Consider the following 288,358-nt stretch of genomic DNA (forward strand, 5'->3'; position numbering starts at 1 on the left):
GGAGCTTATCCGTGTGTTTACTATCTTCCCGTGGGCTCTGAGTATTTTCGGGCGGGGGGGTGGGAGCTGAAGGGGTTTTGATTCTGTGGCTCCTCTCCCGCTGTTTTTCCCTGTTTTCCCTTCCCCCCCTTTTTATCTAAGTGATTCTTTCTTTCCATATTTCTTCTATATTTCGGGTTCTAATTAGGGCGACAGGCACGCTGCTGGGGGGTAGGCCATAGCCTTCTGCAGGGGTGCAGGGTGGGCTGTGCGGGGTGGTGGGGGGGTCTGTTTTATTGTATCTTCCCTTGTTCCTTTTTTGGTTCTATGGCTCTTATGTATCCCCTTATTTCGTGGCGCGGTGTCGGCACGTCGCCCCCCGGGGTGTTTGTGCTGGCATGGCCCTTTTGGTATGTCTGCTGTCACGGTTTACTACGCATTCATTTCGCCTGTTGCCACTAGTTCCTTGTGCCGAATTAGTATTGGGTGCTTTGTTAGCCGTGGGGGGCGTGCACTGACGCTGCGCCCTCACTTTCTCCCTCCTTTTTTCCGATGTCCTTTTCCTCCCTTATTTTCCCTTTCCCCCCCCCCATTTTTCTTTTCCTCTCCTGGGTTGTTGTAACGGAGGGCTTTTAGTTTTGTAAGCGTACTTTTCGCTGTTTTACTATTATGTGCCATGGTAGTGGTGGGAGGGCGTTGAGCAGCGATTGTGATTGTTATTGATGTAGGACTCACGTTCTGCCTTTGCCAAAATGTGACTGTTCTTTTGGTCTTTTCCTGTATTCGAAACTTCAGCTTGCTCACGGCCCACCGCGGCCCTCTGGACTTTACAGATTGTCATTATCCTGCGAAACCCTTTTTTCTATTATAAAATTAACCTACTTTTATCCTGTTCGTGATGGCGGCTCGAAGACTTGTTGCCTTTGCCTTCATATGAGCTATTTAGAAATCCTGTTGTCACTCCTGTATTGCCTCGTATGTCTCTTTATTGTGGTGGCCGGCCCGGTGGGTTGTAGGCCCGTATCTGTGAGCGCCTTCTGTACAATAAAGGTTTCAAAAAACCAAAAAAACAAAAAAAAAAAAACAATGTCATGTGTGTCCCTGAAAGTCCAAGCTCAGGCGGCAGCACGCTGCTGGCTCAATCAGTTCGATAATTAAGATGACCACAGCTGTGTGGACGGGAGCACTCTTTTTTGTGGAAGCACACAACTTGTGCTGAAAACATGTATCCCATATTACCAACATGTGGGCGCAGGTAAATCCCCTCTACTCTTGAAAGCTCTTTTTTTGTTTAGTCACATTACGTCCCTTTTCAGTGTGTTGTCCAGCAGGACCTAAAAAGAACAGCACAGACTTTCTGCCAGCAATGCTGGCTGTAGACAGCGTGGTCTCCTGCCACTGTAAATATATTTAACCGTGGTACATTAGCACCCCCTGGTGGAACTTTGCGAACACAGCTATGTAACAAAAGAATAACGCTAGCTAGCTCAGGGCTAAGGATGTCAACACGAATGACTTACTGACTTTTGTGACACTTGAGAGCACGGTGGCATTTAGGATCCGCATACTTAGAGCTCAATAGGCAATAGCCCACAGTATAGCGTTCTTAGGCGACCCGCCGAGAGTCGGTCAAGCCAAAATGGCTGCAGCTTGGTCACTATTGTAAGATATGCACCCTCGCCTCTGTGGCTCGTTAGGCAGAGCTTTGATGAGCAACTTGATTGCGGTTATGGGTTGGCCCACTCGGAGGGATGTTTTTTATGAACATTTGTTCATGGTTTGCAAAAACACAATATATAGACTAGTACAATACGCATAACGGTAAAAATATGAGAAATAAACAACAAAATAAGGAATAGAAACTACCACAGGTTGTGGACAGTCGCAGAATAGACCAGGCGAACGGTACTCATGGCTGTGTGGTAAGGATCAGACCAGAGGTAGGTGCAGGGCAGACCACGCCTACGACAATCAAGGTAGCTGCAGCCGCCAACTGGGCCCAAGCTGATGACCGCAGCTGCAGCCCCCATGCGGGTCTGCAATGATCATGGTAGTTGCAGCTCCGTCCAGGCCTACGATCAACACACAGGTCGATCCCGGCTCACCCTCAGGCAATCAGGTCTCGCTGGATGTCCCGCAGACATCAGGGAAATGTTGGGCCTCTCCCCTCCTGGACAGTCTCTTCTGCATAGCCAGGTGCTCTCCTTCCCTCTCCCCGCAGGCAGGCTTCTAGGTGCTGAGGTTATCAGATGCAAAAAAATGCAAAAAAATGGACACTTGTAACAGATCTAAACCATTGGATAGATTGGTTATGGTATTCTCAAAAAACACAATGTTATTGTTGGTATTGCGGTATATATCTTTCATCCGCCCCTACATCGTCCAGGGGCAGAGTCAGCACAAGTGGTGGAAGTCTCCTCCCACGCGGCTCTGTGGCTATTAAATAGCTGGTATCCCCTGACGGAGCCTCTTGATACTTAACATTAGATTGAAAGAGCATGATTGGCCACTGACTAGTTAACCAGTAAGCCATCGTAGTAACTGCACTAATGGTGTAAGTAACTATTCAATGTTTGTATGTTTGTTTAGTCCTGACGAAAGCCCTGCAGACTCCGTTGAGCCATAGGGGGCTGAAACATGTCGACACCATTTTTTAACGCTATACTTCTAGATCCAGTTACTTGATCTAGTATAAGTACCAACTATTTTATCTCTTAGATCCTCACCATTAATAAAAGTTTTGGGTGCTGATCTAATTTTAATTTTTTGTGGTTACTTCTCCTTTGTTTTTTACCTCACCTTTTGATCTCTGGACACTGCGAATCTAGACCAGAGGAGCCTCTGGATGAGGCTGGCACCAAGCACGTCTTATGGTATTCAATGATAACTGCCATAACAACAATGTAGGGGCGGATGAAAGATATATACCGCAATACCAACAATAACATTGTGTTTTTTGAGAATACCATAACCAATCTATCCAATGGTTTAGATCTGTTACAAGTGTCCATTTTTTTGCATCTGATAACCTCAATACTTACCCAGGGGAAGCAAATGGACACCCATTCCTCCTCCCTATCCCATTGATTACTTAGGCTTCTAGGTGCTTCAGGCTCCTCCAGCAGTAAGTGCAGACTTCCAGTGATGTCCCATCGCCTATGGGAGGCTGGCTACCAGGCAGACCCTAGCTCTGGTTGCACAGCAGTTGGTCGAGTACTCGGCCGAGCACTCCCTTGACTTGGTCATAAAAGGACTCAGAACGGGAACTAAGTGATGTATATTACGATTCAAGTTTAAACACAATTTTGAAACGGGGGATGTGTATCAACTTTCTCAAATTGCAGAACCAGTTTGGGGCTCAGCTGTCTTCAGGGTGCTCTCCAGACACAGCCTTTGTATAGTTAGGGCTCGAGTCGGGGTACCACGCGGGTGGACGGTGTCCCCCCACTTATTTTACTGGGTGAGTGCCGCCCCCCCTGCCAAACAGCTGGACTTTACTCTTTGGCCTTTTTGGGACGTGATCGGAGCTCACAGGACGCTGCTCATACGCTGGCTTCGCATATGCAATCGCGTCTAAGGGATGAGCGAGGGGAGGCAATGAGCTCGATGGTGCAAGCCACCTTTCGTGATGTCACTTTCTGTTGTGACGCCACTTCCGGTGACAGCGTCCCCCCACTTCTTTTTTAAGGACTTGTGCCCTGTGTATAGTGTTATCTTGTCAGAGTAGGTCGGACTGGGGCTATCTCCAATTTGGTGCACCCAAAAAAGAGGCACAATGAGGTGTGATGTTTATGAAGCTGGCTGTCATCAGCCAAACTGAAGGAGTAATCAGGGACAGACGATAGGGCAGGTCTCACTTAGAAACTTTCTCACCTCTCAGAAGAGAAAATGTAGTCCCACCCCTTGCCCCTAGCATCCACCACATGGCAGTGCTCAAGAAAACCATTCCACCGTTCCTTGCTAACACACTGGGTCATAACATTTCCAAGGGTGTCACCATCTCTATCCTTTTCACCTCAGTGTCTGGTCCTCCTACCTCCAGTAACATGCATGCAGGATGTACTCTTCCACTATCGGGGGAAAATCTTACTCTGTGCCAGGCCGAGGGCATCCAAAATGGATACCACTGGCCTCCATTATTCAGCCTCACTCACACACAGTTTACAACACACGTGCTACATGTAATACAGGTAACACCAGGCATGCAACGCCCATAAGACTAAAAGGGCTTCAGCCCCCTGTCGTGTGTCTCAGCTGAAGCTGCTGTGGGCTCGGCTGGGCAGTGTCTGGAGCCTTACCTCCAGCAAGTCTGTGTTTTTCACAGGTCTTTAAAGACCATTTACATACCTTTGTAAACCGGTTACGGAGGCCTAGTTATTTTTTCAGGTTCCAATACCTTCTGGGCCCCCACTCTGCCTATTCCTTACATCTGTATTTTACATTTACTTCTGTAGTGTGAAAATGCATTTCATGAAAAGGAATATAAAGTAGGGTTGCCAAAAGAAAAATTCCAGCCATGTGTTGTTTAAAGAGCCTGCAAAGACCTTGTCTTCACCCTAAATAGCGTTATATACAAAAAAGTATGTATTCATTTGTAATGTGACTTTTCTCTCTTTGTTCCCTTTAATTATCACCCACTGATCATTCAGGCAGCCCCAGAACACACTTACAAGTGCTTTCTATTTATATTTGCTGTTCGAAGTATACGCAGATAAGGGCTGAAAATATGGCTTTAGGTGACTGCTTAATTATGTACCGTCTGGGACAACAAAATAATGAGCTGGCAACCCTAATAATAAGACTAGAAGTTTGTTGCAGGATCAGCACATTATTTATTTCCTCCATCCTCGATCGCTGATTGATGCCAATAGCAGGGTTTTAAGTCGGCCGGGTCCTGCCGGTGCTCAGCATCGGCAGTTCTTAAAAGCAGGAGCCGAGACGGGTCCCTATCGGGCTCTCCATGTTCACCCTCAGACTCAGAATGAAGAAAAAAAATCTTAACTCTGCAGCAGTTCACTGTTTTGATGTAACTTTTATTTTTTGCAGTTCTGTATTGCTAAACTCAAAGTTCTTTACCTGAGCACCAACAAGGACATCTTCATTTAAATTTCTGGTAGGCACGGACGATTACATTGATTTGCCCAGAAACACAGGATGCTGAGCTGACGCCGAGACTCAAACCTGCTTCCTCAGCTCCAAAATTGACAGCTCTAGCCATTACGCCACAACAACTCACGGAAGAACGAAAGCATTTTCAATATTATATACAACGAATCCATAGTTGTACGTATGCATGTAGTATATTTATCTTATGCAACTAACAACTGCATCTTCATCCTTCCACTATAACCCCAAGAACAGTCCACTTCCGCAGGAGAAAGGTACTTCTGGTTGATCTGTTCATGACTAGGGGTGATGAAAAGCAAGGGGGAAAGTTGGCAAACAAGTGGGAGATACATCTAGATACAGAGGTAATATAAAACAAAACACTATATCTAAGCCTGCACAATTTTGGAGCAAACCACAAAGGCTTTCTATTGAGAACCAGACAAACAGGCCTGATGGAACAATTTCATCACTAAGACGTACATAAAGCAGTGCATCCTTTGAATTGCCAAAAAATAAAAATGGTTCTCGGCCCGAAACTTCAGGGCAAAGGAACAGCAATGCCCAGCTTCTTACGGTGCCTCTCCCTCTTGGAAACAGACAAACTGGATGTTCCTGATATGAGGGAAAACAATTTACCGGTAAACAGTATTACCCATCTTCCTGGACATGGGCTCAGAATTAAGGACTAAGATGAGGATTAGGGACAAGGCAATAATGCTGGTGTTTCACAAGATCAAGTTCTGAGTCTCTAGTGCTTGTACATCTGACATACGCCCAAGAACCCATTATGCCTTCCATGACCCCTACTCCCTTCCAAACATGTTATATGGGGGAAATATGTAGTCATCAATATTATATGTCTTGTACCATCAGTGGTTTGTCCGATTCCTTACTAATACTCACTAAAACCTTTCTCTGTTTCCATTTTGCTGTCAAGGCCTCCTGTGCTGCAGCTCACCTGCAGAATGTATGTTCAAAATACCTTGCTCCAAAGAAATATGTGATAAAGTGATTGATGATTAAGTAGGAAGAAGACTCTTTGAGGTTCCTGGTGACATGACAATGTTAGACAAACAAATTACTGACCTTCGGTAATGCTCTTTCTGGTGGCTACTCTATCTATATAGCATCCTAGGTGGACGTAAGGTTAGTGTGTAGTGGTTAACACACTCTGAGCAGGAGGGGATTACCTCCTTTTGGAAAGAACCAGCGAGACTAGCGGAGCTGGGGTAGGTCTGCCGACGCTTAGCACGGATGTCCAACACACTGTACTACACAGTGTTTGAGCTCGCCGGCCACTGATGCCGTAACCCTCTGACCCAGACTGGGTTGACGTCATAGATCTGCAGGTACCACTTTTAGGGTGCTGTATGGGTGGTCACTTTATTAATTAATAGTGTACCACCACCAAAAAGTGTGGATAGATCTTGATTTGGTCCTGAGGAATTGCCTTCTAATTTAAATTTTGGCAAGAAACATGTTGACCCCAAATGCGCACAACCCTGTGACCTTATAATAGGGGTGCGCGACTTTCACGTCTTTTAACCAGGAGAGTGGCCACAATCATTAAAGTTATTGTTGAGTGGATCATTTCCTTCTGTTTTTATCTCACTTCTACACCCACCACATCTACACTCACTAGCGCCCTCACACGCACCGCACCTTACGTCAAAGGAAATAAAGATCTCTGCCAAAAGGCCCCACTAAGGGCGCCGATCTGGTATTGCAGCGTCGACTCTATTAGGAGCAGACCCGATGATGAAGCAAGACATCCCACTGTTGGGGGGTGTGTGAGGGTCTTCTTTCCAAAAGGAGGTAATCCCCTCCTGCTCCGAGTGCGTTACCCACTACACACTAACCTTACGTCCACCTAGGGTGTTAATTAGGAACTGCGTACCATTCTGCTATATATCTATCCTTGGCATGTATGCTGGATCTGTTTAAATATAGCCCATAGCCCTCCATTTTGTTAATAAGGCTACTCTATCTAACCAGATTCCTCACCTTGAGAATTCCCCGATGTGCCAGAGTGGATGGGAGATTTTTTCTCAGCAATTCCTTCCTGCGCTGGATGGCGGCATCATGTAGCTGCGCGTTGGGTCTGTCCCACCTCATAAGTGATATTGGTGCCATAATAACTGCCTCCTCTGGCATCGACTCTAATTGGAATATTTTTAGTATGAATCAAAGGTGTCTATTCCCCACATCGGGAGGAGGGTGAATCTGTGAGGAATTTAGAAAGGTAAGTAACTTGTTCTTCTGAAGGATACTTCTAACCGTAGATGTTTCCCCTTCTAAAAAGATACCAAAGAAGTACCCCCCTAAGTGGTGGATCTGTAGAACAACTCAGACCAGGAAATCCTATGGGATTGAATGCTCTTCCCGCCAGACCTCACTATCCAGGCAGTAGTGGTTCATGAACATGTGAACTGACATCCACGTTGTGGTCTGGTAGATATCCAAAACGAGCACTCAGTCCTCCATCACGGCGGTATCAGATTTGGCTCTGGTGGAATGAACCTGCAGGCCTTCCGGAGGCTGTTTTTTGGTCAAGCCATAGGAGATCTTTATACAAACAACAATCCATTTGGAGACGCTCTGTTCTTCCCTGCTCTACCCCAGAAAACCCCAAAAGAGCGGATCCTTGTTAAAATCTATGTAGCTCAGAGCTCTCATCAGATCTAGGCGATGGAACCTCTCTTCCTTCTTGAGTGGATGAGGAAGAATGAAGAATGTCAGCAGGGTGGTGGACTGCCCGCTGGGAAAAGCTGTTACAACGTTTGGGGTGGAACGCTGCCTTGGTGCTTAGCATTAACTTGACTGGGGAAAAAGGAGATGTACGGTTGCTAGACAGAAAGTGCTTGCAGCTCACTGACGTGACAAGCACACGCGATCGCAATGAGGAACACTGTTTTAACATAAGCAACCTTAGAGGACAACTGAGCACGGGCTCAAATGAGCTGCACATCAAGAATGTGAGAACCGGATTGAGGTCTCTGTGCAGCATCACAAAGGGTTTTTGCAGCAGCCTATGAGTCAGCCCTTTCAAAAAAGCATCACAACAGAAAATTTAAACAGGGATGGCTGATCAGGCAATCATAGAATTACTGATTAACAACCTTTAACTGTTGCCACAGCAAGGCCTTGCTTGGCTAGAGGCAGGGATAAAAGGAGAACATCTGACAATTGGGAATATAATGGCTGAATTTGACGGGAACAAGCAACAAACTTTTCCCAGCATCCCACATAGATGGCCTTAATGGGAGGACGCCAGGTGTAACCGGCAAGTTGATGGTAAATCCCAGGGATGTGAAGAGGTCGGCCGTTGTCTGAAGGTTTTTCGCTACTGTTTGAGACAGGCATTGTACTTGAATTTACAGACCTGAGGGCAAGGCAAGCAGACAAGAACATGCGTTTCAACTCTCCATCTGATGGGGAGGCCTGAACTAACAAGCTCTCAGACACGGGATGCTGCAGGAGCAAAGATGGGTCTCCGAAGGCAGTCTATGTCCCTGCAATTTACCGTTCACAGTAGGACAAGATCCTGGCTTAGCCCAGCAGGCCCGGACAGGCGTTATTTTTCCCACCGGGCATTTACTTTGATTGGCTGGAGCTGTTGACGGCCAGTTCTGAAAGCCCAAGGCTGCTCCTCTTGCCTCTGTCACTTTTCTCAGGTTAATTACTGTAAACATGAGGGGGGCGTAAAGAGAGAGACAAAGAGAAGGAATCTAGAAAGAAAGTATCAGATATGGAGAAGGCAGAGAGGAGAGAAGAATAAAGAAAGAAAATGGATGGATGGATGCAAAGAGGCCACACAGGGAGACAAAGAGAGTGGGGCTGGTTTGACCTTTTTGCAAGGGCTTGTTTTGGTTCCCCAGTACGGCTGTCGCTCAAATGCTGAAAAGCGTGTCTGTCAGTGCCTCACTGAACATCAGAAAAAGTTCTAGAGAGGTCTGCCCTGGATGCAGTACCTCTGTGAGCAGATTTGTGTTTATTTCCACTGAGGGAAGTTGGAGGTCAAGTACTTTAGTTGCTCACCTGATAACCACTGCAAATGAGGCGAACTCTTAAGGGCAGGGGCGATGTCAAGATTTCAGGGCAGTGTCTGACGATGTATCATGGCCACAGGCCTCTTGCTGGTCAAGGAATAGGTTTCTGTAGTCGTACAACTAGGAGGTGTCATCACCATCAACATCTTGTGACTAGAGATCATAGAATTTATAATTCAGGGAAGCGTGTCTGAATTAGATTGAGTTTGTGGGGAGATCAAGATCATATCATATTTGCTTCCAAGTCTGAAAGAACTATGGGCTTCTTCTCCAGCATCACTCCTGGTGCAGGTCTCAGAACCGTAGTGGAAGTCGGAGCAGGTGTCCGGCCTGGAGTCAGGGCCCTGGATCATGGCTGATAAGTACAGTTCGCATCAGAGATACATTCGCCAGTGGTAACCGACTGGAGGCCTCCTCAGATCTCTGGTGCCCCAAGGCACTCCAGATGGATCCGTTGGGGTACCAAAGATTTGCAGCATGGCCTCCTTGAAAGCCTGGATCTGCTGAGGTATCACCAATGGACCTGGGAATAGGGACTTGATCGGGACTAGGGCTGAAATTAGTTCTGAAGTAGGAGACCGAGACCGCAAGTACCCGTACGCCTACGTGACTTCTCCTAGTCTGGTGAGAGTGGCGTCAAGAAGGGGAGACACGTTTGGACTTCTTGTACTCATTTTTGTTCAACTTACCAGAGGACTTGAAGTGTGATGACAACCTCTCTTGGGACCAGCCTCGAGAACGAGAAAGCACCTGCGTTCTTGACTTCAACTGGAACTGGGCCTTCCAAACCTTCCTACAGGGCTCGGCGACATGGAGCTTGGCCTTGCAGTCTCGAAGGGCTTTGAGATTCATCTGAGTGGAGTCGCCACATCACCTAAAGTCATGTAAGGAGTGCAGACATCAGAGACAGATCTCATAAGTATCCATCACTGACATCCGTTTGTGGCAATCCCTGCAGGATTAAAAACCTTCAGTTTTAGATTGATATAGGTTTCTCGCTCACCGGAAAATATTTGAAAATTGAATAGAAATGATACCTATCAGGTGACAGAGATCTACGTCAGAAGGTGAGAAAACAAAGGAACTGACATCACCACATGGAGGTGGTGGTTATATTGTGGTCCCAACGCAAGTCACAGGACAGGACAAATTTGACGCAAAGCCACACGATGCAACCTGCAGCGCACGAGTGGTTGGTATGCATATTCAAGATGCCCATAGTTAAACTGTGTCAACCAAGTTCCTTCTCCAATTAAAATCTGTAGAAGGCTTGAATATCTGCCTATGTTGTTTCACCTTGACTTGCATCTAAGTTGGCCACTCTCCAGAGAATCTATTCTGCTACCTTTTTCTCTGGCATCACACAGTCCTGCCCTCTTTTGCCTCCTTTACGCTTTTGACCTCTTAGCTTCTCGAGTCCTGATGATGTTCCCACATTGCAACAGGATTTAAATATCATCATCCTTTCTCTTTATTGTATAGGGCCGTACTCCTAGCAATTCCGTGTGTCACACTTATAGGTGATATATTAAAATGAATTTCACTTTTTTAAGCAGCAAACCCGTTTTTCTCACTGCCACTTTCTAAAAAAAGGTCCAATTTTCAATTTATGTATGTGTTCCATTTATTATGTTATTACAATTTTAATATACTAACATTTTCTATGATTTCGAATTAGGGGCTCTTGTTCCTTGGATTATATCACCGTTTATGGCAGTGACAGAACATAGGCTGTGCAATAATTTTGTGACAGGTATATTTTCTGCAACAACACTGCAAATGTTGAGGTTTAGGGCTGCAAAATGTTCTTTTTTTATTGCAAAATTCAGTTAAAATCTGGTTGTCCGATTTATTAGCTCAGTTCTCTCTTGGTCTCTGAAGGTAAATAGCAGTGCAGTGTGACACAGGTTTGCAGTAACTGAGCACACCCCATTATTTATATCACATCCCAAGTAGAAAATATTCATATGTTTGAAGAAAAGAACAGCAATGGGTGTTCAATGCCCACCAATAGCATTATATCTTCTATAATCGAATCTTAAGGAGAAGCAAATATAGTTCTACCTATGCACATTCCTTGTCATGGACTGGGACTGGACTGCCTGGAAAAGAGATTTGAGTGCTGGGAAATGAGACACGGAAGGAGGTGAGATAAATAATGTACAGTTACTTGAAATAGAAAAATGAATGTAAAAGGTTTAAATAATGTAGTTAAGTGCAAGAAAGATGGGCAGAATAACTGACAAAAGGAAGGGACAAGGGAAGAAATAAAATAAAAGCACATATCTTTACAAGAACTAGAAAAACACTAGGCCCGCCATGATTTAGTACAAGCAAAAAAGATCTAACACTGATAACCACTGATTTCCACAGTTTGTGAAAAGATTGTAAAGCACTCCGCTGGAATAGAAACTGAAAATAGGAAATCCCAATTATGTTCCAGACTTTCCCCTTGTAGATGAGCAGCAGGGCCAATGGGAGGAGGAGGGGGGGGGGTTGGGGGTTAGATGCTCCGGCCTCAATGGTAACCAAAAGAACATGCATACCTAGTTGGAAGTACAAAAATCCTTGAGTTTCAATAAACTGAATATCGTGAATGGAATAGTTTTATAAAGGTGTAGTACCAGAAAATAGTTTCTAGAAAATAAAAAAAATTACACAAAATGTTTAAATGAAATTTGATTCGATTCTCTGGGAACAATCTTAAAAACAAAATCTCAATTTGTAGCTGATAGAAGCGTGGGACTATAATTCATTATTGGCAAATTCCCATGCTATTTTTAATTTGCTCAAATGTTTTTTCTCCCATTTTGATTACTTGCCAGCATCCTCTTGTAGCCTCCTCAGGGAAAGTCTAATTATGGCTTAAAGCGGTCTCAGTCACTGCTTGCACTATGTCTTCTGTCTTCACATCTGAGTCTTGGGGTCCGTCCCAGACTGAAAATCTAATAAATTATCCATTTTTAGAGAGATATGTCCCTGAAATGATAAACACTTGCACAAGGGGCAGGCCTTGGCTGAGAGGAAATTGATCTTGCTGATCTGGATGTAGACAGAAAGGATAATACAGGAACTTAGCAGGCTGCTCTCCATTGAAAGAATGATGCAACATAAAATGTTTACACAGTAGATATTAACATATATAGAGCACTGGAAAAACATAGGATTAAAAAATATGTAAGGGTGTAAACTAAAAATGCTAAAAGACAGCTTCTTTTACTGCCATTCGTCTACCATAGCATGCTCCTTGTCTTTTATATTCTGTTTTCGGTAGTATCTGATAAGTGTCCGTTGGAAAAGGTAGAGTTAATACATAGCAGCTGGAGGACATTTTACTTACTAGAGTTCTCAATTGATGGGCACTGAAAGGTAGTTAAGAGCCTCTTGTTTGTATTGCAGAACGACTAGGCGCCTCCACTTTGTATTGTTGTATAACTGTGTCCCACTCATCTTCTACTGTGGGGAAAGCAGCGTACATATGTACTATGTAACTAATCCCTCCCTTTCTTGATGCAATATTTTGTCATCACGAGCCGCAGAATCAGGCTCAACTTACCCCTTCATGCATCCCACACTATGCATGAAATGTCCTTTCACTGCTGCTTCTGGCAGTCTCCTTTATGACCGAGATAAAGGGGGGTACTTCCACCAAGGAGAAAGGAGGGAAGGTGTACATTTCCCATTTGTAATTAGTCTAACTGTGCTCCTTTCTTAGGTCTCACCTAAGACAGTGCTCATGCACTGGTGCTTGTGAGAGATATTGGTTAGGGCAAGGGCCTTAGAGCCCACCCATTGCTTACCATTCATTGGCTTCATTGTCATTCTTATTTGCTGCCTGCTAATAGGCCAGTGCGTCAGTTCACTACCTCCTCTTTCGTGTGGCGCATGGACCAAGCACGGATTGATTCATTGTGATTAGTGGCCTTCGATTGCGAGCAGCCCGGTGGCAGTGGGCTTGCTGGCAGGAGCTGGATGGTAGCGTTCCTATATTTTTAAATTTGCGCGCTTGTCACGCTGATTGCGAGCGGTGACACGCTTTTACTTTTGCTGGTATTGGTACTGTTTTAAATTGTGCACTAACCTGTACTGAACATTAACAGGTTACTAATTCTTTCTTCGCTTCCTAGGGGCTGTGCGTGGCTGTCTGTCAGCTGTTTACACCGCGGGCTTTCAGCGGCCACGGTCGCCATCTTGCCTTGGGCTGGATCGCCCAACCCCTCCCACGCCACTCCCCCCGCGCCACTCCTCCATTTAGGAGTGTCTGTGACGCCTCCCCAGCGATTGCGAGCAGCCCGGTGGCAGTGGGCTTGCTGGCAGGAGCTGGATGGTAGCGTTCCTATATTTTTAAATTTGCGCGCTTGTCACGCTGATTGCGAGCGGTGACACGCTTTTACTTTTGCTGGTATTGGTACCGTTTTAAATTGTGCACTAACCTGTACTGAACATTAACAGGTTACTAATTCTTTCTTCGCTTCCTAGGGGCTGTGCGTGGCTGTCTGTCAGCTGTTTACACCGCGGGCTTTCAGCGGCCGCGGTCGCCATCTTGCCTTGGGCTGGATCGCCCAACCCCTCCCACGCCACTCCCCCGCGCCACTCCTCCATTTAAACGGCCCTCATGTGTCAGCGCAGCGGACGAGCGCAGCGGGCGCGACGTAGGCGCGCCGGAGTCACGCCAGAGTCCAGCCCGTCTGCGCCCGTCCGCGGCAGGCCGGGGCCAGGGGCGTTTCCTCATGACCCGCCGCTGTCATACTCATCCCTTGCCCTTATATCCCACTGGATCCCAGGTACCATCAGTTTGCATGTGCGCAATCGGTTGCAAAACCTAAGTCTCCTTTCGAGCCCCCCGGCCACCCCACCTGCTGCCACATCTGCCTTTTCCCTCCTCCCCCGCGCTACTGCCCCCACTCTCTCCCCCCCTTTTGTCCCCCACACGCCGATCTTTAACACTACTGCTGCGCTTCTTAACACCAGATCAGCAGTCAGTCATCAGTATGAGCTATTTGACTACCTTGACTCTCATAACCCGGGTCTCTTGTTTTTAACAGAGACCTGGTTTAAGGCCGACTCCACAGCTAACGTCTTAGCCGCACTCCCTCCCTCATATTCCATCATTCGAGCGGACCGACCGGAGGGCCGAAGAGGCGATGGAGTGGCCTTGATAGCTCATACCGACTTCCACCTTCAGATCCTTCCTTTTCCCTCCATCTCTGAAGTGGACTGCTTGATAATTCGCTCCAGCTCTTACTCGGCCCCCTTCACTGCTGTCCTTATCTATCGCCCCCCTCAACCCACTCCCACTTTTGTTTCCAGCCTCCAGGATATTCTTGCAACACTGGTCATCAACAACTCATCAGTTCTGGTGTTGGGCGACCTTAATTTCTGGCCCAACGATCCGGCCGAAAGCCCTTTATCCAAAGAATTTACTGATCTTATGACCAGCCTTAATTTCATTCCCCATGTTCACAGCCCTACCCACGTGCATGGCCATCTACTCGACCAGATTTGGACCTTGAACATCCCCACTACCCCCCCCACCATTTCCCCCTGTTCCTGGTCGGACCATTTTTTAATTTCCTTCTCCCTTGCTCTAGCTCCAGCGACCAAATCCCCCCTTCCCAAGAACACCTGGGTTAGGAAATGGGGCAAGGCAGATATGCCATCTTTCTGCTCATCCCTACTTAACTCTTGCCCCGACCTTTCTGGCCTCGCCGCCCCGGTCCAAATGGCCACTATTGATAGCTGGCTGACCCAGGCAGGCGATGACTACGCCCCTCTGAGGCGGATTACGGTCAAGCGGGCCCATGCTGCTAACCGTTGGTTCACCTCTGAGCTTAAGGAGAAGAAACTTGCCGCACGCAGAGCAGAGCGTGCATGGAGAAGAGATTACTGTCCCGGCAAAAAAATCACCTATCTCTCCGTGCTCAAGGCATACAAGCAAGGCATCCTCGACGCCAAGACCCTGTTTTATTCTAACCGGATACTGGCAGCAGAATCCCAAACCAAAGAGATCTTTGCTACGGTATACGAGCTTGCCTCATCCAATAGAGTTACGGCCTCGATTCCCCCTTCCCAATCGCTTTGCGACTCACTCAACAACTTTTTCGCCGACAAGGTCGCAAAGATTAAGGCCAACATCCCCCCCCCCTTCCCCTACCTTCACCAACCCTTCCCCACCTGCTGCCACTTCCAAACTCACTTCCATTCCCCCCCTCACTGAGGTCACGCTTCTTCCCTTACTCCACAAGATAAAGTCCGGCTCCCCCCTAGACTTTGCCCCAGCTCATATCTTGAGAGAAATCTTCCTAAACTGTCCTACCCCCCCCCTCACTCTCCTGAATGATTCACTCAGCAATGGAGTGGTCCCCACTGCTCACAAATTTGCGGCTGTTATCCCCATCCTTAAAAAGCCCGGTGCTGACCCGTCATCCCCCTCTAATTACCGTCCTATCTCCCTTCTGCCCTACTTGCGCAAGGTTCTAGAAACCCATGTCACCAGCACCCTGAGCACCTACGTGGAAGCCAACCACTACCTCTCCACCCGGCAGGCGGGTTTTCGCCCCCTCCACTCTACGGAGAAGGTGGTGACCTCAGTGATGGACTGCCTACGCGAGGGCATTGATACCAACCGTCCACAGGCCCTCATCCTTTTAGATCTGTCCGCCGCTTTTGACACGGTGGACCATTCCATCCTCCTCACCCGTGTCGGGGCGGCGGGCATTGAGGGCCTGGCCCTCGCCTGGCTTGAGTCCTTCCTGAGTGACAGGGCTCAGGCGGTTCACCTAGCTGGTTTCACTGCTGCCCCTCGTAGGGTCGTATGTGGAGTCCCCCAAGGTTCCTCACTTTCTCCCCTCCTGTTTAATTTATACATCTACCCCCTTATTTTTCTGTTACAGCAGCTTGAGGTCACGGTGTTTAATTACGCCGATGACCTCCAGCTAATTTTTAACCTCTCCCATTCTTCCTCCTCATCTCTGAACGTCCAATCCGTCATGCTGGTCATCCAAGATTGGATGAACTGCAACCACCTCAAACTCAATCCGGACAAGACGGAACTAGTCCTGACCGGAGGTGGTTGCAGTCCCTGGTCCCCCTCCCACTGGCCTCCCTCACTTGGTGTTCCCCCCATGCCCGTCCCTAAGGTCAAAACCCTTGGTATTTTTTTTAATTCCTCACTTTCCGTCCATTCACAGGTTAATTCCGTTGTTTCCTCCAGTTTTTTCTCCCTCAGAACCATTAGGAAGATCTCCCGCTTCTTCTCCCTACCCGCTCTCAAAATCATAGTGATGGCTATGGTGCTCTCGCGCCTTGATTACGGCAACATCATCTATAATGGCGCCCCAGCCTATGCCATTCGCCGCCTGCAGCTAGTGCAGAACCAGGCCGCCCGCCTGATTCATGGCCTGCCTAAATTCCACCGCGCTACTCCTTTGCTGCAGGCCCTGCACTGGCTGCCGGTGAAAGAACGAGCCTTGTTCAAGCTTGGCTGCACCACCTTTCAGGCCAAAATGGGCACCGCTCCGGAGTTCATCTGCTCCGCCATCAAGCCCTACATGCCGGGCAGAGAGCTCCGTTCCTCTCATCAGGCCTTGTTAGCTACCCCCCGTTTCAGAAAGAAAAAGGCAGGCGGAACAAAATTCGCAGTTCTCGCTCCTGCGTTCTGGAACTCTCTCCCGACGGAACTCCGTGGGACACCCTCCTACACTGAGTTCCGGAAAGGTCTAAAAACTCTGCTATTCTTCCGAGCTTACAATGCCTAGACCCCTTCTGCCCCTGTTGGCCTCTCTGCAATCCAAAAGCGCCAAGAAACCGCGTGGTAAAAGCGCGCTATAGAAATGTTTTTAAATTCAAATTCAAATTCTGTTGATCATGCTGTGATTCAGGTGCTATTTTTCTTTCTTCTTCCTTGTTGTCCGTGTTGCCTCTTCCCTGCTGCTTTTTCCCTCCCACCCCCGTTGTCCGTGTTGCCCAGCACGGGCCACGTCATAGACAACAGGAGGGATGGTGGTAGGTAACAGACAATGGAAGAGTAAAAAAGCGCTATGTTGCCCACCTACAATAAGAAGGAAAAAACCATTGACGTTATAGTGCTTTTTTCCCTAACATTTAGCGATGCTGCACAACAACCACGCTGCTCTGCAACATGGCTAAACGACATTGGCTCTTTCATTGACGAGACCTATTGACTTTGCTAATGCTCGTTTAACTAATTGCTTCGAATTTATAGTACATAGGATTTTTGACAGAACTGTTTAACTGATTACGCTGTTAATATTGTAGTGCGAAAAATGACCAGTACAGCAAGTCAGTTCTTATATGAGATAATGGCATAGGCATACGTAGACTTGCCCAAATAAATGTCTTTATTATGTACCTGTATGTGCTTGGTTTGAAAATTCTCGATTTTCTACCCCAAAATAGAAAAACTTGGACCATAAAAATGGTTAACCAGGTTTTTAAAGACATATTTGTTTCATAATGACAATATATACTAGAATACCAAAAACATGTCACTTTACATAATTTCTGTGTTAATAGAAAAATTCAGAAAAACACATAGATACATTTATGATCAATAAATCTTTATATATCGTTCAGTTGGTATTATACGCTTTTTGTTAACAGTTCAAAAAAATATAAAATGTACTGGACTATAAATTTCAAAGGAAAGACTCGTCAGCTAAAATAGCGAGGTTTCAGCTCTAAATCAGGCACAAGTTCTTAAAAGCTTTGCACTGACCAACTTTTACGTACATGGCGCAGAACCGGCAGCGATTGTCAAAAATAATTAAACATGCTATGATCCATATTAGAGGATAAGCTTTTTAAAATCAATAAAAACAGATAGTATGTGTCCCTTAAAAAAACAATAAGGTTATGAGAGTGCACAAAACAGAATACACCAGACCATGGGAGTGGTGAATTGAATTTGCAGAATTTCAAAGTCGACTATGGCCTGCAAGTCTGACCAGGAGCATTTGAAAACCTACACATCACATTCAAGTGACTAAATGTGCTGGCATGATTTTTAGGCATATGTAGATGCCTTTTGGATTGTATTTGGACAGCGCTTCCAGAATGCTTATCACTATAGTTTTTAAGACGCTCTCGTAGTTGTCATTTCTCAGCTGCTTTGTTCAAAACAGACCCAGCTGGATGATGAGCAGAGAGAGAAAATAGCGTTCCAATAATTAGTCTTTTGTTAAGCTCAGGTGCGGCTCCTCCGCTAAGGTTCAAAAGCGTCGCCCCACTGAAAAAAAGGAAAAATAAAATAATAACTATTGTTATTATCATTTTATTTTTGCTAGATACGTCGGTGGCTCTTGGGCGGAGTTGACGGAGTAGGGAGAGGAGTGGTTTTCACTCCTGAAGTGCTTAGGACTGCTTGGCCCTCTTGGGTCGCCATAAGCAGTCCTGCGACCTTTGCATGTACCCCACTAGGCTGCATTACACACCCTGGTGAAGAACATGCAAACCCTCCCAGTTCCCGTCTAAGCGCGATCCACGGCGCTCAGGCCAATCCCAACGCTACATTACAGCGTTGTGATTGGCTATGGGGAGGCTGGGAAGGCGGGGGCTTCCTGCTGCTGACTGGGAATGTAGGAAGATGTCGGAGGGACGGAGGACGATGGAGATGCAGTGGCCGTTCAAAAGGTAAGTGTTTTTTTGTTTGTTTAGTTTCCCTTTTTTTGGCCCCTCAGTCTCCTGCCTCCTTCCCACCCTGCCTCACTACCCAGGTCTGGTTGCGGCAGCTACTGGGTAAGCTTCTCCTGACCACATTTATGTTTCTAAAGTATGATTCTGTGTCAACTGAGTCAGGGAAGTTTTTTTTTTTATTTCCAGCATCTTTTTCTTTCTTGAAATTCAGTCAAATATATTGCACTTCCCTTCTAATCTGCAGTACTTTTTAATGATTATTCAGTCAGTGTTAAATCAACCAAGACTCAAAGGGATATGATAACAAACCCAGTGGGCCTCATTTCATCAACTAGACAAATGAGAGGCTGGGTCGGCATCACTGAGATTTGAAATGACCCTTTTTAGGGAACACACTCATCTCGTACACAGGCGCCTAAACTCACCTAGATACATTAACCCCTTCCATGCTCATGACGAGCTGAGCTCGTCATGAGTTGCGCCACTCGCATGCTCATGACGAGCTCAGCTCGTCATGTAACGCGGTATTTCGAAAAAAGCCGCACAGCGCAAAAATTACCGCCGCACGCATGTGGCCTCTTTCATGGTTTCGTGGTCAGAGCCCTCATCCTGTAACATCACGTGGGGTGAGGTAATTTAGTGATCTCGATCAAAGAGAGAGAATAGAATGCAATGAAATGCTTAACAAGGAAACCTTGTGTTTTTTCTTTTAAATGCCAACACTATAAGAAAGTACAACATGCTAGAAATGACACCTAACAAGTCTGTCTACTTACAACAGGCAAAAAGCTAAAATATACAGTACATATGCTGATAGAGGCATAGCTAGAAAGTACAACAAGGAATGCACCCTGCAGCCCTTTGAACAAGATTTCTGCATACTTGCAGGCCGACAGGATCCTGTTTGGGGCACAGGCATTACTCTTGAAGGGAAATGGGTTCCCAGATCCTGCCTGGGGCTGCACTGTGGTGGCTAGTACAACTAATCCAAACAGCGCCAACTGTTGCCCCTCATATGCTCTCCACCAAGAGACACAGGTGCCATCTCCGGACAGCAGGAGGTCACTCATTCACTCGGAGGCCTTGAGAACAAATATGAAAGTAGAGGAAACCCATCTACTATAGACTATGTGGCCTCGGCCCACCTACTGCCGGAAGCCTGTACTCAGGCTTCTGGCATGAGAGAGAGAGAAGATGGGTGAAAAAGTGCTGATTTATCATTTGTTTTAAGAATCAAGAGAAAACAATGCATTTTAAAACGTTATAGGGCAGCACAATCAACAAACATCTATTCATGGCATCAAGACAGATAACACAGAGGCGGTCAGAGCTCCTAAGCAGGAATTCACTTGTGTGGGGCTCTCTTCATGTAAAGTGGGGAAGGTGAACCCCATGATGCTGGATAACCACAAAAGGCAGGAACATAGCAAAAAGAATGATTCAGACCAAATTATTGACTAGTGTTGCTACTTATAGCACTTATCAATGAGGTTGAGATGACTAATGTATATTCACAAATTTTCTCCAGCCTTTAGGCAATTGTTTCAAGCATGTACAAACTCTAATAAAAAACAAGGAATAGACATACCCGTAATTTGTAATGCACAGAAACATTCCTAAAGGTTTATGTACTAGGGGTGTGTGGAAATGGTGTAATTTGCTTTTACGTAATTATGTGAAATTACATGAAATTATGCAAAATGCAAATTCCTCTTTTTGCACTGTAGTTTAGCATGAACTGTGTCCTCTTTGCATTCTGCAGTAAAGAAAAAGAGTCTGAAAACAACAAGAGGCACAAGACACAGTTGCTTACACTATGGCTGTTCGATCTATTTCTGAGCGCCTGCCCTAGACTTTTACCACAAATGGCATCTAACTATACAACATCGTGTGTGTGTCTAATTTCAGGAATTTTGTATAACAAGCATTACATGAATTTCCAAAAATTACGCAAATTAAACTAAAAGTTATTATCTATTGGACAAAAGTGCCACATCCACCAAAGATCCTGTGCAATATCCCATGACAAGAAAAAAAAACATTGGGAAGTCCAGAAGGACCAATGTGGTCTTACTCTAATACCACTGTAATTCAAATCTCTTGAGCCTGATAGAATATTGGGATCGCCGTCTGACTCTGAAAAGAGTCTGCTGTCTTGCCTACCCTAGGTGCAGGCATACTGCACACAAAGGAAACACTTGCAGCAAAAGGCAGCTTCACTTCTCAATCAGAAAAGAGTTCATCAGGCGGTTGACAACTTCAGGCTGGTCCTGCTGCACCCAGTGTCCGGCTTCTGGAATCATCTCCACCCTGAAGCGTTGTTGCACGTACTGCCTCATGCATTGGATCATGCCTGCCTCCAGGAACTGGTCTCGTTCACCCCAAATCACCATTGTGGGCACCAGCACATCCTGGATCTTCACAGGGAAGGAACTGCAAAGTAAATACCATCAGTGATCAGATTACAGTAAACCAGAAGTCAAGTATAGTCATTCCCCATGGGATGTGGATGCAACATTCTCACGCTATTTTACTCTGCGCCCACAAAGCATCAGACACTATGCATGGGATATGGAATAAGGGAGGAACAACACCTGAACAAAATCTAGTGTCCAAGCTTCTCAGTCTGAAAAAGTTAATGCGTCCGAACATGTCAACCTTAGACAGGTTCAGGTATCCTGCATGTCAAATCTGGACAATTACTGTATACTAGAACCTGAAGTCAGGAAAAGCCCCTATGTACTATTATCTCAGGTCTAAATGTATTTGCTCACTTTGTCCTAGGCTTGGACAGGTTTCAGTGTTACAGGTTCTAAAGCTTGAACTGGTTTCTGCATCCTAGTTTGTAAAGGCTGCGCAGGTTTCTGTGCCTAGTTTCTCCAACTTGACCGCGTTCCTTTATCCTAGCACATAAAGTCTGGACAGCTTTTTGCATCATATCATCTTCAATCTGGTAAACTGTTTTTAGCTTCTCAAATTCGGACATTTGTTCAGATCCCTGGTTAGCATGGGTTAACCTTGATAGAACCAGACAAATACTATCTTGAGAGGACCAGTCCAGGTAGAGTATTTAGGTACTTTCGAGTGAGTGTATCAAAAAGTAAAATTGCAGTTAGACTTGCTTTGGAGCGCTTTATAACCTACCCAACTATCAAACCGCGTATTCAGTTGAAATAATAATTACACCCGTCAGTAAGGTCAATGACCAGTACTCATAAGTATCGGTGGGGTGGGGTGTGTGCATATTTGTATACAAAGATCTTACACGCTTGAACATGCATCAAACCTGGACAGATTTTTATGTGTCTCAGCCCCTCAGAAATCTGCACACTAATGCTTTATTTTCAGTTCAATGACTACATGAACTCTTACAGGGGGTCATTAAATAAACAGACCAGTAAAATCATGTATTTGGTTTGTTAAGTATTCTTCTTAACTGTAGATCTCTGAAGAGGTCTAAATCAATAAAATTTAAATTGAACAGATCTGAGGCAGGAGCAACATCGCCCAATGTCTGCAGCACAGGGTGAGAAAGCAAGAAATGTGCTTTGGTTGGCTTTTCCTTGCTGCATCTCTGAGACATGGCGACTCGCCCAGCACCAGTCTCTGGCGCCATCTCCACCGCTGTCAGTATTCCAGCTGCCGGCACCCCCTTGCTGCCCACCACTGTCGCAATTGCTGGGTCCCTGGATAGTGCTGTGAAGCACGTGCAGATCGACGGGCTGGTTTTTCTGAAAATTATTAAACATTACCAAGAAGAAGGGCAAGGCAGTGAGGTGAACCAGGGTGTGCTGCTGGGGCTTGTGGTAGAAGACCGACTTGAAATCACGAATTGTTTTCCGTTCCCTCAACACACCGAAGATGATGCAGACTTTGATGAAGTTCAGTACCAGATGGAAATGATGCGGAGTCTGCGCCACGTGAACATAGACCATCTTCACGTCGGCTGGTACCAGTCCACGTACTACGGCTTCTTCGTCAGCCGCGCGCTCCTGGACTCCCAGTTCAGCTACCAGCATGCAATAGAGGAGTCTGTCGTCCTTATTTATGATCCCATCAAGACTTCACAAGGATCTCTTTCTCTGAAAGCTTTTCGATTGGCTCCTAAACTGATGGAAATTTGCAAAGAGCAGGACTTTTCTGCTGAAAGTTTGAAAAAGGCAAATATTGCATTTGAGCACATGTTTGAAGAAGTTCCAATTATAATTAAGAATTCACATCTGAATAATGTGCTACTGTGGGATCTGGAGCAGAAATCACCTGTATCTGACAAACATGAGCTATTGAATCTGGCCAGCAGTAATCACCTGGAGAAAAGCCTGCAACTGCTGATGGATAGAGTGGATGAAATGAGCCAGGACATAGTCAAGTCTAACACCTATTTGAGGAACTCCAGCAAACAGCAGCAGCAGAAGCATCAGTATCAGCAAAGACGTCAGCAAGAAAACATCCAGCGTGTGACTCGGGGAGAGCCACTCTTGCCAGAGGAAGACATGACTAAACTGTTCAAGCCTCCGCTGCCCCCTCCTCGGATGGACTCGCTGCTCATTGCCGGACAAATTAACACCTACTGCCGCAATGTCAAGGAGTTTACTGCGCAGAGCCTTGGTAAACTTTTCATGGCTGAAGCTCTTCAAAGTCAAAACAACTAGAGAAAATGGGTGTCCTTTGTAAATAATTCTACCTGATATAACAAAAATACCATTTGAATTTTGTATGTCTACTTTGAAATTATTTTAACGTGTCTAAAAATAACACAAACACAATGAAAATAAACTGTTACGACATGGTTAACCTTCACTACAAAACATTGGACTGTTTTTTTTGGTGCTGGACATGTGCTCACGTGTTTCCGATCGCTCAGCTGGCTGTTTTTAGGCAAAGGCAAATAAAGAACACTGATCGGCGTTATTGTTTCTTACGTCTCACTGCCCGTGAGGCAAAGGTGATTAAGTGGACCCTCTGAAGAGTTGAACATGCGACTACAAGGTCAAACACAGATTCCAGGGAAGGATACATTAGTTCATTGACAATGGTAGTGAAACATTTTCTTGGAACTCATTATTGGGTGCTTGAGCAAATGTGGCCCTTGCTAAATTATCAATGAATTGATGCTAAAACACACAACACGCTATTCCCTTCCTGTGTTATCCATTTGTGAGGGTATAGGGGACTCATACATGACATGATCAGGTTTCCCTGTATGTGGAGATCTAAGCTTCTGGTACCTCATCACGTTTCGATAGTAGTTCAGGGGTCCAGTGAGCCCCCCTGGCTGGGACATACTGTACAGAAAGGCCTCCACCTCTTCTTCAGTCAGACGTCGCTGGGGGTTCTGGATTCCACTCTTCGCATTCGTCATGGCCCTCTTCAACATCTACTGGACAAAATACAGGATATTAGGGAGGGGTTGGCACCAGAAGAGGAGGAGGGGTGTATCAGAGAAGGGATACGTGGGGTACCAAAACTGGAGGGTAGATGGTAGAGGATCAGCAGCAAAGGACTGAAATACATATCTGTAAGGGAAAGCAAGGAGGTAGGGGGAAGACCAGGGTGGCTGTAGATATTCAAAAGCGAAAGAGATAGGAGTGTCAGAAGAGATGAGTGGAAGAGTACATCAGACGGGGAGGGCGGAGCGGTTGTTAGCCGGGGAGGGTAAAGGGGTATATGAAACATGGGAGAGAGTATCAGCCACATATCAGTAGAGACTGGTAAATAAAACACAACCCACCAATAAACAGAACATTTACATTATTAACTTCTTGGCTGGAATTTTGGGCTGGCTTGGGTGGTCTATAGGAGGGTCAAAGAAAATGTTTTTTACAGAGAGGGACTTTCGGGTGGCCAATCCTGCAGAGGGCATGCACATAGACATAAAGGACGATGCCAACAAATGCAAAGTGGGATACTGGCAGGTGCAAAAAGCAGACCAATAGAATCTGTTGTTCCAACAATGTTATAGAACTTAAGAACAAAAAACGGATCGCAATGGTTTTGGATTGCTGATTTTAGCTGGATCTATCTACAGCTTTCCCTAGCGTTGCATTTCTCCCGTAAAGGTTCCACGATCTGGGGTTCTAGGGCACTGCCTTGCCCTGAATAGTATTTTCTGTGTGACTGCGCACAAATATAAATTGTACCTTTTTTGGACTTGTGGTTCTACGGGGTTCTGCCTTGTCGCACGCATCTGTCTTCAGTATGGAGTTCCTTCCACTCGTCAAACTGATTCGCTTGCTTGCCATTCAATTTCATAATTATATGGATGATCTTAAACTCACGATGGAGCTTTAGACCTTATCCATGTCACAGATTAACAAACTTGCTGTAAGTCTTTTGGCTACTGACAAATGTTTGAGTAGCACGTACTTTAGGATGAAAGCTACTAAGATCGTCATTATAGTGGATGAAGTGCTGCTCTACATTATGGCCCTTGGTGATTTAGGCATTTGCAAAAGTGAAAAATAACTTAGAATTCCTCACACACAGAGTATAGCGCCCAGGCAATGACAGCAGTTGCATTGTGGACTATGCAAATAGTTTAGATTTCAGTGTACGTTCACCTCTGCTACATAGTCTCCAGTGTTCATAAACTTGCAGGATGTACTTTGACCATTGGTTGCCTAGGTATCATGCCCCCTAGTGAATCATTCGCTGCACAGGGTGGTTGAGGAGAAGAGAGATTCACTTAAAGTGCTCTGCTGTTTGCATAATAAACTAATTGATCTTTTCCCTTTTCTCAATAGAGAATTTGAGCCTTACAGACCAAGAGGACGACTTGCTTTAACTATGTTATGTTATGCCTTTGTCCTGAAATTCAGAGAGGCCTACTGCAGAGCACTAGTCTTCTCTGTGCAGGCCATGCTACTATGGAACTTTCCTCCCCTTTAGATACAAATTTTTGTTGACTATTGCATCTTCTGACATGCCTTAAATCGTTGTATTTTCCATATTGGAAGAGTCAAATGTACTGAAGGTTATTGGATTATGCTATTTCTGTAGCGTAAAGAGGGCACTATATTGGCAATAATTCGAGTTTTCGAAATATTTCATAACGTAACAACGCTGCCCACTAAAACGAGCGATCCCAGTCATGGAAATGAGCCATGCAGGACAATGAACTAGGCAGTGCCAACCAACACAATAAGCAATGCTGGCCGACGTAACGGGTAATGCTGACGAACACAAAAAGTAATGCATGCTAGCATTAAAACGTGATGCCCGTCAACTCAACAAGCAATGCTGGCCAACCCAAAAACTGTTGCTGGCTGATGCAAAAAAAGGTCCTGGGTTACACAAAAAGTTATGGTGGTTGAGACATGAAACATAGCTGAAACAGTCAAAGAATTTTGCTGGCACGCACACACGGAGCAACGTTAGGACGTAAACAGAGGATGCCAGCAGACATATACAATGATGCCAGTAAATGCACAGAGTGATGCCAGGAGACACAAAAAGAGTTGCCTGAAGACATTGACCTTTACCAGTAGATGCAAAAAACTGCTGGCAGGATCAATAAGCGATGCTAGCACATCAGAAAAGCGATGCCAGCACAGGCAAAGAGCAACGCAGGCACACCCAAAAAGTGATGCTGGCAGACACATACAGCAAAGCAGTAGACACAAAAAGCAATGGCAGTAAAAATCCAAGACCAATGCCAGCCGACACAAAACAAAATGCTAGCAGATGCTGAAAGTCGATGGCTGCATTTAGAAAGTAATGTCAACAGACAGAAGCAATGCGTGGAGCCGACTGACAATGAGAGTGATGTCAGCAGACACAAAGAGCAGTGTCCACTGAAGCAAAACACAAGAACGGAAGACATTAAACGCAATGTCCGCTGACATAATGAGCATGTTGATGGCGCAAAGAGTGATGTCAGTAGAATCCTTGTACAGAAGGACGAGAACACATTATGATCCACAGCACTGATGGCCATCCTATCGTTTTAGATGTTAGAAGAGAAGGGAGTGGTGCTTTTCTGTCTGAAGGCAGCAGACAAATCCAGGAGGACTGGAAAGCAGTATCATAATTCATCTAGGATGTAGGGCATGTCACTGATTATGTTCACAGGGGGTGTTTTTGTTCTGCATCTACGTATGAACATCGACTGAAGCTTGCCAAGGAGTTCAATGAGTTTAAGAACTGCTGAATTGTGATTCCACACATGATTCTAGAACTTTCAGTTAAAGGATGGAAGTTAAGTCCTTAAGGTCAGCTCATTGCCTTTTTGAAAACAGAGAAAAGTACCCAACTTTGAGAGGTTCCATGACGATCTATTGGTTTATGAAGGGGTTCATGATCTTCCGATTGGCTTCATCAAACACTTTATACCTTTCAGGACAGAAGAGGGAATAGGTTACCATGGTTCAGAAGTCGGTTTAGTTTTGCAGCTGCTTGTCAGATCTCAGATGTCAATTCCTTGGAAGGCGGACCACTCCTTTTCAGAATTTTTGTTTGGGCAGAGTTGGATTGGGTATTATGCGATTTGACCAGGGAGAGTTCTATCTTTTTAATTTTGTCTTGGGAGAGTGCTGAGATATGATCAAACTTTGGAGGCATCAGTAATTGTCTGATTAGGAGGGATCGTGGCGTTCCTTACTATTCCAAAGAACTTTCTATGGCAGTTCCCTCTACAGTCAGGCTCTCTTTTGATGAACTTGGATTTAGCTTTGAAGATGTGGAGTTTGTAAATTCTTCTTTCTAATCTCAGATTAGCCAGGGAAAAAATGATGCATTTTGTCGCGGTCTTCTTTCTGTGAGAGAGAGTTATAATATTTATTTATTTAGTTCTTTAGAGAACCATGATATTGATGCTTTGTTTTTTTGTCTTCTCATAATTTCTGGAGCTAGCAAACCTATGATGTCTGTCATAGACTCCTTTTATCGATTGAGGAGGTCGATTGTGTCAGTAAGGCAAGAGACCTGTTGGAATTCCTGTCCGACCACTGAGGCTAGTAGATCCTCGTGTAAGTTCCTAAGATCTCTCACACACATGTTAGGTCCCTTTGGTTGGTTTCTGGAAAAGTAGAAAGCCTGGGTTGATTGAGAAAAAATGAGAGAGTGATCACACTAGTCAAAAGGTAAGGAGTAGTTTCTGTCCTGTAACTCCAGTTTTGTAGTAGGGGTATCTCTGTTATAGTCATAATCTAGTGAATAGTCCCGCCCATGTGCGTGGACCCCGGAGCAATCAAAAATAATCTCTTAAATTGTCAAAAAATGCAAACCTGCACATACACTTAAGAGAGAATTTAAAGACAGATAATGTAGCCTATATCCACAGGCTACACTGTCCAGTACTTCAACTAGAAATTCCACCAAAAAATCCACAAACAGCACAGCCTGTCCAGCTTTCTCCACAGAGAAAGCTTTCCTTTACCAGCAAAAGCCTCTGGAATGATGGAGAGGAAGGAGTGGACAGACAAGCCCCATAGGCTGCCATTATGTGGCTCAGAACAGGATACTGTGCCTTTAAGAGAACCTTCCAGAACGTTCTCAGTATCCCAGAATGCACAGCAGGTCCCTTTTACTTTCAGTTCATTTTGAAGGCGTAACACGCCAGACCTGTAGCATTCCTTACATGAATATCTTTCTCCACCGGGGAGGAGGGCGGGCGCTTATGACTATAACAGAGATACCCCTACTACAGATCTGGAGTTACAGGACAGAAACTACTCCTTCTGTAGTAGGGGATCTCTGTGTAAAGTCATAATCTAGTGAATAGAATGGCAAGCCCATCCCCACACCAAAGCGGCGGTGGAGAGAAGAGAAATAACACCACTACTGTGCAAACAGATTTCGCAGCGAAGCCTGCCCAACCTGAGCGTCTGTCCTGGCATCAGTGTCCAGACAGTAATGCTTAGCAAACGTATGGACCGACTTCCAAGTGGCAGCCTTGCAGATTGCCGCAATTGGAACAATACGAAGCAAAGCAGTCGTGGCAGCTTTGCCCCTGGTGGAATGAGCCTTAGGTTTACCCCCTAAGGTCTTATTAGCCTTCTGGTAACACAACTGTATACAGGACACAATCCACCTCGAGATGGACTGTTTCCAGGTAGCAAGACCGGTCCTGACTGATCCATAATTGATAAACAATTGGTCCGACCTACGAATATCTTTGGTTTTATTTAGATAAAATTTCAACACCCTCCTAACATCCAGGGAATGCAGAGACCTTTCCGCTGGAGACGACGGATTCTGAAAAAACGTAGGTAACGTTATTGTCTGGTTAACATGGAAATCCGAGATAACCTTTGGAAGAAATTTAGGGTGAGTACGCTTAACAACCTTAGCAGCATGAAATACAGTATAAGGTTCTTGGCAACACAACGCCTGAATTTCACTCACCCTGCGGGACGATGTAATGGCCACGAGGAACGCCGCCTTCCAGGACAGGTGCTGCAATGAAGCCTTATGAATAGGTTCAAAAGGCTCCTTCCTCAATCTGGACAGCACCACATTCAATTCCCATGAAGGCGAGGGAATCTGGACAGGAGGGAACACTTTCTTCAAGCCTTCCAAAAAATCCTTGATCACAGGGACCTGGAAAAAGAAAGTCTGTGAAGGGAATTTCCAGTATGCAGTCAGCGCAGCGAGATGAACCTTAATGGAATGGACATTAAGGCCAGACTGTGCCAATTGTAGAAGATACGGAAGGATGACATCTTCCTTACACGTCGTTGGATCATATTTCTTGGACTTGCACCAGATGCAGAATCTTTTCCACTTGTAAGCATAGGAAGTCCTAGTGGAATGTCGCTTAGCCTCCTTCAGGATGTCCATACAATCTTCTGGTATATTCAAATGGCCATACTGCACTATCTCAGGAGCCATGCCGCCAAACTCAAAGACGAGAGGTTGGGGTGCACCATCTGCCCCCCGAACTTCGTGAGAAGGTCCGGCCGGCACGGCAGCCGTATGTGAGGAAGGAGAGACCGGTGAAGCAGGTCTGTGAACCACCACTGCCTGTGCCATTCCGGGGCAATCAGGATCATCCGCGCCCTGGACTGGGACAGCTTGATGAGCACCGCCGGAATCAGGGGAATGGGTGGGAAAGCGTACAGAAATCTGTTTGACCAGTTGATCCATAGCGCATTCCCCAACGTCCCCTGCTGGTAGTACCTGGAGGCGAAGTCTCGGCATTTGCTGTTTTTGGCGGTGGCGAACAGATCTACGTCTGGAGTCCCCCACCTTGCGAAGACTTCTCCTAGTACTTTGTCATTTATGACCCATTCGTGGTTTTCCTGAATCAGTCTGCTCAGTGCGTCCGCCTGAACATTCTGCACACCTGGCAGATGGGTAGCCGTTATCGTCAGTCCTCTGGCTAGATCGCCTACGCCTCCTGTGACAGAGTGCGTGATCTCGAGCCCCCCTGCTTGTTGAGGTAATACATCGTGGTCGTATTGTCCGTCTGAACAAGCAGAGAGTTGTCGGGAAGGAAGGATGGAAGGCCTTCAGTGCCAAATGAACAGCTCTGAGTTCCAGGAAATTGTTATGATACGTGGACTCCGTCGGGGACCACGTTCCTTGTATCCGTAAGTCTCCGGAGTGCGCCCCCCAGACGTGGAGAGACGCATCCATCAGGATAGTCTGTGTGGGAATGTCCTTGTGGAAGGGAATCCCTCTGAGGAGATTCTCCGCTGAACACCACCACTTCAGAGACTGAAGAGCATGCAGAGACAGTCGTATCTTGTCGTCCCAAGACCCCTTCCTCTGATCCCACTGATCCTCCAAGCACTCCTGCAATGGTCTCATGTGCAGCCATGCGTGTGGCGTGAGGAAGATACAAGAGGCCATCGACCCCATTAGAGAAGACACCGTCCTCACAGTTGTAGATGGAGCGGTCATAAGAGCTTGAGCCTTCTGAAGGAGTGATAATCGTCTCTCCTCCGAAGGAGACACGCTTGCTGACAGCGTATTGATGGAGGCTCCCAAGTACTGAATGCACTGGACCGGAGTCGGGACAGACTTGGACATGTTGATGTGCAAGCCCAGCCTGTTCAAGAGAACGCACGCCTTCTGGAAGTGCGCTTGAGCTTCCGAGAAGGATGAGGCCTTGATCAACCAATCGTCCAGGTACGGGTAGACAAACACCTTGTTCTTCCTCAGGTGTTTGTCTCTCAGCTACCACTGCCATGTACTTTGAGAATGTCCTGGGCACAGACTTCAGCCCGAATGGCAGTAATGTGTACTGATAATGATTGGCGCCAACTTGGAATCGCAGGAACTTCCTGTGTTTGTGTGCAATGGGCACATGGAAGTACGCATCCTGTAGGTCTATAGCACATAGCCAGTCTCCCTGTTGCAGCTGAGGATAAATCTGATGCAACGACAGCATGCAAAATTTCTCTCTGCGAATCCACTTGTTTGCTTGTCGCAAATCCAGAATGGGCCTGAACTCGTTCTTGTCCTTCTTGCGAACCAGAAAGAACCATGAGTACAGACCTCTTCCCCTTTGAGACAGAGGTACGTCTTCTATCGCCCTTTTCCTTAACAGGGTATCGGCCTCCGCCTGGAGTTTGCGCACCTGAAACTGCGAGCTGACCGGTGGAATTGCTGGAGGCAGGCTGGTGAACCGAAGACTGTATCCATTGCAAACAATATTCAGCACCCACTTGTCCTGAGTAATTTTTCTCCACTCTGCCAGAAAAAATTTAACGCTTCCCCCCACCGGAGTGGGTAACGGATGCAGGGGAAGTAACCGCTCAGGGCCTAGACCCAGCTGGGCCTTTGTTCGCCGTTGAGGACTGTTGGCCGCCTCTGACCATCTGACGCTTCTGTAAGGGCCTCCGGAACTGCTGCTGCTGTTGTTGCTGCTGTCCCGAAGCCTGCCCTCACCCTCTGCCTTGTGCCCTGAACCGTCTCTGGAACGGGCGGTAGGTCTTCTTTTCCTTGGGCTTCTCCAACCCGACAGCCGTCAGGGTCTCGGCTTCCGCTTTCATGCGGGCCATCTCATCATCCGCATGCTTGCCAAACAGGGTCTCCCCTGAGAAAGGAAGGTTGGCCACTTGCTGTTGAGCCTCTGGCTTGAGAGATGTCAGGCAAAGCCAGGCGTGGCGCCGTTGGTTGACACCATGGCAGTACCCATGCGCCAGCAGAAGAGATACATCAGCAGCCACGCTGATGAGTTGATTTGACACCAACATCCCCTCATTCAGTGAATATGCGATGATGACCAGGCATTGGTAGGCGCACAACAAGATTATGGCTATTTGTACAACTTTCACGTATTACAGTGTGCTTCAAGCAAGGAATGGAAGGTCACCTTTCTTCCATACACACTCAGAATAGATTCCAAGAAAACAGTTCACAATTGTTCCTCGCTGAGCACCACAAAAAAGTAAATATTTTTTTAAATACAACACATGTTTTTCAATCCTAGTTCCCAGGTACAGAAATGTAATCAATTATACCAAGGAGAGTCTCTATATTCCATATGCGCAAAGTCTCTTCAATTATCACACCACCGTCAGGTTGTAATATTGTTGTGTTGATCCAATTTTATTCATACAGCCATGAACGTCCTTCCATCAAAAATGTATACAGCCACAGCCAACACGTGTTTCGTCAGTAGAACATCTTGAAATGAGACGATGTCGTCCACCGGCGACACCCTCGTCCCTGGGAATTCCGACAAAGTCGGCGAGTATTCCCTGGTCCTAGAAGAGTCCGTATGAGATCTGGACCTGCGCCTCCTGTGGCGTCGTCTGGATCTCGTCGACGACCTATGCCGACTCCGCGATCTCTCCCTCCGGCCGGAGCGAGAGCACGATCTCCTCGGCTTCGGACGCTCCACAGGTTTCACAGGAGCAGGAGACTGCGGCCTGACCTGGCGCCTCGGCTGAGGAGTCCCCTTAGGCGGCGTTGGGTACCGTGGTAGTGAAGCTGTCCTCGGCGGAACCACAGGCGGTTTAGAAGGAGGGTGCAGAGGCTGGGAATGAGGAGGAGGCAGTGGTGGAAGCAGAGGTGGAGTGGGAGTCCGCGGCGGAGGATCCTTGGGCAAGGGCGGAGGAGGGGTAGTCGACCTCGGCTTAGGAGGAGTATATACCTCAGAGTACACAGATCCCTGTGACTCCCTCTTCTTCTTAGGTGGAGGCGACGGAGAGGGCGTGTCTCCTATCGGCGAAAGTCGCCGGCGCGCCCCAGCAGACCCAGAGGAATCCCTGGCGCATGAACTCCTTCTGCGCTTCCTTGGCGTCGAAGAACGCCGTCTCGACGTCAAGGAGTCGAAGTCGACCGGCGGCGTCGTCTCGACGTCGAACGTCTCCTCCGCGACGGCGACCGTCGTCCTCTTGACGTCGAACGTCTCCTCTTGACGTCGACTGTCTCCTCCTCGAACGCCTGCGAGTCTTCGACGTCTTCCTCGACGTCGAGGATTCCCTCGACGCCGACCTCATCCTCTTCGCCGACGGCGACCGGCGGTGTCGCCTCGACGGCGAGCGCCGACGCCGGACCGAACTCTCTCCACGTCAATGACTCGACGACGCCGATGACGTCGAGGACTCTGTCGACGGCGATCTCGACGGCGGCCTGGTCAGTCCCCTCGAAGTCGAACGTCGACGTTGCTTCGACCCAGAGCCCTGAGGAGACGGGGAACAGACTGCTGTCATCCCTCTCGACGCCGTCGTCGACGCTATCGACGCAGGCGGAGGATGGGAATGCTTGCTGGTCTTCCTGCCCCTGGGGAGCCCCCCAGAGGCCTCAGCATGGGCAGATAAAGCCTGCCCAGACCCACCTTGTGCCTTCAGTCTTCTATCTTCCAGGCCTTGGAGCCTGATCTTCAACCTCTCTCTCAGGGTCCTGGAAGAGAAGCCCTGGCAAAAGTCACACTCCTCTGGGACATGAGATGGGGGAAGGCAGATGATGCACACCTCATGTGGGTCAGACTTGGCCTTCTTCCTAGAACACTCTGGGCATTTGTCAAACAAAGCAGGCATTTTGACAAATAAAAGAGTGCTCAGAAACACACACCAGGAAGAAAGCACCAAAGTACTTCAAATGAAAGCACTCAAACACTTGAAAAAGTGAAAAATCACTTAATAAACCCTTAAAAAGGGAGAGCTCAATGCTCAAGGGTCCTGCTAGTAGGAGCCGGAAAAAGAACTGAAGGTAAAAGGGACCTGCTGTGCATTCTGGGATACTGAGAACGTTCTAGAAGGTTCTCTTAAAGGCACAGTATCCTGTTCTGAGCCATATAATGGCAGCCTATGGGGCCTGTCTGTCCACTCCTTCCTCTCTATCATTCCAGAGGCTTTTGCTGGTAAAGGAAAGCTTTCTCTGTGGAGAAAGCTGGACAGGCTGTGCTGTTTGTGGTTTTTTTGGTGGAATTTCTAGTTGAAGTACTGGACAGTGTAGCCTGTGGATATAGGCTGCATTATCTGTCTTTAAATTATCTCTTAAGTGTCTGTGCAGGTTTGCATTTTTTGACAACATAAGAGATTATATTGGATTGCTCCGCGGTCCACGCACATGGGCGGGACTATTCACTAGATTATGGCTATAACAGAGATCCCCTACTACAGAAGGTGGAGTTTAATTTTACTTGGTCTTTATCTGTTGTAATCAGGATATCTCCCTTATTACAGGGTGGGGATGTGCAGATTTCACAGTGATTGTTCTGTACAATGAAGCTTGAGATAATCCAGTCGGCAGATTCAGGATGGTCATTCAAGTGAGAGTTGAAGTCTCTTGAAAAAGAGGTTGTTTGAGTGCATTTCTCTAATGGTGATGAATTCTATAACCTATTCTGCGAAGAGCGAGTTGTATCCCAGGGAGAGGCAGATCAGAAACACGCTGGTTGGGAATTGCTCTGTTGAAATTAACTCTATTGACGTGATCAAAATATGGTATTTGTTTCTTCATGATATTTATGCTTCCATCTGTTCTACTGCATCTGTCAATGTGAATGACTGAATATCCCTTAGGGACCATTAGCTTTATGGCTTGTCGTTTGCAGTATGTGTATTAAGATTAGATCAACAATAGCAGTATTGTGTTTTACTTCTAATATACAATTGTGGAGGGGAAATTTTAGAGATGGATCCAATGAGGAGGTTTAAGAGTGTTAGATGTTTTTATTTTGCACAGGGTGTTATGCTTTACCCTTTAGCCTGGGATGGATGATATGTAATTCTACTGCTAAAGAGGGACAGTATGTGGGCATTTGCAGATTGTTCAAGAGAGGACATTAAGTCTATATTTGTGGTATTGAGGGAATTTTTCATTGCTTTATTTTTGTTAATTTTGTTTTTTGTTAACTGAGTCATAGTCAATTAGGAGTTCATCAATATCTATACTGCAGAGGGAGGGAAGTGATTCGCCTGGTCTGTGGTTCACGTCTAGTGCAGTCTGATTCTCATACCAAGTTTAGAGAGGGCTGTGGATGTTATTGGACAGTGATTCAGCAGGTATAGTGAGGTTAGCCAAATACAATTTAACAGCATAAAGGATGTGGGAGAATAAAGTTGGGTCTACAGTAGGTAGGGCTGAATAAGAGGAGAAAGAGGGTACAAGCGGGGGTGATATTGTGAGGAGGGTAGAAGGACTTGGTGACTGGAGAAGAAATTAGAGCAGTCTTCTCCAACAGGTAACTCGTGAGCTACTGGTAGCTCCCCAGCTACCAATGAATACGTCTCCTCTGTGCACCCCAGCCTACTAAATTACAAGCTTTTGCTTGGTTGAATTAATGTATGTATACCAACATTGAAAAGCATGTATTCAAGACAAAAATGTGTGTATTTTGGGACCTCATAACCTAATGGTTGAAAAACAATTATAAATTGTTAAAATATATAGAACGATGATATTTGAGTGATAAGTTGTGCAGCATTGGGGAAACTTATTAATCACATTATTACCTTGGTGCCAGGGGCATTGCAGCTATATCTGTTATTTGTTACCCATGTAGAGGCATTCCAAATTGACCAAGACTTTTTTAACGTTACTGTTGGCAAAACTGTCTGATGCACGGAGGTGATCACTGCTGTCAAATCTTGCATGTGGTGGCTACTAATGGAATTTTGTCTGATCTGGTCATTAGTACAACACTAATAATATTAGTAGCTCGAGAAGATTTTCATTGAAGATAAGTAGCTCTGATTAGAGAAAAGGACGGGGACCCCAGTGTAGAAAATGCTAGCATCTTGTGAGTGAGAGCAGATTAAAAGATGGGCACGTAGTGATGTTCGGCATTGCTGACATATGGAGGGGTTATTTACATAGAAAGTGGGTGGACTGTATTTTAGAGGGAATTTGATGTGAGGATGCGAGTGCGGATTATTGTGGGAGAGAGGGGAAGATGGTGAGGGAGTGACAGTAGGGGTGTGTCCGGGAGAGGGTTTTTTTTATGTACTGTTCTGGTCTTAGGGAATGAGTGACTGTGGGGTGGTGACTAATACGTGATTTATTTTTGTTAACACGATGGGATGTAGTCATCACACTTCCTAGTGCAATAAAGTCCACAACACTGACATCAAGTTTCACCCTGTTATATTTTCATTTTAAAGACCAATGATAAGAACATTATCTAATTATACAGACCACATTAGCTCTATTCAGCTTTAGTATAACCAAAATGGGAAAAGAACACTTATGTAGCATCTAATTTTAATAACGATCACCACAACACATCACACCTATGACTTTGAGAGAGTTGGGTAAACCAATTCTAGACAGTAAATGTATGTTGTGCATATTGCTCACTTCACTTCAATTAATATTTATTGTTTATGATTCTTATTCCAAACAAGGCTAAACACATCATATGCTTATTCTTTCACTGAGAGCTGGTCTTGATTATTTCAGAAGTGTCAATTTACCAATAGGGCAAACTGAAAATTAGCACCATTTTCCTATCAATATCCATAAGTCCAGATGAAGGGTGCTCACCTTGAAATCGGCCAGAGAGATGAGGATCTCTGGCAGCTTCGGGAGCTGAAACATAAAGATGTAGCTGGACCGCATGAGCTGTGAAAAGTGTCGCAAGGCATAGTCTGAGGAAAAAGGATAAAGCAAATACCATGAGGAAAGAGAAGAGCAAGGAGGGACAAGAAGAAAGATATTATGGGTGCAGAGAAAAAGAAATCTGGGAGGTGAGAGAGAAAAGAAGAGGTCAAAAGCAGTGGCAGTGAAAAGGAAAGGAACAAGAGATTTTCAAAGGAGACAGCGACAAACCTGTTATAGGAGAAGAATAAAATCACTAGAAAGAGAGGGAACAATAACAGGATGGATGAAAAGAGATACATTTGAGGTGAAAGCAGAGAAGATAGAGATTCAGAGTGGCAAGAAGAACAAGGTATATACAGAAGAATTTGAACCACAGAGATGCTTGTCAAGAAGAATGTGGATAAAGGGTCGAATGAAGGATACAGAGTGGCATCTCAAGAGGAATAATGACAAGAGGAGTGATTGCTACAGAGAGGCATGCCAAAAGGTGGGAGTAATACAAAGGCACAGCAAGAGGAATGATTATACAAAGAGACATGTTAGGAATGTTGGATACACAGATGCACAGCATCAGGAATAGAAGTTACAAGGAGGCAGGACAAGATCAGCAAAAATTAAAAAGAGGCTGAAAAAAATAAACTGGGGATATAGAAGAGCTTGTCAAATGAAGTCAGGGATACAGAGAGACTCAACAGGATGAATGAGGGATGCAAAGAGGCACAGCAAGAGCAACGAGGAACACAGTGAGGCACCGCAAGGCATGAGGCATACAGAGAGGTACATCAAGAGGAATGAGCTATACAGAGAGGTGTGACAAGAGTGATGAGGAACCGGAGTGAGAAGAGAATGAGCACATAAACAATGAGAAAAAACTTAAGGGACCATAAAGAAGGGTTCGAATGAATGAATGGGAGAGAGCAACAAGGTGAACTTCTGGAAAGTGAATAAGGAAGGACAGTAGAAAGTGAAAGATATGCGAGAGGAAACAGATGCTAGAGATACATAAGCTGAATGGGAGGGTGAAAGACAAATGTAAAGGAGCAAGGGAATGAGGAAAGAACAAGAGGAATCAAGGGCCAAAAGGAATAAGGGAAGATAATAGAATAAGGAATGGGAATTATAAAGGGAATGGGGAGAGAGACAGAGATGAAAAGCAGAATTAGCAGCGGACAGAGAAGGAACATATGTGGGATTAAAAAAAAGAATGATCAGAGTAAAGTAGGAATGAAGAAATGTGAAAAGAGGAAAGGCAAATTTAGCTACTACATTATTAAAATAAACGAAATAAGCCATGACCCTGATACCAATAACTCAGCAATATCATGAAGAATCCCCCCTTATTGAGCGATTCTCAATTTATAATCCAGTGAAAAGCGTATGGTCCAATTTTAAATGCTCACGAATAGCTGGTTGAGCATTACACCTACTCAAACCTCAATTCTAAAAGTATTCAACTTCATCTCAAGAACATTCATTCTTATTTAGTCTTTAGAAAGGCCATAAAAACACACCTGTTCTGTTAACTTTAATAATCCTGTCGTTTCTATCAGCCATTAAAATTTTGATCCATTGTTGTATTTAGTGCCGACATTCCTATGTTGGTGAACGAGAACTAAATACATTCCAATTAATCAATGATGAGAGTGGCATTCTGACAAAGCCTGCTTGACTGGCAGAAATGTGAGTTTCTTGTTGTAGATTTCACATCCTCTAGTGATGGAAAGTATACAAATCAATGTAGCCATATGTTGTCTAGAACTGTCCCAGTTACATGTTTCCTCACCGCCCGTCGCTTCCATTACATTAGGTTTCTATAATGGTTGTATGTCAGAATATCATAGTAAAAAATATTGTCTAACCTACATATTGTGCCCCAAATATAATTTGCAACACTACTCACCCTCCGGTATGGCCCACCATGCTGGGTCCCTTCCTTATTTGGCACCTAAACGTGTGGCACTTCGCAGGCCCTCATGGTACAGACTTCCTGCCACAGAGATTACCACCTACTTCAATATTAACCAGGGCTCTGTGGAATCTACTGCTACACTTTGGGAAGCAGGTAAGGCCACCATACAAGAACTGGCAAAATCCTTTGTTAGACGACGTGAAAATGCCAAACGACAGGCAGTGACAGGGGTAGAAGACAAAATACCCTGTATGGAAAGACAGCCCTCGACTGGGGACTCAGGTGACTTTCGTCATAAGCTACCTCGGGACAGGGCCTCTCTGCGTCAACTGACCCCATAGGAGGCCCCCCCAGTGCTGGAGGGCATCAAATTAAAGGGTCTATGAATGTGGCTACAAGAATGGGAAATTACTTTACTGGTTGGCCACGAGAGACTTGGCATCCCGGGTGGTCCCAACATTTCAACACCCACAGGACAGGACAGTCCACACATCGATGGAGATAGAGCAGATATTAGCGACTGACGCCCCTTCCGAGATACACACCCCGCTGGCAATGGGAGATCCAACTCCCCTCACTATCTGTTACATCGAGACCAACCCTGGAGGCCGCCCTTACTATTGAAGTAGTGGAGAAAACTATCCTGGCATTGAATACTGGAAAAACACCGGGCCAGACAGGTTTTCCTCTGAATACTATTGAAAGTATCAGGACAAGCTGGCCCCACACCTTCTGGCTTTATACCAGGAGACATGGTGCTGGGGTCTTCCCTGCAGGAAGGGACTCAACGACAATTGTGGTTATTCCAAAATCCACTAACCACAATCTGTGATGTGAGCCCTTCTGCCCCTCCTCTTCCCGATAAATATGGAATTCAAGCATACGGCACTGTCTGCACAGGTCTGAGTCAACGGGATTCTCTCCCCACCGTTCTTTATTTCACAGGGGCATGCGCCAGGGCTGCCCCCCGTCAGCGCTGCTGTTTGCTTTTGCCATAGAGCAGTTAGCCGGTCTAATATGATGTGGCGCGCAGGTTCCGGGATGGCATTGGGGGGGGGGGGGCTGTAAAAGACTGCATTGCCCTATATGCAGATGATGTTCTGCTATTCCTTAGTGATCCTCAGATGACGGGCCCCAATGCCTTGACATTCTTTGGCTATACGCCGAGGCATCAGGCCTCCGGGTGAACACTTGCAAATCGGTCCTGGCTTCGGTGGTTGGCGATGCCCTGGGACGCATTTGGTGCCCCAACATTTTTACTGAACTATATTCTTTTCAGTATCTTGGGGTCCATATCTCTTGCCTACCGGACTGGGCCTGGTCTCTCAATTTTAATTAGACCTTCAATATGGTACCCTGTTGCCCCTGCTGATCCATTCTTGCAAGAGGCCTTGCGCCACACCTGTTGGCTGTGCCACCTCACATAAGTGACACCCCTATGGTGGGCGACCTGATTAAGCCAGGTGGCTGGCCTTGAGGGGTTCTTACATTGGGACCGCATTACCAACTTGGGTGACATTCGTAGGCAAGGGCTTCTGATGTCTTTTAAGGTGCTACAGGAACAATAAAGCCTATCACGTACACAGTTTTTACGCTACCTTCTACTGCGTCGAGCCCTTTTAACTCATATCCCAGCAGACACAGAGATACTCAAATACAGCCATCTTGAAGCAAAATTATCAACGGGTCATCTGGGCAGGAGAGCGAGCTCGGCAATATATCAGTCTCTGATAATGAACGCCACAGATAACTTCCCACATTTACGTTGGAGGTGGGAGGGCTGGGTGGGAGAAAAAGATGATGAAGCTTGGAGGGATGCCTATCCCACCCCGCTGGAATTGGCTATTTCCTCTATGTTACGGATGGTACAAGTCAACTATCTGCATGCTACCTACTTGAAACTGCGCTGCTTGCAGAAGATGGGTGTGGGGAAGCAAACTCAGTGGGCATGCTGCCAGGCCCGGAATGCAGATTTTCTTCACATCACATGGTCCTGTGCGCGCCTGGTGCCCTTCTGGAAGGGAGTGATAGGGAGATCTCTGCAGTCCTGCAACACACTATAAGTTGGGCCCTCGTGCGGCATTACTGGGATTATTGGAGGGCACTGGGGTGGCCAAACGGGACATTGCCTGCTGCTGGAGGCCCACGGAGAAACCCTTCCCTGAAAAAGTGTCAAAGGGGTGTTGAGTGGTTTGTCAGTCGACCCATCTACGAGGCTTGTGGTTGCCTTCAAAAGCATGCTAAGATATGGGGAAAGTGGTGTGCTTATTATAGACTGCCTTTGTAAATGTATGTTGGGGTTGGGCGACTGCGGGTGCCCAGCGACCAGATCTGGTGGGATGTTACTTCAAGCTTGTACTTCTATGTGGATGCAGCTGTGTATTATAATCAAAATCAATAAAATGTGGTTATTAATAAAACAAATATGGAACTCAAAATCTTTGCTAAACTCCTAGCTCTCAGACTGGCCCAGTTCGTGGACACACTGGTGACTAATGGAGAGCGCTGCGTCAAGGGAATCGCTGTCTATGTAAACTGACTAGAGATCCTTTAATTAGTTGGAAACTTTAAACATTGACTTTAAAACCTTCTTAGTATTGTTCTAAGAGTCTTACTGCACGGTTGTTGTTGGGGGGAGGACACACATCATAATGGCAATATTGCAACCGTACAGTGGCAGAGAGGTAGTGTTATTCCACTCTACTATAGTGACTGGCCAGAGTAGTTGTAGGTTGGCGCGTTAGTTGTCAGCCGCCCACTTCCTCAAATGACAGCTGGCTTGCGGGGGCGCAGTGGGGCATGCCAAAGACAAGCCCATCTGCGCCAGTATGGGTAAAGGGGCCAGGAACCCTGCACAAACTTGCCCCAAACAGATAAATTAGACATCAGAACAGTTGCTGCTGATAAGATCACGTCATGACTCACGATGCGACCGCTCATGGAGAGTGGACAATCTGGATGAGGTAATTAAGGTATGTGCACAGTGTATGAGTTAAAAGCGCATAACAAGCGGACTACACTGATTCAATCCTTACAACCAGAAGCTAAACCTCGGACATTAGGCTTAATTAATAGTCACTCCCTCCCAAAACATAAAATAGAGACACAGCTTCTGTTAAAAGAGGAAGACTTAGATGTTCTGTTTATTATGGAAAGCTGGCTCAACAATAGTTCTATTCCAGTCATTTTAACAGCCTTTGCCCATGGGTTCCAAATATACAAACATGATCGTATAGGAAAGGTAGGGTGTGGCATAGCTATCTGACTAAAGATTGAATATAAATGCATCACTACCTCACTTCCAACATTAGATTGTGAAAGCTATCACATTTTCCCCTACATACACATTTTTAGGGAGTCTTAATCTATAGATGCCCAGGGCCCAGTGCAAATTTGATTGAAAACTTGATAGACACCCTAGCCAGTCTACTAATGAGGAAAATGCAAATCACTGTCCAAGGTCATCTAAACATTCATCTGGATGAACATAACCTTCCGTACATCAAAAGACTGTTGCAGGAATTAGAGACGATGCAATCAAATCTACATGTAACCACCTCAACCCATGTTAAAGGACATATACTTGATCCTTTAATCTCCAATGATCCAAAGATTCAAGCATTCACACTAGTACCTGTGCCCTGGTCTGATCACCATTTTATCCCTTTCACACTGACTAATATAGTAGCCCAAAAAATAAATCAAAATATTACTTCCAATCAGGTGAAGAATTGGGCAAAACTCAACCTGGAAGTATGGTTGAAAACTTTGGAAACCTCTACCCCAAATCTAAAAGGAAATCTGAATGAGGCTTATACTCTCTGGGAAAACTGGATTACTCAAGACAGAAGAGAAGGGTATCCCTAAAACTGCATCTAAGCCAAACACCAAAAAGGCACCCTGGTTTAATGCTCACTTAGTCTACCTCAGAAAGGATTGTAAGAAGTTGAAGAGAAAATGGAGGAAGGACTACAATCCACTTCTAAAAGCTAGTTATAAGTCAACCATTAGGCTTTACCATATGATATTAAAAAGGCCCAGGCAAAATTCTATGAGGAAAAGATAAACCAGGAACTAAATTCTCCTAAGGAACTTTTTAGTTGGATCCTCAGAGGATCCGCGCTCTAGATTCAAATTAGTTTTTTGTTTTTTTAAATTTCTCCAAAACTATTGAAAGGATTTACACCAAATAACAACAAGCATTTACAATGCAACGGTCTCGCCTTAGCAAAAGTTGGAGCTATTGGCATTGTAAATGACAATTATTTTATTTATGTGTTGGTTTTGAAAACCGATAAATAAATGGCATTATTATTATTAAATGGCAAGTCTTATAGCACTTTCATAGAGCTCTTGGTACATGACAAATGGTCATATACATCGTCTACAACCTACGTGCCTCATGTTACAAGGTAATTTGCATATCAGTCGCTGACTTCTGCGTGGTGAAAATGATTTGGGCCTGTTAGTCAATTTAAACTATTCCGTTGGTAAATCTATGCCGCAGCCTCGGCTCAAAGTCATGTGCAAGAGTGTTGTGGAAGACTCCTGGCATGAGCGCGATCAAGAATTGCCTAGCATCACAAGCTGTGATTTACCCAACACAGCACTGTCATGCAAGCAGTAAGTACCACGGAGGGAGGCGGAAGAATACCCCACAGAGCCAACAGCATGAGGTGAAAGACTGGTACGCCTCCTTTAAGTTGATTTTGAAAGAATTTTTAAAGATACGTCCAGCAGAGAGCTGCGCTGTGGAGCCAGGCCTCAGGATGTTATTAACGTCGAACCGTGTCACGCTTGCTAAGTTAGTTAACAAAGAGAGCAAAAACTTCCCGTGAAAGCTCTTCCGCGCATGAGCACATCTGGATGCATGCGCAAACAGCAACAGAAGCAGTGCACAAGCTTAAGTGTGCGAATTGCATAGGATTGTTGGCTAACCGTTCAGCCCGTGGGCGCATATATTTAAAGACGTTACTGGCGGCGTGAGTCAGGCAGCGCTATCACTGACCTTCAAACCTTTCTACTTCTGCGCTTATTTTAATACGCTGCAAGACCCAACACTGATAGGTCGGCCCGATTAAGCATCATAAACACGTAATACGAAAAGGCTGCTCCCGCAGGGGGACACAGTATGTACTTTATTTACTACAAGACACTGGGATTATCCATGTCCAAAGAGACACGAGGTGGGAGGGCAAATGCATTTATAAAGCCAACTTAACTTACCAGTGCCCCCCAACCACACGCGCCTCTTGCCTCTCGGATTCCACACACGCCTCTTGCCTGTTTATCAGCGCCGCGCGCCTCTCTGCAGACTCCCCCTGCATTCCAGAGAGGCGCGCGACGCGATCCGGTCTGCATTCGCATGCCGTGGAGACAAGACCTGGCCGCGCGCACAACGTTATCCTATATAGAAACGCTGCACGCGGCCAGGTCTTGTCTCACTTCGTCGGTCTCAAACTGCTGAGACGACGACTATAGTTATCACTTGCGAGAACGCGCTTTCAGCGCGTTCGTCATAGGCGAGACCTAAAAAGCACTCTTTCTGGACCAGGAGCTAGCTTTCTGTCCTCTTTTTCTCAAACCCCGCTTGGCGGATCACCCCAAAACTTTCAATGCAAAACAAGACGTACTATTACCCCTTTTTAAAGAAAATTTTGTGAAGAATCATCAAGTGGCGCCAAAAATATAGCCAAGTCAAAAAACGCTTTTCCTATGGAAATAAACTACCTACTGGCGACCTCCAATAGGTAATATGTGTGTAAGTGTATGTGTATATATATATATATATATATATATATATATATATATATATATATATATATATATATTAAAAAGCACTTCATACTTACCTGCAAAGACTTACATTTACTTGTAGATGCATATGCCGTTACCATTCATTCAGTCCAGCCCACACCGGATGGAATAACGCGCCGCATCTCGACCCTCCACAAGGGCTTGGCCAAGTTTAGCCCGGACCTCCACCGGGCATTCTGGCAGCACGTCCGCGACCGTATCCCACAGAGAGTGGGTGTAGCGGCCCAAGAGGCATGCAGTATTGACTGACCGCAATCCTAAACTCAGGGAGGAGAATACTTTCTTTCCGTATTGCTCGTACCTCTTGGATTCCCGGTCGGGGGGAGCCGACGGGAATGCGGCCTGGGAATTAGAGGCCTGGATGACCAGGCTCTCGGGAGTGGGGTGGGTAGACAGAAAGCAAGGGTCGCCCGGAGCCGGGCGGTGGCGCCTGGCCACGTTCCTATCCACAGGCTGACCTGTGGCGGGCTTGGACCAAGTGCCCAGAAGTACGTCTGATAGGGCCTCATTAAACGGCAGCAGAGGCTCGGCCGAGCTTGCCTGCGGTTTAAGGACCTCAGTGAGGAGGTTAGTCCTCACGGCCGCGACGGGGAGCTCAAGGCCCAAGGCCTTGGCCGCCCTCATCAGCACCACGCTATAGGCAGCCCCCTCCTCCGTAGCCACGCTAGGAGGGGAGACAAAACCAGTGTTGGGCGAAGTGTCCAGACCACTGGCATCCCCAAGCTCTCCTGTCCAGTCCGCAGAATACTGACACTCACGGGCCAGAGGGCCCTCAGACCCCTCCCACTCCCCCTCGTCACCCATCGCCTGGTATTCAGGCTCAAAGGATGGGGCCGGGTCATAGAAATAGAAATCTCCCATCGGCGTCGAGAGCGGCGCCGCTCCGACGCCGGTCCCGAACCAAGGGCAGGACCAGGGACGGTGTCGTCCTGGGACGGCGCCGGGGGCGACACCCTTGAGGCCTGCGAAGTCGTGAGGTCGACCGGCGGCGACCCGGATCCAGTGGGGCCCACCCGGGTAGCACCCGGCCCACGTGGGGACCAAGTCGGGACTGCTTGGGCCCGAAGGCGCCGCGGAACCCGACGGAGGAGCGAGCGACCTCATGGCATTGAGGAAGTCATGAATCTCCCCCGGCGCTGCGTTCTGCCCAGGGACCGTCGGGTATGGAGCAGGCCGCAAAACCTGGGGCTCCGGCGGAGCCGCGTGGGCGGTGTCGCCCGAACCCCCGGCCGCATTGCGCGAGCGTAGGGGGGAGTCAGAAGAGCGATGACGTCTCTTCGACTTCTTGTGCTTACCTGAGGAGCCCGAAGACGACTCCCGGAGCCATGGTGGCTCCGACCCCGCGACCGGTCCCTTGACCTCCTCGCGGACCGGGACCTCGAGCGGCGCGGGGCCGACTGCCGGAGCTCGAGTCGCTTGCGGGACTGCTCCCGCCTAACCTTAGACGCCAGGGCTCGACAGTCAGAGCAGGCCTTGTCGTCGTGGTCGAGGCCTAGGCAATGAAGACACCAGCGATGGGGATCGGTAACGGACAACAGTCAGTCGCAGTCGGCGCTGGGGTTGAACCCGGGCATCCCTACCGGCACCGTCGGAGTCGTACAGACTTCGAAGTAGATAAAAAATGATCGAAAAAGTTTAGTGAAAAATAGACTAAAGGTACCACTTTTTCCGGATCGGCGCTTGCTGGCGCGGAAAAAAAGAAGAACTGACGTCAGCACACGGAGGCGGCGTCTAAGTACTCCGACGACTTCATCCGGGCGCCCACGACGCTGACGACGGACGCGGAGCCGCGGACGACGCCTACCGACGCGCATGGGTATTGCTACGCAAAAAATGTCCGGATCCAGTTTGACGCCTGGGAATATTCTAAGGTAAGGAATCTATCACTAACGTGTCTCTTTCAGATATTCTTTCTTTTGTGTTTGATATATATATATTACCTACTGGCGGCAGCCAGTAGGTAGTTATAGTTAGGACCTATTCTCTATAGGAAATCCTCAACATTCTATTTGGAATAACTTTGGCGCCAGTTGATGAATCTTCGCGATTTTTCCAAACTACTTATCAGCTATGGTCCGAACCTATCGTGTAAGTTTTGGGATGATTCGTGTAGCGGTGGCCGAGAAAAAAGGGGGTCCCAAAACGTGTTTTCCCCGTGCAATTTTCCATAGGACATTTTGACGTAGCTACAGCCCGAACGGCTGAACGGAATTACACCAAATTTGGCAAAGAGGTAGTCGTCAGTTCAGACCCGTGCCTTTTGCTTAAATGGTGTCAATCTGTTCAGTAGTTCCTGAGAAAATGACAGTTAAAATAATTCATATATCTATAGCCGCGGTGGATCCGCGCACCCTGAGCGCACCATGAGCGCACTAAGAGCGCACTATAAGCGCACCCTTCCGATCACGCGCTGAATGCTAATTGGCTGTCAAGTGGTTGTAAACATTCGAAACCAGGAACTGTTGGCAGCCATTTTGTGCCTCAGTAGAAGCGAGGCTGAAGAAGTCAGTGGAACAAGTGTGCAAAACGTATAAGGGGGCAGGTCCTGTTTAGGGGACCCCCAGGGCTCAAAATTTGAATAAAAAAAATAAATGGCCGGTGCACGCAGGGTGCGCAGATCCTGCCGTAAAATATATATATATATATATATATATATATATATATATATATATATATATATATTACCTTTTCACAAGTGTCCAACGACGAGACTCACTCGCACCAGAAATAATAACTTGCAGTGCACCGAAAAACAGCGTGACAAATCCTTTTTAATAACAGTGCCCAACGCGTTTCAAATCTTACATCCTTGTTCACGGGCCAGCAGCATATGATTGCAAGTTCATATATCAAGGGACTCACCATAAATAGCCACACTTAAAAGTTAATTCTCCTCAGGTGAGTAAAATTAGATGCCCTTTGAACACGGAGCCCGGCAGAGCACCAGATTGCGATATTTAGTGCATCTTGAACATCGTGCCTTTCCAAACTTATCATGGTCATTAATATTGCTTTTGGAAAATCAGCAACATTTGAGAAATATTGCAAAGTGACTACCAATCCCACAATGCATGGCATCTAATTTTACTCACCTGAGGAGAATGAACTTTTACGTGTGGCTATTTATGGTGAGTCCCTTGATATGAACTTGCAATCATATGCTGCTGGCCCGTGAACAAGGATGTAAGATTTGAAATGCGTTAGGCACTGTTATTAAAAAGGATTTGTCACGCTGTTTTTCGGTGCACTGCAAGTTATTATTTCTGGTGCGAGTGAGTCTCGTCGTTGGACACTTGTGAAAAGGCAATATATATATATATATATATATATATATATATCGTTTACAAGCATCCGAGAAGTGGAGCCCCCGACCCTTCAGGGCGGCCTCTCAACAACAGGCACGGAGAAGCCTGTCAATTCACTACAGCTGAGCACAGAAAACAGAGGCCCATTTCCAGAGTTGGTTCCTTTATTCAAAGTAGAATGCACTGACAGCTTCTCTTTCCCTACATGTTTCTGCGCTCTGCCTTGATCACGGGAAGAAGCCACAGCCAAATGCTTACGTGCATCCATTTTTATAAAAAGTCTTGGGTCACATGACTGGTAAAAAATACATCTCCCACAGTGCATCGGGAACTTCAGTTACATGGTGGTATTTTACTGAAAGTTCTTATTTAAAAAGGCACAGTTCCCAATTGGTTCTTTTCATCCTCCGATGCATTTTAATGAAATTAATATCCTAATGGAACTCAGTCACGGCAGTTTATAATTACCAGCAAGATGCTCGAGTGTTTGGACATCTCTGAAAAAAGGTTCTTTCTCTGGAACGATCAGTGTAGGAAGTACTCCTCACTGAATCCCATATATATATATATATATATATATATATATATATATATATATATATATATATATATATATATATATATATATATATATATATATATATATATATATATATATATATATATATATATATATATATATATATATTGCATACTCGTTACCCTCAAGACGACGCGCCCATAGTCCAGAGCCATCACTTCAAAGGAAAAACGGAAGACCCAGATGCAGTGAGTTACTTTATTACTCAGCACGCCACGGCAGTATAACGTTTCAGCCTACACAGAGGCCTTGGTCACATGGCGCACAGACAGAGTTACGTGAAATTTAAAGTGCAAGTGCATTCAAAAAACAACAATTTGATTGGTTAACCAATTTCAAATCAAGGGAGTGTCCTTAAAGCCATACACAGCGTAATGCATTTCCTGCTGGACTACACATTTTATCTTTTTTCATCAGCCATTGCTTTGCTAAATGTCTTAAATATATATATAAATATCCGACACACTAAACAATCATTTACATATAAAAATATACTATCATAATAGAAAAATATAACTATATGTATTATCCACAATATTTCATATATTTACAACTATTTACATAATGTGCAAGTAATGATTACTGTTTTTAAAAAGATATAAGTTAATGTATACAATTCATTATCTCAATTGCTCGGATATATGTGCAAAAATACGCTGTTTGATGTTTTAGCAATTTGTGCTAAGCCTGACACATTTAAAACCCATTGGTAAAAAATTGCCATTACAACTTCGAAAGTTATTGCAAAGCAGAACCCCTAATATGTTGTAGATTTAGAATGCATTATTAAACAAGTGATTAAAAACAAATGTTTTAGCTCAGTTAGTTGTTTTGCTTTTATATTCTTAACCAGCTATACCTCCAAGTATGGAACACAGTTTCTTAACGGATATGGATCAAACAACCAAGTTCTTTCTTTCATATGTGTTTGTCCTGGCCAACTACAAATAAACTTATAAGGGACATAATTGTTGGAGCCTATGTGCAACTGGGAGAGAAGGAAGGAGATAGTCAGAGAACTAGAGGCAAGTGTAAATATCCTCAGTGGAATTGAGACCATTAGGAGCCTTACTATCCATTTCAAGGATATATCTAGTCTCAAGTGCTCTTAAAATACCCTCTCTGTTACCGCCTCTCCTAAGAGGACCAACACAGTCTATGGCAAAGTATCTGAGGAGTCCACTTTTATTGTTGTGGAATTCCTTAAAATGCCGGGCCACTGGATATGCGGTATCATTTGTGTTAATGGCCCTTATGTGCTGGAGTACCCGCTTGTGAACCTGCAATTTGGTACTACCAATATATTGCAGACCACATGGGCACTCCAGCACATAAACCACATATTCTGTCTTACATGTCAACTGTTTGTTGATTTTCCTTGGCACTGAGGAGAATGCTGTTAGGTACTCTGTTTTATTCAGCCCCTGCGAGCATGCCTTACAGCTGGAGCATTTTTTGAAGCCTCGACTTGCTGCTAGCCAGTTTTTGGGTGGGATTACCTCCGGACTCGATTTAACTAATGCATCATTTAATGAATATGCTTTGCGGTAGGTAATGATTGGCTTGTTAGGCATGCGTTCTCCTATCACCGGATCTAGTTTAACCAGATCCCAGTGATGGTTGATTATTTTACGTAGTGCCATGTGTTGACTATTGTAAGTCCAGATAAGTCTGACTGGTTGGTTGGCCCCATCTTTGCCAGCCCTGTCTTTTTTCTTTTTGTGGATCAGTGCATCACTGCGGGACAGGCCATTTGCTTTCCTTATGGCTGTATCAATAAGGTTTTCTGCATAGCCCCTCGCCAGAAACCTTTGTTTGCTGGCTGCCTGTGCTGTTATACAGTGCATATCCGTACTGCAGACCCGCCGAATTCTGAGCATCTCCCCATAGGGGATGCTCCGAATTAGATGAGGCGGATGATGACTTCCTGCATGCAGGATAGTATTTCCTGCAGTTGGCTTTCTAAAGAGCTTTGTTTCAAGCCTGTCCTGACTGACCTCCAAGGTTATATCCAAAAAGTGGGCTTCCTTTTGACTGATATGTGATGTGAAAGACAAATTGAAATCATTACTGTTCAAGGCAACAATAAAATCTTCAGCTTCTTCCTGTGTTCCCCGCCAGATCATCAAAATATCATCGATGTATCTATACCATCGTATGATATTGCGAGAACACTGTTCATGGTGAATACCATTGAGGACCTGTCTCTCCCAGTATCCCATGTGAAGACAGGCATAACTGGGAGAGAAGCAGGCCCCCATGGCAACGCCCCTGACCTGCTGATAATATTGGTTCAGAAACATGAAATAATTGTTGTGCAAGCAAAAGCTAATCATGGTGAGCAGCATTTTGTTATGCTCGGCCAATTCAATTGGCCGCTTCCCCAAAAAGAACTCAATAGCCCTTAATCCATCTGCATGCACAATACTGGTGTACAGTGATGACACATCTAAAGTGATCAAACAATAGTCACTACGCCATTGCAATTCTTCCAGCTTCCTTAGCAGGTCACTGGAGTCTTGAACATAAGAACATAAGAAGGAAGTGCCAACACATGTTCTTGAAGAAACAAATCAATGTACGCAGTGGCTTTTTCCAACAACCCCCCACACGCCGAAATAATTGGTCTTCCCGGCGGCTTAGCTGTATCCTTATGCACCTTAGGAATTAGGTACAACACGGGGGTGATAGGGTGATCATTCTTTAGACATTTGAGTTCATCCATACTTATGAGTCCACCAGATCGCCATCCCATCAATAGCGAATGGAAGTCCATTTGTGCTTTTTTAAGTGAACCCACATCACAGTGTCGGTAGCAGTTTGGATCATTTAATTGGAGATAGGCCTCTTCCAGATATAATTTCCTTGGCCAGAGCACAATGTTGCCTCCCTTGTCGGCTATGTATGTATATATATATATATATATATATATGTATGTATGTATGTATGTATATATATATATATATATATATATATATATATATATATATGTATAACAGGCTTCTTTTATAATTAGCCCCCGGGGGGCAAATCCCGGGGGCAAATTAACAGAATGTGTGTGGGGCCCAGAGGGGCCCCTAGCCCCGGGGACTGCCACCCTCCGGGGCTATAAAATAAATGGTTGGGGGGGGCTCCAAGCCCCCCCCTGCAAAATTAGTGGTGGGGGGGCCTCAACGACCCCCCCCAACCCCTGCGCTTTCTGTATTGTGAGAGGGGGGCTGCGTGGTCCCCCTTCTGGAGCCCTCGAGGGCCCTGGGGACCACCACCGCCCAGGGCCAGCTCCTGCAGTGTCCTGGGTGCCTACCCCCGGGACACTGCTGTTTGCTATAAGAGGTCGGGTGTCTCACGGCTCCCGCCCTCCCATAGCAAACTTGGTTTGGATTTTGAAAGAGAGAGCAGGGAAACCTGCTCTCTCTTTCAAAATCCAAACCATATTGCTTTTCCACATGGGGAGCTGCATGTTAGCAGCTACCATGTGGAAAAGCAATGCCGGCTCCCGAAGGACGCAGGGAGCAGGCGGGACCATGGGGGCATTGAGGCTCCCCCCACGGTCCCCAACATTTTTTATAAGCCCCAGGGGATGGGGTCCTCGAGGATATTAGAAATTAGTGTTAGGGGCTATATTTTTTTACGGTAAAATTAAGAGTCGCACACCCAGCGTGGCGCTTAGTGCGGCCCCCTGGTGTGCACGCGTTGGATGCATGACCCACAATCTGTAGGGTGCGTGACTCCAATGCGTTTGGTGCACGACTTCCAAGCATTTGGTGTTACACTCCAAGCAAAAAATCACAACATTTTCTTTAGATATACATCAAGCTTTTGTGTTTAGTTCTTAGGTGGCTCTAAAACGAGCCCTTGTGTTTATTGAGAGATTTTGGTAGCTACAAGTAAGTACCTATGCAGAGTCTAAAGGTCAAGAGGAAGACTCTGTTAACCCCATCTGTAAAATGTACACCATCTCTCCTATAGATGCCATGCATATTGAAACGTAGATGTTGTGGTAAATAATAAGTATAACAAGCATTTGCAATGCAATAGGTCTCGCATTTACGCGAGTTTGAGCTATTGACATTGCAAATAACAAAGCCTTTTATTTCTGTTTTCGGTTACTAAAACATAAATAAAAGGCACTGTCATTTACAATGCCAATAGCTTAAACTCGTGTAAATGCGAGACCTATTGTATTGCAAATGCTTGTTTTTGTATCTTGGTGGGAAAACAATGCAATTTGTTTTGATAACGAAGTGCAAATGAAAACGGATTTACTAAGAAGTTTCCTCACTTGGTAAAATGTAATGTTCCATATTTATATCATGGATTATATTTGATGGAGAAAGTGTTTTATTTTAGGGGAACGGTGGTGTTGCTGTCCATGAGGGCAGGATGCCTCTCTCCTTTCTTCCTGTAAGACCTTACAGCTCTGTGCATCTCTCCTCACAGTATGAGCTCCCAGTGACACATCGAACTAGAGGGTGGGACACTGATGTATACTCACTTTACACCTCGCTTGTGTCTCCACACTCTGTAGGCTGCATGCGGTGCACGAGCCAGGGGGGAACGAGCAGTGCCACAGTGAAGGGGGGTCCCCAGCAGGGGTGTGACTGACCTCGCCCCGGCCCTCTAAGACTCATAGTTCTGTTTGTCCCTCTTCAGAGCACGAGCTCCCAGTAACACGTTCGGAGCTCACCTTTCGGTAGAGAGAGGAGAGTAAAAAGCTGACAAAAATCTTCATTTCTAATATAGTTAATAGCAGATAAAAGTTGAATAAGATGCTATGCGCCCGAACAGGGAATTGAACCCTGGACCCCTAGCTTAAAAGTCTGATGCTCTACCGACGGAGCTATCAGGGCTTCAAGTTAATTTTGTCACGGTCCTATTTAGGCATTTTTCACGTGTCAGGACCATTTAATCTGCATGTTATAGAAGAAAGGGTGATGCATTATATCTGGGTGAACAAACATATTCAAAAGCTTTAATGGTCTCGGAATGTACTGATGTAACTGCTGCCACATGCCTCGTTATATTGATAGTAAATAGAAGTTTTTAAAAAGTGACTCCTCTCAGATTGACATGGCTGTTTCCTGGAAGAGCGATAGAATGCGGACAGTGGTATGCAGTGCGGGCTGTGGTATGCAGTGCGGGCGGTGGTATGTTATGTTATATATGGATTTGTATCGCGCACTGCTACTCAAGAGTGTCCTGGCGCGTTGGGGAAAACAGTGACAAAGCAGACTGGGGCGGTTACACCACTTGTTTAAACAGATATGTTTTCAGAAGTTTTTTTAAAGGTGGTTAGTTCTTTTGTTTGTCTTAGTGCATCGGGCAGGGCATTCCACATGGTGGATGCTCTCACCGCCAGGGACTGACCTCCCAGGCGGGCTCTTCTAAACCTAGGGATTACCAGCCGCCTTTGCGCAGCAGAGCGCAGATGACGGGTCGGGAGGTAAAATGGTAGGAGGGGCAGGGGCCATGTAGAGCTTTTATGTGCCAGGACCAGGGCTTTAAAGCGTACTCGCTGAACAACCGGGAGCCAGTGCGCAGTCCGGACAGTGGTATGCAGTGCGGGCAGTGGTGTGCAGTGCCGGCAGTGGTGTGCAGTGCGGGCAGTGGTGTGCAGTGCGGGCAGTGGTATGCAGCAGCCCCTCGTCTGTGCAGGAGGCGGAAGTAACTCCAGTTGCAGACGTGCTGTCTTCCAGACCCTGCCCTACCAAGCAGGTTCTGCCAGTGCTTCGGACTCAACCGACTCTCAGGACCTTTGCCTCCGCTCCTTATTTGATTCAAATCTCTCTGTTGCCCTTTCAAATACAGGCTACAACCATTCCACGGCGCAACTCCCAGGCTGTCACTGGTAAAGATCAAACTCTGCTGCCTTGCTGTATTTCCACAAAAGCTGTTCTTCGTTCTGAGGCCACCGATTACACCAGAGAGGAAGCAGCAACTCTTGTTGTAGTCCCGGCTCCTCCACTTGACTAAGCTGTGTGCTCCTGGGTAGATCACTTTACCCTTCTCTGGCTCCATTTCCTTATGTGTAAAATTGGTAGGACCAACAGTAGGCTTACGTCATTGTTAAACAATGTGTACAAAGGCTAAAGATACAATGCATTCACCATGGACAGGTCTAGAGGTACCCCCACTCTCTTCACAGGCAGGCAGTATGAGCACATACGAAGAAGGTGTGGCGCAGCGACCAGAGCTGCCGTCATTGGAGCTGGAGGGACCCAGGGTCCAGTATCGGCGTTGGCTCAACATCCTGTGATTCTGGGCAGATCACTTGATCTATGGACAGTGCCTGGATACCCTCATGGGTGATACGCTGCGCTATATAAATCTATGAATTAAAATACATCTCCACAGAATCAGTCCTTTGGGGAGGCCTGCTTGGGTGTAGCAGAGAATCAACCTCGCCATATGATGCTGCCGAAGCTTAGTCCCAGCGCACCAGGCATAGGGTAGCTCAGATCACTTCTTGGGCTCTAGACCCCACAGCACATACGTGTCCTCCTAGCCAGGGGTTGTCTTTAGAGGGCGAGCACCAGTGTTTGTAAACTCCACCTGCCTTTTCCCAGCTGGTAGTGTCTGGTCTTAAGATCTGCGCGATGGGCCACGAGACAAATATTTTGGGGGAAACGCTAAATAAATGTAATAGATAGATAAAACCATTTCACTCTTTTTCATTCCATTTATTTGAGCTCTATGTCCGTGCCTGATGTGGACACCCCACCCCATAGGGATTCCCATCCACCATCAATGGAAGCTGTGCAGCTTTTCTTAAGAGTCGCAGACTTCTCGACCAGGCTCTCCCTCCCTCTCTCGGACACCGGGGGCTTAAGGCCCCTTCCTTCGAGATGCTTTTTTGGCCTCCTTCCATGGGACAGGACTGTACACTACAAATACTAAAATAAACAATAAACTCTCTTCTGATGGGTTTATGTGGCTAACTTGGATCAGCTCATCTGTCTTATTTTTGGCAGGATGGCTCAGCGAGTTTAACACTCGCAGCAGGCGCCTGTTGTGTTTACACGGTCATGATTTTGAATGAGAGTAGGGCCATCTCTGCCATCCATCCGTCTAAGGTTGATCAAGTGAATACTATGGACTGGGTAATAGTAAGACGCTACTAGTCGGTGCCTACCTTGCACATAGTTTTATATCAACGCTGTTAATAGAGAATCATCGCGACAGCAGATCTAACACCAAATACAAAAAGAAAAGACGTTTTTGAGTTTACTAAACTTTTCTTAGATGTGTATTTCACCAAATAGAAGTCTATTCCAGCGAAAAAAGACAGAATTGTTATGTTAATCAGCAACAGCTATAGCTTTTCGCGTGTTTGTGTTCATGAACTATTTCCCTTCCAGAATTGCAAATTATAAACAAAGGGCTGGCTTTTACTCTGGAAAAAGCCAAACTTAACATAAATTCACCGGAAACAGAAGGCATATTTTGCATTCAGCTGGACGAGCTGCTGGCGCATGCTGACTTGGTTGAGCGCCTGCTGCAGAGATGTGTGTGCACTGCTCGTGTTGCACTGCCAGGCCTGACCCTCTTCCCCGACACCGCCTCCACCTCTTCTGTGTTTGTGTCCAAGGCTCGGCCCCTGCGTGTGGTAACGATTACAAAAATCTCCGCCTCAAGGAATAAACAGCGATAAAATGGTTGTAAATTGGAAGCGCGTTTACTCCAAGGCTGCTCGGCCAGTAAACGTGAATGTTTAGTCCGTGAGGAAACAACAACTGTTTCTGATTTGGGTGCCCTCGGGTTGGGCTTGTGCCTTCCGTGAACCCTGCGCAGCTTTCACCCCCGAGGATGTCCTCCTCCCTTCACACTACAGGCCGCAAGACCTTTCTTGAGACCACCCAGGGAGCCGAGGCAGGGCACACATGTGTCCTTGGGAGGCGGCCCGGGCATTCACTCCGAGGCAGCGGTGCCGGTTTCATCCATTGCACCTGCCGCCATTTTTTCGGGAGCCAGAGGAGATGCAACTACCTCCAAACGGCCTGAGAAGGAGGGATCAGGAGCAGAGAGCTCAGGACTGCTGCCGATCTGACCTGAGATAAAGATATATAAAAAACGAGACAGAGGAAGCCAGGCGGGACTGCCTGCTTGAGGGCGGGACCACCAGCACAGACAGGAAGCGGACGGGAGCCTACCCCGCGCTCCTGTGAAGGGAAGGGAGCAAGCCGCCTACGAATCCCGTGCAGCCGCCACTACTGCGGGACGAGAGGAGTCCGACAGACCCGGTGAGGGGGTCGTCGGGGCACATTGCCGGTGCCCGCCCCCCCCAGTGAGGGAAGCCCCGCGTGTGCCCGGTGAGTGGGGTGGGGTGTGCGTGTGCCTGCGCGTGTGTGTGCGCGCGTGTGTGTGTGCCTGCGTGTGTGTGCATGCGTGTGTGTGTGTGTGTGTGCGCATGCGTGTGTGTGTGAGCATGTGTGTGTGTGTGTCTGTGTGTGTGCATGCGTGAGTGTGGCTGTGTGTGTGTGTGCGCGCGCACGATTGCGAGAGGCTGACTTGCTGAGAACGTGACAAGAGATGTGCACGGCGCAGGGCTGTATGTGCACGTCCACGAGGTGAAATCGCCGAGGGAAAGCGCGTACCCTTCCCCTGTCCAACATTCCCGGCAAGTGAACAACATAAGGTCTTTTCGCTGGAGCAATACCTAATAATAAAAAATAAGTTGTGGTAAGCAGAAACAGATTTATTGACATGTTTCCTAGCTTTCTCAATATGTGGACAAAATTGATTGGACCAGTTCCATTTCTGCCTTTGGCATATGTTAGAATAGACAAAGGCAGTTTGGGGGAAAAGTGACATCAATTCTGTAAAGGTGTCCTTTATAAGCATTTCCAGACCTACCCCAGTGAAAGTGCCTAGGTCATTGCCACCACAGTGCACAATTATGAGGTCAGGGTGTTGGAGATGCAAAAAGGATTTAACCAATGGCATCAATTGGAGCCACTTTAACCCTCTCTGTCCAATCCATTTAATGTCTACATTTGGTAAACCTAGGTCTTTGTCCATGTTTCTGCTTTCTGCATACCTTTGGCTCCAGAAAATATAGCAGTGTCCCACAATCCACACTCTAAGCATCTTGAAGGGAGGTCTGGATGCACTCAGATGGTCTCTGTAAATGAAATGGCAGTTTGAAAAGTAATATTTTTCTAAAATGGTGGATAAGATGCAGTTTTGAAAAAAGAAAAGAAATGATTGGTTGTTTGACAACATTCTACACTGAAAACTATGGTGCATGTTTCTGTTTTTTAAAAGCATGAAACTGATTAAAAGGAACATTACATATGATACGCTGATATGTTGAAAAGTCAAGCACACTTGTTGTTTTGATTAGCAACATTGTGTGGTGAACTTGTGACCTGTGTGCTCAGTAAAGTGTTCCATGAACTGTTTCTATGGTAACAGGCAGAAGGCAGATTGGGGGTAGGGTTCAAATTTATGTCACTTGGAAAGGTCTGAAATGTGTAACCAATAGAAATGTGTGTATGCTTTTGAATTAATGGGGGAAGTAATGTGATTTGATGTTTACATGTATATGTGTTGAAAATAGGAGGGAAACTTTACCATTCTTTGGTTTTGCGGACAGCTGCACCGTTTTTTTTTACCCTTTTTTATTTGATTTTACCTCCTTTTTTTTGAGAGGTAAGGATAGACACAAACTTGATAAACCAAGGTTACAATCTAGAGAAAACTGTGCATTTACAGTAGACATAAATAAAGCATATTATACAAATTTAAAGCATATATCATATAGATCAATTAACAAACAAAAATAAAGAGAGCACATACATTGGCCATTTACTTATTCATGACTTGGCCAAGCACTTTACAGTCATACCCGATTACACCTAAATCCATTCAGTTATGGGTGACCAGATCTTAGCTCCCATTATTCTCTTCCTTATACCTTTGGTTTTATATATTGAAAATTCCAGATTATTCATGGCTAATAACCTTGAGCGCCAACACCCAAAGGTCGGGGGGTCAGGGCTAATCCAATCCTTGGTTATACAGGCCCTTAGCACTGCCATACAAATAAACAAAAAAGATGTGCTGGCTCATGATCTTGTATGTGCCACAATGTCGGACCCTACACCGATCAACACCAGTTCTCCCGTTATGCATACAGAGGTTCCAATTATTATACCAAGAAACTGCTCAATTTCCCTAATACAGTCCCCAAGCTTAGGACACAAAAAAAACATATGGACTGAGTCAGCTGCGCAAAGGCCACCTCTATTGCAGTTGACACATCCGGACGTCCCCCATTTAGAGATCTTGCTTGGGGTATAATACAATTCAAAAAGGGCCATATAATGTTGGGAGCGCATCCTCCCCTTCATCAAGACTTGGTTAGCAAGCCCTAAAGAATCACTGATGTTAACCTCCTCAACCCCTAATTTTCGACCCCACTTCCCTTGACATAGATCTAAATCATCAGGGAATGTCTCTAGCATATGAGTATAATATTGGCCTATAGATGTTTTTTTCTTCATTTTTTCAATAAACACAATCTTGGGAAACTGATGTTCCAATCCAAACCCTTGCTTAGTTAAGAAGCTTCTGATTTGAAGGAATTTGAAAAAATCCTGTTTAACTAAACTATATTTCAATTGCAGGTCTGCAAATGACATAAGTTGGCCATGTGTACATAAGTCACCTAACAGATATATTCCCTGTAATCCCCATCTTTGCACCACTTGGTCACGAAAATTTTTTGGGAGGAGCACAGGAGCAGAAAATGGAGTATAAGCATTAAGCTTAGTAATACCTAATTTACGTTTAACTTTTCTCCCAACAGAATAGGCTGCACTAAGAACTTTGACTTTAGTTTTCTTAAAATAGCTTGGTTCTAAAATCTTAACTAGACATTCGTTAGTCTCATCACCCAACCCAAATTCATATATTGATGGACTATGACAAGGCAGAATTTCTGCCCGATCTCCAACTACCAAAGGACTTATATACTGCATCATTGCAGCCCAATAATATAACAAAGTGTGGGATGCCCCAACCACTAGGATCTTTAGGCAGTACCATTTTCTTATAAGCCCTTCTCTGTCCGCTGTACCCCCATAAGAATCTAGAACAGATCCTTTCTAACTGCTTAAAACACGACACAGGGAATTCTATCGGTATTGTTCTAAACATATATAAAAACTTTGGCAAACACCAACATTTTTAATAAATTTGATCTCTCATAAAGAGATAAGTGTAGGTGATCCACCCGCTCCAATGTAGAGTTTACTTTAGCCAGCACTGGATTCATGTTTAATTCTGGAATATTCCCCACTGGCATTGAGATTTTGATTCCCAAATATGTAACGTCTGGCACAATGGCCACTTCAGCCGGGGGATCAGCACCTACATAAAGAGCTTGAGTTTTGGAGATATTTAATTTATAGCCAGAGAAGCTCCCAAACTGACTTGCCAATGAATTAATCGTGGGTAATGCCGAAACAATGTCTCTTGTGACAACAACAATATCATCGGCTTATGCCAATGCTCTATAATTCATGAGACACAATTGAACTGGCTTTATACCTGTATGCTGATTTAGTTTATTCAGAAAGAAATCAATATATAAGGCAAATAAAAGAGGAGAGCAGGGGCAACCTTGCCGTGTGCCTCTACCTATCTTAAATGAACCAGACTCTTGACCGGAGATTCGGATATTTGCTTTCGGACAGATGTATAATGTCCGAATTGCTTACCGAAACTTAGGACCAAACCCCTTCAAACTTAAAACCTCCCACATATAGGGCCAGGAAACCCTGTTGAATGCCTTCTCGGCATCCAACAGGATTACCCCTAATGCAGTCTCGGTTGCTTGTGCCCAAACCAAAAAAGAAATCACACGTCTCACATGATCCGCCGTATCCCTGCCAGGGATAAACCCATGTTGGAAATTAGAGACCAACCCTGAAATAACACCAGCTAACTGTACAGCTATAATCTTAGAATAGACTTTGCTATCGGAGTTGATTAATGAAATGGGTCTGTACGAAGTAGGCAGAAGTTCAGGTTTATCCTTTTTCAAAAAAACAATAATAGTAGTTTTGCACCAGGACGCCGGCGCAATTCCTCTTTGCGCTGCCGAAAATAGAGTCAAAAATTCTATTTTTAAAACTTGGCGAAAGGTCCGGTAAACTTCAAGTGGGATACCATCAGGACCCACGGCCTTACCGGCTGCCAGCGATGTTATTGCCGCCTCCACTTCTTCCCAAGTAATATTGTCATCTAATACTTCCTTCTGATCATGTGTCAATTTTTTAATCACCATATCAGAACAAAACTCATTCAACTGCTCTTCGACTCCGGTAGTTGCATCTGCCATATATAGTTGCTGATAAAATTTGCTAAACACATCAAGCACTTCAGCTGAGGTTTTCTGGACCTGGCCAAGATGATCCTGTATTGTCGCAGGGATTCAGTTCTCATACAGAACTGTGCATAGAGACTTGGAACTTCAGTGAATTAGGGTGTGCCAAAACTCACCTTAGTACCCAAAATCCCCTACCAGACTAGCTACAGTGTCTCATTGGTTATTACAAACTCCCAATGTTTAGACAAACCAGAACATGGACTTAGTACACCTCAGGTAACGTGGAACACATGAACACTCTTTCGTTATACAATCATTTCAATCCAGAACAAGGAGTAAATGAGGACGCGTGCACATTTGAAATGTTTATTTTCTAATGCAGTGTTCTCAAACGCAGTATCTTAGCTAATACAAGCAAACATATTATAAGAAACAAAGTAATCAGCATAGTTACTAGTCCATTGAATACAAAAGGTGAAAGCATGTTAAAATGTTAAATCAAAGAAGGTTAAACAACACCTAATTCTCACCCTCCCTAGCTAGTATATTATATTATATCTAAGAAGGTATCTTTGGGTTTTAGCAGGGCGGGCCCATACCTCAGATCCTAGTGGTAAGGGATCACATCATCTTCCACCAGCTCTCTGCATGCGAAGCACCATCAAGTGTGTTTGTATGCTCTGTGCAAAGCAATATAAAACGCACCTAAAGCCAGAATTTGGCCGCAGCTGTATGTATGTTATGTCTAGGAAGGTGCGAAGATCAGACCTCACAACAACCACTGTGTCGAGATATCCTTGAAGGCTTCAGCACTCACTGTACAGACACAGCTCACCAAGCAAAGCTGATATCAGAGTAACAACATATTATTCTCGTGTGAATCAAAACAATCTACTAGGCTCAAAGCTAAAATAACAGTTATGTGTCGTGTCCAGAAGCAGCAGAAAGGTAAAATGGCGTTTGAACTCCTAATAAGCTCATGCTAACTTAACACAGCATATAGGTAAAGCATATCTATAGGACAGTATCTTATTGATCCTATCAGCAACCGCTTTCTGTTGCAATTTTTTCGCTAACAGTCGACCAGACTTCTCGCCAACCTCATACAGTTCAGACCTATAAATAGCAATTTTAGCTGCGAACTTCTCAGCGAAATTTTAATATATATTCTTTTTTTGTGAAGCAATATAGCTTGAAATGTGTTCCATATTATGACCACTAGTTACCACTCTGATGAGTTCATTCATTCACAATATACAGGATCCAACAAAAGTTTCTGGTCAAAAGTCCAAGCTCTTGGTGCACCTCTAGTGCTACAATTCGAATCCAAATCCAACACAATTGGATTGTGGTCTGATATAATTTTAGGCAAGATGTGGAACGTAGTATCTCTTGCTTTCTCTGATGTTAAAAAGAAGTAATCTAAATGCAGGTGCTTTCTATGGGGTGCAGAGTAGAAGGTTTCACCCATAGCCCCAGGCAAGATGGCGATCGCAGCAGCGATCGCGTGAGCGGGCTTGACACTCCTCGGTGCTAGCCTCCCCCGTCCAACCTTCCGATGGTGATGAACGCAGTGTGAAACTCAGCGCTGAACTTCAGGGCATGCTGTGGCTATTTCGTTGTCTGCTTCCTGAGGGGTTTTCATTGTCTTTGCGCGTTATCCATCAAGTGTGCCGGGAACTGTGCAGGCGCCGGTGGCACTTGGGTGCGTTCAGCATCGGGCAGCACGAGACTCCAGTCCCGGCTCAGGCAGTACAGCTGGTGCAAGCTGCGGATCTACTGGAAACCCAGGCCGAGCATTTGCATCCATCGAGTAATGGTTCCCAAGAACGCCACGAAAGGCTCCAGGACTCGGGCAGCAGCTTTGGCGGTCTCGACCCACCCCCCAGGTAACGGACAGGGCAACAGTGTCAGTACTCGACAGGAGCAGGGAAACCCTAATTCTTCTCCTGTGGCATTGCGGAGCAAAGATACTATCTCCGGGAAGCCAGTAAAAGTCCCGGGAATATTTCAAAAGGCGCAGGGAAAAGGTAAGAGCCCCAACACTTTTTCACCAGGGACCTTAATGAAACCTCGGCTAGGCAATAAAGTTACAATGCCAGCAAATCCCACTGATGTGACTATTTTGAAGCAAAAGTCCCCTGTACCTTTGACACACCAAGGGGCAGCTGTGGTAACAGTGAATGGGGAAATCAGCTCCTCTCTTGGCGCGGCGCGCAGTAACACATCCACAGAATTAGTTATACCCCAAAATGAAATATCCCTTGGTGCGTGTAATATCGCGCAATCTCAGCAACCAGAACCTATTATAGCTGTACTACCATCTATAGATTTGGGTAGCGATGATTTACCTGTGGCATTGCAAGATATTGGTCCCTGCATGGTGAATGGGGACAAAGAGTTAATAAAAGATATGGACTCTGGGGATTCTGGTGGCAAATTCTAATCTATGTCAGAGCCATCTAACTCTTCCGAAAATGAGAGTGTCGGAGGAGATTGGGCAGATGGAAGGAGCGAGGCTAGCTTTGCTTCACAGGATGAAGAGGATGAAGAAGACTTGGATGCTTCCGGCGCTAAAGGAACTGTACGGAAAATAAGAGATCCTTCCAATTTGGCCTCTACGGAAATACCTACCAAGACTGGTTCATTGACGTGGGACTATTAATTTTCATAACAACTTGGGGAGACCAATGGAGGCTCAGGTGGCTTAGGTGGTGGGTTAGGTGATAGTAGTACTGTCGCATCTTGAGCGCTTAATTGCACCGGTGTGCCAGGAGAAAGCGAGATTACCCTGAGTACTATCTACCAAGCTATTATGACCCAGAGGGAGGAGACTAAAGCAGAGGGACTGCGCACACAGGGCGCGGTCCGCAAACTTCAAAACACTGTGCGTCGTGTAATAAAATCTTGTACAGAAATGTCTACACGGATTGGGGAAGCGGAGACGCGAATCTCCATAATTGAGGACGAGATAGTGCAGCAGAAAACGGGTATAATGTCACTACAAACTGTGAAGGATGATATTAATTTGAAACTTATTGATTTGGAGAATCGCGCAAGAAGGAATAACCTACGTATATTAGGGATTCCTGAAGGAAAGGAAGACAAAGATTTACGACAGTTTGTCATTAATTTATTTTTAGAGGCCTTCCCTGACTTGAGTCAATGGAAATGGGACTTGGAACTGCAGCGTGTTCATAGATTTCCCTTTCATTTGCGGAGAGGTACAGGGGGTCCTGATGCAAAGCCTAGGGCTATCTTGATTTGTTTAAACTATTTTTTGCATAGGGAATCTCTGTATGATTTAGCAAGGCCTGATCGTAAAAGAAGTGGGATGGGTTGTGAATTCTTAATTCACCCTGATTATTGCCAGGCTACGGTCCAACAGAGATGGCATGTTCGCCAACTGATCCCTCTCTACCAAGCTAAGGGTGCACAAGCATTCCTCCTAAACCCAAAAACACACAAGGTGATGGACGGAATGTTGCACAATGGCAAAACATTCACCCCCAGTCACAGATCTGGGTTTAATCCATCGTTATTTTGCTCACCACGCCACCCCAGTTCAGACATGGCCATATGGAAATCAGTCTTGACCCTGTGCCTCATGGGAACAGCCCAGACCGAACTGCCAAGCCATGTCTTCCCTGGACCGGAATCAAGCATCCTAGGACCGGTTTCTGGCTATCAGCCGTCTTCAGCCAGGATAGCTTGACTCCAGTGGCGCAGTGAGCAAGGGACCCACGTCTGGGCATACCCTTCCCACATAGGGTGAACAGCAAAACACACAAGGTTCCTCCTAAACCCGTCTAAATTGAAAATTATCCATAAAGATAAAACATATTTTTTGTCTCTGAGATTGCTGCAAAAGAGTTTCTAAATACTATTTAGTATTTGCTAGTGAAGCTTTTTGGCTCGGAAGGCGGTTTGTTTCCTACTTTTGCTGTTTTCTCTATTTTCTTTTTCACAGTCGGGGGGAGGCTGGGGGAGTGTCCATTAAGCCTCTCTCTTCATCGCTAAGGGGACTATTCAGTCCTTATGCCTCTTTTGGGTGGGGGGTTTGGTGGGGGGGATGGTTCCGGGGTGGTAGGGGTGGCAGGGGTGGTTGGGGTGGTGGGGTAAGGATAAGTACAATATGTGCAGGATTTGTGTATGGTATCAAGGTTATGGTGATTACATTTTGCATTCATGTTTTTTTAAGTGTTGAATGCTATTCTAAGATATGGGTAGAAAGCAATTTAAGGGCAACTACTTTTTTTGTCTAGAATCTTATTGTGAGTATGTCTGCTGTTAGAAACCATTCAGAGATAAGCATTTGTGTATTTCATGTGTTTGCAGTAGAAAATATTGTGGAATGTGTACAGCCACCTTACGTCTTGTAGAATAGTAAATGTATTTTGGTAAAATATGAGAGATAGTGTAGCTTGTCTAGAATCACACAGTGAGTCTGTGCATTTAGGAATCATTCTGAGAGAAGCATTCTATACTAGTATGTAGTAGAAAATGTTGTGGAATGTGTGCAGTCACCTTATGTCTTGTAGATTAGTAAATGTGTTTTGGTAAAATGTAAGGGATAGTGTTGCTTGTCTAGAATCACACTGTGAGTCTGTGTGCATTTAGAAATCAGTCTGAGAGAAGCATTTCGGTACTTCATGTGTTTGCAGACATATCATTGATTAAAAACCTATTGTGTTCTCACATTTCGGTAGAATTAGAAAAACATAATTGGGTATGTATTTGAAAAATGAGTTCGGCTTTAACGGTAAAAAGCAGTAATTAAATATGTGGAATGGTTGCTTGATGTGTTTGCTGACACATAAGTACATGTACTCATGCAGTGAGCCAGGCTTTAGGGCATGCAGTGTTTCAAACTCCTATGCACTATGCATGTAGTAGTCTAACCATCTTCAAACTCGTGTTTCAGGTGTACAATTCCCCAGTTAGTATCCATACACTCCAGCAAGCACCCTGTGAGTGCTCTTGCAATCCCATAGTGACTGTTTCAGTAGCATCTTCACACTTGTGTTTCAGGCCTACAATTCCCCAGTCAGTATCCATACATACTGTTATTTGTCTAGAATCACACTGTGAGTCAGTGTGCATTTGGGAACATTGAGAGAGAATCCTTGTGTTGCTTGATGTGTTTGCAGACAAATAAGTACATGTACTCATGCAGTGAGCCACGCTTTAGGGGACGCAGTGCTTGAAACTCCTATGCACTATGCATGTAGTAGTCTAACCACCTTCACACTTGTGTTTCAGGCCTACAATTATCTAGTTAGTATCCATACACTCCAGCAAACACCCTGCGACTGCTCTTGCAATCCCATAGTGACTCTTTCAGTAGCTTGTAGTAATCCTTTCAGTGAAGTGCAAGGGATACTGTTATTTGTCTAGAATCACACTGTGAGTTAGTGTGCATTTGGGAAAATTGAGAGAGAATCATTTGGTTGCGTGATGTGTTTGCACACAATAAGTACATGTACTCTTGGAGTGAGTCAAGTTTTAGGGCACGGAGTGCTTCAAACTCCTATGTACTATGTATGTACTGGTCTAACCACCTTCACACTTGTGTTTCAGGCCTACATTCCCCAGCCAGTATCCATACAGTCCAGCAAACACCCTGTCACTGCTCCTGCAATCCTATAGTGACCCTTTCAGCACCATGTACTAATCCATTCACTGAAGTAAAACTAAACCAATTATAAATTCACTCAGTGTCTCTCCTTATACCACTGTAATCAATCAGTCAGTAAAATTGGACAGTTTAATAAAACATTTTGTAGCCAGTCAACTATCAATATTAGGAAGGACTTTTGTAGCAGTAGCAATAATTTTCCATGATGGTCCTTCCACAACATCTGGACATTAGACTGCCTATCTAAAAAGTAACAAAGGCTGGACACTTTGTAATGATGCTCAGTTGGTTTTCAAACGTTTGCCTTTTGAATTGCCAGATTCCTACCTAATATTTTTAAAGCCAAAGTTTAGGAATATAATTCAGCCTCTGAGGAAATTATTATGATTTAATAGGATTACCATTGGATAATTTACATAAAAAGAAGTGCAAAAATACCATTTGGCCTCATGGAAAGGTATCTGTTTGAATTATGGACTTTTTCTTGCACATTGTCTCGGTGTATAGTTTTAAGTGACAACATTTATAGTGTTTATAAATTAAAGTTATAAAAGGTTCTTAGCAGTAAGGATTTTATATATGTGTGATTTGTATTATACAATATATTTTGGAGGATGGATTTTTTTTTTTAAACCATCTTATTGATCGTTTTTTTTTGCCCGTTGTTATGTGATGAGTACGATTGAAATCACTGTTTCTAGTGGAATTCAATATATTCTGAGAACAGCAAAAAAGGCAAAGAAATTACTTTGTAAAAGGTTTAATTTATGCTGTGTTGTTAAAAATATATAATTACATGTTATAACAATTTTTTCTTTTCTTTCACAGATCCTAATTATAAAATAAGCAGTTAACCATCATTTACATTATAAAAAACAACTGAATAAAATGTGTAGCGTTCTTTAGATGTATTACTGTTGAGGTAAGTTTAAGTAAGTCTTAAAATGCACAAGGGCATGTTTGCACACAGTTGAAAAAAGGGAAGATGGAAGGAGTAGATTTGTGCTAGAGAATTCCATTGCAGACAGGTATCAAATAGGACACAGCTTCAGAGCACTTGTCTGCAAGATACATGGTATGGTACACAATAGAGACATATGGTGGTCTTGTAGGGCCTGGTAATTTCAGAATTATACGAAATACAACTATTTAACTTAAAGCACATCATTGAGTGTTTTTGCACATGTCACATTAGGCCCCATCTCTTCTCTTCAGTCATATATAAATATGTACTATAAGTTTCCTAAAACGTAAGAACTTGTAAATGTATCTTGTTCTCTGTTAGCAGTACAGAAATGTACTCCTATAATAAAGATTAGCCTAGCCATTAACTCTCTTTCATATTTACAAAAAGAGGAAAAGGCACTCTGTATACCTTTTGTTTTTCAGGTAAATACACTCTCATCATACACATCACTTTGCGTTGAAAAGGTCTTCTATAGGTGTTGCTGTGCGTGTTTGCACAGAACACTCATAGAAGAAAACACATCTCCAGTTTTATCAAAAATCATAAATCTGGACATGTGTGTGTAGCAAGGCACAAGAATTGTTTTCACTTCTCCTCATTTTTTATCTTTCAATATATGCTACAATGCACACCATATATTGAAGGAGAAAAATGCCTTTACTGATTGTTTTTGTGCAGGAAGGTGCCCCTTCCTGCACAAAAACAATCTCTGCACAACACAGACATCCTTGCACCATGCTGCAAGGGGGCCTGTGTCACCACATGGCTGCAATTTAACCCCTTCCATGCTCATGACGAGCTCAGCTCGTCATGCAGTACACTGCTCGTGTGCTCATGACGAGCTGAGCTCGTCATGCTCAATGGGGATCTGCAGAGTTCAGCACCAGGGGGGAATTGCTGTAGCATTGAAGGTGTTAAGCAGCTATGGAGAGGGAAGCACAGACTTGCAACATATTTATGTACATATGTTAGAACCCTGTGCTTCGGAAGTACCACAGCACGCTGAAGCCAAACACTTTACAGTGTCATGCTGCAGCATTTCCTTATAATTCTGCAATTATCCATTCACCATACACCACAAATGCTTTCTTTCAGTCAATTATGCACTACACATACATTCATGTAAACTTTCACACACTAGCATACAAGTTTAGCTCTTTTTTTAACCAGAGTAGTTAGTTCTGAAAATAACTTTTTTCTTTCTTTTTGTTGTTTTATAATTTTGGGGGATTTTTTGAACAATTTTTTGATTTTTTTGTTTTTAGTAAAATGAAAAACTCAACGAGATGAACAAAACAATGAACTTTAAGGCAAAAATGAAAAACTAACAGTGATGGTTATCCAGTGCCCTGCAAACTAAATCAACAGATTGCTCCCCGTAGCACAGCAATCTATTGCATTTCACGTAATGTATTTTTGCGTTAGCCAGTTGAGGCCGTATGTCCAAATTGGATGTTGAACTTGACGCCCCCGAAGTGCTTGGCGCTTGCGGTGCTGGTGGTACACTCTGCTGCAGTCTTCTGCATTCCTCTCTTGCAAGATTTACTGGATGCATGCATTGCAGATGTTTAAGCATGCTTGCAGTTCCACAAGAATATTTCTTGATGGGGTCTCCACGAGATAGAACTGACTTGCAAATTTTGCATGTTACCTTCGTGGTATTGAATTTTTTAAGTCCCTCTGGATAAGTAAAACATTTCCAGACAATCGATTCATACTTTTTGGGACGTGGTGGTTCTGGAACAAATTCTTCTTCATGAGAGTGTTCAGAATCTGAAGATTCTTGTTGTGAAGCCATTCTTGATAGTTAGAGCACAACCAGGTCTACAATCTCCAAAAAATAGAAGGTCTTCTTAGGAGAGTTCTGTGAGAAGTTGGCCTGATATGTGATGTCCACTATTCTAGTGGGCACCCTGTATCAGTCCAAACAACCCTTATGGTGATGGTTGTAAAGTCAACCTTATAGACCAGCTATCCTAGTGGTAGCATGGACAAAGCAGTCTTAGGCTAAACTCAAGAGGGCATGTGAAGCCAGCTGTTTTACCATATGCAATCCCTTTAATACCAAATGAAAGGACACCACACAGGTTGTATATCAACATATATATATGTATTTATTTCTAACACAATCCTCTGAACTCTATATGAGGTCAGAGGCACCAGCACATCACAAGATACTTAATTAAAATACAATAAGTTGCACAAAATACAGTAATGCCCTAGGGGCACTTCGAACCATATACTAAAATAGTGGTATAAGAACCACGTCACCAACAAAGGAAAGGTCTAGGGCCTGGAGAATCGCTGGGGCTACGCTGTACTACCAAAGGATGAGGAGCAGGAGGCCCACGGGATGCGCGTGCAGTGTCTTTACACGCACGCAAGTTACTATAGAGTTAGAATGGGAACTAAAGAATTGGAAACTAGTTCTTTTAGGACACTTCCGGATGGAGTAGGGAAAAGCTACTTGAAACTAGGACACTAGTATAGTCAATACCCACAGGAGTACCGAAATACTCGCGTTACCTCACTCACAGGAAGCGGGTGCATAGGTGTCAAAGTGTGTCGGGTTTTGTCGCTGATTCCTATGGAGCCTTGGAGAAAGATGCTGCAGGCGACCAGGAGAGGAGTGTCCGGTTGGATCCAAGGGCGGATCGAGGATGAAGAGTACCTGAAAGCAGAGGGGACAGAGTCTGGGTCACTAGCCAGTGACCAGGATGGAACCAGGAAGGAATCAGACGATGTCGCGAAGCAATCAGGTGATGTCGTGAAGCTTGTCTCTGCAGCCACGTGGACCAGGAGGTGTCGACGACGACCAGGCGCTGGATACGGACTGTCCCATGAAAGCTCTCGCTGTCGGCGGTGTCGGCTTCCGGATTAGAGTCAACAAGCCTTGGCAAAGGCAACCCACGCAGAAAAGGAAGATGGCTTCTTAATCCGACCAGCAAGGTCTGATGGGCTGCTCCTTTTCAGGGGAGCAGAGGCCAGTCTGGAGCAACCAGACCAGCGTTGAAAATCAAAGGTTTCGTCGTCACAGAGGCCACTAGCCAACGGGCAAGTGACCGGACAGACGCGTTGAGCAGGAAAATGCAGAAGGGCCCCACGCAGAACTCGTGGAGTGTGGAGGGCTGATCTTCGGTGCAGTTGGTGCTCGGGGCTGGGGCTTCTCAATCCCCAATGCACAACTTCGAAGGTGCCTCTGAAGTTGCACGGAAAGCAATTCGCTGGCTTTCCAAGATGGCCGGTCCCACGTCTCTCGTCGCCTCCACGGGTCTCAGCTCTGCTGTGACTGTGGATCGGGCTGTTGGAAGTCTGGAAGTCCGGGTCTTGTCAGGCTCTGTGCTCGGGCTCCGGCGGGAGCGTCGACAAAGCAAACCGTTGATCGCTTGATGGTGCCTGCTTGTGCAGGGTGGTCACTCCTTGACCACAAAGGAGATTCTTCAGTTTTCTTCTTGCAAAGTAGATCTTCGAAGGTCCAGAGTTTCATATCAGAGTTTCAGTCAGGATAAATCTAAAGTCTTGGGACTCAGCTCCTACCTATATACCACATTTAGGGGCTGGATTACCTGCTAGGTCCCTCCTATGGGTGGGACCAGGGAAGGGGGTGGTTACCCCACTTTCCCTTTGTCCAGTTTCGCGGCAGAGCTGGGGCTGGAGTGCCGGTTTGAACTGGACTATGCATGGGACACCTTGTGTGCCCCAGGCAGTGTCTCATTTCATTCAGCCCTCCCTGCCCCAATACACTATGGCCTGTCTGGGGTGGTGCTAGCACCTCCCAAGATAGGAAACCTTTTGTCCAAGCCTCTCTCGCTGGAAGGACTCCCAGCAGCAGTAGTTCAGACTTGTGTCTGTGGCAGCAGCATCCATTTTGTGATGCTGAGGCTCTGGTTAACTTTAACCGGGATTAACAGGAACAACATGTCTTCTCCCTCTAGAAGGGTGGAATGCTACCCCCGTCGCCAGAACTAGCGAGGGGGTAGTATTCCAAAGCGTATGACACCTTACACGACATGTTTTGTTAAAGCCAAACCAGAGTTAGCATTTAACCGCAAGGATTATAATGCACTTAAGAGTATATGGTATGGCTATATCCTAGAACAGCTATAAGGACATGGTTCCGAAAGCTGCAGACAGGCTCAGCTCCTGCTAGAGCACCATCTCACATACAACCAAGCACTCTGCCCTCAGGATTGTTAAGGTCTGCCATAGGAGTGACTTATAGGTGTATATGTGTCTAGATATAAGGTTAGATATAGGTATACTATATCTAAGCAAGGGGTGATTACACGACCTAGCCCCAGCTGAGTGATCAGCCAGTTGTGTCAGTTTGGATGGCCAGCCAGGGGTGGCAAAAGATATGCTGCAGCCCCTGGTAGGCCTTGGGTGCACCTATGCCCTGGGTACCTATGGTACACTGTACAGGGACTCACAAGAGTGACCCAATTCCCAATTGGTGATGATCCTAAAGTACATGGTGTGAATTTAGAGAGAGAACAGCAGGGCTGTGGGTCTGATTAGCAAGCCCACAGCCACATCTAAGTCGAAAACCAGTGAAGCAAAAAGCAAAAAAGTGGGGTGACCATAGGAAAGCAGACCCTACTCTCCTACAAGGTCTTCTCCCCCCAAGGAAGGTCTAAGAAGTGTGATTTGAATGGGTGGGGTCCTTCAATACCTAGAATAGGAAGTGATATGAACCAATCAAATCTCTTTCTTTCTGGTCACATGGGGTGCGCGTAGGGTGCGCGTAGGTTGCAGGCACGCAGCTCGCACCCAATTCGCACCCAGCGCGACTTCGCGAAATTGCATTTATAAGTAATGTAACTTTATTGAAAGTTAAAGAATATTATTTTTATTATTAGTTCAGATAATGTATTGTCTTAATATTTATATTAAATATTTATATACATTTTTGAACATTAAAAAATTTCGCGGGAGTCGTGCACCTATGACGTCACAAACAACCGTCGTGTCATGTAATGCGTACATGTCGAGTATGCGCTATGAGTCGCGTACAAGTCGCATAGCGTCCGCGTTGGGAAAGTCGTATTCGTCGCACACCGTACGAGGATCCTACAGAACAATCCTAAAATGGCCGACATGTTCCGCGCAGTGAATGAGAAGGGTGCGCTTTGATTGCGCGACTCCAAAAAGAATGGCAAAAAAATGAATAAAAAAATATATAAATATATTTAAAAGAACATAAATAAAGAAAAATATATTTATTTTTTTTATACATTTTTATTAAATATGTCTAATGTAATTTGAAAAATAAGATATCTAAAAAAATTGATAAAAGAATATAGTAAAACAATATGAAGAAATAAATATAACAATTGATACAATTAAAAATTGACATTTACAAAACCTTTGAACTTCACTGAAAAAAACATAGGTTTCAGAAATGTTATAGTTAGGAATTAGCATTTACAAAACCTTTGAAATTTACTGAAAAAACCATAGGTTTCAGACATGTTATAGTTAGGAATTAGCATTTAAAAAACCTTTGAAATTCCCTGAAACAAACATAGGTTTCAGACATGTTATAGCTAGGAATTGGCATTTAAAAAACCTTTAAAATTCACTGAAAAACCATAGGTTTTAGGGGTGTTATAGTTAGCTGGACGTTTCACTCGTACAAAACCATTGAAATTCCTCCGTTATAGTTAGTTGTACTAACTATAACTCGTCCACCCGCAATCCACTGCTGATGATGTCACATATTACATCGTTCATGACATGGTCAGTGACATCACTGATGACATCTCAAATGACATCACTGATCACCATTGAACCACTAGCTAGATTGATCCCCTGCGATGCCCAGATCATAGGTTGGGAAGGGTGGGGGGGGGGGGAGGGGTGACAGTTTTGAGGATAAAATCACCCGATTCGCTGATGATGTCCTGCTGTTTTTAACGAAACCCTGCCTTCAGGGTCCCCACTGACTGCAACTACTAGCCTTTAGTGAAGAAGCATCAGGGCTCCGGCTCAATAAAACACAATCCCTGCTGTTTCCAATACATTGAAACATAGCTTCGCTCTCCTGGCAGGATGGCATACCGATCCATTGCCTCAGCTTTAAATGCTGTGGAGTCATGATAGGTCTCGAGCCTGAGCTTACGTGAAACCCAAGTCTCAGCCTATTAGATACTTAAATGAAAACGACCTCAAATGTTGGGATTCTCTGCCGCTTAATATACTCGGATGGTTGCCCTATTAAAATTAACATCCTTCCCCGATTGCTATACACCCTCCAAAACTTCCCAATGAAAATCCTTAACACTTTGTTCATAAACCTGACCGTGGACATCTGCTCCTTTTTATGGGCGAAAAAAACAGCTCACATGGCCATGGTTAAATGCAGACTCTCGTCATACGAAGGAGGGATGGGAATGGCGGACATACACTTATACTACCAAGCTGTCCACCTCCTAGTGATTAATGACTGGATGTTAGGGGCTGAAGTCATGCAGCATACCACACAGAACTCTCTGTTTTAGGACTAGACCGAGTGATGGGACTGTTATATGGGGACTCAATCCCCCAAGACCTTCCTGACACTACTCAACTGGTGTGTCTAACCTGGAGAGCAACACTGCGCTTCACGGGATGGTCGGGTAGACTGACCTACCATACTCTCCTGTGGCACAGGCACCTTCTCTACCACACCAGACAAATGGAAGGGTTCACCAAATAGAACTAGATCAGGACTTCTCACTCTTGGGGAGGTGTGGCACGGAGGTGGCCTAAGCTTCTTCCAGGAGTTACAGATCCAGTTTCACTTCTCTAAAATGCAGTTCCATAAATACCTCCAGCTCCGACACACCCTAGCGGAATACAAACAGATTTGGTGGTTTTATCCGGATATAACTCTTTAGAGGCCAAGCTCCTTATGGGGCCTATTGGAAGTGGAGGAGTCTTGCAACTATACCGAACCTTGGCACTTAACGCCCGATCCCCTAGGTCCCCTTCGACACAAATGGGATGATTGGATGGGCTCCCTTGAAGATACAGATTGGTGCCAGGCCTGCAGGCCTCTCGCGAATTAGCAATTTCCTCTGCCCCCAGATGATCCAACTTCAATCTTCACACCGCGCCTCTGGCTGGTGGGGTGGATGGCGACCTCGGCCTGCCCATACTGTAACTAGACCGGAGCAGATTTCTGCCATATGACGCGGCTGTGTCCCCTCATTACTAAATATTGGAGGGTGCTCTGTGACACTCTGTCCAGACTACTGGAAAACCATATTACCTTGACACCAAAGCGTGCTTTATTGGGAATCATGGAACACCTTGGCAACACCAGAGCAGAAAGGAGGATGGTGGGTGTGGCCACCTTGGTGGCAAAAGGGGACATAGCTCAATTATGGAACCACCCGCCTCCACCCACATTTACTATGTGGCGCAGGGGAGTAGATTAGTGAACACAACAGGCAGCTCCCATATATGCGGCGAGGGGCTGTCCACAGAAACATACCAAAATTTAGGATAAATGGTGGGAATGCTACGGTTCGGGTCTAAACATGCTGAATGCTTCTTAATATTTTGTACTGAAGTTTTTATACGGAAATGTTATACTCGGTATGGGCCAGCTGGTGCCTCAGGTTGCTGTTCAGTTTATGGATTGTGATTGTATACAAAAAAAATGGATTACCCAACAAATATAATTTACAGAATCATCGCCCGTTTGAGTGTACCTTTTCTGTTACTAACTTATATGGGGGGATGTTTTTGTAAGTTAGATTTAGAATATGATGCAGTGCTTAATTTGCAAAAACATAAGTGCCAGAGCCCTCGTCAGGAGCCTTTGCAGATTGCATCACCCATTGCCCATGCCAACGATGCCAACAACAGTACGTGCACAACTACTAACCATCACAATCCTATAAGTGTGATAATTCAGACAACACCAGGCGTACAAAGCTATAGGAAGTGCTTCGGAGGTAGGTATTGGTCGTTTTTAATGTATATTGAATTAATGAACAACTGTTGTTCTGGTGGTCTCTCAATAACTGAAACATCCCCACCATATGGTAAACTGTCACAAGTGCCGGTGTTAACAATTAAGTGCTGGTGCCGAGCACCGGAAGCCTCTGGCACAAATTAAGCACTTTATTTATGTAAGACAATATTCTGGTACAACACCTAATGTAATCCGGTTTTCACTGGATGCCCCACTCGCAGCACTGTTAAGAGTACATTGTGTCATTTCATGCTCAGGATGCTCCTGCTACAGCTAAAAAGCTCTCTGTGAAGTTGTTGATTGTAGCTGCATCTGTACTACATCAAATACCAAAAGACCTCTGAAAAATAAAAGCCTAGCAGAGGATTGTTTGTTTATGATCAGCTTCTTGATTGGTTCAAACTGTACCTTGTAACGCGGGCAGATGCGGTGCGTTCATCACGATGAGTTTAGACACCATTGCAGGGTGGTACACAGCAAACATCCAAGACAGGATTCCACCCCAGTCATGGCCGACAAGGACACACTGGCTGTAGCCTGTGGAGAGCAGAGAAAGAACAGGCTTAACAAGAATGGAAGAGCTCTGCAAGATGACGAGAGAAGTAGAGGTTCCCCCTCGTGCTGAAGATGCACCACTTATGATCAACAATGTGCGTAAGGAGCCTGAGGTTGCATCACAAGACCGTGAGGCTTCAGATCCCTGTGTGATGCGAATATAAGCCTTTGAATTAGTGAAAAAAACATCGAAAAGGGCTATTAAGTTCATTCACAATGTCCATATTAGAGAACTGATGATCATCCTTCATGGAAGGGAGAGGCCAAAATGGGAAGGATCAAGATGCAGGACCTGTCGAAGAGAGCAGGCAGAATTGTCACACTGCAGTTCTCCACTTAATAAAACCAACTAAACATTAGCAACGCAGGGTAAATTAAATCATAACTGCAACTCTTAAAAGGCGACAGACATACATTGTCATGAATATAAAATTCAGATTTTGGCAACCGGAACATGGAAAGTACATATTACCAACAGACTGGGAAAAGGATTAGGACTGCATCAAAGACACCAGTGGTGGCCTCAAACTCGAACGAAGACTATTGTACTTCTTAAGTCCAATATTGGAATTATTACAGAATACGAAAGAACAGCTACAACTAGAAATCAAAATATGTAAGATGCCTTACAAAAAATGAGGTCAAAGGACTAAATATTAATATTGGAAACTAAGGTCCTTTAACCAGTGGTCAAAGTGGGGAAAAAAAAGTAGGGGAACTGTGGGCGGAGAAACAGAGGGTGGGAATAACCCGAGAATTGGGTCAGTGGGCGGAGTCAGAGGCGTGGCCTGAAAGAGCAAAACATCCCAATTTTTAGTATTTGTTTGGCATTTCACTAACCAGTTACAGCTCACTGTGTCATTTAATCCAACCAATGGATACACATGTTTATTTAAGGTTAAACATGAGTTAACATTCACAAAGTGGGATATGTTCCCAATCACAGAATGTCCCAAATACCCTTAAAAGTGGAATCACAAGCCATTTGTATATGAGCCAAGGAGTTTCTGTCATCAGCACTTCTCCCTTTTTCCACAAGAGCAGTTCAAACATGAACGGCAAAATATCCTAATTTGCAAATGTTTTTCACATAATAATGGCTCTGCCACATTTGCCACATAATACATCAACTGCTGCATAATCTGAAGATTTTAACTAATAAATTGTTTACAGCTCAAATGGATCAAAAGCTGCTAAAAAATGTGACTTGTATTGCTGGCATTTGGAAAGGTTCACTGGACACTACTCACTGCTGCATTTCTATGTTAAACTGGTACTAATAAGGCAAAATGTTTGTAGAGACAGTATGTGTAAAAATATCAGAATAATAAAATATCAGAAAATATACCGCATTATGCTGCAGCCTTTTTTATGCTGCATAATTTAGTCAACACTGTGGCATAATTTTATCCTCCATTGCTGCATAATTCCAATGCCCCCAAAGCAGGTAGAACATGTAAAAGTGCATGTGTTTGAAGCAGAGAGACCTTGAATTTTGCAAACTTAGTTTGGTGTGTGTGCAAATGCTGCATTGCCGATCCCTGGTGAGTTACACTACTACTGCTGAAACAAGGCCAATGGAGGTACCAAAGGGTTGGGCGGACTGGCCTCAATGGTCCTGTGACCTCAGTGACAGAGTCACTGCCGCTCTGGGTTGTGCTGCTATGTAGTCCTGCCCCCAAGACTCGTGGTTACCTTTAGTATGGATTATGGTGAACAGGCTTTTAAGGTTAACCCACACTTGCCACCGCTAGGGGCTCGGATCCACCTGCTGGTGTTAAGTCACCAGGTCTTTTAAGGCCTAGCAAGGCCTTCTAAGATCTAGCATGGGAATGTGCTCCCTCAGGAGAGTGGTCTGATGGACTGGTCATGAAGGTTGAACCTGGTTCCCCAGTTCCCAAATTCGGCAGCTCTGGCCATAGTACAACATCCTCTCCCACACTGAACACATTATTGCCCCACTGAGAGAAACTCACACTGCCTTCAGCACAGCTACAACCGAATTGTGCCCGCTATAAAAACCTTTATGCCACTCAATTCAAATTATGCACTTGACAAGAGTAATATGCTGCCTGCAAAAAAAAAAAAGTACAAATTCCTGGAAAAAGCAAATACTCACAGGGATTGCAAAATTAGGTACAGTATGGGAAATTTAAGAAGGAACAACAAACAACATGGTTGCCTTAAAGGTTTTACACTCATTCAGAAATCAGTGAGTACTTTTGCATGAAAAGTTAAGGACATGACTACAGTGCCCGGAATGGACCCATTTCAATGTCCATTGTTTATATCCTTACAAAACGTAAGCAGTATGGTAAGAAAAGACCGCATCCCTGAACACAGAGCCGCAGAACACATTCTGTTGTCCAATCCACTCATCAACCAGGTATTGGAGTACCTCCAAGAATGGTGTACATCCCCACCCGGGAAAAACAATGCAGTTATGGCCACTTTGCAACCACTCTGTCTTTCTTTATTTATTTATTTTTCATATATTAAACCTTTTATTTCTCTTCCTACCGAGGCTGCACTTTATAATAGAACGACATTTCAAGTAAAAGTGTTTTCTGATTTTGGATCAATTTCACAGAGGAACAAATACACGAAAGTAGAGGAAAAAGTGGGTAAGAAGAGATTCTAAAAGTCACTGTTTTCAGCAAGTGAGGAGCAAGACAGAAAGAACGGGATTAAGAGGAAGAAAGAGGTGGGGGGCAGCTGCCAGCAGCAGAGCAGGAATAGTGCACTTGTCTGCTCTGGTCAAGAAGGAAAAGACAGAGTCCTTATCCTTCTCTGCCAACCCTCGAACGTCCACGAGTGCTGAGCCTGCCGTCCTGGGACGCATTCTTAAGAATAAAAAGTAGGGGAACGGATTCCACTAGTTTAAAGAAGTAGGGGCACGCAGTGCCCTGCCGATCCCGCCCACACCGAGCACTGACTTTAACTGTGCCACAGATGGACCATCATACCCCTTCGCGTAACTTTCTGGCTGACCCTCTGTTCCCCACTGCATTAGTTGCCATGGGTACGACAGCCATTCTACAGCAGTCCTTACACGCAGTCATTGCACAGTCTGCTCTTGGCCCAGCTTGTTTCATCACTTGGCTTGAAAGGACAGACCCCCTGTAATTCAGGCCCTAAGTATTGCACTTGGGGGGTCAGCAGTTGGTCATGGGTATCGTTTTGCCTGAACAGGCTGGTACCACGTTGCCCAGGGATTATCACAGTGGTCACGTCAGCACATGGGTACCCATGAGCATTAAAAAGTAGCTTTGCTCTCACCCAAGACACTGACATGGCTCAAACCGAATACAGCCCATCCATCCTGGCCAGTCTTCCTCTCAGGCTAGAAAAAAACTAACAGAGCTAAGACACACATGTTTCCAAAGCCTTCCTAGGACTCCTATCCCTACAGAGTGACATCTGTGAGCAACCCTAGCAAACAAAATGAATCTCAATATTAGTTAGTAAAGAAAAGAAATACTTATTACAACATAGAGGAAGTGCAAACTATTCAAATATTGCGTTAATACCGATTTATAAATGCTACTGCCGGGGCGTGGCTTACGCATCCGATAAGATGGCGGCATCCTGCTGAGCTCCGTCCGTCCACGGAGCTTAGTATTTAAATTTCGCCCACATTGAGACAATGCCCAGCGCACTCAAAGCAGGTCTCCAACGTCTCTTCATTGTGGCAGTCTCCTGAGTCAGAGAAGCTGTAATTATACCCGTTTTTTTTTTTTATCGCATTCAGCATAATGCGCAACTTTCCTTCAGGTACCGAGAGGCCGCCATTGTATGCATTCCGGGCCCGGCGCTCGCACTCTATATCTTCCACCTGAAATACCTGACATTGGTAGTGCATATGCTCGGCATCTTGAACCGTTTGCAAACCCGAGCAGACTTTTTGGAGCTTTTATTTCATGATATTAAGAGCAGTCTTCGTGAAGCTTTTATTTTCATGATATAATGCATTTTTCACAAACGTGCAGGGCAAGAAAAGTGAGTCACGATGTCCTTTGAAATTAAAGTCAATGTTGTTTTGTGCTATATGTGAAAGGTCCCAAAATGGTCTTTGTCTGCCCTCCAGTGGACTTACAAAGCATTGTGGTACTACAATATTTTAACAAATGGCATTTTCAACAAACTCTGACTTGTCTTCAACAGTACAATTATTGCCTGGATCTATTTGTTACAGAAAGTAAGATCTCATTTCTGTCTCGGTTTACTTTTTGTTTGCGACTGTCAGGTTTGGGATTTCAATGTGAAATTGCGCACTCTAGGCCCCAAGAGATCACAGGGCACAGAGAAAGCCTTGCGCCAGTGCGATACCAGAAAGTACCAGTTTAAATAAAAAATGCAATGTGAGGGACGTAGCCTACTCTTCCGACAAGATGGCGGCATCTTGCTGAGCTCTGGCAGTCCGCTGAGCGAAGAATTAAAGTTTCGCCCAATTTGAGACCTTGCCCAGTGCACTCAAAGCTGGTCTCCAACGATTCTTCACTGTGGCAATCTCTTGAGCGAGCAGGGCTGAAATTATTCCTGCTTTTATCATAGTTCAGCACATTGCGCAACTCTCTTTGACGTACCGAGCGGGTGTCATCTTATGTATTTTGAAGCTCACGCTGCATTTCCTCCACAGAATCCACGTGACTTTGTGTTTTTTTCTTTCTTCTTTTTTGGGCTCTCTTCAGGACTGCAACTTTCCTTCATCCTACAGATCCCACATTAATACCACATTATAATGCTCTAGTTTATTGTATTAAGCACGTCAATGGAATTTGTATCTTTTTGGTACTTACTGCGCAACTTCTTTCAGAATTAGCTTTTTAGTGACTGCATTTACTGCTACACACTCTTCATATCTCTCAATAACATAAAATGTAGTGGGATTATTTATACCACTAATTTCTTCTGTGTATGTTTTTGAGGTATTAGCATATATACATTTGCAGTGTGCTTCTCTCTTACAATTCCTTCATTACACCATTCGGGGGGAGTACCTCTCTCCCCCCCGAATCCGTCTCAATAGACACTCAAGCCTCAAACTTAAGCCACTGGCTTGAGTCTGCCAGCGACGTGGTTGCCCCCCTCAAACGGGTTAAAATCAGACACCCTGACGACGCTCAGAAATGGTTCTCCGAGGACCTTAAAGTTTTAAAACTCGGACTCAGACAAGCCCAGCGCCGTTGGCGCAAAAGCTATACCCCCGAAGCTAGGCTTGAGTTTTTAACCCTACTCAAAGGGTATAAATCCTCCATTGCGCTAGTCAAAACTACGTACTTTTCTAACAAAATAGTGGAGTCAGCTAACAAAACTAAAAACATCTTTTCGATTGTGGAGGAGCTATCTCACCCCGATAGGGTCTCCATCAAACCCCTCCCTTCCCAGGGGCTTTGCGACTCTCTCAACCATTTTTTTGCGACTCTCTCAACCATTTTTTTGTTGAGAAGATCCCAAAATTAAAAACAGCATCTCGATGCCGCCCCTACCCGACTCCACTGGGCCCCCTACCAACCTCCACGCTGACCCTCCTAACCCTCATTCTCTTACCCAGATTCCCCTCATTTCGGAGGCAGACTTCCCCGCCCTCCTCAGCAAAGTCACCTCAGGATCTCCTACCGATTGCTGTCCCCCAAGATCCTACGGGAGGCCTTTACTGCATGCCCTGCTCCCCCCTTGACACTCCTGAACAACTCCCTCACTTCCGGCCTAGTTCCTAGCACTTACAAGACAGCCAAGGTAGTACCTATCTTAAAAAAAACGACAGCTGATCCCACGATCATGAGCAACTTCCGCCCCATCTCCCTCCTCCCTTACCTCGGTAAGGTGCTCGAGACCCATGTCACTAACACCCTGAGCTCGTTTGTTGAGCAGTCTAATTTTCTTGACTCCCAACAGGCCGGGTTCAGACCCGCCCACTCTACAGAGATGGTCATACTCTCTGTCATGGAAGAACTGCGCAGGGGAGCTGACTCCAACACCAGTCAGGCTCTAGTGCTCCTGGACCTGTCGGCAGCCTTTGACACGGTCGACCACGTCATCTCAGTCGACCGTGTCAGGCAGGCTGGGATAGGGGGTACTGCCCTTGACTGGGTCCGTTCGTTCCTTACCAGCCGCCAACAAGCGGTCCGGCTATCCCAGTTCTCTGCGGACAGGGTTGGGTTGACTTGCGGCGTGCCACAGGGATCTTCTTTTTCCCCACTCCTTTTCAACCTATACCTCACCCCTCTGATCAGTTCTCTCCGACATAAAAATGTCTCCGCATTTAATTACGCGGACAACATCCAGTTAGTCTTTAACATCAACTCCTCGGACCAGTCAGTCTCCGACTTCCAAGCCACCCTCTGCCACATCAGCAACTGGATGAGGGCAAATCACCTGAAACTCAACCCCGACAAGACTGAATTGGTTCTTGTCGGAGGTCCTTCCAATCCTTGGAACTCCAACTTCTGGCCCGCTAGCTTGGGCCTTCCCCTTCGCCCAACTGACTCGGCCAAAAGTCTGGGGGTCATTATCAGTAAAGACCTCTCGATGAAACCCCAGATAAATGCCACTGTCTCTTCTTGCTTCTTCCAACTATGCAAAATCCGGAAAATCGCGCATTTTCTCACTACCGAAGCCCTTACCTTGGCCCTTTTGGCGTTAGTCATCTCCAGAATTGACTACGCCAACTCCCTGTACGTAGGCATCCCCGACTACCAGCTTAAGCGCTTGCAGCTTGTTCAGAACCAGACGGCTCGCCTCATTTTCCACCAACCGAGGCACCACCACATCAGCCCTCTGCTAAAATCCCTGCATTGGCTTCCTGTCTCTGAACGCTGCAAATTTAAGTTGGGTTGCCTTGTCTTTAAATCTCTAGCCGGCCTAGGCCCTACGTTCATCTCCTCTCTCATCCACCCGTATGTCCCTTTCCGCAACCTGCGCTCGGCTCACTTAGCTCTTCTTAAAGTCCCCAGAGTCAAGCGTAAGAAATGGGGCGGCCTAAGATTCTCGTTTCTAGCTCCATCTCTCTGGAACGCCCTTCCTCTGGACATAAGGTCAGCCTCGCTCTACACCCGCTTCAGATCCCTCCTCAAGACTCACCTTTTTCGCTCTGCGTACAATTAAAATCCCAATACCCTCCTCTTTTCCGATCCCTCTTACCCCTCTTCGTCCCCACCCTGCTCCTGTCCTTTTCTTTTCCCTCTCACTGTCCAGTTAGGTGTCCTCTGTCCTTTTGCCTTAGCACCAAGAAACTGTACAGTGTATGCTGCGCTTTACAAATGCCTTTCACATCACATCACATCACATCAAACCATTTTTTATGGGCAGACTTTTTCCTACTAAAAAGCCTCTTCAACCTCAGACACACATTTTAAAAATGTCTACGGAATCATTTAGCCTCTCTAAGGCTTCCTCTTCTGGCACCAAACCAAAAAGAGTCAAGAATGATCCGCCTTCTCCGATTCAGTCATCCTCAAATCCGGTCCTGGATACAATTCTGGATGAATTACGTGCACTCAAACCCTTCATGAGTGCTACAAACGAGAAACTGCAGTTGATTGAAGATAGATGAATCAGCATGGAAAGTAAGATCACCGAAATGGAACAACATGTGGGCCACATTCAAGACTTGACGACCAAGATTCCTATGTTGGAACAAGAAATCCAAAAGCTTAAGCTTCATACCGAGGACCTTGAAAATCGCAACAGAAGGAACAACTTACGCATTTATGGTCTGCCGGAAAATATTGAGGGCCCTGACCTCCTTTCCTTCCTGAAGAAATTTTTACCTGAACTCTTAAACCTTCAGTCTTCTGCACCTCTAAACATTCAAAGAGCACATCGGCTTGGTCGCCTTCAACCTCATTCCACCAGACCACAAGGTATCATATTGCTCTTCCTAGAATTTACTGACCTAATGCGAGTACTGAAATGTGCTAGAGAGAAACGTCGTCTTGTTTGGTCTGGTCATAACATCTTTATTTTCCAAGATGTTTCTAACGCGACCAATGCTCGACGCAAGGAATTTCTGGCACTACGTCCTCAAATGAGATCTCTGAATATTCGCTATGGTATACTACATTCCTGCCTCTGCAAAGTTACTCACTAGGGTGTTTCACGCTCTTTTGTAAATCCGAACAAATTAAAATTGTTCCTGCAATCTATTACCAGATCATCTATGGACACAAATATCTAATTTACACTGTTCTCATGTTATTTCAATGCGATTACTACTTTTTAGGTTACTAATTTGGTTCTCTAGTTATGTTCTCTAAATTTTGGTTACGTGGTTCGAAATGTTCTTAATATATTTCCTTCTATTCTCTCCGATGTTGCTTCTTGTTTTTGGATGCTTACATGCCTGTTTCTCTTCTTACTCCCTTTTTCTCTCAGATCTACCTTATGGTTCTTGATCTGTCTCTTCTTTTTCTTTCTTACTTGTTTCTCATTCTTTCTTGTTATTTCCTACCCTTCCTATTTCTGTTTTCCCCTTTTTATTTCCTTTTTTCCCTTTCTCTCCTTTATCACTTCATACTGTTTACTATTTTGTTGCTATCTATTATTGACAAATGGTGTCTTTTTGTCTTCATTGTTATTTTTGCAATGTGTCATCATCATGTGTCCCCTTGTATCTCATCCTTCTCCCTCATTTTCCATGTATCACTTTCACTCTTCTTCCTCTCTTTACAACTCCATATGGATTTTCTTCCTTTATCTCCTCATGTTCTTTATAATCCCAATGTATTACCTTGTTATTGACAAATGTTGTCTTTTGGCTTTTATTGTTGTCTCTGCAGTGTTTCAATATTGTTCCTGTACTCTTGTCTCTAAAGTGATAGATGCTTAATATTGTGTCGTGGAACGTCCGTGGTTTGGGTCATCCTATCAAGCATCAGAAGGTACTCTCTCACTTGTTAAAGTTGAATTGTCAAATTGCTTTTTTGCAGGAAACTCACTGCAATGATGTAGAGTCTCTTAAGCTTAAACGCCAGTGGGTGGGCCAGGTTGTTTTTTCACCTGCGGTCAACCGCAACGGTGGGGTTGCAATCCTATGTCATAAATCTTTGCAAATTCAAGGTTTGTCTACTGAAAATGACACAAGTGGACGATGGGCAATACTTCAGGCCAAGGTTCATAATAAAAGGATTACTGTCTTCAACATATATGGACCAGTTAAACCTGACCCTGATTTTTGGAATATGATTAACTTAAAATTATCTTCCATTACCAACCCCAATATTATCGTTGCTGGAGACTTTAACAATTGGCTTGATCCTTTTTCCGACAGAAAATCAAAATGCCAATTTAAACCTGATAAATCTCATAAATCATTTCAATCTGCTATTGCCTCTCGTCCACTTTTTGATGTATGAAAAACCTGCAATCCTGATAAATATGAATTTACATTTTTCTCAAATGTTCATCATACTATGTCACTTATTGATTATATTTTGGTTTCAAAATCCCTTTTACCCTCTGTTCAATCTTCTGAAATTGGATCCATTTTTATTTCTGACCTGTCTCCTCGTCATTTGATTTATCCCATACCAACTCTAAACATGCCCGGTGGAGATTCAACAACTCACTTTTGTCTGACCAATCCTACATGTCTGAGGCTACCTCTTTCATAAATGAGTTTTTTCTATTTAATAAATCCAGTGATACTTCAGTCCATAACAACTGGGATGCCTTTAAGGCATCCTTTAGAGCTTTCACCATTGCCTACACGGCCAAAAAAAAGAAATTACTGAACTCCCAATATCTCTCTGTTTTTAAACATATTAAATCTCTCGAACACTCTTTCTTCACATCTAATTCTCCTTCTCATCTCCGAGACCTTATAAAGGCAAAGTCAGATTTAAATAAACTAGCTACAACGGATGCTTGCAATATTTTACTTAAAGTAAAATCCAAATATCACGGGGGTCAAACTAAAGCAGGTAAAATGTTGGCCAACTATTTAAAAATTAAAACAGAAAAGAAAACCATTGGTCCTCTCCGTAACACTATCACTAACAAATTACTTCATTCTGATTCTGATATTGTTAATGCTTTCCAATCCTATTATCACTCTCTATATATGGATGATACACATCCTTCTGAATGTGATACTCAGTCTTTTTTTGATGATCTTCCCTCTCCCCCATCTGTGCCTGATGCTATGCCTCTCCTTGAAACAGATATATCTCTTCAGGAGATCCTTGATGCCATTAAATCTTTGAGGAGGGCCAGGGCCCCTGGCCCGGACGGTTTTTCCATTGAACTAATTTCTTCTTTCTCCTCTACTTTGCTCCTCCTCTACTTGAACTTTTTAATTCCTTCATATCTAAATCAAAACCTGAGGGATCCTTTTTAGATGCTCTTATTATAATCATCCCTAAACCAGACAAAGATCATACCCTCTGCCAAAATTATCGTCCAATATCATTAATCAATTATGATTGTAAAATCTTTGCAAAAATTCTTGCTTCTAGATTGGATAACGTTATACCCCTACTAATCAAACCTGACCAATCCGGCTTTATTAGAGGTTGACTTACCTCAGATAACACTAGGATGTTTTCCAATGTTCTTGCGTTGGGGAAAAGGTATCCTGATCCTCTAGCTGCATTATCCCTTGATGCAGAAAAAGCATTTAATCGTGTAGATTGGCCATTCATGTTCAAAACTCTTAATTGGTTTGGTTTCGGTCCTAAATTTATTTCACTTATTAAATTATTATATCTTGAACCCCGGGCATCCATTTCTGTCAATGGTCTTTTGTCCCCATATTTTAATTTACATAGAGGTACTAGACAAGGTTGTCCACTTTCCCCTCTTTTATTTCTTCTTTGTCTAGAACCTTTCCTTGAACGCATTCGTCATAACCCCTTAATAACTGGTTTTCAACATAAATCCAACGAAATCAAATTATCTGCCTATGCAGATGATATCTTGGTCTATCTCTCTAACCCTCCTACCTCTCTGCCTCCTTTTTTAACAAGAAATAGATTTATACTCTAAAGTTTCTGGCTATAAACTACATTTTTCCAAAACTGAGTTCTTACCTTTAAACTCCACTTGTTATCAATACATGTTTTCTGACACCAACTTAAAGTGGTGTCCCTCTAAAATTAAATACCTGGGTGTATGGTTTTCCTTTAATATCCCTCACACTCTTTCACACAATTTTAATGCACTAAAACTTAAGATTCAAACTTCATTTAATTCTTGGTCTCCTCTTTTTCTATCTTGGTGGGGTAGATTGGATACCATCAAAATGATGATTGTTCCCCTCATTCTTTTTTTACTTTCTATGTTACCATTTAAAATTCCCAATTACTATTTTATACAACTCGATTCTCTTTGTATTAAATTCTTGTGGAATAATAAACCATCTCGTATTGCCTTATCTAAATTAATTAAACCAAAAACTGAAGGAGGTGTACGATTTCCTAATTTCCTAATTTTAAATTATATCATACCGCTTTTTTACTTAGACAATTCTATGCTTTTAATAAGCAGGATCATGACTCACCGATACCCAGATGGATTGCTTTTGAGCGCTCCTTACTACATGAATTTTCCTTTTCCGACATCTGCTCTATGTCCAATTGTACCTTCATTTCTCAATAGTCTTTCTTGTCTCTTCCATTTGGTATAATAAATTCATAAAATTCTGACACAAATCATTCTACTTCAAACATTGGAAAGAAAAGGGTATTTTTTATGTTCATCAATTAGTATCCCATAACTCTGTCATGCCCTTCACTGCATTACAAGAACGTTACAATTTACCGCTATCCTACTTTCCCCAATACTCACAAATATCCAATGCCCTACGGCCATTCTTGTCATCCCAAAAATTTTCTGATGACACCACTCCATTTACTTCCCTGACCCCTTTGAACACAATTCTACCTGACTCCACTCCCAAAGCTTCTGTTATATATAAGCTTTTGTCTAGTCCCATATCTGATAGATCAAAATCCACTATAGAATTAGCTTGGGAAGAAGACCTCTCTATATCCCTTTCCACTAACAGATGGAATAAACTATGGCATAAAATTTTCACTACCTAAAAAGCTGCTAACATTACTCAATCTTTGTTTTTTCTTTACAACAGAGCGGTTTGTACTCCGGTTCATATTCATAAGATTAATCCCTCTTATTCTCCCCTTTGTTGGTCTTGTGTCTCCTCGGATGGCTCATTGTTACATTTAATATATTACTGTCCCAATGTTCTTAAATTTTGGAAATCCACTTGGTCTATATCCTCTAAGATATTTAATTGTAATATCCCCTTATCAATTCAAAATGTATTTCTTGGGCCCATGTCCGATGATCTTTCGGACTCCTCACTAAAGTTGAAACTATTTGACCTTTTCATTTCACAAGCATTTAAAGTTATTTTAACTTGTTGGACAGGAAATTCTAAAATTTGTACGTTAAAGTGGTGGAACCTTATTTGCAATGAACATAGAATCTCTACTGTCTCATCATCAACATTATCTCAGAAAATCAAGTCTGACTTACTCTGGATTCCCTTTACTACTTTCCTATCTTCCAACCTTTCCATACATTAATTACTTATCACATTCTTTCCCCTTCCCCTCTTCTCTTCTATCCTTTTCTTTTCTTGTTTTCTTCTCTCTTCTCCCCATTTTTTCTTTCTTCTTACTCCTTACTTTTAAAAATGTTATTCCATTACCACCTGTTTTAATATGTACCCATAACTATTCTTACTCATTTTCTCATTCATAAGATGGTTTCCTTACCCCTTTTTCTCATTATCTCTGTATCAGATTGTTCCTTGCTATAATATCTTTTGATGATAAATGTTTTATCACACTACTGTTCCATCTTATGTTTTTCTGCTAAGTTTGGTACTTTACTGTTATACCAATAAAAATTATTTAAAAAAATAAATGCTACTGCCAAAAGTTGCCTAAATTATACAAATAAATCTGGTGCATAATCACCTGCAGGTGGGACTAATATATTGATTAAAAGTTGTCTGAGACTAGAAGCTATTGAAGTTGAGTAGTCTCCTCTGGCCACGCTGTGAACATGTAAACTACCAGAAGAGGGCAGCATAGTATGAATAATGCTTCTGTAATCGAAGCCTTTAGTCTTAAAAAATATAAGGATCCCGGCTTTCTAAACACATGCCATATAAGAAGGCTTGTACGAGTACACTGACAAGTGCTATGAAATACAATAAATTATTAACTAAAAGCAGGAACTGAGCTGCCTCTTTGAAGCCATATTACCTAGAGCTTCAAGGAAATCTTTGATGTCAGCCACCAGGGTGTCCAGCTTGTAGTTGTCACGTCCAGAGGGAGCATCTGTGCCGCCATATCCTCGCAGGTCCATGGCTACCACCCAGTGCTTGCTGTGGAAAGCCTCCAGCTGATAGCGCCAGGAGAACCTGCAGGTAGAAAAGACTTTTGTCACCAGAGCATGTGTGTGGGAAAGAATGAGAGATTAAAATGGAAGAAGAGCTGGTGAGCAAGCTTGAGGAAATGAGAGTGCACGGGGAGGAGAGAGAGATGCCAAGCTAGCAACAACGTGCGAGGGAGAAAGAAAGTGAAAGATATACAGAGCAAGCTGGAGAATGTGTGAGTACTCCAGAGCGATAGTGGGAGAAAGATGGAACTCAGCATGCATGGGCACAAGTCATCAACCGTGCTGAATAAATAACACAAAGAAGAAGAAAATAAGAGCATTGACATACATACCCTCAAAGCAAGCACACAAAGTATGAGGGAGAAAGACACAGGGGAGCAGATACCAATCAAGAACAGAAATGCTACATACCACCAAAAGAGAGGCAGGGTGCACTCAGGGACCTGGGTAGGCAACTATCTGGCAGTGGAGACAGACACGCCAGCACCAGCACTTGAGAAGTTAGAGGCGAAAGGCCAAATAAAAATGGTGCATTGAAGGAAACACCATTTTTGCTGGGCATGGTAACATTTTACAAACTCATTTTACTAGCACAGGGTTTGTATCTTATGTGCCACATACCATCCCGACTAGGGGCTACTGGGCAATACACATTCGCTCAGTATTCAGACAGACAGACTCGACTGTCCTCCTGAGGCGGAAATCCGGGAGACATACTGTATGCTGTTGTAATTTTACCTGTTAAATACTTTGATTACTTTGATTTTTTGCCGGATTTTAATCGTGCTCACCTTGCAGTATCTTGCACCCAGCTCACCCCGCAGACACCCTTCACCCAGCCAAGATAGGCGCTGAGGCTGAAGGAGACTGAGGCGCTGAATCAGAATAGCGGCCATCTTAGGGGAGTAAATGCACAGCGCTCTAGTGCTCTAGGCGACAGTATAAAGGCAGGGACTCGTGGGGCATTACAAGACTTGACTGTCCTCCTGAGGCGGAAAGCCGGGAGACATACTGTATGCTGTTGTAATTTTACCTGTTAAATACTTTGATTACTTTGATTTTTCGCCATATTTTAATCGTGCTCACCTTGCAGTATCTTGCACCCAGCTCACCCCGCAGACACCCTTCACCCAGCGAGATAGGCGCTGAGGCTGAAGGAGACTGAGGCGCTGAATCAGAATAGCGGCCATCTTAAGGGAGTAAATGCACAGCGCTCTAGGCGACAGTATAAAGGCAGGGACTCGTGGGGCATCGCGAGACTCGACTGTCCTCCTGAGGCGGAAAGCCGGGAGACATACTGTATGCTGTTGTAATTTTACCTGTTAAATACTTTGATTACTTTAATTTTTCGCCGGATTTTAATCGTGCTCACCTTGCAGTATCTTGCACCCAGCTCACCCCGCAGACACCCTTCACCCAGCGAGATAGGCGCTGAGGCTGAAGGAGACTGAGGCGCTGAATCAGAATAGCGGCCATCTTAAGGGAGTAAATGCACAGCGCTCTAGCGCTCTAGGCGACAGTATAAAGGCAGGGACTCGTGGGGCATCGCGAGACTCGACTGTCCTCCTGAGGCGGAAAGCCGGGAGACATACTGTATGCTGTTGTAATTTTACCTGTTAAATACTTTGATTACTTTGATTTTTTGCCGGATTTTAATCGTGCTCACCTTGCAGTATCTTGCACCCAGCTCACCCCGCAGACACCCTTCACCCAGCCAAGATAGGCGCTGAGGCTGAAGGAGACTGAGGCGCTGAATCAGAATAGCGGCCATCTTAGGGGAGTAAATGCACAGCGCTCTAGTGCTCTAGGCGACAGTATAAAGGCAGGGACTCGTGGGGCATTACAAGACTTGACTGTCCTCCTGAGGCGGAAAGCCGGGAGACATACTGTATGCTGTTGTAATTTTACCTGTTAAATACTTTGATTACTTTGATTTTTCGCCATATTTTAATCGTGCTCACCTTGCAGTATCTTGCACCCAGCTCACCCCGCAGACACCCTTCACCCAGCGAGATAGGCGCTGAGGCTGAAGGAGACTGAGGCGCTGAATCAGAATAGCGGCCATCTTAAGGGAGTAAATGCACAGCGCTCTAGGCGACAGTATAAAGGCAGGGACTCGTGGGGCATCGCGAGACTCGACTGTCCTCCTGAGGCGGAAAGCCGGGAGACATACTGTATGCTGTTGTAATTTTACCTGTTAAATACTTTGATTACTTTAATTTTTCGCCGGATTTTAATCGTGCTCACCTTGCAGTATCTTGCACCCAGCTCACCCCGCAGACACCCTTCACCCAGCCGAGATAGGCGCTGATGCTGAAGGAGACTGAGGTGCCTAATCAGAATAGCGGGCATCTTAGGGGAGTAAATGCACAGCGCTCTAGCGCTCTAGGCGACAGTATAAAGGCAGACGGACATGCCTCCGCGTAGCGGACGCGATCAGCGGGCGCGCCTTTGTCGCGCCGAAGTCAAGCCAAAGTCCAGCCCGTCTGCGCCCGTCCACACTGAGGATGAGCCAGGGGCTGGGCACGCTGCTCAGGGCTCAGGTAATCTCCATTAATCAATTGTCTAGAGACCTCATAATGTCATTGAAAAAGCAGCCCAATTGTTGTCATCAGGCTCTTAACGTAGATACCTGGGTAGGGCCTGTTAGCTGCTATGGCTGTAAACAGGTACTCAAACCCTACCAAAGACCCAGGAGAGAAGGGGCACTCAAGACTATAACTGGCGGACTTATAAATGCAAGATCTATGTGCAAAAATGCACCACATGTGCATGACCTAATAGTAGAGGGGGAGCTGGACTGTCTGTTCATCACCGAGACATGGTTAAAAGAATGGTCAAATCCGGACATTGTACACGCTCTCCCCCCAGGGTTCTCAATCCAGAGATTGGATAGACAAGTACAGCGTGGTGGAGGCTTGGCAATTATTCACCGAGACTCTTTATCATGTAAGATCACGGAGCTAGTTGACATTAAAGGAGCAGAAAGTATCTGTTTCTGCCTTCAGCTCCATGATTCGTTTACTTTCGCTGGGGCTCTAGTATATCGCCCACCGGGTCAGCAAACTCAGTTTTTGGAAAGCTTGGGGTAAGTGCTGAGAAAACTGACACTCAAGTTCTCTAACTTTACATTATTGAGAGACCTGAATCTCCACCTGGATGACAGCACCGATCCGACTGTAATCTGTTTCAGAGACATAATGAATGTTCTAGGGCTAACCTTGAGAACTGTAGACCCGACCCACAGAGCGGGCCATATCCTGGACTGTATTTGTTCCAACTTAGATTCGATTAAAGTAGAGCCCCCCCTGACACAAACTTGGTTAGATCACAAACTCATCGCGTTCAGCATTCTAGTGGACAGTAGGGGGGTAATAAAGAAGGAGGTACAAAGCTGTGGGAGGAACTCACCACGTTGGGGTAAAATTATAGATCACCCTGACTTTCTGTGATGGGTGAAGGAGGGCAAACCCATCCTGACAGGGAATACCACCACAGACAATCAGCGGTTTGGGGAATGGATCAGTGACATAGGGAATCAGATGAAACCCTTAGGCTCAGATTGCAGACCCCGCCCTAAGAAGAAATCGGCGCCCTGGTTCTCGATAACTTTAAAAGTAACACTAGGTGAAGTTAGGACACTAGAACGCAGATGGCGCCGTAATTACGATAGAAAAGAACATGATGTGTACAAGACGGCCAGGAGGCACTATCACGCTCTATTAAACATGCAAAGGCCGACTTTTACACAGCAGCTATCGAATCTACAAAAAATAAGCAGAAGGAAATCTTTAGAATTGTCAACAGTTTCAGAAATCCTAAATTCCTGACTCAGGAAATTTCACCATCCCAGTCTCTTTGCGACTCCATAGCCAGCTATTTTGAACAAAAAATACACAACCTCACTAAGGATTTTCCCCCATTCGAGCCAGTTGATTCAGAAGAAATTATTAAGGCCGACACAAATATGGCCTGCCTGAAGGCCTTTTCCCCGATTACTATGGAGGATACCCGCCATGCCATATCCCTAATTAAGTCAGGATCCCCTTTTGACCCATGTCCACCGGTCTTGTTAAAAGCCATGATAGAGGAGGCAACCCCCGTGATAAATTCTATTATTAATTTGTCACTCCTCTCAGCTGAGATTCCAGCACAATGGAAACTCGCAGTCGTAAAACCGCTCCAGAAGAAGATTTTACAGGATCCCACGACTTTGTCCAATTTGCGCCCTATTTCACTTCTCCCAGCACTCTGTAAACTGACGGAAACGTTTGTAAACAGACAGCTTACTGCATTTTTAGAAGGGAATAATATACTTCACGCTAATCAAGCGGGCTTCAGAGCCCAGCACTCCACGGAGTCTGCCCTTCTGTTTACAACTGAAACTATACAAGCTGCCATGAATCAGGGGAAAAAGGCTGTCCTGATCCTTTTAGACCTATCCGCAGCCTTTGATACGGTGTCCCATGCTATCCTTTTAGATCGCCTGGCTAGTGCTGGCATAGCAGGAACCGTATTAGAGTGGCTCAAGAACTTCCTGACGCATAGGCATCAAGTAACTACTTTAGGGCATTTTTGCTCAGTGGAAAAAATATTGAAGACAGGGGTACCTCAGGGCTCAAGTTTGAGCCCAACGCTTTTCAATCTTTACATGGTCCCCCTGATTAAATTAATTTCTTCCTTTGATATCAGCACGATTGCGTATGCTGATGACACGCAGTTGGTTCTAGTCCTTGATAAGGACATGGCGAATGCAGAACAAAACCTTAAAAACTGTCTAGCAGCGACATTCACATGGATGAAAAACAACCACCTGAAGTGCAATTCCACCAAAACGGAAATTCTGCCATTTGGACATAACAACCCATTCTCCCCTCAGAAATGGTGGCAGGAGAATGTGGAAGCTCCTCCTAGCACTATTAGTGCAGCACGAAATTTAGGGGTTACATTTTATGACACCCTCTCATTTAAACAGCAAGCAGGGGCAGTAGCAGGCTCCTGCTTCAACATCATAAAGTGTCTAAGGAAATTTTTCGGCCTGCTTCCCTTGGAAGCCAGGCGCACGGCGGCAGTGGCATTAATTACATCAAGACTGGACTACTGTAACAGCTTGTATGCAGGGTCAAATAAAACGGCCCTTCACAGGCTTCAGATGGTCCAGCACGCCTCCGCACGCCTGGTACTTAGATGGCCCAGAAAGTCCTCTGCTTCGGCTGCACTGGATGCCCTTCACTGGCTCCCCATCCACAAACGTATTCTGTTTAAGGTACTAATCATCACCTATAGGGCCTTTCATATGCAGGGTCCGATATACCTCTGCAGAAGCTTTACACGATATCATCCCTCCCGTAATCTTAGGTCCGCCACAACCAACCTGCTCATTGTTCCCAAATTCAGACTTTCTACGAAGGGAGGTAAATCCCTGGCAGTGATGGGCGCTAGGGCGTGGAATAAACTCCCACACCAACTGCGCCAGATCACCTCCGAACAAGGTTTCAGGAAATCGCTGAAGACCTGGATTTACAGCCTCTCGGATCCAGTATGCAAATCATTAGTGTAAGGTCTATTCCCTCCGTGGACAGTACGGCTGCGATCCATCATTCGGCTGGTTTGAGTAAAAGCGCCAAGATGCTCCTTGGAGTGATAGTGCGCTATATAAATGTCACATCACATCACACATCACATCACATCACAGTGCCAACCCAACTGAGGCCACTATCCCCAAGACAGTGAAAATCAAGGCGGTCTCTTTACCAGTTCTCCGGGAACCCATGAAGAAGCAGCATCAGTGGTTTGCCTTTCTCACCAGACGCCACATAGTGGAAGCGGATTCCTGAGCCCTGAGGTGCAAAAGATAGTAGCCCGACTTCAACAAGATGGAGTACAAATGAAGAGACGAAAATACAGAAAGCATTACAACATTGAGGTAAAAGTAATTCAAAGAAAAACGGTATCCTTCAGATGATGCAGCACACAACTGCCAGGCAGTCTAGTTAAAGAACAGCTAGAATTTAGGTGCCTGAGTCACAAAGGTAAGTTTGTGTAAATCTACTCCTGGGTAGGTCTACTACTGCAGCTTGGTGTAAACTTCTCTTTTTTACTGTTCACCATTTCCAATGGAGATTTACACGTAGGCATAGATTTACGGGTCTCCGCCTCCCTCCTTGAATGAGTGGAGCCTCCTACAACTGAATTTAGAACCATAAAGTTACTATAAGTAAATGTATGACCATTTTTTACGTTCTGCCTATTTGGTTGAGATGTCCATCACAGGGACGAAGATCTCCGAATGGAAGAGAATAAGCAAATACTATACATATTACCCGAATTACACACACATGACACCCATTCACTTAGAAAACAGATAAATACAGCCCACTCCCTAGGCTCTGAGCCCTTGCCCTTACCCTTAGTTTGCGCGACCAATAGGAATCACTTCAAGCAGCCAGGATGCAGACCAAAGCACTCAGGAGGACTTTCAGCCCTGGCGGTTACATCTGTGGTCAAACAGTACATGCTGCCTCCAGATAACCACAATGGAGAGAAGAAGGTGGCCATGTGGCCAGCCAACACAGATTCTGTAAATGCATTGTTGGAGGAAGCATGCACTATGGGAGATATTATAAAGAATTGCAGGATGAGGGGAGGCTGCTGAAGGAGAAGTTCTACAGCATTCAGGTGGCAAAGATAATTCCTGGAGGCAGAACTGGGTTCCGCCTCTGTCTGATTACTCAGGAGCACTATGTCCCTTTCACAATGCACTCTATCTTTCTAAATTGCCTGCCTGTGGCAGAGAACCCTAATACAGGGCCACTGGAATTATGCCACTCTGCAGCTGCAGCATTTTCGGCATAATTATGAATCTGGCGCACTTGCCACATAATCCATGCTCTGATGAACAATCTGCTAATTCTAACAGACAAAAAAACAGTTTCGGCTGAAATTAATCAAAGGTTACGTTACTAAAAAGGCTTTAACCATCACATGTTGCTGTGCAGTGGAAGACCATTTGCAAAGGTTGACTGGTCAACTTTTAGTTGCTTATTGAGTTTTAAACTAGTACTAATAAGGTGAAACTTTTGCCCATACAGTGTTAATGTATAAAAATGACATCATATTAAAATGATACAATCCCAAAATGTGCTGCACTGCGCCACATGATTTGCTTTTCTTGCCCCCTGACTGAGGGTCTCGTGTACAAATATGTCAAATAAGAATTTGTAAATTAAAACTGACAATGATTTGTAATTTGCAATTTTGTATTTGGAATGTATAAAAATGGAGTAAGTAAAAGTGGTCGCAATTTGCGCACTGACTTCTACTCAGTCAATCAATCAATAATCCTTTATTCGGTATTTAAAAAACACCATAAAAGTACATATTTATACAGATAAAAAACAATTAAAATACAATTCATGAACACCACCTGCCCGCAACAAAGTTGATTAGGAATAATTGGTGGAAAATTCATTCAGCACAACCCTCTTGCATTCCTTAGCCTTAGAGCAACCTTAATACAATTCATAATACAAAACAACGTTCGAGAATCATTGGCCCTTTGCAAGAATAATAGGGCGACCTTAGCATGTCTGAACTTGGCCTGTTTTAAAATACCTACTAAACAAGCATTTGCAATGCAATAGGTCTCGCAGCATTCAAGTTTGAGTTATTGGCCTTGTATATGACAATGTGTTGCATGATTTTTTTTGCAAACTCTGTATTGGCTGGTGGTGTTTGTGCCCGGTGAAAGCGTACACTGACGGATGGTGGTGTTTGTGCCCGGTGAAAGCATGCACTAACAACTTATGGTGTCTGTGTCTGGTGAAAGTGTGCACTGACGGCTGGTGGTGTGTGCCTGGTGAAAGTGTGCACTGGCCGCTGGTGGTGTGTGCCTGGTGAAAGGGTGCACTGGCGGCTGGTGGTGTTTGTGCCCGGTGAAAGCGCGCACTGACGGCTGGTGGCGTTTGTGCCTGTTGAAAGTGTGCACTGACGGCCGGTGGTGTGTATGCCTGTTGAAAGCGTGTACTGATGGCTAGTGGTGTGTGTGTGCCTGTTGAAAGTGTGCACTGATGGCTGGTGGTGTGTGTGCATGGTGGAAAAGCGTGCACTGACATGTTTAAAAGTAAAGTGCGCCATACTGCGATTGCTACAATAGTTAATTGTGGATGTGTTAACAATTGATGAGTGCACTGATGGCTGGTGGTGTGTGTGCCTGTAGAAAATGTGCCCGGCGCATTCAGAAAACAGTTGGCAGGCAACAAGAAGTAACCAGCTGGTTCATGTCAGACATGGACCTCTTCCCAAAGAGGGATCTATAAAATGCACCCGACATGAATGAAGCCCCTGCCTCGTGATCACAGTATTCAGCAGTGTCAAAACAGAAAAATGAAGTTAACAAATGGGTGAAATCGCGGGGTACAACCTGCTCATTTCTAATGAGTACTACAGAAAAAAAAACTAACATATGAGGGGACACCTACCTTACACCAAAACAGGCAATAAATAATGTAAACAAAGCTATGTTAAACATTAAATAAACCGGCCGTTTGTATAAAAACAAACGCCTAGCCGAAGGCATTTGATTCAAACAATCACGTTAATGATTTGCAAACCCAAAGCAAAATATAAGGGCAAACCTACGTTGTTCTCGATAAATAAGTTGCTAAAGTACAAATAGAAGTATTCTAGAAATGTCAAATGTGCACAGAAGCCAAACTCGAAAGGGGCAGCCTATATTCTACCTCTGAGGACGTACTACAGCTTGCACAAGTCGACACTGGTAGAAAAAAAAGGATTAGTGCACATCGCTAATAAACTCAATGGCATGGCACACGGCCAACATGCTAGAACATAAATAAACAATATGTCCCCGCCTGAAAGAAAAAAAATCATTGTTAGTCAAAGTACACCTGTCAATTCTACAGAAGATGTGATGTGTGCGCTTGGGGAATGGAATTCATGTGCTAGGTATTTCATAGAGTACACACACTCCAGAAGTTCACGTTGGAGAGGCACAAACCAATGGAAAAAGAAATAAACTCACATTGCAACCGAAAATTCCTTTTAAATGTGCACATTCTCATGCCAACCACAAAACGCCTGTTCAAGATCACAGGATAGCACCCCAGGGAGTGGACAGCAGTCTATTGTGTAAAAACGAGCAACACTCGGTACTAGCCACCGCTCTGCTCCCGTATTTAGAACTACAAAGTGATGTCAGCAATATGGCGTCTGTAGTCTTTGTACAGAAGCAACGTGCGGCATGTGTATCTAGGAAAATTCAAAAGGGGAGACAACCTGAGGCCAAAAAGTCTCAGTCAGTCAAAACCGCATGCTCCCCAGATGCGCCGCAATGTCCTGACGTGTGATGAACTACAAAATGACGTCATAGCGTAGACGTTTGTAGTTTGCACTCCGGAAGCCCGCGCAAGCCCGCGCACGCGCCAACGGATGGCCAGAGAAGCAGTGCTGGTGACGCGGGGCTCCCATGCCCGAGGGAGAGCCCCGCGGAGTCTGCAGAAGTCAACAAAGCCGGTAAGTGGGGCTTAGTTGGAGGGGGGAGGGGGGTGCGCTTGTGTGTGTGTGTGTGTGTGTGCGCCGGCGGGGGGGGTCTCTGTATGTATGTGTGTGTGTGTGTGTGTAGGTGCGCTTGTGTGTGTTTGTCTCTGTTTGTGCGCATGCGTGCAGGGGGAGGTGTGCCTGTGTATGTTTGCGCTTCCCAGGTGACAGCCACGGCGAGCGCGTTCGCGAGCGGCCTGCGCCGATCGCCTTTTTCGTGATGCGCGCGGCCAGGTGCTGTCTCCTGGGAAGCAGACCCAGCGACAATAGGTCTCTGGCGGAGACAGCGCTTACGCGCTGTTCAACGCCACGAGACCTAAAAACTGCGCCTGGGTAATACGTAAAATGGGCATAATAATACAAAATGAAGGGTGTCCTGCGGAGACCGATTGTCGCAGCCACAGGCACCCTTCTGCTCAACAGTTAAAGTAAAACCTGGCGGATCGGCCAGTAGGTGATGTAAAAGGTTGAGCCTAAAACGGGTCATTAAAAATCTATCCTGCGCATTAAACATAAGAGCGAGATAAGGTTCCATGCCCTCTCCTGTCTTAACCATACTGTGAGCACAGACTGTGGGTTTGCCTCCTTTCACTGCTGCTCTACGTGAGGCTACCTGATCCAAGAAAATTCTCTTGACTCTGATTTTATCTTGAGGGGTAATTTCCGTTGGCTTTGTAAAAAGTTGCTTACAGCCAATTCCCTCAAGGGAAGTCTTCACGTACTTTAACCATGGGATACTCATTCCTTTATCCCTGTCGAGGCAATCTCTAATGATTTGTCTGCTCAGATCTGCCTACGTGTTGCTCAAAATCTTAAGCCAAACTATAAGGGGCCTGACCTTTACCAAATCCTCAATGTATACCCTACCCAATTCCTCATGAATAATGAGGGCGGGTATGCTTTGTGGGGTTTTGAGCACCTTTCTCAGATATTTGTTCTCCTCCATCTGTAACTGGTGGGCATTTACAAAACCCCAAACTTCAGACCCGTAGACCACTTTTGAGCAACATATTGAGCTATACAAATTCATTATTTGTTCCGGTGACCACCGACCCAGCCTGCGTCCATAATTCATTATAGCACCGATCGAGGCCACTAACGTAGTACACCGCTCTTCAAGTAATGTTTTAAAATTTAAAAGCCCATCAAATAGCAGGTCAAGATAGGAAAAAGGTCTGTACCTGCCCTATTTTATGTGTGCCTATTTTATAGGAAAACTTCTTACAGGGTTTAGTTCCAGCCAACATAACATAGTACTTGGTCAGGTTAGGCGATAAATTGAAGGTATCCATAAAACTAACAAACCTGTCTATCAGACACTGCAGTCCCTTTAGGGTGCGGGCTAAGAGTACCGCGTCGTCTGCGTACAACAACACTGGGACGGGTCGGGTACCTACTCTTGGGGAATCCACCTTTAGCTTACCTAGCACCTCATCTAAATTATTAATATACAAGGAGAACAGAAAAGGGGCCAGAATACATCCCGGTCTGACCCCGCTAGTGCAGGGGAAAGGTTCCGTGGTGCCCCCCTCCAGATTGAAACACACTTTGGCAGAGGTGTTCCAGTGCAATGCTCTAAGAATATTTACCAAACCCTGATCATCCCCCAATCTGTTCATCAGGGCCCACAGCTTCTCTCTGTTAACATGATCAAACGCTGCGGTGAGATCCATGAACCCTAAATATACCGCTTCATTACTAGGTATAGTATATTTGGCCACCAATAAATAAAGGTTCAGACACTGGTCCGTCGTCGACCTCCCTGCCCTGAACCCATACTGGGCATCAGCAATAATTTGGTGTTCGTCTGCCCAGTCCATGAGGCGCATTAGAACCACTCGACCCAGGACTTTAGCTGTCACATCAATCAGCGATATAGGTCGATAACACTGAGGATTATCCCTATTCCCTTTTTTGAAAATGGGGACTATTGTTGCCGATGACCATAAGCGCGGGAGGCCGGTTGCGACAGCCGCGTTTATCACCCTTGTAAGGATAGGGGCCCACAGTTCTACATTACTTAAAAAAAGATCTGGTGGGATACCATCTGGTCCCGGCGCTTTATTTCATGTAAGTCCCTGGATACCCACTATAATTTCCTCCAACTTAAATCCTACCGAGGAGACCCACTGGCAGCCCCTCCCAACGTCCTGATTGTTCTCCTCCGTATGGTTATACATGCCATTAAAATGGTCATACCATTGTTCTGGCAAAATGGTTGTGCCAATTTCTGGGGTTGTTAGTGTCCTGGAAACACGGGTTATTTATTATTTTCCAGAACACAGTCATGTCCCTTCTATCCGCTGCGTCCCTTAGGTCTTCCCAGGCTTGTGATTGAAGGGAGGTCTTCCTGCCTTTAATTGCCTTCTTGTATGCAGTCCTACACTGCACAATTCTTAACTTATCCTGTGGAAGGGTTTTCAGGCTAGTTTTTAGAGCTTTCTGTGCTCAAGAGCAATCTTTGTCAAACCATCTGGGGGTGGTATTAGCCCTCCCAAGCGTAGTGGTTTTTAATAAACCATCTATCAGATGCGCCACTGCCTCAAATGCCCTAACCACAGAGGGCCCCTCCACGGAGATATCTAAACACTCCCCAATCGATTCTTTCCCTCTTTCCATTAGGGATTTATAAAAGGCATCCCCATCAACTTTAGACCATCTGAATCGTCTACCCTGGTCCATTACCTTCTCAATACTGCCTGCCACCACCCCTCTCCCTTCTGGCGGGCAGGACTATTATCTCGAGAACTAGAGGGTTGTGGTCACTAAATACACTCCATTCAATCTCGACCCCTCTTATCCAGTCCTTAAATAGTCTAGAAACCACTATGTAATCTATGTAAGAACTGCACCCTCTACCCTTAAAGGTTGGATTAACAGCTCCTTCCCTTCCAATAGCAACCAGATCAATGGTATGTTCCAGGGCATGGCTTTTCAGTACCTTACCGAATTCAATCCCCTCCCTTGTGTGCTCAAAATGCGGGCCTTCCTCCACCGGGCAACGAGACCACTCTTCGTTGAAAGGTGATAGGTTAGGGCACATTCATGTATTATAGTTTCATTCCCCTTAGTTGCAACGGCATTATACAAATTATTCAATATCACACTTAACCCATTTATAAGGAACCCAAGAGCCTGCATGTTATTTGAGGGCCAATTTAAGTTAGTCCACACTCCCTCCGTCTGCAAGTCCACAAATATAAATAGTCCTCCCATAGATCTCCCCGACACTGATTACTGGGCAGGCACAGAGAACCTCTTGTACCCCGCTAAGTGAAAGGAGCTGCAATCTAACACCCAGGTTTCCTGCACACAAATTACCTGGAACCCGGCAATGTACTGCCTCCATTCTTGGTTATCAAATTTGGCTGACAAACCAGCTATATTCCCCGATACTAGTTTGAGCGCCCCCTGAATATGTCTCTTTGTAGGCTGAGGTGTCACGGGGGTTCTATCAATTGGTCTTTCGCCATTTAAACCATCATTGAGCCTTGAGAGGTTAAGTTGGCTCACTAGCCACTGAGGAGGCAGGGAGGTTTGATCTAACCCCAGTGCATCCTCGCTCCCTGTTATCCTGGCCAAAAGCCTGGAAGAGTATCCTAAGACAGGGGAAGCAATAGTGGGATCAGGAGGGCTCCTAGCAGGGTACTCCGTTGTTGGGGCAACCTCCTCTTTTTTTTTTTTTTTTGTGAAAAATACATGAATTAGTCGGAACATAACTCAAAATTAACAGAATACATTGTCTAGAAAGCTCTTAGATACACCAAAGAATTGCATACATAAATCAGATACACTTGATAGATCATTAATGATGAATACAAAAACATCTGTTAAACCGAATCAGAATTAACCGTTCAATAAGGTATTCCATTAGTGCAACCAATAACAATACAATCAAGATAAAGAGAGAGAAAGAAAAATTAATAGTTCCATCAATCACGTTGTAGCTTCCAAATAATTGGTAACTCTACCCCAGATTTCTAAACCAAGCTTCTTTTTCCTATGGCCTTTAAGTGCATATAAACTGTACTCCATATTATGAACTGCAAAGAAGCGGGCCTTCCATAATTCAAAAGAGGGAGGTTCCTGTTGTAGCCACCAGGAAGCTATTACCAATCGATATACGGCTGTTACTAGAAATATTAATTTTGCATGTTGTTGTATTACAGCTGAGACTGATGCACTCATTTCTACCCCTAATAATATTTGTGTTGCACTAAATTGAACTTGACTTCCCAAAATAATAGAAAGGTAATTCTGAATCTGATTTAATAGAGTTGTTAATCTCGGGCAACTAAAAAAAATATGCAGATCATCTGCAGATAAATATCCGCAACGAAAACATTTCCCCCTATTATCACCCGACCATTTAGAAATTTTTTCAGGTGTGTAGTATAGATTGAATATGGATTTATAATGCTGTGCAGATAATGTTGCTGACATGAATAGATTCGAAGCCATCTCTAGAGATTTTTCTATCCGTATATCTTGTCTCCCTAATTTATTACCCCATTTGATATTTTGTTGAATTAGGGGCGACCTCCTCTAATGTTGGGAAATTCCGGATGTCATTCTTATGCTTCAACTGAAAGCCCCAACTTAGGCCACCCTCATAGCTAGTGGACACCTTCAGTGCGGGGTGGGGGGATAGGGATGCAACCTGGGGGGTATTAGAGAAGCTTCCATCTTCCTGTGAGAACTTCTTGGAAAGAGCTCTGTTGCTCTTTAGTCAATCAAGCTCCTCTAGTGACATCAAGGGGTCAAATCTATTCCTCAGGCTCAATACACCCTGGTTACCCGGAAAAACACCTGGCATTGGATGGCAAGGGCCCGTCCCGTCATTAAAACTATCCATTCTTCCTAGATGTGCGGGACCTTGGCTGTGACTCAAAGTTCCCATCAGATAGAAGTAACCCAAGGGCAAAGGTCTTATATTGCTTAATTGGTTTACAGGGCCCCCTCTTAATATGTGGTCGACTACTCTGCGGTCCCTAAAATTTACTACCACAGTGTTAGACCCGTCTGCTTCTGAGAGTCCCCTAACCACTATGATTTCTTTTGTTCCCCTGTACCTCCCAAAATTTGTCGCTTCTTATTTGTCTACCGGGGCTTTTTATGTGTTGTCTCATGGGGTTAGATGTTCCTTGATGCCCAGTTGCTCACAAGGTTTGTGGCACCTATTTACAAGGTGCCTGGCCCAAACCTGTGGCATTACAAACTGGGGTTGTCAACCTGTATAAATGAACCTAAAATGGTGGACACCCTTTTTCCTCATGTGAAGTGACTCCCATTGGAGCCTTCATGACCCCTGGCCTTTTGAGGTTTTGGCGCCCTTTGTTTGGCGCGCATTTCTGACAGGAATTCCTTTGTTTTCCTCAGGTACACAAAATGGCTGCTCTAGAACCCCAGTACGGTGGCTGTGAGTGTCCTAAATACCCCTCAAGAGTGCCATGTCATTGTCACAGCCAGAGAAGGTTCTAGAACCATCTGGCTCGTGCCAGTACCCCAGGGCACTGGCTATATAAGGCCCAGTCCCTGGCGGCCATTTTAGATTTGAGATGTGGATGGAGATTAGTTCAGACTAGAGAAGAGATTCCAGACTTGACACCAGATTGACACCTGCCCTGTTGACCCCTGAGGTGGCTGGTAGCGCAGGCAGTAGAGCAGCAAAGGGTTGCTGGCGTTGTGTCTGACTGGCGTTCCAGTCAGCTACGTGAGAAGTGATCTAGCGCCTACAGCGCCTGCCCAGCGAGTACCTCATTGCCCCCAAAAGACTGTGGCCAGATTCGTGTGCCTCCCCGCCCCCCAACCCCCCGGTGGTGAACTGTGATCGATTTATCGAGTCGCGAGGCGAGAGCAAGTTCGCCGCGACCGCGATCGTCAGCTGTGCCCCCTTCGCGACAGGTGCCTCTAGAGGGGAGCTCGGACGTCTCCGAGCCCCACCAGCGTAGAGCGCTTCCTGCGCAGATTGAAGGTGAGGTGGTGCGCCGGGGCGGGGAAAGGCCGGCCTTCGTTGGGCGGGACTAGCGTCTCTGCCACTCCCCAGTGATCCGGGAGCTGTAGCTGTGGGCGGGAACCACCCTGTATGCGGAAGTCGGAGGGAGGTCCGTGGAGCCCCTGAGAGCCCCGTCGCTAACGAGAGAAGTGCTGTGCCCGACTGAATCGTATTTTGATTGCAGCCGATGTGAGGTGGGCCCGTTTCTTCATAGTGAATGCAGCGTTGTGAAGGAACTGTGAACCGGCATTCATTTGACTGTGCGCGAAGGTTGTGTGACCTCTCCGGCAGCCCGTTCGTCAGTCTAAAGACTTTGAACTGGTGTCGCCTGTGCTCAAGTGGTGCTAAAGCCCGTAGGCGCGCATAGACTTCACCGGCAAAGCAGAGATCCTATCCCGGTGACCGCCGAGTGCAAATGATGTATTTACTGTGTTTCCTTGCCTTTTAGATATACGCGCATACGCCCTGAGTGATTATTAAAGAGTCCCAAACCTTATTTTGTGCTCAGAGAAGCCGTATACCCGGTCATTGAAAACAGCATAAACTGTAAGAGTTATCTTTCCCATTTGAAGCGTATTGTAATGATTCTAAAGTATTTAATTGGTGGCAGCGATACCAGAAGAAACATGTGGTTGTTTATTTAAATGAACCAATATTTATTCTGATATTTATCCTGATATTTATTCTGATATTTATTGTGATACTCATCCCTGAAGTTATTCTATTTATTAATACTATTTATTACCAGAACTGTATGACCAAAAGAAATGTATATGTGCTTTCCCAGTCAACCCTATTTACAACAAAGAACTTTTATATAAAGGAATCGTATTTTTCTACAGCAGTGGTGTGGTGTCCTTCTTTTTGGTGTGGATGTACAAGGAGTTATTATTGGGTCAGAGCCGGCTTAACACTACAGCCTTCACTTGCCTTGTCACTTGAGCCAAGCTACCCACTTTGTGCTGGGCTTGCCCATCGCAGGTCCAACATAAAATTGGTGCTCAGCGGGTGGGATTGCGAGCCGTGCTTGTTTTGAACCCCATAATAATTCAGTGTGCACCACAGGTACACACCCGGAGTTTTCTCCTAGCGGCCCTCAAATTCAACGTTTTGCTTTTTCCAAATTCTTTCCTGGAGGTGGGTGGAAGTGACCCTCAAAGTTCTTATCCTGGTCACCTACTTCGGGGTGGTTGTCCACACTTTTCACTGACAAGATGGAATTCGAAATGTCAGAGCTGGAGACCTATACTGTGGCACAGCTCAAGGATTTCTGTCAGGAGAGGGGAGTGTTTGTCAGGCGAGGGGCCAAAAGAGAGGAGCTCTGTACTAGTCTGCGAGCATGGGTGGAAGCACACACGGAGGGAACGGTGGAGGAGGAGGAATCGGACAGAGGTACTGTCATTGATAGGACTGCGTAATGTCCCCCGGGGGTGGGTGAGATGTCAATCAGCCCCAAGGCAACCTCACGGGAGGGCAGCAGCGTGTCATCGAGAGGGTTGTCAGAAACCGAGTTAGCTGACAGGAGAGAGGAAAGACTGTTAAAGTGGGAAATAGCAAAAATGGAGTTGGAAGAAAGGAGGGAGGGGAGGAGGTTGGAACATGAGTCCAAGCTGGAGATGGAAAGGAAAAGGATGGAACACGAGTTCAAGCTACGAGAACTCGAATTCCAGGTCCCTAACATCACTCCGAAGGGTGTCGAGTCAAAGGAATTTGCCAGGGAGCCCAGGCCCCATTTACCCAAGGACGTAGTCGCCAGTTATACCGCTGGAGACGACATAGCCAAGTGGCTGGCAGCCTATGAGGTCTCCTTAAGAGCCCATGGGATCCATGAGAAGCATTGGGGTGGTGGATTATACCGGTACATGCCTCCGACAGGTAGGGATGCCCTATTGGCCCTAGACCGGGAGGAACAGGTTAATTACCCCGCCATGAAGGTGGCGCTCATCAGGAAGTTTGGGTTGACCCCCGAGAAATACCGGCAAAGGTTTAGGGGCAGCCACAAGCTGAGCTCACAGAATTGGGTTGACTTCCTGGATTTTGCTAAGAAAGCCCTGGATGGGTGGGTCCAAGGTAATGAGGTGGAGGACTATCGAGGGTTGTACGACCTGATACTCAAGGAACATCTACTCGAGAAATGTCTTCCCGAGCTGAGGCAACACCTGGTAGACAGCAAACTTACTTGCCCCCGTAAGCTTGCTCAGGAGGCGGACATTTGGGCAAGTACCCGAGTGTCCACGAAGGGGACGGGAGGAGATTCTCAGAAGTCCGGACAGGGCGCTCCCCAGAAGAAAGAGGGGGGAGATAACAAGAAGCAGGAGTTCTCCAAAAGCCCCCAAAATACCTTTAAGGGGAAAAGTTTCTTCTCCACTTCTAAGGCTAACCCGCAGAAGAACCCTAATCCTGGCCAGAGTCAGCAGCCAAGGGTTATCCATTGCTTTGAGTGCGGTGGTATTGGACATTATAAGGGAGACGTGAAATGCCCAAAGAGACCACCCCCTCCCACTGGAGGAAAGGCCCCGGGAGTCGCTAGTGTAGCGCTCGGGGAGGAGATGCCCTTAGTTAAGGGGGGGGGAGTGGGCGGGTGTCACCTTAGTGTCCCTGGGTGATCGGGAGGTGGTTCCAAAGATCCAGGTGCCCTCAAATACTACCAAGTATGGGCAATGGGTCACCATCAATGGCCATAGAGGGGAAGCTCTGAGAGATACAGGAGCCAGTATGACTATGGTAAGGAGTCATCTGGTGTCCTCAGAGAAGGTGATTCCAGGCGTACTTCATCCAGCCGCGATGGCTGACGGCAGAATGGGCCACTATCCTGTGGCCGAGGTTCCCTTTGAGTGGGGAGGGGTTGCAGGTTCACTTCGAGTTGCCGTAAGCCCCGCCGTGCCAGTCGATTGTCTGCTGGGCAATGATATGGAGCACAATGCTTGGAAGGAGGTGGAATACCGGACTCATACTGAGATGCTGGGTACACCCGATTGGGCCTGTGTGAGTACCAGGTCTGCGGCTGCTCGGGAGGAGAAGTCGCGTGGGTTGGAGCCTGGAACAATGGCCCACCCAGCTGCTGATGAGGGAACATTTCGAGGACAGGAGGAGCCTGCCTCGATGTCCATGCCCCGTGAGACGGATAGGCCACCTGTGGAGGTGGACCCGGAGTCCGCGGAGGAGGACATGGTTCCGTTGGAGGACTTGCCTATCCCCGCTGAGTGGCGAGTGGAAGGAGGACCATCCAGGGAGGAACTGAGTAAGGGACAAAGGGAATGTCCCACCCTCGAGGGTCTGAGGCAACAGGCTGAAGCCCAGGCAGCAGGTAACGAGTCTGGGAACTATCGTGTTTACTGGGAGGATGGTCTCCTCTACAGTGAACCCAGGGCGCCAGTGCACGGATTGTCACGGGCCCTGGTAGTCCCACAGTGTTACCGAGCCTTCCTATTAGAGTTGGCTCATGAGATTCCCTTGGCAGGACACTTGGGTCAGGACAAGACCTTTGCCCGGCTTGTCCCCCACTTTTATTGGCCTCGAATGAGGGTGGCGTCCGACACATACTGTCGGTCGTGCGTGTCATGCCAAGCCAGTGGGAAAACAGGGACGAAGCTGAAGGCTCCCCTGGAACCACTTCCCGTCGTTGGCACCCCCTTTGAAAGGGTGGGCATCGACATTGCTGGCCCCCTAGATCCACCTACATCATCCGGTCACAGGTTTATCCTGGTCCTGGTGGATCACGCCACAAGGTATCCAGAGGCAATTCCTCTGAGAACCATTACTGCACCAGTAGTGGCAAAGGCCCTGATGGGGATCTTTACCCGAGTGGGATTCCCCAAGGAAGTTGTGTCTGACAGGGGGACCAACTTCCTGTCAGCATATATGCGGGCCATGTGGAAGGAGTGTGGAGTGACTTACAGGTTCACCACTCCTTATCACCCACAGACTAATGGTCTTGTGGAAAGGTTCAACCAAACCTTGAAGGGTATGATCAGAAGTCTACCCGAAAGCCTGCGGTGGAAATGGGACGTCCTCCTACCCTGTTTGCTCTTTTCCTACAGGGAAGTGCCGCAAAAGGGAGTGGGCTTCAGCCCCTTCGAGCTTTTGTACGGACACCCTGTACGTGGACCTCTCAGCCTGGTGAGGGACTCCTGGGAAAAGTCTCCCCGGAAAGTTCCCCAGGATGTGGTGAGCTACATGCTGGCCTTCCGAAGCCAAATGGCTAAGTTGTGGAAGCAAGCTTCTGACAACTTGGAAGCCAGTCAGGCAGTTATGAAAGCGTGGTATGACCACAACGCTCACCCAGTGGAGCTGGAGCCTGGCCAGAAGGTGTGGGTGATGGAGCCTGGAGAGCTGAGTGCCCTCCAGGATCGTTGGACAGGCCCCTACGAGGTATTGGAGAAGAAGGGCAAGTCTACCTATCTGGTGGACGTAAAGACCCCTCGGCATCCGCATCGGGTGTTACATGCCAATCGCCTCAAGCCCCACTACGAGAGACCCGAAGTCATGTTGGTTATGGTGACTGACGGATCGGAGGAAGAGGACACGGAGCCTCTCCCCGACCTTTTTGCGTCTCAAGAAAAGGATGGGTCAGTGGAGGGAGTGAAACTCTCGCCAACCCTGACTCCTGAGCAGCAGGAGCAATGTCGCCAGGTCTTGGGGTCATTCGCTCCTCTGTTCTCCCTTGTCCCGGGTAAGACCCACCTGTGTACCCATGACGTGGACACAGGGGACAGCCCACCTGTGAAGTCAAAGTCTTACCGGCTGTCTGACAAGGTGAAGGCCAGTATCCAAAGCGAAGTAGCTAAGATGCTGGAGCTAGGAGTCATCGAACCTTCAAGTAGCCCTTGGTCTAGACCGGTGGTGTTAGTTCCTAAAGCTGCCCCACCTGGCACCACACCAGAATTGAGATTCTGTGTGGACTACCGAGGACTAAATTCGGTAACCAAAACGGATGCTCATCCGATCCCTCGGGCGGATGAATTGATTGACCGGTTGGGAGCTGCCCAATATCTCAGTACCATTGACCTCACTGCAGGGTACTGGCAGATTCCCATGTCTAATGGAGCCAAGGAAAGGTCAGCCTTCTCCACACCTGATGGACACTACCAGTTTTGCGTCATGCCCTTTGGGCTCAAGAACGCTCCTGCCACTTTTCAGCGGCTGGTGAACACGATCCTCACCGGGATGGAGTCATTCTCTGCTGCTTACTTGGATGACATAGCTGTCTTCAGTAGCAGCTGGGAGGATCACTTGCAGCACTTGCAAGCCGTTCTCCAGGCCCTGGAACGGGCTGGCTTGACGATCAAGGCCAGCAAATGTCAGATTGGACAGGGGTCGGTAGTGTACTTAGGACACTTGGTGGGCCGGGGAACAGTGCAGCCCCTTCAGGCGAAGATTGAGGCAATCATGGCCTGGAAACCCCCCCAAGACCCAGACTGAGGTCCGAGCCTTCCTGGGCCTCACAGGTTACTACAGACGATTTGTGAAGGGGTATGGCACTATCGTGGCACCCCTTACAGAACTCACGGCCAAAAAGCAACCCAGGAGAGTCATTTGGACGGAGGCTTGCCAGCGAGCCTTCGACACTCTGAAACAAGCATTGTGTAAAGCTCCAGTCCTGAAGGCTCCAGATTTTTCAAAAGAGTTCATTGTCCAGACAGATGCATCCGACATTGGCATTGGGGCGGTGCTATCACAACTCAATGAAGAGGGTCTGGATCAACCCGTGGTCTTTCTGTCACGGAGACTGCTTCCCCGGGAACAGAGGTGGAGTACCATCGAGCAGGAAGCCTTTGCGGTGGTCTGGGCACTGAAGAAGCTGCGCCCATATTTGTTTGGTTCACACTTCCTTGTTCAGACAGACCACCGACCCCTTCGTTGGCTCATGCAAATGAAGGGGGAAAATCCCAAACTGTTGAGGTGGTCTATCTCCCTACAGGGAATGGACTTTCGGGTGGAACACCGGCCCGGAGTTGACCACGCCAATGCAGACGGTCTCTCCAGGTATTTCCGCCTTAGTGTTGAGGACTCCCAAGGGGTTGGGTAGCTCTCCCCACTTTCAGCTGGGGGGGGACGCGTGTTAGACCCGTCTGCTTCTGAGAGTCCCCTCACCACTATGATTTCTTTTGTTCCCCTGTACCTCCCAAAATGTGTCGCTTTTTATTTGTCTACCAGGACTTTTTATGTGTTGTCTCATGGGGTTAGATGTTCCTTGATGCCCAGTTGCTCACAAGGTTTGTGGCACCTATTTACAAGGTGCCTGGCCCAAACCTGTGGCATTACAAACTGGGGTTGTCAACCTGTATAAATGAACCTAAAATGGTGGACACCCTTTTTCCTCATGTGAAGTGACTCCCATTGGAGCCTTCATGACCCCTGGCCTTTTGGCCCAGTCCCTGGCGGCCATTTTAGATTTGAGATGTGGATGGAGATTAGTTCAGACTAGAGAAGAGATTCCAGACTTGACACCAGATTGACACCTGCCCTGTTGACCCCTGAGGTGGCTGGTAGCGCAGGCAGTAGAGCAGCAAAGGGTTGCTGGCGTTGTGTCTGACTGGCGTTCCAGTCAGCTACGTGAGAAGTGATCTAGCGCCTACAGCGCCTGCCCAGCGAGTACCTCATTGCCCCCAAAAGACTGTGGCCAGATTCGTGTGCCTCCCCGCCCCCCCCCCCCCGGTGGTGAACTGTGATCGATTTATCGAGTCGCGAGGCGAGAGCAAGTTCGCCGCGACCGCGATCGTCAGCTGTGCCCCCTTCGCGACAGGTGCCTCTAGAGGGGAGCTCGGACGTCTCCGAGCCCCACCAGCGTAGAGCGCTTCCTGCGCAGATTGAAGGTGAGGTGGTGCGCCGGGGCGGGGAAAGGCCGGCCTTCGTTGTGCGGGACTAGCGTCTCTGCCACTCCCCAGTGACCCGGGAGCTGTAGCTGTGGGCGGGACCCACCCTGTATGCGGAAGTCGGAGGGAGGTCCGTGGAGCCCCTGAGAGCCCCGTCGCTAACTAGAGAAGTGCTGTGCCCGACTGAATCGTATTTTGATTGCAGCCGATGTGAGGTGGGCCCGTTTCTTCATAGTGAATGCAGCGTTGTGAAGGAACTGTGAACCGGCATTCATTTGACTGTGCGTGAAGGTTGTGTGACCTCTCCGGCAGCCCGTTCGTCAGTCTAAAGACTTTGAACTGGTGTCGCCTGTGCTCAAGTGGTGCTAAAGCCCGTAGGCGCGCATAGACTTCACCGGCAAAGCAGAGATCCTATCCCGGTGACCGCCGAGTGCAAATGATGTATTTACTGTGTTTCCTTGCCTTTTAGATATACGCGCATACGCCCTGAGTGATTATTAAAGAGTCCCAAACCTTATTTTGTGCTCAGAGAAGCCGTATACCCTGTCATTGAAAACAGCATAAACTGTAAGAGTTATCTTTCCCATTTGAAGCGTATTGTAATGATTCTAAAGTATTTAATTGGTGGCAGCGATACCAGAAGAAACATGTGGTTGTTTATTTAAATGAACCAATATTTATTCTGATATTTATTCTGATATTTATCCTGATATTTATTCTGATATTTATTATGATACTCATCCCTGAAGTTATTCTATTTATTAATACTATTTATTACCAGAACTGTATGACCAAAAGATATGTATATGTGCTTTCCCAGTCAACCCTATTTACAACAAAGAACTTTTATATAAAGGAATCGTATTTTTCTACAGCAGTGGTGTGGTGTCCTTCTTTTTGGTGTGGATGTACAAGGAGTTATTATTGGGTCAGAGTCGGCTTAACACTACAGCCTTCACTTGCCTTGTCACTTGAGCCAAGCTACCCCCTTTGTGCTGGGCTTGCCCATCGCAGGTCCAACACACACAATTCCAGTGATGTCCTTGTGACTTATCTATGTCCTAATACGTCATTTAAATAAAATACAGAATCGCAGAGAGTCAAAATTCGCCCTACCTCATCAATATTTATGAAGCAGATCGCAAATTGCAACTTACTAAGTCTGGACACCAGCACAAGGATGGTAGCCTGCTTGATTCAACAGGCCACCATGTCTGTGATTGCTTTTTAAATGAAGCCTTTTTGTTTTATTAAATGCATCCTGTTTTCCTTAAAGGATAACAGGATGCATTTAAAAAAAATTGCATAACCTTTTTTCCGAGTAGTCAGTGGTCCAATGGACCACTGCCTACTCCTAAACAACGTCTTTGTCTGCATTTACAAGGGGGAATGGGTTTGTGAATGGCTTGCCACGTCCTTTCAGTGGATAGTAAAATGCTAACGTTTTGGGACCAGATTTCGGTTGCAAAATAATATTACATGCTGTAAGGATCCAGTATTTGGAAGGGACTCTGTTAACACGCCCGTTCCCAATAGCGATTCCTAAAGGTTTCCTAAATCCAGGATAAAATCCTTTGTACAGGAGGCCCTCAGTGTACTCAGCTGCATAATGTGGTCCTCCCCTGTCGCATAGTTCCAGTGACCCTGCCCTAACCAGACCCTCCAGGATTTCGCGGCAAACCGCGAAATCGGCACTTTTGTAAAAATGCCACGATTTTTACAAAACTGCCCGCGAAATCAGAACAAACAGAAATTAATGTCCCTGTTTCTACTAACTCAAGATTTTCTTTCACATACTATATTATAAAGTCAAACAAAAAACTGCATGCCTTCCTTTCTTGAATTACAAAATCCGTATTTGCCTGTCACATACTGTAAAATGTAATTAGATTGTCCTTCTGAATAAAAGAAGAATCTATTCTGCTGTTTTACAGCAGCCCGAGGGAGGCGCATGTGCGGTCTTAAAAGCGAGGAGACAAAAATATGAGTTACACAGTCTAATAAACGTGACATTTCTGCACGATCACATGCTGAGCTCCTCTTACTCTTCTGTAAAATAAGGAGCTCCGTTTCTGTGATATTATGATTCACTTAGAGTCCAGAAATATAAACGGGGGAAACATTCCTGTTGTTAGCAGATGTCACAATCTTGTGCTTAAAATGTGTTTAAGAAAACAAAGAACCCACACTCAGAAAACTTTTCACACCGTTTAGACTCAGGCTGAAAAACGGATAAACAAAAATGAATATGTTTATCTCGGCAATTACTTTCGCCGGTTTATTCAAGAATTTTTAGAAGTGAAAAGAATTATTTATATCAAGAGAAGTAACAATGTCTTATACTTAATTGCCAAACACGTAAAATTATATAAATTCAAAAAAATACGTGAATGAGCAAACATGTGCAAAAATACATATGGGTTAAAGAATCAAATCCAACATAACATAATTGCGCAATAATTTGACAAAAAAACATATAAATTATGTGAAACATAAAACAAATATGCATTACAAAAATAGGTGCAAAGGGAATACTCATTACATCATCATATGGTATTTAAAAAAATAAATGACCAGAAAAGAAGCCTTTTGGTGTGCTTCCAAGTAACAAAACGACCTCTCGGTGGCAATGTTAACAGGCGTAATGTTCCTAACAGTCCTAATCAATTCCAAAAATAGCTAGGATTTAATCCTGCACGCCTACGCGTTTCGAGTTTGAGAGGGGTCTTCACAAACTCTCTTCAGGGCCAAATATATTTCATTCCCCTTTCGATGACCTAATGATAAAAAACACAAAAATTGAAGGTACTTATTACTGAAAACTCCCATCAACCTGCTCATGTTCTCTCTCTTGTACAACAATGAAAAGGAGGGGGAACATACCTCTAGGGATTTGAGGTAGTTCAAATCGTCCAGAATAGTCTTGCAAATCAAAACGGTCTGTGCTGTACTCTAAAAAGATTTACATAAAATTTGATGTAACCTTATAAGTCAAATAGGCCTTTCAATTCTGAATTAAATATCACCACAGCGTGTAGTTCCTACCTGCTTAATAGCTGCATGAGAAACCAATTTATCCTGTAATTTTTCAATTTATGTAGATATCCGTAAAAAGCCTGGCGCGCTGAAAACCAAAATGAGCGCATTACATATATTAAAAGCGGTTCATAATGTGGCTGTCATGAGATTCAAATATTTAAAAAATATATAACTTACTGATAGCGCTTTTGCTGTTTTGGAGTTCAAGCGTCTATTAGTTCACAGTGAACTCAGTAATTAATCCGGGGTCCTTTCCTTGTGGGTATCTCTATTTCCGCGGTTCTGTGTAAAAAACGCGGGTGATTATGAAGAGAGCCTTATGCGTTGTGTGGGCAGTTAAACGCGTGCCGGCTGTCTAATGGCAACAAAGCCGCGGTACGGTTTCAGAAGATAGCTTTGCCAGACATAGAATATTTTGAAAGACAGAACGCGCGGTGCAGTACAGCTGTTGGCGCTGCTGCTTCCCGTTTCTTTATGTTTAATGCAGACAATTGAACGCGTGCTGTCTATCTAATGACAACAACGCCGCAAAGGTGTTTCAGAAGATTATTGGCGGCTAAGGAGCCGAACATGAAACTTTCAAGGAAATAAACGCGCGGGGCAGTAAGGCAGTAAGCGCTGCCATTTCAAAATTGCTCATACCTGTCAGCGCCGCAGTCGGCGTTTCTGCCACATTCCTTCACACAGCGAATGCGCGTCAGTGCTCTCTGAAGCACGCAAGGTCCCTCCTGATCAGGCTGGGCCAATCAGAATTGGGTTGGTGTTTAAGCACCGCAATGGGGCATTATGGGATATGTAGTGCACTAAGCTCATTCTCAGATGCATATCTCATCAATCTATCACCATTCACGGGCTATAAGTGGAAGACCGCTCTGGTGAGTGGATTAAAGCCTAGACAGCTCACTCATTGAATTGAGGCCAGTATTAATTGTATCGAACCGCATTATTAAGTATGCCTCTTTACGCAGCAAGGCTTGCTCTACGTTTGGCGATTTGTGTTGTGGATCCATTCCAGACAGGACGGTCCATTTGAAGTCAGTTTCTTTGTGGTTTGCATAAGCAAAATGTTCAACCATAGGTGCATTAGGAACCTTTTTCTTAAGCCGTGAGCGATGTTGGGTGATTCGGACATTCACTTGTTGGCATGTTTTGCCTATGTACAATTTGTTACAATTACACAGGATCCCGTAAATTACATTCTTACTCTTACAGTTTGTGTGTAAACTGTGTCTCCATTTCGTGCCATTGTGGCAAAATTCATCTCCTTCTACAACACTGGCGCAGGCGACACAAGTACCACATTTATGGTGGCCTGTGATGGGTTTGAGGTTCCATTTGGAAATGAGATCACTTTTGGGTTTTTGAATAAAGCTATCCGCCCTTATGATTTGTTGGCCAACGCTCAGATTTTTCTTCATGGCAAAAATGGGTTTTTGTAAAGGGAAACCCATCCCCTCCAGCAGATGCCAATTGCGCAGAATTATCTTGCGGAACTTGTTCGTGTGTATCCCATATGTAGTGACACAAACGAGTTTGTCCAAGTCTTTCTTAGTTTTGGTTTTAAGGAGTTCTTCTCTCGGGGTGAAGCGTGCTCTTTTTTTTGAGTGTTTTAACAGCTTTTTGGGGTATCCTCTTTTACTAAGCTCGTCACAAAAGGTGTCAGCATGTGTGTTAAATTCATCAAGGTCAGAGCAATTACGCCTGATCCTGAGTAGCTGCCCATACGGGAGGTTATCCTTCAAACATTGGGGGTGGGCACTCTTATAGTGTAGAATAGTGTTTTTGTCTGTGGCCTTCTTGAACAGAGTGGTGGTGAACTTACCCCCTGCTGTCCCCACAGCGACATCAAGAAACGTCATTCTCTGATTGCTACTGTCAATCGAGAATTTGATGTCAGGGTGTCGTAAATTCAGCCATTCATGAAAAGCCATTAGTTCAGTCTGGCTCCCCTGCCACAGGAGCCAGACATCATCGATGTAACGTAGCCATTGCTTGATGTTTGCCCCGAAGGGGTTGTCATTATAAATGAATTTCTCCTCGTACTGTGACATGTACAGCACCGCCATTTCTGGAGCATAGGGACAACCCATAGCTGTCCCCTTGATTTGGACAAAATACTCGTTTTCAAATTTGAAATAGTTGTTTTTGAGTGTAATTTGCGCCAAGGCCAAAATAAAGGCCGTTGGGACTCTATGGGGCCTTACGCGTTGCTCAAGGTAAATTTCCATGACCTCAAGAGCCTCATCTTGGGGAATTTGAGTGTACAGTGAGGTAACGTCTAGAGTTACCATCAACTGCGTTTCAGAGTCAAACGTCATTTCTTGGAGTCTGTTGATGAAGTCAATGGTATCTCGTAAGTACGATTTGACCCCTTCTAAGAGGGGTTTAAGGAAAAAATCAATATATTTTGAAGCCGGCTCTAGTGCTGAATCACAGCCAGAGACAATCGGCCTCCCCGGGGGTGTTGTGCTGTTTTTGTGTATCTTAGGTAGGAAATAGAGAACAGGTGTTCTCGGTGATTTTTTATTTAGAAATTCATATTCTTTCGGGCCCAAAAAGCCATTATCCAATGCCTCTTTGGTGATACAGGAAATTTTATTTTGAATTTCTCTCAAAGGGTCATCTTTGACCGCTCGGTACCATTCAGGGTTGTCGACATGTGACCTACCTTCCGCAAGATACATCGTGCGTGGCCATACCACGACTGCACCACCCTTGTCAGCCTGCTTAATGATGATAGAAGGGTCTGATTTCAAATCTCTTATAGCTTTAAGCTGACCCTTGCTGATATTGTGGCTTATGAATGATTTTTCCTTTTCCAATTTTGTCAATGATGACAAGACGGCTTGCTCGAACGCGTACACTTGTTTGGGAATATTAGTAGTGGGCATAAATTTGGACTTTACTCGAAGGCCAGTGGTCTCAATGCTTGTTGCTGCATCACTACCGGCAAAGTACGTTTTTAATCTAATTTTTCTACAAAAGTCCAATGCCTCAAGCTTAAGTTTTGTAAAATCAGTGCGTTGCTTCGGGACAAATTTGAGACCAAAATTTAAAATCATGTTTTCGTCATCGGTGAGGGTTTTATTGGAAAGGTTCACTATTGTGGATACTTCTAGTTGTTGTAGTACCTGTTTCTTGTCCGCATTTCCCATGGCGGTTGTTTGAAGCGGACGTTTTGTTGTCCGCCCTTTCCTAAAAAAGGTTGGTTGGTGCCCTTCTTATTTTGCTGGCCCTGGTTGGAGTCAGGGGAAGACCCAGAGGATGAAGTAGATGAGAAAGTTGTAAACCTCGTTCTTGATCTACCCTGGTACGAGTTTAGCGCTCTCTTTGAGTCAGTGCTGGTATAGTAACCCTCCTTCAAGAAGGGGTATACTTGCTCTATTTTGAATGACTTAGAGTCTTTCTCGAACTGGGCTGTTTTAGTGTTGATAGTTATATCCTTGAAGGTCTGGATTTCCTTCTCAATTTTGTCAAGCAGGCTTTTGGCCTCTACCTCTGTTTTGTTATCAGCAATTGCTTTTAGTAGTTCTGCTATCTCCTTTTCTTCCTCACTACACAGACGTTGCGCGGTCTCAATTGTATGGACCATTAGGTCGCGACTGCATTTAGTATTTATGTAACTAAAGCCCTTCTTGTATTCCGGATCTTCCACAAAAATCACTGGTATATTTTTGACCTGCAGGCCCCAAGGTATTGTGCCTGCCCGCAAGTGTTGTAGAAGGAAATGTCCATGCAGTTCTGTCCGTATGTGCTTTTTTTGGAGACGAGTTAACTTGTCTGCCTCATTTTGGTGTTTAGCAGTGGTACTTAGAGAAATACCTGAGAAGGGATTAGAAGCAATCAAGTTTTGTATGTGGTTTTCAGTAAAAGACAATGTTTCCTTCTCTGACATGCTTTTACAAGGAAAGGAGTTCCTTGTGTAGTATTAATCAATTTCGTGATGTCAATGGAGACCTTTAATTGTCTCAGTCCTAACTCGCTCGGGTAAAAACCCGCTCTGAACTTTTACAAAAAAGGGGGAGTGTGGCCCGTTCGGACATGAGTGGGGTAAGGGCCCATATAGTTTATGAAAACAAAGAACCCACACTCAGAAAACTTTTCACACCGTTTAGACTCAGGCTGAAAAACGGATAAACAAAAATGAATATGTTTATCTCGGCAATTACTTTCGCCGGTTTATTCAAGAATTTTTAGAAGTGAAAAGAATTATTTATATCAAGAGAAGTAACAATGTCTTATACTTAATTGCCAAACACGTAAAATTATATAAATTCAAAAAAATACGTGAATGAGCAAACATGTGCAAAAATACATATGGGTTAAAGAATCAAATCCAACATAACATAATTGCGCAATAATTTGACAAAAAACATATAAATTATGTGAAACATAAAACAAATATGCATTACAAAAATAGGTGCAAAGGGAATACTCATTACATCATCATATGGTATTTAAAAAAATAAATGACCAGAAAAGAAGCCTTTTGGTGTGCTTCCAAGTAACAAAACGACCTCTCGGTGGCAATGTTAACAGGCGTAATGTTCCTAACAGTCCTAATCAATTCCAAAAATAGCTAGGATTTAATCCTGCACGCCTACGCGTTTCGAGTTTGAGAGGGGTCTTCACAAACTCTCTTCAGGGCCAAATATATTTCATTCCCCTTTCGATGACCTAATGATAAAAAACACAAAAATTGAAGGTACTTATTACTGAAAACTCCCATCAACCTGCTCATGTTCTCTCTCTTGTACAACAATGAAAAGGAGGGGGAACATACCTCTAGGGATTTGAGGTAGTTCAAATCGTCCAGAATAGTCTTGCAAATCAAATGTGTCACTACATATGGGATACACACGAACAAGTTCCGCAAGATAATTCTGCGCAATTGGCATCTGCTGGAGGGGATGGGTTTCCCTTTACAAAAACCCATTTTTGCCATGAAGAAAAATCTGAGCGTTGGCCAACAAATCATAAGGGCGGATAGCTTTATTCAAAAACCCAAAAGTGATCTCGTTTCCAAATGGAACCTCAAACCCATCACAGGCCACCATAAATGTGGTACTTGTGTCGCCTGCGCCAGTGTTGTAGAAGGAGATGAATTTTGCCACAATGGCACGAAATGGAGACACAGTTTACACACAAACTGTAAGAGTAAGAATGTAATTTACGGGATCCTGTGTAATTGTAACAAATTGTACATAGGCAAAACATGCCAACAAGTGAATGTCCGAATCACCCAACATCGCTCACGGCTTAAGAAAAAGGTTCCTAATGCACCTATGGTTGAACATTTTGCTTATGCAAACCACAAAGAAACTGACTTCAAATGAGTTTACACACAAACTGTAAGAGTAAGAATGTAATTTACGGGATCCTGTGTAATTGTAACAAATTGTACATAGGCAAAACATGCCAACAAGTGAATGTCCGAATCACCCAACATCGCTCACGGCTTAAGAAAAAGGTTCCTAATGCACCTATGGTTGAACATTTTGCTTATGCAAACCACAAAGAAACTGACTTCAAATGGACCGTCCTGTCTGGAATGGATCCACAACACAAATCGCCAAACGTAGAGCAAGCCTTGCTGCGTAAAGAGGCATACTTAATAATGCGGTTCGATACAATTAATACTGGCCTCAATTCAATGAGTGAGCTGTCTAGGCTTTAATCCACTCACCAGAGCGGTCTTCCACTTATAGCCCGTGAATGGTGATAGATTGATGAGATATGCATCTGAGAATGAGCTTAGTGCACTACATATCCCATAATGCCCCATTGCGGTGCTTAAACACCAACCCAATTCTGATTGGCCCAGCCTGATCAGGAGGGACCTTGCGTGCTTCAGAGAGCACTGACGCGCATTCGCTGTGTGAAGGAATGTGGCAGAAACGCCGACTGCGGCGCTGACAGGTATGAGCAATTTTGAAATGGCAGCGCTTACTGCCTTACTGCCCCGCGCGTTTATTTCCTTGAAAGTTTCATGTTCGGCTCCTTAGCCGCCAATAATCTTCTGAAACACCTTCGCGGCGTTGTTGTCATTAGATAGACAGCACGCGTTCAATTGTCTGCATTAAACATAAAGAAACGGGAAGCAGCAGCGCCAACAGCTGTACTGCACCGCGCGTTCTGTCTTTCAAAATATTCTATGTCTGGCAAAGCTATCTTCTGAAACCGTACCGCGGCTTTGTTGCCATTAGACAGCCGGCACGCGTTTAACTGCCCACACAACGCATAAGGCTCTCTTCATAATCACCCGCGTTTTTTACACAGAACCGCGGAAATAGAGATACCCACAAGGAAAGGACCCCGGATTAATTACTGAGTTCACTGTGAACTAATAGACGCTTGAACTCCAAAACAGCAAAAGCGCTATCAGTAAGTTATATTTTTTTTAAATATTTGAATCTCATGACAGCCACATTATGAACCGCTTTTAATATATGTAATGCGCTCATTTTGGTTTTCAGCGCGCCAGGCTTTTTACGGATATCTACATAAATTGAAAAATTACAGGATAAATTGGTTTCTCATGCAGCTATTAAGCAGGTAGGAACTACACGCTGTGGTGATATTTAATTCAGAATTGAAAGGCCTATTTGACTTATAAGGTTACATCAAATTTTATGTAAATCTTTTTAGAGTACAGCACAGACCGTTTTGATTTGCAAGACTATTCTGGACGATTTGAACTACCTCAAATCCCTAGAGGTATGTTCCCCCTCCTTTTCATTGTTGTACAAGAGAGAGAACATGAGCAGGTTGATGGGAGTTTTCAGTAATAAGTACCTTCAATTTTTGTGTTTTTTATCATTAGGTCATCGAAAGGGGAATGAAATATATTTGGCCCTGAAGAGAGTTTGTGAAGACCCCTCTCAAACTCGAAACGCGTAGGCGTGCAGGATTAAATCCTAGCTATTTTTGGAATTGATTAGGACTGTTAGGAACATTACGCCTGTTAACATTGCCACCGAGAGGTCGTTTTGTTACTTGGAAGCACACCAAAAGGCTTCTTTTCTGGTCATTTATTTTTTTAAATACCATATGATGATGTAATGAGTATTCCCTTTGCACCTATTTTTGTAATGCATATTTGTTTTATGTTTCACATAATTTATATGTTTTTTGTCAAATTATTGCGCAATTATGTTATGTTGGATTTGATTCTTTAACCCATATGTATTTTTGCACATGTTTGCTCATTCACGTATTTTTTTGAATTTATATAATTTTACGTGTTTGGCAATTAAGTATAAGACATTGTTACTTCTCTTGATATAAATAATTCTTTTCACTTCTAAAAATTCTTGAATAAACCGGCGAAAGTAATTGCCGAGATAAACATATTCATTTTTGTTTATCCGTTTTTCAGCCTGAGTCTAAACGGTGTGAAAAGTTTTCTGAGTGTGGGTTCTTTGTTTTCATAAACTATATGGGCCCTTACCCCACTCATGTCCGAACGGGCCACACTCCCCCTTTTTTGTAAAATGTGTTTAAGGCACGAAGGCACAGAGGGAGGATAAAAATAGCGAACACACCTTTACATATGGTCCTGCAGAATGTGGCTGATTTATGCGGCGCTTTATTTATTTGAACAATGTAGAGAGATTCCAATGTGCATGGCCAATATGTTCCTTCGAAGATGCCTCCTTCTAATGTCTACTTGGGGATACAGTTTCAATTTGTTTAGTGAGAACACTGTGTTTTTATTGTTTGTTGGCATGTTCAATCATCTGACCTTGTGACCTTGACTGAAATGAAATATATTGGCCTCTCTCCCAGGTGATATAAATGGGCAGCTTTTCTTTGTATAACTTTTCTCCCAGGGCTTTGGGGCTTCTGACAGACTTGGTGCACAGTCACACAGCAATTATGGTTTGTATGTGCAGACTATGATTTAGAAATTCCTGGAAAATTGTTCCACAGCATGGAAGACTTCAGCTCAGAGTGCCATTGTGGTCACCATCACCTTGAGCCTCAGATAAACTATCGCAAGGAGCCCAAGTAGGCAAATGGCAGTAAGAGTTTCTCCAACGCTGCGTCGGTCAACAGCAGTGCCCGGCTCTGCATTCAAAAAGAACTGATGGAAGAAATGATGAACAATGTCAAACATTCACCCCAGTACAGAGATCTGGAACTAATCCATTGTTTTTTTGCTCACCATGCCATTCCAGTTTGAAACCAAAGCTCAGACATGCAGGGTGTTCCATGTGTGATGATACACAACCATAAACAAGCATTTGCAATGCAATAGGTCTCACATTTGCGAGAGTTTGAGCTATTGCCATTGTAAATGATAATGCCATTTATTTATTTGTTGGTTTTCAAAACAGATAAAAAAGGCATTGCCATTAACAATGCCAATAGCTTAAACGTTCGCAAATGCAAGACCTATTGCATTGCAAATGCTTGACATGAAAATGACTGCTCAGAAGAACTGCAAGATTAACACGACAAGCATACTTGTTCCGTGGGCATTTATTCATTAACATGTTTATGTCCTATATGTAGCCTTGAAGCCAAACAAAGTGTTTACATTGTAAATAAACCAAATATACATAGCTTCATGTTGTTAAATAACTAAAAAACGAAGATACCTGTGTTTGGAAAACTGCCAAATAAAATGCTGCAAAATTGCCGCTAAATTTCCACATTTGTGCCGCTAAATTTCCATATTTGTGCTGCTAAATTTGCTAATCCATGCCGCTATATCCTGGGGGGTCTGCCTAACACAAGGCCATGTAAGAACTCAACCCAGTCTGTATCCCTACAAGCTATTCTGTTCTACCTCATTCTACAGTTATACAGATGTCGCACACATATCCACCATACACAGCCTCTAACACACTTATTGTTCAAATATCATACTCTTTACATTAACCACGTTTTACTCTATCTTCCTCTCAGTCACCATCACAAGTAGTTTGACTGCCGCAAGACAAACTTCCTAATACAGCAGGGCGACATACAGCAGTAATTTACAAACGCAACCCTACAACACACGCAGGTAGGTCACAATGCTGTCAATGTCTTTCACACAATATATGGAAATTATATATTTTTGTTTGTTGGACCATACAGGGTTTTATTTGTGGTTTAATTTAGATGTACAAATTCAATTACCTATAACTTATATTGTCATGTTTTTAACAACAATATGCTCGTCACTTTTTCTTTTAATCCAAACGCAACCCTACAACACACGCAGGTAGGTCACAATGCTGTCAATGTCTTTCACACACTATATGGGAATTATATAACTTTGTTTGTTGGACCATACAGGGTTTATTTTTTTGTGGTTTAATTTAGATGTACAAATTCAATTACCTATAACTTATATTGTCATGTTTTTAACAACAATATGCTCACTCACTTTTTCTTTTAATCCACTTTAAAGGGCTTGTGTTGTCGTTCCATCTACCACCCTACACTAACTCTACTTCTGCTCCTAGCCCAACACCAAAACCGAGACTGCCCACACACAGCATACAGGTGGATGGTAGAGACTGGTAAGTATGATTGTGTTATTTTGGGTTTGTGTCAAACATATACCTCTCTTCATAGGTGAAAGTAGAGGGTTATGTCTACTATTACATATCTGAATTTCCACCCTCATTCGCATTTTATTGAATTATTGCTCCTAAAATCCTCTGCCACTTATATTAATGCTACGACATGGCACTGTAATATCAGCACACACTCGTTCCTTTAGCCCAGTTGATAACGTCCAGGAGAGGGCCATGTGTTTTACAGTGTATCAAACAAGATATTGTACCAACAGAATTTATGTGTTTTGATGTCTCATTGCTCTGTATATTCCTCTCTTGTTGGTAACAATGAGACAACAGCCTTTGGTGCCCCCAGTGCAACCAACACCACAGATGACATATTGCCAGCAACAGTTCAACTCTCTACCATCCATTGGTTCATTAAGTCTGTGAACATGTGACAGTTGCAACTATATTTCACTACAAGTAACATCTTAGCATCTTGTATGTGTTTTTTTCAAATGCGTGCTTTTTAATTTCTTTCTTAGGGAACACTGCTTAACTCATGTGTATCTCTCTGTATGACATTATTTGTGTCAAATGCCAATGTTAAACTTTGATTCATAACTGCCTGGCTTAGATTTCACAGTAATCTTCTCGCCAGCTGCTATATCTAGGGCTACCTTGCCACCACCTTCTTCAAAAACACTTGTTAAGCAGCTGCCATTAAGGAGTTTATCCACAAAGCAAGTATCCGTGGGTAGAACAGTTGAGATGCAATTGCATGTGGTATAGTAGTTTCATGCAAAGATCAACCCTCAACTTCATACTTTTATGTATGCTTTCGTGACTTACTTAAAGTGCGACTTCTTTCAGAAATTTTCTGTGAAACAAGTCAGATGACGATTTGAGCATACACTTTAAGTGGGTCAAATTTTAACATCTTCTTGCAGGTATTGAGGACATGGATTCTGACAATGATGCTGCACCAGCCAAAAGAGAATATTGTCTGGCAACCCCAGGAGAAGATCCAACCCTCCTCCAAGCATATTTTTCAGTGGCCGCAACTGCAGAAAAAGAAGTGGAGGTCATAGCATGGGAGAAGGAAGAGTTGAAAGATAGACCTGTACCATTAATATTCACTGCGTCCCAGGTATGTCACTTTTCCCCACATTAAAAGTGATGCACGGGCGGCACAAGGGGCTTGTAAATTAGCCCCCATGTCGTTAAACAAGATATATGCTCAGCATTTATTTTTTAGCCGAAAGATTTTTACGCTTTTTGTATTGCATTCTAACATTCACGTGAACTTCTTTTTGTCTTAAGTATTGGGTATATCCTTGATGCCGTAAGCCAACTCCTTTCTTGTCTCATTAATACCAATTAAAATGGCATGTATTAGCATCTCTATATAAATTTGCACAAGGCCCTTGCCACAAAGATTGCTAGAAGGTAAAAGCCATACAAACTTGATGGCTATACTGTGTCCTCTATAATCCTCTCCGATATCAAGATATTCTGGAAGAACACAATATTATTCAACACCTTAACGAAGAACTCATTTATGTGCTGTCAGACTTTGTCAATCAGGCCACCCCAGCCAGTAATGTAAATCTCCCCCCCCCCCAAAAAAAAAAATCACTTCAGAAGTACCATATTGCTATTAAAGCCTTGGATAATATTTGTTGTTTAAACTCATGGTAGGCAATTCTTCTCTTCGTGTAGAGTTGAAACAACATTGTAAATGCTATTTTAACCCGTTCCATGCCGAGGACGCAACGGATCACAGAAAGCCTACTATGAACCAGGGATTTTTTTTAATGTAAATTTAGGGGTGGGGGCAGCCCTGTATGGGCATTTTAATGCCCCTACCCACAAATAGGCAAAGTCTATCTGTCCCCCCAGGGGGCAGAAAACCAACTAGGAACCAGGGATGACATTTTTTTGTACATTTAGGGGTGGTAACTGCCCAGAATGGGAATGTGTAGGAAAGTGGCTCTATATATACACTGGACCAAAGTAAGGTACAGTGTGTATAGAGTCCACAATCCCCAGAGGTTTGACAGAAGTTAGATATAACCTTACTCTCCAAAGTGGTAGCTTGGTCGAGCAGTAAGGCAATAACAGAGGACAGTGTAAAGCATTTGTTGTACACACCCAGTCAGCAAATGGTCTCACGCACTCAAGAACTGCACTCTAGGCCAATTGTTTTGTATCAAAAGATATAGTTGTTTTATTTTAGAACCAACAGGGTATCAAAATATACTTTCTCAGAATGGATTACTTTAGTTAAAAACTTTTCATATAGGCAGTAGACTCTTTGGATACAATGATCACAGCTTGTTGCAATATGCAACACAATTTCAAACACAATGCAACATTGAGCTCAATGGGAAGTTTCAGTTAAATGCAATTAATTACTTTGTAGATTACTTTTCTAACCACAAGACTGGATCCTATATTCAGTCCTGGGGCATGTCCTGTAAACAGTTAAGTAGAAGCGCTTTGGTTACAGTAGTGATTTTTAAGGTATATTATTGTATTTTAAAAGTTGACACTTAGAATCTTTTTCAGTTGAAATTACCAATGTTATCCTATGGAAGGAAATTCAATTTGCAGGTAAAGTATGTTCACGTTACTTTTGTAATCCAGTACTGGACTCCTGGGTTCAGCACTGGGACATCTATCTAAGACAGGTAAGTAATTACGATTTGGTAGTTGGTACGATTTTTAAAGAGTATTTGTAGTTTGTAAAAATCGACACTTAGAAGAAATTTCACAGAAAAACAGTCAATGATTTCCTATGGAAGAAAATTCAGGTTACTGGTAAGTACAGTTATGATTACTTTTTCGGTTCAGTATTGGGCTAAAAAGTACAGTACTGGATTCTCTCCTGATCACAGGTGAGTAATTCAGAATTAGTTATTCGGCTGATTTCAGATGAATATTTTAAAGTTTCAAAACTCCACACTTAGAAGAAATCTCAAGTGAAACCAGTCAATGTTAGCCTATGGAAGAAAAGTGAGTTATCTGCTTTTAGGTAAGTACTCGACTGGCAGAGTTGAGGTTCTGGGCATAGACTCAGGGGTCTCCCAGGGTCAGGTAGGTACAGTTGGTACACCCTCAGCGGAACAGGGGCAGCCGGGTGCAGAGGTAGTTAGGCCCAATGTTATACAATGAGAGGCAGGGGGCCTTCGGTTGGTGGCTGCTGGCTAGCAGGCCACGCGGCTGTGGGAGCTGGGCTCTTGGTCACTTGCTCAGGGCAAATGGGAAAGTAGGATAGGGCAAAGGTTGCACTGCCAGGGGCACTTGGGCGACTGGGTGCAGGATGCTTTTGAGCCGTCGGGCGCTCAATGTTATTCAATGGAGATCTTGAAAAGTGAACAAAGGCTGCAGGCTAGGGGACGGAGGATCTTCTGGAGCGACCAATACTTCGAGGGGTAAGTTGGGATCTTGGAGGATAGATAGGCACCCCGGAGTTGGGCACAAGGGGCCGGGGGCGCCGGGTGCAGGGGTGTCTTTTGGCATCCGGAAATCTTACCCTCTGCTGGTCGCGGTTGGAGAGGTCCCTGGTTCTGAGGCTGCAGGCGTCGTCAAGGAGGGTCAGAACCGCCGGGGGGACGTCCTCAGGGTCTTTGCCCACTTAGGCACGGGCTCGGCGGGTGCAGAGTGGGCTGGATTTGTGGCTGGCACCAGGGGTATTGCTGTTTGAGCAGAACCACAGCTCATGGGAGTCCCAGTCTCTAAGAGGGTCAAGGCAGGCAGGTCCACCGGGGTTCTCGAGGTTGCTGTCCGCAGGAGTCGCCGGGATTTAGCAGGAGCCGGTACAAGGATCAACAGGCCGGTAGGGCTGGGGCCAAGTCAGTTGGTTTCCTCCTCTTATTAGCAGCTGCACGGCAGGTCTTCTTCTTCTTGGTCTTCTTTCTTGTTTTGAAATCGGGATCTGAGGAAGGAAGGTTCAGGGTGCACCTAAATACAAAATGTAGGTGCGTTGCAGGTAGGGTGAGGGTAGGGTCCAATAGGTCCCTGCCCTGGGGTGGGTACACCCCCTAACCTGCTCCTCTCCTGTGGGAGGGAGCAGGAGCCTAGCTGTGAGTGGGTAGGGCTCCCCATCCTCAAGATGGCAGTAGCTCGGAGTTGTGCTTCACCTCGCCTCCTCCACATGCGGGGTGGAGTTGGCACAGGCAGGCACACCCCCTTTCCTGACGTAGGGTTTCCCGCCAGTCTTCCAGCCGGAGTGGGGGTCAGAACTGGTGGGGGCCAGTTGCTGAGTACAGCAAGTGGCCTGGAGAAGCTCACAAAGGCGGCATGCCTTTGAAGCTTCCCCCTGCCCATCCTGGGGGAGGAGACCTAGCACCTCGCCCGGGATGTGCATTGTTACAGGCCCAGGAGAGCGGTGGGCTCTCCACCCAGGGGTCCAGCAACATGTCTGCTGTGTGGCAGCTAGGGCAGCCTCTCAGACAAGACTTGGATTGTAGGTTAGGTTTCATCTCTACGATGCCCTCTGTAGTGCATTTTACATTAAATCCCACACTGGCATCAGTGTGGGTTTAATGTGCTGAGAAGTTTGATATCAAACTTGTCAGTCTTCGGTGTAGCCGTTATGGTGCTGTGGGGTTCGTAATGACAACCTCCCAGTACCATATACTCTTAATGGCATCACTGGACTTACAGTGCCTAGTGCCCAGGAATGGCCCTGGGTACTGTAGGGGCACAGGGCTCATGCACCTGTGCCCACACCACTGGCATAGGGCACCCAGCTAGAAGTGTGACTGATGTATGCCAGGGCAGTGGGTTTGTGGGCATGGCACCCACGGATGTGTGCCATGTCGACTCTTTGTTTAGTTCTGCACCAGGACACTCAGAGTGTGGGTGTCAGGGTGCAGGGACCCTAAGGGTGGCACAATAAGTGCTGCAGGCCTTAGGGGTCTTCTCTGGTCACAATGCCCTGGGTACCCATGGTACCACTTACCAGGGGCTAACATGTGGCCAGAGATGCCAATTGGGTTTTAGCTTCAATACAGTTTTAGGGAAGGAACACAGGCCCTGGGCACCTGATTGGCAGGAGCCCAGGGCACACTCAGTCAAAGCACATCAGCAATTCAGCAAAAAGTGAGGGAATAACATGCAAGAAAGATGGCACTTTCTCACAGAATGCCAATGCCCCTGAAAAAAATAACCACAGTCTTTCTACCCCTTGGGGGGATGATGGGGCAATAGACCCCAATCTGCCCCACCAAGGGGGTAATTGTATTTTCTTTAGCAAAAGTAGGGATGGGGGCTGCCCAGCATAGGCATGTCAATGCCTCCACCCCACTCAAAAACAAATTGACAGTCTTCTGTCCCTGCTGGGAACATATGGTGGCCATAGCCACCCAACGGACCGCCCGGGGCAGGGGGCGGAAAACCCACTAGGAAGCCAGGGTCTATACTTTTTTTTAGTAGTTCAGAGGTGGGGGCTGCCTAGAATGGGGATGCCAATGCCCCCCTTAAAATAGCTACAGTCTTTATGCCCCGAATGGGGGGCACATGGGAGCAATTGCCCCCAATCTGCTCCCAGGGGGCCAGAAAGCCCACTAAGCACCAGAGATATGTTTATGGGCATGTCAGTGAGCGGCCCCTTAGGCAAGGGTTGCTCCCCCTTTTTTTGTGCACACATTTTTGCCATTTCTGCCCACCTTGGGGACAGATCCGCGATATTTTTAGGCTCATCTGCACCTAATGGGAGCATTAAACCACTAGACACTTGCGGTATTTTCTGTGTGTGTGTGAACTGGAGTTCGGCTGACGGTCTGTGTGTACGGGAGTTTGGCTGGCTGTGTGTGAACCTGCATTTTGCTGTCGGTGCTTGTGGGTTTTCACTTAGCTGGCAGTGTGTGGACTAGCTCTTGGCTGGCAGTATGCGTGGATGCCACATGTCTGGCGGGGTGCATGGGCTGTCACTTGGCTGCTGGTGTGTGTGGACTGTCGCTTGGCTGGCGATGTGATTGGACCGTGCGTGGCTGGCAGTGTGCATGAATGGCGCTTTGATAGCGGAGTATTTGGATGGCGTGTGGCTTGCATGAATCCTTCAGTGTTTTATTACCCAGAATCCCCTGCAACCCTCATATTTAGCTAACAAGTCATACTTTTCTCACACTTCTGTATGAAAAGTTATCGGATCACTGCGCTGGGACAACTTTCCCACCACCCAGCGTTCCCTTCGGTCTCCTGAGAAAAATTTAACCTCACTGGTGTGTGTGCCCAAAGCAGAGAACCTAAAAACATATAAGAACAATAGTTACTTACCTGTAATCTGTGGTTCTCCAGTATTGGTGTCTTTCATACATTCACATGCCTGAATCATTCCCCGTCGTCGGAGTGGGAATCCCACGGTATATAAAAAGCAGTAATATGCAATAATATCCTTAGAAAAACTTGGTAATAACCAACCAGGAAGTAAAGTAGCCCAAGCTACAAGAGTAAAAACTTCCACACTCATGACTATCCTAGTCAGTTTGTATAGACCAAACTGCAGCCAATCAGGCGACAGCACCCACCAGAATGTTCTCCCCAGAGGCTCAGGCTCTCAGATTTTCTCGCACAGGAGTGAAGCTAAAAACATCCTAGCCTAAAGAGCCTCAGAGGGGAGGTGGGTGGGTTGCATGTGAATCTATGAAAAACACCAATACTGGAGAACCACAGATTACAGGTAAGTAACTATTGTTCTTCTCCAGTATTAGGGTGTCTTTCATAGATTCACATGCCTGAATCAGAGTAGATAGCAGTACCGAAATAATGCTTGGAAGACGCTATTTGTAACATAAGTTTGTACATAGCAAGTATATACAATCACATAATAAAATGCCAACAATCATATATGCATGAAAAAACTTGCAATCACATGAGAATGCACCCAAATTAGGTATGGAATAAGCGTCTGGAAAGCAGTACAGAGGAGGAGGGAAAACAGAGGCTCATCTTATCTGAAAAGATTGCGTAAAACCGCTTGACCCACTGACGTATCAGCCTCGCTGGCAGCATCCAAACAATAATGCCTGGTGAAAGTATGTCTGCTGGACCAAGTCGCTGCTCTGCAGATTTGCTGACGAGGAACTCCAGCAAAAAGAGCAGTTGAGAAAGAAACAGCTCTTGCAGAGTGAGCTCTTGGAATTGTCTGTAAAGGTCTTCCAGCTTGAAGATGGCAAAAGTCAATAGCTGCAGAAATCCATCTAGCTATGGTTTGTTTAGACACTGCTTGTCCTTGCCGTATCTTTCCATAGGCAATAAACAGTTGATCGGATTTGCGAATGGCAGAGGTCCTTTGCAAATAGAATTTTAAACATCTTCTGATGTCAAGGGTATGTAATGCCCTCTCCGCAGGGGATTGCGGATTAGAAAAAAATGTCTTTAAGATGACTGGTTCGTTCAGGTGAAAATCCGAAGGCACCTTAGGCATAAACCTTGGGTTTGTACGTAGCACCACAGAATTGGACGTGAATTGCAAGAAAGGTGAATTGACGGTGACAGCTTGAACATCACTGACTCTTCTAGATGGAGTTAATGCTAGCAAAAGAGAAACGTTCCATGTTAGGAATTTGAAATACACCCTGTGAATTGGCTCAAATGGGTGGCGCATGAGCTGCGCTAATACTACATGAAAATGCCATGATGGAGGCGGACGACGTACAGGAGGAAACATTCTGAATAGTCCCTTAAAGAACTGTTGTATTTTTGAAGAATAAAGAGAGGTGGACCTATCCGGACGTTACCTTGAAATGGCTGCCAAAAAGACCTTCAACGTTGTATGAGATAAGCCTGATCTTGCCAAGTGCAAGAAAAAAGGTAATATCTGATCCGGCGTTGCATGAAATGGGTGAACCTCAGCAGATTAACACCCAATGCAGATTCTTTTCCATTAAAGTCTGTATGTCTTTATTTTAGTAGGTGCTCTCGCGTAGGCCAGTACCTCCTTACAATCCGCCGAGATATTCAGATGAGCTAATTCAAGGTGCTCAGACGCCAAGCTGCTAATTTTAGAGAAGCCGGATGGCAAATTTGACCATTCTGAATGGAGAGGAAATTCGGTATTGGTCGAAACTGTATTGGATCGCACTCAGAGAGGAGAAGAAGTTTGGTGAACCAGTATTGGCGAGGCCACCTGGGGGCGATGAGAATCAAGCGACACGGCTCTTTCTTAATCTTCCGGAGAACTCCCGGAACCAACGGTATCGGAGGAAAGGCGTAAGCATATATTTGAGACCAGTTTATCGAAAATGCCTTCCCCTGCGAGTCCCTGTGGGGATGCCAGCTTCCAAAGAAACAGGCATTTGCTGTTCTTTTTTGTCGCAAAGAGGACCAGATTGGGATGACCCCACTGCTGGAAGATTCGATCCGCCGTTGGCTGATGCAGTTCCTATTCGTGCTTGGACATCGTTGACCTGCTGAGGGTGTCCGCCAGCACATTTGCAACTCACGGCACATGAACAGCCAAGAGATTGATCCTGTGTCGTATCGCCCAAGCCCATATCTCTTGGGCTTCCTGAGATAGAAGAACCAACCTCGTTCTTCCCTGTTTGTTTAAGTAATGCATACTTGAAGTATTGTCTAAGCGAACTAATACTGTGGCCCCATGAATGATTATACGAAAGGATTTGAGGGCTAAGAAGATGGCACCTAGCTCTTGCAGATTGATGTGCCAAGCCTTTTGTTGAGGGTTCCATTTCCCGCTGGCCTTCAGCCTTTGAAGATATGCTCCGCAACCCTCGAGGGATGAGTCTGTGGTGATTGTGTAATTTGGCGCTTCTTAAAGGAAACGCACACCCCTTCTACAAATTTCTTTCTTGGACCCACCAAACAAAAAGGCCTCTTGCGTCCGAGGAGTGATTTGAATGAGATCTTCGATTGAACTGGAGACCTGCAACCACTTCTTGTCTAGCTCCTCTAGCAATTTTCTCATGTGTAATCTGTAGTTGGGAAACAACGGGATGCAGGTGGAGGCTATGGCCAGGAATGACTGAGGATCTACTGAAACAGACTTTTTTGTACGTAGAAGAACCACCAAGTGGGAGCTGCAGGCCCGTCGTTCGTGTGAGACAAACACCTTTGCTAGGTTTGTATTGATTGATGCTCCGAGAAACGTTCATATCGGAGCTAGTACTAGTTGGGACTTGTCCTGATTCATTGAAAACCAGGTTTTGAAACAGTGACTGACAAGTCTGGGTGTGCTGGACTGCTTGTAAATAAGAGCGAGCCCTTATTATACAGTTGTCTCAGTAAAGATAAATTTGTATGCCTTGCAGACGTAGATAGGCTGCCACTGGTGCCAGGATCTACGTAAATGCAAAAAAGAGTGGTGCAGGTGCACACCTGAAGTGTAACGTGATGATTATTTTTATATGCACAATTTAAACAAGTTAGTTAAAGTGTAAAGAAAATTGCGTGCATAATCCCTGAATATTGGGAAGGGGACCCTAGATTCCCATGATTAAGAACGACAAAAATAGACTGTGGGAAAACCAACAGTTAGGGGATTGCACAGCGAAAGGACTGTATGTCTCAATACATGTTCTTAGTAGATCTTCAAACAGTGGTCACAAATACTCAAAGGCAAATAAATTCTTCAAAACTTTTCAATTTTAGTTTAAATCTTTAGCAGTGATTTCAAAAACAATAAATTATAAACATCCTGTGTATTATGTTTCACAAGAGTATAAACAAAACGATATACTATTATGTAGTTATACAAAAGCATAAATTGATACATAAACAAATGACTCCATATTGATGTTGTTCATATTTCTAGTTTTTCAAAAGTCCCAATGCATTTCGGGTTATATAAACAACCCTTCCTCAGGGGAGTAGATTCGAAGAATGTGATGGTCTTCACATGTTGAACGACATCCACAGTGATCTACAACGCAACAACATGCAGTAAGTATACTGCATTATATGTAGGATTTGCACCCAAGTGTGTGACTTGACTGTAGTGAAAACAAAAGGAGGAAGATGTGCTCGAGTGCATAATAGAAAAAGGAACCAGAGTTTATAATGTAGTGCATTAAACTTAAGCCTTCAGTGTGCCTACTGAGATGAAATGAGTGGCAAACAGTACCCAAGTTAAACCGCTGGAATGAGGAAAAAAGGGGCTTGCCTGAAAAGCTCAGGAGAGCTACCGTTATGCGGGGTCTAGAATGGCTGCTCAGTGCTTCAAAATGAGTATCGGGATCTATAAACGATAACATGAGTTGTAATAAAGTAAAAATAATGAACACCGAATATTAGAACATGAGCAATAGAGGAGACATGGACTGCATGCGGGAATCTTACCCTAAATGAGGCGGAGTTCGCGTGCATCAGAGTGCTCGTGTTTCGTGGCGTCTGTTAAGAAAATCAATAAACGCGCCGTCAGAAAACCGGCGCTGCTTCATGTTAAACGAAGCGTTAAAAAACGAGGGTATGACTCTGCCGTACCTGGAATTGAAGAGTGGAAATACGAAACGGTCCTGGAGCTTGGAAAGACGGAAGTCGCTAAGGGTGAAGGAGATCCCAGGATACTATGCGGATTTAAAGGGGCAGTAACAGTGTAATTGACATGATGCCAAAAACCGAGGATGTGAGATGAGAAAGGTCCACGAACGTAAGATCAGGAAGTTTCGCAGAGACACCATTGATTATAAATTAGACGAGGTCTACTCTTGGGCAGAAACTTATGCACAAAAGAGATTCTTCAAGAAACCGAATACGAACTCCTCTGAAGAGAGTCTGGTACCCGATCAAGATTTGACAACACAACGCCCAAAACACACATCAGCTGCAGTAGAAAGCACTTCATTAACAGAGGGTGAAACAGCGACAACAAGTAAGCAACCGCCTTTTTTAGTGGCAGGTCCACTGACGAAAGAACCCCCCGACAAGGTCAGAACACAATCAGAACCCGCACCAGAAGGGGAAAAAACAACAAAAAAGGCCCCAGAGTCAGCAAGACCACAGAGAAACTTGAAAAAACAGAATCAATAGTCATGAACATATCTCAAAAAACCTTACTAAAGCAGAATTCAAAGTGCTAAACAAGGGCACTTCCTTTGTCCCGACGTACACTTCTAATGAATTGGAGACAGAAACATCGCTATTCAAATTCATGCGCAAACTACGTTTGAAGTGGGTTTTTTCAACATTACCTGACCAGGAAGAGCCCAACAATGAAATGAGAAAATTTCGTCCAAAAAGTAGGTTCATGTCCCCTATCACTCATAAATCATTGGACACATTTGAACTACTGGTCAAAAAAGATCTTGAAGCCATCAAGTACACCAAACCGATCAACTCTAACCTAACGGACAAAGAGCGGAGAATTCTAAGGAATTTACAACTTGATACATCCATCACTTTTTTTTTCTTCCTGCTCATGTTCTAATATTCGGTGTTCATTATTTTTACTTTATTACAACTCATGTTATCGTTTATAGATCCCGATACTCATTTTGAAGCACTGAGCAGCCATTCTAGACCCCGCATAACGGTAGCTCTCCTGAACTTTTCAGGCAAGCCCCTTCTTTCCTCATTCCAGCGGTTTAACTTGGGTACTGTTTGCCACTCATTTCATCTCAGTAGGCACACTGAAGGCTTAAGTTTAATGCACTACATTATAAACTCTGGTTCCTTTTTCTATTATGCACTCGAGCACATCTTCCTCCTTTTGTTTTCACTACAGTCAAGTCACACACTTGGGTGCAAATCCTACATATAATGCAGTATACTTACTGCATGTTGTTGCGTTGTAGATCACTGTGGATGTCGTTCAACATGTGAAGGCCATCACATTCTTCGAATCTACTCCCCTGACGAAGGGTTGTTTATATAACCCGAAATGCATTGGGACTTTTGAAAAACTAGAAATATGAACAACATCAATATGGAGTCATTTGTTTATGTATCAATTTATGCTTTTGTATAACTACATAATAGTATATCGTTTTGTTTATACTCTTGTGAAACATAATACACAGGATGTTTATAATGTATTGTTTTTGAAATCACTGCTAAAGATTTGAACTAAAATTGAAAAGTTTTGAAGAATTTATTTGCCTTTGAGTATTTGTGACCACTGTTTGAAGAACTACTAAGAACATGTATTGAGACATACAGTCCTTTCGCTGTGCAATCCCCTAACTGTTGGTTTTCCCACAGTCTATTTTTGTCGTTCTTAATCATGGGAATCTAGGGTCCCCTTCCCAATATTCAGGGATTATGCACGCAATTTTCTTTACACTTTAACTAACTTGTTTAAATTGTGCATATAAAAATAATCATCACGTTACACTTCAGGTGTGCACCTGCACCACTCTTTTTTGCATTTACGTAGATCCTGGCACCAGTGGCAGCCTATCTACGTCTGCAAGGCATACAAATTTATCTTTACTGAGACAACTGTATAATAAGGGCTCGCTCTTATTTACAAGCAGTCCAGCACACCCAGACTTGTCAGTCACTGTTTCAAAACCTGGTTTTCAATGAATCAGGACAAGTCCCAACTAGTACTAGCTCCGATATGAACGTTTCTCGGAGCATCAATTAATACAAACCTAGCAAAGGTGTTTGTCTCACACGAACGACGGGCCTGCAGCTCTGTTAGTTTTCCCACAGTTTATTTTTGAGGATCTACGTAAAGACACGTGAAGCCGACCTAAGTCCAAAAGGTAGGACTTTAATTCAAAATGTTTTGTACCCATTATAGAGCGTAGCCACTTCCTGTGCTTAGGAAGAATTGGCACATGGAAATAGACATCCTGGAGGTTGAGAGTAGTTATAAAGTCGTTCTGGCATAAGAACTTTAGGACTTTCTTGAGGTACAACATTTGTAAAGTTTGCGCAAAGATCTAAAATCATGCGCTACTTTCCTGATTTGCTTGTTGATGAGGAACTGAGAGTTAACCCTAACGCTGTTGGAGATTCGGAACCACTACGACGGTCCCTGTTTGTATCCATATAGATACTTGTGCAAACGACTCCCGTAAATGAGAAGGTGGAGGTCCCTTTGGAGGTGTAGAAAAAGGGAAATTTGACAAATTCTAGAATGTGCCCTTGGGCATGACGTTTAAAAACCCAACGGTCCTCTGTCACCTTTGACCAATTGGAATAAAAGTGAGATATTAGACCTCCTCCGTTTTTGGAGGGAATAAAGGTGGGTTCAAGGTAACCCATTGTTTCTTAGAAGAGTTGCCTCGGCTGTACGATGATTTTCTATGTAGGAACTGTTGGTACTTAGCCCATGTGACTGCGTTTGATTTGAGTAACGCAGTTGGTTCTGATTGTAGAAGCCAATGCTGGATGGAACTCCCTTGAAAAAAGGACGTGGATCTACGTCCTCGGCACCACGAAAAGGCTGCGATTCTATATCCAAAGGGTGCGGGCAGTATCTGTGTCCTTTAAGATGGTCTGCAGTGCCTCATCAACATGCTGGCCAGAAGGGATCCTCAATCAAAAGGCAAGTGAAGTATTGAAGTCTGAACCTCCTTGCGAAAGACGTAGCATTGAAGCAAAAATGTCTTTGCCAGACTGCCCCTCTTGCGAGCTGTCGAAAACCTGTACACGCAATGTCGGCTGCACAGTGTATTATTTCTGATGCACTTCTCTCTCTCTTTCCCCTCCTGCAGGATCTTCAAAGTGTGAGGCTTGGAGGATTCTGGAATAAGTTCTACTAGCGCCAACATGTCAGAGCACATCTGGCGGCATACCTGCCCAACTGGCTTGCAAGATAATCACTGTGCCGCCTGAGTAATGACTGAGTCAGGGTAGACTGAGAGACTAGAAAGGCAGGTGAATAGTGGGGAGCTTCACATTTCTTGTCAAGGCGTGGAAAAAACGCCGGCACAGAGTTTGGCCTCTGCATGAGTTTAACACCTTCTTTCTAAATAAAGTCTATGATAGGAACTGAACGAACTTGTTTCTGTGGTTTCCCCAGGACGAGGGGAAAGGGGGAAACGATTTGCCGCTCTCTTCATAAGGAGGGGAAAACCTCCAATATTCACCGAAGGTGAATGCAATAGAACTCCAGTTGTAAGAGAAGACGTAATCCCGCCATGGTACAGGCCGTGGCAGCCTTGCTGTCAGAAATACATAATTCTGATCTGAAGAAAAAACATGCTCATACGGCTATGTGCTGTCCAAGAAGAATAATGGCGGAAGTAAAAAGCCATCACGCCATCACGTGGATGTAGCGGAAAGCTGCAGTCGACTAAATAAATCGTCTACAAAAGCACTGTGCATAAAAGTCAACAGTGTGTGAAACCAACTGTCAACGGGCTCAACCGTTGACGAATCCAACAGTTGACAGGGTCATCCGTCAACGAAGTTAACTGGCGTCGAAGCTGAATGTTGACTAAGCTCACCGTCTATGGAGCTCACCGTCTACGGAGCTCACCGTTTACAGAGCTCACCGTTTACAGAGCTCACCGTCTACAGAGCTCACCGTCTACAGAGCTCACAGTCTACAGAGCTCACCGTCTACAGAGCTCACCGTCTACAGAGCTCACCGTCTACGGAGCTCACCGTCTACGGAGCTCACCGTCTACGGAGCTCACCGTCTACGGAGCCCACCGTCTACGGAGCCCACCGTCTACGGAGCCCACCGTCTACGGAGCCCACCGTCTACGGAGCCCACCGTCTACGGAGCCCACCGTCTACGGAGCCCACAGTCTATGGAGCCCACAGTCTACGGAGCTCACCGTCTACGGAGCTCACCGTTTACAGAGCTCACCGTCTACGGAGCTCACCGTCTACGGAGCTCAGCGTCTACGGAGCTCACCATCTACGGAGCTCACCGTCCACGGAGCTCACCGTCTATGGAGCTCACCGTCAACGGAGCTCACTGTCAACGAGCCTACCGTCTACAGAGCTCACCGTCGACGAGCCTACCGTCGACGAGGCCGCCGTCGACGAGGCCACCGTCGACGAGCCTACCGTCGACGAGCCGACCGTCGACGAGGCCACCGTCGACGAGCCTACCGTCGACTAGGCCACCGTCGACGAGCCTATCGTCGACGAGTCTACCGTCGACGAACCTACCGTCGACGAGCCTACTGTCGACGAGGCCAACTGTCAAAGAAATTTACCATCGACGAAACTCCCAGCGGTCGACGAGCCTGCAGTCAACAAGAGGGCACTGTCCTCACTGTCGTCGACGAATGCCTGGAGGCGCTGTCGTTGCAGAGCACCATTGACGGCAGAGATTGTCCTCAGAGAGTACATCGACCGTATCGTCGACAAGATGGCACATTTTCACGTAGAAAAGTGCGCAGAGTGAGTCTAGACGCCTGAGAGTAAATCTCGTGGGCGTAGATGTGGGAGGCACAGACTCAAAGAAGGCCAGAGACCCCTTAATTGTGATGTTACTTCAGCTGGTGAAGTAGAGGAGAAGCATCACTTAAAACCTTAATGTGCAGGACAAACAAAAAAATCCTCCCACATCAGAAGGGGGGTATAGTCTAAGCACAAGAACAACCCCTTCTCCTCCTACCGTGTCAGTGACAGGCAGAGTGCTGGTCCATATACTCTTCATGAGGGTTCACAGGAAAAGGTCTCAGCTTCCCACAAGTGACGCAGGGTCTGAAGGTAGACTTCATGTAAGAATATATTACAAAACTGTGATATTATGAAGAAAAAATTGAAGAAAAATTAAGAGAATTGAAGAAAACTGAGCAGAGCTCAGGGAGACTCCCTTCACACGACGTGCGGTAGAAAATCTGAGAGCCTGAGCCTCTGGGGAGAACATTCTGATGGGTGCTGTCGCCTGATTGGCTGCAGTTTGGTCTATACAAAATTACTAGGATAGTCATGAGTGTGGAAGTTTTTACTCTTGTAGCTTGGGCTACTTTACTTCCTGGTTGGTTATTACCAAGTTTTTCTAAGGATATTATTGCATATTACTGCTTTTTATATACTGTGGGACTCCCACTCCGACGACGGGAAATGATTCAGGCATGTGAATCTATGAAAGACACCCTAATACTGGAGAAAATAAAAAACTGAGGGGGAATAAAACTAGGTCCAAAAGGGCAGCTTTTTTTCATAGGTTTAAGCTGACTCAGCTTTGGGCACCCACACAAATAAGTTATCATATTTAGGTCTCACCTACGCAGCACGCATGTGCTGCATAGGAGGACCTTTAGCCGTTGCGCTGCTCTTTTTGGAAGCACACACTCGTGCTTGTGGCGGCCTCCACCTTGCATGAGAGAGCAGGGGCGCGCCACGAGTATGTGCTTCCAAAAAGAGCAGACTGCGTGCGCACGCACCACTCCCGGGCTTGTTAATCCAGTGGCAAGAAGCTTTACATGGGGTTGCTCGCGCGCTGCTTTGAGGTCCCCCTTCCTGCAGAATCGCCGCTCGTGGTTTTGTTGCCTTGTGTGCCCTTTTGAGTGAAGATTGTGTGCGAACGTACGCACCACTCACGGGCTTGTTTCTTGTCTGGCGTGTTTTCAGTACCAACAATAGGGGAGGCCCCGGAGGGTCATCCCCCTCTCATTAAAATTCACATCAGCTCCTACTGCCGGGCCTCAGGTTTACCACAATGCTGTTGCACCTCTAGCATCTCTGCAGCTCTTGGCGCCCCATTCATGCCCAGGCATTTGTCATTCATTTGCAAGCCTCGCAGTCCCGAGCCTCAAAGGCTGCAATGACAGAAGCCTCGGATATCATTAAAGACAAGAAGCCGCGCATTAAAGCACTCCTGGTAAGAGGAATGATGAATGTCAAAGATTTGAAGGAAACTCCGTTAATTTTATTTCGTTTGGAAAATAGAAATAGACAACACCAATTCGGGGGGCTGATGCAACAAACAGGCAGAGGAGTGCTTAAAGGCATATAAAATGTGGATTGGATTTGAGCTGCTGGTTCCAAACTTCCGTTGTATTGATGCCTGCTCCCTCTACGGGTCTCCCTGCCGCCTGCTCTCCCCCCCTTTCAGGTAGCACTTCGCCGATCTTGGCTCAGCAGACGGCCTGTCTCGGATTACAGCCGGGCCTGCCATTGGGCAGCGCTCAGCCTTAGGGTGGTTTGAACTTTGCCACTCACCCCTCCGCCTCCCTCAGTCTCCTGGACGTAATTATACTAAGAAGTTGTATATTCAGCAACGGCTGAACCAATGCTCGACCTTCTGGCGGAGACGTGTTCTCATAATGTGCACTCCACTCTCTACTAGTCATTGATACATCTGTTTGGTGATGATCCGCAATTCAATACTAGGAGCGCATGCAAGCTGCTGGGAATGAACAGCATTCCTTTGCTTTCTTTAAATATATATATATATATTTTTCTTCTTGCAGTTAGTTTGCCCAAATCACAACCACCTCCCAAATGAGTTTTCTTTTATTCTGTTTTTTTAAAGGGAGTAAAATAGTGTGCTGCTGGGAATGTTTGGGAACTCTAATGCAACTTGCGTGCATAAAATGGTGTTACTCAAAATTTTACATTCTAAATCGCAGAATCAAATTAAGTGGCGTTTCGTAAGCCTGCTTAAGAGTGTTGAAATTCTCAGTCTAGTGGATTTTCTACGGATATAAGTTTCGGGGTGGTGAAAAAACTATGCAGAACGCTCTCAGGAATTGCAAACTCCCAATCATTTTGCAGGTTACTTTAGGATGTTACTGTGGGTAATCCTGGATAAATATGTAAAGCTGTTTCTCTTAAAGGGACAAAGGAGATTTTTCAAAGTTGGGACTCGCCTGATTAATGGTTTGTGTCGAAAAGTTTCTCTAAAGGGTGAAAATTCTCTGTGAAAAAAGTAAAATCTGCAAATAAATATTTCATGTGCCGATTTTACTCCTTGTGGAAAATCAGTTGCAATTATTTGGGAAATATCAGTACTCCCCTCCATGTCTATGATTGGCTTAGTATTTCCAGGATGACTTTGCTAAGCTCTGAAAAGTTGGGAATCTACTAAGAAACGACTTGCAGACCATAAGATATCCAACGTGTTCAAACTGGTCTTCGTGAGCAGCCCCAGAAGGTTTGACTTCACATCTGGTGACTGTGGTTTAAGTGTTCCTATTTCTATTTGTATTTGGTCATCAGTGTACTCGAGGAGAAGGGGGGATGCCGGCGAAAGGTTTACATTTTGTGCATTGGCATGTTTTTGTGATGCCACTCTGTAAGTTAGTCTATGAGCAGAGCACTCCCTGCCATGATCTGGGTGCAGGTGGGAGGTCGACGGTTTGAAGCCAAGAAGGGCTTATTTATGCTTCTTATTTCTGAGGTCAAATAAAAAGGATTACTGAGATGGAGGATAATTTAATAATGAAGATAGTAGCGCTGCTTGATCTGTTGTTTTACCTCAGACCCCTCAGCACGACCTTATCTAGTTGAGATTCATCGATTTAAGTAAGCAACATCATTTTCCAAGTTACTTAAAAAAGCCAGACTAAAAGGAGAGATGCTCAGAGAGAGGCTACTTCGGTCCTGTTTAACAAACATACACTAAATATAACAAGCATTGGCATAGCCAAAAGGTCTCGCCTTTGGGACCTTATGAGTATTTAGTTATCCAGCACGATATCCTTGGTGCAACAACATCAAGTGTTGCATGGCTAAACACTTAAAAGGTCCCAAAGGCGAGGCCTATTGGCAATGCCAAAGCTTGTTATCTGGATATATTGATGCCTCCACAATATGTTATGAGCCCTTCCCTGTCACAGGCACTTGGCCCACCCACACAAGTGAGGTAGTATTTTTATCAGGAGACCTGGCGAATGCTGTGTGGTGGGAAATTTGTGCCTGCGCGGTGATCTCACAACCTTCCCACACAGAAATGTGAGGAAAGTGTGACTTTTTAGCTAAATTTGACGTTTGCAGGGGATTCTGGGTAAGACAACAGTGGGGGATCCATGCAAACCACACTTCCCTGGACTCTCCCAGGTGTCTACTTTTTAGACATGTCTGGGATTGGTAGGTTTCCCTAGATGGCTGTCAAGCCCGGGACCAAACTTGCAGGCGACTCCCTTGCAAAACCAAGTTGTTTTTTGATAAATCATTTTGATGTCTCTAGAATATGTTTTCGGCCATTTCCTGTTGCAGGCACTAGGCCTACCCACACAAGTGAGGTATCATTTTTATCAGCAAACTTGAGGGAAGGCTAGGTGGATGAAGGTTTGTGACTCCCGCAGATTCCAGAACTTTCTGAAACAGAAATATGAGGGAAATGCGTGTGTTTTATTTTTTTACAATGTTTGAGGTTTCCAAGGGATTCTGGATAAAATAACCTTGTGAGAGACCCACAAGTCACCCTATCCTGGATTCCCCAGGGCGTCTAGTTTTAAACAAGCATTGGAAATGCAATAGGTCTCGCAATAGAATAGTTAGACATTTTTCTTTTTGCAAATGGAAGAGTGGCGTTGCGTGGATGAGTGGCGTTGCGTGGATGAGTGGCGTTGCGTGGATGAGTGGCGTTGCGTGGATGAGTGGCGTTGCGTGGATGAGTGGCGTGTGTGAGTGGCGTTGCGTGTGTGAGTGGCGTTGCGTGTGTGAGTGGCGTAGCGTGTGTGAGTGGCGTTGCGTGTGTGAGTGGCGTTGCGTGTGTGAGTGGCGTTGCGTGTGTGAGTGGCGTTGCGTGTGTGAGTGGCGTTGCGTGTGTGAGTGGCGTTGCGTGTGTGAGTGGCGTTGCGTGGATGAGTGTGGTTGGAATGCAATAAGTATCGCATTAGAAAAGTTGTAGTTATTGGTGAGGGTGAGGGTGATTGAGGGTAAGGGGGTGAGGGTGATTGAGGGTAAGGGGGTGAGGGTGAGGGGTTTAGGGTGAGTGAGGGTGAGGTGTTGAGTGGGGGTGAGTGAGGGTGAGTGAGTGTGAGGGAGGGAGAGGGGTTGAGGGTTGGTGAGGGGTTGAGGGTGAGAGGGTGAGTGAGGGTGAGGGTGAGGAGTTGAGTGTGAGTGAGGGTGAGGGTGATTGAGGGTGAGGTGTTGAGGGAGGGTGAGGGTGAGTGAGGGTGAGGGTGAGGTGTTGAGGGTGAGTGAGGGTGAGGAGTTGAGGGTGAGGGTTAGTGAGTGTGAGGGGTTGAGTGTGAGTGTGGGTGAGTGAGGGTGAGGGGTTGAGGGTGAGTGAGGGTGAGGGTGAGGCTGAGAGGTTGAGGGTAAGTGAGGGTGAGTGATGGTGAGGCAGAGGGGGTGAGGGTAAGTGAGGGTGAGTGAGAGTGAGGGTGAGTGAGGGGTTGAGGGTGAACGGTTGAGGGTGAGTGAGGGTGAGGGTGAAGTGTTGAGGGTGAGTGAGGGTGAGGGGTTGAGAGTGAGTGAGGGTGAGGCGTTGAGGGTGAGTGAGGGTGAGTGAGGGTGAGGGTGAGGGTGAGTGAGGGTGAGTGAGGGTGAGTGAGGGTGAGTGAGGGTGAGTGAGGGTGAGTGAGGGTGAGGGGTTGAGGGTGAGTGAGAGTGAAGGGTTGAGAGTGATTGAGGATGAGGATTTGAGGGTGAGTGAGGGGTTGAGGGTGAGTGAGGGTGAGGGTGATTGAGGGTAAGGGTTTGAGGCTGAGTGAGGGTGAGGGGTTGAGTGAGGGTGAGGGTGATTGAGGGTGAGGTGTTGAGGGTGAGTGAGGGTGAGTGAGAGTGAGTGAGGGTGAGTGAGGGTGAGGGCTTGAGGGTGAGTGAGGGTGAGGGTGAGTGAGGGTGAATGAGTGTGAATGAGGGTGAGTGAGGGTGAGTGAGGGTGATTGAGGGTGAGTGAGGGTGAGGGTGATTGAGGGTGAGTGAGGGTGAGTGAGGGTGAGTGAGGGTGAGGGTGAGTGAGGGTGAGTGAGGGTGAGGGTGAGTGAGGGTGATTGAGGGTGAGTGAGGGTGAGTGATGGTGATGTGTTGAGGGTGATAGAGAGTTATAGAGGGTGAGGGGTTGATGTTGAATTGTTTTTTTTTTATTAAAATGTCTGACGCAAATCGCCACCTTAACGCTACCTACATTTACCAGGTTAGCGTTCTAGTTTATTTTTTTCTTTTCCCTACCGTTACGTATTTTTTTTGATGGACATTTTTTTTAGCCAATCGGAGCGCGACGTTTTTGACGTCGCGTTCCGATTTGCATACGTAATCGGTGGAATTCTCCAGAACATGGAGAATAGCCGGATGCGGAAGGCGTGTTCCTGTACGTGTGCTGTTGGTGCGTCGTATGATAGGTAAGAGATTCCCTCGACGTGTTTTTTTAATATAATGTAAAGTAGTATTGATAGTATGCATAAATTAGTTAATAATTACGAGTGTATTTATATAAATATTGACATATTTTGTTAGCGATTGTAATTATTTTAGTTATTTATGTAATTTATATGTAATTAAGTGTTTTATTTACTACATATAGTATATTTAAGTTAACGAATGAATAGGAGTGTATTTTTAATAATGTTGACATTGTATTTTTTTGTTTGTAATATTTCGAAATGATTATTATGTCGTGTAATTAAAGTCTTGTTTTTATTATTCGATATGTAATGTATTTATTTTCTTAAAGTGTTATGTAATGTATTATTAGCAGTTGTTTGTTATTTGACGTACAAGAGCTGTTCATTGAGTTTCTAAGTACTCTTTTCGCCATGAATATTGTACACTTAAAATGTATTAATTGTATTACGAGTTGTTTTGTGAAGCTAAGAGACATATGTAATGTTTATTGATGATGTTTGCGCTGAATCCAAGTTGCGTAATATGTTTTTAATATTTGATGTAATTCCGTGTGATGAACTGCTATTGTTATATGCCTACGGCTTTTTGTGTAACTCATGACAATTGTGTTTAATCCGTCCGATTTACGGGATGAATAGTGCTTGTTTATTACCCAAGTTAAAAATAGGCTGTTTTACTTTTGTGTTTGTACATCCTAGTCCTCGCATCCTGACTGATATTTCTTCGTTCTTTTGTTGGTGTTATTTTGTCCTAATAATTGTTGGTTTGGTGACCTGAAGCTTGATAAACATCATCGCGCGTATTTTTACTTTGGTTGTTATTTTCTAGGATGTCTTTCTGTTGCGTATCTTGAGTGTGTATTTGTAGGGTGAATTAGGCTGTTAGTTTATTAGGGTGAATTAGGACTCAGGATTTCTATCTTGGAGTTAGAGTGTGGATTAGGATAGTTTATTTCTATTATTCCTTTTGTTGTTGTATGTGTGTGTGTGTGAGGGTGAGTGAGGGTGTGTGAAGCTGAGGGTGTGTGACGGTGTGTGAGGGAAGCTTGCACTGCTGCTGTCGGTGCTGTACCTGTTCCATGTGTAAGGGAAGCTTGCAGTGCTGCCGCCTGTGCTGTACCTGATGTATGTGTGAGGGAAGCTTGCACTGCTGCCGCCTGTGCTGTACCTGATCTATGTGTGAGGGAAGCTTGCACTGCTGCTGTCGGTGCTGTACCTGTTCCATGTGTAAGGGAAGCTTGCACTGCTGTTGCCTGTGCTGTACCTGCTCCGTGTTTGAGAGAAGCTTGCATTGCTGTTGCCTGTGCTGTACATGTTCCGTGTGTGATGGAAGCTTGCACTGCTGCCGCCTGTGCTGTACCTGCTCTATGTGTGAGGGAAGGTTGCACTGCTGCTGTCGGTGCTGTACCTGTTCCATGTGTAAGGGAAGCTTGCACTGCTGTTGCCTGTGCTGTACCTGCTCCGTGTTTGAGGGAAGCTTGCATTGCTGTTGCCTGTGCTGTACCTGCTCCGTGTGTGATGGAAGCTTGCACTGTTGCTGCCTGTGCTGTACCTGCTCTGTGTGTAAGGGAAGCTTGCACTGTTGCTGCCTGTGCTGTACCTGTTCCGTGTGTGAGGGAAGCTTGCAATGCTGCTGCCTGTGCTGTACCTGCTCCGTGTTTGAGGGAAGCTTGCATTGCTGTTGCCTGTGCTGTACCTGCTCCGTGTTTGAGAGAAGCTTGCATTGCTGTTGCCTGTGCTGTACATGTTCCGTGTGTGATGGAAGCTTGCACTGCTGCCGCCTGTGCTGTACCTGCTCTATGTGTGAGGGAAGGTTGCACTGCTGCTGTCGGTGCTGTACCTGTTCCATGTGTAAGGGAAGCTTGCACTGCTGTTGCCTGTGCTGTACCTGCTCCGTGTTTGAGGGAAGCTTGCATTGCTGTTGCCTGTGCTGTACCTGCTCCGTGTGTGATGGAAGCTTGCACTGTTGCTGCCTGTGCTGTACCTGCTCTGTGTGTAAGGGAAGCTTGCACTGTTGCTGCCTGTGCTGTACCTGTTCCGTGTGTGAGGGAAGCTTGCAATGCTGCTGCCTGTGCTGTACCTGCTCCGTGTTTGAGGGAAGCTTGCATTGCTGTTGCCTGTGCTGTACCTGTTGCATGTGTAAGGGAAGCTTGCACTGCTGCCGCCTGTGCTGTACATGATCTATGTGTGAGGGAAGCTTGCACTGCTGCTGTCGGTGCTGTACCTGTTCCATGTGTAAGGGAAGCTTGCACTGCTGTTGCCTGTGCTGTACCTGCTGTGTGTGTAAGGGAAGCTTGCACTGTTGCTGCCTGTGCTGTACCTGTTCCGTGTGTGAGGGAAGCTTGCAATGCTGCTGCCTGTGCTGTACCTGCTCCGTGTTTGAGGGAAGCTTGCATTGCTGTTGCCTGTGCTGTACCTGTTGCATGTGTAAGGGAAGCTTGCACTGCTGCCGCCTGTGCTGTACCTGATCTATGTGTGAGGGAAGCTTGCACTGCTTCTGTCGGTGCTGTACCTGTTCCATGTGTAAGGGAAGCTTGCACTGCTGTTGCCTGTGCTGTACCTGCTGTGTGTGTAAGGGAAGCTTGCACTGTTGCTGCCTGTGCTGTACCTGTTCCGTGTGTGAGGGAAGCTTGCAATGCTGCTGCCTGTGCTGTACCTGCTCCGTGTTTGAGGGAAGCTTGCATTGCTGTTGCCTGTGCTGTACCTGTTGCATGTGTAAGGGAAGCTTGCACTGCTGCCGCCTGTGCTGTACCTGATCTATGTGTGAGGGAAGCTTGCACTGCTTCTGTCGGTGCTGTACCTGTTCCATGTGTAAGGGAAGCTTGCACTGCTGTTGCCTGTGCTGTACCTGCTCTGTGTGTAAGGGAAGCTTGCACTGTTGCTGCCTGTGCTGTACCTGTTCCGTGTGTGAGGGAAGCTTGCAATGCTGCTGCCTGTGCTGTACCTGCTCCGTGTTTGAGGGAAGCTTGCATTGCTGCCGCCTGTGCTGTACCTGATCTATGTGTGAGGGAAGCTTGCACTGCTGCTGTCGGTGCTGTACCTGTTCCATGTGTAAGGGAAGCTTGCACTGCTGTTGCCTGTGCTGTACCTGCTCCGTGTTTGAGAGAAGCTTGCATTGCTGTTGCCTGTGCTGTACATGTTCCGTGTGTGATGGAAGCTTGCACTGCTGCCGCCTGTGCTGTACCTGCTCTATGTGTGAGGGAAGGTTGCACTGCTGCTGTGGGTGCTGTACCTGTTCCATGTGTAAGGGAAGCTTGCACTGCTGTTGCCTGTGCTGTACCTGCTCCGTGTTTGAGGGAAGCTTGCATTGCTGTTGCCTGTGCTGTACCTGCTCCGTGTGTGATGGAAGCTTGCACTGTTGCTGCCTGTGCTGTACCTGCTCTGTGTGTGAGGGAAGGTTGCACTGTTGCTGCCTGTGCTGTACCTGCTCTGTGTGTGAGGGAAGCTTGCACTGTTGCTGCCTGTGCTGTACCTGCTCCGTGTTTGAGGGAAGCTTGCATTGCTGTTGCCTGTGCTGTACCTGCTCCGTGTGTGATGGAAGCTTGCACTGTTGCTGCCTGTGCTGTACCTGCTCTGTGTGTGAGGGAAGCTTGGACTGTTGCTGCCTGTGCCTCATCAAGATTTGTCTAAGTAAATGGAGAGGGGGGAGAGAGTTGGAAGAGAGAGTGAAAGAGGCAGAAACGTGTAGAGGAATAGAAAGAGAGAAGGGATCTGTAACCTGAGAGATGTGGCATAACAGAACGCTCGCTAGTGCGGGCACTGCTGCTCGGGGTATCGGCGCGATTTGTGTAAGTGGGTGACTGAAGCAGAGTGGGTGAATATATATGTCTGATGATAGTGGATGTCTGATGCTTGCATGTCTGCTGGGGTGCAGGGTCAGTACAAGTCAAGCTGTAAGTTGGTGTGTGTCAGGACTGGTTGCCTCGGGGCCAACGAAGTCTGTTGCGAGGCGTGGGGGGCAGCCTTTGATGTGCGAGAGAGCTGCCGTGAAAGGCATGTAATTAGGGGGGAGGAGAAGTCGCGCTGGGGTGAATGGAGGGAAGGCAGAGAAGGGGAGGGGGGATGAATGTGACCCGGCGGGCAGGGGAGGGGGTGAGCGGGGAGAGCGGCATGAGGGTGTGAAAGCAGCAGGGGCCTGGAGTGGGGCTAAGATAACTGAGACGGCGGGCAGGGGAGGGGGTGAGCTGGGAGAGCGGCATGAGGGTGTGAAAGCAGCAGGGGCCTGGAGTGGGGCTAAGATACCTGAAGCAACGCGACACGGCAGGCAGGGGAGGGGGCGTAGCGGGGGTGTGGGAGGAGTGCGGCTGAGGGATGTTAGCGCTGAATCCAACTTGCGTAATATGTTTTCTATATTTGATGTAAATCCGTGTGATGAACTGCTATTGTTATATGCCTACGGCTTTGTGTGTAACTCGTGACAATTGTGTTTAATCCGTCCCATTTACCGGATGAATAGTGCTTGTTTATTACCCAAGTTAAAAATAGGCTGTTTTACTTTTGTGTTTGTACATCCTCGTCCTCGCATCCTGACCGAGATTTCTTCGTTCTTTTGTTGGTGTTCTGTTGTCCTAATAATTGTTAGTTTGGTGACCTGAAGCTTGAAAAACATCATTGCGCGTATTTTTACTGTGGTTGTTATTTTCTAGGATGTCTTTCTGTTGCGTATCTTGAGGGTGAATTAGGCTGTTAGTTTATTAGGGTGAATTAGGACTCAGGATTTCAATCTAGGAGTTAGAGTGTGGATTAGGATAGTTTATTTCTATTCTTCTTTTTGTTGTTGTATGTGTGTGTGTGTGTGTGTGTGTGAGGGTGAGTGAGGGTGTGTGAAGCTGAGGGTGTGTGACGGTGTGTGAAGGAAGCTTGCACTGCTGCTGTCGGTGGTGTACCTGTTCCATGTGTAAGGGAAGCTTGCACTGCTGCCGCCTGTGCTGTACCTGATCTATGTGTGAGGGAAGCTTGCACTGCTGCTGCCTGTGCTGTACCTGCTCTGTGTGTGAGGGAAGCTTGCACTGCTGCCGCCTGTGCTGTACCTGATCTATGTGTGAGGGAAGCTTGCACTGCTGCTGTCGGTGCTGTACCTGTTCCATGTGTAAGGGAAGCTTGCACTGCTGTTGGCTGTGCTGTACCTGCTCCGTGTTTGAGTGAAGCTTGCATTGCCGTTGCCTGTGCTGTACCTGCTCCGTGTGTGATGGAAGCTTGCACTGCTGCCGCCTGTGCTGTACCTGATCTATGTGTGAGGGAAGCTTGCACTGCTGCTGTCGGTGCTGTACCTGTTCCATGTGTAAGGGAAGCTTGCACTGCTGTTGCCTGTGCTGTACCTGCTCCGTGTTTGAGTGAAGCTTGCATTGCCGTTGCCTGTGCTATACCTGCTCCGTGTGTGATGGAAGCTTGCACTGCTGCTGTCGGTGCTGTACCTGTTCCATGTGTAAGGGAAGCTTGCACTGCTGCCGCCTGTGCTGTACCTGATCTATGTGTGAGGGAAGCTTGCACTGCTGCTGCCTGTGCTGTACCTGCTCTGTGTGTGAGGGAAGCTTGCACTGCTGCCGCCTGTGCTGTACCTGATCTATGTGTGAGGGAAGCTTGCACTGCTGCTGTCGGTGCTGTACCTGTTCCATGTGTAAGGGAAGCTTGCACTGCTGTTGCCTGTGCTGTACCTGCTCCGTGTGTGAGGGAAGCTTGCACTGCTGCCGCCTGTGCTGTACCTGATCTATGTGTGAGGGAAGCTTGCACTGCTGCTGTCGGTGCTGTACCTGTTCCATGTGTAAGGGAAGCTTGCACTGCTGTTGGCTGTGCTGTACCTGCTCCGTGTTTGAGTGAAGCTTGCATTGCCGTTGCCTGTGCTGTACCTGCTCCGTGTGTGATGGAAGCTTGCACTGCTGCCGCCTGTGCTGTACCTGATCTATGTGTGAGGGAAGCTTGCACTGCTGCTGTCGGTGCTGTACCTGTTCCATGTGTAAGGGAAGCTTGCACTGCTGTTGCCTGTGCTGTACCTGCGTGTTTGAGTGGAGCTTGCATTGCCGTTGCCTGTGCTATACCTGCTCCGTGTGTGATGGAAGCTTGCACTGCTGCTGTCGGTGCTGTACCTGTTCCATGTGTAAGGGAAGCTTGCACTGCTGCCGCCTGTGCTGTACCTGATCTATGTGTGAGGGAAGCTTGCACTGCTGCTGCCTGTGCTGTACCTGCTCTGTGTGTGAGGGAAGCTTGCACTGCTGCCGCCTGTGCTGTACCTGATCTATGTGTGAGGGAAGATTGCACTGCTGCTGTCGGTGCTGTACCTGTTCCATGTGTAAGGGAAGCTTGCACTGCTGTTGCCTGTGCTGTACCTGCTCCGTGTTTGAGTGAAGCTTGCATTGCCGTTGCCTGTGCTGTACCAGCTCCGTGTGTGATGGAAGATTGCGAGATGTGGCATAACAGAAGGATTGGTAGTGCGGGCACAGCTGCTTGGGGTATATGCGATATTTGTGTAAGTAAATGGAGAGGGGGGAGAGAGTTGGAAGAGAGAGTGAAAGAGGCAGAAACGTTGATAGGAAAAGAAAAGAAAGAGCAAAGGAATCTAAGCTGCGAGATGTGGCATAACAGAACGATTGTTAGTGCGGGCACAGCTGCTCGGGGTATCTGCGAGATTTGTGTAAGGGAAGCTTGCACTGCTGCCGCCTGTGCTGTACCTGATCTATGTGTGAGGGAAGCTTGCACTGCTGCTGTCGGTGCTGTACCTGTTCCATGTGTAAGGGAAGATTGCACTGCTGTTGCCTGTGCTGTACCTGCTCCGTGTGTGAGGGAAGCTTGCACTGCTGCCGCCTGTGCTGTACCTGATCTATGTGTGAGGGAAGCTTGCACTGCTGCTGTCGGTGCTGTACCTGTTCCATGTGTAAGGGAAGCTTGCACTGCTGTTGGCTGTGCTGTACCTGCTCCGTGTTTGAGTGAAGCTTGCATTGCCGTTGCCTGTGCTGTACCTGCTCCGTGTGTGATGGAAGCTTGCACTGCTGCCGCCTGTGCTGTACCTGATCTATGTGTGAGGGAAGCTTGCACTGTTGCTGCCTGTGCTGTACCTGCTCTGTGTGTGAGGGAAGCTTGGAGTGTTGCTGCCTGTGCCTCACCAAGATTTGTGTAAGTAAATGGAGGTGGAGGGAGAAAGTTGGAAGAGAGAGTGAAAGAGGCAGAAACGTGGAGAGGAAAAGAAAGTGCGAATCTGTAAAGTAAGAGATGTGGCATAACAGAAGGATTGGTAGTGCGGGCACAGCTGCTTGGGGTATCTGCGAGATTTGTGTAAGTAAATGGAGAGGGGGGAGAGAGTTGGAAGAGAGAGTGAAACAGGCAGAAACGTGGAGAGTAAAAGAAAGAGCGAAGGAATCTAAGCTGCGAGATGTGGCATAACAGAAGGATTGGTAGTGCGTGCACCGCTGCTTGGGGTATCTGCGAGATTTGTGTAAGTAAATGGAGAGGGGGGAGAGAGTTGGAAGAGAGAGTGAAAGAGGCAGAAACGTTGATAGGAAAAGAAAAGAAAGAGCGAAGGAATCAAAGCTGCGAGATGTGGCATAACAGAAGGATTGGTAGTGCGGGCACAGCTGCCTGGGGTATCTGCGAGATTTGTGTAAGTAAATGGAGAGGGGAGAGAGAGTTGGAAGAGAGAGTGAAAGAGGCAAAAACGTGGAGAGTAAAAGAAAGAGCGAAGGAATCTAAGCTGCGAGATGTGGCATAACAGAAGGATTGGTAGTGCGGGCACAGCTGCTCGGGGTATCTGCGAGATTTGTGTAAGTAAATGGAGAGGGGGGAGAGAGTTGGAAGAGAGAGTGAAAGAGGCAGAAACGTTGATAGGAAAAGAAAAGAAAGAGCGAAGGAATCTAAGCTGCGAGATGTGGCATAACAGAAGGATTGGTAGTGCGGGGAAATCTGCTTGGGGTATCTGCGAGATTTGTGTAAGTAAATGGAGAGGGGGGTGAGAGTTGGAAGAGAGAGTGAAACAGGCAGAAACGTGGAGAGTAAAAGAAAGAGCGAAGGAATCTAAGCTGCGAGATGTGGCATAACAGAAGGATTGGTAGTGCGGGCACAGCTGCTTGGGGTATATGCGAGATTTGTGTAAGTAAATGGAGAGGGGGAGAGAGTTGGAAGAGAGAGTGAAAGAGGCAGAAACGTTGATAGGAAAAGAAAAGAAAGAGCGAAGGAATCTAAGCTGCGAGATGTGGCATAACAGAAGGATTGGTAGTGCGGGGAAATCTGCTTGGGGTATCTGCGAGATTTGTGTAAGTAAATGGAGAGGGGGGTGAGAGTTGGAAGAGAGCGTGAAACAGGCAGAAACGTGGAGAGTAAAAGAAAGAGCGAAGGAATCTAAGCTGCGAGATGTGGCATAACAGAAGGATTGGTAGTGCGTGCACCGCTGCTTGGGGTATCTGCGAGATTTGTGTAAGTAAATGGAGAGGGGGGAGAGAGTTGGAAGAGAGAGTGAAAGAGGCAGAAACGTTGATAGGAAAAGAAAAGAAAGAGGGAATGAATCTAAGCTGCGAGATGTGGCATAACAGAAGGATTGGTAGTGCGGGCACAGCTGCTTGGGGTATATGCGAGATTTGTGTAAGTAAATGGAGAGGGAGGGAGAGAGTTGGAAGAGAAAGTGAAAGAGGCAGAAACGTGGAGAGGAATAGAAAGAGAGAAGGAATGTAAGCTGCGAGATGTGGCATAACAGAAGGATTGGTAGTGCGTGCACCGCTGCTTGGGGTACGACAAACAGGAGATGGTGACTAAAGTTTCAACCATGAGGTTGGAAGGCAGTGAAGTGAAATGTGAGGAGGCACCTCTTCAAATTGTAAAACAGACGGAGGGCATTGCTGTGGGGAGGGGGTGTAGGAGAAATGCACATGGCGGGCAGGGGAGGGGGCGGAGCGGGGAGAGCGGCATGTGGGTGTGAAGAAGCCGGGGCCTTTGAAGTGAAGCTAAGCTTCACTTCAAAAGGTGTCGGAGGAATGCGGCTGAGGGAACAGACGGCGATTGCGGCTGAGGGAACTGATGTGCACGCGCTTTTAAGCTCAATGCACATGCGCATTGAGCTTAAAAGTCACGGGCACTGCAAGGAATCGCCAGGATTCCTTGCTTCTTAGTTAAAGGTTGTTTAAGCCGCAATAGGCTCGCAAGCTCGATGCGCATGCGCATCGACAGGCGAGACCTAAAAATGTACAGGCTTGCAAGGTTTGCCATGGGGCTGGCTGAGCTAGGCCCAAAATCCACAGGTAGGTACATTGAAAAAAAAGTGGGTCAGTTTTCAGTGGAAAAATTAGATGTGTCCATGATGCATTTTGGGCGGTTTCCTGTCACGGACACTAAGCCTACCCACACAAGTGAGGTACCACTTTTATCAGGAGACTTAGGGGAACACAGAATAGTAGAACCAGTTTATTACCATTTGTTTTTCTATGCATTTCGGCCTTCCAAATGGCAGACACAGTGTGTAAGAAAGAACTCTTTTTGAATAATACCCTCTAATTCACATGCTAATATGGTTACCCACATATTCAGAGATAGACAAATAACAACTGCTTATAAATGCCATATCTTGTTCCCATTTCAGAAATACATAGATTTCCTTGATAAATATTTTTCACTCTTTATATTTTACCAAATGAGTTGGTTTATACCAGGTACACAGTGAAAATCCATTGCAAGGTGCAACTCAGTTATTGGCTCTGGGTACTTTGGGTTCTTGGTGAACCCACAAGCTCCATATATATCCGCAACCAGAAGGGTCCTACGGACATAACAGTATATTGCTTTCAAAAATCTACCATAGTTAGAAGTTGTTACAGGTGGAAATGCAGGTACAAGTGACTGTTTTTTTCAAATCAATTTCATTAGGTTTTTTTTTCCAACTGTTACTTTCTAGAGGAAAACCCTGAATGATCTACACAAATGTCCCCTTGCTGAATTCAGAATGTTGTCTACTTTTCAGTTTGCTGTTCTTTTTTGTCGCAAAGAGGACCAGATTGGGATGACCCCACTGCTGGAAGATTCGATCCGCCGTTGGCTGATGCAGTTCCTATTCGTGCTTGGACATCGTTGACCTGCTGAGGGTGTCCGCCAGCACATTTGCAACTCACGGCACATGAACAGCCAAGAGATTGATCCTGTGTCGTATCGCCCAAGCCCATATCTCTTGGGCTTCCTGAGATAGAAGAACCAACCTCGTTCTTCCCTGTTTGTTTAAGTAATGCATACTTGAAGTATTGTCTAAGCGAACTAATACTGTGGCCCCATGAATGATAGCACGAAAGGATTTGAGGGCTAAGAAGATGGCACCTAGCTCTTGCAGATTGATGTGCCAAGCCTTTTGTTGAGGGTTCCATTTCCCGCTGGCCTTCAGCCCTTGAAGATATGCTCCGCAACCCTCGAGGGATGAGTCTGTGGTGATTGTGTAATTTGGCGCTTCTTGAAGGAAACGCACACCCCTTCTACAAATTTCTTTCTTGGACCCACCAAACAAAAAGGCCTCTTGCATCCGAGGAGTAATTTGAATGAGATCTTCGATTGAACTGGAGACCTGCAACCACTTCTTGTCTAGCTCCTCTAGCAATTTTCTCATGTGTAATCTGTAGTTGGGAAACAACGGGATGCAGGTGGAGGCTATGGCCAGGAATGACTGAGGATCTACTGAAACAGACTTTTTTGTATGTAGAAGAACCACCAAGTGGGAGCTGCAGGACCGTCGTTCGTGTGAGACAAACACCTTTGCTAGGTTTGTATTGATTGATGCTCCGAGAAACGTTCATATCGGAGCTAGTACTAGTTGGGACTTGTCCTGATTCATTGAAAACCAGGTTTTGAAACAGTGACTGACAAGTCTGGGTGTGCTGGACTGCTTGTAAATAAGAGCGAGCCCTTATTATACAGTTGTCTCAGTAAAGATAAATTTGTATGCCTTGCAGACGTAGATAGGCTGCCACTGGTGCCAGGATCTACGTAAATGCAAAAAAGAGTGGTGCAGGGGCACACCTGAAGTGTAACGTGATGATTATTTTTATATGCACAATTTAAACAAGTTAGTTAAAGTGTAAAGAAAATTGCGTGCATAATCCCTGAATATTGGGAAGGGGACCCTAGATTCCCATGATTAAGAACGACAAAAATAGACTGTGGGAAAACCAACAGTTAGGGGATTGCACAGCGAAAGGACTGTATGTCTCAATACATGTTCTTAGTAGATCTTCAAACAGTGGTCACAAATACTCAAAGGCAAATAAATTCTTCAAAACTTTTCAATTTTAGTTTAAATCTTTAGCAGTGATTTCAAAAACAATAAATTATAAACATCCTGTGTATTATGTTTCACAAGAGTATAAACAAAACGATATACTATTATGTCATTATACAAAAGCATAAATTGATACATAAACAAATGACTCCATATTGATGTTGTTCATATTTCTAGTTTTTCAAAAGTCCCAATGCATTTCGGATTATATAAACAACCCTTCGTCAGGGGAGTAGATTCGAAGAATGTGATGGTCTTCACATGTTGAACGACATCCACAGTGATCTACAACGCAACAACATGTAAGTATACTGCATTATATGTAGGATTTGCACCCAAGTGTGTGACTTGACTGTAGTGAAAACAAAAGGAGGAAGATGTGCTCGAGTGCATAATAGAAAAAGGAACCAGAGTTTATAATGTAGTGCATTAAACTTAAGCCTTCAGTGTGCCTACTGAGATGTAAGATTCCCGCATGCAGTCCATGTCTCCTCTATTGCTCATGTTCTAATATTCGGTGTTCATTATTTTTACTTTATTACAACTCATGTTATCGGTTATAGATCCCGATACTCATTTTGAAGCACTGAGCAGCCATTCTAGACCCCGCATAACGGTAGCTCTCCTGAGCTTTTCAGGCAAGCCCCTTCTTTCCTCATTCCAGCGGTTTAACTTGGGTACTGTTTGCCACTCATTTCATCTCAGTAGGCACACTGAAGGCTTAAGTTTAATGCACTACATTATAAACTCTGGTTCCTTTTTCTATTATGCACTCGAGCACATCTTCCTCCTTTTGTTTTCACTACAGTCAAGTCACACACTTGGGTGCAAATCCTACATATAATGCAGTATACTTACTGCATGTTGTTGCGTTGTAGATCACTGTGGATGTCGTTCAACATGTGAAGGCCATCACATTCTTCGAATCTACTCCCCTGACGAAGGGTTGTTTATATAACCCGAAATGCATTGGGACTTTTGAAAAACTAGAAATATGAACAACATCAATATGGAGTCATTTGTTTATGTATCAATTTATGCTTTTGTATAACTACATAATAGTATATCGTTTTGTTTATACTCTTGTGAAACATAATACACAGGATGTTTATAATGTATTGTTTTTGAAATCACTGCTAAAGATTTGAACTAAAATTGAAAAGTTTTGAAGAATTTATTTGCCTTTGAGTATTTGTGACCACTGTTTGAAGATCTACTAAGAACATGTATTGAGACATACAGTCCTTTCGCTGTGCAATCCCCTAACTGTTGGTTTTCCCACAGTTTATTTTTGAGGATCTACGTAAAGACACGTGAAGCCGACCTAAGTCCAAAAGGTAGGACTTTAATTCAAAATGTTTTGTACCCATTATAGAGCGTAGCCACTTCCTGTGCTTAGGAAGAATTGGCACATGGAAATAGACATCCTGGAGGTTGAGAGTAGTTATAAAGTCGTACTGGCATAAGAACTTTAGGACTTTCTTGAGGTACAACATTTGTAAAGTTTGCGCAAAGATCTAAAATCATGCGCTACTTTCCTGATTTGCTTGTTGATGAGGAACTGAGAGTTAACCCTAACGCTGTTGGAGATTCGGAACCACTCCGACGGTCCCTGTTTGTATCCATATAGATACTTGTGCAAACGACTCCCGTAAATGAGAAGGTGGAGGTCCCTTTGGAGGTGTAGAAAAAGGGAAATTTGACAAATTCTAGAATGTGCCCTTGGGCATGACGTTTAAAAACCCAACGGTCCTCTGTCACCTTTGACCAATTGGAATAAAAGTGAGATATTAGACCTCCTCCGTTTTTGGAGGGAATAAAGGTGGGTTCAAGGTAATCCATTGTTTCTTAGAAGAGTTGCCTCGGCTGTACGATGATTTTCTATGTAGGAACTGTTGGTACTTAGCCCATGTGACTGTGTTTGATTTGAGTAACGCAGTTGGTTCTGATTGTAGAAGCCAATGCTGGATGGAACTCCCTTGAAAAAAGGACGTGGATCTACGTCCTCGGCACCACGAAAAGGCTGTGATTCTATATCCAAAGGGTGCGGGCAGTATCTGTGTCCTTTAAGATGGTCTGCAGTGCCTCATCAACATGCTGGCCAGAAGGGATCCTCAATCAAAAGGCAAGTGAAGTATTGAAGTCTGAACCTCCTTGCGAAAGACGTAGCATTGACGCAAAAATGTCTTTGCCAGACTGCCCCTCTTGCGAGCTGTCGAAAACCTGTACACGCAATGTCGGCTGCACAGTGTATTATTTCTGATGCACTTCTCTCTCTCTTTCCCCTCCTGCAGGATCTTCAAAGTGTGAGGCTTGGAGGATTCTGGAATAAGTTCTACTAGCGCCAACATGTCAGAGCACATCTGGCGGCATACCTGCCCAACTGGCTTGCAAGATAATCACTGTGCCGCCTGAGTAATGACTGAGTCAGGGTAGACTGAGAGACTAGAAAGGCAGGTGAATAGTGGGGAGCTTCACATTTCTTGTCAAGGCGTGGAAAAAACGCCGGCACAGAGTTTGGCCTCTGCATGAGTTTAACACCTTCTTTCTAAATAAAGTCTATGATAGGAACTGAACGAACTTGTTTCTGTGGTTTCCCCAGGACGAGGGGAAAGGGGGAAACGATTTGCCGCTCTCTTCATAAGGAGGGGAAAACCTCCAATATTCACCGAAGGTGAATGCAATAGAACTCCAGTTGTAAGAGAAGACGTAATCCCGCCATGGTACAGGCCGTGGCAGCCTTGCTGTCAGAAATACATAATTCTGATCTGAAGAAAAAACATGCTCATACGGCTATGTGCTGTCCAAGAAGAATAATGGCGGAAGTAAAAAGCCATCACGCCATCACGTGGATGTAGCGGAAAGCTGCCGTCGACTAAATAAATCGTCTACAAAAGCACTGTGCATAAAAGTCAACAGTGTGTGAAACCAACTGTCAACGGGCTCAACCGTTGACGAATCCAACAGTTGACAGGGTCATCCGTCAACGAAGTTAACTGGCGTCGAAGCTGAATGTTGACTAAGCTCACCGTCTATGGAGCTCACCGTCTACGGAGCTCACCGTTTACAGAGCTCACCGTTTACAGAGCTCACCGTTTACAGAGCTCACCGTCTACAGAGCTCACCGTCTACAGAGCTCACAGTCTACAGAGCTCACCGTCTACAGAGCTCACCGTCTACAGAGCTCACCGTCTACGGAGCTCACCGTCTACGGAGCTCACCGTCTACGGAGCTCACCGTCTACGGAGCTCACCGTCTACGGAGCTCACCGTCTACGGAGCCCACCGTCTACGGAGCCCACCGTCTACGGAGCCCACCGTCTACGGAGCCCACAGTCTACGGAGCCCACAGTCTACGGAGCTCACCGTCTACGGAGCTCACCGTTTACAGAGCTCACCGTCTACGGAGCTCACCGTCTACGGAGCTCAGCGTCTACGGAGCTCACCATCTACGGAGCTCACCGTCCACGGAGCTCACCGTCTATGGAGCTCACCGTCAACGGAGCTCACTGTCAACGAGCCTACCGTCTACAGAGCTCACCGTCGACGAGCCTACCGTCGACGAGGCCGCCGTCGACGAGGCCACCGTCGACGAGCCTACCGTCGACGAGCCGACCGTCGACGAGGCCACCGTCGACGAGCCTACCGTCGACTAGGCCACCGTCGACGAGCCTATCGTCGACGAGTCTACCGTCGACGAACCTACCGTCGACGAGCCTACTGTCGACGAGGCCAACTGTCAAAGAAATTTACCATCGACGAAACTCCCAGCGGTCGACGAGCCTGCAGTCAACAAGAGGGCACTGTCCTCACTGTCGTCGACGAATGCCTGGAGGCGCTGTCGTTGCAGAGCACCATTGACAGCAGAGATTGTCCTCAGAGAGTACATCGACCGTATCGTCGACAAGATGGCACATTTTCACATAGAAAAGTGCGCAGAGTGAGTCTAGACGCCTGAGAGTAAATCTCGTGGGCGTAGATGTGGGAGGCACAGACTCAAAGAAGGCCAGAGACCCCTTAATTGTGATGTTACTTCAGCTGGTGAAGTAGAGGAGAAGCATCACTTAAAACCTTAATGTGCAGGACAAACAAAAAAATCCTCCCACATCAGAAGGGGGGTATAGTCTAAGCACAAGAACAACCCCTTCTCCTCCTACCGTGTCAGTGACAGGCAGAGTGCTGGTCCATATACTCTTAATGAGGGTTCACAGGAAAAGGTCTCAGCTTCCCACAAGTGACGCAGGGTCTGAAGGTAGACTTCATGTAAGAATATATTACAAAACTGTGATATTATGAAGAAAAAATTGAAGAAAAATTAAGAGAATTGAAGAAAACTGAGCAGAGCTCAGGGAGACTCCCTTCACACGACGTGCGGTAGAAAATCTGAGAGCCTGAGCCTCTGGGGAGAACATTCTGATGGGTGCTGTCGCCTGATTGGCTGCAGTTTGGTCTATACAAAATTACTAGGATAGTCATGAGTGTGGAAGTTTTTACTCTTGTAGCTTGGGCTACTTTACTTCCTGGTTGGTTATTACCAAGTTTTTCTAAGGATATTATTGCATATTACTGCTTTTTATATACTGTGGGACTCCCACTCCGACGACGGGAAATGATTCAGGCATGTGAATCTATGAAAGACACCCTAATACTGGAGAAAATAAAAAACTGAGGGGGAATAAAACTAGGTCCAAAAGGGCAGCTTTTTTTCATAGGTTTAAGCTGACTCAGCTTTGGGCACCCACACAAATAAGTTATCATATTTAGGTCTCACCTACGCAGCACGCATGTGCTGCATAGGAGGACCTTTAGCCGTCGCGCTGCTCTTTTTGGAAGCACACACTCGTGCTTGTGGCGGCCTCCACCTTGCATGAGAGAGCAGGGGCGCGCCACGAGTATGTGCTTCCAAAAAGAGCAGACTGCGTGCGCACGCACCACTCCCGGGCTTGTTAATCCAGTGGCAAGAAGCTTTACATGGGGTTGCTCGCGCGCTGCTTTGAGGTCCCCCTTCCTGCAGAATCGCCGCTCGTGGTTTTGTTGCCTTGTGTGCCCTTTTGAGTGAAGACTGTGTGCGAACGTACGCACCACTCACGGGCTTGTTTCTTGTCTGGCGTGTTTTCAGTACCAACAATAGGGGAGGCCCCGGAGGGTCATCCCCCTCTCATTAAAATTCACATCAGCTCCTACTGCCGGGCCTCAGGTTTACCACAATGCTGTTGCACCTCTAGCATCTCTGCAGCTCTTGGCGCCCCATTCATGCCCAGGCATTTTTCATTCATTTGCAAGCCTCGCAGTCCCGAGCCTCAAAGGCTGCAATGACAGAAGCCTCGGATATCATTAAAGACAAGAAGCCGCGCATTAAAGCACTCCTGGTAAGAGGAATGATGAATGTCAAAGATTTGAAGGAAACTCCGTTAATTTTATTTCGTTTGGAAAATAGAAATAGACAACACCAATTCGGGGGGCTGATGCAACAAACAGGCAGAGGAGTGCTTAAAGGCATATAAAATGTGGATTGGATTTGAGCTGCTGGTTCCAAACTTCCGTTGTATTGATGCCTGCTCCCTCTACGGGTCTCCCTGCCGCCTGCTCTCCCCCCCTTTCAGGTAGCACTTCGCCGATCTTGGCTCAGCAGACGGCCTGTCTCGGATTACAGCCGGGCCTGCCATTGGGCAGCGCTCAGCCTTAGGGTGGTTTGAACTTTGCCACTCACCCCTCCGCCTCCCTCAGTCTCCTGGACGTAATTATACTAAGAAGTTGTATATTCAGCAACGGCTGAACCAATGCTCGACCTTCTGGCGGAGACGTGTTCTCATAATGTGCACTCCACTCTCTACTAGTCATTGATACATCGGTTTGGTGATGATCCGCAATTCAATACTAGGAGCGCATGCAAGCTGCTGGGAATGAACAGCATTCCTTTGCTTTCTTTAAATATATATATATATATTTTTCTTCTTGCAGTTAGTTTGCCCAAATCACAACCACCTCCCAAATGAGTTTTCTTTTATTCAGTTTTTTTAAAGGGAGTAAAATAGTGTGCTGCTGGGAATGTTTGGGAACTCTAATGCAACTTGCGTGCATAAAATGGTGTTACTCAAAATTTTACATTCTAAATCGCAGAATCAAATTAAGTGGCGTTTCGTAAGCCTGCTTAAGAGTGTTGAAATTCTCAGTCTAGTGGATTTTCTACGGATATAAGTTTCGGGGTGGTGAAAAAACTATGCAGAACGCTCTCAGGAATTGCAAACTCCCAATCATTTTGCAGGTTACTTTAGGATGTTACTGTGGGTAATCCTGGATAAATATGTAAAGCTGTTTCTCTTAAAGGGACAAAGGAGATTTTTCAAAGTTGGGACTCGCCTGATTAATGGTTTGTGTCGAAAAGTTTCTCTAAAGGGTGAAAATTCTCTGTGAAAAAAGTAAAATCTGCAAATAAATATTTCATGTGCCGATTTTACTCCTTGTGGAAAATCAGTTGCAATTATTTGGGAAATATCAGTACTCCCCTCCATGTCTATGATTGGCTTAGTATTTCCAGGATGACTTTGCTAAGCTCTGAAAAGTTGGGAATCTACTAAGAAACGACTTGCAGACCATAAGATATCCAACGTGTTCAAACTGGTCTTCGTGAGCAGCCCCAGAAGGTTTGACTTCACATCTGGTGACTGTGGTTTAAGTGTTCCTATTTCTATTTGTATTTGGTCATCAGTGTACTCGAGGAGAAGGGGGGATGCCGGCGAAAGGTTTACATTTTGTGCATTGGCATGTTTTTGTGATGCCACTCTGTAAGATAGTCTATGAGCAGAGCACTCCCTGCCATGATCTGGGTGCAGGTGGGAGGTCGACGGTTTGAAGCCAAGAAGGGCTTATTTATGCTTCTTATTTATGAGGTCAAATAAAAAGGATTACTGAGATGGAGGATAATTTAATAATGAAGATAGTAGCGCTGCTTGATCTGTTGTTTTGCCTCAGACCCCTCAGCACGACCTTATCTAGTTGAGATTCATCGATTTAAGTAAGCAACATCATTTTCCAAGTTACTTAAAAAAGCCAGACTAAAAGGAGAGATGCTCAGAGAGAGGCTACTTCGGTCCTGTTTAACAAACATACACTAAATATAACAAGCATTGGCATAGCCAAAAGGTCTCGCCTTTGGGACCTTATGAGTATTTAGTTATCCAGCACGATATCCTTGGTGCAACAACATCAAGTGTTGCATGGCTAAACACTTAAAAGGTCCCAAAGGCGAGGCCTATTAGCAATGCCAAAGCTTGTTATCTGGATATATTGATGCCTCCACAATATGTTATGAGCCCTTCCCTGTCACAGGCACTTGGCCCACCCACACAAGTGAGGTAGTATTTTTATCAGGAGACCTGGCGAATGCTGTGTGGTGGGAAATTTGTGCCTGCGCGGTGATCTCACAACCTTCCCACACAGAAATGTGAGGAAAGTGTGACTTTTTAGCTAAATTTGACGTTTGCAGGGGATTCTGGGTAAGACAACAGTGGGGGATCCATGCAAACCACACTTCCCTGGACTCTCCCAGGTGTCTACTTTTTAGACATGTCTGGGATTGGTAGGTTTCCCTAGATGGCTGTCAAGCCCGGGACCAAACTTGCAGGCGACTCCCTTGCAAAACCAAGTTGTTTTTTGATAAATCATTTTGATGTCTCTAGAATATGTTTTCGGCCATTTCCTGTTGCAGGCACTAGGCCTACCCACACAAGTGAGGTATCATTTTTATCAGCAAACTTGAGGGAAGGCTAGGTGGATGAAGGTTTGTGACTCCCGCAGATTCCAGAACTTTCTGAAACAGAAATATGAGGGAAATGCGTGTGTTTTATTTTTTTACAATGTTTGAGGTTTCCAAGGGATTCTGGATAAAATAACCTTGTGAGAGACCCACAAGTCACCCTATCCTGGATTCCCCAGGGCGTCTAGTTTTAAAAAATTTACAGGCTTGCAAGGTTTGCCATGGGGCTGGCTGAGCTAGGCCCAAAATCCACAGGTAGGTACATTGAAAAAAAAGTGGGTCAGTTTTCAGTGGAAAAATTAGATGTGTCCATGATGCATTTTGGGCGGTTTCCTGTCACGGACACTAAGCCTACCCACACAAGTGAGGTACCACTTTTATCAGGAGACTTAGGGGAACACAGAATAGTAGAACCAGTTTATTACCATTTGTTTTTCTATGCATTTCGGCCTTCCAAATGGCAGACACAGTGTGTAAGAAAGAACTCTTTTTGAATAATACCCTCTAATTCACATGCTAATATGGTTACCCACAAATTCAGAGATAGACAAATAACAACTGCTTCTAAATGCCATATCTTGTTCCCATTTCAGAAATACATAGATTTCCTTGATAAATATTTTTCACTCTTTATATTTTACCAAATGAGTTGGTTTATACCAGGTACACAGTGAAAATCCATTGCAAGGTGCAACTCAGTTATTGGCTCTGGGTACTTTGGGTTCTTGGTGAACCCACAAGCTCCATATATATCCGCAACCAGAAGGGTCCTACGGACATAACAGTATATTGCTTTCAAAAATCTACCATAGTTAGAAGTTGTTACAGGTGGAAATGCAGGTACAAGTGACTGTTTTTTTCAAATCAATTTCATTAGGTTTTTTTTCCAACTGTTACTTTCTAGAGGAAAACCCTGAATGATCTACACAAATGTCCCCTTGCTGAATTCAGAATGTTGTCTACTTTTCAGAAATGTATAGCTTTCCAAGGCACCATTATTGGTTTCACACTCATTTCTACAACTAACTGGAAGGAGGTTAAAGGCACATAAAAATAGGAAAAATAGGCTATGTCCCAGGAAAATGGCAAAACTGTGTAGAAAAAAATGGTTTTCTGACAAAAGTCTGCCTGTTTCTGAAAGCTGGTAAGATGGTGATTTTAGCACCACAAACCCTTCGTTGATACCATGTGCAGAGAAAAACACAGGTGCTTTCTTGTACAGCCTTTTTTCCCCCAAAATCACAAACTTTAGCTGTATTTTGCCTAATTTCACTGTCGACTCCAGGGGAATCCACGAACCCTGGGCATCTTAAGAATCCTCAGGATGTTGGAAGAAAAAGCTGCAAATCTGGTGAGGCTCCCTTATGTGGATAAAATGTTATAAGGGGCCTAAGCACAAACTACCCTAAATAGCCAAAAAAGGGCACGGCAGGGGGGTCTGGCTGCAGAAGGGTTAAATCACACATACTCTTGGTTACCAGCTGTATTGCTTTGTAATAACAATCAAAAATAGCCATTTCAATGATTTGATCTAGTCAATCACTTTATAAATGGCCATTCTCACCAAAATGTAATTTGAAAATATTTCTACTGTAGTGCCAACATTTTACATTGCAAGTGAGGAACCCTTTAAAATGTTCATACCGTGACAAACTTTCATAATGGAAACAGCCTTAATTCCCCTACTCCCGACCCTCAGTTCATAACCCCTGTACAGTTTCCATGAGATACCTATTCAGGTTCTTGGGACATGGTGGTGGCACTAGCAACCAGTCTGGATGTATTCTTTGAAGGTCTTAGAGACGTAGAGGCTCTGCTTTAATTTTAAAACAAACTGAAAGCACTGAGATACACTGGTGCTCACAATGGGACTGTTGAATGCAAAGCCTCCACCGAAGGCCACTGAACGGAGCTTCCTGTACTTCCTGTGGATGACACTGAGCACTAAATACTGGAGAGGGCACCTATCCTCCCTGAGCAGTCAGTGTCACAGAGCCTTCATCACTACTGCATCCAGAATGAGGCTCTATCCCATGGAGACTTCCCAAGTGGGAAACAGCAAACAGGATAGACTTATCAGAAATAATGAGAAGAAAGGTCTGGAAAATCATGGATGCAAGCAGCAAAAACGTAGCTAAAATGAAAGTAATGTTGTGCTGGAATGTTCAGGATGCAGAAAGGAAAGAAAGTGCTTGATCTCATCAAAGTAGACAAAAAAAAGTGTTAGAATATCATGGAGGTAAAAAAGACGTACTAGTAAATCAAGATTAAGAAAAGAAAAGGGGTTCTGGGATGGGGGCGATAAAGGAAGGAATCTGCTTGTACCTTAATGTATAAATTAAAGTAATGAATTTGAGCCAAGGCAGTAGACATCAATGAGGGAGCTGGAATATCAGACAAATCTAGTTCCTGCTGCATCAATTCTCTCCCAAATAGGGTTAAACGCTACAAATTTCAGGCATCTTAGTGAGGTCATTAGGGTGAAAACTAGGGTACAGGAGAGTTTGGGAAAGAAAGTGGATGGAGTTCAGAAACCATGCGGAGCCACACAAAACAGCGACATGGGGTTTAGGGAATGGCTGTGGTACAGAGGTGGGCAGGGAGAGTTGGAAACAGGAACCAAGAACATAAAGGAAACAGGGGTCATGTGGGATGATGAACGGCACAGAATGGAACAGCAGGTGAAAGAGTGAGGAAGACAAATGGGAACATTTGCCCTAAGATTCTAAACAAACTAAGAAGTGAACATTTGAGACACAGTTTTGAATTCGGAGAACGGAAGTGCTGGATGCAATGCTAATAGCTAGCACATATAACCCTGTAATAGTGAGTAGATTATTGTTGCTTGCTGACCCTCTCTTACTTAACAGTTCATTAAACCAAGAAAATTCCACAGAGTGTATCTTAAAAGTATTTCTTCTACCATCCAATAGCTCTTGAAGTGGCCGTACCTTTATCCGGACGTAGCAATGCTGGCCAAACGAGTTGTCTGTGAGGCATTTTGGTGGAGTTTCCCGAGCCTTCCACTGAAATGCCCTTCTGGGCCCTTTCAGTATTAGAATCATGGAGCTGAAGCAAAAGAAGCCAGCTGTTATAAATGATGCTGTGTAGACGATGAGCCAGTAATAAAAGCTGGAGAAAAAGAGCACGATGCGAGTGGGGACCAACAGAATCCATGACAGAAGGTGTGCCATATTCTGGCCATTCAGTGTCGTCTCCCACACGAGCTGTAAAAGATGAGAAATAAAAAAAAATTTGACAAACCAATCTACACACACTGTTCTGGAACTCTATCCATCCGGAGGGTAATAATCTCTTGATCTGCAAAACCATGAATTCTTGTGACGCTGTGTAGAGGGGGTGTTGCCTGGCAATATGAAATTCAGAAGGTCCCTCTCCGACTCGCGAGGCAGAAGGTCCCTCTCCGACTCGCGAGGCAGGAATGTATGACGTTACAACGAATTCCGTTGCAACGCATGCCTTTACCACGCATGCGTTACAACGGAATTCGTTTTCCACACATAACCTTTACCTCGACTAAATGCGTGGTGACGTCATACGTCGTTAAGAGGAAACTGATTTTTTTTTCCGATTTCTCTTAAACGACGCTGATTATTTGCAGATCCCGACGTGACTTCTGGTGAGTTTTTTTATTTGGGGGGGAGACCCCCCCAAGCCCCCCTTTTTTTACTTTTTACCTTTACCACATATGCCTTTACTACAAACCTCGTAGTAAAGGTATGCGTGGTAAAGGCTTTAGTGGTAACCACGCATGCGTTGTACTGCATGCGTGGTTAAAGATTTCGTGGAAACGGCTTCGTTATAAAGGCCGTTTCCCGCGAGGCAGAAGGTCCCTCCCCGACTCGCGAGGCAGAAGGTCCCTCCCCGACTCGCGAGGCAGAAGGTCCCTCCCCGACTCGCGAGGCAGAAGGTCCCTCCCCGACTCGCGAGGCAGAAGGTCCCTCCCCGACTCGCGAGGCAGAAGGTCCCTCCCCGACTCGCGAGGCAGAAGGTCCCTCCCCGACTCGCGAGGCAGAAGGTCCCTCTCCGACTCGCGAGGCAGAAGGTCCCTCTCCGACTCGCGAGGCAGAAGGTCCCTCTCCGACTCGCGAGGCAGAAGGTCCCTCTCCGACTCGCGAGGCAGAAGGTCCCTCTCCGACTCGCGAGGCAGAAGGTCCCTCTCCGACTCGCGAGGCAGAAGGTCCCTCTCCGACTCGCGAGGCAGAAGGTCCCTCTCCGACTCGCGAGGCAGAAGGTCCCTCTCCGACTCGCGAGGCAGAAGGTCCCTCTCCGACTCGCGAGGCAGAAGGTCCCTCTCCGACACGCGAGGCAGAAGGTCCCTCTCCGACACGCGAGGCAGAAGGTCCCTCTCTGACTCGCGAGCCAGAAGGTCTTTCTCTGACTCCAGAGGTCGAAGGTCCTTCTCTGACTCCAGAGGTCGAAGCTTGTTCTATGTCTGCCAAGGCACCAAGCCTCTCTTTCTGCAGAGGCAGAAGGTCCCTCTCTGTCTGCAGTGGCAGAATGTCCCTCTCTGTTTCATAAGGCAAAAGATAGCTCAGTCTCCAGAGGTAGAAGGCTTCCTGTCTCTTGAAGCAGAACGGTCCCCTCTGCATCCATTCAATCAAGTTTCACCCACAAGTTTCCTTTAACATACAGATAAAACCCATGCAGTATTCGCTAGAATGGAACTTGTGTTGTCCTTTACAGGAAGAATATGTCTCAGCCTTACCAGTCACCAAGAGGCACCAGCCTCACATGTGTCTAACTCAGCTCTAGGTCTCCCACCTGTTCTGAAGCACCAGCCTGACCCATGCCTATCTCTGCCCTAGCCAAACAAGTGCCTGGCTCAACATGATTACTGATGAATGTGTGCACCTCAAGGGAGTTTCACTCTATTGCTTGAGACAGGTATTCAAGGCTCAAGTCCTAAAAAACAGAAGTGGGGGACTCACCAAGTGTAGAAAGCTGGCTCTTTATGTGATATATCAAATGTTTGATAGACCATGTACAGAGTCCAGGGGTTCCATTATGAGTGGACAGGGCTTGCTATGCAATCCCAAAGTGCTCTATTAGGTGGTTGTGTGCAGCCTAAGGCTTAACAGAGATGAGTGGAAGCCATTTGCAAATACACACAATGTTCAATAACTGACAACACGACTCAAAAAGAAGATTGACACCAATTTATAAAAATAGCCAGTATCTTCCCGTGTGTTTAGGCATCGGAGAAAAATCGTGCAGGTAAGTACAAGTTTAAATATAGATTTTTTTCACTTTAAAAAGTGGACACAGTGTAATTTCTGAGTTCAGCAGTGTCATCTTATGGAAGGAAAAACAAGTTCTGCAACCAGGTACAACACATTGACTTACAGGACCAATCTCCAGGAGTTAAGGTGAGTGGTGGGCACGGTCTAAGGCAGCACCAGCAGTACACCACAAGCGGCACAGGGGCGGCAGGGTGCAGGGTGCAAAACAGCGTCTGGAGCCCAATAGGTTTCAATGGGGATCGGTCTCTGTAAAAAGAGGCTGCAGGTTCTGCCTTGAAAGCCAGTCGGGGTGAACCAACAGGAGGGTTTAAGGCATGCCATGCTCGGGGACATAGGGACTCCTGGGGTCTCCTTCTCCACGGTCCAGGGGCAACAGATGCAGAGGTGTCTTTAGGCATTGACGTGTGTGCAGAGGCTACAGGCCACATCGGGGAGTCCACGGGGGAAACCACGATGGACTCGAGCTCTGGAGTGCTGGACAACTTTTGTTGGCACTGGTGGCCCACTTCAACTCGGGCCGTAGGGACAGGTGCAATGGTGGCTTTGAGTGTCGGGTTTTGGCGGTTCCGGAGGCTTCAGAGTCTTCTCTTTGGTGTTTTTGCAGGATACAGGAAACAGTTCTGGTGTTCTGCGGGAGGTCTTGGTTTTTATTGAATGCAGGCAGTCCTCCCAGGTTTTGGAGACCCAGGACGAATGGAAGGCTGGCAGAAACCAGTCAGCGAGTACACCAGAGGTTGGTAGGTTTTCAGAGCGCGCCTCTAATGGTGCCCTCTGGGTGCATGTATTGGTAAATCTAACACTGGCATCATTGTGGTTTCTCAGTATGAGATGTTTGATATCATACATCCCTATTTTCAGTGAAGCCATCATATAGCTCAGGAACTTATTTTCATCAGTGTTCAGCACACATTTTAAAATGGCTTCCCTGGTCACTTGTACTGGCAGTAATAGGACTGACCAGAACAGGGGCATATCTGCTCATGCAGGTATGCCCTCACGTGTAATATTCAGCACTCTGCTTTAGGGCTATTAGGCCTGCAGTAGGGGGGACTTACAAATATTACATGCAGTGGTAGGGGACATGACACACCGAGATGGATGGCATGTCATGTTTTCACTTTGGTCTGCACCAAGACATGCTGCCTGCAACAGCAGCCCTGCAGGTGCTTTAGGAGGGTGGCACAAATTGTGCTGTTACCCTTACAGGCACTCTTTAGTACCTCAGGCCCTAGGTACTAGCGGACCAGTTACTAGGGACTTACAGAGGGTGCTAAAGGTTTTGCCAATTGGGGGAAACAATTGTACAGTTTTAGGAAAGAGTTCTGGCACTGGGGACCTGGTTAGCGGGAACAGAGTTCACTTTCAATTGAAATCACAACATTTACTGGGCAAACAGTGGGGGTGACCATGTCAAACAGGGGCACTTTCCTACACCAAATTAGGCAGAATGAGTGTGACATCACCCAATGTGACATCGCATGTGGAATCACAGAAAGTAGCATCAGATGTTAAGACCTTACATATGTTTAGCATGTCTACATTTAAGTGCTTTTAACAAATTTGATTTTTCATTAGGGCTGTGCCAAAATATTGATGCAACCCCGACGCAAAACCTGGGCTTCAACTTATACATTTTTTTAAGCCTGCCACAAAGAGCATAAAGGAAAAACGTGGCAGTAAATCTGTTCTGCTTCATTGGTTGCAATGTCTGTTTTATAAAAATATCTTATGGGGTTAAGGCACCTGCAGCTTAGATCTTTGTGTGCAAGCTAAAACTCAGGGAATAATAATAATGGTAGCATAACTCTGGAGGATAACGTATTTGATGGAGAGCTCTGTGTTTTGCGTAGTCCTCGTTTTAAATCAAAGCAGCATAAAGGGTTAAAATGTCTCCTGCTAAAGCACATTATGTAACAAGCAGATAACAGACTTGTATTTTATGTTAAAAAAAAAGGTAAGTGGGTTACTGCTTTGAATACAGAGATCCGTTTGTAACTAGCAGTTCACACATTGTAATCCTTATAATATAGCACAGTAAGGTATGAATGACTAGTGGCTCCTACACCATGTAACCCTCATGGTCTTATGTACAACATATTTTCCATTGATGTACACACATATGGCTTATTGTCAATGTACAATCTGTGTGTGTGATGTAAAGCGCTCTGACACCCTGCATTGGAATGAGTAGTGCTAAAGCTCTATAAAAGAAATAAAATAGTGATATTTAAATTGTTATTTGTGTAAATACTGGGGCGTCCAACACAACTGAGAATCTTACAGTTTATGCATATCTCTTATATACAGGGACTGAACAAAGTCAAAAGCATTTCTCTCTTAAATCCCTGTGGAGTGATAAGACATGAGCCGTTGTTTCCCCTCCACTGCATCTAGGTGTGAGGCTCCCGGTTGCTCCCAGCCAGGATACTCCAACAAAAAGAGGACTAATGGCCCCTTAACTCCAGCTTTTTTATGGCCAAAATTGGAATCTGATGAGGCCATTCCCCGCCTGCATGTTGCTGCTCGGAACAAAAGCAGTCAACGCTAAAAGTGTCCCAGTGTCAGAAATTACACAGAGACGAGTTCAGCATATTTCTATCAATACCAGGAGAAGTAGGAAAAGAATGTGGCACTCCGCTGAAAGTTGTCAACTTTGCAGCAGGGTAGACGGCGTCTACCCTCGACTCTAGCCCTGGAGGTAGTGGATACCTTGGTGGTAGACCTGGCAACTATTAAACTATTACAAAAGCAACTCCAGGCAATTCTAATCCAGCTTGGATGGAAGCAAACACTACCAGGTTAAAGAAGCCTTCCCTATTCAGAGGAGATTTTGTTTCAAAGACAAAACCATCACTCCTCTCAGAATTTTGATTCAGAAATAGACCATGAATGGGGCTTTTCTCTCTGGTGCAAAATACATAATCTGGTATTCAAGCACCTTATTAATGAGCCTGCCATTCAGAAGGAGGGGTCAGACGACAAGGACTGAATGTTTGAGCCGGACACCCCATTCCAAAGAATGTTTCCACAACAAGGTGGCAAAAACAGAACCACTGGTATTATATGATTCTGTGGCGTTTTTCGTATAAATATGGATTTGCCACATACTCCATTATCTGCTGTATAATTTTCAAATTTTAACCCAAAAAAATTGTAGCTCAAAGAGATCAAAAGTAACTAAAAATAATAATAAAGCATCTGCACGTGCTGCCACGGAGCAGTGGAAGTCCCTTGGCAAAAGCTGAATGGTAATCTTTCCGAAGCTTATTGCTATATTTGCATATTAAATAGGTACTAATGAAATTAAACCTGTGCTAAATCGGTGTTAACATTTGCAAAACAACGAAAAAAGAATTAAGTCATAGTATCACAAAATGTCCAGCATTATAAGCATTTTCTACCCGAATAATTTAGCCAACCATGTCACAAAATTTGGTCCTCTCCTAACCCATAATTCCAGTGGCGCTGAATATAACCAAGGCAGATATTGAGTGTCCCTTGCCAGAGAGGTCCGAAACAACACCAACCAGTCTGTTTGGAATCGAAGGACACTCTGGTATAGAAAATTGTCTGTTTCTTCAGATAGGCACTTCATTAAAATATTCTAAGCCGCATAGCAATTAGGGAAGAGTGTGACCCCGGAATGCTTTCAGTTTGGAAAATAATATATGAAAGAAGTGCGAAATGGCAGGCATAATATATGTACTCTCACCATACAGCCCTGTACTACTTACACAATACAACGTGTGTTGCCACAGCCTCACAACTTTTTTTGGGGAACATAAGTCTTATTATTCCATCTCTTAACACCAGGAAATGATGTTGTTGTTTTAAATGGCTAAATAGGTCCCTTTCTAATATTCTTGATGTAAATCGTTTTCATACCAAAGACATAAAACGGCTATTACCATGGATATAATAATGGTACATACCTATCCCGTACCTCGGACAGCCGGGTACACGATCACTCCTGTTTAACCTCGATTCCAAAGTTCTTGAAAGACGGAAGACGAGGACAGCCAATCAGGGACCAGCACTGCAGTTACTGGCAAGCAAGGGGTGGTTTGGGGGAAGCCTGTTGCAAAGCCCACTGGTTAAAATTGAAAACCCATCCGTCTACCACCTCGGAAGTGCGTACCTCGCGACCCGGAAGTGGCTGCCCTAGCAGCCGTCGGTCTCAGTAATGTTCTTCTTGGCGGTGTTAAGTTTGAAGTAGAGGTAGAGGATTAAAACATTCACATCGAGTAATGCGCGTCCAGTGTACCCTGGAGGGTGTGCTCACTACGGACCTGCGGAGGTGCTCTCCTGATGCGCCGTGCGACTGACTGGCTGATTAGGAGTAGGACGGGCTGGGGGTGTCTAATGGAGAGGGAGGCTATTAGAAGCGTGGAACGGGTTGTTCAGCACCGGCCGTTAAAATAGCATGCATTTTTTTGCAGTTTTATGAAGCGCGAACTTGGCCCCAGGACATTAGAGCGCTTTACATGAGCACAGGGTTACATTACACGAGATCGGATGAATTTGTAGTTCTCGGTTACAGAAAAAACAAGCATTGGCATAGCAAATAGGTCTTGCCTTTGGAACCGTATAAGTATTTAGTTATGCAGTACAATATCCTTGGTGCAACAACATCAACTGTTGCATGGCTAAACACTTATAAGGTCCCAAAGGCGATACTTATTGGCTATGACAATGCTTGTTTTGTGCAAGTTTGGGGCGTACCCAAGCACTGATTACACAGGCTGGGGTAAGAACAGGCAAACGCGTGGCAATAAACTGGTCACTCACAGCCTTATCACAGCTCAAGGGTAAAGACTGTAAATCACCAGAAGGAGATGAAAGCCAGTTGCCTCTCAAAGCAGCCATTGCTGGCTGAAACCAGGCTTTCTCTTTTTAGCCAACAGTGTGTACATCTGGAGAGATGGCAAAAAAAAGGGAAAACAACAATAACTAGGGAGGCAAGGAAACAGCGCCGAACTCCGATGGAACAGGGTAAACATGGGAACTGGGAACTACCAGTATGTGGGTCTCAGAAATCTCTCTATTGAACATAGGGCAGGAAAACATCAGCCATAACCTCACAGGGAGGTTGTACCCATGAGCAGCTAAAGCAGTGCAAGAAAGGGACAGGCTTTTTCCAAGTGACTGGGAAACGAGTACTATAGATGTGATATTTCCTTTTGTACCTTGATCGGACATATTTCTCCCCAGAAGACCCACACACATTGAACTAGGAAGGTTGACATACAGTCACAGGTTGTTTGTAAGGGCACAAGATATTTTACTCCTAAGCGGTAACACTACCAGACTTGACACAGGTTAGGCGGCGTTGCTCAAAACCCAAAGCGTTACTGCAAACTACCATGAAGAGACGATAAACTGTACACTCATCAGACGGACTAGAATGGATGGTCTAATTAAGTCTGCTGGCTTGCTGAACTGCTCATGATCACAGATTTTAATCTCGATGGGTCCACTCAGCCTTTCATCCTTCAGAGGTCGATTAAAATTAGTACCACTGAGAAGGGATCACAATACACGTGTAGCCTGCGCCAAAAAGCCCCAAGGGTTGATTTGTGCTCTTTACAAATACATGTTTTGTAAGACCCACTCGACTCTTGGCCCTTCAGGAAATACCTCTTTAAAAATAACACCAGTTCTAACCTTTTATTATATTAATAAAGCTCTTCAAACATAAAAAATAACACACGCCTTTCAAAACACACACCCACACCAGTGTGGTTCAGGAACAAATGCCTAACGAAGAACCTGTTCTAGAGAATCTCAAGTAGTCAAATGTTTTCATAAAACACACGGAGGCAAAGTAATAGCCAGCTGCTGTGTTATACAGCTACCCAGTAGGGTAACATAGCATATGGTTTACAGAGTTAAATTTGAATAGTAGGCTAGTATGCTAGCTAAAGTTTTACACAAATATTATGCAGCAGCAATGAATCATTTACCTTCAGATGCTGCAAGTCACAGTGTGTGCCAACATTTGTCGAGGTTACAAACATGCAGTTATACACAGGGGTTAAAACAATTAAAACTATTTGTGAAGTGTTGTGTTCAGTGGTGTAATCATTATGTCATCAATTATGCTGAGAGTACAGCAGTGTGATCGAACCGCGTAAAAACTACCGGTTTAATTGCTATTGCTAAGACAATCGGAGACTGGCAGGGGGAGCCCCATGGTGAGAGGTAGTGAGAGACAGACAGTAAGAGCGAAAGGGAGTGGACGAGAAACAAAGAGCGGAGGATACAGACCATGACAGCTAAAGACAATCGGAGACTGGCTGGGGGAGCCCCATAGCGAGTGGCAGGGACAGACAGACAGTAAGAAAGTGGGCGAGAGACAAAGAGGGGAGGAGAGGAGAGGAGAAAAGAGAAGAGAAGAGAAGAGAGGCAGTGCAAACAAAAGTCAGAGAGAGAAGTAAAGAGAGAGCGCGCGCGCGAGATGCAGAAATCCAAAACCTCCGAAGAGAAACGAAGGCGAGAAGAAAGAGTGTGAGGCAGGCAGATAGAGCCAAAGACCAAGAGAGTGCGAGAGACGACCACATAGTGCTGAAGAGTAAGAGAGACCTGGAAAAATAAGGAAAGTGTAAGAGACGAATAAAGCAAGGCAGAGAGGTCTAAAGAATGAGAGACAGACAGGGACCTTTACCCGTGACGGAGAAAAGACAGATGGCGGCTGCGCGCGTTCACGCACACATGCATGCAGGCTTGAGGCCAGCGGCTGGCAGCACTTTGAAAATCCCCTTACTAAAAGTCGAGCAACAGCTCATGCGCTGTTCTAGGCTCGACCTAAAAACTATTGTGAGTTTATAGTGGCAGTACATCCCGCCCATAGTTTACTTTGGCCGGCTTTATTGTCACTCTCATTTGCTTGCTTCTTATTCGATAGCCTGCCTCCCCTTGTGTTTGACCCTACCTTAGGGCATCCTCTTTACTATCCTTTTGTTTGGTTGATTCGCATATTTCCACACTTTTCCATTGAGTCCTTCATATCAGTGCATTGTTCTCTCTCTCTTTTTTTTTTTTAGCCCTCGAAGTCTTTCCCAGGGTGCTGCTTGCCCCTCAAATACCCGCCCTTGCTCTGTGCAGCTCCACACCCCTCCGAGCCTGTCTGTGAAAGCATGGCAAGGGGATAGTTATGCAGGGATGTGACTGAAGTGATGTTTTGATTTTCTTCTGTATTCCACATATTGCACAAAAGCACCAGCTTAGACACACAAAAGCTTTTAAGGGGAAAGTTCATCTGCTCTCACTCAGCTGGTGTTTGAGGTGGAGGGTGTACTTGGCATGAAACTTCGCCTGGAGGCCATAAACCTGCTCACTAGGCAGCTACTAGATAACCGAATGGCTAATCCAGGGTAAAGTAAATTAGGTCATGTCAAGCGTTTCCCATTACATTCTCACACTTCCTTCTTCATTTTAAATGCCGTTGAGTTTCCTGAGTGAAAAGTATTTGAAAAATAAACCACCCCATTTATAAAGATTGAAAACGTTGAGTTGAATATATAGTTTTGAGATACCACATTAGGTATGTGTTTGCTTTTTCTTCGGTATTTGTAAAAAAAAAAATATTTGACTTTTTTAAAGCAATACTGTATACATAAACATTGGCAAAGCCAACAGCTTGGCACTCACATCATAAAGGCAAGACCTATTGGCTTTGTGAATGTTTTTTTGTAGGTACAAGAAGTTTAAGTGATTTGCCCAGAATCACAGGTTGTTGAGCAGTCTTCAGGACTTAAACTTGGTTCATCAGCTCCAACGTTAAAACCTCTGGCCATTTTCAATGCAAATAAGTCTAGTGGTGGCCTCCAGTCTTAGTCTTTTAACCTTGTGCATGCTTGGATTGTTATGATTTTTGCAAAATGTTATTGTTGGGGAAGCTGTGGGCCTCCACAAATGAAAAAACAAATAGTTCAAAGCAAACATTTTGTTTTGGTCTCAGAAAGCACACATTGCCATAGTAAACCGTGCATTTGTGATAAAACAACTGCTGCTTTCAAGCTCAATGTAATGGAAATGCACCATGTACTTGCAGGACACTTTGTTGCATTTACCAACTAAGTATACACATACCCTGAGGAGCTGGGGTGGCTTTGGGTTTTGTGTACGGAGACCTATGTCAGCCAGAGTAAGCCACTGCTAGATACTGCTGCAAAGCTGTACATCTAAGCCTGGATTAAGAGAGGGTGGGTGTCTGCAAGCATTTAGGGGATTCAGACTCTGTTCTGTGCTGTAACTGGTCCTTGTTCTAAGCCAGCATGTCAATCCGGGAAGGATTGGCTTCCTGGCTGCCTGAATTGAAGTACTTGAACAGAGGTTCTGTGCTCAATGGCAAGGTTTCTCCACCCTCACTGCTCTTCTTTACAGTAGCTACCTTTCACCGAAATTTGAGCAAATCCTTCCTGCATCAAGTTTACATTCTGTACAAGCTAGCCTTTAGGGTTACACACCTTCCACTAGTGCCAGCTCTGTATAAAGAAGGTATCGGGTGTTATCCTCCAACACAGTGATACAAAACTGCGTGGGGCAATGTTCCCTCAAATTTTTTTCCTCTGTGGGCAGCAGTGTAAGCTCTCTGTGCGCTGCAGCCATGGCTGTGTGTGCCAAGAACCAGACTGCGCTTGTGTGCAGCACCAAATATCACTCCAAACTTTTGCTTTAAAAACTGAAAAGACGGTGCATTTCCACACATACCACCCACGTTAAAGGGCTTAAGGCAGATTTGCAATTTGAATACACACGCCATGACATGAATTGGTTACACAGGCAAGTACACTTTAGGTTTAGAAAAGCACAAGATTCCACTGGCTGAGGGTCCATAGACTGCCTGAAGTACATGCAGTTCTTCAGCTGAGAATGCCATTATAACAGAATGGTCAGAATGAAATTGAGGGAGAAGAAATTAGATGGGCGCTGGGGAGAGCCTGCAAGCTGACAGGGATAACTGACATACTTAAGTTAGACCCTTCTAGGACTTATTGCAATCTCATAATACCCCACATACCCAACAGTGGAGACATGCTCTACTGGTGCACCCAATACGTGGAAAACTGGGTCCATGACCTATCTACATACCACAGTCCCCAATTCTTCAATATCTACTCACCTGTACGAAATATGGTGGGACGAATTCTGGCTTACATGCAACTCTAATTGCTAAGATCTTCTTGCAAGCCACCTCAAATGCACTTCATAATTGGGGGAAGTGCAATTACAGACACAATTCTTTGAGGGGGATTCAGAGGACCCATTAGAAGAACATGATTGAGGGTTAAGGGAGGCCCGTATGAAAGATAGTTATTTTAAGATACTACATCAATGGCAGCGGACCCCCAAAAGACTTTATGCCTCTTTCAAATCCAACACTTTTTTCTCTGCTTTTCTCTTTCATGTGTCTTGCTCCTCCTTTTGTCTCTGTCTTCTCCCATTGCTCCCCTCGTCCTCTTCTTTTTGCTTTTCTGTTCTTCTGTCCTCACCTCTCGTCTCCTTACTTGTTTTTTTTCTTTTCCTACTTTTCCTTCCTTTTCTCTGGTTTTCCCTGATCCTTCAATCACACATGATCTTTGTTTCTATCATCGCCTTGTCTCATCTCTCTCCCCTTATTGCATTTATCTCTCCCACCATTTTGCCCCTCTAACTCTCCTGTCCATTAGCCTTTACCTCCCTTTCACCTCTCCTAGAGGCCCTGTCCTTCCCTTACACTCCTTTACTTTTATTTCCCTACCTCTCTCTCTTTCCTCACTGTTGTTTCCTTTCTTGCTCCTGGACAGTTGCTACAAGATTAAACTGGTTTTAGTTCGCATTAGTTTGGACAAAGAAAATCAATCTTTTGGGCCAAAATTACCCAGATGAGTGTCAATAATACTACAAAAACAAACCAAAAATTAAAACATTCGTCAAAATAAAACTATCAGTCAAAAACAGCACGTTTGGTTTTTTTCATTAATAAATGCCAACTTTAATAAAGTGATGTGTTTAAAAAATGTGTTTTTACAATAAAAAACGGTGTTCCAAATCTTCCTGCACTGAGCCAAATACATTCTTGTTCATTAAAAAAACGATAGGTTGCTTTTCTAACCTTTTGTTAGTAAAGCGCAGTGCTTAATTTATGCCAGTGGTTTCTGGCGCTTAGCACCGGCACTTATTTCTCAGGGCCGGGTCTATTGACTTAGGTGCACCAATCTTTCCAGTTACATTTTCTTCGCCTGCACAAGTTGCACAGAAAGTATAGCTGTGTGTTATGTTAATTCTGCACGTAGATGAGAGCTTCTGGCAATAAAGAGGGAGGGGGAGTCAAGGGTTGGGCGCTTCTGCAGATGCAGAACAAGGAGATTTAAAAGCTTAACCTTTAAATGTAAGCAGAGCTCAACAATAGGCCTATAGAAACACAGACTCCTCCTCTTACAGAAACATCCAATGCACTCCAGAAAACACGCACATTTACACCATACGTGCATTCTTCCTTAAATACGACCCCTTAGATAAAAGTCCTCTGTCTAATGCCTGCAGGAGATGCAGTCCCTCAGTACATCACATAGGTAGTACAGGCCGCCGGGCAGATATACAGACACTGAACCCAGACACGTGATTTGATGTGTTTAAAATGGTAGTGATCGTGTATATTATTTTATAGCAACTAGACCTTATTTCATTAACTGTATAAATGTGCATATCGCTCTTTATGAAACATTAACTTGGTAATAAGGTCTCAGAAGTAGTGCCTCTTTATTTCACTGTAGCTCACATGACTTCTAATTCAGACATGTTCATGTAATTCATGTCATTCACTGTGACCACATGCTTGGCCGTAAATTAACCTCATGTAACCCATTTCAGGATGAATTGAGCCTCACTTATAGACCGTACCCCCCTCACAGACACCACCTTCTGTAGACACAGAACACAATGTCTTTATCCTTGCTCATACAGCTTTCTGCACAGGGATTGGAGCCTCGCTGTCTGTGCAGCCATGTACACAGGGCAGCCGAAGAAGAGACAGTCTAGCACAGCAAGATATCTGTGTACACCTCTTCACCTGGGCACACGGGAGTGGTGCCCTGCAGTCTGTGTTGGGAAGCGCAGGGTACTACACTATGTAGTAAGCAACCCCTACCCAGACAGCTCCACAGGAACAGGCACTCCCCTGACCTAGAAAGCCTGGTCTTTGCAGGCACACTACTCTAACACAGCACAGAAGGGATGCCTGCAGTCTGTGCCCGGGAGCACAGGGTTCTACATTACAAAGCACGCAGCCCCATACCTGAACAGTTCCCTACAGGAGTCACACTGAGCTATACACCCATGTCTATGCAGCCATCTACACAGGAAAGGCTGAAGAAGTGCTTCATTTGAGCCAGTGGTTGCATGTGTTTTCCACCGGCATTAATTTTTGGGCACCAGGACTTATTTTTTTACATTTCATACTTTGACCATAATCAGGAGATAGAAAGGCAGAATGGGGGAGGCGGACGATTTCTGAGTACTTTTGGGCCCCGGCACTCATTATTTTACAAATTAAGCACTGGTAAAGCGTGGTGAGGGGAAGTCTGTGGGCTTTTGTTTAAGTATTCATGTTATTTACAGCCTCTTCACGAGCTGTGATTAACATGAATACTTAAACAAAAGCCCAGAGTCCTACCTGCACCGTGCTTTTCTAACAAAAGAGTAGAGCAAGTTTAAAAACACTGCGTCAGCCCTGCCAAGTATCACGCATTGCGCATTAGACTAGCGCATTTCAGTGTGGTATTCTGCATTACGGCACTGAAATGCATTGTCACGCATATGCATGTCCCAGCTGTCACTGAAAGTGCTGCCTCACTGTTGAATGTGGCAGCGCGCCGTCCGTGGTGTGCTCGATGCTCCTACAGCCAGCGTGGGGCTTCCAGCAGAGTTAAGGCTGCTGGCAGGCTCACACTCACTTCAACTGCCACAATGTAGCATAATCCGTGATTTTGATTCCCCGGTGCGCGGCTCTGTCAGCCTGACGAGTCCTGGGCTCTCAAAACAAACAGGAGCACTGTAAATTAACAGAAAGCTGACAGCACCCGGAGCAACTTGCAGGCTTGTTTGAGCGGAGGGAGGAACATGGCGGCGGCAGGCTAGCGGCTGCTGCGAGGCTCTACACCTGAGACACCGGAAATGAGCTGAGACGGGTTTTCCAGCGTTGTAGATTCAAGGCGGGCGTATCGGAACACATGGTGAGACAGATTATTGCTTTCTTGTGGAAAAATTATATACGCGCTATTGAAAAACCTCTTTGTTTCTCGGAGGTTTGCACTACAGAGGAAATCCGGCGCTAGGACCCAGCAGGACCCAGCAGGAATGTTTGAGCGGCGATACTGCAATGAGCGAGGTCAGCTGTGCAGACTAACCAGCCGCGGGAGTGATGCGAGCGTGAGCGGGGAGACGCGGAAGCAGATTAGCGGTGTTGGCAGCTCCGAAAGGGAGAAAGCGAGACCGGCAGGTCTCAGAGTGAGCTGCTGCAGGCTGTGGGCACGTTCAAGGGCAGCGCTCCTATTTCACGTGAGAGTGGGAGCAAGAGCTTTTGCACTTCGAGAGGCTGGCACATTCAAAGGCGGTAAGGAGGCATCTGAGGGGGGTGTCTGTATGGAGGCAGACAAGCTGAGACTTTTTACAGCCCCCCAAAACGATAGGGAGAGTGAGTGTGTCATTAAAGATATTAGCGGTATTGGTGATATTGTGGAAGGGGCTTCATCTGATAATTGCCCAGCAAAGCAGAATAGTAAACAGGATATTAGAACCAAAGAAAAAGTAGGTGAGGCAAGGAACCAATACCAATTAAGGTCCAAGTCAGACCTTAGGAAACAAGGGGTCTGGAACCTTTCTGATACAGTGGATAGAAACGGCCCAATCCTCATCTCCCCTCTTAAACAGAAAAGGAAGACAGGAGCCGGAGGAGGAAGAGGGAAGACTAAGATAACCAAAGCTGTAAAACAACCACAAGTACCTAGAGGAACCCCTTCATTAAAGAGTTTCTTCAAAATTATGGAGAAGGCAGTGAATTTTAAGGAAGGGGCGAAAGGCGAGGCGATGGCACAATTAGACCCTAAGGCTATGGATGCACCCATAGTGGAGGAGGGCACAAACTCTAACAGTTCTAATAAAATTATGGTTTCCCCGCCTCACCCCTCCTTGCCCTTGCCCCTGACGAATAAGTACGCTGTGTTAGATTTAATCTCTGGTGATGAAGAGGCAGACTCAAGGGCTCTGGTTGTCTCTAGGCAGGATATAGAGGTGGATTCGGACACCCTGCTGGATGCAGCACAATCAGGTTCTCCATCATCAGAACAACCCGTGATCTCCAAGTCTGTAGAAACTTCTCGTTACTCGATTCCTTCAACTAGTACTGCCAATGTACACCTCTTACCCCTCGCTACCTTAGATATACATGGTCAAATTCCCCAGGTTGATGGAACAGTTGAATTATCGGGGGAAAAAGAAGAAGGAGATAGACTTAGTTCTTTACTTCATGCATTGAGAGATGACTTGATGGGAAAATTTGAGATTTCTGAGAGGAATCAGAGAGGTCTGCACAATAGATTTGACCTTCTAGAGGCTAAACTGGAGGGAATTAATACTAGAACTGGTGCTTTGGAAGGTAAAGTCTCGGCAATGGCAGAGATTTCGAAAGGAAACTCCAGAGACATAGAGTTATTAAGGGCGCAGAATCGCACGTTAACAATGGATATGGAGAGATTGGAGACACAAACCAGGCGCAACAATCTTAGGATTCTTAAAATTCCTGAGGGAGAAGAAGTGGAGGACATAAAGGGGTTCGTATGCAGATTACTCCGGGAAGACATCTTGAAAGATAGAACAGACATCAACTTAGAAGCGGAGATCCAACGAGTACACAGGGATCCATTTAGGTTGCACTCAGACCGTAAGACACCCAGGAAGATTCTGGTATACTTTCAAACATATAGCGTGAAAGAGTTGATCCTGAATCGTTGTCTGGCACGTACTTCTCTGCACTATCGCGCTAACCCCTATCAAATAAGATCGGATATAGGGGGTAAAACCGCTTAAAGACAATGGGAGCTTGGCTCTAAAATGCCAGAATTGCGTTCAATGGGAGCCCAGGTACAAATGAAATTCCCGGCTCTCCTAAAAATTATGTGGAACAATAAAATGTTCTCCTGTCACTTTCCAGAGGAAGTTGATGAATTACTAGTTAAAATGAAAATGAAAGAATAGTCGTCTAACTTTCATTTCTTTGTCCACTTCATTTTTTTTTTTTTTTTTGGATTATATTCTTAGTGTGTGTGTTCAATAATAGTGAGGAGGGGAAAAAAAGGAAAAAAAGGAAAAGAAAAAAAAGGAAAGGGAAGGGATAAAGGAAAAAGAAAGAAAAGGAAAAAAAAATGAAAAAAGGGGGAGGGGAAGGAAAAAAAAAATGTGCACATATATATACATATATTCACTAAAAAAAGAGAAGGGAGAACGGAAGGAAAAGGGAAAAAAAGGAAGAAAAAAAAGAGGAAGGAGAAGGAAAAGGAAAAAAATAAAATAATATATATATATATATATATATAGTATGCTGAAAGACCACTGTTCTCTAACAGGTGTGGGTGTGGTAGGGTGTAGGCCTCCTAAAGGCGCATCGACGCCCATCAGGAGGGAGGGGTTCCTCGGGGGGTGGGTGGGGAGGGTCCATAGGGGGAAAGGGATAGGGAAAAAACAGTTGAAAATGTCCTCATATGCCGTAAATTTGTACTTGCTTAAACTTAGTTACAGGTCACCATTAATTTTGGAGGTAGGGGTAGCAATACTAGATAATGGCTCGTGCTAGCAGTAAAATCCTCTCCTGGAACTTAAATGGCTTGTGGAGCCCTAAGAAACAACAAACTGTGTGTGAGTTTCTAAAGAACTCTGGGGCGTGTATATCCCTTTTACAGGAGACTCACCTGGGAGCAAAAGAATGCAGAAATTTAATTGGCAGATATAATTGGGTCCAGGATATCTTGTGTTCCAAACAAACAGGTGTGACTAGAGGAGTTGCAATAGTAGTGAGGGCCAACGAGGGGATTAGGGTTTGTGATTGGAGTACAGACCAATCGGGCAGATGGTTGGGTGCAGTTGTTTCAATTGGTGGTATTAAATTGTTGTGAGGGGTATACTATGGCCCTAATGAAGACAAAGTCTGTTTTCTGCATAATTTAGAAAAATACATGCTACAGCATACAATCCCAGTTATATTAGGAGGCGATTTTAACCTTCTATTAGATCCCCAATTAGACCGCACCTCAAAAGCTAAATATAATCCTCCAAGAAAATCTCTTCTAGTCTTAAAAAATATTATGAAAGATTATACACTAAGAGATATTTGGAGAGCTAAATATGGTGACCGCAGAGAATATTCTTTTTTTAGTAAAAAAATATCACCAGTTTTCAAGATTTTTTTTTTTTTTGATAGACCAATCCTTTTTAACTAACACCATTTCAGTCTCATACACTCCAGTGGGTTTGTCAGATCATTCTGTGGTAGAGCTACAAATTGTCTTAAAGAATAAAATACTAGAAAATCGTTGGACACTTGATAGAACGATCCTATTAGACACTGAGGTTGGACATAAAACGAAGGAAAGTATAGGTGAATTTTTTAGGTTTAATGAGAACAGTGCTTCAGACCGTATTATATGGGACACATTTAAGTCTTATTTAAGAGGAATATATAGCTCTCATATGATCTTAAACCGTAAGCTTAAAAAAGATAGAGATACCCAAGAGCTTAAATTAATAAAATTAAAAGAACATCAACTTCAACTTGCTGTCCTGGAAAATAAACCCAATATCTTAAGTTTAGAGAAAGAAGTTCTAGATTTGCAAACGGATTTTAAAACAAGAGCCGAAAAAATAATTCTAGATAAATGGGAAGTTAGTAAGCTTCGCAATTTTGAATACGGAGAGAAATGTGGGTCCCTGTTAGCCTGGAAGGCTAGGATGGAGAGGAGTAGAAACAATATCAAATCCTTAATACAGCGTGGGACTGGATTGACTTTAACAGAAGATATTGAGATAAAAAGAGAAGCCAGAATGTTCTATGAGGAATTATATCTGGAGAAGAACAAGGGGTCACAGAGTGAACTGGATGACTGGTGGGCCTCAATAGAACTGCCCCAGATAAATGATCTTGATAAAGCTTTTTTAGCCACTGAGATAACGGATGGTGAGATAAGATTACAATTGAAGAAGATGGCTAGAAATAAGGCCTCGGGCCCCGATGGACTCCCGACAGAGGTTTACAAGGATAATGTGGAAGAAATCTTGGTCCCATTACAGAGACTTTTTAATAAAATCTTTATTCATGGAGAGCAAATCCCTTCCTCCTGGTCAGATGCTACAATCTCACTAATAGTCAAACCAAATAAAGACCCGGAAAGGATAGAGTCATACCGGCCAATTTCACTTTTAAACTCGGATCTAAAAGTCTATTCTGGTATCCTGGCATCGAGGTTGGCAAAAATAATTAAGTCTATAATTCACCCAGACCAGCGGGGATTTATACCAGGTCGTCAACTGAACGAATTGACTTTTCAAGTGATTGGAGCAATAGATATCGCTACTGAAACGAAAGCACCTCTCACCATCGTAGCTATTGATGCGGCCAAAGCTTTTGACCAGGTGAATTGGCTTTTCCTTTGGAAATCAATGATAAACTTTGGCTTCCCAGAAGTATTCATCAAGGGAATCGAAACGTTATATAGAGGTCCAAGAGCCAAGATTTTGGTTAACGGTAGTCTCACTGACTGGTTGAGTATCTCTAGAGGGACAAGGCAGGGCTGCCCTCTATCCCCCCTTCTTTTCGATATTTATATTGAACCCTTCGTATGTTCTTTAAGGCAAGATCCAGAAATAAAACCATTCAAAATAGGAAATCTAGAACTTAAGACAGCTCTCTATGCTGATGATTTACTTCTTTATACCTCTAACCCAGAGGAAGCAATACCAAAACTATTTAGATTGGCTGAAGATTTTGGTTCAATATCAGGGTACAGCATCAACAGGGACAAAATTGAAATAATGAGCTGGAATAACCCTGCCCCAATTGCAGAAGCAAAATCTAAAATTAGATATTTGGGGGTTTATCTCACACAAAATCTGGACGACACTCCCAAGATTAGCTGGGTAACAGTTGTAAAAGAGATCAGAAAACTCCTAACCAGATGGAACACCCTTCCTTTAAACATATTTGGTAGGGTGAATTTAGTCAAAATGATAATTCTCCCAAAAGTTACTTTTTTGTTTAATTCCATTCCTTTAATCTTCAATAAAAAAGATATTTCCAATCTACAAGGACGAATTGGTACTTTTATCTGGGCTACAAAATCCCCTAAAATAGCTTGGAAGAAGCTCAGAAGAGGACTGAAACTTGGTGGATTGGCACTTCAAGATTTACTTTCTTTTTGCTACGCCTTCCAATTTAAGAACTTTAGACTTTTAGCCAATAAGTTGGATTCCACTTCACACGGCAGACTGTTTCAAGCTATGTTATCAGACCTCCCATATAGCGCAGATTTTTTCTTGTTTAAGTTCGGTGACCAAAAATAAAAAATAAAAAAATTAATAAATTAAATAAAATTCGATTAAAGCTTCTACGGACTGCCCTAGATAATTGGCGATGGATACGGAAACTCACAGGTATCCCTTATTATCACTCTCAAGCCCCAATCTGGGACTCCCCTGGTACTCCAGAATGCCTATTGGACCAACTAGCTCTCCCTCTGAAGAAAGCTGGCCTTAAAAAATGGGGGGACCTCTGTGATGTCTCAAGCTTATTAAGTTGGGAAACATTATCACGCTTAACAGAGGGCACCATTATAAGGTTTAAATTTTACCAATTGTCTGCATGGTGGGGAAGTCAGAATTGGAATACGGAAGAGGAGAGCCTCCCGCTTGACTTAATAACTAGGCAGAAGGGATGGAAGGGTGAGACTGCTGAATGGTATAAAATGATAACGGGAAGTAAAGATAATGAAAATCTAGAGGCTGAAATTACTAAACTATGGGATACCCCTGCAGTACAGATCTCTGATGCCATAATAAAAGTCTGGTTAGACTCTTTCACAATATCTCAGAAAGTTATTAAACCATCAAACCTGAGAAGAAACCACCTATTCACAATGTACAGGGCCTATTGGACACCGGCTAAACTCTCCAAAATATCAATAGCACAGTACTTCTGTCCAAGGTGTAAGTTATTAGCAGCAGATGATATCCACATGTTTGCTGAATGCCCTGTATTAGATGATTTTTGGAGACAGGTATGTGGTTTCTTGGAAGAGGTATTGTTATTCCCTATAATATGTTCCCCCAGACTTGTTCTTTTTGGTTTTCCATCTGACTATAACATAAATAGTTGTATATCACAGTTTATCTTCTATGTAATTGTCATCGCTAGAAGAGAGATCTGTAAAGAATGGAAATCAGAACTCCCCCCAAGATTTGCGGACTGCCTTAAGAACATCATGGCGGTGAGTAGTTTGGATTTACTATGCGGAGGGGTTAAGTCTGTAAGGTGTGATCTGCCTTAAAAGCATGGCGTGAAAAATAACAACAATAAGTCCAATGATTATGCCAGAGGTTAAGTGGTCTTGTCCTCCCTTAGTAGCAAGTAACATTGGGATAGGGAGTTGGACTGGAACTAACCTTACCTCTGGGCGATCTTCAATGGCTATCCACAAACATAAGGGCGGTCAAGGAAGGTTTGTGTTAGTGGCCTGAAGGACGTCTATTTAGAGCTAACCTCTACTGGTGGCATATATGAGGACAAAAAAAAAAAAAAAGAAAGCTGACAGCACCCGGAGCAACTTGCAGGCTTGTTTGATGGGCTGGCTCAACAAGCACAGGGCTCAGGCAGGTGAGATTACGATGTAACTAATTCACCCACGCAGCGAGGTTGCGCAGACCGCTCTACTGAGTGCTCACACCGCACATAACTATTCACTTGCGTCAGACTATTAAGTACCATAATTTGCCGATGCCATCATCACCAATCCGTCTGCCACCAAAGTGACAGTGCCTCAGCAGACACTGCAACCTGCTGCGCGTCCAGCTGCACTGAGGCAGTCTCAAATGCCGCATTGGCACTGTCCTCGACTTGAGGCCTGGACCACGGTCGGAGCTGCTTCAGGGGAAAGTCATCGGCGCTGCGGGGTGGCCCATCACAGTCCGAGTCGTTGCGGCTAAAAGGCGCAGGAGCCGGCTCGTTGGCAGCAGCTGCTGCAAAAGTAAGTGTCTCATTACTTTTTTTGAACAACTACTTGTGATACCAACAGCGCATTTTAGCGCACAGCAGCGATCTACGCAGTAGCGTTTTTAATTGCTCACGTTTTGTATTTGATTTCATTATTTTTTGGCATTGTACCTTGTTTTTAGCCTGCGCCGTCCTCTCAACCGCATTGTAATTGTTTTTCACCGCGCTTGGCGGGTCCCTGCATTCCCCGGTTCCTCCTGACTTTGGCCGCCATATTGGGGGAAGTTTTCTCGGACGCCTGGCGGCGCCATTGGTGCAAGCAGACCAGCTGTCACAAGGACGCGCTGGCCTGCATATAAGGAGGGCATTCTAGGCGGGCTCTTCCTTTAACAACTACTTGTGATACCAACAGCGCATTTTAGCGCACAGCAGCGATCTACGCAGTAGCGTTTTTAATTGCTCCCGTTTTGTATTTGATTTCATTATTTTTTGGCATTGTACCTTGTTTTTAGCCTGCGTCGTCCTCTCACCCGCATTGTAATTGTTTTTCACCGCGCTTGGCGGGTCCCTGCATTCCCCGGTTCCTCCTGACTTTGGCCGCCATATTGGGGGAAGTTTTCTCGGACGCCTGGCGGCGCCATTGGTGCAAGCAGACCAGCTGTCACAAGGACGCGCTGGCCTGCATATAAGGAGGGCATTCTAGGCGGGCTCTTCCTTTAACAACTACTTGTGATACCAACAGCGCATTTTAGCGCACAGCAGCGATCTACGCAGTAGCGTTTTTAATTGCTCCCGTTTTGTATTTGATTTCATTATTTTTTGGCATTGTACCTTGTTTTTAGCCTGCATCGTCCTCTCACCCGCATTGTAATTGTTTTTCACCGCGCTTGGCGGGTCCCTGCATTCCCCGGTTCCTCCTGACTTTGGCTGCCATATTGGGGGAAGTTTTCTCGGACACCTGGCGGCGCCATTGGTGCAAGCAGACCAGCTGTCACAAGGACGCGCTGGCCTGCATATAAAGCGACCCTTCTACGCGCAGCGGTCGCGCCGTAGTGACGCCGGAGTCACGCCAGAGTCCAGCCCGTCTGCGCCCGTCCGCGCCAGACCACGCCAGACCGGGCCTAGGGGCTACAATGACTGCAACGCCTCGGTCGGCAGCTTGAGCGAAACCCACTGCAACTTTATTATATACAGGTGAGGCTTTGAAATCTCTACGACCTCCGACTTCTTTAGATTGTACTACCTGTTCCTTACCGACCCATAAATTCCAATGCGATGGCTGTAAGTGTCACACTGGCAAAATGTCTACTTGTAAGGCAATGAACCAGGTCCGAACGCGAGGTAAACGGAGGACTAAAAAAACTCTCCCTATACATCCTATACTCCAGTTCTGGAGTATTAATTGTAGGTCCCTCCCAAAACATAAACTAAACATCTTCGACTTTATTGTTACTGAGCAGCCAGACGCCCTGTTTCTTACTGAAACTTGGCTCCATGAAAGTTCTGGTCCTGATATTGCCACCGCAGTCCCTAACAACTATGTCATGCTGAGGCAGGACAGAGACTCCGGAAAGGGAGAGCGCATTGCTATTATTTTCAAGTCCTGTTATTTTTGTAAACTGGAGGCCTTTCCCCTGTCTGGATGCGAGGCGGCGTTTTTTAAACTCGCAATCAACCCCCAATTCATCCTGTCTGGCCTCCTGATCTATCGCCCCCCTGGCAATGCTCATGCATGGACTTCTTCGCTTGCCGACACCATAGCCCCTTTGCTTCTCAGGGCAGCAAATTTCACAATTCTCGGAGATCTAAATCTGCATCTTGAAGATCCCTCATGTACCATCAGTAAGTGTTTTTTAACCGATTTAGAGGTTCTTAACCTTACATTGTGCAATTCGGGGGCTACTCACTCTGCTGGGCATCAACTGGACCCTATTCTTTCTAACCTTCCTTTTGATTGCTCTCAGAGTGCTCGCCCTCTGGAGTGGTCTGACCACTTTGCAGTCCATTTCGCTCTATCTAACACCAAGCAATTTGCTGAGAGCGGCCATGGCACGGGCGAATTAATTCATCGGTGGGGTAAACTTGACGTTACGAAGTTTAACCAGCACCTTTTTAACACCCGCCCTGAGAACGGCGACGTCCCACTTAGGGATTTGAATACTGCTGTATCATCTTGGCTTACCAATGCTGTAAACACCGTCCTTCGCCCCACCCCGAAATTTTCTAGACCTCACCGCTGCCCGGCACCTTGGTTCTCGGCCGATTTAAAGGCCTTGAGAACTAATTGCAAGGCTCTTGAAAGGAAATGGAGGCGCTCCTACTCGGCTTCCCGGAAGATTGCCTATAAAGAAGCCTTGAAGGGATACCATTCCCAATGTAAAGCCATGAGAGCTGCGTACACTGTAAACACAGTGACACAAGCTCAGAACTGCCCCCGCACCCTCTTTGCTGTTGTTAAAAAACTGACAGGAGCGGACACCATCCCGACTCCCCCGGTTTTGGAGGAAGCTCAGTGCAATTCCATTGTGGAATTTTTTATTGCCAAGGTTGAGCGCATATACGACTCTATGAGCGTTCCCATTACAGTAAATCAACATCAATCGGGACCAATTGCCGTGAATGAACTCCCGCCTCCAAAGGTAGTGGTAACAAACTGACAACTATTTGATGACATCTCGTTCTCCTCCTGCCTGAATAGCGTTAGATCTGGCTCACCGTGTGATCCGGTACCTACAAAGATCTTAAAGTTGCTGGATCTCGAATCTCGGCGAGTTCTCATGAGACTCTTGAATGCCTCCTTAAAGGAGTCACACGTGCTACAGGACTGGAAGCACACAATGGTTGTCCCTCTCCTGAAAAAGGCGTGAGCTGATATGTCCAACCCTGCCAATTTCAGACCTATATCCCTGTTGCCTGTTTTATCTAAAGTGTTGGAGAGGCACGTGAATATTCAGCTTACCCATCTTGCAGAAAATCTGGGCTTCCTCCACCCTTCCCAGCCCGGCTTTCGTGCGCATCATTCTACCGAGACTGCGCTACTCGGGGTAACGGAGAGGTTACGGCACGGCATTGATCGCGGGGAAACTTTTGCCCTCATCCTTTTGGATTTGAGTGCGGCATTCGATACCGTGTCTCATTCCATCATACTGAACTCTCTCCGGTCCCTGGGAGTAGATGGTCCTGCACTGGCCTGGATTACCTCCTTTTTAAGTGAGCGCACTTTGCAGGTCTTCTCTACGAAAGCCGCATCTGCTATTTGTCCTTCGGCGTATGGCGTCCCTCAGGGGTCTATTCTCAGCCCTTTATTATTTAATATTTACATCAAACCCCTAGCTTCCATCGCGGAGGGCGCTGGGCTGACCATTTTTTCATACGCCGATGACACGCAAATTGTTTTTTTCCTCTCCAGCACTGAAGGCAACAATGTGTCTAGTCTGAAAATCGGATTGTCACGAGTGGCTGAGTGGATGCAGAGGCATCTCTTCAAGCTAAACGGTGACAAGACCGAGATTGTCGTCCTGGGGAAACACAAAGATCTTTGGGGCCCGCAACACTGGCCTTGTGCCATGGGTCCCCTTCCTCAACCGGTCTCTGTGGTTCGCAACCTTGGATTCCTCATAGATGACAAGCTCTCTATGAGGCAACAGGCTACCAAGGTGGCTGCCATCTGTTTTACCACCTTGAGATGGCTCCAGAAAATTCTCTGGATGTTCCCATATGCCACCAGAAGAACCCTTATGATGATTGGTTGTAAGTCAACCTTATAGACCAGCTATCCTAATGGTAGCATGGACAGAGCAGTCTTAGGCTAAACTCTTTTGGCATGTGAAGCCAGCTGTTTTACCACACATAACCCCTTGAATACCAGATGATAGGACACCACACAGGTTGTTATGAAAATAAACAGTATATTTATTAATAACAAACACCTCTGAACTCTTTATGAGATCAGAGGGCTAAGCACATGACAATCTCTTAGGATAATACGATAAGTTGCACAAAATTACAATGGTGCCCTAGGGGCACGGCAAACCATATACTAAGTAAATGGTAGAAGGAAATTGATAGAAGGAATGGAACTGTAGGCTGTAGGTTCGCTGGGACTACACTATCCTAACCTTAGGTAATTAAGAGGAGGCCCACGGGACGCGTGTGCAGAGTGTGAACTCACACGCGAGATGCGTAACAACGTCTATGGACAGTACAGTTCAAGAAAAAGGTGAGTACGGACAATCCTGACTGGTTAGGACTAAAACGACTGTGAATCTGGACACTAGGAGAGTTAATCTACCCTTGAGCACCGAAATGCTCTAGTTACCTCACCCACGGGCTGCGGGTGCATAGGTGCGAAGTCGTGTCGGGTTTCTGCGTTGAAGTCTATTGAGCCTGGAAGAAAAGATGCTGCAGACGACCAGGAGGAAGATGTCCGGTGTGATCCAAGGGTGGATCAGGGATGCTGAAGACCTGAAAGCAGAGGGGACAATGTTCAAAGTCACTAGCCAGTGACTGGAGTGGAACCAGGAAGGAACCGGATGTCGTTGTCGCGATCAGGTGAAGAGGGGACGCTTGTCTCTGCAGCCACGTGGACCAGGAGGTGTCTTCGACAACCAGGATGGAGGCACGAGCTGTCCCACGCAGGCTCTCGCTGTCGGCGGTGTCGGATCCGGATTTGGAGTCAACAGGCCTTGGCAAAGGCAACCCACGCGGTGAGTGGAAACGGCGTCTGGGGTGGACCAGGAGGGTCCAGGGTGCTCCTCTTTTGGAAGGGAGCAAGGGCCAGTCTGGAGCAACCAGACCAGCAGCGTAGTTTTCAAAGATCGTCGTCTAGGAGGTCACTAGCCAGCCGGCAAGTGACCAGACAACGCGTCGAGCAGCAAACAGGCAGAAGGGCCCCACGCAGATCTCGTGGAGGCTGGAGGGCTAATCTTCGGTGCAGGAGCTGCTCGGGGCTGGGGGCTTCTCAATCCCCAAAGCACTTGGTCGAGTTTACCTCGGGAGTCGTGCTGGAAGCGAAGTGCAGTTTCTCCAAGATGGCCGGTCCCACGTGTCTCGTCGCACCCACGGATCTCAGCTGTGCTGCAGATGTGAGTTGAAGTCGGAGAGGTCTGGGAATCTGGGTCTCGTCGGGCTCTGAAGTCTGGATCCTCGTGGGAAGATGACAAAGTGAAGCCGCTGGACACTTGATGGTGCCTGCAGTTGCAGGGTGGACACTCCTTGCCCACAAGGGAGATTCTTCAGTCTTCTGTGGAGCAGAACGTCGAAGTCCAGAGTTTCTTCTTGTAAAGTTGTTCAGGATAATCTAATTTGGAATGGGACCAGCTCCTACCTTTATCCTGCTAAAGGGGGCTGTACTACGACTAGGTCCCTCCTATGGGTGGGACCAGGAAGGGGGGTGGTTACACCCCCTATCCTTTGTCCGGTTTCGCGCCAGAGCTGGGGCAGGGATGCCCCAGCAACTGGTTTGAACCGGTGTATGCACAGGACACCTTACTCGACATGTTTTGATAATGTTATACCAGAGTTAGCATTCAACCGCGAGGATTATAATGCACTTAAGAGTATATGGTATAGCGTTATCATGGAACAGCTATTAGGACTTGGTTCCGCAAGCTGCAGACAGGCTCAGCTCATGCTAGAGCGCCATCTCACATAATTCCAAGCACTCTGCCTTCAGGATTGATAAGGCCTGCCATAGGAGTGACTGATAGGAGTATATGTGTCCATTTTGGGGTTAGATATAGGTATACTATATCTATAGCAAAGGGTGATTACAACACCTTGCCCCAGCTGTCTTAGCAGCCAGTTGTGTCAGTTTTGGATGGCCAGCCTGGGGTGGCATAATACATGCTGCAGCCCCTGGTAGGCCCTGGTTACACCTATGCCCTGGGTACCTAAGGTACACTGTACAGGGACTGATAAGGTGACTCAGTATCCAATTAGATATGTACCTAGGGTACATGGAGTCCATTTTAACAGAGAGAGCAGGAAGCCTGGGGTCCTGAATAGCAGGATCCCAGGCCAACTAAGTCAAAAACCAGCAAAACACTAGGCAAAAAGTTGGGAGTAACCGTAGTCAGATATCCACCTTCCTACACTTATGCTACTGCAACTGTTTTCGGCGCAGTTAGTCACAGAGTTGGGGCATGGCTGAAATTCCTTGTTTTTGTGCGGCTGAGCAATAACTAATTTTTGCTCCAGTGAGGCTGAGCTGCAGCAAAGACAGCACAATGGCGTCAGCTGTGGGGATGTCCATGGCAAACACTGCCAGGATGGTGTCCTCTCTGCCGAAGTCTCCCTTCTCTAGAATTCCCCTCCCTCTGCACTTTCCTTCTCTCCTGCTTTGCATGGTTCTTGAGGTGGCCTTATATACGGCACAAGCAAGGCCACGAGCTGCAAGGCGTGTTTCCCACAATCCCTAGTGCGCCTTGAAGACCGAGTTGGCAGCTGCAGCCAGGGAACGAGGCCTCCAAAACCAGGAAACAAACTCAGGGGCGAGAGGCTCCAGAACTCCCAGGCGTGCCACATCGAGACAGTGATAGGGGGCCCAATATAATCTCGGGAAGGGAAGCAGTCCGGGAGCCCTCAACACAGAGCACCTGTGAAGGCCAGGCCTCGCAGGGAGGGAGGACAAATCATCCACAAGGGAGGGACGCCCTGAACTAGGGAAGCATGGACTGTCAACTCTTGGAAATAAGAGTTAGTGAGAGAGACTGTGCCTAATTAAAAAAATAACAAGCACAGGGGCCCAAACATTTTCTCAGGGGCCCACTGCAGGAGCAGCCGAATGCTGGAGTGGCTAGACTTGTGGATAGCTAATGTCCGTTTTTCCACCCCACCCCCCAACACTGCTTGTTTCTTTATCTCCCTCTCATAAGTGCATTTTCGTTTATGCTTTCTCCTTTTTTACAGTTTTTCTATCCCTTCTTTTTCCGCCTTTATCTCGTATTTCGTCTGAATAATGAAAAATGTGTCCCATGTCTCTAAAAAAAAGAGCAGGACACCATGTTTACAATCCAAGGCTATCAAGTGTGTTTATACAAAGTGGTCCACTGAGGCATATCAAGACTACAGCTCCCAGAATGCACGGAGTGGTTAAATCACAATAGCTGCCAGGCTTCAGATTGCTATGCGTGACAGTTTCATAATTTCATTTTAATTATGAGTCAGCCATCGCAGGCGTTTGCACCTGTCTTAAGATCTTCTTAGAGTTTCTCAATGCCTAAATGGGTCTAATTTCTGATATTTATATGTTTACCTCGTCTTCATTGCTTGGATTTTGCTTGTAAGAAAGTGTCACTCATACTCGTTGAAACATCACTCATAATTACACTGTAATTATGAAAATGTCACATTTAGCAATCTGAAACCTTGGCAGCTTTGCAGCGTCTACCTACACGCTGTGTTTTTTTTCAAACTTGCTCTACTCTTTTGTTAGTAAAGCGCGGTGCGGGAAAGACTGTGGGCTTTTGTTTAAGTATTCATGTTAATCACAGCTCATGAAGGGGCTGTGATTAACATGAATACTTAAACAAAAGCCCACAGTCTTCCCCGCACCGCGCTTTACTAACAAAAGAGTAAAGCAAGTTTAAAAACACAGAGTGTACCTACACGCTTTGTTTTTAAACTTGCTCTTCTCTTTTGTTAGTAAAGCGCGGTGCGGGGAAGACTGTGGGCTTTTGTTTAAGTATTCATGTTAATCACAGCTTTTGAAGGGGCTTTGATTAACACGAATACTTAAACAAAAGCCAACAGTCTTCACCGCACAAGGCTGCACCAAAACCATACAGCAAGTGCCCCAAGCCAGTCTTATCTGCACTCCTGCTGGCAAAACATCATCAAGGAAGTGCTTTTCGCGCCGCTCGCTTTTTGAAGCGTCTGCGCGAATTATCTCTCGGGATGTGACCTGTGTGTGCGCGCTCCACACACGGGAGTGTGCGCTCACAGGAAGAGAGGTGCGCGCGCACCTTATTGGGAACAGTGGCGTGGGGGAGGGTATTTTGTGCTGGGAGAAAGGTGGGAGCTGCATAACATCCTTTCTTCTCAAACATATAGTACATTCTAAAGCTGCCCTTCTTTAGAGCACGTCAGTCTGTTTGGCTGCACAGCTAGCTGGTAGCAAGAGAGAGAAAAACTCAATGGGGTAAAAAAGGATGATAAAGATGGAAAAGAAACAGTGAGAATGGTAGGAAAAAGAACCTACACGAGCAGGGTTGGATTGGGATTAAAAATCGGCCAGGGCACACATAAAAAAATCGGCCCACATTTGCATAATGCCTTCCCTCAAATCACTGCTTCAGCGTAATTTTACATAAAAAGGGGGGGAATATGCACGCATCAGTTTACACTAATGAAACACACCTCAAAACAAGTGAGGCCACTTCTGCTCTGGCCCCCTGCCCCGCTCAGTATGCCTACATTAATGGGAGGCCCAGCAAGAGAAAAGGAGTGACACCTCTACCTGTTGCTGCTATACGGGAGGTAACGAGTGCCCATCTCCCTCCAGAAAAGCCACTTGGACACCCACTGGGCCGCTGGCGGTATAGTCGAACAACAGAGACACTGCCCAAATCGGCCCCCAGGCTGCTGAAAAGCAGCCCTCAGGTGGAATTCGGACCCCGGCCCCTCGGGCATTGCCCGAATGCCCCCGTTACCAATCCGACGCTGTACATGAGTGGAATAAAGTGGCAAGGATTGTCTGGTGGTGAAGCCATGAGGCGGAATAGTTTTTAATAGGCTTTATTCAACAGCTTACTCATAAAAGCAGATACAAAAATAAAAACAATGCAATATATCCAGAAGATAGTTTCAAAAGTACATCTTGTGTGATAGGCAGCTATCACTATGAGTTGACATACAGTGAACCATAATCCATGAGTAAATAAGAGTTAAAAATAAGTGAAAGAAAGTAAAAACACAGGAGGAAAAAGAAAAACGTTGATACATAATTGCTTTAAGGACAGATCGTAAGGGATTAAGACATAGTTAATACACAATTCATCAAAATCCACAGTTTAAAACCAGTATTGTTTGGTAAGAACATTTATTTATTTATTTATTTATTTATTTATTGAAGTTTTGTATAGCGCTAGCTTGACCCGAGGGTATCAGAGCGCTTCACAACAAGTACAAATAGGCATCAGAAAGACAGTGAGGACGGAAAACAGGCTAGGGAGCACAAGGGGGAAGTAAAAGTCTGTACAATACCAACATGAGCGCACAACAGGGCGGAGATCGATAGCAAGTCATCCGGCTCTGGGATCATAGAGATCATGGTCTTTCAAAGTCAAACGAGAAGTTCTTGTTACGATCCAGAACGCTCAAGGAAGAGGGCTTTGAGTAGCATCTTGAATTTTGGGAAGGAGGCGGTCATTCTGATATGGGGGGGTGGAGTTCCATATCTTGGGAGCATTACCCGCAAAGGATTTACTAGATGTTTTGTATTTCTGTGATTTCAGAGGAATGAGTAGGAGCGTGTTGGAGCTTCTGAGGTTCCTGGACTAACCGGCCCTTTTGAGCTTGTTGGCCAGATATTCTGGTTTGCCTGTATGCAGGGGTTTGTGTGTGAGGCACGCTATACGGAAGCTGGCTCGTTGGTCAATAGGGAGCCACTTCAGATCCTTGAGAGCCGGGGAGATGTGCTCATATTTCTTAGTTCCCGTGACCATTCTTGCTGCGGCGTTGAGGGTAGAGGTCAGAGGTTTGTAGAGAAGTTTCAGGTTAAGGAAAGCACTTTTGGCAGTTTTTGAGATGTGTATTTTTATGTCCAGTTTGGGGTCAAGGGTGATCCCTAGGGATTTTACGGAGTTTGTAGGAACAAGAGGAACATTAAGGGCGTATAAGGCTTTGAGCCATTCTAGTATTTGGGGGTTTTCATCTTTATTCGAGAAGAGGAGCACTTCTGTTTTTTCTTCATTGAGTTTGAGGTGGTTGGATGAGAGCCAATGTTGAACCTCAGTGAGTGTGCCGTTCAGTCTGTGGATGTCTGCGATCGAAGTGGTTTCCAGATAGAGTTGTGTGTCGTCCGCGTAGAGGTGGAAGGGGATGTTGGACTTCCTTAGAATTGATGTGAAGGGCTCCATGTAGATGTTGAAAAGTTGTGGCGAGAGAACTGACCCCTGAGGGACTCCTCTACTAATGGGGAGGGGGTCAGATTCGAAGCTTTTAATTTTGATTCTTTGTGTGCGGTTGTTGAGAAAGGAGGAGAATCATTTTAGAACCGTCTTTTCCAGACCCGCTCTCTCCTGGAGGACATTGAGTAGCAGGGTATGATCAACTGTGTCAAACGCAGCGGAGAGGTCTAAGAGGATGAGAAGGCTACATTGGTTGGAGTCGAGCGACATGTGTAGATCATCCAAGACATTTAGGATTGCAGTTTCTGTGCTGCAGCCTTTTCTGAACCCTGATTGGTGTGGGTCGAGAAGATTTGTGTTCTCTAGGTAATGGGTTAGCTGAGACAGCACGCATCTTTCCAGAATTTTCGATAAGAGCGGAAGGTTCAAAACTGGTCTGAAGTTATTCATGTCCTTGTGGTCAAGGCCGGGTTTTTTTTAGGAGTGGCGTGACTTGACCTAGTTTAAGGCAGTCAGGGATTGAGCCCTCGCTCAAAGAGCTGTTGATGATCTTGGCCCAAATTTGGGCTAGAGTGAGCTTCAGGTCTTTGGTCAGTCTCGGGGGTAGCTGATCAAGGGAGTGTAACGAGGGTTTGGTGGTGGCTATGAGATTGCTTATCACTTCAACCTGGATAGGCCGGAAGGAAGACCAGCGAATGGCTGCGGTTGCTGGCCTGATGTGGGTAGTTGCGGTGGGGTGGGACTCTGTGTGGGAGGAGGGCATAGCGCTGAATGATCGATCAATTTTGGCAATTTTTTCGTTGAAAAAGCTGGCAAAGTCATCACATTGGGATTTGGACGCCGCCATGCTGTCTATAACCGGGATGGAGGTTTGGTTCCTGATGATGTTGAAGAGTTCTTTGGGTCAGTTTTTAGCATTGTCTAGAGCAGAACAGAAGAAGGATGACTTTTTGCTCTTGATATGATTATAGTAGGTGTTGCGAGCTGCCTTGAGTTGGTCCTGGTTGAGGGAGGTGGGGCTGTTCCTCCAGGTTCTTTCCATGGATCTTAGGAGTCTTCTTTCTTCATTAATGTCAGTGGAGAACCAAGACATGGAGGGGATGCTTCTGTTTTTTTTTAATTTCCGAGGTGCCAGCTGATCTAGGACGAGCTCCAGTTTGGAATGGTAAAGCGAGGTGAGTTACGTGGTTGAGAAGAGATCCGTCGAGTTCGGGAGGAGTGAGCTAAGTCCATCTTCTAGCTTGTCAGGGGGGACTCGCGATATGTTTCTGACCCACTTGGGGGAGGTTTGAGTAGGTGGGAGGGATAGAACCTGGCCCTAATAACCCAGATCAACCCAAAATGTTCGCAATAGCACAAGTATAAGTGAGATTTTGGTCCGATCTCAGGATCCTCAATGCAGTCCAACTGATGCAGGTCCCCAATAGCCTGCAGAGGGGTTAAATCCATTTCTGGCGAGGAGCCGTATATCCCGGGCAGGCAAAGAACACCTAGCCAATGGTTTATTTAAAAATCTTAGAGGTAGGACACATTGGGTCACCATTTGTGGCCCATTTTCTGGTAAATATTTTTAAGGGGAGTGTGCCAACCCAGAATTGAAAGTATTGTTTCCCGTCCAAGGGAACAGTAATAATGTCCCAATGTGGCTTCGAGAAACTACTTGATTTAAAATCCCGAAGATGTTCCAGTTAGAGATGAGTTGACAACCGATGCAGCAACCGATTGTCTAACCCAAGACCAGTAGTGTTATGTTTTTAGGGACACTGCTGTGATTAATGTAGCAGATTGAGAATTGTCCCATAATATTCGTAATCCAATAGATGTCAGAGATTTTATTTTTATTTGGCAAAACCATGGGATTTTATTATTTTTATCCACCTCTAGTACATCCATTAATGCCAGTCTGTATTGTGCCAGTTCAGGTTAAAACCAGAGCCTTCTACAGAACAGTAAAGGGAGAAGTTTGGCTTTGTCAGTGACTGAGTTCCCGCTCATGTCAAGCCTCAATGGGAGCAGAATCGTCCTTGCTTGAAGACGAGCCAAATTCCTTAAGAATTTATTCTCAGAATTTACCACAGAAAATAAATCAGAGAACCCCCCCATAGTTCGGCGGCATAGAGCGCTGAGCCTACTGTTTTAGCATTATGAGGTGGAATCTAGACTATGCTGCCATGCTATTCAGCAATCTGACATTTGCTAGGACCAACAGCGGGTTTCTAAGCAAAACTTTGGTTCCCATCCAGGATTGGATAAGCCATTTAACCATTGGACCAAGATACAAAATGTTGCTGGCTTGGACCAGTTTTTTAGGTTATGTCTACCAGACTCTGTTTGCGAAAAACATACTGTGAGCTTACCAAGAACATATAGGGGCTTGCAGCCCACACATTGCTTACCACTGGTTGGCTTTACTGCCACTCTCTTTTGCCAAGAGCTGGTCTTCTTGGCAAAGCTTGGACAGTATTCTTCTTATGTGGGAATGGTCTATTATCTCCATAGGCAATTGCAGATGCCAGGTTAAAACTAGGAATCTGATTTTTCTCCAGAAATAATATCCAGCACAAATTGAAACAACTGGAGACCAGAAACATCTTCATGCTGTTCAGGCCAAGCAGCAAGGGGAAAAGCAAAACAATAAGCTGGAGAAGGTGAAGAATCCATGGAATCCAGTAAGAGAGCGATCAAGCTAAATTAATTGCAACGCAACTGGACTCAAAATGGCTGCCCCCTTATATAGTTCCTATCAGGATGTGACACAATTCAGGAAGTGGTTCAGCCATCTTGGATTGAGTTACGGAAATAATAAAGCATTCCTATCTCTGTTTAAGATAACAGTAGTTAGCAGAAATGATTCCCATTTACAACAAGAAAACACCAAAGGGCCTTGACTCGGACCCAGTAAGGCTGAGTCAATATAACAAGGAACAGAACAAATGCCAATACTAGACTGAACTTACCAACTTTACCAATGACCTTTATGAATAAAACATACCGGTCCATTTTTTGAATTACGCCACTAAATGATTTATTCACTTTTTTTCAAAAGAATGTTTTGACTGCTAAAAAAGTGAATAAATCATTTAGTGGCGTAATTCAAAAAACGGACCGTTATGTTTTATTCATAAAGGTCATTGGTAAAGTTGGTAAGTTCAGTCCAGTATTGGCATTTGTTCTGTTCCTTGTCCCATTTACAACAAGCATTGGCATAGCCAATAGGTCTCGCCTTTGGGGCCTTATAAGTGTTTAGGTATACTGCACCTTATCCTATGTATTGTATTGCTATGCATTAACAAATCAGATAGCTAAAACTAGCATTTACAATGCAATGGTTTTGCCTTTTGAAAAGTTTGAGCTATTGGCATTGTAAATGACAAAATTTGTATTTATGTGTTGGTTTTAAAAACAGTTAAATAAGTGGCATTGTCATTTACAATGCCAATAGTTTAATCTCTGGCAAATGCCACACAAAAACACACAGACCCACACACACACACAGACCCACACACACCAACAGAGCCCCCCCCCCCACACACACACAGAGCCACACACACACACACACACACACAGAGCCACACACAAAGAGCCACACACACAGAGCCACACACACAGAGCCACACACACACAGACCCACACACACACAGACCCACCCACACACACACAGGCCCACACACACACACAGACCCACACACACAGACCCACACACACAGAGAGAGCCACACACAGAGCCACACCCAGAGCCACACACACACACACCCAGAGCCACACACACACACACACACACCCAGAGCCACACCCACCCACCCAGAGCCACACACACCCACCCAGAGCCACACACACCCACCCAGAGCCACACACACCCACCCAAAGCCACACACACCCACCCAAAGCCACACACACACTCAGGAGAGCAAGCACAGCGAGGGGGCAGGGAAGCAAGCACAGCGAGGGGGCAGGGAAGCAAGCACAGCGAGGGGGCAGGAAGCAAGCACAGCCAGGTGGCAGGGGAGCAAGCACAGCCAGGGGAAGGGGAACCAAGGGGTGGGGGAGCAAGCACAGCTTTTAGGTAAAGCAAAGAGCCTAGGAAGACCCGCTCCCTGGTCCTGTGGTACGGCTCGCGCGCCCTGACGTCTCTGTTTACCAGCGAACACCGAGTAGAAAATGGCGGCTCCTTTTGGGTGAAGCCAGTTGCCGTGACACACCAGAGGCTCGTAGATGCCCATCATCACCCCGTCCACCAGGCGGAAGAGGGAACAGCTGGCAAAACCTGAAGGGAGCGCAGCTTCTTGTACGTAACTGTCTCCTCGGATCGTTTTAAGAACTGGACTATTGCCACCAGATCGCAAGCAGGAGCCTCCCCTCCTTTGGCCGGGGTGTCTGTCCGGGCTCATGGACAGCGGGAGGAGGGACGGACAGCGGGAGGGGGGACGGGCACACGGACAGCGGGAGGGGGGATGGGCTCACGGACAGCGGGAGGGGGGGACGGGCACACGGAAAATGAAACCAACATGCCGATACGAAGAAAAAAAAAACAACCGCCCACCGCCGCATGAAAATGGGCGGGATGAGTAAAAATCGCCGGAACGCCCACGAATCTGCTCCGGCAATGACGGACAGATCTCTCTTCCAATGGCTAGCCTCCATTTATGGAGCTAGCCAATGGAAGAGAAGGCGGGACAAAGCCAGTACTGTTCTAACATTAGATTTCGCCTGCGCGAACGCTGCTGCGCAGCGGACGCCAGGCGAAACCTAAAAATAGTACACATTAGAAAAAGCGCTAAGCAGTATGAAAAACACATTATTGCATTTAAAAAAAGACTAACTGTGAATAGATCTTGCTTTATATAGTGTGTATCTGCTTTGCATGGTAAACAACTAATGGCAGAACCTCCCTTAAAGGCACTAGTACTATCCATACCGCAATGTCCAAAAGGGTGTTCCATGAGATCAAAGTGAGGAGTACTCCAATCAGGACATGTGGCGTGCGTGTCATGCACTTCCCAGCTGCAGGAGCATTAACCCTTACCCGCTGAGTTATTTTATGCTATTTGTTCGCAACCCTGCCGACGGGGTTCGAAAATGTTACCAACAGGTCTCTCGCTGAAGCTCTCTATTTCTAATTGACACCCCCCCCCAACTCAACCACCTACTTAATAGATCTTGCACACGAATATGAAGTCTGTGACCACAAATTCTGCACAGATCAGCATAAGCGATCATAAAAACAGAAGGCAAATTTGAGGGGACGAGTGGATATAAAAGATTCTTTCAATGGAGGCATACCAAAGTAAGCACGGAATTCTACATAGGCGCCGGTTAAAAGGGTATCCTGCAGGTTACATACCAACATTCAACCGAATATGCGAATTTTTCTACGGCCTTTAAAGTAAAACCAGACAATCTCTACATTCTTTCACAATAAAAACAAATGTTACTTCTATGCTCAAGAGGTGGAATAATCTGTAACAATGTTACCCGCACGGGCGTAATTAAAACGTTTGTGTTCCCAAGAGGAGCCCATTTTAGGTATTTTTATGCATTATGGACCTAGCTCCAAGAAGGAGCCGCAGATAGCTACTTAGTGAACGTATATCGCAACAGAAGCACGCCAAATATGAGCTGTGTGCACAGAATAGCATGGTGTGTGTGTCGTGAGATCAGCCTGCACACTCCAGCATGCAACAGGGATGAGCATGTAATTGTCACAGTAGAATGCACACTGCTGTTTTTGAAAGGACATACATTTACAATTTCAGGCAAAACAAGATACTGACTTCATTTTTGGTGATTTTTCAACCTCGTGGTCCTGATGTCTAAATTCAGCAGATTGGTCCCTAACCCACAGTTATGACGTATTTTATATGTTCCCCAACAAATCAACTGAAAAGCAGACTCGTTATGGGGAAAGCAAGCCGGGGATCTGTCGTGGCTAGAGTAACATATAGTACATCGCTGGCACTTTGTATTCGGAGGGGACCATGGGAATGCGTTAACAGTGTCACGTTTTTAGAGACACCAGTGCTGTTGTCAAGACATCATATGCCAGGGTATTGCGTTATGCAGTCCTGTCAATATTTATGTTCCAAGAAACGTCCTTGTGATAAGTATTTCATGTAGTGCCAACATGCCACCCGAAGACCTTCGCAGTGCTCAAGGCAACACAGTGCTGTAAAACCCGACAGAAAGATCAGCGTATGTAAACAGCAGCAGTAAACTCACTGTGTGCTGAAAAGTAAACTGTCACCTTCAGTACTGCGCTACCATGCAAAGCAACAATACCACTGGTAACAATGTCGCATATAGAGCCTCCGAATCGAAAATACGTCTTGAGTGACATGGAGTAACTGTAGTTAAGCCAATGTTTTTATCAACGTTGGAAGGGTGATTTTAATCAACCTAGGAAGGTTGAAAGCCCGAGGCAGTTCTTCAGGCAACACAAATCTCAGCAGTAGGCGATCGTCCCTCTGAGGTATGTTAAGAATTACAACCTCAAGTGCATTCTCGCCGTGGGACTCCACTAGCACTTACAGGCATTTTATGACGCTGCTAATTCCGAAGCAAAGATTAAGAGACAGGAAATGAGAATCGCTCGTTACCCTTTAATCCTTGGCTGCCCGGGGGCTTCCTGCTGCATGGGTCACCCTCCGATGTTCGACTCCCCCGGTTAATCCTCAAATTCTGGCGATTAGTATGTGGAGCGATCCCTGCAGACACTGCGCAGCCATAACTGGGACTCCATACTCGGTGCGCGAGCCTGCCTGCTGTCAACACAGTGCAACCCTGGCGAACCGGACTCCGCGGGGTCCTTACGCCGGCGCCTTCCTACCCAGCCAGCCCTTGGGGGTCTGAAACTTTCCCACGCTCGGGGGCGTAGCTAGCAACAGTGCAGCAGGCGCAATGGCATTTAGGGCCACGGGTGTCAGGGGCCCAATATACCCCAATCAGCTGCTGGTGTTGTCTTCTTACTATAAAACTAGGAGACAGTGAGATGGGGGCGGGTACTTTTCTTGCTTGGATTAGGGCCCGGCTCACCCTTGCTACGCGTAACACCGCTATCCACGGCCAGCTTCCATTCCACCGGTGTTTCTGCTCTCTTCTTGGCCATTAATTGTTTTAATTATGCGGTTAACAATGCGGTAACTCAGCGACCCGATGAACGGCTGCAGAGAACATTTTATTTGTTTTATGGTTTCAAGCGCGCAGCTATCATTAGTTGGCAGTGGCACCAGTGCTTTAAATGGGTGGACGGGCACAAGGACAGCGGGAGGGGGGACGGGCTCACGGACAGCGGGAGGGGGGACGTGCACACAAGCAGCGGGTGGGGGGGGCGGGAACGGGCTCACGGACAGCGGGAGGGGGGCGGGAACGGACAGCGGGACATCGCGCAACCCACCCCTGCAAAGGACACTTCCGAAATGGCAAAAACAAAGCTTTAAAAAAAAAAAAAAACATGCCCACAGCCGCATGACATGGGCAAAAGCATAAAATTCCCGGGAACGCCCACGAATCTGCTCCGGCATTGATGGACAGATCTCTGTTCCAATGGCTAGCCTCCATTTATGGAGCTAGCCAATGGAACAGAGGGGCGGGACTACACACACATACTCTAGACTAAAGATTTCACCTGCGCGAAACGCTGCTTGCGCAGCTTTCGACAGGCGAAACCTAAAAAAGTGTCCCACATTTGCAATTGGGGTAGTTTTGAGCTTGTACAGACACATTATAGAGGTGTTTTGTAAAGGTTTGTAGGAACAAGTGTATTTGTGCTCGCTGTAGACAATGTTTGTCCTAATATCAAATACATAACCAGTGAAAGGTGGTCCACAAGAAGATTAAACAGGCCCCCAACCTTCCAAAACAATCAGCCCACACACTGATTCAGACCTGCTTAACGAGCACTGCTTTATTGCTCTATGGGCTAGTCTGACCCTGTAAAGGTGTCCTGGTGTATATCTTTGAAGGCAAAGCAGTGCACTTACTGGGAATTAGACTGCAAATGCGTGAGGCAATGCTCCTAAAAGTCGTTTGGCTCCTGATTTTTGTTAAGTCCCAGAGTCAGTGGCCACAACCTCAGGTCGCTGGTGGTATTTATAAATGGGGTTCATATATTTGACCTACTCAAGTAAATTGAAAAGCGTAGTTAAACTAGATTTATGAACATTTTCTCTGGCCTACTTCATTGTGAGTGTAAAATAAAGCTGCATTACACATGGTTAGGAAATTACTTTAGGGTATAGTCATTTACATATCCTTTCCTACACATCAGTGTGAGTGTTAACTGGTTTCTGGAAAAAAAGGACCAAGATATTTAACATTACTTATGAAATAATATTTCTTCATTCCTAAATAAGAGCATGCATTTTTAACACGATGCGTATTCTCCAACTAGAAAACCATGTTAATTATGTGCATACTGTGGTGCATTGTTTTTTTAGAACAAAAGGAAACACCACCTGGTGTCTTTTTTTCTCACTAGAATAACAGAACATCTTCTTCTGTTTCTCAAAAACTTGTTCTGTTTCTCAAAAAATCAGATCTGATCTCCTTTGGCTTCCCTTTACTACTTATCTTTCTTCTAACTCTCCTATACGTTAACTCTTTCTCTTTTCCTTTCTCTTTATATAATACTATTCTCTACCATCGTAGCTCTCTTTCTCCTTTCTTCTTCTTTCTTTTCCCCCTTCTTTTTCTTTTTCTTTCTTTTTTCTTCTTGTCCTTTCCCGTTTACCTCTTTCTATACTATATTTATCCCATGTTATATGCCTGCTTGTTTATTTTCTTATGACTAATGTATATTATTGTGGCTTTTTCTTTGTTTTTGAAAACTTAATAAAAATTTCTTAAACAAAAAAAAAAGAATAACAGAACATTACATTTAAGAAATGTATTTTTCGCAGAGGCAAGTCTGCAAGGCAGTCAGGACAAGGCATAGCCCGTTATTGGCATGTTGGAATCAGAGATGTGATTTACTTGGTCCAGCTCTACCTGGCTGAAATTGCACTTTACAGACTAATAAATACGATTTTGTCTCCAGTTCTATTTAGTATCAGTAACCCCCGGGCCTTTGCAGACTCTTGACAACAAGTAATGACAGGTAATGTTGTCTCGAAAATGTGCGAAACAAAGGCAGAATGCATGACTCGCCCCAGTGCTGCCATTCCACAGGTGCCTGGAGTGTGCTCAATTTAGCTGAGCTGCAGAGCTTCACCAGAGCTAGCTTTATACACAGTCGAGCTGTGACGTGTCTCGGGGCTTCAGCTGGGGAGGAGGGTAATGAACTACAGCTGCTGTTTGAAGGTGTCTCTTAGCACACAGGGAGGTACAGGCAGCTCCCCTCAAGTGTCTCACGCTGGTAGCAGTTTTCTGTGATTAGAGGACCCCCTGCATGTAGCTTGTTTCCCGGTGGGCTCGCTTTGAACAGCAGGTATGCCTTCGAGGGGACAGGCAGGATAGAAAAATTAAAGACATCATGCAGGGTGCCAGCCACACACGTCAACGACCCTGTGAAGGCTTGTTTACGTTTGCAGTGCATTGCTAACTGGGCTTCAGGTGGACCTAATGATCCCATCCTCACACTCTAGCGGCGGAATAAGAAAAGAAAACGAAAGTTTAATTTACCCACCATGATCCATTCCCAACACAAACTGATGGTAGTGCAGGGGTGGCACCAGTTGCCGGAAAATCAACAAGGCAAGGCGCCGCCCCTGATTCATTCAGTGCAGGCACATTACCGGCTGTTTAGATCACTTCAGCTGTAGGATCTGTTGTAGGTTGAGCTCTGCGACAGTCGATTCACGTGAATCTGCGCCGTGGCCCGGGCTGTATGTGCGACAGCTCATTGAATGTAGCTAGCCCCTAGAAATAATAGTGTGCAATCCTTCAGCACGACCCCCTAAAGCATCAGCATGGGCCTGGTGCTCTGCTGGCAGAGTGCAGTGCACACACACACTGTGTGCTCTCTGATCACAGCGGTCCGCTGAAGGATTGCAATATTATCATTAATAAACAGTTGGCATTGTTCTGTAAATACAATAAGTGCTCTGAAAATACACTTATTGGGAGGTGCTGAACACCGACAACGAGGGGGCGGGAACTATGGCAACGCAACAACTGGTAGCGATCCCAAACAAAGGGGAGTGGTGCAGGAGAGACAAGGAGGCACTGCAGCTGCCGCCCTACGCGCCGCTGCTTGCTCCCGCGGGAAAAACGCCTTGGGAGTGAACCTTTCAGAAGAGGTGGGACATGCACCCACCGATAGCTATTTGCAGGCTCTGATTTGAAAGAGTCACACGCGAAAGCGAACCCAATGCGTGGGAGGAGTCAGACCCACATAGAGTAGATACAAAAAGCCTTGCAGAGCAGCGCATGCGCACTGTGCTAGGCTCGACCTAAAACACGGCACAAGGCAGTCCATCTGCAACAAAAAAACTGTGTGCTACCTTATATTTAATTAGGTGGCAGGTACGGTGATGTGGCAGAAGCTGCCTTTCAAGCAGCCTTAGGTTGTGTATAAAATTAGAAAAGAAGTCTCAGTTTGTGTCAGGGTGTGGAAGTGCTGGAATAAGAGGGCCCCTCTGAAGTGTAAGGTTTGTTCCATCTTGCTGCTCCTTTCTCCCTCAGATGTGTTACCTCCAATAGTTTGAGTGGTACCTTAGTGAAGAGGTCTCACTCTCCTTTGTGCATTTGTTTTGGGTTTCATTGAAAGGGAACTCCAGGCCCCCACGCTGCCTTTCTGCTAACACTAAAGGGCAAAGCTGGACCAGTCTGGAATGAATATGTAAAACGGCATGACTGCCTAAATCCAGCATCAGGACTGGGCCTTGGAAATCCACAAGATCTCTCTGATAAAGAGTATAAGCATCAGGCAGAAACCACAAGTTGGTGTTTGGTATTTCTCAATGACCATCGCTCAGGTGACAACCACAGTGGGTGGGAGAACAACCTTTGTAATCTAGAGCTGGTGCCCTTGTCAGCCAGCTTCCCATCCACGCTACCGGACTTAACTTGGAATCTAAGGAAATTTGTTGGAAGTGCTTAGGAAGTGCACAAGAGAGGAGCTCTATCTTGTTTCTGTGAAGTACTGGAGGTACCTCTACAGAAGAAGGTTACCTGAAGGGGATCTCATCCTAGCTGGATGGAAGAGATGGGAGCTGACCAAAGCAAGATCTAGAACCGAGATAAACTACACTGATCGGCCCAGGTACAAAAACGGCACTACTAGGGATTTGGGCAAACCTTCACCACAGTGCTTCATTTGTGACCCTGGCTGTTACTATCTTTGCCAAAAGTTTGCTCAGCCCTCCTCCCTGGCCAGAGAATGATTGATGAGATTGTCAGTGCAGTTTCAAGCATCTTGCCCCACAAAACTGAGCTGGTCGTTGCTCACCTGTATTTGGAAACCCCACTGGCCTGAAGGACTTGGAGGGTGTGAGAGGCTGGCTTGGTATATGATGTCCACTTATGTAAGTGGGCACCCTGCACCAGTCCAGACAAGCCTTATGGTGATTTAGGAGGACTTAGACAACCTTATAAAGCTCTCTAAGTGGTAGCTGTGGACAGCAGCCTTCATGCTTAGTCCAGGAGTGTAAAACAGCTTGTTTTATCAGAATGCAATCTTGTAGGTATAGATTAAGTAAAAAAGAACTACACAATGTATTTATAAAAAAAATTATTTATTATTTAATACTCACACATACAGATATGTCCTACTCGGATATAAGTACAATGCACACAATACTTTGCATAGAAATTACGTAAATAGCACAGAATACACAGTGGTCCCCAGGTGGGACCAAACCATATACTAGAAAAGTGGAATAAGAACCACGACTCATGTCAGGACAATGCCTAGAGGACGTAGAAGTGTGGGGGACCCAAGGAAGCACCGAAGGTGAGTGACTAGGAACTGCTTCACAAAAAAGGTTAGATGGGGGTCCAAGGGAAGGTTTTTAGACCAGCAAGAATTACATCCCCAATTGATTACTCAAAAACAACATAGAAAACCTTCGGGCTGGGATAGCAAAGCAAACTACTACTACTCTACCTGCAGAATGGATTTCTCTAACAGGTATGATCAGTATACCTAGAACTGAAAACAGCTGGACTAATGGTTTTGTATTTCAGAATCAAAAGTATCTGTTTTTCACATTTCTGTTGTGCAACAGCATCCTCCTAGGTCCTGACGAAAGCTGTGATACCGTTTGGGTCACCCTGGCTAAAACATGTAGACCTGTTTTTTCGTCAGACACATGCAGTTTTAAATCCATACTGCAGGTGCACTCTTTTTAACCCTGGCAGCGAGAACAAGCTAATAAAGAAAACATTTTGTTCTCGTTAGTTAGTTTTAATATCATTACCTACACAGTTATATTTTTGTTGCGCTGCTCCCTCACCGTAACCCGCTCTTGTCCCTCTCATCTGCTGGATTTAGAATATCCTAATTAGAGTAGGTATATGAAACCTCCCTGAGCTCCTCCCTCCCAGAGAGAGAGTTGTAGCCCTTGGTGGGACTCGGGATTGCCGCCAGAAGGAGAATGCCAGATTATGAAACATCAAATATAGGAACAGGATGCACACCTGTTTATTCATGCTTGCGACAATTCTGTCATTGATACCTTCATGCAGACTGGTGAGTGCCAAGCCCAAATGCACTCTTTGAATATAAGACCATAACAATGGGGCGACATCTCACCCCATCCAGTCGCACAGCTTAGTTGTGCCAATCTCGGCAATTCATTCAAAAACGTACTCCATTTTCATCTTTCTACTCATTCATTTTACTCATTATTCTTGGTTATAATATGCTTTGATTCCACAAGCGGAGTGTTCATGCAATTTTCTAAGTTTCTGGTGCTCCCACTGTGCCCTTCTGGACCTCTTTGAAAGAACACGACATAAGCATTTCTTCATTCAGGGCAGTATTTATTTCATCAAAACCCAATGCATTTTGTGCTAAAAAGCACTTCTTCAGGAGTCACTACAATCAATAAAAACAATCTCCCATTAATTCAATCACTGGCCATGTTTACGTTCCCAATGTGCAGAAGCCAACTTTGCCGTGTTATAGGAAGAACTTAATATAATGAACTATGGGAAGGGTAGGGATAACTGGGGGGAGCCTGGGGAGTCCAGATTTATAAGGTCATGTAGTCAGTGTCTGTCGCGTGATTGGTGTCAGTTCGTCTAAAGGATGTGTGTAGTTTCAGAATCTGATGTGGGGGACTGAGGATGGCTATGGTAGATTATGTCTCCTGCCATAGGTCGGGGTGTAAGGCATTTAACGTCATTGCTGCAACAACTTCATGCTACTTCCTCGCCTTAAGGAAGAGTATTCATTATGCCATTTGTAAAAATTCCACAGACTTAAGTTGTAGCTGAATTTTTTTCATCAATTATTTTACGATTTGGTATTCTGCTCTTACCAGTGTTAAGGGTTGTGCTGCAAGTTATTGTGTGGTTCTAAATCTAGTATGAACAGCTTAAGCAATGTCCTTAATCAGCACCATTTGACACGATTTTTCCAAAGCTTGATTTGGCGGTAGGGCACCAAACTATCTCGTAGGCTGGCAGAGAAGCCCGAAACAATTGTATATCAAATGGAAATGGCACGGTGGCACTTCCAGACCAACTCACAGAGATTAAACGTTCATCAGTTGCAGTAAAGAATGTCACATTAACAGGTTCATTATTAATACTCTTTTTTTGTCCTCATACCACCATTGTTTGCTATAGTCCTGCGATCCAGTCCATCCAGTTTCCTGGTTACTGGTTCCACGCAGGTGTAATAATAGGAAGCGGGGTGCATGCAATTTCAAGGGTACAAGGGTGTCAAAATGACATCCTGTTGCACCCCTGAAATTGATCTGTGCACATATTTTGCACGTGTGTGCGCAACTTGAAAATTTGAAAAATACACAAAAGTGCTTTTTTCAAAGTTTTTGCAAATTACCATGAAGTTCAACTTCATGGTAATTTGCTACTCCTAATAGCAAAATCGCTAATTTTTTAACTTTCATGCATTGCATTTACGGAATCTCAATTTGGGATTCCTTAAATGCAATCGCAATTTAAGGAATCGCAATTTAGAGATTCCTTAAATTGCGATTATTGCATTTGGGATGATGCATCCCAAATGCAAAAATACCGGTCGCAAAGGGGCAAATTCTGAGAATCTGCCCGTTTGCGACCGTTTTTTCCTTTGATGCATGTGCCTGATAGTTCCTATTGTTCCATTCCAATTCAAAAAATCATCCCATATCTTATTACGTGGTCCACCCTTGATTCCTATATCCATTTTGCAAATAGTTGTAACCGTCTGAAGCCAATCAAAACCACGAGGTGGTGCAGTCTATCCATCTTTTGCAGATCTCTCTTCTAGCAAGGAGAATCAGATAAAAAAGTAAGTCCCGCCTATTTGCCGATAGGGGCAAAGTCGGCTGATCTTCCAGCCCTATCAAAATCAGCATTAAGCTCATTTTTATATTGGTCTGCAGAATTTCATTGATTACTTTCTCGACCATAAGCCAATACTCCTGTAGCTGGGGGCATTCGAAAAACATCTGTCGATCATCTGCACTTAACATACTGCATCTATGGCATCTTGGGGCTGCGGCTGTTGCACATTTTGCCAATTTCTGGGGGCTCCAATAGAGCCTATTAACTGTAAAAAAGTGGTTTCTCTTCAGATTTGCTGGTTTAACCATTTTTATCTTCTTATCTTCCGAGAGCAACAAAGTCCAATACCAGTCTGTGACTTCCTTACTTCTCTGGGCCTCATTCTGTAATTTCTTTGCGATGTCCCAGACTCCACCGATCTCCCTTCTGTTAGCCTCCACCCAAGATAGCAACTGCAGGTATTTGAAACTTGAGAGGGAAACGCCCGTCTTTGCTATCAAGATTTCCCATGGCACCACCTCCTTCATCACCAGGAGAACCCTGCACATTTCAATTCCCGCCCTCCTTACTGGGATATTTAACTGGTCTTGAAGGCACTCTGGCATGCCTGGTGAGTCCTATATTGGTGCACCATCCGAAAAGTAACCCATTCCAAATACATTTCTTATCCCTACCCATAAGGTAAGTGCTGCCTTAAGCGTCTTGGTCTGACTTTTTTTTTAATGTTCTTGCCCCAAACCTATAGAGAAACCCTTTTGAGCCCCACTTCTTAACCATTTCCTCCAATATCCCACCCAATTCCAGGGGCCCCGGTTTGCCTAGGAGGATTCTACAGTTTTTGAACTAAAAGGCCATGCAGTATAGTGTTAAATCCGGAAGGGCCAGCCCACCTTTTCCCAATTTAAGTATCAATTTTTCCAAGACAGCCTTGTTCCCCTAGCTGCCCAGACGAAACTACCCAATTTCCCCTGTAGTTTATCAATCATGCCTTTGGGGAAAGTGAGAGGGATACAATTAAAAAGAAATGTCAGCTTGGGTAGTGGCACTATTTTAATTAAATTTAGTCTTCCATATAATGACAAGGGCAAATTCTTCCATCTGCCAAGGGTTTTCTCGATTTCCTTAGCTACCCTCTCCAGATTGAGCTAAGGAATTCCATCTAATGAATTAATAATGCCTATTCCAAGTTACCTGATCTCGCTCTCTGAACACCTCCCTTCCAATCTGGGATATTCCAACACAGTATCCCGTTTTTTTTGTTATTTACCAAATAACCCGAAAACGCCCAGAACTCTTTAGCTAACAATTCCACCCTAGGGATCGTTAAAATCGGATCTGCTGTGTAGATTACAAGATCATCTGCATGCAGCGCGATTTTCTTTACATTAGCACCTGCACAGAAATCAATAACATGATCATCCTGGCGAAGCATCTGGGCAAATGGTTCGATATACATATCGAACAATAATGGTGAGATAGGGCACCCCTGTGGCGTCCCTCTAAAAATCGGGAAACTCCTAGTGAGGGAGCCATGGAGGAGGATCCTAGCTGTTGTACGATGATATAAGGATTTTAGTGTTGTTACAAAACGTGGCCCAAACCCCATAACCATAACCTCCAATAATTCCCATAGATATTCCCAACAAACACGATCAAAGGCATTTCCGGCATTCAATGTAACTACTGCCAAGGGGACCGACCTTGATGTAGCTAGGTCAATATTACCAATTAGCTGCTGGGTCAATTCATGGATCTGCCTCTCTTGGTTGAGCTGCGGAGCTAGTTTAGCCAGCCTACACGCTAAAATGCTAACAAAGATTTTATAGTCTGCATTTAGCAGGGATATCGGTCGATACGACTCTGCTTTCCCTTGGCTGGTTTTAAGATCAAGACTATGGAGGCCTGTCTCCATGATTCTGGAACCTGTGTCTCCCCCATATATACCGTATGAATCAAGTTTTCCTAAACAGGGGGAATTTCCTCTATTAGAATTTTATACACTTCTGCGGGGACAGTATAGTTTGTTTTCCTTTAATGCTTTTTACATGTATTTTCAAGGCGGACGTAATGGTCGAGTGTAGCACTTTGATGGTTTCTTTATTTCTGAAATATGTTCTTTATGTTACTGGAGGTTTTAAAGGGATGGTTTTTATTTGGAGTGTGCATATTTCTTCTGATCACGATGTAGGGGATTATGGGAGATGAAGTCTACTGATATGGTTCACGTTCAAATAACGAGGAAGGGTGGAGTGGTTTACAGCTAGATTGCTCACAGGTGTGAGACTTTCCCCTTTAAAAACGGCACTAGCAGGAGGGAAAAAACATTAAGAATTTGTTACCATGAGGAAGTGAAGTGAGGTTATGCTGCCGGTTGCGGCACAGAGAAGGTAAATGTGTGAGAAGGGTAACTCGTAGTTTAGTGGGAATTGTATAGCTGGGAGGGAGTCGTGATGCACTGCACATATTGAGAAAAATGGGGATTGACGCTTTGGGAGAGGGAAGGGTTTGAGCACGTAGGGAGAGTTATGTGTAGTGATAATATCTGACGGTTTTTTAGTTTTGTATGGTTGAGGGCAGAGGCAAAGTTATTAGTTTATGTATATGTATAATGGTCGAGCAGCTAGCTTAATTGTTTCTTTATTTTATTTTCAGTTATTCCCCTGACGAAGAATTGTAATAAATTCGAAATGCATTGGGAGCACGTTGATGTCATTCAAAACACTGTTGAAACATGTTTGTTCTCACATGCCTCCGTTAAAGCCTAGAATGGCAGCGTTTCGTATTTGAAAATGATGAATAAATGAATTCGAAGTACAAACATGCTGTCTCCGCACTGATGTAATTAAGGAAGATGCCTGATTGAAGATTTTTGATGAATATTGATAATCAGACTACAATGATGTAACTATGGAAGAAAAATTTCACGAAGGAATGATTTCCTTAAACGCAGTGCGACAGTCGGGTGCAGGAGAGTTGTGCCCCATCAAATTTGTTTCTAACTTAGCCGTGAACAGGCGTCACACGGTTACTGTTCGCACGCATTTCATCGCATGAGCTGGAACATAAGAGTAATTGTAAAAGGGAAGGAGTGCAGTCGCTCAACCTTCATTGAATTGTTTGGCACAGCCAAGACTTTTTTAGACCCCCTGTATAGATGCCTTAACCCCTTCCGCGCTGATGACAAAGCCAGCTCGTCATGGGCGTTACCTGCGCTACGCGGATGACGAGCTGGCTTTGTCACAAACCGCGCGTTTTTCAAAAATTAGGGCACAGCGGGAAAACGCGGTAGCGCGGTAGCGGTTAAAGGTGTCCCATACTAATCCAGAGGAGGCAGTGTCTTTGTTATTAATGAAGTATTCTGATGCAGCCTTTTTGAAGGCAATCACCACCCCCTCATCTAAAAGAAGGGCGTGCTTTATTGTCCATCTCTTACAGGGCTGTGATCCTGGGGCCTGTAAAGTCAGAGATGGCCAGCACTAATCTGCACCCACCTGGTGAAACACTCAAGACTTTCCAAGTGTACTCGCTTGTCAATCTGAACTGCATCTACCATGATGCCCAGGGGCGACTCTGCTGAGAGGTGAAGCAGGGTGCTCCCACACCAATTTCCAACCTCTTCATTCTCCTGCGCGTATTCCATTCGTGCACACGAGTTTAGCTGTTCGTATCGAGTGCCCATTAAATACAGGAGGGATACGAATAGTTATCTCCAGCGGGCTTGCTGTATCACCCACTGAGCTATCAACATGCCTATGGCGGTCCTGGCCCTGTACCTGTGTACGGATCATGGCTCCACTTGGGGCCTTACATTCTCCAGGTTGGCCCCCACGTCCCTTCTGCTTCAAGCTCAAGCCTATGGAAGGAGGAATCCCCTTTGCACTTACAGTTACACCCAAGTGTTGACCTAGCGCGAATACATCAAAAGGAAATGGCGATCCCTGTGCAGTGTGCATGGCTGGCCATATTGTATGGGATACATAGCAACTTCCCTTTGTACAGCTTGTTTCTAATTGGGTACACTTGCAACATTTTCATGTGGGTTATGTTTGTGTGACGTTTCAATGCCTTATACTTGACACTTTGTTTTTTCACTTGTTCACGGTGGAGTACACCAGTGTAATTAGACACATTTCAGAAATTACACCTCATGGCAATATTAAGGTCTAGAAGTTACCTGAAAATGGTAGCAAAGCTACTGAGGTGGTTGTGGGAGGCAATTATTCTACTACCTTTACCTCTGACAGTTTTCCCACTTGCGTTCTGGGACTTTTGTGTGAACTTTTTATTTTATAATGGGAGAGACAAGGAGTCAACTGGCCTGGTTGAAACTGCCTGCCAGGCAGTAGGGCGTTTGCACTGTCTTGTATACTGTGAACATGCGTAGAGGGGATGGACAGGTGGGCCAGGCCCTCCTTTTGGCCACCCATTCCAACTGCGACACCAGTACAGGTATCCATTTGTGTTAGTTTCATGTCTGCCCTCAGACCAGTGCTTTTTGCATCCTCCACGCGTGCGACGGACAATGAGCTTGAGATGTCTTCTGGCTTTATGACATGTCAGCTAGTCAGTGGAGGTGTGCGTCCAAGTCTGATATCTCCAGGCTTGTGGCTTCGAGGGTTTCCGCCATTAAGGGGGTCCGTTTAAAAGAACAAGCATTGGCAAATGCGATAGGATTCGCCCTATGTGATTAATAATAATCTTTTTTTGTTATTGTAAGGTTTAGCTTGGTGAGCAGTTGTGCAATATAAGTTAAAGAATGTCCATTAAGTGTTATGATTTGTTTATTGAGAAAGGCAATATATTGTACAGTAAGTGGTGGTGCTATCAAGTGCTTCAGTACCTTTGAGTGATGTTATTGCTATATAAAACTGGCCCCGAAATATAATTGTGAAAAGCAGGTTTGAATGTGCAGGTGATTTGTAGGGTGTAGATATGCAACAGTAGTTTACCGGGGGCAAATTGCATCTTGCGTGTGGTAAACGGACAACATACAAGAAATGCCAGAAGCCACACACTCTGCTGCAAAAATGCTCAGGCCAACATTAAAAGTTAGTGATTTATAACCAAGGGCAATGCCATACCAACCGCATGTTCCCCGACCATGTACTGTGCAGCCCAATTGGTTGAGCTATATACAACTGCAGAATAAAGAAAAAATTAATAAACATGTAGAGATACAGGATTTTTTTAATGGAGTGGATATATGGAAAGTGTTTATGTCAGACTGAATTAAAGTGTTACTTGCCAGAGCTCAGGGTATTAACACACATGGATTTGTAGGTCTATTTCAACAGTGCAGCTGTTACCTGTCCTGTTAACCTACACCAATATTTTTCTACAGTTCTTTGATTCCAGATAAATACATATTTATTCCCATGCTTAAGATTTATATTAAATGTGCCGTTCGCCTATGTGAGATCTATTGCCTTTGTCAAAGTTTATACGACCTGATACAAAACAGCACACGCTGCTGTGCAACATGGCTTAAAGTCAAGGAAAACAAGCATTGGCATAGCCAATAGGTCTCGCTTCTGGGACCTTATAAGTGTTTGGTTATGCAGCACAATATCCTTGGTACAACAACATCAACTGTTGCATGGCTAAACACTTATAAGGTCCCAAAGGCGAGACTTATTGGCTATGCCAATGCTTGTTTAGGGCCCGCTGAGAATCTCCTCCTTGATGGTATAGGAGAGGAAATTCACAAGGATCTTCCTGGGTTTAACCTTGTGGGGGTTGTGACGGAAAGGCTTTCTATGAGCTTTTTGAATTTCGTACTGTTGGAACCTGGGATGTCAGGTCACCTAGGGTAGCCTGGCCTAGGGTAAGACACATTCACTAAAGGCACAGATGTGAAGGTTGCAGACCACCCAGCAGTAAATCAACGCAATAACACACAAAAATGACGCTACACCAATGTTTGGAAAAATAAGAGCTGGTTTATAAAAATACTTTCTGTTCTCCTATTCTTAGTATTCACAATTTAGTATTATACATTCCGTCAGGAGAATTAATATTACTCTTATGTCTTTGGAAAAATCACAGCTCAGTACATACAGTTGACATGAAATCAGTAGCCATACCTTCAGAAATGCTAACTTATATCATTAATCAACATCCATAGTACATTTAATTAGACTCCAGGATTGATTAGATTTGACTTCAATGAGGTGCCCTAAACTTTTCTCCCACCGCACCTCTAACCCCCCATCAGGTACACAGTTGCTGAGAGGTTTCACATATACCAGAATTCTACATAGACACCAGCAGCCTCAATGAGGAACTTGAACCTTTACTTAAACAACAGGCACCATCAGCGCTCTCTTTGCAGTTTGTTTCCTCAGGCTACTCCCCACCGCTTGTATCACGGTTGAGGAAGAATGACCAGAGCTTAAGTTACTTCTTTGTCAGCTCTAGTACCACTTTCCCCCTTCTCTGTCAGAACTCTTAAGGACCCCTCCCCTCTGCTTCTCGAGTAGAGGAGGTCAATTCCTAGGGCTCAGTCTTCCCTCCTTCCCCACGCTCTCCTTACTGTAACGTGGAGACGATGCTTCCCAGGTCTCCACGTGTCGCTGTTAATCTGAAGCTCCACAGAAGTCCCAGCTGCCGAGTCCGCTACTTCCCGCCCAGCCAGCTGCTCACTCGGTGCTGGCGCGGGGAAAAGCGGGGATACCAATTCCCTTAATTAACGGACGATACCGCTGCCGGTTCCACAGCTTCAGGCCACACAATCACGGGCAGGCACCGCCGAGGCTGACCTGCGCAGGAAAGCGCCGCTTCCGCTTCTATTTCTCAGCCGGCTCCGCCTCACAGAGCCCGGCGGCTCAACGGGGCATGCGCGAGGGAGCAGTGTCTCCACACTGGAGATCGCGCTCTCGCGTTGGCGCCTCCCCTCGCTCTCCTCACACTCCGGGACCGGGGTAAGCACTACAGGGCTGCTTCTGTGACAAGCGATGCCTCGCTACCTTTCTCCCCTACTCACATTACCAGCGACCACAGCGCTGATCTTGCGCTGCTCACCAGGCGCTGGCTCGGGGGTAACCCTGCTCAGGTTCACTCTGCGTCCGCCCCTCCAAAGGTTGGCCCCTCTCCACAGACAGATACAGCCACAGCGAGTAAGTGATGAAACTCCGGGGGATTCTGTTGCTAGTGGAAAGTCACGGCAACCAGGGGCAGGATTCAGTTGACAACTGCACAAGGGGCCACAAAGATTAACCCTTCTTCTTCTAAGCACTGCTCAATAAAAGTCTCTCTACTGGGCAGAGGACTGCGCTCCGCAGTACCGCAGTCTCCTTCTCCTCTTCACACCCCTGTATTTCTAGACTAGGGGTTGGTCAGGCGCCCAGGGTCTCCAGCCATCTAAATCAGCAGGGTCAGGTCAGGTAACCCAAGGGAGGAAGGGTGGTGAATCAATAGGACAACCCTATGACTATCCTACCCCGACCTTCAGCTACAGCCTGTCCTCTAGCTGACTCTCTCCAGTAAGACAAAATGGCCGTCCAGCATTTCGCCTTTTATAGGCTGACCCTCAGGGGTCCAGAAGGGACCAGAAGGTTCTGGAACGCCCTATTCTACTCTATGGGACAGGTTCTAGGTTTGGCAGTTAGTACAGTTGGTAGCCACCATTTTGTGACTCCAACTATATTCCTGTCAGAAAAGGCCTCTAGGCCTGAGGTGAAAAGCTATGAGGGTGAAAGAACACCTATCCCCTAGACCAACACCTTGAAAAATCTAGTGGACACAAAAATTAATAAGGGCAGGAGGGGCAAAAAGGGGACAAAATAAATAATAACTTGGAGGGACTACGCAAAAGGCCAGACAGGTCTAACACACGTCCCCCCCAGCTGAAAGTGGGGAGAACTACCCAACCCCTTGGGAGTCCTCATCACTAAGGCGGAAATACCTGGAGAGACCATCTGCATTGGCGTGGTCCACTCCAGGCCGATGTTCCACCCGGAAGTCCATTCCCTGAAGGGAGATGGACCACCTCAACAGCTTGGGATTCTCCCCCTTCATCTGCATTAGCCAACGAAGGGGGCGATGGTCAGTCTGAACCAGGAAGTGCGAGCCAAACAGGTATGGCCGCAGCTTCTTCAGAGCCCACACCACCGCAAAAGCTTCCCTCTCAATTGCACTCCACTTCTGTTCCCGGGGAAGCAGTCTCCTGGATAAGAAGACCATAGGCTGATCCAGGCCCTCTTCATTTAGTTGCGATAACACTGCCCCAATGCCATGTTCTGATGCATCTGTCTGGACAATGAACTCCTTGGAGAAGTCTGGGGCCCTCAGGACCGGTGCTGCACACATTGCCTGCTTCAGTTTCTCAAAAGCTTGCTGACAAGCTTTCGTCCAAACTACCCGTCGAGGTTGTTTCTTTGAGGTGAGCTCTGTGAGGGGCGCTACAATAGTGCCATATCCCTTCACAAAGCGACGGTAGTAGCCTGTGAGGCCCAGGAAAGCTCGGACCTCAGTCTGTGTCTTGGGGGGTTCCCAGGCCATGATTGCCTCAATCTTTGCCTGCAGGGGCTGCACTGACCCCCTACCCACCAAGTGTCCAAGGTACACAACCGACCCCTGCCCAATCTGGCATTTGCTGGCTTTGATGGTCAATCCAGCTTGTTTCAGGGCCTGGAGAACTGCTTGCAAATGTTGCAAATGGTCCTCCCAACTACTACTGCAGACAGCAATGTCATCCAGGTAAGCAGCAGAGAAACTCTCCATTCCAGAGAGGACCTGGTTCACCAGCCGCTGAAATGTGGCAGGGGCATTTTTGAGCCCAAAGGGCATTACGCAAAATTGGAAGTGTCCCTCAGGCGTGGAGAAGGCTGACCTTTCCTTTGCTCCATCTGTCAAGGAGATCTGCTAGTACCCTGAAGTGAGGTCAAAGGTACTTAGATATTGGGCAGCTCCTAGCCGGTCAATTAATTCATCCGCCCTAGGGATCGGATGAGCATCAGTCTTTGTAACTGAGTTCAGTCCTCGGTAATCCACACAGAACCTCAGTTCTGGTGTGGTGCCTGGTGGAGCGGCTTTTGGCACTAGCACCACCGGACGGGACCAAGGGCTGTTGGAAGGTTCTATGACTCCCAGCTCTAGCATCTTGGCAACCTCTCCATGGATGCTAGCCTTCACCTTGTCGGACAGCCGGTAGGTCTTCGACTTCACTGGTGGGCTGTCCCCTGTGTACACATCATGGGTACAGAGGTGGGTTCTTCCCGGGACAAGGGAGAACAACGAAGAGTACTGCTCCAATACCTGGCGGCAATCCTCTCGCTGCTCAGGAGTTAGGGATGGGGAGAGAATCACTCCCTCCACCGACCCATCCTTCTCTTGGGACGAGAAGAGATCAGGGAGAGGCTCGCTTTCTGCTTCCTCGGCACCATCAGTCACCATCATCAGGATGACCTCTGGCCTCTCATGGTGGGGTTTGAGGCGATTGGCATGCAGCACCCGAAGGGGCTGTCGAGGGGTCTTAAGATCCACCAAGTAAGTGGCCATACCCTTCTTTTCCAACACTTCAAATGGGCCTGTCCAACGATCTTGAAGGGCACTTAGCTCTCCAGGTTCCATCACCCACACTTTCTGGCCAGGCTCCAACTCCACCGGGTGAGCATTGTGGTCGTACCATTCCTTCATTACTGCCTGGCTGGCCTCCAAGTTGTCAGAAGCTTGCTTCCACAACTTTGCCATTTGGCTCCGAAAGGCCAGCACGTAGCTCACCACATCCTGAGGAGGTTTTCTGGGAGACTTTTCCCCTCCATCCTTCACCAGGCTGAGAGGTCCACGCACAGGGTGTCCGTACAACAGTTCAAAAGGGCTGAAGCCCACTCCCTTCTGCGGCACTTCTCGGTAGGAAAACAGCAAAAAGGGCAGGAGGACGTCCCATTTTCTCCGTAGGCTCTCAGGCAGACTTCTTATCATGCCCTTCAGGGTCTTATTGAACCTCTCTACCAGTCCATTCGACTGGGGGTGATAAGGAGTGGTGAACCGGTAAGTCACTCCACACTCCTTCCACATCGCCCGCATGTAAGCTGACATAAAGTTGGTCCCCCTGTCGGACACAACTTCCTTGGGGAATCCCACTCGGGTAAAGATCCCCATCAGGGCCCTAGCCACCACAGGTGCAGTTACAGTCCTCAGAGGAATGGCCTCTGGATACCGTGTGGCATGATCCACCAGAACCAGGATAAACCGGTGACCAGCTGTTGTTGGTGGATCCAATGGCCCTACAATGTCGATGCCCACCTTTTCAAAGGGGGTGCTAACGACTGGGAAGTGGTTCCAGGGGAGCTTTCAGCTTTACCCCTGTTTTCCCACTGGCCTGGCAGGATACACATGTCCGACAGTAAGTGTTGGACGCCACTTTCATCTGAGGCCAGTAAAAGTGGAGGAAAAGCCGAGCAAAGGTCTTGTCCTGGCCTAAGTGTCCTGCCAAGGGTATTGCAATTGGCCAATTCCAGCAGAAAGGCTCGGTATTGCTGCGGGACTACCAAGGCCCTTGATGAGCCAGGTAAGGGTACCTTGGGTTCACTGTAGAGGAGTCCATCCTCCCAGTAAATATGGTGGTGTCCCGTAGCATCACCTGCTGCCTGGGCTTCAGCCTGACGCCTCAGTCCCTCAAGGGTAGGGCACTCCCTCTGCCCCTTACAGAATTCCTCTCTGGTAGGTCCTCCCTCCACATGCCACTCAGCAGGGATGGGTAAATCCTCCAGAGAGTCTACCTCCCCCTCCACGGACTCCTGGTCCACCACCGCAGGTGGCCGATCTGTCACATGGGGTGTGGAAGCCGAAGCAGGCTCTTCCTGTCTCCGGGTCTGTCCCTTTTTGGCAGCGGGTTGGGCCATTGTTCCAGGCTCCAACCCAGGCGAACTCCCTCTTCGGGTAGTCGCAGACCGTGTGCTCACACAGGCCCAGTCAGGTGTACCCAGCATCGCAGAGTGCGTCCGGTATTCCACCTCTCTCCAAGTGTTGTGCTCCATATCATTTCCCAGCAGACAATCAACTGGCACGGCAGGGCTTACGGCAACTCGAAGTGAACCTGCAACCCCTTCCCACTCAAAGGGAACCTCAGCCACTGGATAGTGGCCCATTCTGCCGTCAGCCATCGCGGCGGGGTGGAGTACATGGGGAACCACCTGCTCTGGAGACACCAGTTGACTTCTCACCATAGTCATACTGGCTCCTGTATCTCTCAGAGCCTCCCCTCTCTGGCCATTGATGGTGACCCATTGCCCATACTTTGCAGTATTTGGGGGCACCTGGATCTTAGGAACCATCTCCCGTTCTCCCAGGGACACTAAGGTGACACCCGCCCACTCACCTCCCTTATCTAAGGGCAACTCCTCCCCGAGCGCTACACTAGCTACTCCCGGTGGTTTTCCTCCGGTGGGAGGGGGTGGTCTCTTTGGGCATCTGACATCTCCCTTATAATGTCCAACACCACCACACTCAAAACAGTGGAGAACCCTTGGCTGCTGGCTTTGGCCAGGATTAGGGTTTCTGGGCGGGTTTGCCTTAGGGGTGAAACCTGTTCCCTTTCCTTGGAAATTGTTTTGGGGACCTTTAGAGAACTCCCTTTTTTTTTATCTCCCCCCTCCTTCTTCTGGGGGGGCGCCCTGTCCGGCCTTTTGGGAATCCCCTCCAGTCCCCTTTGAGGACACCCGGGTACTTGCCCAGATGTCCGCCTCCTCTGCAAGCTTCCGGGGATTGGTCAGCTTGCTGTCCACTAGGTGTTGGCGCAGCTCGGGAAAGCATTTCTCAAGGAGGTGCTCTTTCAAAAATAGATCATACAACCCCTCATAGTCCTTCACCTCACTGCCCTTTACCCAGCCCTCTAATGCCTTTCTTGCATAATCAAGGAAGTCCACCCAGTTCTGAGTGCTTAACTTGTGGCTCCCCCTGAACTTCTGGCGATACCTTTCTGGGGTAAGCCCAAACTTCTTTACCAATGCTAGCTTCATGATGGGGTAGTTGGTTTGCTCCTCTGGTTCCAGGGCCAGCAAGGTGTCCCGACCAGTAGGAGGCATGTACCTATACAAACCGCCCCCCCAGTGCTTCTCCTGCACCCCATGGGCTCTTAAGGAGACCTCATAGGCAGCCAACCACTTGGCTATGTCATCTCCCTGACTAAAGCTAGCAATAAGGTCTTTTGGCAAATAGGGTCTGGACTCCCTAGCTGTTTCTTTGGATTCGCTGCCACCATTTATTACAGGAGAGGGCCCCCTTTGCAGGGCCTGGAGTTCCAACTCTTTCAACCTGAACTCATGAACCATCCTCTTCTCTTCCTTCTCCTGCTCCAGCTTAGCCAACTCCCATTTTAATTGCCTCTTTTCCCTCCTGTCAGCGAGCTCTGCTTCGGTTAAGCCTCCCCCGGAGACACTACTGCCTTTCCTGGAGTAGGACCCTGGTCCTGGGAGTAGGTTTTCCCCCTCAGAGTGGAATAATCCATCTATCTCCACAACCGGGTCCCGGTCTGTCCCCTCATCCTCTTCCTTCCCTTCTTTGCGTGCTTCCACCCAAGCCCTTAGACTGGTCTGGAGTTCCCCCTTCTTGGCACCATGCTTAAAAAATACCCCCATTTTCTGGCAGAAATCTTTCAGCTGAGCCACAGAATAGGTATCTAGGTTTTCTAGTGCAAATTCCATTTTACAATAGGCAATACCAAGTTATACACACAAGGAAATTTGAGTTGCAAGGGCAACCTGAAGCTACCTCCGCCCCACCACCAGGAACAAATTTGGAAAAACAAAAGTAAAAATTAGGAGGGCCGCTAGGAGAAAACTCCTGGTGTAGTCTAGTGAATTACGCTCAATTACTACTGAGTAGCTGCAACCACAGTCAGGATCCCACCGCTAGACACCAACTTGTTGGAACCTGGGATGTCAGGTCACCTAGGGTAGCCTGGCCTAGGGTAAGACACATTCACTAAAGGCACAGATGTGAAGGTTGCAGACCACCCAGCAGTAAATCAACGCAATAACACACAAAAATGACGCTACACCAATGTATGGAAAAATAAGAGCTGGTTTATAAAAATACTTTCTGTTCTCCTATTCTTAGTATTCACAATTTAGTATTATACATTCCGTCAGGAGAATTAATATTACTCTTATGTCTTTGGAAAAATCACAGCTCAGTACATACAGTTGACATGAAATCAGTAGCCATACCTTCAGAAATGCTAACTTATATCATTAATCAACATCCATAGTACATTTAATTAGACTCCAGGATTGATTAGATTTGACTTCAATGAGGTGCCCTAAACTTTTCTCCCACCGCACCTCTAACCCCCATCAGGTACACAGTTGCTGAGAGGTTTCACATATACCAGAATTCTACATAGACACCAGCAGCCTCAATGAGGAACTTGAACCTTTACTTAAACAACAGGCACCATCAGCGCTCTCTTTGCAGTTTGTTTCCTCAGGCTACTCCCCACCGCTTGTATCACGGTTGAGGAAGAATGACCAGAGCTTAAGTTACTTCTTTGTCAGCTCTAGTACCACTTTCCCCCTTCTCTGTCAGAACTCTTAAGGACCCCTCCCCTCTGCTTCTCGAGTAGAGGAGGTCAATTCCTAGGGCTCAGTCTTCCCTCCTTCCCCACGCTCTCCTTACTGTAACGTGGAGACGATGCCTCCCAGGTCTCCACGTGTCGCTGTTAATCTGAAGCTCCACAGAAGTCCCAGCTGCCGAGTCCGCTACTTCCCGCCCAGCCAGCTGCTCACTCGGTGCTGGCGCGGGGAAAAGCGGGGATACCAATTCCCTTAATTAACGGACGATACCGCTGCCGGTTCCACAGCTTCAGGCCACACAATCACGGGCAGGCACCGCCGAGGCTGACCTGCGCAGGAAAGCGCCGCTTCCGCTTCTATTTCTCAGCCGGCTCCGCCTCACAGAGCCCGGCGGCTCAACGGGGCATGCGCGAGGGAACAGTGTCTCCACACTGGAGATCGCGCTCTCGCGTTAGCGCCTCCCCTCGCTCTCCTCACACTCCGGGACCGGGGTAAGCACTACAGGGCTGCTTCTGTGACAAGCGATGCCTCGCTACCTTTCTCCCCTACTCACATTACCAGCGACCACAGCGCTGATCTTGCGCTGCTCACCAGGCGCTGGCTCGGGGGTAACCCTGCTCAGGTTCAGTCTGCGTCCGCCCCTCCAAAGGTTGGCCCCTCTCCACAGACAGATACAGCCACAGCGAGTAAGTGATGAAACTCCGGGGGATTCTGTTGCTAGGGGAAAGTCACGGCAACCAGGGGCAGGATTCAGTTGACAACTGCACAAGGGGCCACAAAGATTAACCCTTCTTCTTCTAAGCACTGCTCAATAAAAGTCTCTCTACTGGGCAGAGGACTGCGCTCCGCAGCACCGCAGTCTCCTTCTCCTCTTCACACCCCTGTATTTCTAGACTAGGGGTTGGTCAGGCGCCCAGGGTCTCCAGCCATCTAAATCAGCAGGGTCAGGTCAGGTAACCCAAGGGAGGAATGGTGGTGAATCAATAGGACAACCCTCTGACTATCCTACCCCCACCTTCAGCTACAGCCTGTCCTCTAGCTGACTCTCTCCAGTAAGACAAAATGGCCGTCCAGCATTCCGCCTTTTATAGGCTGACCCTCAGGGGTCCAGAAGGGACCAGAAGGTTCTGGAACGCCCTATTCTACTCTATGGGACAGGTTCTAGGATTGGCAGTTAGTACAGTTGGTAGCCACCATTTTGTGACTCCAACTATATTCCTGTCAGAAAAGGCCTCTAGGCCTGAGGTGAAAAGCTATGAGGGTGAAAGAACACCTATCCCCTAGACCAACACCTTGAAAAATCTAGTGGACACAAAAATTAATAAGGGCATGAGGGGCAAAAAGGGGACAAAATAAATAATAACTTGGAGGGACTACGCAAAAGGCCAGACAGGTCTAACACGTACTCAATGTTTATATTCTTCTTTGTCCTCAGGATCGTGTTCCGTAACAACTTGATGATGAAGGCCTTCATGTCCGATCCATCCCCGGCTTCCGAAATGTTCAGAAATCTCAAATTATTACTTCGGGAATGGTTTTCCAATCACTCAAGATCTTCCTCTAAGGTTTGGTTTTGCTAACTTAGAAACCTCAGATGCGTTCTTTGTCACATCCTGCTTCACCATGACCACCTCTTCCTCTAACTTCTTAGTGCGGAGGAGAACTTCATCTAGTTTTTGGGTTAACTCCTGGCAGGAGGCTTGTATGTCTACCTGATTTGCTTCTGAGACTTCAAAGTGGTGCTTGATTTCTTTTTTCAGACCCAGTAAAATACTTGCCAACAAGTCTTCTGAGTTTCCCTGGGTTGTTTCAAAATTTACCACACCTGCACTGCTTTAACTATAGCCATTATCAGTTTGTACGTACACTCCTGGAACATCTGATAGTGCCAACACAGCAAACTTGTGAAGGAGAATGACTTCGAATTTAGAATGTAGAAGTATGCCATAATTTAAACGCAATGTATAGCAAAACGCAGCATCTCTCAATTCGAAACTACATTACAAGATGGCCGCATCTATAACATGGACATTACTGAGTGCTGGTCGACATAGGGTTAACACGGTTTTCCAATTAGGCAATCAGCAATCAATTAGGGAGAGGATAAAAGGAGCCAGGGAGCAAGCTAACATTTAGATCCGATCTGGAAGGCCAGAAAGATGGACGTTTGCTCTCGGCCTCCCTTATCCTCAGGTGAGTGATTTTGCGGCAGGAACATCAGGGGTACATTTACTTTCAAAAGTAACCAGTAATAAGTAGACTAGAACCTTCAATCATCAAGTTATGTTCCACCTTTTAGATTTCGTGGTCCAGAGTTTTAATCAGCCGGGACGCACACCACAATAGAAAGCAGTGGGAGCATTGGCAGAATTTTTTTTTTAATTTAAGGTAAGATGTGGACAAAATGCGGTGTATATTAGAAATAGGAAAGTAACATAACTATAACTGCATTTAAAACTCTGTTTTTGGCTCATCAAACTGAGCAAAGATGAACACGCGAAATTAATACCCATTTGAAGCAGCCTTGAGCAAAAACATCTATAATCCAAAGGTAAAAGATGAAATAAGATCAAGCAAATTAGAAAAATTATATTAGTTCTTCACCATAATATTTTTTCTTTTAATATATTTCTTTGCAGTTTATCTTAACTGATTAATGATGAAAACAAGAAATTGGTAGCCATGTGAGATCGATTTGTAAAGACAAATTCAACATTAAGGTCAATTTTGCCAGAAATAAAGTATCAACTTAGGAACTAGCAAATAAATACAAAAATCATTCTGAACAAATAAAATGCTCTTTTAAAATAGGGTTATTTAAATAGTGGAAACCCTGTACATAAAAATAGGTATCCTTTAAAAGTATCTTAACAATCTTTGAATGTATTATATTCTAACAATTTTTAAAAGGTATATTAATAATAGGATCACTTAATGGAATTTAAGAATTAAACAAATTAATTTTCTTCATTGCAGTACTCACTTGTACTTTTCTAAATTGATCCTACCGAAGAAAATATCCATCCTCTATTGAAGCCAATTGAAAGGGTCTCCAAAGTACTAGCTCAGGTATGTGATGCAATTCACTGATAGATGATAGACATATTTTTGTGAGAATGATGATTATATATTTTTCAAGCAAATTTAAAGAGAACCCCTGCGCTCCTGAAATCATTTAAAAAACAACATTACCAAGGACTTATTTCCAGGTTACCAAATACAATGATGTTATATGTAACAAAAGAAAGGTTTTGTGAATATGGTCTGGTTTAACCGTATAGATGTTTAAAGTAAAAAAGAAATGACACCAACATGTTTAAACATTACTGTTTTTATGAAGAAATCTGTGTGTGGTAGATAAGTTGACAAGTCTACTACACAAAATTATGATTGGGGAAATGAAGGAATGTATTTTTCAGAATTAGAACAGTATAAAGATATATACAAGTATAATAAAAATACATTCAAAGTAATTATGACAAACTTTGAAAGATGAGGGCGAAAATACAGTATCTTTAATCGCCAGATTTGAATACTAGAAGTTGTATACTGTATATCTATGGGCATATATTGCCAGGTTGCGTAATAGAATGAATAGTCGATAGAACAAAGGAATGTTTCTATAGGTTGGTTTTTAATACCGTCTTTATATATTGTATTCAGATTCTTTTAAACTTGAAATTATTGTCCTGAAGAAGGTGACGATCTTTTCTATCACTGAAACGCCGCGTCAACAGTTTTTTCTTTCTTTTTATTATGTACAATGTATGTTTTGAAATAAAAAGTGATGATTAATTGTTTTTAAAATTGGTTTTATTAAAATATCATGACTTGTAAAAAAACAATTTGCTGATAAATAAAATAAAACACTAGAACATTCCTATGAATTTGAATTGTTTTTTAACTGTGGGGCATATTGTATAAACAAATATATAAATTTGGCAACCTGGTAAAACAAAACCTTGTAAATTCTGACCTTACAACTTTTGCTTATTAAGTGTCTATCTCCAGCTGGATACATAGTTTGTGTCACCCCATCCCAGTATTTCTGTTTGATCGGGCATCTCCAAATGGTGTGGAAGAAGGTATAACTGTCATTTCATCCCCTTGCGCACTGATCGGAGAGACTACGTCCTAACTTGTGCATCAGTGTTCTCGTATAGTAGGATCAGTGCAAGATTCTGAGCTGGACCTGCTGACATCTCGCTCTGACCGTTACCTCTCTGGGGCTTTGTATTGCTTCCGTCCAGACATCCTCTTCTAGCAATCCTAAATCCCCTTCCCAAGCTTCCCTTAGGGCTCTCAACAGATCAGGCAAGTTATTAGTTATGTTCCTGTATATTAAGGAGATTGCCTTGTCTCAGATTGGGTCCATTAACAACAAGGAATATTCTGGTAGTTGCTACCCTTCTTGAATATATTTTCGGAGTTTGTGCCCTAATTGCATATATCTATATCTTTCTGTGTCTGCCAACTGGTATTCTTTCTGTAGGTCTTCAAATGGGATTATTGCCAAACCCTTCCACACATCCCCTAGGTGAGCTATGTCGAATAGTCTCCATTTAGTAAACCCCTGTAGCTCGCCTACCTATTGTAACATGTCACTATCCCATAGTGGGGTGCATTCTGTTAACCTATTTTCCCACGCTAGGAATTTCGTTGCTCCTCTCCACGCTTGTATCATCGCTTGTTTATGTGGGGGCATTCGTGTTTATAGTGCTCTCGGGTAGCCTCTCTGTCTCATCACTGGGTTTTCTACTCTGTATGCTGGCTCATTTTTGTCTGCAAATAGCTAGTCATTGATTGTTACCATCTGTGAGGCCCAATAATATTTTTTTATGTCAGGAATTGCCAGACCCCCTTCATAAACACTTCTTTGGAGTTTGGTTAACGCTATCCTTGAGCCCACTCCCGTCCCAAGGAGCTTCCTCAGTTCACTATCCACATCTTTAAAAACCTATCTGGTATCTCATATAGGGTATTTTGTAGGATGGATAGCTGGTTGAGCTATGTGTAGCACCTACTAGTCCCATCTGGAGAGTAAACTTAGGCTGAAAAAGGAACAGGTGTTCTGTTCATTCAGAAAGTGAGTTGGCAATAAAGATGCCATTTAATCTTGTTTTTATCTTGACACATTAGCTGTCTGTTCAAAGAAAGAGTTTAAATGTCAGTTTGTCTTTTATCTAATTGCTGCTTGGAAAACGAGTTTTTTTTCTCTCTTAATAGAGTTACAGGTTTTAGTCAAGTGAACTGTCTGAAGATGTCACTTATTTTTCTCTAACACAACATTGAAATAAATAGCTGTAAATTAATATTACAAATATTCCAAAATATATCAGGAATTACAAAAGCACAGCTTGCTGTAATTAGGAAGTGTGATGCAATGAAAGAGTATCAAAACAAACCAGAACACTACACTTGGTGATCTGCAAATGATACATATTTGCAGAATCTCTTTTTACCAAACAGTATTGTTTGTACACTATATATTTTTATCAGTAAAGCTGCATGTCAGTGGGACGGATTATAGTCATTGCAATGTAAAATCTGCTGATTACAAATGACAGTGTAATACCAATTTATACTTTAGTTATGTATTTATTAAAAGTGATAGTTTTAAAACATGATTTGAGAAAAATTCCTTCCCCCGCCCTGATGAAAATGCTGTTATTGAACTAAGGACCAGATGTACAACCCTTTTATGCAGCCGCAAACGGGAGATCCTCCCGCTTGCGACCGCAAAAAAGGGCAATGGCATGTACAAATGCTATTTTGCGAGTCACTGACTTGCAAAATAGAATTTGCAACTCCCGCTATTAGGAAGGGACGTCCCTTCCTAATAGCGAGTCACCATGCCATGTGCAATTGTTTTGCGACCGCATTTGGGGTTGCAAAACACTTGCAGTTTAACACCTACTTCAAGTAGATGGTAAACCACTTGCAAACAGGAAGGGGTCCCTAGGGGCCCCCTTCCCCTTTGTGAGTATGTGAGAAAATATTTTTAAGAGCAGGCAGTGGCCCCAGGGACCACTGCCCGACCTTAAAAAAATGAAACTGAAATGTTTCAGTCTTCTTTTTTAAGTGCATCCCATTTTCCTTTACGGAAAATGGGTTGCATTAAAAAAAAAGACTGCTTTATTTAAAAGCAGTCCCAGACATGGTGGTCTACTGACCCCAGCAGGCCACCAACCCTGTGAATGCTAGCCATTCCTAATGGGTTTGCAAATTACGACAGCCTTATTAATATTCATGAGGCATGCAATTTACGACCCCATTCGAAATCGCTAACAGTGTCTGAGACACTGTTATACATCCAAATTTGAGAGTTGCAAATTGCGAGTCGCAAATGCAACCCAATTTGCGAGTCGTAAATTGGTGTGTCGTACATCTGGCCCTTAGAGGCAATTCAGGAGTCATGTGTATCCTATATGTGGCTAGATTTGTATTATATATGGAAAAAAAGTTTAGTCTAATAAATCAAACAAAAGAGTTTTTTGTACAGCAGACATGCTGAACTCGCACATTGAAGGTGCTCTCATATGTGATAATGAAACAAATGGCAGCTTAATTAATTAAATTATTTGCCCACAATCACATCATTTGAAACCAGTTTATTGTTCAAGAGCATTCCAAATAGGTCGACTAGATTATTTAAGTCACTAGACCTGCAGGCCTAGCAACATTTTTATGATTTTTCGAGGCCTGAACAGTAACTTTCAAAAGAGGCTGCAAACAGGAACTGGGGACCAGTACGGGAGAACCCACAGGGGGACGCAAGTCTTGTGGATCATGGGCACACAGGGACATTGTTGGTCCACTTCAACTCAGGCTGGGGGGCTCGTGTACAGTTTTCAAGGCGGACGTAATGGTCGAGTGTAGCACTTTGATGGTTTCTTTATTTCTGAAATATGTTCTTTATGTTACTGGAGGTTTTAAAGGGATGGTTTTTATTTGGAGTGTGCATATTTCTTCTGATCACGATGTAGGGGATTATGGGAGATGAAGTCTACTGATATGGTTCACGTTCAAATAACGAGGAAGGGTGGAGTGGTTTACAGCTAGATTGCTCACAGGTGTGAGACTTTCCCCTTTAAAAACGGCACTAGCAGGAGGGAAAAACATTAAGAATTTGTTGCCATGAGGAAGTGAAGTGAGGTTATGCTGCCGGTTGCGGCACAGAGAAGGTAAATGTATGAGAAGGGTGACTCGTAGCTTAGTGGGAATTGTATAGCTGGGAGGGAGTCGTGATGCACTGCACATATTGAGAAAAATGGGGATTGACGCTTTGGGAGAGGGAAGGGTTTGAGCACGTAGGGAGAGTTATGTGTAGTGCTAATATCTGACGGTTTTTTAGTTTTTTATGGTTGAGGGCAGAGGCAAAGTTATTAGTTTATGTATATGTATAATGGTCGAGCAGCTAGCTTAATTGTTTCTTTATTTTATTTTCAGTTATTCCCCTGACCAAGAATTGTAATAAATTCGAAATGCATTGGGAGCACGTTGATGTCATTCAAAACACTGTTGAAACATGTTTGTTCTCACATGCCTCCGTTAAAGCCTAGAATGGCAGCGTTTGGTATTTTAAAATGATGAATAAATGAATTCGAAGTACAAACATGCTGTCTCCGCAGTGATGTAATTAAGGAAGATGCACGAGTGAAGATTTTTGATAAATATTGATAATCAGACTACAATGATGTAACTATGGAAGAAAAATTTCACGAAGGAATGATTTCCTTAAACGCAGTGCGACAGTCGGGTGCAGGAGAGTTGTGCCCCATCAAATTTGTTTCTAGAGGAGGGGCTTCGCGCGATTCCAAGATGGACGCGTGAGCTAAGAGCTCCCGGGACCCCTTCCACCTCCGGCGACTATCCTGTCATCTATCCTGATTCTGATGACGGATACTTTTCATTGACGCCCTGCTGATGCCAGCGCTCTTTTCGTGACTTGTTTTGGCCGTCGCACGCTGAACTTACTGCGACCTGAACTTTGAGGCCTACCACGTATGCCAACCGGGGGCTCGAGTCCCCGAGGTACCCAGGTGGCAATCGAACAACAACGGCTGGTGGGCCACGCCCTCTGCCCCTGGTGTGCATTCGGTTTCGTTTCTGCTCCTTGTGCCAGCCCACTTCCCGATTGGAGTTCTTACTCTGCCACTGCCGGCCTGGTGCTTGTGCTGTGCCCTTATTCACTCGCAATTCGGCGCCTGCCGCGACGGAGGCTGTTTTGTCCGAGTTTCGCAATTTCAGTTGGAGTTTCTCCCCGGTCATGGCGGGCAGGACAGTGGTCGAGAGACGCGGCGCAAGAGGTTCATCCCGAGGGGGGGCCACCCAATCTCAGACCATTGATCGCTTTACTCGACCCAAGGGCTCCCCGGGCGGATCGAGTGGTGCCCTGGAGGAAGCTGGGGACGGTGCTCCTGATGACGAGGAGCCTACTCTGAAAGACGTGATGGGCGCCATTGCGAGTATTCAATCCAGCATGGGCCAGCAGTATGAAACCCTGGCTGCTAAAATAGACACAGTGGCGGTTGATGTTTCCCTTATCAGAGCGGACCTTGGGAAAACTAACGAGCGGGTCAAATCTCTTGATCTTAAGACCGCTAGTCTGACCACGGATGTCTCGGACCTCCAGACCACGGTCCGTAATCTCCGGACCACTTGTGACCTATTTGCCAATCGGTTGGAGGATTTTGAGGGCCGGGCCAGGCGCAACAACGTCCGCATCGTTGGTGTCCCGGAGACTTCTGCCGATATGCCTGTTGATATCCTGGTGGAGGACCTCGTGTTGAAGCATCTGGCGGCGAAGGGCCTAAGTAAATTTTTGGCGGTCGAAAGGGCTCATCGTGTTCCGGGAGGCAAGCCGAAGCTGGGTGCCACTCCACGGCCTATTATAGCTAGACTATTTAACTTTCGCGATAGAGACGCTATCCTGCAGGCATCGCGAAGCACTGGGCCCATTAAATTTGAGAACGCTTCCATAAGTTTCTATCCGGACTTCACGCAAGCTGTCCAGAAACAGAGGATGGGCTTTACGGGCGTGAAGAGGCGCCTCAGGGACCTGGGACTGAAGTATGCCATGCTTTTCCCGGCCCGCCTGAGGATCGAACATGCTGAGCGTGCCTTTTTCTTCGACCGCCCTGAGGTGGTGAGTGACTGGTTGGACACTTTACCGAAGCGTACCGAGGGCCCGGAAGACTCGAGAGGGGCCGAGGGAGGAGTGGAGGACCAGGAGCAGTGAGTCCACATTGGCGAGCCGGATTACATCGCAGGGGCTGCCGGACTGTGTTTTGAGTATTATGTGACTGCCCAGGGGCGTGGGGGGGTCTGAGGGGTCTTCCTCCTCTGGGGATTTCTTTCTCTCTTTCTGTAGGTTAGTTTAATGGGGCGACAGGCACACTGCAAGTTGGGGTGGCTTTTGGGTCTACCGCAGGGGTGCAGGGTGGGGGGTTCGACACTGTTGGGTTCCTGGGGGGTGGGGGGGGCTTTTTTCTTCTTGTTTGTTTCGAGGCTGTGCTCTGTTTATCACTTGCTTTCACTTGACTGTTTCGGGGTGGGGAGTGCGGTCGGTTTGCTTCAGGGATGGGGGGTAGGGGGCTTAGGGTTTTGAGCTGGAATGTTAATGGTCTTGGGGACAGGATAAAACGTGGGATTGTGCTGCAATACTTGAAGAGGTGCTCCCCGGATGTGGTCCTGCTTCAGGAGACCCATTTGGTGGGCAACACGTGCCACGCTTTGCACAGGAGAGGCTATCGTTTGGTGGCGCACTCCGGCTTCACCTCGGGATCGAGGGGGGCTGGTATCCTGGTCAGGAATTCCCTTCCCTTGGAGGTGGATACCACACTGTTAGATGATAGGGGCCGCTATGCTGGCATTACCGGGAGATGGGAGGGGAAATTGATCGCCATAATGTCTATTTATGTTCCGCCTGGGCTGCAGTCTACCACGTTCGCTGACTTGGGCAAGGTCATTCTGGGCCTGCCCGAAGGCTTGCTTGTGCTGGGTGGCGATTTCAATTCAGTGGCGAATGGTGAGAGTGATCGTAGCCCCCCCCGGCTCCTCCCTGCATCGCAGTTGTGGTTGGGGAAATTCCTTGATGCCTTTGGGTTAGCCGATTGTTGGAGGCAGCTGCACCCTGGCCAACTTCAGTATACCTTTCATTCGGGGGCTCACGGAAGTCTCTCGAGACTTGATTATATTGTCGTGCCTATGGTGCAGTTGGCCTCGGTGCGTGAAATCAGACACTTGGCTAGGGGGATCTCGGACCATTCCCCGATATGGTTTCACTTAGACGTTTGTTTGGGGACGGGGGCCGTATCGCCCCGATCAATCCGTGGCACTTCCAGAACCCTAGACTCAGATCCGAGGTGGTCAAATGTGTAGACTATTACTTTGCAGAAAATGAGGGTTCTGTCTCCTCCCCGGTTTCGTTGTGGGAAGCCTATAAGACGGTGATCCGAGGTCAGACCTTGTCCCTTGTGGCCGATGAGAAACGGCGCAACCAAGAGAAGGTGGTGCGTTTGGAATCTGAGATTGCGGTGCTTGAGGGACGGTTGGAGGCTGGTGTGACGCCTGAGATTCTGCATGTTTTGGCTCTTAAGCAAACTGAATACGGGGCACTTGTGACTGCCGCTGCTGAGGCGATGCATCGCATGCAGCAAGGGCGACTTTATGATGTGGGTGATAAGGCCGGGAAATTGATTGCGTGGCTGGACAGGAGGGACAGATTGAATCGTGTGGTGCCAGTGATTGAGAGAGATGATGGAGTGCGAGTCGTGGACCCGGTTGAGATAGTTGAGGTGTTTGCTCAGCATTTTCGGGTCGTATATGCCCCGGTTTCGTGCCTCCCGGAGGAGGACTCGTGCTTGCTACTTCGCGGCCTTGCGCTGCCCAGTCTCTCGGAGTCGGACGAGGTGTTAATGGAGGCTGATTTTTCCGCCGATGAGGTTGCGCTTGCCATTCGCTCCCTTCGCTCGGGGAAGGCTTCGGGCCCTAATGGTATACCGGTTGAGTTGTATAAATTGTGTCCAGACAAAATGGCGCCGTATTTGCTGCGTATGTTTGCGGCCTCGCGAGATCTTGGTTCTCTTCCCAGGGACCAGAGGCTGGCTTCCATTGTGGTCATTCATAAAGATGGTAAGCCCCGCGAGCGTTGCTCATCGTATCGTCCAATCTCCCTTCTGAACGCTGAACTGAAGATATTGGCAAAACTACTGGCAAATCGACTGGTCACGGTGATCAGCGGACTGGTTCACCCAGATCAGTCCGGTTTTATCCCCCAGCGCAATACTGCTCTCAATCTTCGCCGTCTACATGGCGTCGTCGCGAGGGCGGGATCTCTTCGTGAGCCGGCCATCTTGGTTTCTCTCGATGCTTCGATGGCCTTTGACACGGTTGAGTGGCCGTATTTGTGGGCCGCCCTTGCCAAGTTCGGTTTTGGCCCTAAATTCATCACTTGGGTTAAACTCCTGTATGTACAGCCGCTTGCGCAGGTGGTGGTTAATGGCAGAGCCTCGGCGCCCTTCGCTCTCGGGCGTGGCACGAGGCAGGGTTGTCCTTTGTCGCCGTTGTTGTTTGCGCTTGCGCTTGAACCGCTGGCCGCCTGGCTTCGGTGGGAACCCTCTCTGAAAGGTATACGCTGGTCTCCGGATTTTGAAGACCGAGTCTCTCTCTATGCTGATGACATCCTGTTATATCTGACGTCCCCCCGCAAATCGCTGGGAGTTCTTATTGACGTATTGAGTTCTTTTGGCCGCAACTCCGGGTTGGTTATCAATTGGTCTAAATCCTGTGTCTTTCCGCTTACTAGTGACCCTCTTTCTCTGCCCCGAATATGTCCGATCCCGGTCTGCACTGATGGTTTTAAATATTTGGGGATTTATATTTCACTTGACCCTGTGCTGCGTTATGATCGGAACTTGCTGCCTCCGCTCGCTCGGCTTCGGTCGGACGTTGCGGCGTGGTGCAATCTGCCTCTCTCCCCCTTGGGACGTGCGGCGCTGTTCAAAATGATGACCCTCCCCCGGTTCCTGTATGCCGTACAAAACACGCTGGATTTGGTGCCGGCTCACTATTTTCGTGAAATAGAGTGCCTCCAGAGGAAGCTGGTGTGGGCTGGTCGGCCCCGTATAGCACTGGCTAAACTCACGCTACCCTGGTATGATGGGGGCATTGCATTACCCAATATACGACGATATTATTGGGCATCCCAGTTGAGTGCCGTGAACCATGCTATGTATGGTCCTGTCCCGAACCCGGCTTTTGAAATGGACCGATGGCTCTTACCTGGGGGGGATTACTACAGGGCATTTTATTCTAGGAGTGCTAGGAGGAACTTGACGGGTCCCACGGCAGTGGCGGTGCGGGTTTGGAGCAGCGCGACCGCGGCTACCGGGTGGTCGGATAGGCTTACCAGGGCGACCCCTTTATTTGCTGCGGAGAGGCTGGGTGAACTATGGACGTCAAAGGGGTTCGATAGATGGGACCTCATCGGGATTAGTAAATTGAGCGATCTTTGGGTTAAGGATAGAGTGAAGACCTTTGCGGAACTACAGCAAGAGTATGGTCTGCATGACTCGGAATTTTTTCGATATCTTCAGGTTCGCCATGCCGTTGGGTCGGTTTTTCCGACCGGTTCTGATGTTCCGGAGAGTTCCCCCCTGGTGGATAGGGTGCTGGACGGTCATGTTCCAGACAGCACTATTTCTCTTATATACAAAAAACTTATCAAAGTTCGGTCGGACTTGCTTGTCCATTTGCGTGGCGCCTGGGCTGCCGATGGGCTGGAGCTAGACGATGAGGATTGGCAGGCTGCGGTGTCCTCTCCTAAAGAGGTCGCGATTCCGGCGCGCCTGCGACTTGTTCAGCTGAAAGTCCTGCACCGAGTCTATGTCACTGGTCCCCGACTGATGCGTATGGGTTTTTCTGATGATGGACTGTGTCGGCGGGGTTGTGGTATGCTTGCTACTTTCCTCCATATTGTATGGGAGTGCCCGGTGGTTGAGTCCTTCTGGAGGGGAGTGCATGAAGTGATGAATGAAGTCACGAATGTTCGGCTGCTACCTGAACCTAGGCGCTGTCTATTGAATGTGTGGGAACCGACCGACTGTAATGTTGCTCAGACTCAATGGGTGACTCTAGGCAACATGATCACGAAGAGGGACATTGCGCAGTTATGGGGGTCTCAGAGGGCACCCTTGGTTTCCGGGTGGGAAGGTAACATGGACTGGTGCATGTTCAGAGAGAAAATTGTCTACATTTCCCGTGGCAGGCCCCGAAAGTGGGGTAGGATATGGAATCAGTGGAATGCATTCCGTGGGGACATTTGTGAACCCCCCCTCGTAGATCCCCCTGATACTCCTTGTTCCCCCTGACTGTACACTTCGGCTCTCACATGTACAGATTTATCGATATTTTCACTTGCTCTGGGCTCCCGTTCTGTCCCTCCCTCCATTTCCTTTTTTTTTTTCTGTCCTGAACCATCTCCTGTCTACCATATTGTTTCCTGACCGCTTCTCCCTGCCACGTACGAAACGACCATACTGATCGGAGTGCAGCCTTGTTTCTCTTGTTGTTTGAATGTTATAAAATGAAACCGCTCGTATCCTGTCGTTTGGAACTTAACGATTTTCTTACCATGGCTGCCGGACCCCTGGTTGTCGGCTGATGAGCTGTGTATTATGCTATACCTTGTGATGTTTTCTTGGCCGGCCCGAAGGGTTGTAGGCGAGAATTTGTATTTCCATACTTTGCTAAATAAAGGTTTATTTAAAAAAAAAAAAAAAATTGTTTCTAACTTAGCCGTGAACAGGCGTCACACGGTTACTGTTCGCACGCATTTTATTGCATGAGCTGGAACATAAGAGTAATTGTAAAAGGGAAGGAGTGCAGTCGCTCAACCTTCATTGAATTGTTTGGCACAGCCAAGACTTTTTTAGACCCCCTGTATAGATGCCTTAACCCCTTCCGCGCTGATGACAAAGCCAGCTCGTCATGGGCGTTACCTGCGCTACGCGGATGACAAGCTGGCTTTGTCACAAACCGTGCATTTTTCAAAAATCAGCGCACAGCGGGAAAACGCGGTAGCGCGGTAGCGGTTAAAGGTGTCCCATACTAATCCAGAGGAGGCAGTGTCTTTGTTATTAATGAAGTATTCTGATGCAGCCTTTTTGAAGGCAATCACCACCCCCTCATCTAAAAGAAGGGCGTGCTTTATTGTCCATCTCTTGCAGGGCTGTGATCCTGGGGCCTGCAAAGTCAGAGATGGCCAGCACTAATCTGCACCCACCTGGTGAAACACTCAAGACTTTCCAAGTGTACTCGCTTGTCAATCTGAACTGCATCTACCATGATGCCCAGGGGCGACTCTGCTGGGAGGTGAAGCAGGGTGCTCCCACACCAGTTTCCAACCTCTTCATTCTCCTGCGCGTATTCCATGCGTGCACACGAGTTTAGCTGTTCGTATCGAGTGCCCATTAAATACAGGAGGGATACGAATAGTTATCTCCAGCGGGCTTGCTGTATCGCCCACTGAGCTATCAACATGCCTATGGCGGTCCTGGCCCTGTACCTGTGTACGGATCATGGCTCCACTTGGGGCCTTACATTCTCCAGGTTGGCCCCCACGTCCCTTCTGCTTCTAGCTCAAGCCTATGGAAGGAGGAATCCCCTTTGCACTTACAGTTACACCCAAGTGTTGACCTAGCGCGAATACATTAAAAGGAAATGGCGATCCCTGTGCAGTGTGCATGGCTGGCCATATTGTATGGGATACATAGCAACTTCCCTTTGCACAGCTTGTTTCTAATTGGGTACACCTGCAACATTTTCATGTGGGTTATGTTTGTGTGACGTTTCAATGCCTTATACTTGACACTTTGTTTTTTCACTTGTTCACGGTGGAGTACACCAGTGTAATTAGACACATTTCAGAAATTACACCTCATGGCAATATTAAGGTCTAGAAGTTACCTGAAAATGGTAGCAATGCTACTGAGGTGGTTGTGGGAGGCAATTAATCTACTACCTTTACCTCTGACAGTTTTCCCACTTGCGTTCTGGGACTTTTGTGTGAACTTTTTATTTTATAATGGGAGAGACAAGGAGTCAACAGGCCTGGTTGAAACTGCCTGCCAGGCAGTAGGGCGTTTGCACTGTCTTGTATACTGTGAACATGCGTAGAGGGGATGGACAGGTGGGCCAGGCCCTCCTTTTGGCCACCCATTCCAACTGCGACACCAGCACAGGTATCCATTTGTGTTAGTTTCATGTCTGCCCTCAGACCAGTGCTTTTTGCATCCTCCACGCGTGCGCAGGACAATGAGCTTGAGATGTCTTTTGGCTTTATGACATGACAGCTAGTCAGTGGAGGTGTGCGTCCAAGTCTGATATCTCCAGGCTTGTGGCTTCGAGGGTTTCCGCCATTAAGGGGGTCCGTTTAAAAGAACAAGCATTGGCAAATGCGATAGGATTCGCCTATGTGATTAATAATAATCTTTTTTTGTTATTGTAAGGTTTAGCTTGGTGAGCAGTTGTGCAATATAAGTTAAAGAATGTCCATTAAGTGTTATGATTTGTTTATTGAGAAAGGCAATATATTGTACAGTAAGTGGTGGTGCTATCAAGTGCTTCAGTACCTTTGAGTGATGTTATTGCTATATAAAACTGGCCCCGAAATATAATTGTGAAAAGCAGGTTTGAATGTGCAGGTGATTTGTAGGGTGTAGATATGCAACAGTAGTTTACCGGGGGCAAATTGCATCTTGCGTGTGGTAAACGGACAACATACAAGAAATGCCAGAAGCCACACACTCTGCTGCAAAAATGCTCAGGCCAACATTAAAAGTTAGTGATTTATAACCAAGGGCAATGCCATACCAACCGCATGTTCCCCGACCATGTACTGTGCAGCCCAACTGGTTGAGCTATATACAACTGCAGAATAAAGAAAAAATTAATAAACATGTAGAGATACAGGATTTTTTAATGGAGTGGATATATGGAAAGTGTTTATGTCAGACTGAATTAAAGTGTTAATTGCCAGAGCTCAGGGTATTAACACACATGGATATGTAGGTCTATTTCAACAGTGCAGCTGTTACCTGTCCTGTTAACCTACACCAATATTTTTCTACAGTTCTTTGATTCCAGATAAATACATATTTATTCCCATGCTTAAGATTTATATTAAATGTGCCGTTCGCCTATGTGAAATCTATTGCCTTTGTCAAAGTTTATAAGACCTGCTACAAAACAGCACACGCTGCTGTGCAACATGGCTTAAAGTCAAGGAAAACAAGCATTGGCATAGCCAATAGGTCTCGCTTCTGGGACCTTATAAGTGTCAGGTTATGCAGCACAATATCCTTGGTACAACAACATCAACTGTTGCATGGCGAAACACTTATAAGGTCCCAAAGGCGAGACTTATTGGCTATGCCAATGCTTGTTTAGGGCCCGCTGAGAATCTCCTCCTTGATGGTATAGGAGAGGAAATTCACAAGGATCTTCCTGGGTTTAACCTTGTGGGGGTTGTGACGGAAAGGCTTTCTATGAGCTTTTTGAATTTCGTACTCAATGTTTATATTCTTCCTTGTCCTCAGGATCGTGTTCCGTAACAACTTGATGATGAAGGCCTTCATGTCCGATCCCTCCCCGGCTTCCGAAATGTTCAGAAATCTCAAATTATTACTTCGGGGATGGTTTTCCAATCACTCAAGATCTTCCTCTAAGGTTTGGTTTTGCTAACTTAGAAACCTCAGATGCGTTCTTTGTCACATCCTGCTTCACCATGACCACCTCTTCCTCTAACTTCTTAGTGCGGAGGAGAACTTCATCTAGTTTTTGGGTTAACTCCTGGCAGGAGGCTTGTATGTCTACCTGATTTGCTTCTGAGACTTCAAAGTGGTGCTTGATTTCTTTTTTCAGACCCAGTAAAATACTTGCCAACAAGTCTTCTGAGTTTCCCTGGGTTGTTTCAAAATTTACCACACCTGCACTGCTTTAACTATAGCCATTATCAGTTTGTACGTACACTCCTGGAACATCTGATAGTGCCAACACAGCAAACTTGTGAACGAGAATGACTTCGAATTTAGAATGTAGAAGTATGCCATAATTTAAACGCAATGTATAGCAAAACGCAGCATCTCTCAATTCGAAACTACATTACAAGATGGCCGCATCTATAACATGGACATTACTGAGTGCTGGTCGACATAGGGTTAACACGTTTTTCCAATTAGGCAATCAGCAATCAATTAGGGAGAGGATAAAAGGAGCCAGGGAGCAAGCTAACATTTAGATCCGATCTGGAAGGCCAGAAAGATGGACGTTTGCTCTCGGCCTCCCTTATCCTCAGGTGAGTGATTTTGCGGCAGGAACATCAGGGGTACATTTACTTTAAAAAGTAACCAGTAATAAGTAGACTAGAACCTTCAATCATCAAGTTATGTTCCACCTTTTAAATTTCGTGGTCCAGAGTTTTAATCAGCCGGGACGCACACCACAATAGAAAGCAGTGGGAGCATTGGCAGAATTTTTTTTTTAATTTAAGGTAAGATGTGGACAAAATGCAGTGTATATTAGAAATAGGAAAGTAACATAACTATAACTGCATTTAAAACTCTGTTTTTGGTTCATCAAACTGAGCAAAGATGAACACGTGAAATTAATAGCCATTTGAAGCAGCCTTGAGCAAAAACATCTATAATCCAAAGGTAAGAGATGAAATAAGATCAAGCAAATTAGAAAAATGATATTAGTTCTTCACCATAATATTTTTTCTTTTAATATATTTCTTTGCAGTTTATCTTAACTGATTAATGATGCAAACAAGAAATTGGTAGCCATGTGAGATCGATTTGTAAAGACAAATTCAACATTAAGGTCAATTTTGCCAGAAATAAAGTATCAACTTAGGAACTAGCAAATAAATACAAAAATCATTCTGAACAAATAAAATGCTCTTTTAAAATAGGGTTATTTAAATAGTGGAAACCCTGTACATAAAAATAGGTATCCTTTAAAAGTATCTTAACAATCTTTGAATGTATTATATTCTAACAATGTTTAAAAGGTATATTAATAATAGGATCACTTAATGGAATTTAAGAATTAAACAAATTAATTTTCTTCATTGCAGTACTCACTTGTACTTTTCTAAATTGATCCTACCGAAGAAAATATCCATCCTCTATTGAAGCCAATTGAAAGGGTCTCCAAAGTACTAGCTCAGGTATGTGATGCAATTCACTGATAGATGATAGACATATTTTTGTGAGAATGATGATTATATATTTTTCGAGCAAATTTAAAGAGAACCCCTGCGCTCCTGAAATCATTTAAAAAACAACATTACCAAGGACTTATTTCCAGGTTACCAAATACAATGATGTTATATGTAACAAAAGAAAGGTTTTGTGAATATGGTCTGGTTTAACCGTATAGATGTTTAAAGTAAAAAAGAAATGACACCAACATGTTTAAACATTACTGTTTTTATGAAGAAATCTGTGTGTGGTAGATAAGTTGACAAGTCTACTACACAAAATTATGATTGGGGAATTGAAGGAATGTATTTTTCAGAATTAGAACAGTATAAAGATATATACAAGTATAATAAAAATACATTCAAAGTAATTATGACAAACTTTGAAAGATGAGGGCGAAAATACAGTATCTTTAATCGCCAGATTTGAATACTAGAAGTTGTATACTGTATATCTATGGGCATATATTGCCAGGTTGCGTAATAGAATGAATAGTCGATAGAACAAAGGAATGTTTCTATAGGTTGGTTTTTAATACCGTCTTTATATATTGTATTCAGATTCTTTTAAACTTGAAATTATTGTCCTGAAGAAGGTGACGATCTTTTCTATCACTGAAACGCCGCGTCAACAGTTTTTTCTTTCTTTTTATTATGTACAATGTATGTTTTGAAATAAAAAGTGATGATTAATTGTTTTTAAAATTGGTTTTATTAAAATATCATGACTTGTAAAAAAACAATTTGCTGATAAATAAAATAAAACACTAGAACATTCCTATGAATTTGAATTGTTTTTTAACTGTGGGGCATATTGTATAAACAAATATATAAATTTGGCAACCTGGTAAAACAAAACCTTGTAAATTTTGACCTTACAACTTTTGCTTATTAAGTGTCTATCTCCAGCTGGATACATAGTTTGTGTCACCCCATCCCAGTATTTCTGTATGATCGGGCATCTCCAAATGGTGTGGAAGAAGGTATAACTGTCATTTCATCCCCTTGCGCACTGATCGGAGAGACTACGTCCTAACTTGTGCATCAGTGTTCTCGTATAGTAGGATCAGTGCAAGATTCTGAGCTGGACCTGCTGACATCTCGCTCTGACCGCTACCTCTCTGGGGCTTTGTATTGCTTCCGTCCAGACATCCTCTTCTAGCAATCCTAAATCCCCTTCCCAAGCTTCCCTTAGGGCTCTCAACAGATCAGGCAAGTTATTAGTTATGTTCCTGTATATTAAGGAGATTGCCTTGTCTCAGATTGGGTCCATTAACAACAAGGAATATTCTGGTAGTTGCTACCCTTCTTGAATATATTTTCGGAGTGTGCGCCCTAATTGCATATATCTATATCTTTCTGTGTCTGCCAACTGGTATTCTTTCTGTAGGTCTTCAAATGGGATTATTGCCAAACCCTTCCACACATCCCCTAGGTGAGCTATGTCGAATAGTCTCCATTTAGTAAACCCCTGTAGCTCGCCTACCTATTGTAACATGTCACTATCCCATAGTGGGGTGCATTCTGTTAACCTATTTTCCCACGCTAGGAATTTCGTTGCTCCTCTCAACGCTTGTATCATCGCTTGTTTATGTGGGGGCATTCGTGTTTATAGTGCTCTCGGGTAGCCTCTCTGTCTTATCACTGGGTTTTCTACTCTGTATGCTGGCTCATTTTTGTCTGCAAATAGCTAGTCATTGATTGTTACCATCTGTGAGGCCCAATAATATTTTTTTATGTAAGGAATTGCCAGACCCCCTTCATAAACACTTCTTTGGAGTTTGGTTAACGCTATCCTTGAGCCCACTCCCGTCCCAAGGAGCTTCCTCAGTTCTCTATCCACATCTTTAAAAACCTATCTGGTATCTCATATAGGGTATTTTGTAGGATGGATAGCTGGTTGAGCTATGTGTAGCACCTACTAGTCCCATCTGGAGAGTAAACTTAGGCTGAAAAAGGAACAGGTGTTCTGTTCATTCAGAAAGTGAGTTGGCAATAAAGATGCCATTTAATCTTGTTTTTATCTTGACACATTAGCTGTCTGTTCAAAGAAAGAGTTTAAATGTCAGTTTGTCTTTTATCTAATTGCTGCTTGGAATACGAGTTTTTTTTTTCTCTCTTAATGGAGTTAGAGGTTTTAGTCAAGTGAACTGTCTGAAGATGTCACTTATTTTTCTCTAACACAACATTGAAATAAATAGCTGTAAATTAATATTACAAATATTCCAAAATATATCAGGAATTACAAAAACACAGCTTGCTGTAATTAGGAAGTGTGATGCAATGAAAGAGTATCAAAACAAACCAGGACACTACACTTGGTGATCTGCAAATGATACATATTTGCAGAATCTCTTTTTACCAAACAGTATTGTTTGTACACTATATATTTTTATCAGTAAAGCTGCATGTCAGTGGGACGGATTATAGTCATTGCAATGTAAAATCTGCTGATTACAAATGACAGTGTAATACCAATTTATACTTTAGTTATGTATTTATTAAAAGTGATAGTTTTAAAACATGATTTGAGAAAAATTCCTTCCCCCGCCCTGATGAAAATGCTGTTATTGAACTAAGGACCAGATGCTCGGGGGCAAGATGGCCGACGCTGGGTTGCTGTATGCAGTCGCACCCATCCCCTCCTCAGCCTTAGTATTTTTCAGAAGCATGATTTAAAGATGCTGATTACCCTGAATGGCGCCTGAATGGACACTATATGCCGGTGTTAAGCTGCTCTGCACATCCAGCATATCCAGTACGAGGATAGCCATAATTTACCTTCAGAGGTGCCTTCGAGGTGTTGCCTGGCTCAAGAGAGGTGCCAAAGGTCTGATGAGCTCGCTCGGGCTCAAGAAGAGATTGCAGGCACAAGTGGTTAAGATGCCCGCGAAAACACCGAGGCAAGACAAGGAGAAGGAAAAGGCTATGTCAGGAGGAGCACTCGGGGACACTGATGACTCAAACAGACCCCCTCGCAACCCTGGTGCCATCGCGAAGTCAGGAGTTCCAGGTGTGGGAAAAAAGAAAGCAGAACAGAAGACAGAGCAGAGATCCAAACCGGCGCAGGGAAACACCGTTGCAACACGAGCGGCGATTTCATGCAGAGCGGGAAAGAATGATGAAAAACAGAGAGGCAAAGAGTCGATGCTGAGACAGCCTTCCGTCGCTGAGGCCTTCACACCAAAATTACCGTTGCAGCCGGTAGAGGAGAATCCAGGCAGCAGAGGCAGACGGGATAGCGGCAACATTGGAGTCGGCAAGGGCGTTGAGAAGGATCTCCGTGAATGCGTCCTCGAGGACGCTGTGGACGCTGAGGCTGTGGTTGCTAGGCAACACCGCAGTTCCGACCTGGGGAGCGAGCCGGTGCAGGAAAAGACCGCGGACATCCCCGCTGCAGGCTCAGCAGAGCAAGTGCACGGAGGTCAGGTAACGCGGCCAGAAGGCAAAACCCTCAGCCCAGACCTGAATATGGAATGTAGAGCCAAAATTGGCAAGAGCTTGGCACAGAGCGATTTCGAGTTTGGCAATGCTGACATGATGGGGGCCCTCATGCTAGTAGAAAAAGAAATGAAACTAGCAAAGGGAGGGGGGAGCCTACTAAGACTTGGGGAAGTACTCTTAGCCTCGCAAGCAAAGATGGAACGGTTGAGGGGGCAGAAAAAGCTGAGGGAGCCTCTGCAGAAGGAGACTGCTTCTACTCTCTTAATGAGGAATCTGAGTTAGAGCAGACAAGCGATGGGTGTTCAGAGGAGTTTTCTGGTTCTGGCTCTGACTCTGGTACAGATAAAGACACCACCCAGAAAAGGAAAAGGAAATCATTAAAATTATCAAGACAGCTGACAGGGGGCTTTGAGGGGGCCCAAAGAAAATTATTATGGGACTACTCAGCGACCTCTCAGGCATACCAGGAAGAGGATGGCAATCACCCAGAAATTCCACCTGAGGGTACAATCCAACAGATTCCTGTTGAGCTCCTGTTTAACACCCTTAAACAAATACAGACTGAGGCCAGGGCGGAAAGCCAGAGAGCAAGGCATGATGCTAAAAAAATCCAGAACACAATGAGAAAAATGAATAAACTATATGATGATCTGGCGGAAAGAGTAACGGAAGCAGAGGAACGGACAGGCAAGCTGGAAGACGACATGGGAGACTTTAAGACCTTTAAAATAGATCAGGAAAAACGCTCAGAAGATTTTCAATGGAAGCTGGAAGATTTTGAAAATCGACAGCGAAGAAATAACATTAGACTTCTGGGTGTGGCAGAGGGGATTGAAGGGCAAGACACGAGGCGATTTGTAGTGAATATGTTGAAGGGGGCCTTCCCAGAGTCAGAATGGCAATGGGAGAAAGAGATTCAGCGGGCACACAGATATCCCTTCACAGTAAAGCATGGAGCAGGGAAGGATGGACAGGGCACCTACCCCAGAGCAATCTTAGTAAATGTGGGGAACTTCTTGTTAAGGGAGGAAATTATAGCTAAGGCTAGACCCGATTGTAAGAGAGCATTTGAGGGTACTTCATTCTTCGCTAGGCCTGATTTTTGCCATGCTACAGTGGAGAGAAGGTGGAGGCTCAGACAGCTGATTGCACCACTACAGGCATTAGGGTCAGAAGCATATCTCCTCTTCCCAGCTAAACTGAAAGTGGTGACAAAAGGGAAAATAAGAATGTTTAATTCAGAAATCAAAGCACAGCAGTTTATTGAAGAGTTGAAAAACAGGAAAGGGGGCTAAAACGCTGAAAATGTTGCTTATGATGGATCAAAAATTAATGCATATAATTGACTGATTGATCAATGACAAGGGGGGATTCAGGGAGTCTGTCAGCCAGTGAGTACGTAGGCTGAGGGGGGATGCGATTGACGCAATTCAGAAGCGGCCACACATAGGTCATCTTGACCTATTTGCCAGTAAAGGGGGGGTGGCTGGACGTGGGAGGGGAGGGAGGGGAGGGATGGAAGGGTGGTGGGTGGGGGGGGAAAAAGGTTCACATTTTTTGTATTAACTGTTGGATTTCGCACATTGGTACATGGTATAGGTTTAAAGACATATGGTATACAAAAATAGTAGGTTTTTGCATAAGAAATTTGTGGCATTATGATGGCATGTAAGATTGCTTCTATTAATATCTGTGGGCTCAACTGCGTTAACAAAAGATTGAGAGTGGCGGCTTGGTTGAAAACTTTAAAATTGGACTTGGTATGTCTACAGGAGACACACATAGAAGGAACAAGAGCGTATTTATTGGAGCAACTTGGATTTAAAGTGTTAGCAAACACTAAGCAAGTGACAAAAACAAGAGGAGTTGCAGTGTTGGGTAGGAATAGTGATGTAGTAGTAAGAAGAAAGAAAGAGGATCAATGGGGGAGGTGGGTGATTCTTTAAATTTGTTTTAAAGGGGAGGTCTTAACATTAGTATCAATATATGGCTCAACTGAGGATGACCCAGATGTCCTGCAATTTCTGGATGTTGAACTGGCTCAATGGCCAGAGCCTATTGTATGTTGTGGGGATCTAAATATCCATGTGTCAGATAGCTCTTTTCTACAGATAGGAGGGAAGTATGGGGGGAGGAAAAAGAAAGTGTATAAGGCTTTGGTAGATCTGGTGTCTCATAACTCTTTGGTGGACCCATGGGTTAAGTTGCACCCATATTTAGATGGCAGTACGTTTTTTTCAGCCCCACATAGGACTCTGGTTAGGTTGGATTATTTTTTCATTTCTAGCTCATTAATGCAGAGCTCACAAATGGATAAGCAACCACGGATAGTGTCGGATCATAGCCCATTGATATTAACACTGAAATTGGGGCAGAAACAAAACACTAAAACACAGTGGACTTTTGAAAGAGCTCTGTTAAAAGACCCTGATTACAGAAAATATATGGAGGAATGGATTAAATTTTTTTGGGAGATTGATGGAGAAACTGCACCGCCGGGTGTTGTATGGGACGCTTTTAAGGCCGGGATACGGGGGGAGACCACAAGCTTTGTCTTAGCAAGGCAGAAGGAAGAGAGAGGAAGAACAGAGGAAGTAAGGTTAAGATTGATAAAAGACGAAGATGATCTGGCCCTGGCTATATTACAGAATCGCCCGCTAGAACTTCATTTATTTAGAATTATAGCCCTAAAAGCAGAAGCTATAGAAGGTATAGCCGAGAAAGCTGCAAAGAATTATCTGATTAAAAAGAGAACATATATGAACTGAGTGAAAGGGTAGGACACATCCTGGCTGTGCGTACTAGACAGAGATTGGCCACATCAGATATTAAAGAGATTAAGGATCAGCAAGGTAATTTGGTAGGAGAGGCTGATTTAGTTAGAGAAGTATTTAGAGACTACTACTCTACCCTGTACACTCCCGAGAAGGAAGGAAGTATCAATGATACCATAGGATACCTTAGAGAAATTGCTTCCCCTATTTTAGCTGAGGATGGAAATTAAGTTTTAGAAGCCGTACTACATATGGATGAATTTGATGTTGCATTAAGTAGTTTACCTTCGGGTAAGGCAGCAGGTCCTGATCAGATCCCGGTGGAGTTTTATAAAGTTTTTAAAGACTCGCTGTTGGTTGATATGTTTAACATCATGGTTTTGGCACAAAAAGGGGAGTCAATCCCCCAATCATGGGGGGGGGGGGCAGATATTATTGTTATTCTGAAAAAGGGGAAGGATCCAAAAGCTACGGGGTCTTACAGACCGATAACATTGATGAATGCTGACGTCAAAATATATTTCAAAATCTTAGCCACAAGGTTGTCAGGGGTTATTGAGAATTTGGTAAGTCCAACACAACATGGATTTATTCCTGGCAAAGAGACAACGCAGCATATTAGGACGGTCATCACCATGTTTGATGCAGCAGGTGTCCTGGGAGACCCTATGGCAGCGCTTTTTTTAGATGCCGAAAAGGCATTCGATAAGGTCTCCTGGGATTATTTATGGCAAACTATGAGGTGGTGCGGTATAGGAGAGGGATTTACTAGGGCTATACAGGCGTTATATAATGAGCCTATGGCTAAAATTAGAGTGAATAGAGGGTATTCGACAGCTGTTAAAATTGGGAGGGGGACGAGACAAGGGTGTCCATCATCCCCATTGTTGTTTGCACTCTATTTAGAGCCATTCTTGCGTAAGCTCGATTTCAATCCACTTATATCTCCCATGAGGTTGAACGTTGTGTGGTTAAAACACTTGCCTATGCCGATGACGTGGCAATACTCACCCCAGCCCCTCTTTTGGCAATTAGAGAGGTGGAAGCCGAAGCTGAGCTGTTTGGTCAAGTCTCCGGATACAGTCTGAACAGGTCAAAGACACAGATTGTAGAAAATGCCCATTCTAGTTGTAATGACTTGCGGGTGACTACCACTGCAGTCTATCTAGGGGTGACTATTTCATCAGATTTAGACAAAGTTGTTGGAAATAATATCGCCCCCCTAATATCAAGAGTAAAATCTGATCTGGATAGATTGAATAACTTACACTTATCCTTGGTTGGTACTACTAACATTATTAAAATGTTAATTCTCCCCAAATTTCTTTATTTATTTAGATCCATTCCACTTTTTTTTGAAGCCAAATGGTTTAACTCATTAGAAATTATTTTGAATAGATTTATCTGGGCTCAGGGTAAGACCAGGAGAGCCTATAGATTTATGTCTTTGCCGAGAGAGAGAGGGGGATGGGGGGTACCTGATTTTAGAATGTATTATCGCGCTACTGTCCTTCAATATATGCAAGGGTTAATAGGGGGGTGGTAAAGAGCAAAGAGTGACAACTATGTCCACAAAGGTCTACGCGGCTGTTTTAGGTGAGGAAGCAGAAAATTGCTTCCTAAACTGTACGGAATATGGGTACTACAAGAGGACCAGATTTAAAACACTTAATGCAGCAGGTAGGATTTGGAACACTTTCCTAAAAAAGACAGGTCTTGGAAGATTCAATAGATATACCAGGCTATATAAGAACCGGTCACTCCCCGAGGCAGTTTTTGCCGATGGCACAATGGCTAGCTGGGCTGAAAGGGGAATAGTGCAGATTGGGGATTTGAGGGATGAGAGAGAGATACTACAGTTTACAGATCTTATGGTGAAATATGGTATTGATAGGAGGTCGTTTTTTAAATACCTGCAGGTTAGGAGTTTTTTGAGCAGTAAACAGGGAGGGCCTGCAGGGTTCCAAAGAAATGAAATTATGGAAAAAATACAGGTCTCCGCGGACTGTACAATTAGATCATTGTATGCATGTCTGTTGAAAGGGAAAGTAGATGACATGGAAAAGTATTGTAGTAAATGGGTAGAAAAGTTGAGCATTTCGAATGAAATATTTCAGGAGTCACTTGAACTGGCACGCACGGTATTGTGTTCGGCGCCCCTTCAATCACAGCACTATAAAACTCTGTATCAATTATATTTTACACCAGCAAGAATCGCAAAATGGGGAGGTACTACTGGTATCACCTGCCCTAGATGTAACTCTTTGGAGGCAGATATTGTACATATATTTGCTACCTGCCCCCAATTGCATACCCTGATTGGAAACATAGAGTGTTTTGTGAATAGAACATTGGGTATTCAAATAACTCTAACCCCCTCAGTATTATTATTGGGAATAGGCTTAGATAGGGGAGGAACGCAGAGAGAATTTATTTTTATGGCTACTGCAGTGTACAGATTGACAATAGCCAGGGCATGGCTCGATAGAAATCCACCTGCTATGCAAAACTGGCTGGCTAATTTACTGGCGGCTTACAATTTGGAAAAACCTATATATGCTCGGAAAGGGGTGAGAGGAAGGATGAGAGGACTTAGAATTTGGGAGCCTATAACCAGATGGAAAGAGAGCTTGGGTTCACATTGATTAAGGCTTTCTCTTATTATATGTTTTGGGGATTTTTTTTTTTTTTTCTTCCTTTTCCTTTCTTTTTCCCTCCTTTTTTTTCTTTTTCTTCCTTTAAATCATTACAGAGATATAAGCTGTACTATCTGTATATATTATGATGATTTGCTTTTTTATTTTGTAACCTACGATTGACATGAAATGTTTGAATGTACAATGTACAATGTGCACAGTTTTGGGAAAAAATAAAAAGATATTTAAAAAAAAAGAAAAAAATGAACTAAGGACCAGATGTACAACCCTTTTATGCAGCCGCAAACGGGAGATCCTCCCGCTTGCGACCGCAAAAAAGGGCAATGGCATGTACAAATGCTATTTTGCGAGTCACTGACTTGCAAAATAGAATTTGCAACTCCCGCTATTAGGAAGGGACGTCCCTTCCTAATAGCGAGTCACCATGCCATGTGCAATTGTTTTGCGACCGCATTTGGGGTTGCAAAACACTTGCAGTTTAACACCTACTTCAAGTAGATGGTAAACCACTCGCAAACAGGAAGGGGTCCCTAGGGGCCCCCTTCCCCTTTGTGAGTATGTGAGAAAATATTTTTAAGAGCAGGCAGTGGCCCCAGGGACCACTGCCCGACCTTAAAAAAATGAAACTGAAATGTTTCAGTCTTCTTTTTTAAGTGCATCCCATTTTCCTTTACGGAAAATGGGTTGCATTAAAAAAAAAGACTGCTTTATTTAAAAGCAGTCCCAGACATGGTGGTCTGCTGACCCCAGCAGGCCACCATCCCTGTGAATGCTAGCCATTCCTAATGGGTTTGCAAATTACGACAGCCTTATTAATATTCATGAGGCATGCAATTTACGACCCCATTCGAAATCGCTAACAGTGTCTGAGACACTGTTATACATCCAAATTTGAGAGTTGCAAATTGCGAGTCGCAAATGCAACCCAATTTGTGAGTCGTAAATTGGTGGGTCGTACATCTGGCCCTTAGAGGCAATTCAGGAGTCATGTGTATCCTATATGTGGCTAGATTTGTATTATATATGGAAAAAAAGTTTAGTCTAATAAATCAAACAAAAGAGTTTTTTGTACAGCAGACATGCTGAACTCGCACATTGAAGGTGCTCTCATATGTGATAATGAAACAAATGGCAGCTTAATTAATTAAATTATTTGCCCACAATCACATCATTTGAAACCAGTTTATTGTTCAAGAGCATTCCAAATAGGTCGACTAGATTATTTAAGTCACTAGACCTGCAGGCCTAGCAATATTTTTATGATTTTTCGAGGCCTGAACAGTAACTTTCAAAAGAGGCTGCAAACAGGAACTGGGGACCAGTACGGGAGAACCCACAGGGGGACGCAAGTCTTGTGGATCATGGGCACACAGGGACATTGTTGGTCCACTTCAACTCAGGCTGGGGGGCTCGTGTACAGTTTTCAAGGCGGACGTAATGGTCGAGTGTAGCACTTTGATGTTTTCTTTATTTCTGAAATATGTTCTTTATGTTACTGGAGGTTTTAAAGGGATGGTTTTTATTTGGAGTGTGCATATTTCTTCTGATCACGATGTAGGGGATTATGGGAGATGAAGTCTACTGATATGGTTCACGTTCAAATAACGAGGAAGGGTGGAGTGGTTTACAGCTAGATTGCTCACAGGTGTGAGACTTTCCCCTTTAAAAACGGCACTAGCAGGAGGGAAAAACATTAAGAATTTGTTACCATGAGGAAGTGAAGTGAGGTTATGCTGCCGGTTGCGGCACAGAGAAGGTAAATGTATGAGAAGGGTGACTCGTAGCTTAGTGGGAATTGTATAGCTGGGAGGGAGTCGTGATGCACTGCACATATTGAGAAAAATGGGGATTGACGCTTTGGAAGAGGGAAGGGTTTGAGCACGTAGGGAGAGTTATGTGTAGTGCTAATATCTGACGGTTTTTTAGTTTTGTATGGTTGAGGGCAGAGGCAAAGTTATTAGTTTATGTATAAGTATAATGGTCGAGCAGCTAGCTTAATTGTTTCTTTATTTTATTTTCAGTTATTCCCCTGACGAAGAATTGTAATAAATTCAAAATGCATTGGGAGCACGTTGATGTCATTCAAAACACTGTTGAAACATGTTTGTTCTCACAAGCCTCCGTTAAAGCCTAGAATGGCAGCGTTTGGTATTTGAAAATGATGAATAAATGAATTCGAAGTACAAACATGCTGTCTCCGCAGTGATGTAATTAAGGAAGATGCCCGAGTGAAGATTTTTGATAAATATTGATAATCAGACTACAATGATGTAACTATGGAAGAAAAATTTCACGAAGGAATGATTTCCTTAAACGCAGTGCGACAGTCGGGTGCAGGAGAGTTGTGCCCCATCAAATGTGTTTCTAACTTAGCCGTGAACAGGCGTCACACGGTTATTGTTCGCACGCATTTCATTGCATGAGCTGGAACATAAGAGTAATTGTAAAAGGGAAGGAGTGCAGTCGCTCAACCTTCATTGAATTGTTTGGCACAGCCAAGACTTTTTTAGACCCCCTGTATAGATGCCTTAACCCCTTCCGCGCTGATGACAAAGCCAGCTCGTCATGGGCGTTACCTGCGCTACGCGGATGACGAGCTGGCTTTGTCACAAACCGTGCGTTTTTCAAAACACAGCGCACAGCGGGAAAACGCGGTAGCGCGGTAGCGGTTAACCCCTTCCACGCTCATGACGAGCTGGGCTCGTCATGGTGTAGCCTCCTCGCACGCTCATGACGAGCCCAGCTCGTCATGAATAATGGAAAATGGAGGATCCCAGCACCGGGGGGGAAAACGCATAGCAGCCAAGTGGTTAAAGGTGTCCCATACTAATCCAGAGGAGGCAGTGTCTTTGTTATTAATGAAGTATTCTGATGCAGCCTTTTTGAAGGCAATCACCACCCCCTCATCTAAAAGAAGGGCGTGCTTTATTGTCCATCTCTTGCAGGGCTGTGATCCTGGGGCCTGTAAAGTCAGAGATGGCCAGCACTAATCTGCACCCACCTGGTGAAACACTCAAGACTTTCCAAGTGTACTCGCTTGTCAATCTGAACTGCATCTACCATGATGCCCAGGGGCGACTCTGCTGGGAGGTGAAGCAGGGTGCTCCCACACCAGTTTCCAACCTCTTCATTCTCCTGCGCGTATTCCATGCGTGCACACAAGTTTAGCTGTTCGTATCGAGTGCCCATTAAATACAGGAGGGATACGAATAGTTATCTCCAGCGGGCTTGCTGTATCGCCCACTGAGCTATCAACATGCCTATGGCGGTCCTGGCCCTGTACCTGTGTACGGATCATGGCTCCACTTGGGGCCTTACATTCTCCAGGTTGGCCCCCACGTCCCTTCTGCTTCTAGCTCAAGCCTATGGAAGGAGGAATCCCCTTTGCACTTACAGTTACACCCAAGTGTTGACCTAGCGCGAATACATCAAAAGGAAATGGCGATCCCTGTGCAGTGTGCATGGCTGGCCATATTGTATGGGATACATAGCAACTTCCCTTTGCACAGCTTGTTTCTAATTGGGTACACCTGCAACATTTTCATGTGGGTTATGTTTGTGTGACGTTTCAATGCCTTATACTTGACACTTTGTTTTTTCACTTGTTCACGGTGGAGTACACCAGTGTAATTAGACACATTTCAGAAATTACACCTCATGGCAATATTAAGGTCTAGAAGTTACCTGAAAATGGTAGCAATGCTACTGAGGTGGTTGTGGGAGGCAATTAATCTACTACCTTTACCTCTGACAGTTTTCCCACTTGCGTTCTGGGACTTTTGTGTGAACTTTTTATTTTATAATGGGAGAGACAAGGAGTCAACTGGCCTGGTTGAAACTGCCTGCCAGGCAGTAGGGCGTTTGCACTGTCTTATATACTGTGAACATGCGTAGAGGGGATGGACAGGTGGGCCAGGCCCTCCTTTTGGCCACCCATTCCAACTGCGACACCAGCACAGGTATCCATTTGTGTTAGTTTCATGTCTGCCCTCAGACCAGTGCTTTTTGCATCCTCCACGCGTGCGCAGGACAATGAGCTTGAAATGTCTTTTGGCTTTATGACATGACAGCTAGTCAGTGGAGGTGTGCGTCCAAGTCTGATATCTCCAGGCTTGTGGCTTCGAGGGTTTCCGCCATTAAGGGGGTCCGTTTAAAAGAACAAGCATTGGCAAATGCGATAGGATTCGCCTATGTGATTAATAATAATCTTTTTTTGTTATTGTAAGGTTTAGCTTGGTGAGCAGTTGTGCAATATAAGTTAAAGAATGTCCATTAAGTGTTATGATTTGTTTATTGAGAAAGGTAATATATTGTACAGTAAGTGGTGGTGCTATCAAGTGCTTCAGTACCTTTGAGTGATGTTATTGCTATATAAAACTGGCCCCGAAATATAATTGTGAAAAGCAGGTTTGAATGTGCAGGTGATTTGTAGGGTGTAGATATGCAACAGTAGTTTACCGGGGGCAAATTGCATCTTGCGTGTGGTAAACGGACAACATACAAGAAATGCCAGAAGCCACACACTCTGCTGCAAAAATGCTCAGGCCAACATTAAAAGTTAGTGATTTATAACCAAGGGCAATGTCATACCAACCGCATGTTCCCCGACCATGTACTGTGCAGCCCAACTGGTTGAGCTATATACAACTGCAGAATAAAGAAAAAATTAATAAACATGTAGAGATACAGGATTTTTTTAATGGAGTGGATATATGGAAAGTGTTTATGTCAGACTGAATTAAAGTGTTAATTGCCAGAGCTCAGGGTATTAACACACATGGATTTGTAGGTCTATTTCAACAGTGCAGCTGTTACCTGTCCTGTTAACCTACACCAATATTTTTCTACAGTTCTTTGATTCCAGATAAATACATATTTATTCCCATGCTTAAGATTTATATTAAATGTGCCGTTCGCCTATGTGAGATCTATTGCCTTAGTCAAAGTTTATACGACCTGCTACAAAACAGCACACGCTGCTGTGCAACATGGCTTAAAGTCAAGGAAAACAAGCATTGGCATAGCCAATAGGTCTTGCTTCTGGGACCTTATAAGTGTTTGGTTATGCAGCACAATATCCTTGGTACAACAACATCAACTGTTGCATGGCTAAACACTTATAAGGTCCCAAAGGCGAGACTTATTGGCTATGCCAATGCTTGTTTAGGGCCCCGCTGAGAATCTCCTCCTTGATGGTATAGGAGAGGAAATTCACAAGGATCTTCCTGGGTTTAACCTTGTGGGGGTTGTGACGGAAAGGCTTTCTATGAGCTTTTTGAATTTCGTACTCAATGTTTATATTCTTCCTTGTCCTCAGGATCGTGTTCCGTAACAACTTGATGATGAAGGCCTTCATGTCCGATCCCTCCCCGGCTTCCGAAATGTTCAGAAATCTCAAATTATTACTTCGGGAATGGTTTTCCAATCACTCAAGATCTTCCTCTAAGGTTTGGTTTTGCTAACTTAGAAACCTCAGATGCGTTCTTTGTCACATCCTGCTTCACCATGACCACCTCTTCCTCTAACTTCTTAGTGCGGAGGAGAACTTAATCTAGTTTTTGGGTTAACTCCTGGCAGGAGGCTTGTATGTCTACCTGATTTGCTTCTGAGACTTCAAAGTGGTGCTTGATTTCTTTTTTCAGACCCAGTAAAATACTTGCCAACAAGTCTTCTGAGTTTCCCTGGGTTGTTTCAAAATTTACCACACCTGCACTGCTTTAACTATAGCCATTATCAGTTTGTACGTACACTCCTGGAACATCTGATAGTGGCAACACAGCAAACTTGTGAACGAGAATGACTTCGAATTTAGAATGTAGAAGTATGCCATAATTTAAACGCAATGTATAGCAAAACGCAGCATCTCTCAATTCGAAACTACATTACAAGATAGCCACATCTATAACATGGACATTACTGAGTGCTGGTCGACATAGGGTTAACACGTTTTTCCAATTAGGCAATCAGCAATCAATTAGGGAGAGGATAAAAGGAGCCAGGGAGCAAGCTAACATTTAGATCCGATCTGGAAGGCCAGAAAGATGGACGTTTGCTCTCGGCATCCCTTATCCTCAGGTGAGTGATTTTGCGGCAGGAACATCAGGGGTAGATTTACTTTAAAAAGTAACCAGTAATAAGTAGACTAGAACCTTCAATCATCAAGTTATGTTCCACCTTTTAGATTTCGTGGTCCAGAGTTTTAATCAGCCGGGACGCACACCACAATAGAAAGTAGTGGGAGCATTGGCAGAATTTTTTTTTTAATTTAAGGTAAGATGTGGACAAAATGCAGTGTATATTAGAAATAGGAATTTAACATAACTATAACTGCATTTAAAACTCTGTTTTTGGTTCATCAAACTGAGCAAAGTTGAACACGCGAAATTAATAGCCATTTGAAGCAGCCTTGAGCAAAAACATCTATAATCCAAAGGTAAGAGATGAAATAATATCAAGCAAATTAGAAAAATTATATTAGTTCTTCACCGTAATATTTTTTCTTTTAATATATTTCTTTGCAGTTTATCTTAACTGATTAATGATGAAAACAAGAAATTGATAGCCATGTGAGATCGACTTGTAAAGACAAATTCACCATTAAGGTCAATTTTGCCAGAAATAAAGTATCAACTTAGGAACTAGCAAATAAATACAAAAATCATTCTGAACAAATAAAATGCTCTTTTAAAATAGGTTATTTAAATAGTGGAAACCCTGTACATAAAAATAGGTATCCTTTAAAAGTATCTTAACAATCTTTGAATGTATTATATTCTAACAATCTTTAAAAGGTATATTAATAATAGGATCACTTAATGGAATTTAAGAATTAAACAAATTAATTTTCTTCATTGCAGTACTCACTTGTACTTTTCTAAATTGATCCTACCGAAGAAAATATCCATCCTCTATTGAAGCCAATTGAAAGGGTCTCCATAGTACTAGCTCAGGTATGTGATGCAATTCACTGATAGATGATAGATATATTTTTGTGAGAATGATTATATATTTTTCAAGCAAATTTAAAGAGAACCCCTGCGCTCCTGAAATCATTTAAAAAACAACATTACCAAGGACTTATTTCCAGGTTACCAAATACAATGATGTTATATGTAACAAAAGAAAGGTTTTGTGAATATGGTCTGGTTTAACTGTATAGATGTTTAAATTAAAAAAGAAATTACACCAACATGTTTAAACATTACTGTTTTTATGAAGAAATCTGTGTGTGGTAGATAAGTTGACAAGTCTACTACACAAAATTATGATTGGGGAAATGAAGGAATGTATTTTTCAGAATTAGAACAGTATAAAGATATATACAAGTATAATAAAAATACATTCAAAGTAATTATGACAAACTTTGAAAGATGAGGGCGAAAATACAGTATCTTTAATCGCCAGATTTGAATACTAGAAGTTGTATACTGTATATCTATGGGCATATATTGCCAGGTTGCGTAATAGAATGAATAGTCGATAGAACAAAGGAATGTTTCTATAGGTTGGTTTTTAATACCGTCTTTATATATTGTATTCAGATTCTTTTAAACTTGAAATTATTGTCCTGAAGAAGGTGATGATCTTTTCTATCACTGAAACGCCGCGTCTACAGTTTTTTCTTTCTTTTTATTATGTACAATGTATGTTTTGAAATAAAAAGTGATGATTAATTGTTTTTAAAATTGGTTTTATTAAAATATCATGACTATTTGCTGATAAATAAAATAAAACACTAGAACATTCCTATGAATTTGAATTGTTTTTTAACTGTGGGGCATATTGTATAAACAAATATGGAAATTTGGCAACCTGGTAAAACAAAACCTTGTAAATTTTGACCTTACAACTTTTGCTTATTAAGTGTCTATCTCCAGCTGGATACATAGTTTGTGTCACCCCTTCCCAGTATTTCTGTATGATCGGGCATCTCCAAATGGTGTGGAAGAAGGTATAACTGTCATTTCATCCCCTTGCGCACTGATCGGAGAGACTACGTCCTAACTTGTGCATCAGTGTTCTCGTATAGTAGGATCAGTGCAAGATTCTGAGCTGGACCTGCTGACATCTCGCTCTGACCGCTACCTCTCTGGGGCTTTGTATTGCTTCCGTCCAGACATCCTCTTCTAGCAATCCTAAATCCCCTTCCCAAGCTTCCCTTAGGGCTCTCAACAGATCAGGCAAGTTATTAGTTATGTTCCTGTATATTAAGGAGATTGCCTTGTCTCAGATTGGGTCCATTAACAACCAGGAATATTGTGGTAGTTGCTACCCTTCTTGAATATTTTTTCGGAGTGTGTGCCCTAATTGCATATATCTATATCTTTCTGTGTCTGCCAACTGGTATTCTTTCTGTAGGTCTTCAAATGGGATTATTGCCAAACCCTTCCACACATCCCCTAGGTGAGCTATGTCGAATAGTCTCCATTTAGTAAACCCCTGTAGCTCGCCTACCTATTGTAACATGTCACTATCCCATAGTGGGGTGCATTCTGTTAACCTATTTTCCCACGCTCGGAATTTGGTTGCTCCTCTCCACGCTTGTATCATCGCTTGTTTATGTGGGGGCATTCGTGTTTATAGTGCTCTCTGGTAGCCTCTCTGTCTCATCACTGGGTTTTCTACTCTGTATGCTGGCTCATTTTTGTCTGCAAATAGCTAGTCATTGATTGTTACCATCTGTGAGGCCCAATAATATTTGTTTATGTAAGGAATTGCCAGACCCCCTTCATAAACACTTCTTTGGAGTTTGGTTAACGCTATCCTTGAGCCCACTCCCGTCCCAAGGAGCTTCCTCAGTTCACTATCCACATCTTTAAAAACCTATCTGGTATCTCATATAGGGTATTTTGTAGGATGGATAGCTGGTTGAGCTATGTGTAGCACCTACTAGTCCCATCTGGAGAGTAAACTTAGGCTGAAAAAGGAACAGGTGTTCTGTTCATTCAGAAAGTGAATTGGCAATAAAGATGCCATTTAATCTTGTTTTTATCTTGACACACTAGCTGTCTGTTCAAAGAAAGAGTTTAAATGTCAGTTTGTCTTTTATCTAATTGCTGCTTGGAAAACGAGGTATTTTTTTCTCTCTTAATAGAGTTAGAGGTTGTAGTCAAGTGAACTGTCTGAAGATGTCACTTATTTTTCTCTAACACATAACATTGAAATAAATAGCTGTAAATTAATATTACAAATATTCCAAAATATATCAGGAATTACAAAAGCACATCTTGCTGTAATCAGGAAGTGTGATGCAATTAAAGAGTATCAAAACAAACCAGGACACTATACTTGGTGATCTGCAAATGATGCATATTTGCAGAATCTCTTTTTACCAAACAGTATTGTTTGTACACTATATATTTTTATCAGTAAAGCTGCATGTCAGTGGGACGGATTATAGTCATTGCAATGTAAAATCTGCTGATTACAAATGACAGTGTAATACCAATTTATACTTTAGTTATGTATTTATTAAAAGTGATAGTTTTAAAACATGATTTGAGAAAAATTCCTTCCCCGCCCTGATGAAAATGCTGTTATTAAACTAAGGACCAGATGTACAACCCTTTTATGCAGCCGCAAACGGGAGATCCTCCCGCTTGCGACCGCAAAAAAGGGCAATGGCATGTACAAATGCTATTTTGCGAGTCACTGACTTGCAAAATAGAATTTGCAACTCCCGCTATTAGGAAGGGACGTCCCTTCCTAATAGCGAGTCACCATGCCATGTGCAATTGTTTTGCGACCGCATTTGGGGTTGCAAAACACTTGCAGTTTAACACCTACTTCAAGTAGATGGTAAACCACTTGCAAACAGGAAGGGGTCCCTAGGGGCCCCCTTCCCCTTTGTGAGTATGTGAGAAAATATTTTTAAGAGCAGGCAGTGGCCCCAGGGACCACTGCCCGCCCTTAAAAAAATGAAACTGAAATATTTCAGTCTTCTTTTTTAAGTGCATCCCATTTTCCTTTACGGAAAACGGGTTGCATTAAAAAAAAAGACTGCTTTATTTAAAAGCAGTCCCAGACATGGTGGTCTACTGACCCCAGCAGGCCACCATCCCTGTGAATGCTAGCCATTCCTAATGGGTTTGCAAATTACGACAGCCTTATTAATATTCATGAGGCATGCAATTTACGACCCCATTCGAAATCGCTAACAGTGTCTGAGACACTGTTATACATCCAAATTTTAGAGTTGCAAATTGCGAGTCGCAAATGCAAAACAATTTGCGAGTCGTAAATTGGTGAGTCGTACATCTGGCCCTTAGAGGCAATTCAGGAGTCATGTGTATCCTATATGTGGCTAGATTTGTATTATATATGGAAAAAAAGTTTAGTCTAATAAATCAAACAAAAGAGTTTTTTGTACAGCAGACATGCTGAACTCGCACATTGAAGGTGCTCTCATATGTGATAATGAAACAAATGGCAGCTTAATTAATTAAATTATTTGCCCACAATCACATCATTTGAAACCAGTTTATTGTTCAAGAGCATTACAAATAGGTCGAGTAGATTATTTAAGTCACTAGACCTGCAGGCCTAGCAACATTTTTATGATTTTTCGAGGCCTGAACAGTAACTTTCAAAAGAGGCTGCAAACAGGAACTGGGGACCAGTACGGGAGAACCCACAGGGGGACTCAAGTCTTGTGGATCATGGGCACACAGGGACATTGTTGGTCCACTTCAACTCAGGCTGGGGGGGGCTCGTGTACAGTGGGGCTTTGTCTGGTGGCATCGCGCTGTTGAAGACTCTCACGGTTCTCGGTCCCTGCTGAAAGAGGCCACAGGCAGCGACTCGGGGCCAGTCTGGCTTAATCCAAGTGTGGGCCTAGCTCCTGAGGATCTCAGCACCATCCCCACCCTCGGGCTGTGGAGCACGGTTGCAGGGGTTCTTTGAACTGTCGGGTTGCGGTCGGTCAGAGGCTCACTCTGGATCTTGGGGACCTGGTGAAGAGGGGAAACAGGGCAGCAGGGCAGCTCTTGATGCTGGCCTGGTGCATCCTGACGGCCCTTAATAGTAGGGCTTGCTTTGTGCTGTTAGAGTCCCAACTGGACCACCAACAAGCCTTGGTTGCTGCAACTGCTCTGGTACCTAGGGTATGGGTGTGTGGCGACTTTGGAGGTCCTGGTGTCTACAGACTTGGCAAGGAGATGGATCTGACCTCCTGGAGCACAAATATCTTTATCCTGTTGTGCTGCTCCTTCAGTGAGCCCGATAGTTAGCAACACGGTGGACTGGCAAATACTTCCAATGCCTGCAGATGCAGGGGTATACCATTAAAGTAAATGGGGTAACCCTGTGTCCCTCGAAATCTGGGTATTGTTGATATAGTCTACAAAAAAGTTCAGCTGGGAGAGAATAATTACTTTAGAATAGAAGCAATTTGCACAAACGAGATATTTATTTTTCCGTACTCAAACCATAGTATCAAACACACCACAAAAGTACTTAGAATCATTTATATATTTCATTTGTTGAGAACAGGCTGTCAAACAAAACATAAAGCAAATAACCAGTTAATCAGTGACTGATGTGACATGTGGTGATTAAAGTGATGAACTGACAACAGTACATAACTACATAAGTAAAAAACAAGGTGAACAATCTCAGTTTATTTATAAAGTTCAAGCAGTAACCCGTTAGTCTCAGCTATTTATGGTTACTGTGACTAAGGACATGAGTCAGTAGTTTGTCGACGTTTCGACCCCGGTGTCTGTATTATAAGGGCATCACGTAGGGTCTTCTTCAGGACAAAATGAAACAAGATATGACAGCCTAAGTAAAAAGGAGATGGGGGGATTGGGGTGAGAAAAGATAAAATAATTTAGATGGATGTGCTTAAGAAAATTTAAAAAAAGAAAAACTAAAAACGGGTCCAACGAAGACTCACCAGGCAGTAACAGACACTCCTTTAATCCTAGTTGGAGTCAAAGAGGTGAAATGTTTCTAGGCATCTATGAATAGAAATGTATCTGGGTTAGAGACTGGGGTCATTTGATAAAGTCCTACAGTCTTGAATACAGGGTACAATCCACATTGGCTCTAAGTGAGTGCCGGGAATTGCATGTGTCTAAAGACACCTACCATCGTGATCGAGATCTTTCACCAGTCATTTTGATATTACATTTGTGGTAAGTGCACGCCTCCCTTGTGTATATCTTCAAGACTGTAGGACTTTATTAAATGGTCCCAGTCACTAATGCAGATACATTTCCATTCATAGATGCCTAAAAACGTTTGCATTTTTTACTCCATCCAGGATTGGGAAGAGTGTCTGCTACTACCCGGTGAATCTTCGCTGGACTCCCTTTTTAGTTTTTATGTTTAAAAATGTTCTTAAGCATACCCATCTAAGTAAATGTATCTTTTCTCACCCCAAATCCCCCTCCTTTTTTACTTAGGCTGTCACATCTTGTTTAGTTTTCTCCTGAAGAAGACCCTACGTGATGCTCCTATAATACAGACACCAGGGTCAAAACGTCGACGTACTACTGACTCATGTCCTTAGTTACAATAGCCATAAATAGTTGAGACTGCGGGCTACTGCTTGAACTTTATAAGTGGACAGAGATTGTTCACTTTGTTTTGTTATTTATGTAGTTATGTACTGTTGTCAGTTCATCACTTTAATCACCACATGTCACATCAGTCACCGATTAACTGGTTATTGGCTTATGTTTTGTTTGACAGCCTGTTATCAACAAATTAAATATATAAATGAAATATATGTATCATTTTAAGTACGTTTGTGGTGTGTTTGATACTACGGTTTGAGTACGGAAAAAGAAATGTCTCCTTTGTGCAAATTGCTTCTATTCTAAAGTAATTAATCTCCCCCAACTGAACTTTTTTGTTGACTATATCATTTACAGATGCAGGGGAGCAGCTCCTCTACTCCGAGGGTGATCTCTCCCAGTTGTTGAAGTGCTGTGTAGTCCTCCAAGGGTTTTAGGGAGGGTGTCAAGCATTTGGCTAAGTCAATCCCAGAGATGGTCGAAGTGCAAGCAGCCTGGCAGAATTTTGCTCCAGTCTTTGGTGCTGGTCTTCAGTTTTCGCTCTCTTCAGTCCTTTTTCTTTCTTCCTTGGTTCCCAGAAGTTGAATCTGATTTCCTGGTGTCAGGGGGCCACCTAAATACTCAATTTTGGGGTGTTAAGGGGACTGAAGAGTAGTAGATAATGGGATACTTAACCCTGGGGTCACTACCCCCCTGGATTATCACTTCCTGTGGGGAGTGGGCATCACTCTGTCCCAGAGTTCCTTATTCTACCACACACAAGATGGTTAGCTTCTTTCTTTCGTGTTCACTTCAAGTTGCCCACCTTAGGGGTGTGACTAGCCTGGAGGTGCAATATGCCTCCTTGTATAGCCAATTTCCTGCCTGTCCTAGGCTTCAGGGCAGGGGGGTGGCATCTCCCAGGTATAATGGAAGCCAGGCTCGCTGTCAAAGGTGGTGGTCTCTTTGAAGCTCCTTGCCTTGACATGATAATTTACGTAATGCCAGAAACCGGTCCCCGGAAGCTTGTTTCCTTTCCAGTGAAGAATTGGCTTGGTAGTTTGGTCTGCCCTGTTCCCATGATGCACTGGGCCAGGGACAGACTAATTTGCATATAGCCAGGTTCTGAACTGGGATGGTGCAGTGAGCTAAAAAACGGTGATGGATCAAGCCCTGATCTGTTGACTGGGTAGGAGTGTTCTGATTAACTCAGATACTCTGTCCATCACCACCCCCTTTTGAAATATGATAATTTACTAGCCATCCTGCTGGAGGAGGTGTAAACACCTCCTCCCAGGGCAGGCATTGTTTCTGACATCTGAGAGCGGGACTCTAACCTCCAAGGGTGTCAAACTTGTCTGTGGTGGCAGGCTGGCCACGACCAATCAGCCAGCATACTCGAAGACTAGTAGGGTTCAGGGGGTACCTCTAAGGTACCCTCTGGATGCATGTATTAAAAAAATCCATTACTGGAATCAGTGTGGGGTTATTAATACAAGGTGTTTGAGACCAAACACAATAGGTTTCAGTAAAGCCATTTCGTAGCTGGGAAAGTTGTTTTGACCAGTGCCCAGTACATACCATAAGATGGCTTCCCAGTTCACTTGTAATATTTAGTAAAAGAATTAGACATTGCAGGGGCATACCTACTCATGCAGATATGTCCTCACATGTGCTATAATGCACCCTGCCTTAGGGCACTGAGGCTTGCTGTAGGGGTGACTTACATATAGCCCATGCAGTGTCTTTGGCATGGCACACAGGCAGTGGTGGACAGCATGGTTAGCGGGTGGCAGGCGGGTGCCCAGGCGGTAGGAGGGGGGCAAACAGTACGCAATTAAAAAGTATATATATAATAAAAAAACACTTACCTGGCTGGGTCCTGTGTCTCTGCTCTACTTCTCCGACATATACAGGAAGAACAACCATGCTCCCCTGACCAATCACAACGCTGAAATTCAGTGTTGTGATTGGTTTCAAGCATCCTGGTTCGACACTCAACCAGGGAATGGGGGCCTGGGCTTGGAGAATGGGGAAAGTGCGCATGACTGGTTTGGGCAGCCCGAGAGGGCCGACCAAATAGTCAGTGCGCACTTAGGAGTGGGCAAACCACTCCTTTCCTGCCCTGCCCTGCCCTGCCCCGAGAGCAGAACAGCCCCGCCCACCCATCTGCCCACAAAGAGGCAGGAAACATAAAATGATAATAACTCTAAGTTATTAATATTTTATGTTTTTTCTTCCTCGCACTGCTTAAAAGCAGTGGGGCAACGCTACTACACCATAGTGCAGGAGCCACCCTTGCACACAGGAGTGTGCCATGTCAGGTTTTCAAACATGGTTTGCACCATGTCACGCAGCGTGCAATAGCAGTCTTCTTGAAATTTGTGTGTAGGTCTCTTAGGGTGGTATTAGATATGCTGCAGCCCTTAGGGACTCTCTTTAGTTCCCATGCCTTGGTACCTGGGGTACCATTTACTAGGGACCTACAGAGGTGCTAACGTCCTTAGCCAATCGTGAAACAATCAGACATCACTTTGTTTAAGAGGAAGGAGCACTCGCACTGAAGTCTGGTTAGCTGGCCTCAGTGCACTATCAGAGTGGAAAATCAGCATCCAGTGCTGAAAAGAGGACAAAAAGTTGGGGGACAACTGCTACAAAAACTCAGTTTGCTACACCAGTCCGAAGGCATCCTAGTGGCACCAGATTGGGTAAGGAGATTGTGGTACCCGGAACACCTGGGGATGAGCCTCTCTCTTCCTATAAAGCTGCCACTTAGGTAAAATCTTCTGTCGCAGCAGGGCATGGTGCTATACCTATGCCTGGACAATCTGCATCTTTATGCTTGAAGATCGAACAACGGTAGTTGACTTCCTTTGACATTCACCCTGAAGTTGCTGATGTCATCTTGGCAGTGATGCGTCCCTCCACAAAATCAACGTACGCCAGTCGTTGGAACAAATTTGTGGATTCAGGCTGCACCCAACATATTGACTCATTACGAACAAAGTTGTCTGAAGTTTTGTTGTTTATCTCCTGTTAGGACACGAATCCCGGGCTCCGCAAACGAGTACGACCTACAAGCCCTAGGAACTACAAATCCCGAAAAGAACCCGCGCCAAACTACAATACCCAGAAAGCCCCGCACGGTGCATGCGCAGAGCGCGCCACCATAAAGCCAACCCGGAAGACGCCGACCGCGTCGGATATTTTGAATGCGAGCCGAACACCCGCTTCGCCGAGGCTTCATGTAAGGTGAGAGCTGGTAGCTAGAGTGGGGTTTTTTGACATCACAAGCAACCAAGAGACAGGACCGTCTCCATTGCCGCCTAGGCTCGAGGCTCCGTACCCCGCTGCATTTCCAGACCCCACTCGAGGGTAAATCGAGCGCTGTGACTCTGTTCCGATCCCGAACCAGGCCAGTCCCCGCTCGAGGGTAAAACGAGCACTGAGACTCTATCCCGGTTACAGATCTTGTCAGTCCCCGCTTGAGGGTATATCGAGCGTAGAGACTCTGTTCCGGTTACGAACCTTGCCAGTCCCCGCTCGAGGGTTATCGAGCGTTTGGGACGTCGTCCCTGTAATATACCTTGCCAGTCCCCGCTCGAGGGTTATCGAGCGCGTGGGACACCGTCCCCTTCCCTTCCTTCGTCAGTCCCCGCTCGAGGGTTATCGAGCGCTGGGACTTCTTTATTTACCGCACCTTGCCAGTCCCCGCTCGAGGGTTATCGAGTGAGAAGGACAACGCGATATTCTTTGTTAGCCCCAACCGCGCATTGCCCTCCGTTGGAGTGAGTGCCGGGACCGACACCACTGCGGAGGACGAATTGAGGAAACAACAAACTAGTTCCTTATCGAGTGGTATTGTCGGCCACTGCTTAGCACGGTGTCCTCTGTTGGGGAATACCGGGACCGGTATTCATGCAGAGGACGGTTTGACCTGCTTTATACCCACAAAACAAGGAGTTATCTGAGATTCCTCAACTGGTCTTGTCTTGTGATAATAAAGAGCCAGTTATCAGAACCCTTACCGTTTTGTCCTTCCTTCCGATAAGTCAGGGGGCCAGGAGGGATTACCCAATCCTGAGGGAAACAGGATTACATAATATCCGACCTTTCTAACACCAATCAACCTCCCGGTTGGGTAAAGCACCATGGCCACGATGGAGGACGTTTTGGCAGCGTTACTAGATGTACAAAACGACCTAGCAGCGTCCCGACAGGAAACTGCAGATCTGAGAGCTAGGGTGGACAACCAGCAGAGGAATCCCTTCAACGCAGGGGCCCCTAGCTCAGGAACACCATCTGCAGTCGTAGTGGAAATGCCCGTGGCAATACCCCTTGCCACCCCGGAACGATATAGCGGTGATCCCAACACAGTGCAGGTCTTCATAACGCAGGTGGCCCTCCACTTCTCCTGCAAGCCAAAGTCCTTCCCCACAAACCAAGCACGAGTAGCGTTCATGATATCATACCTGGCGGGGAATGCCGCACAATGGGCGGTACCACTAGTGAGCAGGGACGACCCGCTATTGTATGACTGGGAACTGTTTCAGGAAGAATTTGTGAAGGTGTTCGATCGGAGAGCGGATTCCTACACCGCCGACAGGGAATTGCTTACGCTGAAACAGGGCGCCTCAGGACTGGTTCAATACCTGAACGCATTCAGACGCCTGGTTGCTGAAACCAAGTGGCCACCCGCCAAACAAACGTCCCTCTTCCATCAGGGTCTTAGCGAAGAGTTGAAGGACGTGATCGCCCAAATCGACCCACAACCAGTGCTATGCGAAGACCTCATAAGTCTGGCCTTTAGACTTGAACACCGATTAGGTGAACGTCGGGAGGGTGTTCAGAAGAAGGACAAAACACCGCTCAATACAAGCCATCATACGACCACAGAGGCGACCCCCACACAACGCACTGAAGCCATGGACATCGGGGCCGTCAGAGCCAGCCTTACAGCAACCGAAAAAGAGTCCCGCAGAAAACAGGGGCTTTGCTTATATTGCGGCAAGAAGGGACATTAAGTCCGAGAATGCCCTGCAAAACCTAAGACAGGACGTTCACGCCCCAGCAGAGTGTCGACCGCCACGATGGACAAGGGGGCGGAAAACTAACCGACTCCCGGAACAACGAAGGGGATTCCCGGAGTCATGGTTGTATCCCTTCAACGCTCTTACGGACAGCGACAAACGAAAGACACATGTTCATTCCGCTTCGATTAAGGGTGAAGAACGATTGGGTTTCGGTTTCCGCAATGGTGGATTCAGGGGCCACGTGGCTGTTCATGGACGAGAAAGAGGCCCAACGTGTGGGAGGAGTGGAATTAAGGCAGCGCACGGTACCTGAGGAAGTGTTCGCTGTCGTCGGACGCAGGTTGGTTTCAGGGCCCATCAGCCATCACACGGGTGACATTGAGGTGAGGTACGGGACACAACACGTGGAAGCCATAGACTTCAATATCATCTGTGCACCCCAGTATGGGCTCATATTAGGGTTGCCATGGCTCAAAAAACACAATCCGTCGATCAATTGGGAAACTCAGGAGTTACGGATGGACTCCCCTTTCTGTTCCCGTTCATGCGGGGTGTCTACGTGTTCTCCCACCGGCATCGCGAACACGAGGTGGGAAGTGGCCACCGCGGCAGAAAAGGAAGTGGTGCTCCCTGTGGCCTATATCGCATTTAAGGACGTTTTGGATGACGATCAAGCAGAATCGTTGCCACCTCATCGGGTATACGATTGTCAGATCGACCTGGTCCCAGGTGCTACAATACCAGGCGGCAGGCTGTACGCCTTGTCGGAACCGGAAAACGTCCACCTCAGAGCTTACCTGGACAAGATGCTGAGCATGGGGGTCATAAGGCCATTAAAGTCCCCGGCGGCGTCTCCGCTGTTTTTCATCCCCAAAGCCAATGGAGAACTCCGCGCCTGTGTGGACTTTAGGGCGCTCAACGCCATCACCATTAAGAATCGATACCCCCTGCCTCTTATCAACGTGCTCCTGGAACAAGTCAAGAAGGCCCGTGTGTTCACGAAGCTCGATCTGAAAGGGGCTTACCATCTAGTCCGCATGCGCAGAGGGGACGAGTAGAAGACGGCCTTCAGGACATGGTTCGGCCTCTTCGAATACAGGGTGATGCCATTCGGGCTTTGTAACGCCCCGGCAGCGTTTCAGTTCTTCCTGAACGATGTGCTACGAGACATCCTGGATGTATACGTCGTCGTATACATCGCCGACATCTTGATCTACTCGGACAACATGGAGGATCACGTGTATCATGTGTTGGAGGTATTGCGGATACTACGCGAAAACTCTCTCTACTGCAAACTCAGTAAGTGCGATTTCCATGTAACAACGGTGGAATTCCTGGGAGTCATGCTGAGTCCGGATGGCCAAACGATGGCGGAGAGGAAGGTGAAAGCAGTGGTGGATTGGCCTGCCCCTAAGAACATAAAGGAAGTGCAAAGCTTTCTTGGCTTTGCCAACTTTTATCGCCGGTTCATAGAAGGGTTTTCGGGAATGGTGGCTCCCATCACGCATCTTCTCCGGAAATCGGCGAAGTTTCTTTGGTCCGCAGGGGCTGAGGGTGCTTTCCATGAGTTGAAGAAAGCCTTTGTGTCAGCTCCTGTTCTCGCCCATCCTGACCCGGAACAGCAGTACATGGTGGAAGCAGACGCCTCGGATGTGGCAGTTGGGGTGATACTGTCGCAAAGGAACCCGGTAACGGGGTTGCTACATCCCGTTGCCTTCATGTCCCGTAAGCTAAACATAGCGGAACGCAACTATCATGTTGCCGAGAAAGAACTTCTGGCCATCAAGGACGCCTTCGCGGAATGGAGGCATTTGCTGATGGGAGCAAAGCATGTGGTCTTGGTGTTCACCGACCACAGGAATCTCCAATTCATGACGGCAGCCCGACAGCTGTCCCCAAGGCAGATGCGATGGATGCTTTTATTTCCGGTTTCAACTTCACCATCACCTACAGACCGGGCACTGAGAACCGGAAAGCCGATGCTCTTTCTAGACAATCCACTGAGGAGGTGCTTCCGCTGCCCACCATCAAGTCCATCATAAGCCCGGGTGCGGTGGTAGGAGCGATACAGCCAGGGGCCTTCCTCCAGGGGATACAGAATGGCATCAACACCTTCAGATGGAAGACATGGCTACAGAAGCATAAGGAGTGGCAGGTCCGAGACGGGGTGCCGGTGAGAGGGGGGCGTATACTAGTGCCTACGGCCCGCCTGCGGAAACAGACATTCCAGTGGTGTCACGAGTCGCCCTGTGCTGGACATTTCGGTGTGGAGAAAACGGTTGACTGCATATTGCGCCAGTTTTGGTGGCCGTCGGTGAGAGTCGATATTTGGGAATGGACCGCCGCCTGCACGATATGTGCCACCATGAAATCGGATCACAGTCGCCCTCAGGGTCTGCTACAACCGCTACCTACACCCGTTAGACCATGGGACCACATTTCATTGGAATTTGTGGTAGGGTTGCCAGTGGACCAGGGATGTACCGCTATCCTTGTGGTAATCGACTACTTGACCAAGATGGGTCATTTCGTCGCCTGTAAAGGGGTACCCACGGCGGGACAATTGGCGATCATGCTCCTGAAGGAGGTGGTGAAGGTCCATGGACTACCCAGTGTCATTGTGTCGGACCGAGGGTCACAGTTCACGGCACGGTTCTGGAAAACCTGGTGCTCGGCGTTACATGTTACCTCCGCATTGTCCACCAGCTACCATCCCCAAACGGACGGCCAAACGGAGCGACTAAACCAAACGTTGAAGCAGTACCTCCGTTGCTACGTCGAACAGGGCAAGGAGGAGTGGGTGGGCAAATTGTGGCTTGCTGAGATCGCGTACAACAAGGCCACGCACGCATCCACGAAAGTATCTCCTTTCTACAGCAATTACGGACACCATCCCAGATTCCTTCCGCTGTATCACCCCTCCAGCGCACAGGGCAATCCTGAAGCAGCCAGAAGAGTAGTTCACATCAGGGACACAACCGGGAAGGCCAAGAAGTGCTTGGTTGAGGCCAAGAAGGCCTACAAGAGGTATGCAGATAAAAGGCGGAGGCCGGGGCCACTGTACAAAGCGGGGGATTACGTTTGGGTGTCATCGAGAAACCTGAGGTTTCGGAAGCACAGCGTTTTTCAACCGAGATTCATTGGTCCGTACCGCATCAAGGAATGCATCAGCCCGGTGAACATGAAGCTGGAGCTGCCGAAAAGCATGCGCATACACCACGTTTTTCATGTTTCTCTGCTCAAGCCCTCCTACACGACCACGCCTCCGGTTCGTGAGCCGGTGTTGGTGAGCAGCGAACGCACCTACGAGATCGAGGGCATCAGAGACTCGAAGTGGAAAAGAGGAAAGCTGTGGTATCTGGTTGCGTGGACAGGCTACGGGCCTGAGGATCAGTCATGGGAGCCTGTCGCTGGTATCTGTGCACCGAGACTGGTGTCTGCGTTCCACAGAAAGTTCCCGGAGAAGCCCGGTCCTGTGAGGGGCCCCTGAGGAAGGGGGATGTACTGTTAGGACACGAATCCCGGGCTCCGCAAACGAGTACGACCTACAAGCCCTAGGAACTACAAATCCCGAAAAGAACCCGCGCCAAACTACAATACCCAGAAAGCCCCGCACGGTGCATGCGCAGAGCGCGCCACCATAAAGCCAACCCGGAAGACGCCGACCGCGTCGGATATTTTGAATGCGAGCCGAACACCCGCTTCGCCGAGGCTTCATGTAAGGTAAGAGCTGGTAGCTAGAGTGGGGTTTTTTGACACCACAAGCAACCAAGAGACAGGACCGTCTCCATTGCCGCCTAGGCTCCGTACCCCGCTGCATTTCCAGACCCCGCTCGAGGGTAAATCGAGCGCTGTGACTCTGTTCCGATCCCGAACCAGGCCAGTCCCCGCTCGAGGGTAAAACGAGCGCTGAGACTCTATCCCGGTTACAGATCTTGTCAGTCCCCGCTCGAGGGTATATCAAGCGTAGAGACTCTGTTCCGGTTACGAACCTTGCCAGTCCCCGCTCGAGGGTTATCGAGCATTTGGGACGTCGTCCCTGTAATATACCTTGCCAGTCCCCGCTCGAGGGTTATCGAGCGCGTGGGACACCGTCCCCTTCCCTTCCTTCATCAGTCCCCGCTCGAGGGTTATCGAGCGCTGGGAGTTCAATAATTTACCGCACCTTGCCAGTCCCCGCTCGAGGGTTATCGAGCGCTGGGACTTCTTTATTTACCGCACCTTGCCAGTCCCCGCTCGAGGGTTATCGAGTGAGAAGGACAACGCGATATTCTTTGTTAGCCCCAACCGCGCATTGCCCTCCGTTGGAGTGAGTGCCGGGACCGACACCACTGCGGAGGACGAATTGAGGAAACAACGAACTAGTTCCTTATCGAGTGGTATTGTCGGCCACTGCTTAGCACGGTGTCCTCTGTTGGGGAATACCGGGACCGGTATTCATGCAGAGGACGGTTTGACCTGCTTTATACCCACAAAACAAGGAGTTATCTGAGATTCCTCAACTGGTCTTGTCTTGTGATAATAAAGAGCCAGTTATCAGAACCCTTACCGTTTTGTCCTTCCTTCCGATAAGTCAGGGGGCCAGGAGGGATTACCCAATCCTGAGGGAAACAGGATTACATCTCCCTAGCACAGCAAGAATTTGCTTTTGGCACTGTTGAGGGCTACTTATTGGCTCTTTCAGCTTTTTTGCAGTTGCTGAATAAACTTTTGTTATATAAATCACTTTTTGTGAAGAGATTTGTGAAAGGTTTGCAACATTTGTGTCTCCAAAAACCACTTGTGGTGCCTCAGTGGGACTTGAACTTATCCCTCACATTTAGATGTCCACCCCTTTTGAGCTGCAGCACAGTTTTCCTTTGTAACTTCAGACATTTAAGACAGTCTTTCTCATAACCATAAAACAAGTTAGATGTGTATGCAAGTTGTAAGCTCTTTCAGTCAACCCTTTCGCCCTTATACTACTTTCTTCCCAGAAAAGTTGATATTGAGGATTTTCGCGATTCCTTTCTACTGAAAGTCAACACACCTTTCGTGTCAAACAGGCTTTCAGTATTCTTTGTTATACTTCATTCCTCTAAGGAGGAAGAGAGGCCTCATTATGTAGACCATCAGATGGCACTAAGCTTTTATATTGATCGTACCAAGGAACATCAAGTGGAGGATAAGGTCTTTGAATTGTTTTCTGGGGCAAGGCTGTGCAAAAATCTCTTGGTGGATTGTTCTCTGTATAAAGATTTGCTGCACACTGCAAAGAAGCAGCCTCCAGAAGGCTTGCAGGCTTATGCCACCAGAGCCAAACCTGCTACCACTGCGTTAGCATGCAGTGTGCCTATCCTACTCATTTGTCAAGAGGCTATGTGGTCGTTGATACACGTTCACAAAGCACTACAGCCAGATCTGTTGAGGGGGCATTTTGCCCACTCCGTCCTCCAGGACTTTTTGTCTGAGCCAGGTACACCATCCACCTTTAGAGGTACTGCTATAGTATCTATCTTATGGTACTTACCTTCTGTAATCCTCTTTCTGGTGGATACCCTTTCTAACTTTAGATTTCGCACCAACTCTCGAACTCTCCGTCATGTGAACTGGATTCCTTTTCATCTTAAAAGGTCCCAAATCTAGAGATCTGCACAATGGTCATGCCAACCTGCTGATGGGTTTTGTGTCTGAGGTTGCGGACAACTTAGATTGTCACTGAAGTCCACACAAATGGGTGGAGCTTATATGAAGCTCTGCTTGTCAATTCTGGAGCAGAACGATGTCAGTGTGGAGCCACACAATGCCACCTCCCGCCCACAGGAGTACTGATTTGAAAGTTTCTGGATTCTGTCCGACACCTGGGGAATATTCATATGGTGAGGAATCTGCAGTTAGAGTACTCACCAGAGAGATCGTTACCGAAGGTAAATAACGTGTTCCTCTTGAAGAAATTTAATGGTGGCAGTCAAGATTTTGCAAGGGCACTCGTAGGGCTTTGTCAGTTCCCACTGAGAACTGAACTCTACTGTTGAGCAACTTTAAATGGGGAGAATTGCAACACTAAACATGTTTCAGAGTCCAGAGTCTCCTGAATAGCCCAGGTAAGTATGGCAGTGGATCTAAAGGGACACATTTTATGACACTTTTGTGGCCAAAGTCAAAAGCTTCAATCAAAACTATGCTGCCATTTGCAACTTTTCAAGCACAACCCCACCCATGGAAAAGTGAATCTTAGTGTAATGCATGTTTTTTCCACCTCTGGAGCAAAATCACAGGTCAGACCAGTTCAGACTGGTTGCAGTTTTTTTGTTGATTCCGTCTGAATCATTGGCGACATTTGTCTCGGAGACAAGGAATAGGGTGGTGGGTACATTTCACTTGAGGAGTGAAGGGTGGGAGGTGGGTTCTACTCTGACAAACCCAGTGGTCTGGCAGTCTTCCTCGATGCACCAAGAAGAACATGTTTCGGGGACAGAATCTTAGAAAAGTATGTGATGACTGATATATTCACAATGGCAAAAATCAGCCCTTTGAAGGGCACCCATTGTTTTGTGCAGCAAACTCACAGGGCCAAAACTGACCCCACCATTCTCCCACTACATGTAAAGGACTTTTATCATGAACACCCATGGGAATCTCTAATCTTTCCTTTAACAGTAAGAGAACATGATCAAGAGATTTCAACTTAGTGCGGCATATTTACAAAGGAATATTGCCACCAGAATGTCACTTTTAGCGACGTTCTAGTGGGGATATGCCATTTTCCATATTTACAAAGCTGTGTTAATCCAATGTTTGTGGCTTAACACCACCTTTACATAAAGACCCTTTACATGCATCACTTTGCGTGAAAGGGGCATGCAATGGGCGTTGCGTTACAAGGAGGTGTAAATTTGAGGCTGGAAGTAACGCTATACAAGAGCAGGCGTTAGAATGGCGAAACGAGGAGAGGTACTTTTATTACTCCGTGTTTTAGCTTTGTCAATGTGTGCTGTATTCTGCATTTTGCTTTGGCTCTAGGCAGCTAAATTTAGTGCCCGCGCTAGGGAAAATACAGAGGTGCGCCATATTCTTGTTAATGCGACGCATCCCTATATTTTGAAAAAGTTTGAGCGCAGTGCTGCCAAATTTGGCGCAGCTCCACGCTCTGACATTTTCTCATAAATATTCCCCTGTGAGACATTACTAAAGGCCTTGGCTGAGATTTTAGCTGTATCATTTGGGAGAGAATAGATGTTTGTCCTTGTCGAATAGCTTCATTAACATTAAGCTACATTAACGTTCAGCTTCGTTGCGTTTCTATTAATTATTACATCGGATGTCATAATGTTGTCAAATGCGGAAATCCTTGTTTCAGTGGATTAAGGGAATTAAAGGAAATGAGCACTCTGGCCTGAAACAGAGGCTACAAAGTGTTTCTTTGTCAGGCGTAACATGCTATTTAAATCTCCTTGATCCAGAGCTGGTACAGTGATGTCTACGTGATTTATCTTTCTGAAACAAAATCTATCCTTAGTAATTCCAGCCTTCCTATGGTGGGCCAGAAGAATGAATGAATGATAACCATTCCCAAAACAGAACCTTTACTTATGGGCATCTTCGCGCTGGAAAAAGCCTGGCTTGATAGCAAGCGACTCTTTCAAGATTAGAAGTGAAATAACCAGGTTTTAATAAACCTCCTAATCTGAGAATGATAATCAGTGAGTGGCTTTAATTTCGTAGGGAAGAGAATTTCAGAGTTTAGGCCATCTCTATGTGGACTGTAAGTTGCTCAGAAGGCCACGACCTGGAAAGATGCTTCAATGTCAAGCTCTTGGTGTAGCATTTGCCCACAAAAGGGAGTTGAAATGGCAGGCATGAGTGATTGTTTTTGAGTTCAGACCTCGTGCAGCACAAAGATATCTCCACCGCAGGTCCTTTTGCAGGGATTCTTCCTCCCTTAGGGAGATGTTTAATTCCGCTTTCAGTGAGCGTCTAGCTTAGCACTCTGGTGCTCTCCATTTGTCCTTCAAATGATGATATAGTATCTTCTGACATGTTGCAATCTTCTGTGGTAGGAGTCTGGTGCACATACCCACTGTGTGCATCTGTACAAGACTTCACAACCAGGACAGCAACCTTGTGGACCTCTGGCCAGCACGGGGAATCTGCCTGCTGGTTTTGGATGCCTGGCAGTAGTAGGGAAGTGACATAGACATTTCTGGTAAGCATCCCATGCCACATTCCCTGTGCTTCCTTTGAGTCCTTTGTCTGATTCCACCTTGCTTGTGATAGAGCTCTATGGTGCTCTTTTCATTTTCAGGGATGCATCATAATCATGAGTAGTTTGCGTCTACATTTATTTTTTTGTTTACGCTTTTGTTTTAGGAGTTAGTTTTAGGGCGGAGAGGTTACAATGAGCGTATGAGAAGCTGATAACGAGATACAGTGTTTTTTCTCACTGGAGAAGGCCTGGGAATCAAGGTCATTGTGTCGGGAGCTGGGAGTGTCGAGGTGGAGTGGAAATTCACCTGTGAGAAAGTGTCCAGTAGAATGAGTCGATCAGGAGACCCGAATGGGCGTTTTTTGTTACTCTGATGTTGAAATTAGGGACAGTGACCTGGGAGATGAGACAGAGAGAAGAGGGGAGAAACGAAGCGGAGAAGGAGCATCTTAGAACTAACTCCGTAGCTTATGCTACTTGACCCATTCAACATGAGTGTACTTCTTAGGAAGTCTTCACGTGCTGACACCATTTTTCCTAACCTTGCCTGAGAACATGTTAAGTAGGAATTCCACTTTAGAGATAGTGTAGGGATAGACTAATGCTCTTTACTTACAAGCCTCCGATGAAGTCTGACCTAGATGTGGGGGCTCATTGCCTACGTTCTGGTTCCTGAGTTTGTCATTCTGGTTATGCTACATCGAGTTAACTTCGTTCGTAGTTTTGCCTTTCTATTATTCCAGTGTATCTTTACAACCTCGTCTTGAGGTGCCTGTATGTCCAATTATTTGTGGCTTTGTAATAAATAGACTAAACGTAGAACCGGAGTCTGTGATTCTTCTGAGTCATGAGTTATTGGGCCCTTAAATTGCTGCATAAATTGTTGTTGTGAGATGTCTTTTCCCTCTACACTACCAATCAGAAACCAACAATCCACCTGCCAGAGTATTCCAGAAGTAAACTGTAGTGTGGAAACTCACCCCTAACAGTTGGTAGCAATATCGGATGGTTTCCTATTGGAGTGAGGGAGAGGGTGATCTAGAACGTAGGTAAAAATAGTCATAGAACCCCAAAGATCCCATAGAATGAGAGTCCAGGAAGTCAAGAGCGGAGAACAACGAAACATGCCGGAAACCGACAGAGAATGAAGATGCGGCGGGACCAACAGTTCACAGTGGTGTGAGTATGAACAGGGATGCCTGTGTGAGATTGCAGTGATGATTTGATTGTGTGATGTCTTGCAGAGTTGGGATGAGATTCGAGTGATTGTGGTTTCGGGCCGAACGTTCGCCGGTCCATGTGATTTGTTCTGGTTTTCTGTCAGGCTCGATGAGTAGCCTAAGATCCCAGGATAGATTTGAAGTGTAGAAGACACAGAGTGCTGTAATTGTCTGATCAGTGATTGTGGGAGTCGTGACGCTCTATCCTCAACCCACTTGAGATAGGGAAATGTGTGAGAGAGCTTGATAGAGTTCGTGGAAAGCTAGTGCACAGATGCGGACCACAGCTATTCGAGTGGCCAACACAGGTCATGGGTCACTGTGGATGAATGATCTTGAGCGACTGGATCCTAGTAATTTGGTTATATAACTGTCCGGCCATTCTCAGGCAGATGGTCTGAGGTGACTGTCCGGTCGTTTCACGGGAAGACAGTTGCCAGTGCTGAGACAGACAATTACTTGTGAGACTGTCCGGTCGTTTGGTGGACAGGCAGTTCCCTCTACACTGCCAATCAGGAACCAATGATCCATCCGCCAGAGAGTGTTCCAGTAGTAAATTGTAGTGTGGAACCTCACTACTAACACTTGTTCAGATAATACTTTGTTTTCATATTGTCTCTCGGAATGAGACCGTTGCTACTACTCAATGATGGTCGAAACGACTTCAGAGTCAGATGAATTGCTCTTAGAACTACCAATTGGATATGCTAAAACATGTGCCTCTGGGACTAAGGACTTTGAGCATGCAGATCAGCAAAATAAGCTAATTAGCAAAGAAGTGAAACAGCTTAGACAATGGAACCTCCATTGTGTGTCTGCAGAGGTTATCTTCAAGATGTGTTTTATTTGAAACAGGTACATATTAGTTACCAAACATCAAGAAATACTTTTTCCACTATGACTAAGAATATACCATGTCCTTTGTATCAACAATTGAATCCACTATTTCCCATTATTACCTGGAGGTTTCTGATCAAGAACCAGTCTCCCTGATCTATTTCACGTGCAGTCAACCCCACCAAACCACCTAATACCAAGCCTCTATGCTTCCTCAAGAGACCCCACAACTTTTCAAATGTCTTGGGACAACCCTGAGCCGTGTAAATCACCTTCTCTGCCATCATTTACCAGTCTGTGTTTTTGTCCCAGGTCTCCATTGTGGGTGGCCTTCAGCTACTCCATACCATTGAGATCTCTCTTCTGGCTATCATCTTCAAACTGCACAAGATAATTGTGTTTGTAATCATATTTGAGTATCTCTATATACCCAGTATAGCCAATTCCACTGTCATGTCAAACTCCCTTTTTATTGTCCTTTTGATCGAATCTCCAATCGTCTTCCAGAATATTTAGATTTGAGGGCACTCTTTCAGTCTATTTAGGAAACCTGTGTGTCAGCTTTTGGTTACTTGTTCTGAAGTGTAATAGTTACAGTGTAGACAGAATTTTGAGTTTGAGCGATTTGTACCCCACTCCTAAGGCCACTTTCCGTTTGTATATGCATGCCCCCTCCCAGCCACTGCTATCTAATTGCCCTATATATCGCATTCCAATTTTGTTCTGAGTTTTGGGAGTGCTGTTACATGTTTCTAATAAATGTTCTCAAAAAACAGGGAGAGAGAGAAGGGTAAAGAGAACTTGTTCACCTTCCCAAGCAATAACTAATATAACAAAAAAGAACTAGTTTGCCATCTACTCAACTACAGTTAGAAGGATGGATTTCTCATAATCCTTAACGCTAACATGCCTTGGAACACGCAGGGTGTTTTTAAAGAACCCTCACTCACCATCCTAGTTGGTGACATTCTTCATCATTGGGTACACACCCTGGTTGCCGTATGCTTCCAGGGTGTGCTACAACTCATGATTATGGCGGACCTGGTTTTGTTGTGATTGCGACAGTGTGTCTGATGGTGAATGGTGATTTTAAAATTGGCTCAGGTACTCCTACCACAAATAGGGATTTTAATACTGGAGGTCCTGGTCAACTTTTAAAAACAGTGGTGGAAACTTGTGGGATTTAAGTTGATCCTAATTATCCTCAATGTGGTCAACATGTTTCAGCCATCGATTCAAGTGCCTCTATGGGTCAATGTGGCTTTCATCAGGACCAGAGATTATAATGAAATGAAATGAAATGTGTATTTATAAAGCGCGGTTGCTGCCCAGGGGCGTCCAAGCGCTGGTGTGAAGTGTAATTGCTGAACGAAGGAGGGTTAAGCCAGGAGATTAATGATGAGCATTAAACAAAAAAGTTTTCAGTTGTTTCCGAAACAAAAGAAGGTTGGGGGTGGACCTGAGTTGAAGGGGAAGGGAGTTCCATAGTTTGGCGGCATTGAAGGAGAACATCCTTCCTCCAGCTCTTGCCCTTTTTAGGTCTCGTGGCGTTGAGAACAGCGCGTAAGCGCTGTCTCCGCCAGAGACCTATTGTCGCTGGGTCCGCTTCCCAGGAGACAGCACCTGGCCGCGCGCATCTCGCAAAAGGCGATCGGCGCAGGCCACGCACGCGCGAACGCGCTCGCCGTGGCTGTCTCCTGGGAAGCGCAAACATACACAGGCACACCTCCCCCTGCACGCATGCGCACAAACAGAGACAAACACACACGAGCGCACCTACACACACACACATACAGAGACCCCCCCCGCCCGCCCCGCCACCGCTGCACACACAAGCGCCCCCCCCTCCCCCCTCCAACTAAGCCCCACTTACCGGCTTTGTTGACTTCTGCAGACTCCGCGGGGCTCTCCCTCTGGCATGGGAGCCCCGCGTCACCAGCACTGCTTCTCTGGCCTTCCGAGGGCGCGTGCGCGGGCTTCCGGAGTGCGAACTACAAATGTCTACGCTATGACATCATTTTGTAGTTCATCACATGTCAGGACATTGCGGCGCATCTGGGGAGCATTCGGATTTTAAATCCCTACACTCGTTTGTGGAGGGGCGTTTTTGACTGACAGAGACTTTTTGGGCTCAGGTTGTCTCCCCTTTTGAATTTTCCTAGATACACATGCCGCACGTTGCTTCTGTACAAAGACTACAGACGCCATATTGCTGACATCACTTTGTAGTTCTAAATACGGGCGCGGAGCGGTGGCTAGTACCGAGTGTTGCTCGTTTTTACACAATAGATGCTTCTTGGGACAGTCCCTTGTGCCAGGCGCTCCAATGGTGATAACGTCTTGCCTGTTAAAGGTACTTTGCGTTTGCTGACGAGGCAGGCCGGTGTATGCACTCCTCCTGTATGACTTTGATTTGGTGTATTATGAGCATGATTTATCTTTACAGGGAGATGTGTTGTGTGAAGCGACAGTGTGCGGCAAGGCCAACCAGAGGCCACTTTCTCTGTTAGGGGGGGAACTCTCTGTTGCGTTTTTCCACCTGATGCGCTGAAGCATTAAACTCATGAGACTTTAAGAATCTGGCAGCAATTAGAAATTACTCAATATGACCCAAACGCTTTATAATCAGTCGCAAATTATCTTTCAGAATCGTACTGAATTTATCACAACACACTTTAAAAAGCATGATTCTGTGGTATCTGAAGCAGAGGTGGGAGCAGCCTCAGTAAAAGCAGCCCCAGATGTCTGTTTGCTGTTACTGGTTTAGCGGCCCCTTTTGTTCTGTTTTTAGTGACCGGTGCAATACGGAATGAGCATTTAGAGGCACAGCTCAGTTTTGTGGGCTCACAAGGATCCGACCCAACACAGCAACAGGCAGGACCAGTCTCAGTTAGGTCCAATTTAGCTTGATGAATAAATATGCCCTTGGACTCTAGTGAAAGTATACTTTCCATGAGCACAATCTCTTTAGTGGCAACCCCTATGGCCCGCTTAAGGATGCTGCTGATAGCAGTGGTAGTGCTGTTGTAGGTTTATAATAAGTATATGGAATGTTTGATTTGTTAATATGACTTTATGCAATTCTTTGTTAAATTTAAGATTTGTATTCGTATTGTTTCTTTTTATTTGTTTGTATTCTCAGAGTTGCTTAAAAAAAAAAAATCTAAAAAAAATAATAATAAAAAAAAAGGTAGTGCTGTTGCAAGCAGAATTAGGAATGATGTTAGATGTGGCTTCATGCTTACCTATGCTGGTTAGGAATAGTCAGGCCACAGACCAAGATGAGACCCAAGAAGGAGAAGAAAGTCCCCTTTCAAGCACTGTATCTCTGCCCCCAGTATCCTTCAGGCAAGGGTTTCTGGAAGCTGTAGTAAGCACATACACGATCTTTCAGAGTGTCCTGCGTGGCTGGAGAAGAGAGCACCCTTTTAAACACTCTAGCCACAGTGTCCTCCAGTAGCCGTAGTGGCACAGAAACAGCTTTTCAGCATGTCCTGCCCTACGGTAGAAGAAAGCATCCTTGCAAGTGGTGTAGACCCACCTGCAGTGTTCTTCAGGCAGGGGCTTCTGGTAGTTGTAGTGCAAGAAAAGAAACAGTCTTTCAGCGTGTCTACTAACATCAGTATGTAACTGACATTACAAAAAATATACCTAACGTTCATTAGCCTTTATATCACCACCATCATAACCATTCATTACACTGCTCATGACCTCACTTATTAAATCACCGATGACATAAAAAACGAAATAATCTGTCATATTACGGGTGATATTACTTTTCAGGTCACCTTTGACATAATCAAATACCTCGGTTTTGATTGACACAATCAAATACATCAATAATAAAAAACTTCAGTGGGTCTCCTGTGTGACTGACATGCTCCTGCAGCCCCACAACCATTTTTAATACATTGTTGGTGAACCTGCCACCTCTTGGATAGCTGAAGAGGAATATACAAATTTTAAAATGCGCTAGCTAGGGGTTATGTGGCGCTCTAGGCTCCCAGCTGATCGGAGCCAGCGGCAGCCCTTTGATGTGGCCACAACTGTTTTCTGAATGCGCCGCGCACATTTTCTACAGGCACACACACCACCAGCCATCAGTGCACGCATCAATTGTTAACACATCCACAATTAACTATTGTAGCAATCGCAGTATGGCACACTTTACTTTTAAACATGTCAGTGCACGCTTTTCCACCATGCACACACACCACCAGCCATCAGTGCACGCTTTCATCAGGCATACACACCACCGGCCGTCAGTGCACACTTTCAACAGGCACAAACACCACCAGCCGTCAGTGCACGCTTTCACCGGGCACAAACACCACCAGCCGCCAGTGCACCCTTTCACCAGGCACACACCACCAGCCGCCAGTGCACCCTTTCACCAGGCACACACCACCAGCCGTCAGTGCACACTTTCACCAGGCACAGACACCATAAGTTGTTAGTGCATGCTTTCACCGGGCACAAACACCACCATCCGTCAGTGTACGCTTTCACCGGGCACAAACACCACCAGCCAATACAGAGTTTGCAAAAAAATTCATGCAACACATTGTCATATACAAGGCCAATAACTCAAACTTGAATGCTGCGAGACCTATTGCATTGCAAATGCTTGTTATTCTGGGTACTGAGGCCATAAAAGCCTGACTTGATCTGAGATTTCTGGTAGGGTGATACTGAGTTAATAATTGGCGGCCGATTGCTGGTCCTGTGTGCCAAAATGCCTGGTGGGAAATGCACATTGCCTTGAAAGCGATTCTTTGTCGTACGGGTAGCCAGTGCAACTTGTTCAGCCCAGGGTTGGCTGATTGTCTGCGGGGCAGTTGGAGCAATGTGCGGGCTGCACAGTTCTGCACTATCTGCAGCTTTTGCAATGTGTATTCTGGGGCACCGAGATACAGGGCATTATTAAAGTCCTGTACGGCTACCTGTTTGGCCTCCATAGGCAGGAGAGGAAGGACTTTCCTCAACATCCTAAGAAGACCAAAACAGGTTGCAGACAATTTAGTAGCCTGAGTGTTAAAGGAAAGAACTTTGTCCAGCCAAACCCCCAAGCTCTTTATGTTGTCTTTGGGGGCTGGAGGGTTGCCTAGGCAAGGGGGCCAAAGGGAATTGAAATGTACCGGAGATGTGGGTCCCAGAAGCATCAGCTCCGTTTTATCCCCATTGAGTTTGAGGGAGGATGTCGTCATCCATCCCTTGACTTCCTCCAGGCATTTCATTAGTCCTGATGATGATGCTTGACCACCCTCCTGCGCCAAAGAGACCACTAGCTGAGTGTCATCTGCGTATGAGAGGATTTTAATACCAAACGGATGAACAACCTCAGCTAGTGGTTTCATATAGATGTTGAAAAGCGCAGGGCTTAAAGAGGAGCCCTGCGGAACTCCGCAGCTCAGTGGCCTGCTCGTTGAGACAGTGTCCCCGTCAAAGATCTGGAAAGACCTGGTGTTCAAAAACGATTCGAGCCACTGCATTCCATTCCCCATGCATGTTACGGCATGGGGAATGGAAGTTTGTAGTTACAAACCCGTTCAGTTATGGAGAGAGTCACTTCTTGCGACCAATCCTGTAAAAGTAAGATTATGAGAAAAACATAAGTATTATCTTGTAGGTAGACATATAAAGGGGCTGTGTGCAGCCCTCCCTGCACCGCCCCTAATACCCACATACGACAATTTTTTATTGTGTCAGAGAGTATTTTATAGGTATTTTTTGCATTTTCTTAGTTAGAAGTGTAGGCCCAAATTCTTGGAAAATGATGTGCACATATAGCAGAGGAATGTGCAAACACGCAGTATGGCAGCATCCAACCCCTCCACCAGCCGAACCAATCTCTCGTAGTAAACCTCTCAGGTATTGAATTACCACATGACCAGATCGAAATCCTCAACAAAGGATTGGGATTTGTTCCTACCCCCCGCCTTGACACATTTAAATTAAAGAGCGAACTAGCAGAATTTTGCAGGACACTAAAATTGAAGGCCTTCTTCTCCAATCAGAATACCAACATGGGGACGACAGAACAAGGTGATACTACTTTGAGGAATAAATCCACCTTTAATCCGCCGGCCTCAACGGTACACCCAGAATTACAGACCTTCGAGCAGGCACTGCTAAATGGAGTAGACAAATTGAAAAATAAGAAACCTTACCAAAATCTGAGTAAAAAGGAACGCTTGGCCCTAGAAGCGTTAAAAACCAATGATGAAGTTGTGATCAAGCCAGCGGATAAGGGGGGTGGAACTGTTATCTTGAGCAAGGAAGGATATGATCAACAGTGCTTAGCTCTACTATCAGATATAAGGTTCTATCAAAAGATCGACTCAGACCCCACTGAAAGACTCAGGAATACCATTTCGATTATGGTAAACGAAGCAGAGACTAAAGGCTGGATAACATCGAGGGAGGCAGATTTTCTGATGACAAAAGAACCTATCACTCCCCAATTTTATTCCTTGCCGAAAACGCATAAAAACAGAAACCCACCACCAGGTCGTCCCATAGTTTCGGGCATCGGTTCAATATTAGAACCGCTTTCTAAATTTGCCGATGAATATCTGAAGCCACTGGTCCAACAAACACCGGCATATTTAAAGGATACACGTGATCTTTTGGTACAAATAGACAAAAAACCTTTCAATCCTCAAACGATGCTACTTGTGGGCCTAGATGTGGAAGCCCTTTTCACAAGTCTGCCTCAAAATGATACCATGCAAGTTTTGGAAGACGTATTATTTTCGAAAGACTGGCAATTTAAAACACCAA

The 288,358-nt window shown here is 45.4% G+C and overlaps 1 protein-coding gene, 1 long non-coding RNA gene and 1 pseudogene across 2 annotated transcripts; 2 read left to right on the forward strand and 1 right to left on the reverse strand.

Annotated features, from left to right (window-relative positions):
• Positions 1-17,699: 17,699 nt before the first annotated feature.
• Positions 17,700-173,605, reverse strand: EPHX3 (epoxide hydrolase 3). The gene is made up of 9 exons (XM_078681669.1): positions 173,381-173,605; positions 167,136-167,411; positions 94,925-95,010; positions 89,035-89,192; positions 75,653-75,781; positions 36,675-36,778; positions 24,020-24,168; positions 19,359-21,224; positions 17,700-19,232 (listed from the first exon to the last, which is right to left on the reverse strand). The coding sequence occupies exons 2-8, from the start codon at positions 167,376-167,378 to the stop codon at positions 21,008-21,010; spliced, it is 1,086 nt and encodes a 361-aa protein (XP_078537795.1). The 5' UTR covers positions 167,379-167,411; positions 173,381-173,605; the 3' UTR covers positions 17,700-19,232; positions 19,359-21,007.
• On the forward strand, positions 22,358-23,455 carry LOC144823295 (eukaryotic translation initiation factor 3 subunit H pseudogene; annotated as a pseudogene).
• Positions 123,986-230,537, forward strand: LOC144823300 (uncharacterized). The gene is made up of 3 exons (XR_013608763.1): positions 123,986-124,092; positions 125,025-125,224; positions 228,093-230,537. It is a non-coding gene; the product is annotated as an uncharacterized LOC144823300 (long non-coding RNA).
• Positions 230,538-288,358: the final 57,821 nt, after the last annotated feature.

Source organism: Lissotriton helveticus, chromosome 1_1 (assembly GCF_964261635.1).
Source record: "Lissotriton helveticus chromosome 1_1, aLisHel1.1, whole genome shotgun sequence".
In the NCBI taxonomy this organism is placed as follows: Eukaryota; Metazoa; Chordata; class Amphibia; order Caudata; family Salamandridae; genus Lissotriton; species Lissotriton helveticus.

Coding starts and splice junctions, on each gene's coding strand:
- EPHX3 (XM_078681669.1), bottom strand. CDS start 167,378: ATGGCACACCTTCTGTCATGGATTCTGTTGGTCCCCACTCGCATCGTG. Junction 36,779..75,652: donor GCATCTGCCCGCGTTACAAG/GTACAGTTTGAA, acceptor CTTTTTCCTCAG/ACTATGCCTTGCGACACTTT. Junction 21,225..24,019: donor TACTATCGAAACGTGATGAG/GTACCAGAAGCT, acceptor TTTACTTTGCAG/TTCCTTCCCTGTGAAGATCC.